Raw genomic sequence first — 280,303 nt, forward strand, 5'->3', positions numbered from 1 at the left:
TCTTCTTATGTAGGCTATGAGCTCAATCAGGAGCCCAGGTCTACCCAAGCAGGTAGACCTGGCCTCCAAGTGCAGGTGGGAGCCGGTGGGGCCAGCCCCGCCCCGCAGACCTACAGGCGCGGGCCTGGCAGCACGTGGCTGCCTGCACAGCATCCAGCGCCCGAAAGCAGCGCAGCCGCCCTGCCCGGCGAGGCGAGGCGCCTTCTGCCTGCTGCGCTGCCTGTCGGGGCGCCCCTCCTGGGCCTGGCTGCGAGGTTCGGGGCCAGCTCCGCCCGCGGGCCCCCGACGGCTGCGGGCGCCCCTCCGAGCGGCCCCGGCCCTGGCAGCGCGAGGACGGCGGCGGTTCGCGCAGCCCGCGCCGCAAAGGAGCTCGGAGCCGCGCCTCACGTGAGCGGCCCGCAGTGGAGGCGCCGCCCCCGCCCGCCCGCCCGCCAGCAGCGGCTCCCTCGCCGGCGAAGCCTCCGCTCGGGCTCGCTGCTCCGGCGGCCGCAGCGAGGAGGAGCCTGCGCAGGGAGGGGCCGCCGTCCCGCTCCGTCGGTCCCGGCGCGGCGAGGAGGAGGGCGCCTGCGGGCCCGCCCGGAGGCTGCAGGCGCTGCGGCAGGAGAGGAGAGGAGCGAGCGGGGCGGGCCGGGCCGGCGGCATGAGCCTGCTGCGGGTGTCGGAACTGCGGCCGCAGGAGGAGGAGGCGGCGACGGCGGCGGCGATGCTGCCGTCGGGGGCCCGCTGGCTGCCCAGCCACGTCCAGGTGACGGTGCAGCGGGCGCGGGCGCTGCGGCCCAAGGGCGGCCCGGACGACGCGTTCGTGGTGCTGCAGCTGGGCCGCCAGAAGCTGCGCACGTCGGTGGCCACGCAGAGGGGCGGCGGGCCGCGCTGGGGCGAGGAGTGCGCGCTGGAGCTCCCGCCGTCCTCGGCGCCCGACGAGCTGGAGGGCGAGGCGCTCCTGCTGCGGCTCACCGTCTGGCAGCGGGCGCTCGTCGGCCCGGACCGCTTCCTGGGGCGCGCCGCCGTCCCGCTGGCCGCGCTGCTCGAGGGCGGCCGCTCCCACCAGGACCAGTGAGTAGCCGCGCCGGGGGTGCTCCTGAGCGCGCGCAGAGGGCCCGGCTGACTGTCCCCAAGGGCTTCGGCGGGAGCTGTTCCTCGGGTCGGGTTTCGGAGCATGTGCAGAGTGCCCCTGGTGATGGAGGGGGTGACTCGTCCGGCCCCTCGCCCTGCACCCCGAGGGGCCTGGGGCGGTTCCGCCCCGCTTTTGTTGGTGGAGGGGGCGGGAGGGCGAGGGAGTCCGATCCGGCGGAATTGGGGCGGCGCCGGGTGAGGGACCTGAGCTGAACGCTGTGCCTCCGCGCCCTCCCCGCCAGGTGGGAGAATCCGTCGGAGAAGTCAAGATCCCCTCTGGCTCTCTGAGCTACTCCAGAGGCTGCGAATGGGGGAGCGGGAGGAAGTGCCTGGTCATTCCCTGCACGTGGTCTGGCTGTAAGGGGGGGGGGAGGTTCTGCTCCTCCTCCTCCTCCTCCAAGAATTCCTGGCCTGGCTACCTGGGGAGACCTCTTCAAGAGGTCCCTTGGCTCTGCCAGCGCCGGGTGGGGGTTGGGCACTGCCAGCGCCAGAGTGTCACGCCTCCCATGACTCCCCAGGATGGTGCATGGGGTGGTGCTGCTGTTGCTGGGACTGGGGGATTTAGGGATCAGCCCCACAGGTGCTGGCAGCTGGTGGACCTGGCAGCTCTTAAAGGCCTCCCCTGCAGCTGAGTGGGCACTGTGGCCTGGAGGAGTGCTCCTGCAGCTGTGGAGCCCAGCAGGGCCTGGCTGACCTTGGACACCCACAGACAGCTGGCCTGCGACTCTGGGAGGAAGCCTTGCAGGCAGCTGCTCCCCTTCCCAGCACGGCCGTGAGCAAGCTGGGAGGAAGAGCACATCACCCCCTCCCAGAGACTGCTTTGGCTGGCAGGGCACTGCGAGCTGCATTTGGGTGCCCCATGGCTGCTCCTCGGATGAGCTCTGGGGCAGAACTGTCCTTGACGGGGCTGGGATGGAGGATTCTCTGGCTGAGACCTGGGGAGCTGCTGCCCCCCAGTCAGTGTCTAGCTAGACCAGCCTGATAGGCCAAGGGCCTCTCTTGGCAGGAGGCAGCTTCCTGTGGCCGGTGATCAGACTAGAGGCAGGCAAGGAGCTGCTCTGGGGTGCAAAGGAGATCCTTCCCTTAGTTGCATGTCCTCCGCTTCTGGTAATTGCCGTGTTCTGCCCTGGGAAGAGAGGCTTTGCTTCCGGACCGTGTGGCTCCTGGCTGAGGTTGGTCTTCTCCCTGGCCAGCCGGGCACCACTTTTGAGCAGAGCCTGTGGTGTGAGTCGAGCAGATCAGGAGCTCAAGACTGGGCAGAGGGCTGTCCGACCCTTTCCACCCCAGTGGGAAGAGGAGCAGAGGCTCCAGACAGCCCCCTCTTACTCCTCTCTCCCTTATCTTTCTCTGGCTTGCTTTCAGGACCAAGCAGCTGAGAAGACTAGATGTGGCTTTGTGTGGAATGGCTGCTACTGTTCAGTCAGGGGGGGGGGGAGGAGTTGAAGAGCCCTTTGCCCAGAAGCAGCTGAAGTGGCCTGATGAGGAAGGCTGGGGGGAGAGGATCTGCTGCTCCTGCCTTTGTTGCTGCAGCTGCCTGCTTGGGTGATTCCCAAATTGGACCTTGCTTCAGCTTATGCTGTGCTGCTGTCCCTGGTGACCATTGAGCGTGTCAGGCTGGTGTGTGTGTGATCCTTGGAGCCTGCCTTTGGCCCCTGGACATATAGCTGGATCTGTGAGACAGGGAGCCTTGCAAATAAACCTGCAAAATTACTAGTGTCCTCTGCCCTCCCCTCCTGCACTGATTGCAGTCATTTACCAGGGTTACCAGACTTGCTGGCAGTGAGTGGCAACCCTGGGAGAGTGGACTTGGTTCAGCCATGAACTGCTTGGCCCTGGTCAGTGCACGATGACTGTTTTCAGCCTTGTAGGCTGAATGTTGCTCAGAATGTTCACGTGTGAGCCCAGTAATTTTGTGTAAATTAATTGAGATGTATAAAATTATGCATGCAATGGGAAGGCAAGAGTGGCTAGAAGGAAGGTATTTTCCCTCTTGCGCATCACCAGCTCTTGCAGGCATCTGCTAAAACTGACTGGTGGGAGAGTCAAAACAGACAAAAGGGAATATTTCTTTATCCAGTACATACAGGTTGTGCCTCGTTATCCACTAGGATTCTGTTCCAGAACCCTCAGTGGATTAAAAAATCAGTGGTTACCAAATCAATGGAAAAATAGCTTTAAAGACCCACTTCCAGGTTTCTTGCTTCTCCATTGTTGCCCCAGGATGCTTTGGTATAGATTTTATACTGCATTCAGCCACTAGATGGGGTGAATAATGGAATCAAATGGAATGAAATAATTATTTAACAGTGTGAAGATAGGAAGTTGACTTTTGATGCTTTTTCTGTTGTTACAAGGCAGTTAAAGGTGGTGAGTCAGTATCAGTGGATAATGAGACACGACCTGTAATTAATTTATGGAACTCCTTACCACAGGATGTTGTGATGGCACCTGGTATGGATACTTTTTAAAAGGGGGTGGGCCAGATGTATGGAGGAAAAGTCCATCACAAGTGACAAGCCAGGGTGAATATGTGCAATGTCCAGATTTTAGAGGCAACCTCTCTCCCTGAATACCAGATGCAAGGGAATGGCAACAGGATGCATTTCTCTTGTTGCCTTGAGTGCTCCCTGAGGCGGCGTCTGGTGAACCACTGAGAGATCCAGGAAGCTAGACCACACGGAGCCATGGTCTGACCTGGCAGGGTTCTACTCGTGTGCTTCTCTATATCATCTGGAGATGCTGCATTGTAGCCCTTCTTCCACAAGCTATTGTGGGTGGCCCTGGGGGGCTGTTGGGAGACTTGCATGTGGAGTGGCTTGAGAGCTGTGCTTAGGAGCTGCATCTTGCTCTAGGGTTTGTGTCTCACCCTGCAAGATCCAGTGACGTGGGTGGAATAGGAATCTGGATCTCCTGCAGGCAGCTGTGTCCTTGCATCCCCCCCAAAGGTAAGCCAAACCCAGTCAGTGGTGCTGGTGCTCAGCGCCCATCGATTGCAGTGAGGCTGATGTGGCTCTCTTGCTGTGTTTCTGTCCCAGTTTCTGAAGCAGAGCTGCTTCCCTCCAGGTCACCCAGAGTGACTCTTCCAAAGCTAGAGCTGCAGCACATGATGGATGCCTTGGTGTAAAGTCTGTGCTGTGGGCTGCTCAGTGGCCTCGTGGCTGACTCTGTGCTGGGCCTGTCATGCCACGTAGAGTAGGTGCCTTGCTGCTGGTCAGGCAGAACTGCCGCTATGTCTCCATGAACTTCAGAAAGCACATGGCCCCTCTCAGCATTCACCCCCTCCATGCAAGTGCCTTGGGGCAGAGCCTTAAAGCATGGTCTGTGTTTCAGGGTTCTCCCAGCCTGCCAGTCAGTCAGTTTGGGGAAGTCTGAGAAGTGGCCAAAGTCCAGGCTGTGCTTGAAGAGGGGTTTGATGACAACCGCCCACATTCCAAGCCTCAAGAAGGTCATCTGAGAAGGGCTTCTGAACTGTCGCTCGGGTGGAGCAAGCAGGCCCAGCGTTCCTTGGGATGTTGGAGAGGGGACTGGGATGAGGCTGGCTTCAGAGGCCATTCCCAGGGACCAGAGTACTTGGCTCCCTTGCTTTGTGCAGGGCCCCCAGCAGGCCCTCAGCCGCCCTTCGTTGACAGCTAGCTGAGAGGATGGATAGGGAGGGACTAGAGGATAGATTCCCACCTTGCTGACGTTGTAACCCCTGCTTCTCCTTCTTGTCTGGGGAGGGGTGGGGCAGCTGGGATGAGAGGGCGGCTGGTCTTGACCCAGGCAGTGCCAGGCATCGATTCTTAACATGGCACCTTTTCCTAGCACTGGAGCCCTTCCAGGCTGGGCCAGGAAAACCACTCTGAGTCCTTGGAGGCCGAGCACCTGGATCCCTGGGGTGTCTTTTGTTGTGTCGTGCCTTATCTTGGAGCAGGCTGTTCCTGCCCCCAGTGGCATGTGTGTCCGTCCTTTTTCTGGGTTCAAAGAGAGGCGGCCTCAGGCCTGCTCACTTCCTTCCTCTCTGCAGGGCGTGGGTCCATTCAAAACAAGATGTTGCAAGATCTCCCTCTGGTTTTGTCTGCTTGCTTGTTCTGCTGGGCTGTAATCTGTTTGTGCAGATGGGAGGGGGAGCTGCAAGGCCCTGTTTCTGTAGTGACTTGACAGAGGAAGGAATTTCCTGGCTGTGTTGAAACCCATGATTAGTGAGTGAGCTCTTGGGTCAGGGGAGGACTGGCACTGAAGCAGCGATGCAGTGAGTGTCTTGCAGCTCCCTGGTCTCTGGGAGCCTTGCTGGCAGGAGAAGCTCTTTCTTGAGATATTCTTTCTTGAGATGCAATTTGAACCAGAGAGAAGCTATTCTGACATCGGGAGGGGGGACGAACCCCTTTTCACCCTTTACGTGAAAGCTCACTGGAAAGTGAAAGTGCCTCTGACCATGTGCAGATGGCTTTCTTGAGCAGTCCAATATTGTCCACAACTCCGACTCTTTTGGTATTAGTGGGCAAAGTTTTCCAGCTGGAATTTCTAGTGGGTAAGCAGGCTCGAATTCAAACCAAGCTCTGAGCTTTGTAACCAGAGCCAACATTGCCTTGGTACAGATGCTTGTACCATCCACCCCTGTGGAAACAATTAAATTGTAGCTTATTCTTCCAGTTCAGTGGTTCTCACCCTTTTTAGCCCGGGACCCACTTCTGTGAATGACAATTTGTCTGGGACCCACCGGAAGTGATATCATCAACCTGGAAGTTATGCCATAGCCGGAAACGACACCATGAAACAGGAAGTGACATCGCTATGATGTCAGAGCTGGAAGTGATGTCGTCAAGCAGGAAGTTCTTGCTTGGTGACTGTGAGCAGGTTGCGGCTGAGGAACATGTGGCAGCCCAGCTCACTGGCAGGCCAGTCCTGAAGAGGGTGGAGCACAAGTATAGCAAATCGACCAGCCTGAGCGCACAGGGTTGCACTGCAGGTGCCTGAGTGCCACAGCAGTCTCAGCATGTATACATCACGTACATGACCGACAGCACCAAAAAGCCCATGAGGTTGATGTCACTGGCCCCCCTGAGCCCACACCCCTGCTGTGGCCAACTCATTGTCCAGCACAGGGATCACATTGCTCTAGTGTGGGTGTAGGCAGTAAAGCTTCTCTCCCAATTTGCCGGGCACCAGACAGCCAAAGGCAGAGCTGCCTATCCAGCCTCACGGTCTCTGTGCTGCTGCTGCTTCCCAGGGAAAAGTGCCCCCCCATCATTCTACTGTGGGCTGGAGACTACAGGGCGGATCTGGCCCTGGACTTTGGGTCACTTACCCCTGTCCTAGAGGCTCATGCAGCTGCCTTATTGACTGAGCTTAAGCCTGGGCATGGGAGCTTGTGGTAGACAGACAATGGGGCAGCTGTTTGGGGCTTAAGCTCCCTTTGCGCAGTGCCACAGGAAGCCTGCTCAGAGCTTGCTTGGCCAGGGAGGTCTGAGTGAAAGGTTTGTGTTGGAATCCTGCATGGGTGGCTTTGAGCCTCCATGGGGATTGCTAGACAGCAGTGCCCCCAGGCTTGAACTTTGGACTGGAGCTGTGCCAGGTGGCACTTCTATCCCCTGGCACTGCAGAACTGCAGGGGCTCAAAGATGGAGCCTTCAGGGGCGAGGGTGTCACTTTTGGGGGTGTTTGTGCTTGGTCCCCAGCACTCGGTATCTCAGAAGGCATGAAAGTGGCCTGGGTGGAGTCTGGATTGCGGAGGCCCCTTTAAGAGTAGTGGCAGTTGAGCTTGCTGGCCAGAGCAAGAGAGCACAAGAACTGGCCAGGGCAGCATGGAGAAAAGGTGGAGAGGAGGGTATAAGCCCCTTAGGTGAGAGGAGCGGGAAAGGCAAGAAGCCCCTTTCCTTCCCCCCACCCTCCAAGTATTCTCTTAGGGTCTTTATGGGTGATAAGAACAGAAGACAGGTCCAGCTGTGGATCAGGATCAAACCAAAGGGGGGTCCACCTGGCGCAGTACCTTATTTCTCTCAGCACCCCCCCCCCATGCCTCTGGGAAGCAACAAGCAGGAGAGAAAAGCAGGGCCCCTTCTCCATGTCCCTCCTCCAGCTCTGGTGTCCAGAGGCATTTGCTGCTGAGTGCAGAGTTAGCACACTGTCGTCATGACTAGTTGCCAGCAAGGGACTTTGCCCAACCCCCTTTTGAAGCTATTGAAACCAGTGGCCATTGCCACATCTTGTAGCAGTGAATTCCGCAGGCTAACAATATACTGTTTGAAGAAGTCCCATCTCTCCTTCCGTTCACTTTCACTGGGTGACCCAACCAGGCTGTAGTATTGTAGGAGGGAGCAAAGCCCCTCACTCTCCACACCATCTTTTTATAGGTCTTGATCATTTCTCCACACCATTGTCTTTCCAAGTTGAAAAGTCCCAAAGCTTGCACCCTTTTCTTGTCAGGAAGGTGTTCCAGCCCCCTGCTCATTTTGGTGCCCCTCTTCGGCACCTTTTGAGGCACCACAGTATCTTTCCCGGGGTCTGGTGGCTGGAACTGCACAGGGCATTCCGAATGCAGTTGCACCAGAGTCTTGTGTAGGGGCAGAATAGCAATAATAAGAATATTTTACATATCACTTTTCAGCAGAAACTTTCCCTAAGCAGTTAAGGGTGCAAATCTGACCCCCTTTCCAGCACCAACATAAGGGCAGTGCAACTGTGAGGTAAGGAAACAAAACATTCCCTTACTCTGAGGAGGCCTCCGTGAGTGCCCCCCAACTGCAGGATGCAGCACACGTCCCATTGGCACAGCTATGCCAGTGCTGGAAAGTGGGTTAGTGTTTGGGCCTGAGTTGCAGAATAAATGGGGGGGGGGTTGCTTGGAGAGGTCTGGGAGCATCCCCCCTCCTGCTTTGGCCTCCTGGCTCTCCCCCTCTGGACTCTTGTGGGAATCGGTGATCTGGGTCAGGAAGAACCTGGCTGGCAAGCAGGTGGGAAAGAAGCCCCTTGCGTGACTTCAGAGCAGTGCCAGGGGCCTCTGCGCTCCTTTCTTATCTTCCCCCATGGATTATTTTTGTTTTGGGAATAAGTTCTGCTGACTGGCAGAAACTCGTGCAACGTGATCAGTGTTTGTGCTTTTGCTGGAAAGGGGCCATATCAGCAAGTGAAGAGGGCTGGCGGGCGGGCTGGCATCTCTCCTGCTTGCTCTCTTCTCCACCCTGGCCTCAGGCCCCTTCCTTGCCACCCCCTCCCAATGCTCAGAGCTCCCTCCTGCAACCATGAGGGCTGAGTTTGTTTGCATTTAAGGGAAGCTGAGACCTTCAGGACTCGGAAGCCTTTTCCTTGACGTGTGCAAAGGAGGTGTGGCTGCCCTTCAGATGCACACTGGTTCTCAGGATGCAGCGCAAGGGTTGGATTTCTGCAGCTTCTCCTGCTTTCCTGCTGTCTTTTGGCCTGGCGGCTGCTGCTTCTTTCACTGTACTCCCTCCCAGAACAGGCACAGGGTTATATGACGCAGTTGTGCCAGGGGTGCAGTGGTCCCCTGGAGCGAGGCTGGTGTCTGGTCAGTGGCTGCGGTGCCCTTTGAGGTCCTCTGGGCCACGCTGATGGCATGTGGGCCCAGGAGGGTCGTGGGCTGCCTTGCTTTGGAGTTTCCCCTCTGGAAGATGCAACCCAGGCAGTGGAGTTTGGGGGAGGGGTGGCAGGACTGGTGCAGGGGTAGGGGGCCTTCTGCTGCAAGGAGTACCAGAATGGGTACTGGCCTGGACTTGGACGCTTGCTCTGCTGGGGTCTCTGGGCCAAGTGGTACTAGCTCCACCTCTCCGCCTGTCCCCCAGTGGGGCAGGAGTCTTTAGCACTGGAACAACCTGCCTCGTGCTGGAGTGGGCCCTCCTTGGTTGGAGGTTTTCACACGGAGACTGGACAGTCACCTGTCAGGGATGCTGCAGTTACCTGGGCTTAGCGGGGGGCTGGACTAGATGGTCTCCAAGCTCCCTTCCAACTCCAACATTCTACAGTTCTAGATATTTCCAGGCACAGGGTGTTTGCTCCTTGCCCACAAGAGGATGTGTGTGTGGGAGAGAGTAGCAGGGTGCCCATTTGTGTGTCTTGCTCCCTGGCAGTCCCTGGCACACACCCCCATGCCCACCTGCATGTTCCCAAGGATTCCTTTAGAGCCATCTCCCTCTCTTGGTTTGCAGAATGTCCAGGGAGAAGCATTTGCTGATGCTCTGTAGGGAGGAGTGGAGGGAGCGACGGGTGAATGATGTGTGTGTGTGTGTGGGGGGGTAGCCCTGGCTGGGGCCAAGTCAGTGAGTCAGCAACGGGAGTGTTTCCATCACTCAGCTGCTGACTGGGGTTGGATCTGCTCCTGAGAGCCAAGTGGGGAAAGGCCACAGCAGCCAGAAGGTGCTTTGGAGCAGGAGTGATGGGAAGCCGTGTGCAGTGCAGAAGACGGGCTCCCCTGCAGCCCCTGCACCTCCTGGGGACACCCTGCAGGTCCTGGCTGTTCCTCCCCCCTCCCCACCAGGCTTTCCTGGCACAGGGAGGGATTTGTTTGCAGTGCCTGATCTGTTGGGGAGACTCTGGTCCGTGCCGTGGTCGTGTTGGGGCTTATGGGAGGGGGCGAGAAGGGCTTTTGTGGCAGTCCTGCCTGGAGACAGGATTGGGTCAGGCATGCATCCTGTGGGCAGGCTGAGGAGAAGCTTCTTGCCTGGGAGAGGCTGTCACTGTTGGCCGAGATACAGGCATCTCTTGCTTGGCTGCTGGCCTCCCTCACCTGCTGCTTCTGGGGTGGGGGAATCTTCTCTCTGACTGCAGGACCTGCTAGACTCTGCCCTGCTGCTTTGGGGATACCTCTGCAAGCGCACTGTGTGCGCATGGAACACGGCTGGGCTGGCCGGTGCGAGAAGGCAGGGAAGAGGCCTGGATTTGTGTCCCTTGCTGGAGAGCTTGCTGGGGAGCTCTGTGGCCAGTGGGTGCGGTGGGGGGGGGGAAGTGTCAGGGAGTGCCCGGAGCTCCTGCCAGTGTCAGCCTGTCTGCTCCTTGGCTTCAGTTGGTGGTTCAAGTCTGTGGCCAGTGGTCACCTTGGGGACTGCAGGAGGTGTTCCTGCAAGCAGTTCCCTCAGCTCCAAAAGTGCCCCCCTGTCCCTGCCAGGAGCTTGGGGGCCTGTGTCTGGGGTCCCTCTTGGTAGGGGTGGCTTATCACCCTTCTGGGAGACACTGCACGGGACTCTTTTCCCTGAGCACTGCTGGGCCAGCAACTCTCTCCCTCCTTCCCACCTTGAGCTGCTTTGGGGGCCTTTCATTCTACGGAGATGCCTCCTTGCCACACTGTTGTGGGCCTGAAACATCCCAGAAGACAAGAGGACGCCTTCGGGTGACTCTCTGTGGGTGGCAGGCACAGAGGTGGCCAGGTGGGGGCATTTGGAAGCTGTCCACTGCTGGTGCTGTGCCAGAGGGTGTTGGCCTCAAGTAGGCCCTCGGCTGGAGCAGCCTACCAGAGGTGCAACTTTCTGTATTTTGCAGTGGTCCCCCAGCTGCCTCAGGGAGCACACAATAATAATAATAATAATAATAAATAATAATACAGGTATTTCTATACCGCCTTTCTTGGTCCTCAGATTTCTCCTTAGACTTTATTCAAGGCAGTTTACACCTTGAATAAGGCACCTTGAATAAGGCAGGCAATTTAAATCCCCATAGGGATTTTTACAATTTGAAAGAAGGTTTCTATCTTTCAAGGAACCACAACATTCAAGATGTTTCTTTCTTGATCTGGTCGCACATTCTGGCCTCCATCCTCCCACGCTCAGAGCAGATGGAATAGCTTGGCTCAGCTTGTCAGCTGCTTCAAGGTCGCACGGTGCCGGTGGCCTCGAACTGGCGACCTTCGGATGTTATCTTCAGGCAAATGGAGGCTCAACCCTCTAGGCTAGACCTCCTGCCCAAAAGTCACACAAGACAACAAGACACCTGCATCCTGTTGTCATTCCCTTGAACCTGGCATTGAGGTGACCTACTTCTAGAACCAGGAGGTTGCATGTGCCCATCGTGGCTTGTAACCTGTGATGGGCTTTTTCTTCATAAGTCTGTCCAGTCCCCATTTAAAGGAATCTAGGTAAGGCACCATTGCTACTTCCTGTGGCAGGGCGTTCCACAGATTAATTACAAGTTGGGTAAAGAAATATTTTCTTTGGTCTAACTCTCCTGACACTCGATTTTAGTGGATGCCTCCTGCACCCAAGCTGGGTTAGCCAAAGTGGGCCCTTCCAGTCCAGTGTTCTCTTTCTTATGGTGACCCACCAGTTGCCTTTGGGAAGTCTGTGAGCAGGAGATGAAAACAAGTGGCTTCTCTGCATGTGGGCCCTGCAGGCCTGGTTCTGGGCCTGAAGCCCCTGCACAGCCGTCGATGGAGCCTCATCATCCAGTTCCTTTCAGAGTCACTGGAAGTGACTTGGTAGCAGCATGTCCTGCAGGCTGACAGTGTCCTGTGAGGTCCTCCCCTGAACCTGCTGTTGCTCAGGTCTTTGGAATAACTCCTTGCTCCTGGCCTCTTACTGATGGTGCTGGGGACCAGGAAGGAGTTTTGAGGGGCACGGAAGGGCACGTCTGCTTCAAGGGTGGGAGGGAAACCTCATATCATCAGGGCAGCCTAGTGTGTCTGCAGATGGCACAGAGCTGTGAGGTGGCCGGGACTGGGCTGTGTGTGCCCTTGGGCGAGTGGAAAGGTCGTCCAGGCTTTGTGTAATGCCGGCAGGATGGACGAAAGTGTGAAACTGGTGCAGTCTCTGTAGAGAGAGCCTGAGAGAGGGTCTGTGCGGTTGGGGGGTTGGGGGCTGGGCTGGGGAACCAGTAGTTCAAGTTGCATGAGCTTCCTTCAGTGCTGGTGCCTTGTTCCCAAATTAGATAAAAGTCTGTGCAGGGTGTTAAGGCAAGTGGCCAAAGCCGGTCCCCCTCTCAAAGCTAGGCTGATGCATGTCTTAGGCGGCTCCTGTTTCTACTCAGGGATGGGTGGGGCCAGGGCTGTTGTGAACCACAGTCGTCTGGACTGGGGAGCAAGGAGCTTTCTGCTGTATTGCGTTGCCTTTAAGATGCAGACACTGCTCACCAGTGGGGTCTCTGTGGCTGCCGATCAACCAAATATTAAACATAACTCCTCAGAAGTCTTCACAGGTCAATTGCCAGCCTGGCCAAGAGCGTGTCCTGTCTTTGAACGAAGCGTGACGGGATCCTCTCCCAAACGTGTGTGTGCCGCCTGCCTCTGTTCTGCCAGGTGTTTCCTGGTGCTGCAGATGCTGCTTTGTCGTGGCGATCCAAGGCATGGAGAAGGCCTTTTGGGGGAGGTGCTGGGCCGGGTGGGGTCTGTATATGAGCACCCTGCTAAAGAACTTGGGTGGGGTGAGGAGGATGTGGAAGTGCAGCAGGGTGCTTGCGCAGGGCTGTGCGGGTGGCTTCTTGGAGAGTGTGACCGAGGGCTTTCTTCTCCCAGGTGGTACAAGCTCCATTCCAAGCCCGGAAAAAAGGAGAAGGAGCGCGGCGAGATCCAGCTCAGCATCCAGTTCACCCGCCACAGCCTGACAGCCAGCATGTTTGACCTGTCCATCAAGGACAAGCCCCGGTCGCCCTTCAGTAGGCTGAAGGACAAAGTGAAAGGCAGGCGGAAGTATGACCTGGAGTCGGCCTCCGCCATTGTGCCCAGCAGCAGTGGGGGCCTCGACGACGGTGACTTCGACCCGGCTGGCAAGAAGGCCAAGGCCCTCGGTGGTGGTTTCTTCAAGAGCAGGCTGCGCAAGTCTTCCTTGACCCAGTCCAGCACCTCACTGGGCTCCGACAGCACCGTCTCTTCGGCTGGCAGCCTGGTGGGCCTCGGGGCTGCGGAGGTGATGGCGCCCTCGCCCAGCAGGCACAGCAGCCTCTCCACCGATCGCTCTGGTAAGGGGTTCTGAGGGTGCTGCTGGGGTGGGGCCGACGCTTCTCCTTGAAGCTCCTGGTGATGGTGACTATTTACTGGGCTGCCTTCTGCGCATGTGGCACTCCACGCAGAATGAGAGGACAGGTCTCTGCCCCAAGGGGCTGGCAGTCTAGGTAGGGACAACAGGGGCAGTTGGGGAAGAACAGCTGACTGATACATGTTGCATGTTTGTTGCATGTTGTGACTGATGCGTGGTGCCAGAGAAGGTGAGTTTTAAGACAGTTTGGAGGATGTAGGTGAGGCATGCCTGCAGGCAATCTGGGAGGCAATTCTCTCTCACACCCACATACACACACATGTTCCCACACATGTCATTCACATACATGCAGTAACACAAACTGAACCAATTTGGGAGAATTGGGAATAGTTGGAGGGCGAGAGGTCAGTTCTTGCACAACAGACAGGTTTGGATTCTTGACTTGGGTGAGCGGTGCAGACAGCCTCCAAGTGCTTCAGCGTTCAGCTCCTGGGGACCCTGAGACTGAGCTCTGCAGAGGAAGAGCGTTTGCTGAAGAAATGGAGATGGGAGTTGTGTTGTGTTACTTTCAGGTTAAGAAATCCGTTACAGAGCTTTAAATGTTTGCAAGTGGAAGAAATGCTTGTGAACAGCTGCGTTTAGTTGGAGAAGGTGACTGGATGAGGCTGGCAAATCTGGGTTTCCTCTCCAGTCAGCGGCATGTGTGAGACTGCAGGTATGTTGGGGAAGAGAGGGTGTTCGTAACAAAGGGTAGCAAGAAGGGCAGGCCTGGTGAAGGAGCAGGAGAGGTGAGGGTGATGGAGCCAGAGCAGCCCAGGCCCTGGGCAGGAGTGTGGTGGCGGGTGAAGGCTCAGGTGCCCTTGAAGGCCAGGAACCGGCGCTGTTCACGTCATCTGTATTGGATTGCCAGGCATGGCAATAGGAAACCTGCAGGTGTGTTACAGGTTGTTCAGCCCATGTGCTAAGTCCGTGTGTCTGTCTGTGAGGACAGACTTGCTGCGGTGCTCTGGGGAATGGCATTCCGTTGCGTTATGGGTGAGCTCAAGCAGTTCTTGGGTGCTGCCTTGTGGGCGAAAGACATTCCAGGGGTGGGAGAGACCTGGGCAGCCAGGGGTGGGGGTGGGGGACTGCACGGTGAGTGGTGCCCTGGGAGTGGTGGCCAGCGGTTTTCACAAGCTCTCTCCCTTCCTCCTCCTCCTTTCCAGTGGGAGACTTCTTGTCCTCGCCAAAGCTCACCCACAAGCGGGCGTTCAGTGACGAGGCCTCCCAGATCAGAGCGCTGCCAGAGTCAAAATCGATCCAGAGTCTGAGGCCGCAGAATGAGCCCACCTCCAAGTCGTCCATCTGCATCAACGGGAGTCACGTCTACTGTGAAGAACCCTCCTTGAAACCTGCCTCCCCCTCCTTGGTGGCGCCTCCCGCACCTGCGCAGAGCATCCCCAGCAAGCCAGCAGAGAGCCTTGTCAGCGCTGGGCCGCATGCCCCAGAGCCAGACTTGCCCCCGTGGTCCGGCAGCAGTCTCCAGAAAGGCCCCCCCAAAGACCCCCCCAGGTTCATCCCCTCTCCGCCGATCCTGGCAGCCCAGGAGGAAGACAAGCTCTCAGTCAAGACCATTGCCCTCAACAAGCACAGGGGCAGGGTCAGGCAGCAGGAGGGGCTGCACGCGGACAGCAGGCCTGTGCGGATGGCAGCGCCCTTGGTGTTCTCCTCCGAGGTCGTGCGGGTGAGGCCCCGCGTAGAGGAGGAGGAGCGAGCAAAGGCTGGGGTGCTTCATCCAGGGAGTGATGGAAGGCGGCTGGTGGGGGAAAGTCTCGGAGGATCCCCGAAGGATGTGGTGATGGCTGGAGGGGATGAGCAAGGCCAGAGCGGCCGGCGGGGCTCGCAGGATGCCAAGGAATCCCTTCCAAAGCCCAGGTGAGTGGGGGGGTGACAGAGGTGAATGGGGAGGAAGTGTTTGGCAGCAGGTGTGGGTGGGTCTGGGTCTCACTGCTGCTTTGGGGACCTGGGCAGGGTCCGTCTGCTGCTCCTGCCTAACTCTTCCTTTCGTGGAGAGCAGTGTGACGTTGCTGGCTGGTCTAGAAGCGGGAGGGCCTGCGGCCTGTGAGCAGGGGGTGCCAGTGGGTTGGCCTCTGGAGGCCGGGGAGAAACGTTGCTGGAGCAGGCAGGCCTTCAGGTGGCGGGGAGTGGTTCCAGGCACAAGGAGCGTGCAGGGCAGAGGCAGCTGGGCTGGGCTGAACCAGGCTGTACATCCTGCAGCCCTCCCCAGATGGTTGATGGTTGGAGGACATGTCCCAAATGGTTGAGTAACCCCCAGAGAACCCTCGTGCCTCTTTCTCTGCTCATACAAAATGGGTCTCTGAGAGAGCTGTACGTGTGGGGGACGCTCAGGGACATGATCCCCCCCCGCCAGCCCCAGAGGTGGTGAGGAACTTGCTGTTGCTTCTGTAACTGAGTGGTATGTGTGTGGCTATTTATCCTGTGCATCTGGGGTCTTGGATAACGCATCCTGGCCACGAGCATCCAAAGGGAACTGTAGGCAAAGAACTGCATCCAGGCTGGAGAACTCTGAGTGCTTGCAGGCTTCAGGCTGTGCACACCTCACACCTGCCAAAGGCATGACTATAGAATACGAGGGCATAAAATGTAGGCTTGTGTGTAGGAGAGTCTCTGTGTGAAGGGTGTGGAGTGGCCACAAAGCGAGGGCGGGAGCCACAGCATCAGAAAGAGGTCATGTGGAAAGAGCAGGGCCCTGGACTGGGGGGGGGGGCTGCCTCCCGCCCTGCTTAAGGGCATCTTTTATTAAGACATTAATATCCCGCCCTTCCTTCTCCTGCAATGGAAGCTCAGAGGAAGCTCAGAGGCAGTTCAATTAAAATTCAGTAACACCAGCAAAATTTAATTTAGTACAACAGATACTAAAATAAATGACACTTATTAGATTAGCAAAAAAAGAAAAGCGATAAACTGCATCAAACCAGCTTTTGATCCAGCTGCATTTGATCCAGCTGCATCAAACCAGCCCATCAAAAGAATCAGTGAAAGGCTCTGCCAAATAAAAATGTCTTGACCACGCCTGCTCCCCCCCTCTGCCTCCAGAAAAAGGCCAGCAAGGAAGGGGCAGGTGCAGATTCCCTCTGCTGCAAGGGAATTGGAAAGACCAGGGGCCACAGTGGAGGAGGACCTGTCACGGTTTACCTCCAGCTGGATTGTCAGTGGAATTGACACTCACAACTGAGCCTCTCAAGATGTTCTTCCAAGGGGTTGGGTCCTTTGAGTGTTTAGATTCTAAACTGTGAACAGCTTTAATGGACACAGTGAATACTTGGAATTTTGGTAGAAACAGAGAGAGCCACAGTTGATGCCACAGCAGGAGTATGACGTGGCTGTGATCCCAGATGACCATCTCCCAGTTGTGCTTTCTGGTCAGTCTTCGTAGGCAGCACCTCCTGGGTGGACTGGGCAAGGCCTTGGTCAGTCCCTGCAGACGGGGATGAGCTGGAGGGACCCCTGTGGTTTGACTGGCTTCCGACCTTGAGTGTTGCTAAAGAGACGGACCTGGGAGTGCCTGGGTCCTGATATGTGCTTGGAAGCCACTCCCTAGTCGCCCTTGGGCTAACTCCCTATTGCCTCTTGGGTGAGGCCCTATCTGGAAGCGGAATGGTGGTGGTGGTGGGGGGGCTGTGCTCTTGGGCAGTTGTCAGCTCAGTTTTTTTCTTTGCCTCTTTGATTTCTGCAGCTGCATCGGCTGAAATGTCAGATGCTGCCTCCTTGCTTTCCGTTTTGCCTTTCCCACATTGAGACCACGGCTTCCACCTTCTGTTCTGGCTTGTGCAGCCTGGAGATGCTGCCAGGAACAGACACTCCCTGCATGCCACTAATCCATGGCCCCTTGCACTGCCGCTGCTGGTGGTTCTCCATTCTCTTCCCCTGGAGAGTCACTCCGGGTCAGTCTGGACAATTTGTGCAGCTGGAGTTGCAGTTGAGAGTGTTGAGATCATTTGGGTGGTGACAGGATGCAATTTAGAGATGAGCGGACGGTGGGACTCGGGAGCTGGCCAGAAGCCAAAGGGCGCAGTCCAGTGACATATGATCAGAGTTGGTGTGCCAAAGCCAGAAGCCTCTGGAGATACAGTGGAGAGAAGAGAGCCATGGGGTGTGTGTGGTTGTCTGAGACAGTCTCTTTCCATCAGGGACCTGGCAGCTGGAACCTGGCCCTGGTTTCGTCTCTGGGCAGACCTTTGTTGCACATGTGCTGCAGGTCACTTATGCGCATGCACAAGAGGCTCTTCCTGTCACTCTTTGCAGCCACTGGAGTTCCAGGAAAAGTTTCCAGTGTGAATTCTCCCAGCTCTTCTCTAGGAATAAGAACAGCCCCACTGGATCAGGCCATAGGCCCATCTAGTCCAGCTTCCTGTATCTCACAGTGGCCCACCAAATGCCCCAGGGAGCACACCAGATAACAAGAGACCTCATCCTGGTGCCCTCCCTTGCATCTGGCATTCTGACATAGCCCATTTCTGAAATCGGGAGGTTGCACATGCACATCATGGCTTGTAACCTGCAATGGATTTTTCCTCCAGAAACTTGTCCAATCCCCTTTTAAAGGCATCCAGGCCAGATGCTGTCACCACATCCTGTGGCAATGAGTTCCACAGACCAACCACATGCTGAGTAAAGAAATATTTTCTTTTGTCTGTCCTAACCCTCCCAACACTCAATTTTAGTGGATGTCCCCTGGTTCTGGTGTCATGTGAGAGTGTAAAGAGCATCTCCCTATCCACTCTGTCCATCCCCTGCATAATTTTGTATGTCTCAATCATGTCCCCCCTCAGGTGTCTCTTTTCTAGGCTGAAGAGGCCCAAACGCTGTAGCCTTTCCTCGTAAGGAAGGTGCCCCAGCCCAGTAATCATCTTAGTCGCTCTCTTTTGCACCTTTTCCATTTCCACTATGTCTTTTTTGAGATGCGGCAACCAGAACTGGACACAATACTCCAGGTGTGGCCTTACCATCGATTTGTACAACGGCATTATAATATTAGCCGTTTTGTTCTCAATACCTTTTCTAATGATCCCAAGCATAGAATTGGCCTTCTTCACTGCCGCCGCACGTTGGGTCGACACTTTCATCGACCTGTCGAATGAATCTGCACGATCAGCTTCCCTGTGGTTTGCAGTGTCATCAGAGAGCCTCTCCTTGTCCTTACAAAAGGCGCTTCCTTCTTGGGCTGGTTCTTCTGTGTCTCTGGGGCAGATGAGCAGAGCAGAGATGGTTCTTGAGAGCAGCACCACTTGCTCCTTGGAGTGAAGAGCAGGACAGCAGAGGCTTGGGAGGGTTTGCGATTGGCATGAGTGTGTGTGTATGTGAGAGAATGCCTGGGTGGGGAGCACCACCCACAAGCTGAAGGGGATTTTGGGCTTGGGCTTCTCAAGGCAGATGGCCTGGACTTGGAAGGGGGTCTCCAGTTTCTTGTATCTCATACTGTTGGGTGGACGACAAAAGGGGAAGGGCTTGGCCAGTAGAACCCTCCAGTTCCTTTGCATCTCTGGGGCTGCTTAAAAATTGGGTCCTTGAACTGAGCAGAGGAGAAGTTACTGCTGTTTGGCTATCCTGCCCCCCATTCCAGCCTCTAATAAGTTGTCCTTTAAGTGTCAGGTGGGCGGGCAGATAAATGGTCCTGTTTTCCCAGACAGAGGCTGTGAGCAGCCCAGGAGAGGGGGCCTGAGGACCCCTGCTGGTTTTCAGAAGACTGTAGCATTTATTTAGGTATTTAAAATTTGTGTCCCACCTTTCCATAAAAGTTCAAGGTGACGAACAAAATAAGTAATATAATACAAAAGCATCAAATATGCAAATTTAAAAATACAGTGAAATGAAATTAATAACAAAGCAATAAATTGAAAAAGCTCCCAGTTTCTAACAGAACCCCATTCAAATCCCATATCATGATTACAGCAGTCACAGTGAAAGCAGAAGCATAAAACTCTTAAATTAAAGAGACCCCATTAAACAACCACTTTAAGCAGAAACAAGCACTTGAAAAACCAATTGAAATAAACGCATCTTCAGCCCTTGCTGGGATCTCTCTGAGGAGGCAGTTCTGAAAACCTAAAGGAGGGAGTTCCGCAGCTGTGGGGTCATTGCAGACAAAGACCTGCTTCTCCTCTCGCTCTCCTGGCCTGTTACAGATGCACTCGGAGCAGGGCCATCATCACAAGAAGGTGTAGGAGTGTGGGTGACCACTGTTGCCCTGGGGAGGAGGATGCTGTGGAGGAAGGACTGGGTGGAAAGAGCCTGAGGCTGGTAGCAGGCCGTGGTCTGTAGAGGGAGGGTTGCAAAGGGCTGTGGCTGGTGGTGTTTTCCTGGGGGGAAAGGACCAAGGATACTCTCCAGTCTACCGGTGGGCACAGTGCAGCTTCATGGGACTGGGAGCTGAATGTGCTCTCTTGCTTCTTGAGGGGGTGGAGGAGCTTTTGAGGTGGTGTGGGAGAGGTCTGTGGGTGCCAGCAAGGTTGGGAACTATGGGGGAGGGATTCATGGCAGGGGATGGCAGTCTGTCATTGGCTCTGTGTGGCCTCTGGGCCCCAGTTGTAAGGGGGGGGAATGGTCAGACTCCTCCTACTTGTGGGCCATCCCACTGGGGTAGTTGGAGGTTCACTGGGGGAGACAGGCTATTGGTCAAGGTGGGCCGGCTTGGGCCGGATGCATCTGAGCTTGTCTTCCATTCTTCTCGGAGAGGGCGTGTCTGTAGAGGGGAGCAGAGGCTGCAGGCAAAGTGCTGGGCAGGTCTCAGAGCAGCAGCACACTTGTTCCAGGCTGGGCATGAGGATTCCATTTGAGGGTGCCCTTTCTTGCCAGTCCCACACATGTCCCTTGTCTCACAGTTTTGTTTGCTTGTTCTTTTAATTCAAACACCTCCATTGTCCACATTGCTCTGCTTCAACAAATACTTGATTCTTTCCCAGAATGCACAGGGAGGCCATTTTCTCTCTGAAGACGAGGGTGTGAGTGGATCCAGAACTCTGCTCAAGTGCCCTTAAAGGGGGGGCACGGGAAAGACCTGTCTGCCCCCCTCTATGGCCCAGAAGTGCCTTCTGCGTTAGATCCCAGCTCAGATGTATCTTCTGCCTCTCCTGCTAGCTGGGTGGGCTTCCCTTGACCCCCTCCTCTCTGCACACGAAGCCCCTCCTGCAGCTCCCTAAGACTGCCTCCTGCTGCCCTCTTTCTCTCCTCCCACAACACAGCCCTTTCTTTGAGGACCTGCTTGCTGACCAGTCACTGAACTCTCCTCCCCGCTCGCTTTCCCTCCAGTTCCCCACCTGAGTGGCTTGCTGCACCAGAGGTTGACAAGGACGCCTGTTTCACTGCGGATCGTGGCCCTGCTGCCTTCGTAAGAGTCGGAGAGCTGCAGGTTGAGGCTGCAGCCTACAGCGCAAGCCACTGTGAGGTGGCTGCTGCTGCTGCTGCATTTAAGCCCCCCCTGGACTGGGATGACAACTTTGATGCCTTTGCCACCAGCAGACTCCGGCCAGAAGCTTGGAGGGGACCCCCTCAGCCCCCTGCCGCCACCCTGGACGTTGTTGCCCCTGCTGGCGGTTGGGATGGAGCAGGCCCCTGTGAGAGCAAGGGGGAGCCACAAGACAACACCAGCCACCAGGAGAGAGAAGAGCCCTGTCCAGCCCGTGGAGGGCTACCCAACTCTGCCCCTGAGAGGGGGCTGACGGGGTGCTTGGGGGAGCAGCTGGAGAGGTGGCCTGAGGACACTGCTCTGCCATGGGGGGCAGTGCTTTCACCTGGAGCCTGGGAGGAGGCCTCAAGGACAGGAGGCTCTGCAGGGGCTGAGGGGCCTGGAAGGGGCCAGCCCCACAGGGAGCAGCTGGCCAGGGAGGGTGACATGGCTGCTGCTGGAACCTGGCAAGGCCAGTGGCCAGTCTTGTCTGCTGGGGCCACTGGTGACACTCTCTCTGACCCCAAGCTGGCGCTTGGCCAGGCTGTGGCAGATACTACAAGCAGGCCTGCTTTCTTGGAGGGGGGGGAGGAGGAGAGCACCCCCAGAGCGAGTGCCTGGGAAGAACCTACTTTGGTGCTGCCTTTGGGGGGCGCGGCTGCTGAGGCTGAAGCAGGGAGCAGCTCCTGGGCTGAGCTGCACAGCCGGGACTTGGGCAGGCCAGAGCAAACTGCCGGCCTGATGTCAGCAGGCTCTAGGCACCAGGCCCCCTCCGAGGAAGTGGTGGATGAAACCCCCCTGGAACCGGGCTGCAGCACTGAAGGTGGGGAAGAGCACGCAGGGAAGGGGGAGGGCAGGACAGCTGAGCCCCCCCCTCCAAAGCCTCCAAGGAGGTTCACCCCCCTCAGCCTGCAAGAGGAAGCAAGCAGGGCGGTGTGGGGCACGCAGGGCGCCAGGTGGCAGGAAGGTGCAGCAGAGCGTGAGCCACAGGAGGACCCAGCAGGGGAAACGTGTCAGCAGGGCCCCCCCTTGGGTCAAGTGAGCGCCTCCTCTGTGCCAGCAGTGATAATTGGAGCAGGTGGAGAGGGCACCGGTCACGTCACCGAGAGCTTTGGAGAGTCTGCCGAAGCTGATGCTCCCGTGCCGGCTCAGGAGCTGACGAGCCAAGCGGTTTCTTCTGAGGGTGCCCTGCTGGTGGCAAATAGGGGGCCCGGGGAGGCTGGGCAGTCTGCGACTTGCCCTCCGAAGCCCCCCGTGGGTGGATTAGGCCAGGTGGGTGCCCAGGAGCAGGCCAGCAGTCGTGAGAGGGGGGGGCCCAACAGCCCTCCTTGGGGTGCCCTTAGGCCAGCAGAACTCCCTGGGCAGGCCCTGGTGCAGACAGCGCAGGAGCTTCCCAGACCTGGGCAGACGGGGGCCAGGCCCTCCCAAGCCCTCCAGGAGTCTGCAGCCAGTGCTCCGGTGATGTTCTGGACGGCCTTGGAGGAGGAACAGCTGTGGCTGCCTCAGGACTGCCCAGGCTGGGAGCGGCCTGAAGGGCCTGGCCTTGGCAAGTGCAGTCCGGTGTCCATACAGGAGCAGGGAGATGGACTCGGCCTGGACTCCTCGCAGGTAGAGCCAGCGGGAAGTAGCGCTGGCCAGGCGCCCCCTCCTGGGCTGCCACACGCTCAGCTTTCAGCAAGGGGGACCTTGAGGGAAAGAACGGGGGGTGGCTGGACTGGGGAGTCTGAGCTCTCATCCAGCTGGTCTGAGGACGGGGTGATGGACTTCAAGCCGGCAGGCTTCTGGCAGTCTGCGAGACGGGGGCAGAGCAGCACGCGTGACACAGTCATGATGCCAGGCAACCCCTTTGCCTCCTGGCCCGGCCCTCCTGCTAAGAACAATCCTTTTGTGGAGGAGCGCCCAGGTGTGCTTCCGGCCTCAGCCTGCCGGGCCCTCCTCAACTCCAGAGTCCTTGACCTAGAAGCTCTCCTGCCAGGCCCCTTTCCTGCCAGCCACTCGGAGTCCCAGCCAGCTGCCCCCTTCCTGCATGGCCCCCAGCCCTTGGCCGCCTCCACGCCTTCCCTTGGAGCAGCCCCCCGCCCTGGGGGATTTGAGTACCCTTCTCCCATTGTCCAAGTTGCCTGCAGCGGGGGGTCTGCCTGGCCCTCGCTCAGCGGAATGGCCTCGGCTCCTCCGGTCCTGCCCGTGGAGACACAGCCAGCGGAAGAAGGGCTTCTCCGGCAGACAGCCAGCAGGTGAGCACCGGAGGGGAGGCTCATGTGTGGTGTGTGTGTGGTTGTCCTTCCCTTTTCTCCATGTGCATTTCGAGATGTCCTGAGGAAGCTGTCCAGGGGCCCTCTGCTGTCCCCAGAAGGTGCCTTGGCTGGCAGCCCGCAGTGGAATTGCCACTGTTCCTGGCCCTCAGTCCTTTGCTCCAGCCTTCACGCATGGCGGGTTGGCATCTTTACCAGTGCTCCTTCAGCTTCATCTTGGGCTCATCTTCCTTGATTGTGCTTTCGCTCTGCATAGAGAAATGCCTCCACAAACGCCTTCCATGTTCCATTGCTACACGTGCCTAAATGTGAGTCCAGCAGTGTAAACCCAGATGCAGCATCAGTCTTCAGTGGTTCTCCTCTGGGCAGTCGGCATCCAGGGGAGGGTATCTGTGTGAGAACAGGCAGCCAGGGAGGGGGTGCCTGAAATTTCTCTTCAATAGATTGAGGAACGTGGACATTATCAGTAGTGCAAAAGGTGTGGGGGGGGAGGGGAGTCAGTGGCAGGCTTGCAGAATGATGGGTGGCTTGCTTGAATGTGGCTCCCCTGGCTGGGGGCTGGAGGAACCACTGCCTGTATATCCCCAGAGACCTGTAAACACCCCCCCCCCCGAGCAGTGTGACAGTCAGACTCCTTGCATTATCCCATGATACCTAAAAGGTGAAATGTTGCTCCCCAGCCCCTGAATGTGGACCTCCCAACACAGGGAGTGAGACGATGCCTGAACTATCAATGCAGTTTGGTGGGAACCACCAGAGTTCATGGGCATTGGAGGGCAGGTTCAGGTAAATGTCCATGTCAAACCAGAGGTTTTCCATCTGTTTCTGCACAGATTCAGAAGGCAGCTGCCAGCCTGCCACCTCCGTCCCACCTTTTGGGACTCGAAGCTTGCAGAAATGACTGTCTGCCTTAGTCTTTGCAGAAGGGGACAACTTGGGCCTGGCTTGCGTAGGGTCTGCAGGGTCTTGCTGATTTGAACCGTCAATCACCCATCTGGGTCTTTGTTCCGAGAGGTGAAAAGGCTGTTGTTGAAAGTGGTCCACGTGGTGGTCTGGTGACTTCACGCTCTCACACACACCCTGATGGGGATGACCCAGCTGAAGTTGCAGCTCCATGATGGAGACAAGGCCTGGCAGGTGGGGGGGGGGCACCAGTGTGAAGAGGTGCTGCCAGTCCGTGTGGCCTTCTCTGCCTTGGGAGGCGGCTGCTTCAGGGGCTGTGGGCTGGAGATGCAAAATCTCCAGAAGACCTGAAACTTTGGAATAATCCGGCATGTGCTTCCCATTCCAGCCTCCTTGTGAGGGAGGAGGAATGTGGGGAGTTCCTGGGGCTGTGCCATCACTTGGCTCGGGTGTGGGCCTCCAGCAGTTGCCTGCTGTGTGCCCTTGAGCTGGCTCCTGTGGCTTGGAGGGTGCAGGTGGGTTTGGCAGGAGAGCGGCTTCTTTTGGTTGGCTGCTGCGACATTGCCGTCCTCTGAACAAAAAGAGTCTGCCATCAGCTATGTGGGGCTCTCTGGCTTGGAACCAGGAAACCCCCCCCCCCGTATTCTCCTTCGGTTTTCTGTCTGAGGCAGAGGGGCTGCTGGGCTGTGGAGGGGCAGAGGACAGGAGGCTGTGGAGGGGAAAGGGACTGACTGGGAACCTGCCTTTCCTGGATCTGTCCAAGGTGGCTCAGTCATTCAGACAAAGACTATCTGTGATACAAATGCTTAAAAAAACGCTGCCACAAGAACAGAGAGGAAAGGAGCAGCATAAAAACAGATGGAGGAAGACAACAATCTGGAAACGCCCCTCCAGAAGCAGGCAGGGAAAAGACTCAGCTCTTGGGTGGCTGGTGTGTCCATGCCCTGAGGGGGGCCTCTGTTGGAATGCAGAGCTCTCAGGCAGGTGAGGGAATAAAGGAAAGCCCAGCTAGTGTGTGCAGTGGGGAGTCCCCCTCAGTCCATTGCTCAGCTTGGGCTGCTGGTGGGTCATGTCCCTTTGCTGAATCAGATGCTGACCGAGGTGGGGATTGGTGCAGCACCAGCACTGTACATGCACTACATGGAGGTCCCTGCCCTGAGGGGCTTACAGTCCAGTTGCAGGCACCAGGGAGCCTGTAGGGGAGAGAAGGGAGTAAAGGAGGGGAGCTCGTGTGGCTGTTAAGGTTCCACCTGCTCTGGCTTAGTGACAGGAGGGAACAGGGACTCTGGTATGGAGTCCCTTTGGAAGAAGGTGGGATTCAAGGAGGGGTTTGAGGGAAGCGAGAGGGGAAGCTTCCTGAGGTGTTCGAGGAGGCAGCTGCAAGCTTAGGAGGACAGGGGAGGAACAGGAGAGTGGAGAGTGCTGGAGCTGGAGGACCCAGGCCCTGGGCAGGAATGTGGTGGGAGATGAGGGCTGAGAGGTTGAGGGGGCTTCAAGGTCAAGGGGGTGGTGCTGCATCTGGAGGCAGGCAGTCTGGGAGGTGAGTGACCTTGGCAGTAGAGGGCTGGTGGGAGGGAGGGCTGGCTGGGAGGAGCTGGTGGAGGACCAGCAAGGAGGAGGAGATGGCAGGAGAGGACCAGGGCCAGAACTTGAGTTGACTTGTTGGAAGGGCAGAAAGGAAGGGACGGGATCTAGCAGTGTTGCCGAGGGAGAAGAAACATGACATGGGAATGCAGGAGGGAGAGGAGTGAAGGGGAAGGGCAGGGTTACACACATGTTTTGCAGGCTGCATGGCAGCTGTGGTTGTGGAGCGAGTGCGAGGAGAGGAAGTCAAGTTTGGTCTTCTGCATATTTATTTATTTATTTGATTTTTTGAGTGTCCACACTGGAATGTTAGCCAGAGTTGAAGTTGTGGGTTTGGGTAGCAGGAGAAAGTTCTGGGGCGGAGAGGTAGAGCTGGGTGTTGGTCAATGTGTGGGTGGTATTGAGAGCCATGGGCCTGAGTGAGGTCACCCAGGGGTAAGGAGGGAGAATAGCAACTCTGGAGCGCGCAGAGGGGGTGGTCCAGATTTCCAGCTGAAGATGTTGTGCATCTTTGACCTGTTGCTTGGAATCTGGAAAATGTTTTGGCGTTTGCCCCAGGAGTGTTTCAGGTGCAGAAATATCTTTGTTGCAGGCTGACCCTGAACTCTGCAGAATAGGAGGCAAAATCTAGACTGGGACCCATCAAGTCCAATTGCATGGAGACAGTCCAAGGGCTGGGGAAGAGAATGGAGAATTTCTCAGCCTCTTTTTGTTGTCATTTCCCTAAATTCTTCTGTGACATTCCTGTTCTATGGTGTGTTCTTTGTCCTCACGTGAGTGAACGTTAACTGTTGGATCTTAAGGGTTAACGCAGAAACCGTGGGATGGGTCCTGGTGGCTGGTGGCGTTCTCTGTTCCTTGCTGCCCTGGCAGGAGTGGCATTGCCTGTGAAGGGCAAGGGAGGAGTGCTGGAGAGTGGAAAGCAGCGGGTTTTCTCTAGAGGAGTACGGAGGCTGCAGAGACACGGCCTGCCTGGCAGTGTTTGAGGCTGCTGTGTTCATTCTGCTCCTGGCCAGTCCCCGAATGCCTGTGGGTGCCACTCTTTTCCCCCAACAGACACCCTTGCCTTCTTTCCACGGAAGATGACTAGTTGCGGCCTTGATGAGAAGGTGTTGGGCCTGGAGCCCAGCTGCAGCTGGCAGAGGGAGCAGGGCGGTTGCTGGTGGGCACAGACAATGTCACACGCTCATGCGTGACTTGGCCACTTGTAGGTCTTGGCTGGAGGAGCTTTAGATGCAGGGAGAGGAGTGTTCTGCTCATGGGGCTGCTGCAGCTGGCATAGAGTTTAGCCGAGGGAGGGAGGGAGGGAGAGGAGGCCCAGAAACTGCGAGTGGGGTCTCTGCTAGTGCTTTCTTGACTCCCCCCATGCCACATCCCTTGCTATTGTGGAGTGACCTTTCCGCTCTCTGGAGCAGCTGGGAGGAAGGGGACTGCAGCAAGGAGGGGCAGGGGTCACTCTGGACACTGTTGACAGTGCTGAGGAGCCCTCCACCACTCTCTGGCACCACAGATGCTCGGAGAGGCCTTGTGCTTCCGCAGAGGGCTGGTGGGAGGGGGAGCAGCTCTTTCCCTGCTGTGCAGAAAGCAGGCCGCTGCAGTCTCTCTGTCTTATCCTGGAATTTAAAAACAGGCGCAGAGCTCTGGGCCGCGAATGCTCAGGACTTAAAGTGCTCAGACATTTTTAGACTGTTTTTGGTCAGCAGGTGGTGCTGTTTCTATATGGATCTCCTCTATAAGGTGCCCGAGGAGTAGTGAATGAGTGGGGGAGGGAATTTTTCTTCACTGCCTCCGCGAAGAGTCTGGTCACCCAGTGAGTGCTGTTCTGCCTGTCTATGCTGGTGGGAGGGGCTGGGGGCGTGCAGCCCCCTCCTGGCAGTTGTCTGTCCTCCTCTGCCTCCCTGGAGCAAGGAAGCCACCTTATACTACTCAGAGGCTGCTTGCAAGAGCAGCGGGGCTCCCAAGGGAGCTGGGTGGGGGCAGGCACTTTTCCGTAAATGAACTGGAGAGGATGTGAGCAGTGAGCAGAGGGACCCCCATTGCCCATGGTGCCAAATTATTCCAGCAGGTGAAAAGCAGATGGGGCAGCCAGCAGCTCCAAGATTGTGTCTTGTCTTCAAACCGAGGGACTGGACAAACTGGGAATGTGCCGTGGCCAGTGGAACTCAATGCAAGTGGCAAGTGATGCAGGCGGGTGCAGAAAATCTGAGCCTCACCCAGAAGTTGATGGGACCAGAGCCTACCACGTGGGCAGGAAAGAAAGCTGGGAGTCCCAGTGTCAGTTTGATGCCACGGATCTCTCCATGTATGGCAGCTGTGGCCATGGCACATTCCAGACTAGCTGTTAGTAGGAGACGGCTTGGAGAACACACCCTTGTGGTGGGGTGTGGGAAGGAGATGCAGTGACTGTTCAAACTCATGGCTGACTTTTCCCCAACCGAGATGTTCCTCAGAGAGAGCCACAGCCCCCCTGCTGGGAAGCCCTCTGTGCACCCAGAGGTGAAATGGGCCCCTGCTGGTGGAAAGAATGCCCCCCCAGCCAGCCCCCTCCATTTAGAAGTCTTCTCCCATTCATGCCTTGACTAGGGCGGCACCTGCAGCTCCTCTAGATCAGCCACATCGGACTCGGCTTGCTGTAGTTCAGATTCAGGAACCTTTTATTGGCATAAAATGCAGTATTTACCCCACCTGTCCTCATCCAAAGGAAGGCGCCTGAGGCAGCTTCCAAAAGAAAACCTTTAACGGGAACAACACAGTGACCAGAAAACAGAGGAAACCTAAATCCAACCACCCCAGAGAGCAGGTGGGCTTCCAGCTACTGGCAGGGAGGGGCCCAGGAGGCTCTAGTCCCTGGAGGCAGGGAGTTCCACTTGCAAAGCACCACCACAGAGATGCCCTCTCCCGAATCTCTGCTGGGAGTGCAGTGTGTGAGAGCTGACTTCAGGGGGTATGTTCACAACCTGCATAAAGCCTGACTCAATACGCGGTTTCATTCAGTTTGATCAAAGTGCTCTCTGTGAAAATGCAGTCGCAGCAGCAGGGTGGGATTGGACTTCTCTGCTGTTAGAGCCCTGGAGTGTGTGTGCTTGTGTTTGTTGGGGCTGTTGTGAGTGTGGGGAAGTTGGGGTGTGTGTGAGGTGTGTGCATGTGCTGGAAGATGGATTGATGTTTGGGTGTAAGCCAATATTTGTGGACTCCTGGAGATGATGATGTTCCCACAATTTTTCCATGACTCGGGCCACAATCCTATGCATATCTACTCAGAAGTAAGTCCTATTGTGTTCAGTGGGGCTTACTCTCAGGAAAGTGATAGAATTGCAAGAAAATCAGGCTTTCATCAAATGGTCATAAATTCAATATTTAGAGGTTACGTATTAGTAGTGGATTCCATCTTAATTTTTGAAAGGAATTTATTCTGGCCGATGCTTTTCAAAAAAAATCTGATCTTAATCAGTGCTTGTGTGTTTTATGAAAATATAGCCTCTCTTTGTCCCCATTGCTTGTATGCTTGCTCTGGGGTGGAGCACCACTGGCTCCTGGACAGTAGTGCCTAGGAGGTGGTGCTGCAGAACACAGCAGCTGCGCCATGTGCAGACCCCACAGCTAGAGCACCTGTACGAGGGGGTGCAGAAGGCTGTCCCATTTGGGGCGTCTTGGCTTGGCTAGAAGGCAGGGGGGCATGCGTGCGCATGCATGCTGCTGGAATTCTGCCTGGGGGCAGCCCGGACTGGGTGACAAGAGGCCCTCCATCATCCAGTGCATTGTTGGTCTGCCAGATTTATTCATGTATCTCTCTTAGAGAGCAGCACTCAGAATGGGCACAGTTTTGCAGGCGGGGTGTGGCTGAAGAGTGTAGCCGGTGCCACTCCTCCCCGCCACCTGGATACTCTCCTCCTGCCAATGCAGCCTAGTTTGACGTCTGACTGGCAGCAGCTGTCCAGGGTTGGTGTAGATGGCACTGGACTTCCCGTGTTCAACTCGCTGTGGAGCTGGCTGTGTCCAGGGGCTGCTTGCTGCTGCGGAAAGAGGCGTGGCAGCACCACCTCTCCTTACTCGCCCTTCTGCTGCTCTCCAGTCCCCCCCCCCCCAGCTGCACCATTCTTTCCCATCTTGCTTGTTTGGTCTGAAGCCTCTCGGCCTGGAGTGCAGGGACCATGTGTGTTTGTGTTTGCTCCACAGCAGCCCCAGTAAGGGTTTTCTCCCAGCCTTCCCATGCAAGCCTCTGCTGTGGGGCCTCTCTGTCCCCAAGTGGGAAGCAGGGGGAGCAATGCCACGCTGCACAGGCTCTGCCAGCACAGCTCCAGAGTGACTGGGGAGGCACTTCATCTGGAACTGTTCTTGGCAGCAAAGTCTTTTTTGGCCCTGTGGGCAAGTGAACGTCTGCTGGCATCCAGTTCTGGGTTTGGGGAGGACCATGTGCAGGGGCAGCAGGGGATGGAAGCTCCAGGGTGCAGATGCGGGCCGGCTCTTTGGATGCTTTAGTGCAAGGAGTGTGCAGGTTTCTTTCTCCCACAGGGCTGACACTGTTTGTGGGGCCTGCATGCTGCAGTTTTGGTCCACTAGGCAAAACTCCTGTCACAACAGCCAGTGTCATGCCTTTTATTAGGGCCACCAGAACATTTGCAAATGAGTGAGTGTGGTTGTGCATTCCCCCGAACCGTCTTGGGGGTGGGGGCAGTGACCCCACAGCTCTGAGATGGAGCTCATGTGTTGCATGCAGGTGGTCCCCAGTTCAGTTCTAGGCAAAGTGGGGAAAGTCCCCTGCTTGAGTGGTGGGCCACTGCTGCCGGTCAGCGCAGGCAGTGCTGGCCTCGCTGAAGAGGGCTCGGACTTGGGGGAAAGGTTAGAAGGCAGCTTCCAACATGCCTCGGAGGACACAGGGTAGCCCTGACAAAAGAGCCCCAGGCTGGCTCCCTGCCTCTTGTTTTTTCTCCCCATTACTCTAATCAGAATATCAGAAAGGCCCTTGTGGGTCAGAGCCAGGACCCATTTGGTCCAGCTTTCTGTATCCTGCAGTGGCTCACTGGTTGCCTCTGGGAGCACTCAAGACCACAGGATCCCTGCATCCTGGGTTGCTCCCTTGCACCAGGCATCCCAAGAAGGGTGACCTCTGGATTTCAGAGGGAGTCTACAGTCCTCATGACTTGAAACCATGATGGAGCTTTCCTCCAGGAGTCTGACCAACTCCCTTCTATGAGAGGTCTTGCAATACAAGGTTCGTGTTCCACTTACAGTTTTTGGATTTTTTTTCTGCCCACCACCAAGGGTTCCACAGATGGCCTTTCTGTTGTTAGGCCTTTTGCAGATATCACGTGTACACAGAACAGTGGAATGGGGAGAGGGAAGATGCCCCTTTCTCCTGTTTTCTGCACCCCCTCTTTCCTGAACAAGGAGATCACCTAATGCTGTTGCTTGTTTCTTGCAGTCCACACCTGGTGAGGCCCATCAACACTCCAATGCCAGAGACCACTGGGGAAGAGGAAGCAGCAAAGCAGCAGCAACGCAGCCCGACCTCTGGCCGGAGTCCTGCCCTGTCTGGTCAGCAGAGACCCAAGCCAAGCAGCATTGATTCCACAGTGCCAGTTTTGCAGCTGGCAAACACAGAGCCCAAAAGGGTAAGGGGGGGTGGAACTCTGGGGCTTTCTAGTGAGGTGAGCTGTGGGCAGCACATGTTGCCTTGCTAGAAAGGCCTTGGAGCTCCCGAGAGAGACCCAAGGAAGGACTTGTCCTGTGCCCTTGCACTCAAGGCCCGCTTCCCCTGAGCTGGATGCTCCATCTCGAGCTCTCCTCCGTCTTCCTTCCTAGCGCTGCAGGCAAATGCTGACTTTCACTTTTTTCAAGATCCCATATCGGTAAACACGGAAAGGAAAAAGGGGTCTTTGGATATGTCCTGTCCTCTCTCCACATTTCCTGTGTTTTATAGTCGAAAAGTATCTGAGAGCAGCATGTGCACCTAAGGGAACAATGGCAGCCCTGCACCTCTGGGCGGAGGAGCCAATCTGGCCACCATTATTTCATCTCCCCCCCCCCCCCAGAGTTCCAGGGTTGCGTTAGAGACTGTGAGTCTGATGTCCTGAGGAAGAACTGGACTCTGGTCTTGTGGCGTTCAGAAGAAAGTCACGTGGGCAGCACATCCAGTCTGAGGAGGGAGGCGGAAGGAGCCAAGTCCTAGGGCTTCCTTTGTTCTGGGTGGCTTGTTGGGGTCCTGGCATTAGAGTTGGTCTTCCAAGTCACCTTGCCAAGCCCCTGCTTGGCTCAGTGGGGAAGATCCCCCTAGACCAGGGCTGTTCAAACCCCAGCCCTGGGGCCACTTGCTGCCCTCAGGCACTCCCAATCCAGCCTACAGGGAGCCCCCAGCCTCCAATGAGCATCTGGCCCTCCAGAGACTTGCTGTAGCCCGTGCTGGCCCAATCATGAGGGTGATTGTTGGACGTCTCACGTGAGCTGTGGGATGAGGAGTCCCCCCACTGCTTGCTGTTTCACATCTGTGATGCAGCAGTGGCAGCGAAGGAAAGGCCGGCCTTGCTTTGTGCAAGGCCTTTCACAGGCCTTGAGCTATTGCAAGACCTTCATTCATTCACGTAAGTTCCATCTCTAATATATTCATTTGTGTAAATTTATTCAAATTTGAAATTCTTTTTTTCCCGGCCCCCGACGGTGTCAGAGAGATGATGTGGCCCTCCTGCCAAAAAGTTTGTACACCCCTGCCCTAGACCACCTCCAGGAGGTGCCAGCGAGACCCGCCTCTTCCCTTAGCAGTCAGCACCATGGTCAGCTCGCTGTCATTGCCAAGAATGTTTTCCTGCTATCTGACCAGAATCTCCCCCCCCCCCAGCTTCAGCTCGTTAGGTCTGGATCAGGGCTGGGATCAAGCGCTGCTTCTCCTGTAAGGCAGAGTCTCAGAAGCCTCTGCTCCTCACCACTGTATCCTCTCTCTGCTTTCAGGACCCTGCTGGTCTGGACCCTTCAGCCAAGTATTATCACCTGACCCACGAGGAGCTGATCCAGCTGGTGCTGAAGCGAGAAGCTGAGCTGGGCAAGAAGCAGGAGCATGTGCAGGAGCTGGAGAACTACATTGACCGGCTCCTGGTGCGCATCATGGAGCAGTCCCCCACCTTGCTGCAGATCCCCCTCGGAGGGGAGCCAAAGATTGCCAAGTAGCCTCCATTCACCTGTCATGGCCTCCCTCCATTTGTTCCCCCCCATGGCTCCTCCTTGCTTCGGTTTACAGGGAGAGACAGTTCGCAGAGTGCTCTGTGCTCCCTGTCCCTTGGGTCACTGGCTGGTGTGGCATGTGGCCCCAATCCGCACAGGGCCCACTTCTGCGCTGAACAAACTCTGGAGGGTGCAGCCGGACTTGCATGACTACATACGGATCGGTGCTGCAGCCAGAACGATAGCTGGCATGGGTGTGCAGCCTTTCCTCTTCCCAGCCTGGTTCTGGTTCTGTTAATGAAGGATTGCTCAAGAGCTTTTACCCCCCCACCCCCACCTGCAAACTCTCCAGTCTGTCACTTGGCCAGCTGACTTGGTGGGGTCTGGCTCTCTTGGCTGGCAGTGCACACCTGGGGCCAGTGTGCTTCCTTTGTCCAGGCTGCCTGACTGTCACTCGTTGTTTGATCCCCATAGTCCTTCCTACTTGTTTTTGGTGATGGATGTTGCTTGTGGGTGGGTGGGGGAAGAAATACAGACTGATGGGGAGCCCATCTATCGGAAAAGTTGTGTGGCCGAGGAGAGGCACTTTGCAATTGATTCACTCTAGGAGAACCCCATTGCACTTGGAGGGGTCTCAGTGTTACTTGGGGACTAGCTCTGCCTGCTGGGCCCTTCAGGTCTGTGCCAACCACCCCACACCCCCCAGGATTGACCTGGTCTCTTTGTAGTGCTGTTCTCTGGAGTCCTCGTGGCTCCGCTGCTCTCTGTCTTGATACAGTGGGGCAATAAAGGCTTAGAGCCCTGTGTCTGCACAGCCCCTGGTGTTGAGTTCCCCACTGCATGCTGGTGCAGGGATGCTGCAGCCCACCTTGTCTGTCTTTTTCCTTGTCCTCTTTTCCTCACTGTAAGGTGGCCTGTGGAGGCAGGCAAGGAATGTGCATCAGTGGGACTTCTGAAGCGTGGCTTTCTCTTTCTGTCTCAAACACACACATCGCAGTAATAATCAGGAAAAAATGTGCCTTTTTGTTCCAGCTTCTGGAGCAGTTGGTCCTTCAGTCTCGTTTTTCTTTCTGCACTCTGTTGATGACACAGAGAGAGATTGGCCAGGTGGTGGCAGTGGGAGATTGGGACAACTTTAGATGCAGGCGATGCACTGACACCCCTTAGTGTGAGAGGCTCCTGGGCGCTCCCCATTGTCCAGTGCATGGTGGGGGCCAGGAAGGGGCTGTGTGGAATGTGAGGGTGATGCTGCCCTGTAAGGATGCCTGGCCTGACAGCTCTCTCGCTTTCCTTCTGGGCCTCTGGCAGGCTGTAGCTCGCGTTTCTCAGGGTGCTTCCAGCTCACAGAACCAAAGGGGGCAGCAGGACCCTGGAGAACGCAGCTGGCTGTTTCTCAAGCCTCTCTTGGGCTGCCGGCTGGGCAGCTGCCCTTCTCGGAGCCTCACTGTTCTCTCCTTGGACTTTGGGGCCCTGGAGGTTCCACATCCCACTGCTGCATTTTGTTGCGCTCAGAGGCAGCATCAGTTTCCAGGAACTCTGTTGGTCTTCTTCCTTGCAAAAAGGGCCTGGTGAGCACTGCTCCAGGGCAAGGGCTCTTTTTCCTGCAGCAGGTAGGCAGGTGGCCACGAGACCTGGCTGGTCCTGAGATCTAGCCCTGGGGATGTGTCCTGTCTGTTCCTGTGTCACTGGCCCCAGCTGTGCTTCCCAGGAGCCCTGCCTGAGGGCAGAGTTGCTTTAAATCGACTGAGATGGTCTCTCCTGCTGCTTCGGATGTTCTGGTTCCCAGCTTAGGTGGGCCTCCATTCCTTGGCCTCCGTGACCATTCTCCTTGCAGTCCATCTCCCATTTCCCCCCAAGTGTGGTTCCTGCTGCCAGGTTCTTTTGGCTCCAGCCTGCTTCTGCCTGTCCAGAGACCAAGATTGGTGGGGGCAGATAAAAGGAACCATTTTTAACTTGGTGTTTGCATCATTGTCTCATGTCAGATCGTGCAACCTCTGTGGGAAGGTTGCCCGGCAAGGACAGTTGATAACTTCGGAGTGTTTGTGGCTTCCTTGGGAGTCTTGGGGTAGGAAGGTGCAAGAAAGGCTGAATATACAGAGGAGGCAGTTGACATTTTCAGCTTGTTTGTGCAGGAAAGGCACCAGCCAAACTCTTCCTTGGCTTTTCCTGATGTACTGGCTGTCCTGTGAAGCACTACAGCTCTCTGTTGGGACAGGGGGTCCTTCTTCCTCCAGAGATCCTGAGCCAGGCCTTTTGGCCTTCTGCATCACCTCTGGCTCCTGCATCTTTGTGGGATGTGGCTTATACCAACACGTTCAGTCCCCAAACAGCAGAAATCTGAATACCACAAGGAGTGCTGCAAATAAGTCTGAAGATAACCTGCAGGTGTTGATGAGGTGGTGGATGAGCTGTGGAAGTGGGAGGAGAGACCACATTCCTCAGTCCCGGTCTGTGGATGGACCGGGTGACTTGTAGGTGGAATCTGTGGGCTTAGTGGACTGTGTGGAGATGCCATGTTTGCTCTTCCGCTGCCATCAGCGATGTGTCTCCACCTCACATACTTTCCTGTTCCCTGTGAGCCAGTCACCTTCCAGCCATAGCACCTCATCACCCAGAGGTGATGCTGTCTCCGGTTGCACTGAGGCATGTTTCCTACGTTGTCCTGGGTGAGCCCATTTGACTTGTGTTGCTTTTGTTTATTCTTCTGACCTAGACAGAAAAGGGGCCAGATCTGGGCCTCCTTGTGATCAAGACAACCGATAAATCTTGCCTGACACAGAGCACCATGCTAGTCTTTCTCCAGTATGAGTGCATTGATGAGTGCTGAGGGGGGTGGGTGGGTGAGGAATGAGTGTGCCTGTCCACTCGGGTCCATGCTGAGGCCTCTGCCACATCTCCTTGCACCTGGTGCCTGGGGGGGGGGATTGGTTCTCGCTTGTATTAAGGGGCTCATTGGGTGATGTTTGAAAAAGAAACTTGTTATGTTTTAAGCACTTTAAAGAAAAAAAATAAAGATGGTTGAATTTGTTGCTTAGAAATTTCTGGGTTTTTTTTTTGCAGTTGTTCCTGTTCAGTTCCCCAGGGCAGCAAATCACATGCTGAACATGCACAAAGCACTAGCTTTGTGGCACTAAATCCACAGTTATGCAAGTTCATTGTTTCGGGAGTCCAGAGAGGGATGTGTCAAGCCTCTGGCTTTCTGGCCGGGAATGCTCTCTTTGAAGAGGCAGCGGCCTGGCCCTGAAGGGAAGAAGGAGCATTGTGCCCAAGGGCAGGGCCTGCTGGGACACTGATACTGGGGGTCTTGATTGGCACAAATTCTGCAGGGAGAGATGGGGTGAGGGGTGGTTGTCAACAGGGATCTCTGCACACCTGTGAAAACAGGGGCAGAGGGACCCTCCTGGCAGCTCCAGGCAGGGGGAGGGGAGGAATCTGCTGTCACCAGACAAAGAGGGCATGTGGTGCTCTGAAGGCAGGCCGGGGTGGGCAGGGACTGATACACAGATGTTCTGGCATCTGGCTGGTCTGGTGGGGAGCAGAGTCCCCCGCACAGTGATACTGCTCTGGCAGCCAGCTCAGTGTCACCCTCATCTTGACCACCTGTCTTAATTGTTGGCTTTTCTTTTTTGGTATGTCCGTTTTAAAGTTGCGGGGGCAGCTCAGCTGCCTGTCCAGAGATCCAGCTAGCCTCGTCTCCACTTTCTACTCTTCATCCCCTGGATTATCTGCAGCTCTGACACCTGCTTCGACATATCATGGTAACCCCACTGGCACAAATTCATCAGGAGCAAAATGGGCAGCTTGTCAATCAAGCTGTGGCTGCTTGAGCTCTGCTAAGCCCAGGCGGAACTTGCTCCAGACAGAAATGTCTGGTCTCTGCACAGCAAAAGTCTTCCTATGCACCACTAAGCCACCTCTGAGCAGCCACAGTGCCTGGCACTTGCATAGTGCTCTCTGAGTATGCCAAATGCTTTGTGGGCATTAAATTGAAGTGCTGCTTCGAACCAGCACTTGATAAGGTGAGGAGAATGGTAGCTGGGACCGAAAGCAGAGAAGGGGGAACAGAGGTGACTTTTGAAAGGAGAAGTCCTACTCTGCAGCTCAGTCTTGTCACTGGTGTAAGAACGTCAACATTTACACCTCGAATGGCTCTCTTTGGAACTGTCAGTACTTCTAACTCCAACTTTGAAAAGCTATGAATAGTTCTAATGGTGGTGGCTTTCCATAGAACAAGCCCCAGTACTATTCACTTCTCTCCAGGGTAAAGCATAACATCTTACTGTGTTATCCCTTGCCTCACCATGTGCTGCCACCACAATAAAGCAGCTCTTAAACCAAAGCAGTGCTGGCCTTTTTGCTAAACTTTTAAAGAACTGGGTGGTTCAAAAATGGTGGTGTAGCCATAGACTGTACTGGTTCTAAGAATGTAAGAGGAGCCTTGCTAGATCAGGCCAAGGCCCCTCTCATCTAGCCTCCAAAGTGGAGCACTTTGCACACCTGTATCTTGTTGCCACTCCCTTGTAGCGGGCATTCAGAGAGGCTGCCTCTAGAACTGGAGGTGGCCTACCGTCATGTGATTTGTAACCTGCAATCAGGGACACGTGGTGGGTGAGGAGGCAGGTGAGGCAGAGCCTCTGCACCAAAGCCCCTGCAAAGCGCCACCGCCACTGTGTGAGGTACTGCCACTGTGTGAGGTACTCCGGCACACAACCCATGCAGTCCCTACATCTTTAGAGACATCCAAGTCCAGGGCCACCACCACCTCCTGTGGCAGGGAGTGCCACAGATTAACTGCAGTGGCCCAGGAAATCCTTTGTCCGTTCGAGCCACGTGACGGGCCTGGCTGAGGGTTCGCGTGCTGGGATTTGCCCTGAACAGATCAGAGTGCCTGGTGGAGGTGCTGTGCAACTGCAACTCCCACGATGCTCTTCCCGAAGGGGCGCAGACTACACTTCCCATGATGCAGCTCGCCACTCGCCGCAGACTACATCCCCCAGCATGCCCTGCGGGAGCTGCGGACCGCCCCGGCCAATCGGAGCGCGAGGGCGAGAAGAGCGGACGGAGCCTGGCGGCTGAGACTCGGCTGTTCCCAGCGGGCGCTGAGGGGAATGGCGGGGAGCGCGGCGGAGCCGCCTTTCCAGCTGGGGAGGCCTCGCTTCGAGCAGGTGGGGGCCGCTCGTGGGCCGGGGGTCTCCGCGCTGAAGGCTGTCTGCGAAGAGCGTCGCTGCTGCTGAAGGAGCCTGGCTTCAGCGAGTCCCGCCCCTCGCTGCCAGAGTCGCGCGGCGATTGGCCCTGCGCCGCGTCACTCGCCGCGCGTATTCCCGCCCTTTTCTGACTCCGAAAGCGAGCTGGTGATTGGCGCGTGCGGCCGGGAGTGGGCGGGGCAGGGCGGGGCTTATGTTGCAGGTCTCCGGTTCGATTCCACGCAGTGCGGACTGCTGGAGGTGGGAGGGGCCCAAAGGGGCGTGGCCTGGTCATGGAGAGGGCGGAGCGATGGGTGGCTTGCTGGTGGAGCCTCCTCCTGCAGAACAAGTCTACCTGTCAGCAGCAACGGGGGGAGGGACAGCGCCAGCTTCTTTTCGAGCGCTCCAGAGGCGTCTGCCTAGCTGGTCCTTTCCTCTGTCCAGCCCAGCACTTGGTGTCCCTGCCTGCAGGTGCTTCGCTCTGCCATGCTGGTGGCTTCTTTCCAGGTTCTGGCTGAGGAGCAGCTGAGACACCTGGACCCCTCCCCCCTCCACCTTCCTTGGTCCTGGTGGGACACATCCAGACACCCGACTGTACCAGCCAGTCCGGTATCAGGCAATGGTGGCAGCAGCTTCAGAGGCTCTGGTGAGGCAGCCATAGGCAGCTGTTCAGAAGCCATATTGCAAGGCTTCAGAGCAGGGGTGCCCAAACCCCGGCCCGGGGGCCACTTGCGGCCCTCGGGGGCTCCCAATCAGGCCCGCGGGGAGCCCCCAGTCTCCAATGAGCCTCTGGCCCTCCAGAGACTTGCTGGAGCCCATGCTGGCCCAACGCAACTGCTTTCAGCATGAGGACGACTGTTCGACCTTCCACATAAGCTGTGGGTTGAGGGCTCCCTCCGCTACTTGCTGTTTCACATCTGTGATGCAGCAGTGGCAACAAAGGAAAGGCTGGCCTTGCTTTGTGCAAGGTCTTTTATAGGCCTTGAACTATTGCAAGACCGTCATTCATTCATATAGGTTCCATCTCTAATATATTCATTTAGGTAAATTTATTCAAATTTGAAATGTAAATTAATTCTTTTTTTCCCCGGCCCCCGACACAGTGTCAGAGAGATGATGTGGCCCTCCTGCCAAAATGTTTGGACACCCCTGCTTCAGAGGACTGTGGGACTCGGCTGTCAGATTCAGGGACGTGCGGTCGGTGGGGAGGCAGGTGAGGCAGAGTCTCCCCACTGGAGTCCTTCAAAAAGCACCGCTGCCATGGATTGTAGCGCATGGGTCGGAGGTGCCTGGGCCCTCACACGGAGCAGTGCTTTTCAAAGGACTCCGGTGGGGAGGCTCTGCCTCCCCACCCACCACAGTCTCTGGTGTGTAGCTGTGCTGCAGTAATCTCTGCAGTACTGCAGTGGCTCTTGGCCTGCCCATTGCAGTTCAGTCTCTTCCAGGGCATCTGCTGTTTCAGAGCACTTAATGTGTGCGCAAAGCTTGCTGGAGAGAAATTGTCTTTGGTCCTCAAAAAAAAGACAGAGGTGGAAGCCAAACCTTCCTTGTGAGGGCATGCCCATGAGTGCTGTGGAGAAGTTCTTAATTAGTTCATGCCACGGATAGGTTGAAAGAGTCCCATTTCCTGAAGTGCTTGCTGCACGTTGCAGGAATATATCCTGCAGAACAAACCTCTGTAGCAAGGCGGGTTATTGAGAGGTTATTGGTGGCCAAAGTTCAGTTGAGATCCTGTATACCGAGTGCTTAGAACCCTTGTAAATGCCAAAGTGCACTTTGGTGCAGAAGTCACTGTGCTGTGAGCCACACCTGAAGTCCCCTGTAGTGCTTTGGTCATTTGTGGTCCTGGAGGGAGCATTAGACCTGTCCTCCATGAGTTTATTCCTCTGGGAATGAGGGAGCACTAGTAGTGGATAAGGCAATTTATAGGAACATGGAGAGATTGGTCTGTGATGAGCTTGGAGGCTGCAGGGTGGCCTGCCTGGTGCGAAGGCTGTGGTGTCGCATGTTGTCTAGATAGGTTGGTGGTCAACTCTGGGATGAGGCAGCATCTGTTGAGCATGTTGGCACTGACAACGCTGGGAAATGGGGATAGAGTGCATAGACGTCCATGTGAGAGTGCTGGGCTGGGTGCCAAAGAGCAGCACCTCCAGGATGCCATTTTCAGAAATGCTGCTCTGTCCATGTGCAGGGCAGGAAGATGGGGTAGCCAGGATGCCAGAATGGGACGGAGGCATCATGAGGGTGATGGATGGAGGAGGGTGTGGATGTCTTAAGGCCCTGGGACACGTTTTGGGGCAAGGCGAGCCTCTACCAAGGGGACGGATTCCACTTGAACCGAAACAGCACTCAGCAGCTGGTGGCGGGGTAGCCTTTGAACTGACCCCTGCGGAAGAGCTGACAGGAGCTGGGCAGCATCCTCTTCAAGGGACTGAGAGAAAGTAGGTGTTCTAGTGTGTTCGGGATCAACCTCAAGTGTGCATGAGGTTGGACATGGTAGCTGGTCAGAGTGACCCAGGGGCACAAGGAGCTAGGTGTCATTCATGTATTTGTGACACCCCACTCCAAATCCCCGGAGCGGGACCTCCCACAACGATTCCACGTAGATGGTAAACAGAATGTTAATTCTTTACTAGCTGTTAAACAAAACATCTTTATGTTGCATCTCTCCCAAATGGCACATCCTTTCTGACCCAGCGCAATTAATCTGTGGAACTTCTTGCCACAGGATGTGGTGATGGCACCAGGCCTGAATCCCTTTAAAAAGTCCGGAGGAAAAGTCCGTTGCAAGCAGGGACACATGGTGGGGTGTGGCGGCTCTTTTCCAAGGACTCTGGTGCGGAGGCCGTGCTTCTCCTGCTTCCTCACCCATCACATGTCCCTGATCGCATGTTACAAATCATGATGACAGCATGGTGGTTGTTCATAAAATAACAAATTATTATTATTATTATTATTATTATTATTATTATTATTATTATTATTATTATTATACCACTTTTCAACAAAAAGCGCACACAGCAGTTGACAGAGAAAATGAAGTAACGAAATGGCTCCCTGTCCCAAAAGGGCTCACAATCTGAAATTGTAATTATAATATCCAGTAGTTGGTGGGGATGATATTAAAGGACATGGGGTGAAAATTTTCACTTCCAGGTTTGTGGATTCTGGCCAAGAGTGAAACCAGAAGCCAGAGAAAATCCTGCTGGTGTTTGCCAGAATGTGCATTTTGAGAGCAGAGACTTGATGACGTTTCCTTTGTTGACTGTGCTTGTGGAGAAACGTCATCTTTGGGAGTAGCACAGCGGAGGTAGAGAGTCGTCTGGTTTATATAACTTCTTTTTCAGCGTTTTTTAAGCTCTGGGAAGTAGGTCACAATTTACACTGTTCGTAAACTGTGAAAAGGACTTTGAGAGTCTTCCAGAGCTGTGATTCAATGATTCTCCCACGATCAGGTTCGGTGTTCTGACCATCACGTTCCTGTCCCAGTTTCTCAGAGCCGATCCGTGACGCCTGTCAATGGCGCATTCAGAACCTTGTATCTTTTGTGCTTTTTCCTGATCACATCGCACCACTCAACCCAGTCCTCTGACCACTGTCCCAGGTGTTTGCATGCGTGCCCCTATCCAGAGTCCCCCAGCAACCATTGCAATGTTTATGAGCATTCCATGACACCACAGATGCTTGCTGGTGGCCAAGACAATGGGAATGAATGGGTGGACTCGCAGGCATGTGGCAACCAGAGTTTCGCTGATCATAGGTATAGGATTGCTTTACAAGAATTTGTTGAGTGCTAAAACATGCAGAATTCATATTCTACAGTTTGTGAACATGAATCAAACTCTTGAAATTCCATTAAGAGTCCTTCTGACATTTTGTGGCTTAACGTGTCAATGGAATGGCCTTTTTTCATTCTTTTTCCCAGCACAGTCTGGAGCAGTTTCACCAGCTAGAGATTGGGAAACACTTCAGCTGTGAGGAATGAGGAGGCCTCTGGCACCGAGTGCCATGCACCCCCCAGGACTAGCTGGAAGTGAGTGCAGTTCCAAAGTGCACCTTGGACTAGCTCAGCATGGTAGGTGTGGTTTTCCCAGCCCTTCCTGGAGATACTGCAGCTTTGTGCAAGCAACACGTGTGCTCTTCCACCCTTCCTCTCACTATGGCTGCCATCAGAGGTGGCCTTGAACTGACTGATAGTACAAATGGCTTTGCATGCGCCCTGTCTTTTTTTCATGGGAAGGCAGCCATGATTGCAACCTAACCGAGGCAGTTCTGCTAGCAGTCTCCATGAATTCTAGTGTGCATGTGCTGCCTAATGCACTGACTGCTGGAGAAGGAAGGAGTGACGTGGAAAGGCAAGGTCTTGAATGTGCCTTATAGTGTTCTCAAGCTCATCCCTGGGCCTGGAGAGCAGGACCTGTAACCTGGCCTTCAGTGGAGCAACATTCGAGGAAACGGCCTGGTGAGCCGTTTGGAGCAGAGCTGGGACCCGACGGCATGTGGCAGAAGTGGCTGAAGGCATGCTTGTTGTGCCCCAGCTGTCCAGGACTTCCTTTGCAGCCAATTTTGCAGTTTGTCCTCATTAATGCAGTTGACTCTGGAACAGGTGTGCTCTATGATGGCACTTGGAGGGGTCAGGCTGCTGGCTTGCCTTGGGTGGCTGGGGCCTCTGTGAAGCCAGGCTCCTACCTACTCTCCAGGCACAGCCCCTCTCCCTTTCTGTGCTCCCAGATGGGTGCGGTGCTGTCAGGAAAAAAAGGGTCCCTTTCCTCCTCCAGGGAATATTTCCAGGCTTGGGCTCCCCCGTGCTAGTGCTGTTTTGGTTGACATCAGCAGAGACCAGGGCTGGCTGCAGAGCCTCCGTTTGGACAGAGGCTTGGAGGTGCTTGCTGAATTTCTGATCTTCACGGTTGGGGTTAATTGTAGGTGCTGCCAGGATTACAGCGCTGAGTGGTGTGAGCTGCCAGTGATCTTCTCTGACAAGGACAGCATCGCTTCTCAAACTCTGAGTGGACCAGCCTCAGTTTGGAGCGTCTGCTGTCACTTAGCACTCTTGCCTGGTGGGTGTGAAAAAACAAATTTAAAAACCTTGTGCGAGCTCTGCAGCCAGGCGCAGATGATAATGCAGTCCAAGGAGGCATCACGCCCAGATGTCCTCCAACCGCCTTCTCCAAATGTCTGGTAGTTCTATTCCTCTTCACCTTCTTAGTCTTGCTTCTGAGCCCCAGGGCAGTGTGGGGTGCTTCATCACACGCTTTGCAGGACTTGGGTGTGTGTGGAAGAGGCTTGCTGCCCCGAGGCCTGCTTTGTAGGAAGGGTCTCTGTCGCTGACAAATGCTACGTGTCTGTAAAAATGAAACTTCCCTTTTGGGTGGACGTGCAGCAGCCGTGGGCTTGAGTCAGCAGACCTGCTGGCAATGCTGGTGCAAATACAGTGGCTCGTGGAGGAGGAGATTGTGCCTATCTGGGTCAGGAGCTGGAGCAAGAGCTGGCAGACAAAAATCTTGTTTTGCAGCCCCCCCCCCCCAATGAATTGTCAAAGGACACTGTGCGTGCCTGCAGTGTGGCCTGGCTGTTTGTTCTTCTATCATTTATGGAGAATTGTGCTGTGGAACAGGTCAAAGTCCATGCCAACACCTACTGCCAGTTTTGACTTTTCACAACCCACCAGCCTGGGAAGCCCTTTCTCTGGCCCTTAAGGAATGGGGAAGGGGGGAAGGCAACAACACAATCCCTGGGATCGCACCAATGCCAGGGATGGGGGGATTAAACCTACCTGAGGTCAGCGCTGGCCTCCAGGGGATGCAGGAAGCCCCATGGAGCCCTCCACAGGGCTCCTGAGCCTTCAGAATGTTAATAATTGTGATCAGGACCCTCTTCCGGTTTCACATCGTTAAATCGAAAGTGGGTTCAGATAATAATTTTTACTGTTCTGAAGACTCAGAGAGCTGCTGGCTCCACAGTTGCTGGCTCCCCCCCCCCCGCCCCAGGAAGTCCGTGCTGACTTCAGGTAGGTTTAAACACCGCCCAGTCCCTGGCAGCAGCACGATCCTTGGGATCATGTCACTGTCTTCCCTCATTCCCCCACAAAAACTTACCTCCGTTCTCAGACCAACCCTTATAGCCTTGCAGAGGAGAGGGGCAGGGCATCATGGCAGGGTAGTGGAGTTGCTGGGTATCCCAGCAATGTTGCTTCCTCCCCTTCCAGTCTGTGTCTGCTGCTGTATCTGCAGACATGATGAGCAAGGCTGCAGGAGAGTAGCCCAACTAGGGCTTGGTGGCATGTGCCAGGTTGGCTTGTTCCTCTTGGACAGTGTCCTGAATGGCAAGGGTCTTTTAGCTTACTGTCCTGGCATTAAGCAAGAGCAGTTTAAGACCTGAAGGGTAGTTTCCAGGACAGCTGGAACTGTTGAGGCTGGGACTGGAAAGGTTTCATGCTGTGCACAGTGCAAAAATGTGCTATGGGAAAAGAAGATGGCTCTATTGCTTGGGGCTCTAGGAAGATGCGCTTGGCAACTGCTGGCTCCTTTATCTGGACTCCAGTCAGCATTTCCCAAGGCAAATGTCACCATAGACCTGGGCTTGTCTAGGGTTCTAGTTGCCAAGCTGAGGCTCCTGCGAGTTACTCTACATGGTAACCTCACTGTGTGACCAGAGAACCATTTGGTTTGGCAGCATAGAGAAACTTGCCCAGCTGGTATCAAGACCTGCATTGTATGTGCAACTCTCTGAGTGGGCACAGGCTTGATGTGGAGTGTTTTGAAGCAGCTCTCCTGTTGTTAAATGTCTGGTAGCCGCGCAGTCTGGTGAGAGAGACCACAAAGAACACCCTCCTCAGTGGCTGCCAAGTCTGATCATTGTACTTCTTTGTCTTTGCAGACATCGTTTTATGGACGATTCAGACACTTCTTGGACATCATTGACCCTCGCACGCTCTTTGTCACTGAGGTAATGTGAGTGAGAGAGAATGGAGTTTGCAAGGCACCTTCCTTGCTTTGTCTCACAAATGTCGTTACTGTGTTCCTAGAAAATGCTCCTATAATTCCCCAGTCAGTTCTCTGCTAATTAGGTGCATCTGGCCTGTTTTTCATGGCTGCTTCAGCTCTACTGACCACCTCCAGCCAGGTTTCCGTCCACTGTATGCCACTGCCGTGGTCCTCGCCAGGATCACTCATTGCCTCCTCACCATCACAGCGGAAAGCCTCTGTTCTGTCCTAGTTTGTCTTGACCCTTCTGTCGCCTTTGCTGTGGCTGCCTCTCTCTGTCTCCTGACTCTCTTCTTGACCTGGGTCTCAGTGATTCTCCCCTCAGGTGCTTCCCCTCCTACCCACCTGGCATTTTCTCCAGTGTTTCCAGGAAGAGAAGTGGCTCCTCTTCTTCCCGCTCCCTCTCTCCTGTTCTTGGCCCTTTGCTGTCCTTTCTCCTTACCCCGTCCCTGGGTGACCTAACTCAGTCTCATGGTTCTCAGTGCCACTTCTGCACTGACACAACCAGCTCCAGCTCCCTTCCCCAGAATTTTCTGCCTCCATCCAAAGTCACATCTCCAAATATTTGACATTTTGGCCTGGATGCCTCATAATTGCTCAGTGAATAAAGGACAGCAAACGAGACTGCCTTTATTTCCATAAACCTTACTTCACCTTGGCAAAGTTAAATACCCTTGATTTAAGATTTTGTTATGTTTTTCTTTTTAAAAAAAGTAAAAAAAAAAGAAAACAAAAACAAGGGGACACAACTGGACTCCAAATAAATATTTTTCCTCAGATTAATTATTTAAAGAGCTGCCTAAAATCTTGTCCCATATCTTTATATATCAATTTTCTTTCCCATTCTCCAAACTTACCAAACTTCGGTACAAGAGAGACCACTTTTTTCTGATTACTTTTTCATTGCCAGCATCTCAGATGGGCCTTTGGCCTGATCCAGCGAGGCTATTACGTTCATATTTATGTGTAGATTAGTGTAGATTAGCAGAAAAAGAACCATTCCCTTTTAAAGGGTAGACTGGGAAAGAAAGAGCTTCCAGCCAAAAGATGTGGATTTATTAAGAAAATGGAATACCTATCAAACAACAATCCTTCTTAGCAGATGTATCTTATGTGTTTGATTGTGTACAATGTGAATTTTCAGGATGCTTTGACCTTCTCTCTAGGGGTTTAATTAGGTTCCAGGGGTCCTCTGTTTGGGGTGTATGATCATGCAACTTGGTTTCAGCTTAGCTGCAGGAGGATGAAGGAGTCAGAGAGTCGTGCCAAAGACTTAGTGGAAAAGAGAGGTGTTGAGGAGGGATTTGAAGGGAGAGAGAAAGGAGGCATTGCATCAGTGACTGGGGAGGGGGCTGCAGACATGAGGGGCAGCGAAGGAGAAAGGGCAGAGCCATGTAAGTGAGCAGGATACCTTTGGGTTTGAGGAATTGGCGGTGCAAAGTGTGGTGGGTTGGGTTCGGTTCGGCACACAATGGGTTAGGCTTGGAGTGAAGCAAATGTGTGTGAGTGCATCTAATATATATAGCAGGAACATGTTGCCTGGGCATCTTCCCATGTTTTTCTGTATTGCAGTCAGACAAATTCTCTTGACCTTCCTGCATAAATGCTGGCGAGTTAGCACTTCAACATTTGATGTTTCTAAGAATAATTAATTGCTTGAGTTTGCTGTTTATTACTGCTGATATCTCCCAGTAAAGTTATCCTACTGTTTGACTTTAATAATTGATTATTTTACTATTTTGTATGCAAATGCAAGAATAGCCCAGGCCTAGCTGGGGGAGCTGGAGGACTAGGTTGCAAAGGAGAATGTCGATATACTGAGCAGAACAGAAACCCATGGAGTGGAGAGAACCAGGGAGTTGCAGTTATTCCCTCATGCAGACTCTGTGAGAAGGACATAGAGGGATGTGCATAGGGGAACTGCAGTTCTGTGTCTCAAAGAGAGTACAGAATTCAACAACTTGAAAACTTTGGGGGACCAGACACCTCTAGAGAATCAGTGTGGGTGGAAGTGCCAGGTCCCAATATTAAATTAGTACTGAGGACCGGCTCTTGCCCCCCTGTCCAAAATGCTGAGTATAATCTTGACTTGGAGGAAGAAATCAGAGAGGCATCTGAAGCAGAAGGTGTTGTAATGACGAGTGCCTTCAGTGACCCCCCTGCGTAAGAGTGAATTAATGTTCAAGTCATGGCAGGAATCTACATTTCTATATATACTAACAGTCCAACCCCCTTCCCCCCTTCTATAGCATGCAGCACCACTGACAGTGCACACCACCTGCTATTGGGGGGGGGGGGTTTGACCAGACTGCCTGGGAGGGTGTAAAAATATTTTGTACTTGCCTCTTGGGAGGGTGCCTGGTGGCCAATGGGTTTCCTCACATCCATGCCAGCTATTTTGCTGGGGTAAGTGTGAGGAGAGGCAGAGGGCCTGTCAGGCTGGATGGAGATGGCAGCAGCTGTGCGCTGCTGCCACTGGGGTCCACCCTTCCTGTCCTTGACATGTCCCCACCACCCCCTTACCTGTACTGGCATGGCTTCTGGCAGCCACTGCCACAGGCACTGAACCCCCAGCCATTTGTGCCCATGAAGTGCAGGGTACTTCATGGCACCTTTTATGATGCCACAGTGGCGGACCAGGAGTTCTGCTGCTATAATTGACCCATAGGGTTGAGCTGTAAATGACTGTGTGCTAGAACAGCTGGTTTTGGAAGGTGAGGTGACACTAGATTTCATCCTATTTCACATACCCTATGTGGTGTGTTGCCTATCTTGTGGATTTTTGTGCTCCTTGAGGCATCTGGTTGGCCACTATGAGTACAGGAAGCTGGACTTGATGGGCCTCCCTGGGCCTGATCCAGCAGCCAAGCTTTTTTGTTATGACCCAGGAACTAGTGCCAAGATTTAAGTGTGGCTGAAATGATAGAGAGCATTGACTGTAGCGGTATCCAATTCAACATATTTATACTGTAATTGGAAAAATTCCAAAGACGTCTAACGCATGCACATCTGTCACAGGTGAAGTGTGGAAAGCATATAACCATAGAGTTGGGAGGGACCTAAAAGGGTAATCTAATCTAACCCCTGCCTATAGCAGGAAATCCTCTTAGTGTATCTCTAGCAGGTGCCTGTGGAGCCTCTCCAGTGAGTGTGCACCCCCCCCCCGGCAATCTGCTCCCCTGCTGAACCGCTCTTACAGTCCATATATATATTTTTTTCTGATATCCAACCAGAATCTCCTCTCTAGCAGTTTGTACTCTTTTGATCTAGTCCTGCTCTTGGAGGCAGAGATCAAATTTGTCACTTCTTCTATCTGACAGCCCTCAGGTATTTGAAGAGCACAGTTGTATCCCCTTTTAGCCTTCTCTTCTCCAGGCTAAACACACCAAGTTCTCTCAACCTTATAAGGTTGTTCTTCAGTCCTTGTCACTCTTCTTTGAACCTGATCCAGTTTGGCTGCATCTTTCTTAATATGTGGTGCCGAGAATTGGACATGGTACTCCACATATATTTCTGAATGGTCTTCAAGGGCAGCCCCATACAGAGCGCATGGGGATTGAAATCTCCCATGATGCAGGCCTGGTTGGGTGGTAGGCATTGTGTGCCCTTCCATGGGGTCAGCCATCTGACTTGGTCTGGCTGCCTTTCAACCTCTATCAGGTGGGAGTCAAGTTTCTGCCTCCAAAGAGTGGATCCCTCAAATCTGTTGTGTGTAGTGCCTTCCTTTCTCCCCTTGCAGCTCTGGAAGTACAGAACCAAACTTTCTGAATCCATCAAGTTCCCCAGCGCGGGTGAAGGCTATGCCTACAACCTGGCAGGTGTGAGACGGCAGTGCTTAAAATTAGGTTTTTAATTGCTTATAATGAAACTGTGTTGGGGTAGCGGAGGAGAGCAGCAGATATTTTTGTGAAACTAATTTAGTCCATGTGACATTTCCTTGGACAGATTGCTGCGAATGCACAGCAGGGATTATGGCAGTCAGGCAAGTCGAGAGGCGCTGAGAGCAGAAGGGAGCTGGAGTCTGGTGGCATCCAGAAGGACTGGCTTCCTTTGGCCTTTCTTCTCATATCTCCCGCGTGCCAGTTCTGACCTGACCAATTAATACACTGTGGGCCCAAACCTATCCAACATTCTAGCACTGATGCAGCCACAAATGATCTCTTACCTTGAGGAGGCTTCTGTGACTGCCCCCCCCCCCACACTGCAGGATGCAGCACACGCCCTGTTGGCTTGGGGTTGGGACATGCATGCATTCTTTAGGCAGAGTGGCAGCTCGACCTCCAGATCACACCTCTTGCCTTTCGATTGGATTAGATAGATGACTATCTAATCAATATCTAAGAGAGATGGAGCTGGGTGTCACCTGCATATTGGGAACACCCAACTCCAGAACCCTGAATGTTCTTTCCCCCCAGCATTTTCATATAGCTGTCAAATAACATGGGGGCAGGATGAATCTCTGTGCCCACAAGCCAGAGGCCAGAGTGCTGAGCAGGAATCCCCCAGAACTGCCTTCTGGAGTCCATCAGCTAGGAAGGACTGGAACCGCCCACCAGACGGTGCCCTCACATACCAACTGACCCAGAAGGCTACCATGGGCTATGGTGTTCAAAGCTGCTGAGAGATCCAGCAGGACCCACAAGGCCATGCTTCCCCATCTGGTTCCCAGTGCAGATCACCTAGCAGAGCAACCAAGGCTGTTTCTGCCCCGGAGCCAGGCATGAAACCAGATTGGAAGAGGTCCAACAGGTAATCCGTTTCCTCCATGAGGTCCTGGACTGAACTGTCCCCCCTACTTGATCACCTTGCCCAGAAACAGGAGCCTAGAGACTGGCCAGGCATTATCCAGTGCAGAGGGGTCTCAGGAGGGCTTCGCCTCCTGCCTGCTTGTGCCACTTGCTCTCTGTGGGAATTATACCTTGCGTTTATCGTTGCACTATGTGTCAGAGCTTTTGTCATGAGGTGGTCTGGAATTTGAACAATTCCAGATGTAGTGAAACAGCCGCTTGTGTTTGTTGAGGGCTCAGCCATGTCCCCTCTGGTTGACTGTGGAGCTGGGGTTCCGAATAGCCCCTGTCATCAACCTTGGGGACAGCAGCAGAGCAAGGAGGGAGGAAAGGGGAAAGTAGTGGCGGGGGTCTGAGGCTGCATGCGAGCACTGCTGGAGAAAAGGGAGCTCAAGGCAGGTGGAACACGTCTTGTGTCCCTATGAGGGAGGTCCTGGGCAATGCACCCCAGTGCCTGAGGGGAGCCAGAATCTGGACCGTGTCCTGAGTTTGACATTGGGCCTCTTTCTCCTTCTTCCTGGGTCCATGTACTTGCCAACCCTTCCCCAGGACATTCTCCTCTTCCATTCACTCTTGCAGGGTTCAGGGGAGCAGCCACTCCTCTTTGCTCCTGAGGAGGGTTCTGTGGGGGAAGGGGCGCACCAGTGCCTGAAGCAAAGATTAACCATTTCTGTGTGCTTGTGGCATTTGCCCTAATAAACAACATGGGCCTTGGCCAGGGTTGCCATAGTGACTGCAGAGATTGCTTCAATAAGAGGAGCGGGGAAATAGAACACAGATCCATTCATTGGCTGAGTCTCCTGGTTCCTTCGGAGGAGCCCCGTGTACTGTGTTGCAAAGGAGAACTCCATGTGCCAGGGAATTCCAGTGGCAAAGCACATGCTAACAAGGAGCACAGGCACTTCCTGGCATACCAAGCAGGCGATTCTTGCTCCATTTGGTTTGCTTTCCCTGCGAAACTGGGTCATTTTTCCTGGTCTCCTTAGTTGCCATTCGTTCCTTGGGCTCTCCTGGACATGAACGTCCCCAGGAGGACTTTGGGGTCCTTAGGACTGGGAGGTCACTCTGTCATGTTCCCCCAATTTATTTTATTGCACATTATTTCACGTCTTTTATTCCTCAGAATTGGGTGCTACATTTTGGTTTAGGAAGAATGAAAGAGCTTCAGTAATTCTAGCTCAGTTCCATTTGTCTCTCTTTGCAAAAGCAAACCCCAGTTTTTCTGCAGAGGCTTTTTCTGGTGACCTGCATCGTAATTGCAGACAACACAAGTTAAACATGAGGAGTCAAAGATGGGCTCAATGCTGATAGGAAAGCCAAGGCTGCCCCTTCACGTCCTCCTGTGGTGGACACAGAATGCTTTGCACATGTCATTCCCACCCCAGCCTGTGAGTGGGCTCTGCCATGCAGGCATCCGAACAACTGGAACAAGTCCATGCTTTCTCCAGGGTAGGTGCCTGATCTATCAGGCTGCTTTGCAGTGGGATGTCCCCCTGTGGTTGCTGGGAGAGGCAAAGAGGATCCCTTATACTTCTGAATGAGGGCTGTTGGTTGCTTTAGGACTGGAGGGCACTGCAAGGCGAAGCGATAAGGGGGGAGGTCATGTAAAACAGGAGACTGACCAGAGGAGGCTGTAGCAGGGTTATAACCTAGCTGTGGTGCGCTGTCATGAGTGGTTGTGGGCTATGCATTCAGGCACGATGCACATGTATGTTGGAGGGCGTTTGGGCGTTTAGGTATGTGGGCACAGGTGTGTTGTGAATTCTCTTGCCATGCCAAGTCACCTGATCTTTTGTGATTGTTCTGGGATGTGCTTTTTGATGCCACCCTATGGGTAGGAGTGCAGACTGGGACTTGGTTTCTTCTCCATCCATGTCAGGATCACGGTCACCTTGCGCATCATGGAGCGGGAGTATCACTGCAGATCTAGACACAGCATGCTGAACATGGAACTTTGGGTTGATTGGTCTTTAATGTGACTTGCCTTTAAGCCTGACTGGACAGCATGTGAGGTTAATCTCTGGAGGGCTGTGCAGGGCTCTCAAGACAGGGTGTGAGGAAGGGGACTAGAGCAGGTCTGCCTTGCCCTCCAAGAGTATTACTTGAATTTCTTATGTTTATGTGTCCTTCCCCCTCCCCCACGGTCTGGAACAAGTCATAAGCCTCCACAACACTCAAGTCAAGCAGGTTACTGGTGGCTCACTGCAAAAACATGCAGGCTGGGAGCCAGGCAAGAAAGGTATGAGCCCAGCCCAGGGACTTTCTCGCACCAGCAAGGCACTCACCTTGTCCATGACTGGCCAGAAACACCCAGGGCAGGGACAAAAGAAGGGGAGGCAAATCTAGAACCCACACCAGACACTCCACAAAGCTACCTGCCAACCATTCAGCCACAGCCATAAACAGGCGAAGAGCTCCCCAGCTGGCATTGACACCTTGCATAATTGCAGACAGGCTCACCTGACTGGGAGGCTGCAGCATATGGACCTGTCAGAAGGAGCACAGCAGAGACCAGTCAGTGAGCTGGTGCATGACACACTGCAGTGGCACACCCATCTTGCCACACTTACACACGCCCCATGCTGTTTGCTGCCTGGCTGGTACCTGCCACCGTGGCTGTCAGAACGGTGTTCTTCCGGTCCCCCTGCCACTGCCTTCCATATACCATGGAAGCAGAGAACAGGGGCCAGTGAGCGTTGAGGTGCATTCACCTCCTTGCAGCCCAAGAAGTCCCCAGAGTGAGGATGCTGCAGCCTCTGAGAGCAGCAGTGCCCTACCCTGCGGGGCAGTGTGTATTCTGTGCTCCCTCATAAGAAAATGGGTGGGGTGAGGAGAGTGGGAGGTGCCATTTTCTGCTGCTTTCTCCTTCCCCATTGTTCCTTATGGGCTTATTCTAACCTATGCCAGCTTTGTTATTGGTGTGGTGTTTTTCCAGCTCTGGAGGTGGGTCATCCATCTGAAAGGGTTTAGGATATGGCCTGCCTTGACCTCACTTCACACCCCAACCTCCTGCCTGTTCTGGTCTTTCTGCCAGCAGTGGCACCTGAGTTGCATCCATTCTGCATCACTGCAGCGCTTTTCTGCCATTGTGCTGGCACCCTTGGCATTTTTGTTGGCAGGCAGCCTGCTGCACTGGTGGGGCTGTCGGAGTGCTGGCACGTGTTGACAGATGCTGGCGTATCTCAAGGACAGGAGTTGGCTGCTAGAGTACTTATGGGACTGCTATTGGCTTTCCTGTCAAGAATCTCCATGTCAAGAATCCTAAAATGTTGCGGTCCTTTCACCTTAACTCCCTGCCATTTTTGCTTCTTGTACCTGTTGGTAAGAGCGGGAAGCCCATTCCTACTCAGCTCCTCTTGTGGTGATGCACCTCTTGTGGCACGTGCTGATTCCTGGGGGGGGGGGGTTTCGACCTCTGGAGGCCTCCTGGGGTAAGCCTATGCTGACTCACTGGGTCTGCTTGGACTTGCGCAGGCTCTGTAGCTGGTGCAAGTCCTCATGGACCCGGATTAGGAAACGAGGCGGGGGGGGGATAGAATGTTAGTGTGCACCGTTGTTGCAATGATACTGCTCCCTTCCTGGTCTGATCTGCCCTCCTCCCTGCCCCATCTTCTCTCTGTTCCTCCACCTTCCTCTCCCTCCTGACTCAGGTTTCTTATTGGATTACTTAGCATTACCATGAGGTCATTACCACTAATTGTGAATTGTTCCTATGTTTATCTTGCACAATTTTAAGCTTGTTGTAGATCAGCCTTGTTTTGGTTTCCTCTTGCTAATTTACTCTGCTGCTGTTGTCATTGTAAAAAATCATATTTAGCCAGGTGTATCTATACCTGACTGCTGAGGATTTCATGCCATGCATCTGTTGAAGTGAGCCGTATTCCAGGAAAGCTTATGCAGAAGTGCATTGGTGAATCTGGGGTTAAGGTGCTATCGGGTTCTTTGTTGTGTGTGTTGTTACAGGCCAATAGCCCAATCTTACCCAGGGCTTACGGTGGCGGATTCTCACAATCCACAACCGTAAATCCAGGCCCAATAGTTCAGAAGCCACACTGCTGTCATGTGCTCCAGGGCCACAAGCAGAAATGCCAGAGGCCTTGTGCACGTGACGACCGCTCACAGAATGCTCTGCCAGAGCAGGTAAGTCAAGGGTGGGGGTGGTTTGGGGGAGGATTGAGAGTGGTTTGGGGTGGGGAACAGGGGGTAGGATGGGGAGGCTCTCATGCTTGCTGCAATCCTGTCCCCCTTTCTCTACCCCAACTGCCTCCTGGGTCTTTTTGTGCTTATGCCAGATAAACAGTGGCATAGGTCCCAGGAGACCCATTGGAGGCCAGGTGGCCTATGAGTTGCCCCTGGGCTGCCTACAGTCACCTCTCCTGTAGCATGCAGCACATACTCCATCTGCAGCACTGCCTACTATGACCTGGCAGAGGACAGGATTGGACCCTAAGGCAGCTGGCCTTTTGAAACTTGGAGAATATGCGTGTGCTTGCTTTGAAGTTGTTATTTCAGGTACTGCATGGCTGCCATGCTCCAGTAGTTGTCAAAGAATGTAATCTCCTTGTTTAATCATTTGGCTTTTAACTGATAGATCAACTTTTATTGGTTGGTGGTTCTCACATTGAGCTCACACAAGCTGATGTGATGCAAAGCAGCTGTGAACCTGTGTTCACATTTAAAGGAGCGAGTGAACAAGTGGCTGTGCAAGGCAGAGGCCTTGGTTGTGCCTCAAAAGCCCCTCGCTCCTCATGCGCTCCAGTTTCCAGGTTGGCTGCTGTTTTCTGAGGAAACCACAAAGTTGTCTTTGATGTTGTAATGAAAAGAGAAGAAAACCATCTCCTCCATGCAATTAATTGGTGCCGCTGAGGGGCAAACTGGGTGGCAGGGAACGGCCCTTACTTCAGAGAGGCTGTGAATGGCCTTTGTGGGGCTCTGATAGGGACTGAGGCCAAACCTTTGAGTTGGCTGGAACCGTTTTCTGGAAGGACTTTCCTCTCAAAACGTGAGCAGACACTCTTCAAAAACATCCTTTCTTGCACGACATTTGAATATGTAGCTGAAAACAGGCATTAAAAATGCTGACTTCCTTGTTATGAATTGCTCATACCTGCCTCTGCTCGACTGCCCACAGCCTGTTGCTCAGAGTTGCTTTGAACTCAGGGTGCCGCATTCTGAGACATTCCAAACTGCTTCTTTTGTCTGGTTTGAAAGGGAGCACTTTGAACTTCTGCCTAGTTGAGGGGGGGAGGGGTCTTTGCTGAGAGTGATCGTATTACCTGCCCTCTGACTTGAGGCAGGGCAGGCTATGTGGCTCAAAGCCTGTATGGGTGCATTTGGGGAGCTTTGCGTGCTTTGGACAACATCTTTCAGCTGTAGGAACTTGGATTTTGCTGGTTGCAAAACAAATGCCAGACTTGTAGGAACCTGGTGGATTTCCTGGTCGCACGTGGCTGACGTCTCCCGCAGTGTTCGGTCCACAGGTGATTTCTCCAGGTTGGGCCACCCCTTCCACCCATGTGCTCCTTCATGTGGCCTTCCCTCATACTGCTTGGAAAAGCCTGTTTTAGAATCCCGCCAGGGGACTCTTGGGTCTTTCAGGAGCCTGCTGTCTCTCAGGACCCCTTGGCTCAAACATGGATGTTCATATCTTTTCTCCTGGAACTGGTTTGGTTAACAGCATCTTCTTTTTTGCAGAGTCACCTTAAAGAAGCAGTGCAGTTGCTGGAGGATTACAAGAATGGGGCGTTGCCCCCTGGAGTTACCAACAAAGAGGTAATGAGTGAAGGAGTCCCTGTCCACCCTTCATGTGGGCACAAGGTTAGCAGGCCCAGATGTGGGCAGTCTCATGGCCAATCGCCAGTCAGTGTTCCCCAGGAAGGACTGCCCATTCGAGAGCCAGATGCATGTTGGACCTGTTTACATTTGCACCTGCACCCCACATTCTGCCCTGTGCTCCTCAAAGTTCCTGCGCCTGCAAGCATGCAGGTGGCAGGGTTGGGGGTGGAGCATTCTGGGTACAGTGCAGCAGACAGAGAATGCTGGCCACAGGAACAAAGGTCAGGGGGTTCACTTTTCTCCACATGGTTGCATAGAGAGGGAAGGCTTCTTCTGCTTCTGCTGTGGCTGCTCAGCAGAAACAAAGCATGACCCTTCCATCTCAAGCTACATAAAAGATGCCTCTAGTTTAGAGGTGAATGAAATGGTTTGCCCCAGTTTCTCCTCTATATATGCTGACTCTGAATGCTCACTGACCCTCAGAAGAGCCTGGCTGCCAGATCAGGTCAGGCCTCCTCCTCCAGGACAGTGCCTGGCTTCCCACAGTAGCCCACTAGGTGCAAGGCCAGGCCTGCTCAGCCCAGGACGAAGTGGTGCCCAAACTCTTCTGGCCACTTCTCGTGGCATGTGCTGCCACCTTCCCCAGCCACTGTGTCCTCAGAAGTGCCTGGGCAGGGAAGGTCTTGGCAGTTCTGCTCCCAAGATCCTCCTCACTGGGCCAGTGAAGATATGGGGGGAACGAGGACCATAACTTGATGCAGTATTCCAGATGTATAGGGGCACTTAGCAGTCTTAGTCTCAGTCCCTTTCCTGACACCCCAGCAGAGCATTTGCCGTCTTTGTTGCTGTTGCACTATGGGTCTCCCTTTTCATGGCGCTCCCCACCATGACCCCCATCATGACCTCTTTGCTGGTTTGTCATGGGCAGCTCAGATCCCTTCCACGTATTTGTGAAATGGGAGGTTTTTGCCTCAATGGGTATCACTTTGTGTTTATTGACGTTGAACTGCATTTGCTGTTTGGTTGCCTGTTCACTGAGCCTGGAAAGTTTACCAGATACTCACTTTGATGTTTCTTTGCTATCCAGCAATCGTGGCGTCCAGTGTTTGATATCTTAGAATTTATATTTGACAGCATTTGGCTGTTGACACACAATGGTATTTAATGTTTTGGTAGCATTTGGCAGCTTATGAGATTTCATATTTGGCAGTGACCAAAATTAGAGCAACCGAGAGATACCGAGGAGTCTGAAGACACTTTTCAAATTCTGAGATGAAAATTTTAGATTCAAATGACAAGTTGGAAATTCTGTTGATTACCAATTTCAAATGTAGTACAAGAAAAAATGAAGTCCAGATCCATGTGCACGTGCATGCGAGAGAGAGGCACCTTCTCTGCAATATTACTCTGTCTAGAAGTTGCAGGACACTGGCGAAGCGGAGCCCCCCTCCTGGCGGTCGTGGCAAAAGGCCGTGGCTGCTGTATGGTTCTCTGAGGCCTGAACCAAGGGCAGCAGGCAGGGGATGAGCCCTTTGGCTGACATTGAGATCATGTCACTGCTTTGCTCTCCTTGGCAGCTGAGTTTGTGTAACTGGAGTGTTGGTTCGGGGAGACTGTCTGATTGTAGACCTGGAGCTGATTTCACTCACTCACTCACAGAGAGCCGAAGCTGTTTTCCTCAGAGGAGGAGTACGTTGCAAGGTAGCCAGCCAAGGATGGCTCTTCAACCCAGGCAGGCACAGCGTCTTTTGGCTACGCTCACAGGGAAAGTGGGGAGGAGAGATGGAAAGGAACAGCGAGTGGATGGTTACCTAGGTGTTGGCTTGACATGCTGGCTCTTGGGAAGCAGCTAGAGTGGGGGTGCGTCACCCAGCAGCAGTGGGTCAAAGGAAAGAATGTGGCGGTCGCCTGGCAGATACATGCGTGGGGTACCAGAGCCCCGAGGGCCTGAGAATCCTGCTTTTGAGATCTTTCTCCCATAGAAACAAAAAGACTTTCCCTTTTCTGCCTCTTTGGTGAAAACTGTGCCCGTCCGCTTCTGTGTTGACTGCCATAAACCTCTCTCTGGCTTTTCAACCTTCTCACACCTGTCTGGAGCTCTGCACCCCCACCCCAATTATTCTCCTCTCTCTTTGCTCAGACCACAGGATGCTCACCTGCGAATCTTTACAGTGGTGTCCTTTCTGGTCCTGTATCCAGCGCAAACACCCTTCTTTGCATTCAGGGCCCTCCAATGACTTTGCTCCCGGCTGCTCTCATATCCCAGCACACCCCTGTCCATAAACTCTGCTGGTCAAACTCCACTACCCGCAGCTAGCAAAGGAGAGGACTCTTGCTGTGACACCTCCGCCTTTTCTCCTTTGCTGCCGCTTGCAGCTGGAACTGCCTTCCAGAACACCTGCATGGGGCTGCCTCCCCTCTCCCCCCTGCAAATTCTTCCTCAGAGCCCCCTTTTCTCAGGAACCATTGACATAAGCCCTTACACCTAAACCCTGCGGAAACCAGGTCTTAGCACCTGCCCTTGGATTTGCGTGACATTCTCCTCTCTCCCTTTTCCTTTCCTGCCTCTGTTGCCGCCTCCTGTGTTGAGTTTTAGCTCTGTCATTGTCCTGTTACTCTGTAGAGCTCCATGTACGTTTGTGGTGCCGTCATCATCGTTGTGTGTGAGCAATCAAGAGAACAGATTAACACTGGAGAAGGTGGGCTCAGCAGCCAGGACACGTAGGCAACTGTGACAAATCCACAGCTAATCATTGCTGCTAGAACAGATGATCAGAAGTGCAGAAAGATGGTTCTCTGCTGTAACAGGCTGCACCCAGAGAGCCGCAGTGAAGCACATTCGGTTCATGGGATCATTAGCTACAGGCGCTTAGTTCAGCTTGTTCCCGTTTCTGCCATTCAGACAGTTGCCTCATATTTGCTCGAATGCCAGATGATCAGCTCGCCTTGCTCTGTGTGCTTCCTGTTCAGTAGATGGTTCTCTGATACAGATGTTTGTGTGAGACTGGTGGTCTTTCTTCGAGTACTCTGAAAGGCTGGGGGGGCGGCTGTGTTTGAGACTCTGGGCTGGGTTCTCTTGGCAGGCTTCATTTTGGTCATCATGAGGTCATCTGGCACCTCTGCCAGAACCGTATGGATAGTTCTGCACACGGGCTTTTGGTGACCAGAGTCTGGGAGGACTTTCCCCTTTGCTATGAGCTGGAGTCTGCTCAACATCTGCCAAGCAGATCAGTATTGGGGGATGCTGGTGGTCTCAAAGATGAAGATCCCCATTTCATAGTCTCTCCTGAGTCCCCCAGGAGTTCTCCTTCTTTGTGATATTCCTCTGGCTGAGATCAGCGGAAGTGTCCAGTCGGGAGCAGCCGTGATGCACAATAATGCAGCACCTGGCTGAATAGAGCCTCCTGTGGGATGTCTTTGAAGGTGATGCCTCTGTCGCCTGTGTTCTGCCAGAGCCTCCACAAAGGTCGCTGAGGTCAGCTGCTGCTGCTGTGGAGAACTGGCTGACTTTGTGCCCTGCTTGGGGTCTTCCTGATTAATCCACTGGAGGTTCAGAGCTTGTCTGGAAGGACCTCCAGCCTGGTCTGGCAGTGACGCCTTCTGCTCCTTTTTGCGTTCTTGATGTTTCACCCATTGAGGGGGTGGGCGCAGAGCTCAGGGATGGAGCAGCTGCTGCTTTGCACAGAACAAGGCTCAGGCCTTGGCAGCATCTCCAGCTGAGCAACTTTCTGGCGGCAGGTGATGGGGAAGACCTGGAAAGTTGCTGCCACCCAGAGCAGAGCCTGCTGGCCTGGCGTAAGGCCGCTTCCTATTTCCTGATAAGGAGGACCTGCACCTGCCCTGAGGCTGTGGGGTGACTCTACAGCAGGCACTGAAATTGCATCATTAGCTTCAGAACAAGAGATAAAAACTCAACATGCTTCTCAGGCTGAAAGCAATGAGTGTCCAGCGAACAGCTTGCCTGGAAAGAGGTGTTACCCAAGTCCTCCGCTGCAGGCTGCTAATCAGTGCTCATCCTTGTGTTCTGCTAATGATGGTAACAGACTGTCTGCGGCCATCGCCAAGGTTTCCCGGCACTGTGTGGGTTGGCTCTGGAAGGATGATGTCAGCAGTGCCTGATTTGCCTTCATGGACATGGGGCCAGGTTCTGGGCTCTTCCTGCCCACTCTGAGCTTTCTGATCCTCCATTGAATCAATCCTGTCAAAAAGGACTTTTAAAACTGGGTCAAGGCAGGAGAAGAGCATTCCACCAGTAGGGCTTAAAAACAAATGAACAAGCACCACACTCCAGCAATCCTGTGCCTTGCACACACCACCCATCACAGTTCAGCTCGCACTGCACGGTTTCTGCATCCCCCTGGAGCACATGGACAGTCACTGGTAACAACCTGCGCACTATCATATACTTGCATCACCTATTGGCACCACAAAGAGTTGATGACCTCTGACTTTCCCTCCTCTGGGTGTCGGGGCCCAGAGTCCACCCAGCAAGGTCTGCACATCCCCAGCAGTGTCTGCCCCAAACTCAGAGCCCTTCCGGATGTGTCAGAAGAATTAGAAAAGGGCCACCAACCCCACCGCTCTGCACACTGCCCAGCTCTTCTTGGTTCATCTCGCTCAGCAAACCTAAAAAAAGAGTGAATGAGATTAAGGGCGCAATCCTAATGTGTCCTTGGGCCAGCGCAAATCCCTAAAGCACATTTGCGCCTCCTCTAAAATTGACTGGGCCAGTGCAGGTACACCCGCGGCCCGCAGAGGCTGAGTCCAGCCTCCACGCCAACTTAGGCAGACAGCCTTATGTCGGCCAAGCTCGGCCGATGCAAGGTTCTGGGGTGGGCAGGGAGGAGGTGGGCGTTCCGGGGCAGGGGAGGGTGGTTGGCGGGCAGTCCTGGGGGCAGGAAGCAGGAAGTGGGCCTGGGACTCAGCAGATACTACAGATCCTAGCCTGTTTCTGAACAGCGAGGAGCGGCTTGCAGCCGCTCCACTCTCCTCTGACATGCCACCTCCGGAGGTGGCGCAAGTCTGAGGGGACCCATTGGGGCTGCAGTGGCTTACGCAGCTGAGCCACTTTGGGCCCCTATCTTGTGCTGGATACAGCACAGGCCTCCTGGCGTGCCTGTTCCAGCGCAAGATAGGATTGCACTGCAAGTTGATCAGGGTGGGAGAAGGTGTGCGAAGCCATCAAAACACGCCCAGGATATTGGCAGCCTTGAAGGGGCAGCATCTTTGGGTTCCCTCTCTCCTGCAAAGCTGTTCTGGCATCATTCTCTGCCATGTAGTGATCCAAGCTTGAAAGAGCAAGACGGCCCCAAACGTTTGGTTCAATTCCAGCCCAGCACAGGCCTCCTGTTCTCCAGCACAGGAGATATTTCCCACCTCTCAGTACACTTGGTGGAAGTAGTTATATCGATGTCATCCAGGTTCCCCTGGGTTTTGCTGTTACACATACACAAATACACATGCTGTTTCTCAGCAGAATGGAACCAAGTGGCTTGTTAGTCTGCTAGCTGAACACGCCTGGACACCCCATAAAGGGGTCCCCATAAAGAAGATCTCTTTGCTTGGCCTCAGTCCTGATTGGCACCGGGGAAGTAGTTGCTCCTTGAGGTTAGCAGACCTGGGAAGGCTGCATCATCACACCCTTCCCTGGACTCCCACCCAGCTCCGAACTCCACCAGAACCCTGGGGGCAGTGATGGGCCTGTGCTGAAACCCAAAACCGAGGCTGCCACATTAATTTGGGAGCCCCTCTTGCAATTCTGCTTGGGAGGAGGAGGCCAGCAACCACAGGGGTCCCTAGGCAGTAGCAGGGTTCAGGATCCGCTTTAGAACTCCTGGATGGTTGCTGGTGTAACAAATCCAGCCAGGCAGCTCTTGATCCAGCGATGCTACTGTTGTCCTGTTGGACTGCACTTATCCTGCTGGTCAGGCTTTCTTGCCCAGCACCATCTCCTTCTAGACTGCTCTCTGAGTCTCCCAGGCAAGTGGGATGTGCCTGGGGTGCTCAAATTATATCTAAAGCCAGATTCCCGATGACGGTTTTGCCAAACGAAAGTGTGTGTCTGTGGTAGTGGTGGGTTTCCGGAGCCTTACGAGAAAGCTGCTCTGCGGTACTGGACAAGACAGGGATGTGCAGGAGGTACTCACCTTCCCCTTTTCCATCTGGTCTCTTTCTGCCAGCATTGGTGAGGAGGGGCTTCTGGGCTACAATTCTGCACCCCTTGCTCTTTCCAAATGCAGCCTCAGCAACTCCCAGCCTTGAATTGGTTTCATTACTTTTTGTGGTTGAAGTGCAAACAGACTTGCCGTCCTAACAGGCGCGTGTTTATTGCTGGGCTGTCCCATCCATCAGGCTAGCAGCAGGAAGAGTCACTCCTGCTGGCTCAGGCACAGCAGAGAACCGTGAATCTCCTGGAGGCCAAACAGCAGCTCTTGGGGAAAATAATGGCTTTTTTTACACTGCTGATGAAGAGCGAAGAGGTCTGTTTGCAGTGAACGGTGCTTTTCATTGGCTCCTGTCTGTCACTTGAGTATTCCTTAGCCCTGCACCGCAGAGGGATTGTGTGGCTGTGAGGCCCTTTTCATGGTCCTTGCAGAGATGCCATACCCTCCGTTAAGGAGAACCCGAAAGATGCCTGAGGGTGGTGGTGGATGCAGCGCTGCTCTCGTGGGATGCTGCTGCAGGGGCTGGCGAGCGCCACACTCCGGCTTCTACTGCCAGCTTCAGCGGCTCTGCCTAGTGGATGATTAGTGCTCAGTTTCGGGGTGCAGAAAGGGTTTCTGGGAGAGAGGTGCCTGCATGAGTGGGGTCCACATTTTGTGGCAATATGTTCTGAGTGGTCTTTGCAGACAGGTGGGGTTGTGCATCCCTAGCCAAGACAAAACACAGCTATGGAAGCCAAGCCGAGGAGCCGTGTGGATTCTGTAGAACAACCAATGCAGACCACGTGCGGTCATTCTTTCATTGACTGGGCTAGTGCTCAGGTGTCTGCAGCCCATCTGCTGACAAGGCACAGAGACCAGCTCATGGAGCAGGTTCTGTTGCTCTAGCCTGCTCCACCACACTTCCTACTGTTCCACGCCCCAGAGGGATAAGTGTCTAGGGCCAAAGTCAGGGGAAAGCACTCCCTCTCTGGGAGGGAGTTAAGCAGTGGTGCAGAATGATCCTCCCAAAATAAGATTTGCCTTTGAACCAGTGGGGCCAGCCTTTAGGACACAGCTGCCAGCAGCTGCCCAGCCAACACAATTCTCCTGCCTACGTGACTGGATGACCTTGTTGGTGTTTCAGAGTGTGGGAGGAGCAGCAGGACCAGCCCCTCCTCCTTCCTTGCTCTGAACACAGCATGTGGCCGTGGTAGCCCCCCCTTCTGCCCCCACTGGCCGGTTCCAGGCAAGCACCCCAAATGGACCTCCCCAGTGCTGCTACTTGAAATCTAGGGGTGCTTCTGCCCCTCTGTGTGCTGTCAAAATGCACAACTCCTGGAGAAACCCTCTTCCGAAAGGCAGCTGGCTGGAGACCTGTGGGCAGGACTGGAGGGCTTCCTTCCTGCACTTGCTTTTGCCTTTCACCACTCCTTGGTCTCCCTCTTCTCTGTCAATTTAATTAGCGTTAGAAAGAGCCCTTTCTCACCTGCAGCCGCCCCCCTGTGGCCCACACAATTATGTGCAAACCCCCCTTGGACACGGCTGGGATCTGTTAGTGACCCTTCTAGTCTGGATAACTCTTTGCTGCCTAAAGCCCCCCATTTTGCCTTCCTTTGGGGATGTTGTGAGGACTAATTAATTAACATGGGTAAAGTGTTATTTAAGTGCTCTGCATTTTTATGATCTTGTCACAGAACTGCTGCTTCTGCGGCTTCACGCTCGGTACATCATCCCCTGGTGTCAGCAGAGCCCCCTACATATTATCTGAGTGCGATTCTGAGGGGAGGCAAGCCCGTGGCTTCCACCACAGTGGACAGTGGTGCTCTGCGCCTTTCCTACACCAGCTCTTCCTGCCTGGAGGCCTCTCTTCCAGCCACACATGCTGAATTGTTTGCTTAGCTCAGAGGCCAGTTCAGATGTTGGGGAGTGACTGGCACCTGAGAAGACAGCCAATGGAGAGCAACAGTGTGGAAGGAAGGAGAGGGCACTCTCTGAGGTGTTGATGGGTGTGAACCGTTATGGCTGGATTGATCAAGGGCATTGATCTTGGAATAGGTCCAGGAGGCAAGAGGGTTGACAGACAGACACTGGTGTGATGTGCTCTCAACAACTGCCCTCACGATGGGGGGGACATACTCTGTCCAAACTGCCACCTTACTATTCTTGGTCAAAAGTCCTTACCCCAACTGTTAAATCCTTGACTTGCAGCCCAATCCTAACCCCCCCCCCCACTGATGCAACCACGTCAGTGGAGTGTATGCTGCATCCTGTGGTGAGTAGGGGAGAGAAACCAGGGATAGGATCCTGGCACATGCCCATGTCTCCAGGACTCAACTCCTCCCTCTTGTCCTCTCCCTGCGCAGATACTCCCCCATCCTTCCCCCTCCTGTGTCTTATCTGTACTTACCTGACCTGTACTCCTTCAGTTTGCTGGTAGCGGCAGCAGACTGCTGCCATTGCTGTTGTCTGTGGCAGCTCTGAAAGGGCAACTGGCAGCAGGCCGCACCCACAGCCACAGAACCATTTGCAAGAACCGAACCTGGCCTGACACGAAACTGAAAATCTGATGCAGCTTCCAGACCCATCAGGGCTGGAGAGCGAGGATCAAGCAAGCAAAACTCTGCCTCTCTCTGAAGGAGTCAAGCAAAGCTTCGCTCTCTCCCTTCCATCTGCACACTCACAATGCTTTTTCTTTTGTTATACACAAAAGAGTGATAAGAGGCAACTCTACTTGCTGCCTCCCCAGAGCTTGCCAGTGCAGGCACCCTGCCTGTTTTCCATTGGAAGCCAGCTGTGATTTGCAACCTAAGTCTATGCATAGTTCCTCAGAAGTAGGTGTTCTTCAGTTCAGTGGGACTTTCTCCCAAGCATGTTTAGGTGCCTAATCCCTGAACAATGGACCAGGTGCTGACCCCTAAAGCATCTGGGGATGCTAGAAGCCAGGAGCTTGAGAACCATGCAGTTAGGACCACGTCGATCTCCTCTGGGAGGCATACACTGGCCTCCCCCTGCCAGCATGAAGCAGTGTGTGCCACACGTCTGTGTCTTTTTTGAACCACAAAATTCCTTGGCTTTTTTCCTGGTAAATTGCAAGGAAATTTCTGACTGTATTAACAGGTCTGTGCATTTATATGGCCAAGCCAAAAAGCATGCGAAAGTGTTATCCAATGAACTTGGCGTGTAGGAGACCTGGGTTCAGAATTGTACTTGACCTCAAAGCCAGTGGGCAGCTTTCTGCCCAGCTGGCCTCAGTATTCCCCAGATTTAACATGGGAGCAATTGTGGCAACTTGCCCTCACAGCTGAGTCACCCCTCACTCTGCTTCTGCAGGACTTTTCAATGTTTATTATTTTGGGGGCCTGCCTTGGTCTTAAGCGGTTTTTTGGCAGTGACATGTACATCAGCTAGATTCCATGCTGAATTGAGCAAGTTGATGGGCATTATTTTTGTTACCTGTGCTTATTTACCATTTTGTTACCTGTGCTACCTGTACTGTAGCATTTTTTTAATTTATTACTTTTGCATCTTTTTTCAGGCCTAGTGCTGCTGCACATTTAATAAATGTTAGCGCATGTATGTTTTGAGGCTTTTATATGCACTGGCAAGTGGAAAAAAGAAAGGCTGTGACTTGCTTTGTGGCGATATTCACATTATGGCAGTGATCTGGAACCTCACCTGCCATATGAGCCACGTCTGCCTGCGATGACAAGAAGAGACCCTTGTTAGTATGGTTGAAGTCCTGCATAAATTGCTCCTGTTACAGTTAATAAAAGTCTAACTACTTGTCACCGCAGTTGGCAGAACTGACGCCCTCTTCTCCCTGAGGTGCAGAGAGTGATGGGGGGTTGTTTAGGTGGCTTTGCGTGCAGGTGTGCTTGAAGACTTGGCAGTGGCAAATGGCAGTATGGACCAACAATGTTGCAGTGGGTGAGCAAATCTGTCTCTGGGAGCCTCTGTGCTGCAGGAGTACATTTTGCCTTCACCTGGACGCGGAGAGCTTCTGGGCCCCCCAGCTGATGTTTCTTTTTGTCCTTTAACAAGCCACATTAATGGTGTATCTTTGCTTTTCTAGCTTTGGAGAGCACAGAAAATAAAACAGGTAAGTTGCTCCGCCTTTGCTTCTAGCATACGTGCTTTTGCCTGCCCACAAAATGGCATGTGCTGATCCACCCCCTTCCTTTCTGGTATCGGCCTGTGCTGTTTGCCTCCTGGAGTGCATCTCTTCGGGCCTGCATGATGTCACGCTTGGTTGTGCTTGGCTTCGCTTTGGCTCTCACAAGCCCATGGGTGCCTTGCATGGAACCTTTTGCAGGGGAGAGGCAGCCCCTCAGTTCTGACCACACCTGCATGCCGAAGGCAGTGGGAATTGGTCACAGCTCCTACAGCCACTCCCCAACTTGGTTTTGAGTGGAGAAGCAGCCCTGAGTCTCCTTTCCTCTTCATCCTGTTCACACAAAGGGCACTGGCCTTCCCACAGAATTTGGCATATGTGAAGGCTGCCAGAAGCAGCTTCTGCTTTTTGGGGGTCCTTCCTAGCTTGCCTCTGTGAGGCTGCAGAACCTGCTTGCCTCTAGTGCTCAGCTTTGCCTCACAGGAAAGTAAGACAAGTGCACAAGTGAGGAGGATTGATGGTGATCTCTCAAGGCCTCTGCTTCTGCTGTGGCCCTCTTCTGCTGTGGGCACTGGGGGGAGAGCTGAGCGCCCTACCAGCTACCATCTTTCCAGTCCCCCTCACTCTGTCTCCTGCTTCTCTTGCAGGCCATCATCCATCCAGACACAAATGAGACAATCTTCATGCCTTTCAGGATGTCAGGTACGGGCCAGTTTCTCGAGTGCCGTGTGGGATATTGTGTTCATTCACAGCTCTAGCTGTCTGCAGGCTGTTCAGAGCCTACCCTCTTCTCAGTCTCTCTCTGCAGATCACTGCTCCAGTTGTTCCCAAATGTCTGCACTAGTTGTATTCCACAATCAGTTCTGCAAAACCTACAAAAAATTGAAACTGCCATCTTGGCCTGTTAGAAATAAATTAAAAAACCACAGCAGATCAGACAAAATGACCCCATGTATCGAGCAGTGAGTCCTTCAGAATTCATCATAGTGCTTCTGGCAGTAGCATAGCTATGGGGGGCACAGCACTAGATTTTGCAGGGCACCCCAGTGTGCTATGTTAGTTGCCCCTCCCCTCAGCAAAGGAATGGCTCTGACTGTGAGGGGAAGGGGCCTGCAAAACTTAGTGCTGTGCCCCTCCTGTAGCTACGCTACTGGCCTCTGGTTAGAAGAGGCTCTGAGTGGACAAGAAGGTGGGTAGGTGAGATTAGGCTAAGGAGTTTGTTCTCCAGACAGTGAAGGTGCAGCACCCACACAGTGCTTGCACACCTGGATTTCTCCAGCCTGCCTTTCTAACTGCAGGCCATTCGCCACATGGAAGAGCCTCCTTCCAGAACAGGAAGGTGGGGGTAACTAACTCTCCTCAAGGAGGAAGGAGTTCTATTCTTGGCCCTCCTACTTCCTGTGAGAGGGAACTGGCGTTTCCCCAGAGCTCCTGGAGGAACCTGGGATAAAAGGGAATGGAAGAAAGTACCAATCACGCAGGCTTGAAGTCTGCACAGAGAGAAATCCAGCAAGGAGGTCTTCCAAGGAGAGCTGGCTTTGAGTGCCTTCACTAAATGAGGCTAGGCTGATGTGCACATGGGGCAAGGTCTTCTCCACCCTGAACTCCCCCCCCCATGCAGAATTCCTTGCTGCAGGTGGTGTGGGAAGCCCCTCCCTCCACCTTCAACATCGCATTGAAAACTCACCTTTTCCGCCAAAGGCCTGTGAACTCTCGGAGAAGAGCTGCTTCTGAGTTGTGATTTATTTCTCAGTCTCGGTGGTTGTTTGCGCTTGTGGATGATTTCACTGAATTGCTTTGGTTGTTCTAAGTGCATTTTGTTATCCACCTGGGGAGCCTCTGAGATGGAAGGTGAGCTATAAATGCAAACAGTAGGTAAGGCATCCCCAGGCAGGGGACCACTGCAGCAAGGCTCAGGACAGAGAAGAGTGTTTCCGTTTGTTTAGAAGATTTCTATCCCACTTTATCCAGAGCTCAAAGCAGTTCACAAAGTATAATATAAAGCACTATATATATTTTATATAAATATAAAATATAAATTATTTTATAATTTTAAAAAAATATATACAAAAAACAAAGCAAACAATGCAGGCCATAGTAAAAACCAACTAGGACCAATACTGTATGAGCGAATTAAAAGTATAACATAGAACACCTAAAATCAGCAGAAGAAAACCATTGGATTAAGATGATAGCAGCAGCACTAAGCGAAACAGAACTTGTAAGCCATGGTGTCCAGAAGATATGACCAGAAAGGCAGGTGCTGGTGGTTCAGAAACTGCATCATAGATCCGGTCCCGCCAGGGCTTCCTGCCTCGGGTCTTGGCTTCTGGAGGAACTCAGGACTAACCTCTCTACATCTCTGGCAGGGTACAGTGTTGCTGATGATGCGACTGTGTACTGGGGCGGATCCAAACCTCCCAAGTGAACTTCTCTGGAAGAACATATCTGAGGAAACCTGCTATGTCTTTGTCACTGGGGAGGGTGGTATGTGTACAGAGAGATAGCTAAGGCAGTGGAGGAATGAGATCTCTCCCCTGTGGGTTGAGCAGAGATCTCATCCCTCCACTCTCCACAAGGGCAGGTGAGCAAAGCAGTGGGGCAGCTTGTCTGTTTTCTCCACTCTGTGGTTGAAGGGTGACTTCGCTGTGGTCACTGTATAGACCGTGCAGCTGTTTCTGGAAGGAGCAGGAGGTTTTTGTACATCTGTCTTTGCATATTAAATTGTGTGTGTTTGTGTGTCTTGTTTCTCCCTGTAGGTTACATTCCTTTTGGAACACCAATCGTAAGTACTTCCCCCGTCTCTTCCCAACATTGCTTCCTCAAAGCAGGCAGAGCATCTTTATTACTTGCCCACAGCACTCCAAATTCTGGGCTGCTGCTGCTGCTTCACTGTGCAAAATCAACGTCTTATTAAGAATCTCATGGTGTACAAAGTGTTCTGGTGGGTTTTGAGGGCCCCCCTTTTCATTTTCTACATAATATGCTTTTTACCTGTTCTGGGTAGCAGAAAGATCTAGAAATCTGTCTTGTCTTCAGACCAGATTTGCCCCACAAGAAGCCCTGCATTCTCCCTTGGACATATTTTGGTCTCTCTCATCTCCTCCTCCAGCACGTATTACTCCATCCACCCATATTTAACCCTGAAACACTAAAGGAAAAGACTGTTGAAAGGTCCCAGTCATAGAATGTGAGAGTTACAAGGGACCTTGGAGGCCATCCAGTCCAACCCTCTGCCCAGAGAAGGCAACTGCTGCAGCATCCCCGACACATGGCCATCTGACTCTCTCTGCTTGGAACCCTCCACTGAGGGAGAGCCCACAGCTGTTCCAATGCCAGACAGCTCATGCAGGGAGGAGAGTCTTCCTTCTTACTTTCTCCATTCTACACCCCTTTAACTTCAACTCTTTGGTTCTCGTCCTGCCCTCTAGAGCAGCCATTTTCAGCCACTGTGCAGTGGCACACTGGTGTGCCGCCAAAGGTCCCTGGGTGTGCCACGGGAGTTTGGTGGAGGATAATTTATTAATAGGACCATTGGGGATATGAGCCCCCCACCAACAGCAAGGTGTGCCTTTTCAATTGTCCAAAAACTGATGGTGTGCCTTGACACTTTTAGTACCTTGTCAGTGTGCCATGAGACGAAAAAGGTTGAAAATCACTGCTCAAGAGCCACATGACATCCCCTTCTTCCACATGACAGGCCTTCAGGTGAAGGTGGCCATCTTATCTCCCTTCGGTCCTCTAGGCCAAACATACCAGGCTCCTTTAACTCTATTTTATTTACAAGATTTCCATCCCTACTGGGCACCCAAAGCGCCCTGTTCCTTATTGGGCTTGGTTTCCAGACCCCTCACGTGCTCCATCCTGTGAGTGTCCATCTTCACTTGTTGATGCCCAGAACTGGATGCTGTGCTGCGAACAATGTGTTCTGACTGGTGCAGAAGAAAGTGGAACTGTTGCTTCTTGTGATCTCAGCGCCAGGCCTCTTTTCCTGCAGCCCAGCCTTGCGTTAGCTGCTGCATCTCCCTGCTGGCTCTTGTTCCTCAGCTGGATCCCTTTGGCAGATGCTGCTGCCAAGCCAGGCCTCCCCATCCTGTCCTTGTGCCTCCGTCTTGTATCCGTGTGCAGGGCTTTACTGTTCTCCGTTGAACTTCGTTTTGTCTGTATGGCTGACCGGTCAGGGTCATGTTGGGTGTGCTGGTTTGACTGCTGATCATCACAGGGCGATGAAGAAACAGGCCCACACCTGGTGCTCCATGCTTCCCCTGCCCTTCTGGGTTCATTGGGGGACACAAAGGCCTGCTGTGGCAACCTGCTGCATCCCAGCCTGACCCCAAAGGCAGATTCATGGCCAGCAGTTCTGAGCATTAAGACTTTTGCTGAGTCATGGTGTGGCCCATTGACTGCCCTGCCAGTCAGCATTGAAGCCTGTTGCTGGAGGAGACAAAGGTGTGCCAATGGACCCAGCCACCCTCTCGGCTTGCATACCTGCTCACACTCAGCACCCTTGCACTGTTTGTCTCAGACAGTTTTTTCACAGAATGAGGCAACAACCAGCCCTTAGCTCTTGTCTCTTACTAGATAGGCAGTTTGCTTTTAATTGCAAAGGGTTTATTAAAAAGAAATTTTGCAGAAGAAGATGCATTTGCGGGGAAGGGGGGGAGTTCTTTTAAGGCAATCACGCAGTCCTGTCCCCCAGGACAACCATACAGCCTCCTTCATCATTGGTGGATTCTCTCTAACAGATGATCTTGCTCCCCTGAAAATGAGCATGCAGTCTCCCAACCCACGTTCCCTTTGTATAGGATGTGACTGTATAGGATGTGTCTACTTTTCTCGTTGGTGGTTCCAGAGGCAGAAATCCAAACCCAATCCTGGGCCTTCCCTTTTCCCTGGTCAAGTTGAGGCAACCAGGACCCAGTGGGGGCGGTCATCCTTTTCCTTGTTCGAAAGGGCAGAGGTACCAGACATGTGTTTCATTTAGCCTCCTCTTTCATAGTTATGCACTCTACAGGTGCTGTCGGGGCTTCCTGGCTGGATCTGGGACTGTGAGAGTTGCAGAGTTCATAACGCCAGGGCTGTGTGCCTGCAGCCCATGCTCAGCCAGCACCATGCTAAACCCAGTCAAAGCCTTTCCCATGAGGATGTGTTTCCAGTCACCGCTTTCCCAAATAGTATTTGACTGGGCTGAGGACAGTGGGAGCTGAGAGGACGTCATTGGAGGGATAAAAAGGGGGCAGGATACTAGGGCGTGGGGTTCGAAAGAGATGCAGTGCAAGCACCCTGGAAGACCTGTAAATTCTGGATCTTTAGTATGATGATGATGGACATCTATATACTGCTTTTCAACAAAAAGTTCACAAAGTGATTTACAAGCAGAATCAAATAACCAAATGGTTCCCTGTCCCCAAAGGGCTCACAAACTAAAAAGATGCAGAAGAGGCACCGTCAACACCTGCTAGAGAAGAGAAGTGTCTTTTGTCTTTGGAACAGAACAAAAGATCAGTCCAGAAACAATCGCAGGAAGTGTACTTCTGTTCAGAAGCGGAGCTAGAGGGGGAGATAGCATGATAAGTACGGCACGTTCCGGAACGTAGTAAAGTGCCCCTCCCCCTCAGTGTTGGAACCATTCAGAGGAGAGATGGTACGTTGCCTTCGGTGGCCCGAATGGCTCCGATGTCATGGGAGGGGTGCTTACATGGCGTGTTACCCAGCACGCCATACTTACTGTGCTGCCCCCTAGTCTGTTTCTGCTTCTGGTCCCCAGTGACTTGTGGATTCGAGTTCCAATCCATACATTTGCAAATCATCATTATGACTGAGAAACAGTGAAAAGACCCTAAGAACAAAGGACAGAACATGCTGGGAAGCTGGTCTTGCAAGCTCCTGTTGTTTCTTTGTAGAACACCTAATGGGAGTTGCTGGTGGATTGTGTCCCTTCCCCTCCTGATCAAATCCATCCGTCTCCCACTCTGCTGTCCGAAGTCAACTGCCTACCTTCCCTCACAGTAGCAAGAATCTCAAGTATTTTCAGCCCAATCCTATTTCAGCCCAATCCTTAGCAACATCCCAGCACTGGTGCAGCTGCAATGCAGCCCCAAGGCAAGGGAACAAGTCTTCCCCTACCTTGAGGGGGCTGCAGTGACCCCCTCCTATAAACGGCAGACTGCACCCTGCTGACACAGCTGCGTTGGCACAGGAAAGTTGGTGAGGACTGGGCTTTTAGCCTCTCTTCTCCATTCCACTCCTCAACTCCCCCAAAGTTATTCTGAGACTCCTGATCTGCCCATGGATCCTTCCTGGGCCACATTGCTTGAGACATATGGCCTTCCTTTAATGATATCTTGAGGGAGGTAATGGCAGAGTTCCCAGCAGAAAGAGGGGAAAGGTGTCCTTATTTATGTTTAACATTTGGGTGGTAATCTGTAATTAACTTGCAAAAAGTTAAACACAAATTGGAGTGAGCGATCAGGTTGACACCAAAATCGGCCCGCATCCAGACCTGTCAGAGGAGCTGAGAGCTGTCAGCAGACCTCACTTTTTGCGAGCTGCAAATGATAAACTGGAACCTCTTGTCATGAAGCAGAAAAAAAATGAATTTCAAATGTTACATTTTAATGTTAACATTTATGCCAATTGATCTGTGAAATGTAGTGACATAATTGGCAGGCTGCTCTCACAGTCTGAGCCTGGAGCTGAGCATTCTGGGAAGGGGGGGCTGGGAACTCCCTTCTCCTCACCAAGACTTTTCTTAAGCTTTTATTGAAGGAAGAGAGGCCTTTTCTGTGCTATTTTGATCCCCCTGGAATTACAGTGGTGTGTGTGTGTGAGACAGTGTGGCACGGGACTGCTGGCACCCCTGCAGCCAGCTCAAATAGCAGACGGAAGGGCACTGCTGGCATTGTCCACTGAATGTCCAGCTTGAGGCACTCGGACAAAACTAGCAGGTGAAGGAAACTCGTATTCTAACTCGGAGAAACCCATTGCGGTGCTGGACATCCTGTGCCCCACCTGGGCAGCAAGCGAAGAAGCGAACCAAGGACCATGCGCCAGTGGGACAAGAGAGATCAGCGTTCCCGGGCATTTCAAGGTTTAATCCTTTACAGAAGAGCAGTCACCATGTTAACAATGGCAATATCGGTCACTCTCCTGTTGATGCACCGCCAGTTGCACATAAGGCCTGCAGTCAGCAAACAGGTCACTCACTGGACAGTTGGGTTTCAGAGTGAGAAAGCAGTGGCAGGCAGCAGACAGGACACCACACTTTCCCTGTGAGAAGCCGTGAGCATCCAGCTGAGCTAGTTCAGTCGTGGGGCACCGACTCATCTAGCCGCGTGGCAGGCCAGGCAGCTCTCCACCATGCCAGCTTTCCATCTCTGCCCCATCTCTTTGCCTGGCTGCCTCTCCTGCCTTTCTTCTTTCATGTACCTCTATAGAATTGTGACTACTTTGTGTGAGAAATGTGCGTCTCTTGTGGGCTGACTGTTTGAGCATAGGGCAGGGTGTGTTCTTGCTGCTGCTTCTATCCTACAGTCACACTCATAGAGCCCTTTGTGGGTGTGTGAAGCGTTTAGTGTGCATTATTTTGCTGTTGCCCTCACAACAACCCTGCAAGGTGGGGCTTCTTGTCCTCCTCCTGGCATTGTATCTGGGGAAGGCTGAGAGGGAACGAGACTTGCACAAGGCCCTTGAGGGAGAGAGCAAGGTGGAGGTGAGATTCTAGCCAGGGTGCTCCTGATCTGCAGCTCATCCGCTGTTATCAGCAAGCTTGTTTCAAACAGCAAAAGAATTTAAAAGATGCAGATATGAGAGAGAGAGAGGTGCATGTGGCTCTTGGCACAAGCCCCACTTCTGTCTCCTGTGGGCCCCTGCTCAGTGGTGGCATGTGGGACCCCTCCCCCACCGATGCTCCCAGGCCCTGCCACATGCCTCTCTGCCACCTTGGCTGGTTGCAGAGAAGCTTCTTGTTCTCAGAGCTGTGCTGGCAGACAGGCAGAGTGATCTCCTCACTGACCTATCTGCATGTTTCTCTCTGGGACTGTTGTAGATCCTGGCCTGCTGTCTGGCCAACCACTGATCCTGGGCAAACAGAGGGGAGTCAAGAGCCCCTCGTCCTGGGAAGACTGACCTTTGAGGCTGCTCCTGCTCACCTCCACCTTGAATCTGCCTCTTGAACGTGCTAAGAAATTGGGGGGGTCAAAGCAGGTCTGGTGGTTGTTATTCCAGGAGAAAGAGCATCATTTAAGCAGGCACCATGTGCAAGAGGACCACTTTCCCTGTGGGAAGCTGATTCTCTGTCGGATGCTGCGGGGTGACTTTGCCAGCAGAAGCAGCTGGGTGTCAGCAGAGTGAGACGCCCCAAGAATCCTCTGTCTTACAGTCCTGCCCTGAAATGTCTCTCTTTCTCTCGCAGGTGGTCGGTCTCCTCTTGCCAAACCAGACCCTGGCCTCCACTGTCTTCTGGCAGGTAATGCTTGCAGCGTCTCAGCATTTAAAGCGCTTTGCTTGAGTGGCCTCTCTATGGCTCCCTTTCTGGCTTGAGGGCTGGAGTAGTGTTGCAGCTGAGAGACGGAGTCCTGTTCAGGAATGCCCTGGTTCCAAGCTTGCCTCTGCCATCACTCCTACACAGCGGCCTTAAGCACACCGCTCCCCCTTGGCCTCAGCCTTCCCCAGCTCTAACGTTGGGATAATAAGGCTTGGGCTGCAGAGTTGTTGCCAGGATCATGTCAAGATGAAATGTGTGAAGAGCCTGGCAGCCTCTGGAAGTGCTGCTCAGAGGCTAAGGGTTAACTTGCCAATGAGAGGCCCTTGAGGAAGGTGTTACTTTTGAGGGCAAATAGTCACACCTGTCTGAAGGATCAGGCCCATTTATTTATTTTAGCCAGTGATTTCCCATCCAGACGACTGCTGTTTGGGGGTCTCATCCTCACTCCGTGAAGATTTGCAGATCATGCTCACTCTCGGCCCCTGCTGGAAAAGGCCCACGAGCAGAGGCATCACTAGGAAGGGTGCGTAGTGGTGCTGACTGCATCGGATGACACACTCGAGGTGGTGGTGACACCACTGCTGGCCAAAATTGTGAAATCTTGGTATTTTTGAATAATACCATCACGTTCTATATCATCCAATGGGTAATGTAATGCAAATGCAATGAAACGAACCGCATTAAATGTCTCTATTATATCAAAGTTATAGCCAAATAACCAGGAAAGGAAAACACAACTGCCTTGTGTAACAAATGTGGATTTCCTTAGCTCAAAACTGGCCAATGGGTCCGACTGTTCCAAGAGCCAGGGCGGGGTTATGACGACAGAGCAGGGAACAGTAGTTAGTCTTGAGTCAACTCTTATCTCCATGTCTCAGAGCAAGTACTAGAACTCTTATTCAGTTGTGTGAGTGCCATCAAGTTTTTTGTTGGTTACTGATTTGTTGGGTGACCTGCACTGTACAAGATTTAAATAAATAAAGTTAATGGGATTGACATCAACCCTAATGATGCCACTCTGTTTACGCTCTGTGTACGATATTTCAATTTATTCTGTTTGGTCTGGTACGGGAGGAGGTCCATTATGGGGTGACCCGGTTCTCGCACCAGGTGCTGCAAACCCTAGTGACGTCTCTGCCCTCGAGAACACAGATGTGGATGTTGTCATTTGCTTCCCAGGCAAGGCTGTGATCTGAGAAAGGCAGCTCTTTCAGGTCACTCCTGCCCTGTCCACAACAGTGGTGTCTTGCCTCTTTCTCCTTGGGATGGTTTCCCTGGCCCTTGGGAAGCAACCGCACTTGCCCCCTGAGGGCTTCCTCTCTCCCCCAGTGCAACCAGTGGGTCCTTCAGTGCATCGTAAAGACAGGAAGCACAGCAGGGAGGAAAAGGGTTCTGCTGCCATCCATCCTCGCTGGCACGAGCCAGGTGGGAAGAGCCAAGCTGCTGCCAGTCAGTGAGCAGCAGTGGTGGACCTGGTTCTGCATTGCAGTCTCCCTTGAGATGATAAAGATGTCAGGTGCTGGGGGGAGGGGAGGATCTTGCTGCCCCCTCCCCAGTTTCAGCCTTCCTCTCTGGCCATTGGTTCCTTAGATCCACCTATCATGGCTTCTCCTTTTAAGTAGCTGCTTCCAGGCAGCCTTGGCACAGTGGGGCTCAGATTGAAATGGGTGGATTGAAAACCATGAACCCCACTGCAGCCTGTGCTTGCAATGACGGAGATGTTTCTTTAAGGGGCAACTGGGGGAGGGGTGGCACGATGGTGAAGTCCAATCTGCCCACCCCCATCTCCTCATGGCTCCTACAAAAACCGGACATGTTCTGAGCACGACCTGCAGCTTGGCTTCGAGAGACAATGATGGGCCAGGGCATGAGGGTCCTGCTTAAGGCCATTGTGGGTTCTCCAGGCAGTGGGTGGAGCCACTGGAGACCATCTGGCAATTTTGGCTTTCACTGTCCCAAGAAACGCTGAAGAACGTCTCAAGTTCAGATCTGTGTCAGCAGAACTGGTTGTGTGAATGGAGAATGGAAAGCCCCAGAGTTTTTGCTCTTGTTATTATTATGATGAAGATGATGGTGATGATGTCCCCCCCCCCCAGGCTACTTTGCTGAGCTTAAATGCTGAATCCAAGAATGAGAGAATTAACTTGTCATAGAGTTATAAATTCACAGAGTTGGAGGGAACCTCATAGGTCATCTGGTTCAACCCCCTGCCTGTCACAAGAAATCCTCCTAGAGCATTTCCAACAGGTGCTTTTCGAGCCTCTGCTTGAAGATCTCCAGTGATGGAGAGTCCACCACTTCTCTTGGCAATCTGTTCCACTGCCAAACTACCCTTCCCATCAGAAATTTTTTCCTGATATCCGGTTGAAACTGGAATCGAAGTCAAAGAAAATTGGGAGGCTGCTGGATGGTTCTCAAGCTGTTCCTTGCTTCTTTGGGAGCTTGACAAACTCCCGCCCGCGTGCCTCCTTACAACTGCTGCCTTGCCTGGTGCAGGTTGTCAGCAGTCCAGTGGCCCTGCGGCACGCCCCTTATTAGAAGTTGCAAGACCCGTTCCTGCAGTCTAAGAAGGCACAGGTTAGCATCGGCTGAGCAGCCCTTTTTGTCCTTGGCCATCGCCTGCTGCACCTCAGCTGCCCAGGGCGCCTGGCTCTTGCTGCAGCTGCCAGTGCTCTTTCAGGCCCCAGCCAGGGAGCAGTTCAGAGGCTTCAGCACTTGGCTCAGCAAACTCTTGCCCTGGCGATCCCGCTTGGCAGCCGTGTCCTGCATGAGCTCCTGTTTGGCCTGTGCTCCTCCACGCTTGCAGCCCAAAGCAGGTGCTTGGCTGTGGGGCAGGCCCAGAGGGTGGTGCGGCAGGCATCTCGAGGGCACAGCGGAAGCACCAGTTCTGGTATTTTCTCAGCATCCTGAAAGTCTTTTCATTTGGGGGCTTTGTTTGGTTCAAGGGCCGTCCTGGCAGTGTGGCTGTGCTTGGCAGAGAGAGTGGTCGTGGGCCTCTGGGTCAGGGGGGAGGGTGGGAGCAGTGACTGTGTTGCTCTGCAGAGCTCCTCCCCCTTCCTGAGGCAGTAAAAGCGCAAGGTGATGACGATGGCGTGAATGAAACGGGGGCTGCAGGACAGCTGGGTTCCCCTTGTTCTGGTGGTGGGCGGGAGGCCTCAATGGTGCTGAGCATTGCCATGTTTCGTACTGATGGCTTGATTCTGAAACTTAGGCGCTGCTTCAGGGGCCCTATTGCTTCCACAGCATTTCTGTGGAAACCTTGGCCTCTCCTCTTCCCAGCTCTCTTGTGTCCTTTGCTGCTCCCTCTCATGGGCTTCCTTTTCGTCCCGCCTCCACCCTGCCTGACCCACAACCCCTCCTTGCTGACTCTGCTCTGTTTCTTTCCCTCTTCTCTCCCCCAGCCTTGCTGCCCAGGTTCTTCCCAGCAGCTGCAGAGGAGCAGATCAGCCCAGGCAGTGCCAGTTGTTAGTGAGCAGGTGGCAGCCCAGGTCATGCCAGGGCCCAGCCAGAGGTAAGCGCCCCCAGAGCAGTGCCAGCGAGAGCCTGCTGAGCCACGGCTGGTCCGTCAGCCACCCTCACCCCTGCCTCTCTCCTGGATGCCGGGGGTGTCGGCCTCTCTCTGCTGCCACCCCAAGTCTGCGGCTGGAGGGAGGAATTTCCCCCCTCCCCTTGAAGAGTTCCTGAGGTTGAGGCAAAGAAGGCGGAGCCAGCGGAGCCTGGCCCTCTGCTCCAGATGGGGCTTGAGGCAGGGAGGGCCAGGGACCCACACAGACCGGCTCAGTGGCAGGAGCTCAGCCGCGATTTTGGCTGGATGTGCCCTGGCTTTCCAAAAAGGAATCAGGCAGATGTGGGGTGTTTGCTCGAGGGCAGGAGATAGGAAGGTCTAGAGGATTTGGTTCTGCAAGCTCCCCATTCGGGAGCAGACTGCAGGACTCTCCCTTCCGCCTGCAGGCCAAGACCCAGAGAGACTAGAGCTTGCCCCAGCTCAGTTGGGGCCTGGGACTCCATTCAGGGCTGGCATCCCCTCCCCAGCGTTCTTCCCTGGCCGACGTTCTGGTTCTGCTGGAATACGGGGGTTGCTGTGACGAGGGGATGCTCTGGGAAGCTTGCGGCAGCCAGAACAGGCACACCTCTCTGGTGCAGGAGCCTGTGTGACTTTCAGGTGCAGGCTCTGTTCTGCGCAGTCGGTGGTGGCGATCCTTCCGGGACAGGCACCGCCATGCTGAGGCTTCTGCTCATTTCGGCCGTGACTGAGCTGGCTGGGAGCATCAGCCCCACCCGCTGGATCCGATTGCTCTGCCCTGTGAAGATACCAGGAGGGATTCCTTGGGAGCTTGCAGGATGCTGAGCACACAGAACCTTTCATGGGACACTGGGCGGTGGTAGAAGGCTTGCATTCTGGTCAGCCTGTGCAGGGAACAGAGAAGAGTGCGGTGGGAGTGCGTCTCCATTCAGACACGTGGGTGTGCAGAAGATGACCTGGTGTGGCACATGGGTGTGGAGGAAATGGCTGCTCCACAAGTGTCAATGGGCGTGGCTCAGGTAGACTCTTCAGGCTCGTCTGCAGGGCAGCCGGTTGGCATCTGTGCACAGGGCCCTTTCCAGGTGCAGTCGTAATGTGGGAAGATTGCAAGGAGAGGCAGTGGATAGAAGGAGAGGACCCCAGTCTGTGTGCTTGGCGGAGGTGCAGTCACCTAGACTTGGGCTTGCTCTCAGCTGAGGGCTGAGATCCTTCTGTAAGAGATGACCAGAGGACCAGGGATGTTAGCCAGTAGCTTCAGACCCAAGGGCTGGGATGGTCAGACTCAGTTCCTGGTCAGGGTGGAGGTAAGGGAGGAAGGTGAAGATGGGGTGAAGTTGAAGGCAGAAGGGACGGGTAAGGAGGCGGAGGCAGCAGCAGCCGTGGGAGCCTTTTGTGGAAATTTCCCACATGGTCCTTTTGTTATGAAGAAGTGTCTTTGTGGTCTGGCTGGTTCCTCCAGTGGTCTTGGTGGCCCGAGCACCCAGGCTGAGCCCCTTCCTGGGGCTGTGTTCCAGGGCCTATCATGGGCTCTTGGGCTCTTGTTTGGGGGGGAGGAGTGGGAGAACCATCCTTGCCTGGCCTGCAGACGATTCCAGGTGCAGTCCCCGGCAGCACCTCCAGGTAGGGCTGGGAAAGTCCCTGACTGGAAGAGCTGGTGCCAGGCTGAGGAGACAGTGTGGACTGAGGCAGACCAGTGTTTTGCTTCCCACTGCAGGACACATCTGGCCTGCTGGTGCAGCTGACTGGCCCCTTTGAGGGAACTTGTCATTTGGAGAGGTAGCTTTGTCCCTGATGGCACCCACCCTGACACAGAACTGGGTCAAGAAAGCCTCTGTGCACGCTGATGGGGAGATGCTGGGAATGCCTCACAGCACAACAGTCACAGGGAGTGCTTATGAGCAGAAGAAGCAGTGGGAGGGGGTGTGTAATGGGCAGCCAGGTGTGTGTGTCATTGGAGCCCCCCTTTGCAGGTCTGGACCTCTCCTGGCTACAGAACAGCATGGCTTGGATTTGTTCACACTTTCCCAGCAGGAGGCAGAGCTGGGGAAACTGCTTCCCTGCACGTTTGCCATCATTCTTCTTTTGCAGCTGCTGTGCCTCTCTCTCTCTCTCTCTCTCTCTCTCTCTCTCTCTCTCTCTCTCTCTCAACCAACAGTTTGTCCTGCTTTCTTTCTGTTTTGTTCATAGTGGTTGAACCAGAGTCACAATGCCTGTGTCAACTATGCAAATCGAAACGCGACAAAGGTGAGAAGACGTCACGTATCTGCTGCTCCTAATGACATTGATATAAGTTTGGCACTGAAGCGACTTGCTCTGTGCCTCTGCACAGGTGCTGCAGCCAACCTCCAGTTCATTCTTCCTCCTCCTCAGGAGACTGTGCTTTAGAGCAGCAACTGTCAGAATCGAGAGGCAGACAAGTGGCCGTGGGTGGTTGTGTCTGGGCTCCAGAGGGCCCTGGATCAAGTGGATTATCTAGATTCCTTTCAGCCCGGCTTCAGGCCCAATTTTCAGGTGGAGATGGCCTTGGTTGCCTTGGTAGATGAGCTGCATGAGGGGCTAGATGGGGGAGTGCTTCCTTCCTGCTCTGGCTGGACCTCTCAGTGGGTTTTATCACCACCAGTCATGGTGCCCTCCAGGGCCAATAGGCTGAGTCGCAGGTTGGAGGCACCGTTTTGTGGTGACTCTCCAGCAGCTTCACATGGATATTTCCACCCAGGCCTTATAAGCACACCTGTGTGGTGTTTTCCCTGCTTGTCATTTTGGGACTGAAGTGATGTGTTGTGGTTGGCCCTGCCTCTCCCCGCCCATCTTCCTTCTCTCCTTGCAGCCTTCTCCGACGTCCAAGTTCATCCAGGGCTACTTGGGAGCCGTCATCAGTGCCGTCTCCATAGCAGTAGGTAACACTTTATGTGCCTCTCTCTGTGTTCTGAATGCTGAATTCGTGGGGGGAGCAAATACTGTCCCTGCGCAGACCCCCAGACCGGCTCGCTGTGCTCTTCCTTGCATGGGAGGTGTCACCTGCAGCTTGGCTCACGTGCAGCCAGATGAGCCCACAGACAAGCTCACCAAGACCTTCCCTTCCCAGGGATACCTCTGCAGTGCTGGACCATCAACACCCCTTAGCCAGGAGACATCACCAGGCTAGTTGAAAGCCGATTGATGTGAATCTTGTGCAGAGAGAGGGGACTTGTTTGTGCACCATGCGTGGCCCCCCCCTAGCCTCAGACCACCTCCTGGATGCGACCGGGGCTGTGTTAAATTTGATTTTATTGTATGGAGGGTGTTAACAATGTGTGTGCCCCGTGTGCCAGAGGCCTTAGCTGCACTACTGCCTTGCAGTGGTCTGCAAATATCCTGGATGAACTGAACAATTTTTTTCTCCTCACCTGAGAGCCAGTGAGTGCATGAGGGGCGCTGCCTGTAAGATGGCAGACTTGCTGATCCCAGTTCCCCAAATTGACTGAAGTGGTTCCCCAAATTGTGTTGCAGGATCCACAGCTCCAAATGTGACTTGTTGGGGCACCAGTTGTGAAATTCGCATGCTCTCCCCATCATCATCTTTGCACTGTGGTTGACGGTCCTACTGAAACCCCGACATCTTGTCTGTTGTCTCGATTATGTTATCTCTGTTTCTGAGAAGAACACCCAGCCCCTCTGGCCTCTAGATCTCTTGTGGGGCTCTCCTTTTACCCTTTGGACTGCCTTTTCCTCAGTGTCCTGGCTGCTTCCTTCCTTCCCTCTCACTCGCCCCCCTGCACATGCAGCTTCCATTCCTCCTTCTGTCTGCCAGTAGCCTGCATCTTGTCCTATCTCTGGGACCCCTGTGAGGTTATTTCCCTGAGCCAGGGTGGTGTTTGATTCCTGTCAGAGCAGCTCTGCTCCTTCAGCAGTCTACGCCTTCCCTCTTCAGTTGGTAGGCCCAGAGGAGCTGTCCAGCAAAGGGACAGGAAGGCTAGAAGTGCTTCCCTCTCCTTTGCAGAGCCGCCTGTTGGACCCCCAACATACTTCTTCCATCACAAACTTGGAGGCATTTGTCTGGGAGTGCAGCTCTGGTAGTGAAGGTGACCCAAATCTGGGTCAGTGTGCCCCAAGGAAGTAGTGGCCCAGTGCATCCCCAGGGAGAGGATTCTGTGCTCCACATCCCCAGTTCAGGGGCCTCTGAACAACCTGCTGCTGCTCCCAGGCCGAGGGGAGCCCACTGAGAAGATGCCCAAGGGCCACAAGGGTATCTCTGGCCATGCGAAGAGACATGGCCAGGCAGGCAAGGAAGACGGGACCCTTGCCTGGCCGCATCACCAGATCTGTCAGACCAAGAAAGCCTTTTCCCCACTAATGGCCGCTTTCCTCAAAGACAAAGAAGAGAGAAGAAACAGTGTGTGGCTTTTGCAGGGAAAACCACCTTTCTCCAACACAGCTTTTGAAACCAAGCAATCTGTTGAATGTGTGGGCTGGATCCTTCTTCAGTTGCTGCTTTTCCAAGGGAGGTACAAAGCACTCAGGCTCTTCCGTGTGTGTGTGTCCCCTTTCCTGCTTCAGAGAGCATCTCTGGCTCTGCAGAAACAAATTCACACAAGTGCAGATGGAGTGACATCCATTGCAGAGAAAGAGGAAATACGGACCCTGGAGTGGCCTTTGTGTGCCTGGTTCCTGTCGGCTCACACTGCTCCTCTTTCACCATTCTCTGTTTTTTGGATTTGAATAGTTTTAATCTATGTTATCCAGGTTGAAATTCTATATATGTATTTACTTGGGAGTAATTTCCATTGAACTCAGTGGGTCTTATTTCTGGGTAGACGTGCATGGTCCTGCACTGTGGGTTGTTGCATTTTGATGCTTTCAGCTGCCTTAAGCTTTCCCATTGGACTGGGACAGGCAGGGTGTGAATGTTCTCAAAGAAGTGACTGAGATTAGAATTCCTCCTGCAAGAGAGGCCCGTGTCTGCTGCCTTCAGGGCACCAGGGTGGCATTTTGAGACCTTTGTCCATTTTCTCTGTCCCGGTTGTTTCCCGGTCTTCTTCTGGGCTCCTTCCTCATGCCCCCCCTCCCCCTCCCCGCTGCACACCCACAAGAACACCATTTTTCACCCTCCCATCTAGGTGAAGGCACCCCTGTGGCTTCCCCTGCCGCCTGCTCCCTCACCTTGATAATTGTTTGCCAGCAGTGAGCAGCTGCATTGACAACCTGCAAATTTGCTGCGACAGCCCCTCTATTGTCTGCTTGGGCGAGGGAGGAGGAGGCCACCCTCTGCCCTCCATTCCATCGGCCGCTCAGCACTGGCAGGGGACCCCAGATGTGTCAAGTGCTGCTGTTATCTCTGGCGCATCATGTTCTAGATGTTTGTCTGCCTGCATCTGAAGCCCCAAAGGGTCTTTGCTTGAGTGTTCTCAGTGGCTTTACCAGGTTTACGATCCCAGGAATTTTGGTGTGAAGGTAAAATTGTACTGTTACCAAAGTCATTTCTTACCTTGGGGGTAATTCTGGCCTCCTGCAGGGTCCTGGAGGCTTGCGGCCCCCTCCGATGTCCTCCAGGCTTCTGTAAACTGTCCTTATATCAAATCAGCAGCTATTTCCGGTTTTCACACAAAAACAGAAGTAGCTGTTGATTGGAGATAAGGATTGTTTACAGAAGCCCTGGAGGGCCTCCAGGACCCTGCAACAGGCAAGTGCTTACCCCAAGGTAAGAAATAAGCCCCTTGATACAGGCCTGCTTCAATTGCTGTGGTGCTGTTGCCGCCTCCCTCCCCACCCACACAGATGCTTACTTGGTTTCCAGCTCCCCTGTAGGGTTTTGGGAACCACTGCCATAGACAATTCCTGGCTGTGTTGATTTCTGTTCCTTACTGCCAGTGGAACTGCTGAACCCAGGACTGTCTCCTTCCTCTGCCTCCTGCACCTCTGCCAGACATCCTGCTTGCTTTTTTCTCCCACAGGTGGGCCTTAATGTTCTGATTCAGAGAGCAAACCACTTTACCCCGGCCACCCGGCTCTTGATCCAGAGATTTGTGCCGTTCCCTGCTGTAGGTAAGAAGCCCGGCTTCTCTGGTGCTTTCTGGGTGTGCTTGGGAGGGGTCTGTCAGCTGGGGGCCTCTTGTCCTCAGAATTAACCATGGGGCTGGATTTAGTGATTAAGTAGGTGGGAGCCTTTCTGTGGTGCTCTCAAATACACCAGTCAGAGGATACTCCTTGTCCCCTGATCTGATCCCAGTTCTAGGTTCAGGGAAGCTTCAAAAACCTTTTGTGATAATGGCATTTGTTGGAGGAGGTTGTACGTAAAAATGCACATTGCTGGCATGCGCAGCATCTGAAAGTGCCTCTCTGGATTCCACTCTTCAGCATGTCTTCGTGTTTAGTTGAAAGCCATCTGCACCTGCTTCTTATTTAGAGTACCTCAGCAGTGCTGGTTTGACACACTGATGTCAAATCAGGAGTGGGCAGACTTTTTGGGCCCAGGCCCACTTTGGGGTACATTAAGGCCCAATCCAGTTGGGGCCTTGCATTGCCAGAACTTGCTTTCCTGCAGCACAAGGTCTTTTACAACGGTTTCATCGGCAACATGCCATTTTCACAGCTGAGCTGATGCCACAGACAGTCAGTAATCACATGCCAGTGCTCTCTGCACTGGCAGATCTGCCTTGGGAGGGGGCAGGCAGAGCAGAACAGGGAGGAAGTTTGATCGAGGCTGGGAAGGTGGAGGCGTGGGTGGCAGCGGTGCCGATGGCATCCTGTCCCCCTTCCCGACCTCGGTCCCAGGTCCACTTGAACTGGTGCAGGTCCAAATGGAGAGCCAAGGAACAAATGCCCCTCCACCCAGAGGAGACCTTCAAGACTGCCCCCTTCTGCAGGATGAAGCGTGTGCTCTGGTGGTGTGACTGCACTGATGGAAGGGGGAGTGTGATGGGCTTGGGCTCCCCTTGTATGGAGGACCATAATATATACTTGTTATTATTACTATTGTGACTTTGATTCCAGCTCCGTGAAAAAAATGTTTGGCCTTCCGTTCTTTCCAGAACAAGAAATATTCACTCTCCACCTTTCCCCGCTTTTTTGTGACTGGGAGAGTTGCTCCCTTGCTCACAGCCAAGTCTGTTTGGCCTGCAGTGCTCCTAGGCCAGGCACACACCTATTTGTGCTCAGTCCCAGCGTGCACCTGTGCCCCTCTTCCATGCGCACACACATCAGCAGTGCATTTGGGGGTGAGGCTGCCAGATCTGGGCAGGAGGTCCTGGAGCCAGATCCTTTGCCATAGACAGGCAAAGCCTGATGGGAGGCCCCCAGGCCTTCCTTTGCCCGTCTCTGAGCTAAACCCTTTTCCATTTCATTTTATTTTAAAATTTGCATAGTGGAACTAGATATTTCTGTGTTCCATCCAGTCCTTATAAACAAAGGGCAGTGTTGACTGTAGGCACAGCAAGAACCGGGTAGATTAAGAGCTGGAAATAATTCTCACCCAAACCCTCCATACATCAGTCCTGAAACTCGGCTCCCTCCAGTGTCCTTGACTCTTGACGAGCTCTGAGAGAACAGGCATGGAGACAGAGAATGGGGAGGCAGATCTGCCTACAGCACCCATGTGGAGTCCAGCACCCCGGTTTCCCTGGGAATCCTTCTACGGAGGAAAGTGCTGCTCCTGAAGTTGGTCTTCCCAGGCCAGGCCAGGCCAGGCCAGGCCAGGCCAGTCTGGTATTCCTCCAAGTGTTCTGAGGGCTTCAGTGGGCAGTGACAAATGCCTGCAAGGGATGCTTCTCCAGGATGTGAGCTAGGGTGTGTGGCAAAGCGCTCGGTAGACAAGGGGGCACTCTGGTCTTTGGCAGAACCATGGTGGGCATCTGGACAAGCCCCTTTTCCTAGGGGCTGCAGCTTAGGGCCTGGGACCCATAGATAGTCCTGTTTCAGACTTGACCAGGGTGAGCCATTGTAACCCCCCATTCAGTGTTGTCTGTCTGAAGCCAGAATTGTGGGTGTTCCACACCAAAATCCCCTGAGTTCTGTCACCAAGCAGTGGGTCCCCTGTGCTCAGAAGTCACTCTGCAAGTATCAGTCTCTGTGCCTTGGCCTAGTGTTCCTCCTTGCTTCAGCTTCTGATGTTTAGGATTTCAGGCATGGCTCCTGCTTCTCCCTCTCTGACTGCCCCTTGTGCCCATCTCCTTCCCCCACAGCCAGTGCCAATATCTGCAATGTGGTCCTGATGAGACACACAGAGCTGGAAGAGGGGATCAGTGTCCTGGATGGAGACGGGAACATCATAGGATCTTCCAGAATTGCTGCCAGACACGTAGGTGCTGTGGGTTTCTTCTGGCCCTGATTTCATTGGCCTGTGAATGTTGAATGGGTGAGGGAAACAGGGTGTGAGGCCAGCCAGTGGACAATCGGGGAGGGAAGCTGGAAATTCTCAGCCCTTCGTTATTGGCTTGTTAGGATGGGGCTTTCAAAAATTTATCCCTCTGCCTTTGAGCAGGCAGGATCTTATCACAGATATATCAGCTGTGGTCTTCTGCAATCCAGGGAGAGAACTTTGCATCTGGATTTGATATTACGTCCCCCCATGGAAGGATTTTTATCAAGCAAGTGTGGTCAGTCACAAGCCTCTGTGCGCGTGTACATGTGGAAGTCAGTCACTCAGATCAGGGGAGACGATGCCATGTTTGTGAGCCTAATGGCTGGTCAAGGGTTGTTCAGAAACCGCCCCCACCTGCCTCCTATAGACCGTGTGGTGTAATTCTGCCAAGTGCAATAAAGAGACATTTCCGCTGCACTTCTGATGAGATAGTGTATGTTCCTCTTCCACACTGATGTGACCCTTGTGTAGGAAAGCACTGCAAGGAGAAATGTTGTTGCCCGCCACCACAGGCTTGGTGGAAAGAAGAGTGACCTTTCTGTATTGCGCGCCTTCACTTCTGGGGCTCCCTCTGGCAGCCATGCGCAGCCACAGCTGGCAGCACTCAAGACCATTCCTGGCTGTCAAGCAAGGGGCCCCAACCCGCGCTGAAGCTCCTTGTGCTCTTCACAGAGACAGAGAGTGAAAGGAACCCTGGGGAGCGGCTTCTGCAGAGCTGTCATGCCACAGTAGCAGGCTGGCTGTGTTCCCCTGAATCCACAAGTGCACAGATCACTCAGCTCTGCAGTTGTGCTTGGAGGACAGGAGAGCCTGGAGCAAGGGGGTAGGAGTCAGAAGAGCACGTGCCCCGGACAGGCGAGATTCATAAGGGGCAAGACTGTGGAGGCCTTTGAAATGAGGACCAGGAGCTCCTGCTGAATCCAAGAAGGGGTTTCAGGAGGGGGCAGCAGAGTCGGCTCAGCAAATGAGATAGATGATTTTAGCGGTTTTGTGTTGGATCAAAGTGAGAAAGATTAGCCACAAAGAACCAGCGTAGAGGTAGTTGGAGACAGCCATGGTCCTGGAGTTCGGTTTTTGCTGAGGGAGCAGAGAGGAAGAACCGTGTTCTTGCAGTATTGCAAAGTGAGAAAGAGTCCAGTGTGCCATAACCTGAACTTGTGGAAGAAAGGAACATAAGAACATAAGAACAGCCCCACTGGATCAGGCCATAGGCCCATCTAGTCCAGCTTCCTGTATCTCACAGCGGCCCACCAAATGCCCCAGGGAGCACACCAGATAGGAGAGGGAGGCCCACCTGCCCAGGCCAAACCCTGACCTCTAGATGTCCATGGCAGTGCTGGAGCCCAGGGTTCCGCCAGGAGGTCTAGTGTAGGACTTTGCTCAACAGCTACAAGCAAGCTGGTGCAAGACTTTAAGAACCTAAGAACAGCCCTGCTGGATCAGGCCATAGGCCCATCTAGTCCAGCTTCCTGTATCTCACAGCAGCCCACCATATGCCCCAGGGAACACACAAGACAGCAAGAGACCTGCATCCTGGTGCCCTCCCTTGCATCTGGCATTCTGACATACCCCATTTCTAAAATCAGGAGTTTGCACATGCACATCATGGCTTGTAACCTGTGATGGATTTTTCCTCCAGAAATTGGCCCAATCCCCTTTTAAAGGCATCTAGGCCAGATGCCATCACCACATACTGTGGCAAGGAGTTCCACAGACCAACTATGTGCTGAGTAAAGAAATATTTTCTTTGTCCTAACCCTCCCAACACTCAATTTTAGTGGATGTCCCCTGATTCTGGTGTTGTGTGAGAGGGTAAAGAGCATCTCTCTATCCACTCTATTAATACCCTGAATAACTTTGTATGTCTCAATTATGTCCCCCCTCAGGCACCTCTTTTCTAGACTGAAGAGGCCCAAATGCCATAGCCTTTCCTCATAAAGAAGGTGCCCCAACCGAGTAATCATTTTAGTCACTGTCTTCTGCACCTTCCGCATTTCCACTATGTCCTTTTTGAGATGTGGCAACCAAAACTGGACACAATACTCCAGGTGTGGCCTTACCATAGATTTGTACAACAGCGTTATAGTATTAGCTGGCTTATTCTCCATGCCCTTTCTAATGATCCCAAGCATGGAATTAGCCTTCTTCACTGCCACCGCACATTGGTCGACACTTTCATCGACCTGTCCGCCAGCACCCCAAGATCTCTCTCCTGATCTGTCACAGACAGCTCAGAACCCATCAGCGTATATGTGAAATTTTGATTTTTTTACCCCAATGTGCATGACTTTACACTTACTTACATAACTAAGAAGCCACCAGGTAGATGGGACTCGTTAGCCTGGGAAGGCAGCTCATCTGAGAGAAGGAAAACTCTGATCCCAAACCTTCACTGCCTTGTGGCTACATTCAGTTATGGAAAAGGCTTCAGGAGTCAACCTCGAGGCAAAATCCGGAGCTGGAGTCCCTGAGACAGTTCATGGCTGAACACAGTCACATTCTGGCAACTCCTGCGATGCCGCTGGAACCAACCATATTGGCTTCTGCCTTTCCATTGGACCATTTCAGTGATGTGGAGAGGGGGGATTTGCTGCAAGGGTAACAGTCTATCCTCCATATCTACTTCACCCAGGCTTCGTGCACTGGAGAGGACACTCTGTTCCAGAACCGCTATTCAGAGCACGATTCCATAGTCTTCCGAGACTGAAGGATGCCAACAACATAAGTGTAATGCAAGTTGCTCCACAGGCCTTCAGGTGCCAGAGACAATGGCTGCAAGTGTTAGTGAGATGGATTCCCAGAATCCCTGAGCTCTTGAGAGTGACACTGTTTTCCTGCCTGGAGTGCTTGAAGTGAACAAGTCCTCTGAATGGCTTGCTCTGAGTGCCAGCTCTGCATGTCACCCCAACACTTCCACATGCCACCTGAGTAGTCTTGCACAATCCCGTGGCTTGCAGAAGCAGTGAACAAGGTATACTATTAAGAGCTTTGCCCCTGACAAGGACTTTCCTTTGCATCCACCAATAGCAGAAACAGGAAAGCAGCTGGTGTCACCGCTGTGCTCAGTGCGGGTCAGGAATGAGTGGCTCTTTTCCCATGGCATTTACGCACCTTTGCCAATGAAAAGTCAAGGGAACTGTGCATCTGTGGGGCAGTTCAGAAGAGAAAATGACAGAGGAGACCCTTTTTGAGCAAGGGCTCAGCCAGGTGTGTGCAGTGACGGTGGTCTTTTGTTCCTGTTCTTCTCAGGCACTGCTAGAGACGGCCCTCACCAGAGTGGTTCTGCCGATGCCTATCCTGGTTCTACCTCCCATAATCATGTCTCTGCTGGAAAAGTAAGTATGGAGCAATTGCTCTAGGATGGCTTGTGCTGGGCATCTTTCTTGGAGGAAGGGGGAATCAGGAGCAGGGAGAAGGAACTCCTCCACCCGGAGGCATGCCCTCAGCCACAAAGGACCTTACTTATAGCCAGCCTGGACCTCACCCTAGGGAGGGGCATGATTGCAGGGCCTGCAGCCACATCCCTAACTGTCGTGATGAGAGGTGGCCCCAACACCCTGATGGCTTTTCCGAGGTCTTGCCTGAAAGATGCTCCTCACCCCTCGTGTCCAGAGTCAGGCCGCTGTGGCTGCTCATGGAGAGTTTCCATCTTGCTTTCTTTCTCAAGGCACCGTGGGGGGGCTGCGTATGTTCCGCTTCACCTTCTCTTGTGTCATGGAAGTCCACAGATTGCCTCTTGGGTTTTGACAACCCTGTCCAGCCATGAAAATAAATCTGCAACATTGATCAGTTTGCCTTATCCTTGGATAGGCAACCAGAGAGGTCACTTCGTCCGAGGAGAAACGTCTGAATAAATGATGGCTGCAAACCATCCTTTTAATTAGACGCTTTCAGGACTGAGAATTCCCTAATTAGCAGACAGAAAATTGGAAGAGGCAAAGAACTGGTAGCCAACTTTTGGAGGAAGGAGGAAAATGCTCTTGGAGGCCCCCGCCTGGTCACAAAGGAGGGAGAGAGATGCACTCGAGCAATGCTCAGAGGCACTCTTACCTGTAGTATTACTTCCCATGCGAAAGAGCTGAGCCTGGGTTCTCAAAGCATCTTTGGCTCTGAGGAAGCCCTGCAGGGACCTGAACTGAGTGCCGCCACTTGCGCTTCATTCTCTGCAGAGCATCTTGCAGCACTCGCGTGGCGCCTTGGATGTGAAAGCAGGCGGTGGCAGCACCCTGCCAGCTCTGATTTCTGCGTGTCTTCCTCAGAGGCTTTGCGAGCATCACCAGACCCGGCTCCAGGCTGATGGCTTCTTCCAGCCCCTTCCAGTCTCTCCCTCTGCAGGCTTTCACTCTCCCAACTGCTGCCTTCATCTCTCTTGCATCTTCCCATTTTCTTGGTGCTCCTCCTCTTTCCTTGCGCTGTGCATTTCAGCTCCTGGGAGGTCTTTGCACTCCAGGCAGTCCATCATGGGCTCCCAAGTGGTCCTTGCCTTCTCTACGCTCAAAGCTCTCCTGCTGGTTGGACTCTCTGGGGAAGCTCAGTAAAGTGGCATCTATTTTGAGCTGCCTGCTCAGTGCATAGAAGCTGTCACAGATGTCTGATGGTGCTTCTATCATGTGAATAATGCTTATTTTCAAGCATACTCCATCATACACAAAGGAAAACAGAAGAAGAGCCCTGCTGGATCAGGCCAAAAAGGGCCCAGCTAGTCTTGCATCCTATTCCCCACAATAGCCCACCAGCTGCCTCTGGGAAGCCGAATTCACAAGCAGAAAGTGAAGGCAGCCCTACCCATTGCTGCTCCCTGCTGCTGGGATTCGGAAGCAGGTGGCTGCAGACCCTGGGGATGGTACATGGCCAGCATGACCAGTAGCCATCAGTAGACTCTGCTCCTCCATGAATTGGTTCAGCCCTCTTTGAAAGCTATTCAGGCTAGTGGCCATCACTGCATCTTGTGGCAATGAATTCCACAGACTAATAATGTGCTATGTGCAGACTATCTCCTGCCCACCCTAAATCTCGCACCAGTAGTCTCAATGAATGGTTTAGCATCTGGTTTAGTATTTTGATGTCCCAGTCCTATCTCCTGCCGTCAGCACCAATGCAGCTGTACCTAAAAGATGCACTCTGCAGCCTGTGGTGGGGGAGGCCACTCAAAAATAAATGGGAAATAAACTTCTTTTTCCTCTGTGTAAGCTCTGGGCCTGCCTATGGGTCTCCTCATACATACACCACCTATTTTGTTAGTATGTGTACAAGGAGGGAAGCAGAAGTTTTAAAAGAGGGGATAAGATCTAGTATGCGCCATTGCTGTCAGATTCACCTTATCCGTCCTCTTCCCCACCCTTGGTTCATCCCATGGAGTGCCCTGATTTCCCCCCCCCCCTGGCCTGCCCACGATCCACCACCATCACCCTGCTGACTTATCAGTGCCGGGGGATCCAAGAAGGATCCCTTCTGTGCGCCTGGCTCCACTTGCTGTTTCCAGCAATGGCCTGGCAGCGCACTAGAGAGTGTTACGTTTTGCGATACTGTAAGTGCAGGCTGGCAGATTAGCCCAATGATAGGACTGGGCTATGGGAGAGGCAGAAAAGCTTTTCACATCATGCCATACGTAATTTCATAGATGTTTCCCCTTCCCTTAATAGCCCTTGTTTCGAAGCTAAAACGCCTCCAATGTTGTAGCCTTTCCTTGCAAGGAAGGTGCTCCAGCCCTCATATTGTTTGGGCTGCCCTCTTGCCAGCTCTGCTGTCTCCTCCTCCACTGTGGGGACCAGAATGGAGGAACCAGCATTCAGTAATGCTGGCACTGAAATCAAAAGGCAGTCACAGTCTGAGGCCCCAAGAAGTCTGCTTTGGGAACCCCTGAGCTCGTGGGAGAAGCTCAGTGGGGTTTTCAGAGCTCTGTTGCCAGCCCTAAAGAACCACTTGGCAGCCTGGTGCTGTTACCACTGAAATGGCATTTTCCTCTCTGCAAGTGGGATGGAGCCTCTGGCAAGCCCAGAGCACTCCTTGGCTCACACTCCCAGCTGCAGAGCTGCCCACTGTTGCCCAGGCCCCCTGTTGATTGGTTCCCAGCAAGGCCCTGTAGCAGCTGAAGAGGAACGGTGGAGTAGATGGTTGCCACTGGATCACCACCACAAGGAAGAGTTTTTGTTGGGACTCTCTGCACGGCTCCCTCAGTCCTGTGCCAGTTCAGAGGATACGTCTGCAAGTCCCATGGGCTGTTCTGGTCTATAGTCTAGGTTTGAATCACAGGTCTGTCCTCTTGCTTAGGGTGGGTATAGCAAAGTGTGGTCCCTCAGGTCACCTCTGCAATGCTTAGGCTTGTGTTCACATTGCAGGTGTCTGATTCCAGTTTTCATGTAAGGAAAAGTAATAGAGCTTCTGGCCCTGTTAGTTGTGGGTACAGTCTGGGAAAAGAAGATGGTCTTCTGCAGCCCTGCAGCTGGAGGTGCCCCTGACAATTGACCCTGGGTCCTTCTTCATGCCAAGCAGCTGCTTCAGTGCTAAGACCCCTAAACTTGGGTAAAGGGAACCTCCCAAGGTCTAGGACTGGAATGCCTCTAGTGGGTGGGGACAGGCAGCCAGGGATGGCATCCCTGCTTGGCCATTGGAGGGCTCACTTGGCGAGACCGTCCACTGAACCCTGAACTCTACTGGTGGAAGTACTGCTCAGTGCACCATCAGTGGAAGGACAGGGCACCGGGTGGGGGGCACAGTGCAGCCCAGCCCTGGCACCCTGGCTACATTCTCAGAGACATTGTGTCCGTGTGCACAAAGTCTGCCTGGTGCTCTGTGTCCTCCCCTCTCCCCCCACCAGTTTTAATAATTCCCACTGCCTTGGAATCAAGGCACCAGTGGCAGTTCTGTTTAATATAAACATGACACTTCTCCCACCCCGCCCTGAATCTGTCAGTTTGGGAGCCTTTGGTTAACTCCTGTCATATTTAGTTTAGCATCTCACACCTTCTTGGAGGCAAATGCTGTTCTGGAGCACAAAACCCGATAGCTCCTTGGGAGTTCCGAGAGCAACTTCCATATGGAAGATATTGCAGAACCTCCTGAAAATGCCGGCAGCAGCTGCCACATTATGCAGCATTTGGACCACTCGTCAACAATGTGCTGAAAGTTGAATGAAGGTGTACTTGCAAGATCTTGACACACGGTGTCTGCAGAGCAGATGTACTGTCTGCATCACTTTCTATGTATGTGTCATTTTATAGAGAACAGAATCTATCAGGCCTTCCTATTTTAGATGCCATCACCTCATAGAAGTGGTTCCGTACTGTGCCAGTCCTCAGCTAAAATGCCCTGCCCCGCCCTGCACTGCCAGGGTGGCTGGGACAGAACATCTTGGTACAGCACCTGCCAGGAGCGAGCTCAAGTGGTTGGAGCCTTTAAGATGGCCTCTGCAACCCTGGAGCTCTTTGCAAAGAGGCAAAGGCAGAACTGCCTCCCTTGGCAGTCTGGCACAGGCAGGCATCACTGAAGGACTCCTGGAGGGCAATACCTTGGAAATGACAATGTTGGCAAGAGGACTCTTCCTGTTGAGGGACAGGAGAGAGAAGTAGCTGAACCATTGTGGGCCTGCTTTTGTTGAGGGACTCCTGCTGCCAGTTAGGCTGGTGTTCTTGAGTAATGGTTTCATATTAAAAATTATAGGTTGCCTTTCAATCAGCACACAAAATGCAGTGCAGTGTGTAAGTAAAAAATATGCAACATTCAGTACACAATCAGTAGAGGTCAAATAGCACAAGCATCATGTCAGAGCACAGGCAACAGCACATTTTTGTGTGTCACATGAACAGCATCCTGGGGTGCGCCAAGAACGAGATGTTATCTTGAAGCCTCTGCCTATATTCTTTGAGAACTGGGAGGTGCTGGGAGACTGGGGGAGAGCAAATGTGCCCCTGTCTTCAAGAAGGGGATTAAAGAAGATCTGGGCAACTATCGACTAGTCCGATTGATGTCAATACCTGGGAAAGTACTGGAGCAAATCATTGTCAGTCTGTGAGCCTTTTGAAAGGAGAGAAGGGCTTGCCCAGAGACAGCCTGGCTTTCTTAAGAACCAGCCTTACCAGGCAAAGCGTATCTCCTTCCAGAACAGAACGACCAGCTTGGTAGATCGGGGTATGTTGTGGACATGATATAGCTGGATTCTAGTAAGGCTGCACGTGCTATGTGAAGAGCTTCCTTTTGTTTGAAATATCCAGCCAATCGGTTTCCTGGGATTTCTGTGTCCACATTTTCGACACCCTGCATAAGCCTTGATGGTAAGCCTGCCATCTCCAGAAGAGCACACCAGGCAAAGTGATGCAAAGACGTCCCTGGTGGTGATCGTCAGTTCACCAAGGAAGGGGCTAAGAATGCCATCAAACCTAATTGATGTTCCAGTGGAAGTGCTCCGTTGCCAAAGTAGGTTGGAAAACCAATCCTGGACTGGAATTTCTGTTGACCCATAGCCCTGCATCTTATCTCCACTTGCTAGCCCACATCTAGATAATCACATCTCCCAAACACTGGTATCTGATGGAAAGGAGAATAAAGCTGGTTGCCATCTGAATGCAGGTGATGCCATGCTCTGGATGACCTCTCCTAGGTGTTTTGCACAGGTATGAAATAGCACAATAAACAAGATGGAACGCCAGGGGATGCCAGAGGATGAATAGTGGTCCCCTGGCTCCAGCTTCTGGAATCTGCTCCTTGGTAGGACCTCAACCAGTACAACACTGAACTGCTCAGTCCCAGTCCTGCTAGCCACTCTAGAAAGGTCCCATGGCAGCAGCAACAGGGACCCGCTTTCCCTTTCCAGCTCCTGGGTCACCCACAGGGTAGTCTTGATCCCAGAACTAACCTGAAGCCTGCCTGAAAAGAGTCAACATAATCAGTCCCAATCATGAAAAGAATTGGCCTGCTGCCTCCCATGTAAGCATCTGCCTCCAAGAGGAAGATCAGGACCGTCTCCAGGGGCGCAGGTGTTTTCCAGTCCTGGTCTCACCATGTTTTGCTTTAGAACATCCAGAATTGCATCCTCCAGTTGGGGCGTCTTTGCCATTGGTTATGGCTTTTTTTTTGTTAGGTTGGGAAAGGCAGCAATATTGATAAAATGTAAAAGTGTTCTTCAGTCTTTTGGCCAAGCTGAAGCTTATAAGAAATGTGCCCGCATCCTCAGGCAGAACAAGCAGAAAAGTCTTCCTATGAGCAAGAGAAGCTTCTAGCATGTCCCAGACCCAGCAGACTAACCTGGAGTTTACGCTGGGAGGGATGTGATCTGTTTTCTCTGCAAAGTGCAAATTGGTCACAGGGGGCCTGGGAGTTTCTTCGTCACTCCCACTGAAACCAGAAAGCCACTTACTGACCTCTCCCTAGTCAAAGCAGCTTGTCTGGACAATGCTGCAGGTGCCTGCGTGGGGGTGGGTGCTGCATTGCCTCCTGTTCCGGTTTTGCCTCCCACTGCCCTGGTGCTAATTGACCCAGGCATCCTTTTTCAGTCCTATGAATCTGTCACATCTGTCATGAATCTGAGTAATTCATGGCAGCCACCCCAGACACGTGTGGTGCCAGTCAATCTTCCCCATAAAAAGACATGCCTCCCCCTCTTTATGGAAGGGGGCAGTGTTTATGCTTTGGGGTTTCTTCCCCCCCTTTGTTAGTTCGGTGGCAGCCTTGCAGCTGTACACGCGCCTCAGTATCTTCATGTAGTGGAAGAGCAGCTTTCAGGGTGGAATGCAAAGAGGCTAAGTGTCAGGACTGTGACCTCGCCAGGCGCAATTTCTTCTGAGAGAAGGAAGGTGTGCCAGAAAGTGAAAAGAGTGCCTGGGTGCCTTGGGACTTGGGGCCCAGTCTTATCCAACTTTCCAGTGCCAGTGTAGCCACAATGCAAATATTCCCCATACCTCAGTGATGCTCAAACTAGTGACCGCTGTGCACCTGGAATGCGGTCCCCATTTGGACCACATCCGAGCACTCTGCCCAGGTGCCGTGCCTAGTTCTCCTTGTTCCGAGGACAGGGGTGCCCTGGGCAGTCCCAGAAGGCCGCGCGACAGGACGCCCAGGCAGACATGACTCCCCAGAACATCCCTGTCCTCTGAACAAGGAGGACTTCAGGCGACGCCTGGGCAGAATGCTTGGATGTGGTCCAGACAGGGACTGCCTTCCAGGCGCACGGCCGTCGCTAGTTGGATAGGATCTGGACCTGAATCACTTGGAGAAGGAAAAGGTTCCTGCAGTGATGGAGGCAGGAAGGGGAAGTGCCAGACCTCTGCCCAGGCAAGGCTTCGGTAGGTGGCATTTCCCAGGAACTGAAGGAGAAGCAGCAACTGATCACAAATGCCATGTGGGCAGCCCCGCCTCTGTTCCCAAAAGAGTGGCCAGATGGTTAGTTGTTTTGTTACTCCAGGCCTCTTCTATCTGCAGTGGTCGCCTGTTCCTGTCCAGGCCCAGTTTAGGGTGTTCAGATTGACCTGTAAGGCCCTAAATGGACAGGGATGACCCTGAGGTCCACGTGTGAGGTCTGTGTAATGAAAGATCAGAAGATCATCAGGTGGGTGATGTGGTGTTGACAGCGATTCCATGTTTTGACAGCTGTTTGACAGCTCTGGGAAAGGTAGGGCAGGGCTTGCTCCACAGCTGTGATCAGTCAAGGCCAATGGAGACCTGGATGGACACCTGAGCTTCATTTGACCTTGATGGGACTTTGAATGAGCTAACGAGGTAGCTCACAGCTGAGCTGCATTTGGATTTAACAAGGGGCTGCAAGATAAAAGGCAGCTTCAGAAGGAGCAAAGCCACTTGACCAAGAGGGACCCTGGCCAGACAGAGCTACCTGACCCAGACCTATGGGAGAAGGGGACTGCCAGGACTCTGCTGGAGGATACAGAAGAGAGGACTGCCAGGACCCTGCTGGAGGAGACACTCTTCTGGAGAGGAGGGACTGCTGCAGAAGACTGGACTGTGCTTTGGAGACTGGATTAGACTTGGACTGGAGGCTTCAGACCTTTACCCACTGAGTTAAGTGGAGTTTTGGGGAAGGAAAGCCTCTGGATAAGAGGACTTGCAGGGAGTGTATGTCATTGTAGCAATAAATTCTTGTTAATTGCTCTACTGATAAGGAGTTCTGTTCATTTCTCTGCACACCACAGCTGTTGTTCTTGGAAAAGGAAGGTGTTAATTAGCCAAAAAGTGGGCATTACGAGGGAGTTGGAATATTTGGACAGGACAGTCTGCTGAGTGTTTGCCTGCCAGCAGAAGCCTGGGAGCTGCACACTGGAGGCAGGGCCCCTGGTCCTGATACCCAGACTGTAGAAGGCCTGCTCAACTCCCACACTCTTTGCCCTCCATTAAGTGGAAGGAAAGATGCATTTCTGTGAACAGGTATCTGGCTCCTTAGGCAGTGGAGTTAGTTGTTAGGGTGCCTGACGAGAATCTTTGTTATGCATTTCAGACCCCCAAGGTAGTTCAATACAATTGAAAGCAGTAACAGAATGATAGTTTTCTCCTCTGCCTTTGGGCTGCAGATATCAGAGCAAGCCCTTGCTGTTGCCTCCAGCAGTTCTAAGTAGGACAAGACGAGAACGGTTCTCAGCCCAGCCCACTTGTCCTGGATACTACTGGCATCTGAGGCCAGCGCAAGGTGTTCCGACCAAAAGGTTGGAGGAAAATGGTATCTGCAGTCATTAGATGTTGGCATCTGTCCTGGCACCTGAGGCCCTGGGCCTGCCTTTTGAACCCTCCCTGCTTGGGGAAGCATGGACTTTGGTGCTGAAGGCACAGTAGCACCGCAAAGGGCTCTCTTTCACTTCAGACTGGCTCCAGGACAGCTGCCGTTCCAGTCATGGTCTCTCCAGCCAGGCTAAACCAGCCAGCAGATGTTCAATTCATGCCCCAAACGGGTTTGTGTCGGGTTCACAAAAAGCTTTAAAAGCAAACTCCATTCTTGGTCTGTGGCTTTGGAATGTGCCCTTGACTGTTGATGCCAGCATGCCCTTCCCAACCGCCATGGGAGGTGTCAAGGAAACCAGTTCATCTCCACCTTCCCAGACAGGCTGCCCAGTAAAGCAGGATTTCCTCTTTGGGCCAATCCGGAGGCAACCTGACTTAAAATGTTTTTCATCGTTCCTGATTTAAAGCAGTGACACCAGCAGCATCAGTCTCGAGCAAGGAGGAGCAGCCCATATCCAACTTTCAAGTCTGCAATGCCCTGTGGAGAAGGGGGGCAGACACTTCTTAGGGTTAGGGTTAGGGTTAGGGTTAGCGTGGGCGGGAGGAGACTGCTCTGGCTCATTGTCATTACAACTCCCTGCACCCTGCCCACCCTCCTGCCTGGGCAACTAGCTGGCTTGTTTGTTGCTTAAGGCCATTCAAGGTTGTCATCAAGGGGATCTGTTTTAAACTCCCCACACCAGTGGGGGGGGGGCAACCAGTGGCAGGAATGAAGCGTCAGTCCCTTTCCTTTGCCTCTCAAGGGGCTGCTTTTGGCTTGCTGTATTTCAGAGAGCACCATTCTGAAGACAGGGAGTGAGTGGCCCTCGGCTAATTGTGAGTCATTTAGGCTGAACTTTGCAAATGATGGGATCTGAGTCCCAATTAAGACATTACACTTCATGTGTTAATTAAGCCTTTTTCTTTAAATCAGGCCGTAACTCCTCTTAATTAGGAGGCTATAAGCATTGTAATTTGAACTGGTCTGAGTTTAAAACACCCCTGGCGGAAGTCGCACCTGGGAGCTGCACCAGCAAAGAACACTCTAAATTGGTTCTGTGCTCTGGGGTGATGATGAGGAGCCAGGCAGGGCTGCCATTTGCAGGGTGCTGCCCCAGAGGGAAGCGGAAGGGAGCTGTGCCAGGAATGCTGAGCTCAGAGAGGCCAGGCATTTGGCACCAGCACGGGAACTGACCTGCTTGAAGCACAGGCCTGGGCACAGGGCCGGCGGCCGGTCCTCCGAGGCGGCTGCCTCTGAGGCTCAGAATGGCGCCGCCGTTATGGTTGCTTGGTGGACTGGCAGTAGGTCTGCTCCCTAGGGGAAGGGGGGCGGGGCAGTGCTGGTGCTGGCACCTGGGCAGGCAGAGTCAACATCATTCCCCTCTGCTGGACTGAAAAACATCCCAGTCCTGCCCCAAGGAGAGCCGTGGCTAGCGGGGCTTGGCGGTCTTCCATCTCTGATGCTGCAAGTCTTGGCAGTGAGGCATAAATACAGCAAGAGGAGGAGGACCTGTGGGGGGGGGCAGCTGGGAGGAAGGTTCAGAGGACTACACATGAGCAGATGCACTCGCACAGGCAGGGACTGAGCTTTTGAGCCTGCCTCTCCATGAAAGGGAGAGGCAGGACTGTGGTCTGGGAGGAAGGGAAGGGCTGTGCTAAGGTGTTGAGAGAACCAGAGACCATCAGGCAGCGAAGGGTGGGCAGGGGGAGACCCCAGGCAGGGAGGCTGGAGACCAGTGGCTGACCTGAAGTGACAGCTCTTTCTGGAGGCCTTGGATTTCCCCTTCCCTCCCCCTGCCCTGCCCTGCCCCGCCAGCCTGCTCTGCTCATTGTCTTCAGCACAAGCTTCCTTGAGCCACCTGGGCCTCTGCTGTCCTGTGCCTCTTCCGCCACTGGGGAGGGAGAACTCTTCTCACCTGCTGCTCCCACGGCGGTGAGGCGGGCTCTGGGTCCCCTGGGCACAAATGCCCTCCCTTCTGCACACTCCATGCCTGCTGTCGGTTGCTTGCTGTCTGCCTTGGGAGGGCTGCAGCACAACCTTCGAACAGTGACCCTGGCTCCATGCCTGGCCTTCCTGTGGCAAACCTGCACTTTTGGGTGGCTAAACCGGTCACCTCCACCCGAGACCAGACTCTTGCAGCTGCTGCAGCCCCTTACCCCCTTGTAGGCAGCGCCCAGTGGTGGAGGTGGTGGTGGAGGTGGTTGTGCCTGGTCTGCTCTGCTCTGCTGCTTCCCTCCCGATTCAAGCGTCTCCCTCTCCTTGCAGGACGGCTTTCCTGCGGTCCCGGCCCCGGATGCTGCTCCCTGTGCAGAGCCTCGTGTGCCTTGCTGCCTTTGGCCTGGCCCTCCCCTTGGCCATCAGCCTCTTCCCACAGATGTCTGAGGTCAGTAGCGCTCCCCACAAAACAGCTTTGATCTGTTGCATGACCTGATGCAGGCATGGCGGGTTGCCCATGAGAGGAGCTGAAGCCCTGAGCGGAGGAGGAGTGAGAACCGCTCTGGGTGACTTGTTGGAAACAGGACTGCAGGCAGTCATGGTGTGGGTGCCTTACAGTGTGCTGTGATGCTGTTGAGACAGCTCCAAGGGTGGAGTGGGATTGCTCACTCTTGAGTCTTAGGAGCCCAGAGTGGGCCTGGGGAAGAGGTGGGGGAGGAGTGGCACAGTGTTGATGTGAAGGGGAGTGGCTGGAGGGTAGAACATCTTTCCTACAAGGAGAGGCTAAAAGTTTGGAACTTTTTAGTGTAGAAAAAAGACTGGTGGGGGGAGCACTTGACTGGGGCTTAAGGCGATGATTGTGTGAGGCAGGATGAATGAAGAGATAGTTGAACCAGTCAGAGGTCAGGAAACAGGCTGGCAGGAAACTCAGGATGGATAAGAAGAGCAGAGCATCTTCACTCAGCATATAACTAACCTGTGAAATGGGGTGCCCCAGAGTGTGAGCTCCCAGGCGACATGACTGTGAAAGGTGAGCAGGGAGGTTCTCGGAGGAGGACAGAGAACCTTCTCTTTTCTTGACTGTGAGCAGAGACTGGGGCTTCTGACCTCATGGATGATGTAGTCACTCCCCACAGGAGCCTGCCCACCCCCTTTGCTTGTCCCCTAAGGTTGTGCTTTGCATTCCTTTGTGGGTTTTATTTTGTTTTGCTTTTTTTTTGGTCGAAGGCAGGGAATAGGACAGGGCCTTTTCGCTTGTAGCTCCTAGGAACACCCAGTCCCTTGAAGTCCCCTCTTTGTCATGTTTCCAGTACTTGGCTAAAACTTTTTTTTTTTTTATGTCACCAAGCAATTCAGTTTATTACTTTTCACCACTTAAGAACATGAGAACAGCCCCACTGGATCAGGCCATAGGCCCATCTAGTCCAGCTTCCTGTATCCTACAGCGGCCCACCAAATGCCTCAGGAAGTGCATCAGATAACAAGAGACCTGCATCCTGGTGCCCTCCCTTGCATCTGGCATTCTGATATAGCCCATTTCTAAAATCAGGAGGTCGCACATACACATCATGGCTTGTAACCCATAATGGATTTTTCCTCCAGAAATGGGTCCAATCCCCTTTTAAAGGCGTCCAGGCCAGATGCCATCACCACATCCTGTAGCAAGGAGTTCCACAGACCAACCACATGCTGAGGAAAGAAATATTTTCTTTTTTCTGTCCTAACTCTCCCAACACTCAACACTTACTGACATTGAAGCGCATCTGCCATTTTGCTGTCCATTCTGCCAGTTTGGAGAGATTCTTCTGGAGCTCCTCACAATCACTTCTGGTCTTCACCACTCGGTAAAGTTTGGTGTCATCTGCAAACTTTGCCACCTCACTGCTCACCCCTGTCTCCAGGTCATTTATGAAGAGGTTGAAAAGCACTGGTCCCAGAACAGATCCTTGGGGCACACCGCTTTTTACCTCTCTCCATTGTGAAAATTGCCCATTGACACCCACTCTCTGCTTCCTGGCCTCCAACCAGTTCTCAGTCCATGAGAGGACCTGTCCTCTAATTCCCTGACTGTGGAGTTTTTTCAGTAGCCTTTGGTGAGGGACCGTGTCGAACACCTTCTGAAAGTCGAGATATATAATGTCCACGGGTTCTCCCACATCCACATGCCTATTGTCCTTTTCAAAGAATTCTATAAGGTTCGTGAGGCAAGACTTACCCTTACAGAAGCCATGCTGATTCCCCCTCAGCAAGGCCTGTTCATCCATGTGGTTTGAGATTATTGAAAATATAAACCTTTCAAAGATTTGAGGTACTGCACAAGTTGGCTTCCTCCCTGCTGATGTATCCTTTTCTCCCTTCTGTCCTTGTGTTTTGTTCTAAATTTTGAGGCTCTTGAATTGTATTTATTGATAGCATTTATTGATACACCTCATTCTGTAGCATGGAGTTCCGCAGACCAACCGCTACGGCGTTTGGGCCTATTTAGCCTAGAAAAGAGACGCCTGAGGGGGGACATGATTGAGACATACAAAATTATGCAGGGGATGGACAGAGTGGATAGGGAGATGCTCTTTACACTCTCACATAATACCAGAACCAGGGGACATCCACTAAAATTGAGTGTTGGGAGGGTTAGGACAAAGAAAATATTTCTTTACTCAGCGTGTGGTTGGTCTGTGGAACTCTTTACCACAGGATGTGGTGATGACGTCTAGCCTGGACGCCTTTAAAAGAGGATTGGACAAGTTTCTGGAGGAAAAATCCATTACGGGGTACAAGCCATGATGTGTATGCGCAACCTCCTGATTTTAGAAATGGGCTATGTCAGAAGGCCAGATGCAAGGGAGGGCACCAGGATGAGGTCTCTTGTTATCTGGGGTGCTCCCTGGGGCATTTGGTGGGCCGCTGTGAGATACAGGAAGCTGGACTAGCTGGGCCTATGGCCTGATCCAGTGGGGCTGTTCTTCTGTTCTTATGTTCTTAACCACAGGCTGAGTAAAGAAATATTATCTTTTGTCTGTCCTAACTCTCCCAACACTCAACTTCGGTGGATGTCCTCTGGCTCTGGTGTTATGTGAGAGTCTAAAGAGCATCTCTCTATCCACTCTATTGATACCCTGCATAATTTTGTATGTCTCAGTCACCCCCCTCAGGCGCCTCTTTTTTAGGCTGAAGAGGCTCAAACAGCCTTTTTTAGGCTGAAGAGGCCTTTCCTCATAAGGAAGGTGCCCCAGCCCAGTAATCATCTTAGTCGCTCTCTTTTGCACCTTTTGCATTTCCACTATGTCCTTTTTGAGATACAGCGACCAGAACTGGACACAGTACTCCAGGTGTGGCCTTACCATTGAAGGCCGTGACTTCTGACATGTTGGTACCTCCAGAGCCAGGATGACTCTGCCTAGCTCGGCCACTCACCCGGGTTGCCACAAGTGGCAATGATCTCCAAGCAGCACCTTTTAAATTCTGGGCCGTTCAGCCAGACTTCCAAGGACTGGCGACGAAGCATCCTCTTCGTGCAGGGCTGGAGAGCCAGGCACAAGACCAGTGGCAATGGGGGAGCCATGAGTGGGTTTGTCTGCTTAGAAATTAGGCAGCCAGCTTCACTGGCTCTTTGAGTGCAGCATACCTGACACATGCCAGGCTGAGGCTTGTTCAGATGCAGGTTTCTGGCAGAGTGGGATCTGGAGGGTGGGGAGGGGACGCGCTCTCCAGGGACTGAGACCATCTGTGAGATGAGCCATCTCTGTGGCTGGGTTGGCTCCCAGCTGAAATTGTGCTCCTTGTGCAGGCTTCCTCCTGGATCTCCAGGCCAGAGGGAAGAAATTGCTCCCTCTTGCCAATCTGTTTGAGCCTCCATCTTGCTGGCAGGCGCTGTTAGAAAAGCAAAAGGTTAATGAGCCAACGTGCGGTGGTATTGCGGCAGCAGAGAGGATGACAGTGAACCAGCAGTGACTAATTAGATGCAGTTTAGCAGGAGGAGCGAGTGACATCTCCTCTTCACCAACTGTCAATAATTAGCAGATCTGGTGAGGCTGCAACGTGTCCACAGTTAAAAGGCTGCCTTTGAATGGAAAGTGGAAAAGGCAGTCCGCAAAAAGAGCTGCATGGGGGTCACTGCCACAGTCCTCCAGGAGCTCCACAGACCAGGCTTCTCTGAGAGGGGCTGCCCCTTTGGGGGAGGGGCTTGTGAAGGGTAGTGAGGCTGGCTGGGGGGCTGGGCGGGGGCCTCACGCACTGAAGTTCCACAGGAGGGTGACATGTCCCAGCACCGCCGTTCTGCATCGCTTGGTGGACCCCTTCTGGGCTGCTGCTCCCCGTCCCTTCCAGAAGCCTCCCCCACTCCCCCAGGCCAAGCACAAGGCAGAGCAGCGGCAGCTCCAGGCTCAGCAGTGCTCCTGCATAGCACCAGCCCGAAAAGCTCCCCTCCATCACACCAAACTAAAATAGAAAACCACCTCAAAAAAGTTTTCAGACTTCAGCGGAAAATTGCCAGAAAGGTCACAGATCTCCGTTCAGAAGAGAGGGAGCTCTGTAATCGCAGAGCTCCCCCAAAGGAGGCCCTGCCTCTTGTTGCCACCCACCTAGCTTCAGTCAAGGGCGGCACAGTAGGGTGTCCCCTGCCAATGATTTCAGGGGGTGAGACGAAACTGGTCCTTGAGACACCTCAGCCTTGAGCCCTAAAGGGGCTGGTGCTTTGAGTTGTGCTTGGCAATGAACCAAGAGCCAGTGCAGCCATTGGAGCACAGCCTGAGAGAATCACAGTGTTGAACCCTATTGACGGTATGCTGCATTCTGCACGAATGCAGCTTCTGGACAGTCTTCAAGAGCAGCCCCATGTAGAACATTTTGTGATAGTCAAGTCTTGATATCACCGGAGCATGGACCACTGTGGCCAGGTCCAAACAGCTCAGGTACAGCCACAGCTATTGCACCTGACAAAGCTGGGCAAGAGACCCCCTGACCACTGCTGCCACCTGGCAATCTAGGCACAACTGTCAATCCAGGAAGACTCCAGTGACGACTAAAGTACCAAGATTTGATTGATGGTATCCAGCCAGTGTTCAGATGCAACCTCTTCCATCTGGAGTATTGCATTCAGTTCTGGTCACCACATCTCAAAGAAGATATAGTGGAAATGGAGAGACAGAGCGACCAAAAGGATTACAGGTGTGCCCCTGTGAAATTGCAGATACAGGCAAATGGCTCCCTTCACCTCCAGAGGGTCCTCTGAGCTCAGCAGAGGCTGTGGACATCCAGGCTTCCCCAGGTCTTCTAAAACATCGTTTCTGTTTTCACGGAGAGACTGGAAATAGTGTTTTTATACTTTTGGGCTCAGTCTCAACCCATCAGAGGCACAGATGGATGTCCACAGCCTCTGCTGGCCTCCGGAGGGGGCATGTGGGGGGGGCACACGCAAGCAGGGTCTTACAGAACCAATCCGCGGGTACAGGGGGGATACGGCCCCCCCTGTACTGGTTGAGGCACCTCCATTATGAGGAAAGGCTACAGCGTTTGGGGCTCTTCATTCTAGAAAAAAGGTGCCTGAGGAGACATGATTGAGACGTGCAAAATTATGCAGGGGATGGATAGAGTTGATAGAGGGATGCTCTTTTGCCTTTCACACAACACCAGAACCAGGGAAGCTGAGTGTTGGGAGAGTAAAACAGACAAAAGAAAACATTTACCCAGTGTGTAATCAGTCTGTGGAACAGCTTGCCACAGGATGTTGTGATGTCACTTGGCCTAGATTCCTTTCAAAGGGAATTGGACCAATTTCTGGATGATAAGTCCATCAGGGGTTACAGACCATGATGGGCATGTGCAACCTCCTGATTTTAGAAGCAGGCTACCTCTGAATGCCAGATGCAAGGGAGGGCACCAGAATCAAAGTTTCTTGTTGTCTTCCCTGAGGCATCTGGTGGGCCACTGTGAGATACAGGAAGCTGGACTAGAAGGGCCTTTGGCCTGGTCCAGCTGGGACTCTTCTCATCCCGCTTCCCAATCTTGATTTGCCTTCCTGGGTCCACTTGAGCCAGCTGAATCACTGGTGTGGGTCTGAGTAGACCTATTTTTGCAGGGGAGACTTACCCTGACCCAAAGAAGATCTCTGGGACTGCGCCTCTCCTGCAGGACGCAGCTTGCGCTTCAGTGGCCTGGCTGCATCTGCAGGGCGGGAGAGCTTTAGTTAGTCTTGGGCTGCCCATGTGACCAGCAGCCATGTGAGACATCTGGCCAGAGAGAACCTTACAGATGGGTCTCCCTGTACCCATCTGGTTGGAATCCAGAAATGTGCAGGAAGGGAAGGTTCCGCTCACGAGACCAGGAGGGTATATCAGAGTAGAGCACAGGCTGGAAGGAGCCTCTGATTGATTGCTGGATGGATGGATTGATTGCAGTTTTATACAGCCCTTCCTCCAAGGAGCTCAGGGTGGTGTACATGGCTCCTCCCCTCCTTTTGTCCTCATAACAACCCTGTGAGGTAGGTGAGGCTGAGAGATAGTGAGTCCAGGGTCACCCAGGAAGCTTCTCTCCTGGATCTTCCAGGTCTCAGTCCAACTCCCAAACCACAACACCCTCCTGGCAAAGTTTTGCAAACTTCAGGGCCATGGAATTCAGGCCGCTCGGATCACCGTGTCTCCAGCATTCTTGCTGCTAAGTTGCACTTTGGACCTTTCCAGTCACTTATTCCAACATTGGCAAATGTGGAAAAACTTAACTTCCTGTTTGTATGAGGCCTTTGTATGAGACATTTGCAAGGTAGAGAACCCAAATGACCTCTCAGAAGGGTCCACAGAATGTGACTGCTCTTGCGCCCATGCCAGAACTTGTGGTTGCAGCCCCCAGCCCCTGGTCTCTGCTCTTGGGCTGCACCTCCACATGAGGACGGGGATCACGCCTTGCTTCGCCTCCAGCCTGGGCCCTGAAGAGGGACAGGGGCTCTTTCCACAGTTGTGCTGGTCTGGTGAGGCACACAGAGAATCCTGGAAACCTGGAATGACTGGAGGGATCATTCCTGCCCACCCTCTCTGGCTTGAAGCTTCCTAATGGGTAGGTGAGCCGGGTGGTGTTTTGGCACCAGGCACCTGAAGCTGTCTGAGCTCCTTGACGCAGGTGACTTGCTTTCCGCCCTGGAGCTGGAGAGCGAGTCTGAAGCCTCTTTTGATGCAGAGTTGCCAAGATTCTCCAAGTGCCTTGACAGTCCAGCACCAAAATGCCGAGCCAAGTCTTTTTCTGTAGACTGTGGCAGGGAGGGGCTGTATGTGCGTGGATCTTTGCTATAGTCCTCCGGTGTCCTCCCAAGTCTTCCACTAAATATCACTGGGAACTCTTCTCAGCTCCACGCCAGCCAGGAAGGCTGGGGCACCCCTCAACACCATTGTCAGAGGGTGACGGGGCTTTTGCCTAGGTAAGGGTGTCAAGAGCTGTTAACGGATCCTGACCTTGGTTGCTTCTTTTGCATCTCTCTCTCTCTCTCTCTCCATTTTGCCATCCTGTTCTCATTCTGATCTCTCTGACCACGAGGCCTAGAAGCATTTTAGAAAGTGAAAGCCAAGTTGCTCTCAGAAGTGTTGCAAGAACAATCAGGCTTTGCTGGAATGCCTCGTGAGGCGCTACCTGCCTGCACTCCAGCTGGGCAGGTGGGCTCAGCAGCCTCTGAAGCTGCCCTGCATGTTCTCTCCATAGGCCGGGCATGTGGCTCCAGGAAGGTTACCTGGCCCAGCAGTGGAGAACATGTATGAGCCTCGTCCTCTCTTGACAGGTGATTTTCCCACACCTGTTCCTTTGTCCTTGTACCGCCCCTACACACACACACACACACACACACACACACATGTGTCAGTCATCTCAGATTTCTTTTAGTTTTCAGGAGAAGAGGAAACTGATGAAAGCACGTCCGCCCCCCAGCAGCCTCCCCGGCCAACATGCCAGCTGTGCCTCCCTTGCAGGTGAGCTCCCAGAGCCAGCCTGTAACACCGGATTTCCTCGGTCCTTGCCCCATGGCCTTCCCTTGACACCCCTCCCACACAACCTGGCAGCTGCAAAACACCTTTGCTGCAGAAACAGCCAGAGGGAGGAGGGGGTGCAGCAGGAGCAGCAGTGCCTTTGCAGGGAGCAGGTTTCGCCCCCCACTGTGCCCCCTGCCTCCCGCTTGGCTGGCTTCAGTCTTGCTTTGCCAGGAAAAGAGGCTGCTGGGGTGGGAGCCCTGGGGTGTGGATAGGCCTGCTGCCACCTCTGCCACAGACCCCCTGTGAGGTGCCTCAGGGGGCTGTGTGTCCCCTGCCACTCCCACATGGCAGACTAGCAGCCGCACTGGGGCACCATGGCATGGGACGGGAGGGCGAGTAGCCCCTGGGCCTGACCCTGGCAGCTCTGCAGTGCTGCCACTTGTCAGCCCAGCTCCAAGGCTGGGCTCCCCTTCTGAAAGGGGAGAAGCGGCAGCCACAGTGGGACAGGAGTCAGAGAGACCCCCTTGTGCAATCCAGGAGGCTTTGCCAGCAGGGCTTGGACAGCGTCTGGTGTCAGGTTGCTCCCCCCATGGCTGTCCACCACCTGCCTGGGAGGCTCCTCTCCCCCACGTGTGCAGGAAAAGACCCCTGAGCCTGCCTGGCTGTTGCCCCCCCCTTTCCCGGAGGCCTCCTGATGCTGATAAGCCATTAAGCACCTCTCCGACAAAGGATCAGCAGCCCTGCAGAGGCTGGAAAGCTGCTCTTCAAAGACTGGGGGGGGGCAGGGCAGGACAGGGAGAATGGGAGGGGCTCCTCTGGCAGACCATGAGCCTGCTAGTGGCCTCCCCCCTCTCGCAGTTGCGCGCTCTCTCTCTCTCTCTCAGACCACAGAGGTAGTTGCCAAACACCCGCCTGCAGTGCCTTGACCCATGCGGCAAATGCCACCCCGGGGGACACGGAAAGGCACCAACAGCCAATGGGGCAAGTCATCCCTTCCACAGCCTGCTGCTCCGTTGTATGCCAGGCAGAACTCCTCATGGCTGCTTCCTGGCCCACTGCAGAGTGGCAGGCTGCCTAGGCTGATGGGCAGTCGGAGTGGGTGTCATCTGTGGGGCTGAACCTGGCAGGGCCAGCTGGCACTCCCCTCCTCTCTGCACCTCCTGCAGACCCATGTCTTCCTCAGAGTCACTGGGGAGTGGCAAGACTGCTGCTTCTTCACTATGTGGCCACCGCTCCTGGAGATCATTCTCTGCCCCCACCAGACGCACCTTCTATGTACATGCTGTTGGGTTATTTGTGATGCAGAGAAGTGAATGCAGAGCACCAGGCAGCTCATGCGGTTGCATCTAAGAGAGCGAAGTCCCCGCTGCCTGCAAGAAAAGTGCTGTCAAGGCTTCTCTGTGTGGTGCCCTCCATCGCAGGGCTGGCTGAGCCTTGCTGGAGTGAGCCCGTCTCTAGTGCCAGAGAGTGGCCCACCGCACTCCAGGCCTCCAACTGGGCTCCCAGCCGGGCCTTGGTGGTAGCCGCTCAAGCCCAGGAGAAGCCCAGGAGAAGCCCCACGTGCCTCAGGGGCTTCTTCCCTAAGCCTGCTGCTTCCTTCCCTCTCACCCCTCGCACCTGTGGACCTGCTTTGTGTTCAGCTGTGCAAACTGAAGCGAGAGCGCTCCCTCACTGGGGGGGGCGGACGTTGTCTGGGGGCATCACTCCTCCTGTTGGAATCCTGTTCTTTAATATGTCAAATACAAAGAGAGGATCAAAGGAGAGGCAGGAAGAAAGGCGGCCTTCCCCTCCCCCCACTGGAGCCAGGATGGTGTTCTCCAAATCTCAGGGTCTGCACCTGGGGGGGGGGGTGACCTCATTTCCCCAGGTAACCCAAGGTCCAACGGTTGGTGGAGAAGCCAGTCCAGTCGGTGAGGCAGAAGGAGCCCTTTCTGACCCTCTGAGGGCTGCAGGGCAGGCGCTGCTCTCAGAACCCCTTTGGCTTCACTCTGCATTGGCTGCATGTTGGTGCCATGTCATCTGCTGTGCATTTTCCTGGTCGTTTTTGCACTCTTAGGATCATTTAGATCTTAGTGTGTGAGCCGCCCTGGAGAGTGGTATTTGAAGGGCAGGGTTCACATCTGGAGAGGAAGAGGCTGATGAGCAGAGCTCTTGCCAAAGAGCTCCTGCCAAAGCCCTTCCAGGGGTCCTTGATAGTGAAATGAGGGCACTTCCTTGTTCCAAGCACAAAATGCTGGCGGAGGTGGACACCATCTTGTACATGCAACCCGAGTCGTGTTTACTCAGAAGGAGGGCCTGTTTTGCTCAGTGGGCCTTACTCCCTAACAAACGCGTTTAGGATTGCAAGCTTTATTTTGCTTCAAGCACTCCTCTCCGTTCACAGCATAGTCCCTGGAGCAACAGACTAAGGGCAGCAGTGACCTGTCCCGCTGTTGGCCAGCTGCTGTGGGGAGCAGAATGCTGGGTCAGAGGGACCCACCTGGCCCTCCTCTGGCAGCCAGGCTCTGCTTCTGTTCCTGTGGCAGCAGCATGACCCTTCCTGCTCTTGCCAGCTGTGGCAGCCCACTGCAGTGCTCTCCACCCTCAAGGCTGTGGCAGGGAGAAGGCCGGGGGATCTGTTCCCAACTGCTGGAATAGAGTTCTCCTTGGGTGAAACAGGGCTTTGCTCCCGAGTTGCAGGTGTGCATGAGCAGCACAGGAGCCCCCTCTTGCCCCTGTGGCAGTTGACCCTGGCTGCGTGTGAGCCCCAGGAAAGCTCGGGCCTGTAATCCACACAGCACTTTCCGAGTGCACAAAGATGTCACGTGCAGTGATGATACTGTTTTGTCCTGTGATTGAGCTGGAGAGGCTGAGGCTTGCCTGAGACAGAGACTTCACACAGAGGAGAGGCTCAAACCCAGGAACTCTTGACTGGCAGCCTGGTCCCATTTGGATGCTACGCTGATGTCTGTCCTGTCCTAGAATGCTCTCTGATCAGCATCTTATATCCTCTGACTCTGCAAACACTTCGCCCTGCGTCATTTTCCTTTCGTTACTGCTCCTCGGCGAACCTGGACTGTAGATGCTCTTGGCCATAAAAAGATCACCCTGCAAACTGGGTACCTTCTGAAGTGAAGCCCTCATGGTCAGCAGGGGGAGAGCAGCTGTCAGTCATCTCCAGCATGGCACCTTCTTTCCTCTTCTTCTCTGCAACATAAGAACAGCCCTGGTGGATCAGGTCGTAGGCCCATTTAGTGCAGCAGAGAATAGAGCTCCAGGTGCTCAGGGCTGTCCTCATACAAGCAGGTGAATGCTCCTTCAGGAGGCTCAGCAGGCACCAAGTCAACAGGAAATGAATGTCTGCTAGGGGGAAGGCCCAGCTTTCTAGAGGATGGAAGCCCTGGGGGAGCCCTTTTCCCAGAAGGTTCTTCAACCCAGGCGTCTCTCCCCTCCTCCTCTGGAGGAGGGCTACTTCACCAGGCAGCTGCCCTGGTGAATGGGGAAGAAGTGCTGGCTGAGAGAGGCTTATGGGAGCACGGCCTGGTCCAGGATGGTTTGGAGCTCACTGGGGCAGGAGGTCAGGGCTGAGCCTTAGTCTGTGCCCAGGAGACGGCCAGGAGCTAGATGGAGGAGAGGCCAAGCTAGGAGGTCTGCCCAGGCCAGGTCCCAGAGAGGAGACTGGGATGGGCATCCGTGCAGGGGGGCCCAGAGCCCAAGCCCTCTTGCTCCAGAGATGCACCGGACTCTGCTGAGCGACTCTCCACAGCTGTACTCGGAGCCGTGAGTCTTGGGTGAAGTGTTCATTGGATGCCTTCCAGCTGTGGCCCTTCTCACCCTTCAAGAGCTGAAAGTTCCCTGCATCTTAGTTAGTCTCCCTGCAGGAACAAGAGAACGGACTCTGAGCTCTTTGAGTGCTTCCATTTGTGACTGAGTACCTTGACTGAAAGTGCACAGTGTTCGTTTGTTTGTCCTTTTTGGTTCTCTGCAGAACTTCTCTTAACCATTCAAAGGTTACTGGCAAATGCAGTTTTTCAAGGTGCTGTGTGAAGGCCCATTGGTACTTCTGGTCTGCATAGAGTTGGTGTAACCACAGAAAACTGAATGGACACTAAGCCAGCAAGTGGAAACATTTGTTTGTGATGGTCTGCTCTTAAGGCCAGATAATAGCTTCAGGCTGAGTAAGCACTTGGCCCACAGTAGGGTGGATCCTGGAACTGGTGCACAGCTGCTTGCCACCCATTCCTTGCTCACCACTGGCTCAGTGGCACCCAAATGTGCATTACACTGAACCAATTTGGTAACTTAACACCTGAGGCAACATGAAGGAAAGCTCCAGAGGAACTACCCTGCCCTGCCCTGCCCGGTCCCTCTTGAGCCCTGCCCGGAGCCTGTGGCCTTGACTTGCTCTGCTGGATTGCCAAGAGGAAGAATAGCTGTGGAATAGCAGGCTGGCCTCCTGCCTTCTGACTTGGCCCTGCCTCTTCAGCTGTGCTTGGCAGATGTCTCTCTCGCTTTCTCTCCCAGAGTCAGCTATGGTGAAGGTGAAGCCTCAGGCTTACCTGCACAGAGAGAAACCAAGGCAGGAACTGCTTGTGGGCTGCCATCCACATGAGGGTCTTGGGATAAGGAAGGATCCAGGGTTGTGGGCTTGTGCAGCCTGAGCTTGAGTGCTGTGATGTGCTTGAGCGCGTTGTAAAGCTCCTGCAGTAGGCCCTGCACTGCTTCAGTCCTCGATGTTCCCCACCTGAGTCCCTTAGGACCCAGGGATGGGAGAAACTCCTCTCCGCCTGAGAAGTCCTGTTGGGAAGGTGCCTTTGCCACCCATCGGAGGAGAAGTCCTGGGTCGAATGGACCAGAGAATGACTCCCTGGAAGGCAGGTTCGTGAATTCCTGTGCTGTACTTAGGACTCTGTCTGTGCTGCTGGCTGCGTAGGCCCAGGTCTCTCCTGTGAGTGGGTATCCAGAGCAGGGATCCAGCTGTGACACTGCTCTGTCTTCTGCTCCAAGGCCCCCAGAAACATCCCAGAGACATCCTTCCCTCCAAGGCGGAGACCCTGCCCGGCTAGAGCCACCTGCGTGCCCCAGCAAACCAGCAGAAGAGGGGGCTTGCCTTCCAGCTGCCGGCAGCACAGATCCCAGTGCCAGAGCAGCAAGACACCCCCCCCCCCCGCTACCTCTGAGAGCTTCGCTTCCCCATTTCAATGTTCTGCTTTGTGCTTCAGTAAGAAAAGAAATGGTGAAGTTGCTAATAATGGCACTAAAAGAAATATGCTGCATCTGTTATGGATAGCAGTACAAAATTAGCTGCTCACACCTCTGACACCCAAGATGGCGCCACTTAAAATACCCGTTGGCTTCCTTTACATAACTTGCTGATTATATTTAAAAGAAAGACAATTTTGCCATTTCTCCTCTTTCTGGTGTGCATCATTTTCTTTTTATGTTTATATATTTCTCCTTCATTAGTGCAGACTGAAGGGTGATTAGATCCCTTCAAACATTTTACAGAGGTTAAACGTTGATTAAGATTTAATTATTACTGTAAATAGCTTGGAATGGCATATGGTGCAAAAACCTGACATATGTGCATTTGAATAAATGAAGTGCTATTTCCCAGGATGCACCGGGAACTGTTTAACAGCTTTGCTGAAGGGTTATGTTGCACCTCATGGCAAGACTGCTTTGATGTTATATTTTGTTGGGTTTCTGCAGCTGAAAGCTAAGAACAGTTTTTCCCGTTTTTAAAAACATTGAATATTTTAAATACCTAAATTGTTTTGCACAAATTTTTGCTAATTTGTCTAACTAGGTTAAACATTTTCAAAAGCATTTAGTTTTACTTGCTGGATCCCAGCATTGTTGTCTCCGCACTGGAGTAAATAGATAAAATGTCTGATTTATAATGATAAAATAAGTACAAAGCACAGGTGGGATGAAAGTGCAGCTGGTTGACTGCGACTGAGGTGCGGCTGAACAGGGCAGTGAGCTTCCTTCAGGTAACAGAGGAGTGTGGCAGGTTTAGATCCCCCAGAGCACTTCACAAAAGCAAGTGAAGAAAGAATTCAGGCGAAAGAGAGAGAGAGAGAGAGAGAGAGAGAGAGAGAGAGTGCCCTGCAGTGTCTTAACTCTGGCTGTGGAGGCAGCATCATCTCCCTTTCCAGGACCATCATCCAGGAGACCGCAACCTGAGGCATTGTTTTCCAGAGTGTTTCTTTCATGCTCAGGGAGAGCCTGGCTGATGGATGCAGCACGTGGATGTCAGAGAAGGAAGCGAGGATTTCTGTGTGCATTATTTGCGGGCAGTGCTGGAATTGCCAAATGAGCCAATGCCATTTTTGGATCACATTAGCAGCAGCAGCAGCCTGTCCCAGCCTGTCCATCTGTCCCTAGCCTCGGATATGATGTCTCGGAGGTGCTTCGTAGGACCCTGCTTGGAGGGCTCTGTGTCGGGGTTGGGACCTGCTTCTTCAAGAAGGATTTTGAGTCAGGGTGCCTGATGTGAGGATGGGCTGAGGGGACTGGGTGCGCTTTGCTGAGGAGAAAGGAGAGTATAGGCAGGGGCGGGGGAAGTGGGAAAGGCACACACGATGGCCCAAAGATGCAGTCCGCGCACGCTTTTCTGAGGAGCAGGTGAAATATCACACAAGTCGCCAGCGACCATCTGAGTTCTTCAGGCTGAATGCTGAGCAAAGCCAAAGGGGGGAGACTAATCTGGGTCCAGTGGAAGAGCCCCCAGATCAGCTGTTGGTAAGAGTCTGGAACTGGAGGGCAGGAGGTCATCAGGCTGCAGACGCATGTGCACTGAGGGCTGCTGGGGCAAAGGAGCAAAAGTAGCTTTCGCCCTCCCCCTGTCATTTGGTTCTATAATATAATATCATAGAATCATAGAGTTGGAAGGGGTCTCATAGGTCATCTAGTCCAACCCTCTGCCTTGGGCATGAAATCCTCTTAGAGCATCTCCAACAGGTGCTTGTTGAGCCTGTGCTTAAATATCTCCTGTGAGGGAGAGGCCACCACCTCTCTAGGCAATCTGTTCCACTGCCAAACCGCCCTGACTGTCAGGAATTTTTTCCTGATGTCTAATCAGAATCTCTTCTCTTGCAATTTGTACCCTTTGGTTCTAGTTCTGCTTTTGGAGACCATTGAGAATAAATAACTCCCTTCCTCCATATGACAGCCCTTTAAGTATTTCAAGAGAGCTATCATATCCCCTTTGAGCCTTCTCTTCTCCAGGCTGAACATGCCAAGTTCTCTCAACCTTTCCTCGTAGGGCTTGTCTTCCAGCCCCCTGATCATCCTTGTCACTCTCCTCTGATCCTCCTTCAGTTTGGCTGCATCTTAAAATGGGGTACCCAGAATTGGACACAATACTCCAGGTGAGGTCTAACCAGTGCAGAGTAAAGCGGAACCACAACTTCTCATGACTTGGAAGCTACAGTTCTGTTCATGCAGGCTAAAATTGCATTCGCCTTTTTTGCAGCTGCATTGCACTGCCGATTCATGTATATAATATAATATGGATTTTTTTTCTTTTTAAAAATACTGTACAAATGTTAGTAGTTCGTGGAAACCCAGAAAGGCTGTTGAACAGGCAGGGTGGTGTGCAGGGAAAAACCGGGAATGGATTTGGGGAGTCCTGCTGGGAACGCCAGAGGAAGGAATGGATTTGATGGCCAAGAAGGTCCCCAAGAGGCATCTGGTGGAAGGCTGGGTAGGCCCTGGCCCAGCAGGTCTCTGTTTCTGTTCATGTGCTTACTCAGTGTTTGTGAGGGACTGTGGTGCCACCAGAGTCTGCATGCAGTGGAGTTCTGCAAAAGACCACTGTTCAGCCGTGTGGCAGTGGTGCAGTCTGGAAAAACAAAAGGGATTCAGATGAGTGTCTGGCCAGCAGTGGCTGTGGTTGGGGTCCCTGGCATGCCCTGAGAGAGAGCGACTCTCCCTTTGCACCGCCACACATGATGCTGGTTCAGCAAGGCCTGCTCTTCGATATGCTTCCTCATTGCCTCTTCAGTTATGCTTCCCGCCAGTATAACTGGAACAGATGTTGAACTGACCAGGCTGTTCACAGCTGAGAGTTGCAGGGGCTGCCTTTGGGTTCTCTGGCACAGTCACCAGTTTAAGGACGTTAGTTTTGCTCGGTTCCCTTCGGAGTGCTTGTGCAGAGCTTCAGGCATCTTGTCTGCAAGGGGAGAGAAAGGCCTGCATTTCTGTGAGAAGGTCGTGTCCGAGTTCCTTGAGGCCTCCCTGGTGAGTGTTGTCTGGTCCTGGGGAGTCTGAGGGTTTAATTCTTCCACCCACCCGGGACACTGTCTCTTGTCACCTCTGTTTGGTTCAGCTGTTCAGGCGCTGCCTCTGAGAAGTCCGGACTCTGGTGTCTGTCCTGCGTTTTCGGTGGTGAAGGCAGATTCAGAGAATTCGGTGGGCTGACATTCCCTGGCAGGTTCTTTTTCACGCTCCTCCTTGTTTCTGATAAGTTTCCTCTTTTGAAGTCAGTTGTGTTTGTATTGAACTTGTCCACTATTTTGCACTCATGTATATGTTGAATGGGGTAGCAGCTTGGTTGTGCTTCCCTGTAGGTTCCTGCCACTGCCTCAGGTCCAGCACCTCCACACAACTAAGAATATGGCAGCCACTTACGATGTTCCTCGTGACATTGCGTGGATTCTTCAGTTGTTGAAGTGTGGGACTTCCACGCTCCGTTTAAAAGGACAGGGCAAATGAAGGAGCACCTTTGCTTGTGCAGTCCCTGTAACTCAAACCGGAAGTCCTGCATTTCTCTGTTTGCAGACACCCGTATGAAGGGTCTGGTGAGGAGGGGGTGAGCTGCTTTCTGCTCGCTATTACATAAGAACATAAGAACAGCCCCACTGGATCAGGCCATAGGCCCATCTAGTCCAGCTTCCTGTATCTCACAGCGGCCCACCAAATGCCCCAGGGAGCACACCAGATAACAAGAGACCTCATCCTGGTGCCCTCCCCTACATCTGGCATTCTGACTTAACCCATTCCTAAAATCAGGAGGTTGCGCATACACATCATGGCTTGTACCCCATAATGGATTTTTCCTCCAGAAACTCGTCCAATCCCCTTTTAAAGGCGTCTAGGCTAGACGCCAGCACCACATCCTGTGGCAAGGAGTTCTATTATCAGGCAGGAAGTGGATCAGTGCAAGTTGCATCCCCAGCGGGCCAGAGGGAGGTGGCAGAAGCTGCAGACTTGGGATGTAGGGCACCCTGAATCTGCCTTGCCCTCATAGTCTGCTGCCTGCGATCAGATGAACGACCCCTAATCTTGACCACATGGGTTTCAGTCTAGGGTCTCCTGCTTCCTGATTGGTCCCAAAATCATCTAGGATAGCTGGAAAAGTGGTCTCTTTGTCATGACCGGAGCATGAATGTGTGCAGCCTGGGTGATAATTGAACTCCCCCATTATTCCCCCCTTTTCCCTTGCATGCCTCCCTGATTACTTCCTCCAGGTCAAGATCTGTCTCAGCCTCCATAATAAGAGCATGTCCCCAGAGCTAAAGCTTTGGGGGGGGCGGCTGCGGAAGAGTCCAGTGTTTTCTAGCTTGTGGGATGTTATCCCATTTTGGACATGCAGAGTTACACCGCTGTCAGTATGCCCCTCCCCCGTTTTCCTCCAGGGCTTGTATCGTGGGATAACTGCACCCCACTGATTCTCCCCACTCCACCAGGTTTCTGTTATGACTCTTTCTGTCTGTCCTGGTTGAGAAGTTAGAATGAGCTGCCATCTTCTGTCTGGACAGGGAGTTTATCTGGAGCCCACCAGACCCCTCTGGGAATCCCACAAACCACTGGCACTCAGGCATGCTCCCCCCCTCCGAGCTTCGGTTGCTGCTAGCCTGTCTCCTCCTCCTCCCTGTGTTTGTTCGATCCCCATTAAAGTCATCTGCACCAGTAGCTGCTGGTTGAGAAAAGGGGAGGAAAGTCGCCATTGGTCATTCTTTCTGGAAACTCTGCATCTCCCACCCCAAATTCCTCTGTCCGCACCTGTCAGTTATGGTCAGGTCCTGATATAATGCAAAGCTAATGGGGTTTGGCCTACTCAGCCCTCTGGCAATGCTGCCACTTTCTTTGCTGCCACAAGAGGGGCACATAATGGCTCACGTGGCACTGATTTGGGGGAGCTCTCCCCTCTGACGGTGGTGCCAGCCCAGCTGACTTTGCCTCCTGTCTTTCTTCTCTTTCCCAGATTGAGACGTCACGCCTGGAGCCTGAAATTGTCCGGGCCACCTCCTGCCAGACGGTCATCTATAACAAAGGCTTGTGAACAGGAGTGGAGCTGCTTGGCTCCAAAGAAGGCAAGAAGGGAGCCGGCGCCGCACTGAGGCAGGGGAAGTGTGCCTGGAGCACATCTCACCTTCCCACTGTCAAGGGCCGGGAGTAGATTAACACTTTCCAAAACCCGGCAACTCACACGGGTAGAAAAGATTAATACTTAAATTAACGAGGGTAACAGTAGAAGCGAGGAGTGGGCGGCAGGGAAGGGGAGAGAGGCCAGAGCCCAGCGCGGGTGGCCAGGTCTCAGGCCCCCTGGAGCAGCCTGTCCTGGCGCCTCCCCTGCTCCTCCTGCCTCTGTCTCTGGTGCAGACTGGCTTGCTGCAGGACACTCTCCTCCGGAGCCGGCCCTGGAACTCCTCCCCAGCCCTGTCTGGGGCTGCACTGCAGTCAGCTCTTGGGCCACAAACTAGAACAGGGGTGTCAAACATCAGGCCTGGGGCTGGATGCGGCCCCAGGAAGCTTTTTATGTGGCCCTCAGGCTTTCAGCTGCTGAGCAGTGCTGAGGTGTTCCTGCTGAAGGGGAAGCCCACGCGAAAATTGGGCTCTCCCATACCTTGAAATACGATCAAGGTTCGTATATTTTCTCTTCCGTCATTTGCAGCTAATGAGTTCCTAAGTGAGAAAAAGTGTTTATTTCTGTCATGACCTGTTTAATGACATCACTTCCGGCCCTCAGCAGGCATCATGAATGCTATGTGGCCCTCTGTATGAAATGAGTTTAACACCCCTGAACTAGAAGCAGTAGGTGGAGAGGCGTTTTCTGAGCCGGGTGGTGTGGGTGTTACGTCAACCTGGCACCAGTTGCCACGTGCAGGTTTCTGCCGGGTCTGTGACACTTACTCTGATTCTCAGGAAATGGCATGGAGGTGGTTTTGGCCCCCCTTGTGACCCAGTCCCATGCACGGCCTGAGAGCTGCCCTGACATTCCTGACCCTCCCCAGCGGCTGTGTCCACAAGCTTGCTGCACTATAATTGTCCTTGTCACTTCATTGCCTGCTCCTGTGCCACTGCTGGAATTGGATTGCCTCGCCTCTCTTACCACTCTGAGCCAGGTGGAGACACTGAGCCTTCCAGACCTTCTGGAGAGCTCTGCACCTGCACTGAACTCACCAAAATGTGTTCCTTGAGTCTCCTGCAGGGCCATTGCACAGGGCCTTATGCATACCAGAGTGCAGTACGACCCTGCTTCTCAGTGGGTGGCCCGTGGGCTAGCTCTGGCACCCAGAACCACTGTTCTCCTCCTGCCCCACTTTGCCCTCATCCCTTTCTTTGCTGCTTCAGTATCAGATGCCCTGTTTTCTCACCATAGGCAGAATAGCACGCAGGATTGCGATGGCCTAGAGAGGAGTGTTTGTGGCCACCTCCGTCATGAGCAGTGGCAAACCATGACCACAAGCATGGACTCTCAGTGGATGGGCGAGCCCCCTCCGTATTTGAGGTGCGGGCATAGAGAAGGGAGACAGGCGTCTAACCCAAGGCCAAGTTTGTGTAGACATGGGGAATGCAACTCTTGCCTGGAATAATCCCACTGGCTTCACTAATCTTAGTATGGTGTGACTGCAAACTGGTTTCTACTAATGATTGCTAACTGGTTTCTGCTGGTGCACCCCAAGGCAGGACTTTAGCAAGGACATCCACAGGGTGGTAAATCTGAGGCATTTGTCATAATCAGGAGCACCTCCTGGTGCAAGCCAAGGGCCCTGGTCGTAGAATCTGCTCTCCCAGGGCACACTCCGTGCTGCAGGAAGAGAAAGAGGGAGGCATCCAGAAAAGACAGCAGGAGCAACAGGAAACTGTGCTCCAGCAAAGGCCTCAGGGTCCTCTCTGGGTCTGCTCATGCCAAGATGTCAGATGCTGCCAGATGCATTTGGCCCTCATCGAGGGAATGAGCAGCTAGATTTCTCCAAAGTGACCAGCAAGTGGTTGTTTTTTTTTGGGGGGGGGGGGTCAACTTCAGGTTGTTCAAATGGGGAGCGGTTTTTGTCCAAAAGGAGGCCCTGGAAACAAAGCCACTTCTGCAAGAGCCGCCTCACTTCCCCCCATATGACTGTTGTCAATCACAAAGCATTTCTGAAATGGAGAGGGAGGAAACCGTCCCCCAGGCCATGTCTTGGGAAGCGCTCCTGCCTGCGGCTCCCAGGCTGCATCCTCTGCCATTATCTATTAAAGCGCTGCAGGCTCGGGGCAGAGGGTGGTCTGTGGCTCAGATTTGGGGCTGACAATGGGTGGGGCTGGGAGAGGAATGCTTCCGCTCAGCTCCTCACTCGCTCCAGGAGGTCTCCTCCCTGCCCACTCCCTGGCGCTGGGCCACTGTCAAGACAGGGAGAGCTGGAGTGGGCTGGATTATTTTCCCCCCACCAAGCCCACCCCACTGCCCTTCTGACAGTCCTTCAGGAGGAAGGTGTTTCACACACCTGCGCACACAAGACCTGCACAGATGTCTGTTTGGCTGAGCGTTCAGAGACTGGGAGCAGCCTCCACTCCCCTCTCCATGCATTCAGTGAACACCTGACTGAAGATAGGAAAGGCGCTGAGGAACTCTGTGAGCAGACATTGTCTTAGGGCAGCTGAACATTGTGGAGCTTTGTGGGAGAAGAGGATTAGAGGATTTTCCTGCTAAAGGCAGGGAATGGCCCTGGATTCTGGATGGCCTTGAAGGAGCCTCCAAATTATAGGATAGTATGAAATGCTTGCCCACAACTCAAAGGGCAGCCTTGCCCCGTGTGTTCAAAGGAGCTTCTCTTGAAGGTGAAGGAGTGACTGAGCTGCCTCAGTGACGAGTGACTTCTCCGCGAGTCTTGCTCCTGCCCTGAATCCATGGCTTGGCTGTGGGAAAGGCATCCCATCTTGGAGCCAGTCTTCCACCTGCAGCCAAGGGGTGATCATGCCAACTGATCTACCGGGTCACAAATGCTCCATCACTGTTCCCACAGCCCAGCCAGAGGAAAGGTCCTTGTGCCAGCTGACTTCTCTTAAGTGGACCCGTCTGCTTTGGGGTCACCTTCCCCCGTTCCCCAGCCAAATCCCTGAAGGTCTCTCGGAGCGCAGCCGATGGCCGGACTGCCAACAGAGCCTTTGCAAATGCCTGCAACATGCTTGCCTGATGGCTAATTAATTTTGCCATCTCCATTGTGCACAAAAGGAGCCTTGAGTCTGCAGGAGCCGTGGTGGTGGCGCACTCGTCTGCCGTTTCCCATAATTGGGAGAGCGGGGGAGGGGGAGATGCCCACAGCACGCTGGGTGCTCACCTCAGCAGCTAATAATAATGAGATGATCATCTCTTGTAGCTTTTAATTAGGAACTGAGCAGTTAATTGATTTCTTGGGTGTGTTAATTAAGAAGTAATGAGGATTGTGTTGCAGCAAAAGAGGCAGCAAAGGACTGGGTTTCCCCGGCTTCACCATGGAGGTGGGGGGATCTGTGAGGGTCGCAGTGTCAGGAGAACCTCCAGGATCTGTGCCATTGCTTTCCGTTCTGCTCTGGTGGGAAGAGGGACTGTCCTCCCCCCTGAAGCCTCTTTGCCCACCCTGGAGCAGGAGGGGCTGCTTGCAATGGGTGCTTGGCCATCCCAGCTCCGCCAAGGGCTTAAGAACTTGGTCCTTCTGCCACCCCCTAGAAGAGAATGAGACGCAGGCCTAAAAGCCGGCACGCGTGGCCTCCAGCACCTGTGTGCCAGACTGCCCAGTCCTGTGATCTGACTGTGCTGCTGGATCGACTGTTTCGCATGCGACTGGGCCTCTGCTGGAAGCAGTAAGCATGGCCTGCCTGGAGCCCCAGTGCCAGGACATCAGTGGTGGGGAGGGGAGCAGGCAGGAGGGGTGGATCCTGCAGCAATGGCACCTGCAGGATCTTGTCCACTGCTTTAAACCTCCCTGCCCCTTTTGTCTCCCAAATAGTTGACTTACATCTGAGGAGACCCCCTGGCAATTGAGCCTCCCACTAGCAGATAAGTGCAGAATGTTTCTGCTTGCCTCCCGCAGGTGGTCCAGTTCCCAACCCCACCATAGGATGCAGTGTGTGCCTTTGGGGCATGGCTGCTGGGCCAGGTGTTGTCCTCCCTGGAGTCCTGTCCTGCCCCATCACTGGCTGCCCTTTACAGACACATGGCAAGCTGGGGGAGCCTGCAAATTGGGGGAAATCTCCGGCCTTAGTAGATGGGGTTCTTGTTCAAAGACTGACAGGAAGCATCCCTCCTGGGGGGGGGGAAGAGTCCTGCTCCTGAACATCTTAGGTCAAGCCTCAGGGCTGGCCAATCCCCAGAGCCCAGCCGGTGACCCAAGAGGAAGATCTATAAAGTGCTCAGCGTGGCTGGACTTGCAACACGTTGTGTCACCTTCCAGCCCCCCCCCCAGTGCAGTGTACACACACACACACACACACAAACAAGGAACCTGGCTTGCCCCTGCTGCACTGTGAAGGGCTTTAGTGATGGTGGCAGAGGCCTCGGGGTCTTTCTGAGCTGAGTGTTTGGGGCACAAATGGGGGAGGTGCCCGGCTTATGTTCTGTCACTTGGGCTGAGGGTTGTTGGAGGAGCTGCACAGAGAGGCCAGGTACCTGCAGCAGCTCTCCTCTCCAGCCCCTTGTGATGGGACCGCAGTGCACCTGTTCTGTTTCGTTTTCTAGTTCAAGGGAAATGCATGAAATGGGGAGCCAAAAGGCCACCTGGGAGTACCTGAAATCCCTCTGCACCCAAGAGCACCACTGCTGATCTCAGGGCTGTGCGGGGGCGGGGGGGCATGTATGCAAAATAAGTGCAGGCAGAGGGAAGCCTGTCGATTCCTTTGCTTCCTGCCCGTCCAGTCCTTTCTCGGAGAGCTTGCAATACAGGTGTTGATCTCTGTGGCAGCTGCATGAGCAGGGAGCATTGAGTTGGGAAGACACTGGGAAGGTTGGGCAGACACTTTGCCTCCCTCTGTGTGAGCTCTGCCTCATTCTGCACCGACCTCGACTCCAGGGCCTTGCCTGAGGGGCACAGCATCTTCCAGCACCCCCATCCTGGCCGCGGTGTCCCCTGGCGTGTTTGGGGACAGGGCTGGCGGGTCCTTCTAGTGACTTAGGGTTGGGGAGGCAGCTGTTGTGGCAGGACAGGCTGACCTGCCTCACGCTTTGACTGGCTCTGGCTAGGAGACTCCAGGGGGTTTGGGCCAGCCAGGCTTGGTGTTCCTGGCAAGGGGCCAAGAGCATCAGCAGCACCTTCCAGGGCTTGAGCCTCCCTGGATCTCGGCCCCAGCTTCCTGCTGCAACGACCGCTGCCCGTCCGCGCCCAGACCCTCAAACCTGACTGCACCTTATTGCTGCACTGATGGGCACACTGACTCCCCGGAGTCCAGGGCAGTGGCAGGAAGCAGGCCCCACCTCCAGAGGGTCACTCGTCTTCCAGTGTTTCCGGTGCCCTCACCTGATGGCTGCATTTACCTCTGTCAGTGTCAGTTGCCTAGAAGATGCGCACAGGATCGTTTTACCTTCCTCGGTATGTTTCTTGATCACAACACTGGATGTAACATGTCTAATTGTCTGGAATTAAACACTGACACTCCTAAACCAGGCTCCGTTTGTGTGCGTGGCAACCATTTCCCTGTGTCTTTACTGGACCTGCAGAGGCTGGCACACCGAAGACTGGGTTTGGCCTTTGTGTTCAGGAGGGCCTGGTTGCTGGCCAGACCATGTGGGGTCCACCTCACAACAGTGGCCAGCCAGTGCCCTGGGAGGGCTGCAACCTGACCACAAAGCTCTGCTCTCCCCTGTGGCTTCTGCTGGGATTGTGCTCTCAGAGGATGTTGCTTCTGAAGCAGGAGATTCCCTGGGCCCTCTTGATGCCTGTCCGCAGTTCCACCTCTCCTCTGCCAGCCCTCCAGGCAGCCCAACTCTCACTGCTGGAACTTCTCTGATGTGAGAGTGTTGGGGGGGGGGGGGTTTCACTATGTGAGATGCTATGTGTAGCCTTTTCCGGCTACAGCCTGGCAGGAAGGAGCAGAGAACGGTGGCTCACCAAGACTGGTTGCTTGAGTTGTCGTAGTTCACAAGCATGCCCCCTGCTGCCCATGCCCTTGTCCCGGCTACCAGTGCCCCCCCCCCCATCCACAGAGCAGCAGGCTGCCTACCGAGCCTGACATTGCACAGCGAAGGGCCACTGGAGAAAAAGGCAGGAGCTGAGTGTGCTTGCTGATGTTCCTGCCTTTGGAGAAGCTTCACAGCTCTTCTGGTCACCCTCCCAACTACTTCCCTGCAGCAAGTTTATGCAGGAGCCTTGCAGGGGTTGGAAGGCCCAGGTCTGCAGTGCCATCTGGCTGCCTCTGTCTGAAGGCGTCCTTACGATGCGCTTAGGGGCCTCCTCTGGCACAGAGACAGATTCAGGCACCAAACTACCTCTTGGCACTTCTGAATTACTTTTGGCTCCATGGCTTATGCCCAGAGCCACCTACAGCCTGGATGCTGTCACGGGTCGCTCACCCTCTCACACAGAGCTCGCCCCACCATGCAGGCAGTGGCAGGAAAGGGGTGATACAGGGGGTCAGGCAGATGTGTGTGAACTGGGGGGGGCACGTCATGGCAACAGGCCTGTGACTGCCTTTTTCTGAGCGGAATGCTCAGCCAGACCAGGCCGTCCACCTAGCCCAGCCTGTGCAGGTCCCCCCTGCTTGCAGCCACAGGCACAGGCCTTCCTCTGCCTGAGATTTCCAGTCTGCCTGACCCCCCACCCCGCACTCAAGTAGCCACCGCTTGAGCCACTCAGAGAGGATGAACTGCAGGGAAGGGGAGGCCCTTCAGGAGTTGCCACCCCCTCGCCCTTGCTGCCCCTGCCAGGAGCACCGCTGGCAGGCTGCAGCAGGGGCAGCTTCAAGCCAAGCTCCCCACCGGGCCCTGCACCCAAGGCTTCTTGCCTCCTTCTCCCCGGTGATTGTTGAGGCTTCCACATTAATCCTCAAGCGCCTCTTAGCTGGCCCAGCTGCTGACCCTGCGAAACAGTAACTCTGCCCCCAAAAGGCTGCCTCTGAAAGGGATTTTTCCCACCCACAGCAATTTAATAAAGGTAATTATTACCCAGACTTGCGGGGGAGGGGGAGTGTACTCTTCCTTGGCAGAACTGTGGGGGTGAGTTACACAAGAGAGGGACTCCACAGCCCCACCAGCAAGGATGGACCCATCGCCAGCGGAGCGTACGAAGCCCGTGCTGCTGCTAGAGAGACGGTGTGCAGGGGGCTCCTCCATCGCGAGCAGCCTTGGAGTCGGGGATATTGGATGAGGGGGACGAAGGGAGACGGCTCTTCACAGCAGCACAAAATCACTCCGTGGACTTGGCTGCCACAGCGGCGGTGGAAGCCCCCGGACAGGACAAGGGGATTGAACAGCTTAGCAGAAGGCAGGCCTGTCTGGCCACTAGTCGGGCTGCCAGCTCTGGGCCTGCTTCCTAAGGCAAGATGCAGCGGGGCAGCATGGGAAACTCAGTGCTGGGCTAGCCAGGCCCCTCCCTGGCCTGATGGCTCAGGGTCTTCCTCAGTCATTCAGTCATTCACAAGGTGTATATCCCACCTTTCCCATGCAGAAGCAAAGGTGGTGTCTTAGGGTCACAGGCCTGTTGCAGTGGCCCCAAGGCCCTCACGCCCAGCAGCACATGCTCGTTCCAGCAGAACCTGTGCAAAGCTCAAACACAGAGCATGCGAGCGGCTGGGGCTTTTTCTGTCGTTCATCCCACCCAGGGCCTGGCTTGCAGATAGTAGTCAGGCCCGAAGCCGGCGGGGGGACGACGACTGTTTTTTCAAGGGGCGCAATGATGTCAGGTACCTATACTGGTGGGCAAAATGAAAGGATAAGTCTGGAGAAACATCAAACACCCGAAACTCCCCCAAATTTCAGGAAGAGAAAATAATGTGGGGTTTTTTTGGTGAAAGATGCATTCATTAGCTGTACAGTAATGTAACAATAATTGGCATAGAATAAATGCATCTCTGCATGCCATGGAAAATGTATTGCCTGCATAGAAATAACATGCAACAGATCCTTTCATTTACACACCAGTGCAAGTCACAGACCTGCAGCCCTGCAAAAGTAAAACATATCATTGGGATGCAGGTAGCATTCGCTTGTATTGAAAGTGCTTATTTAACACCTATATAGCACCTTTCTAGCGCCTATCTAGCGCCTATCTAACACCTACATAACACCTATTTAATGCCTATATAACACCTATTTAGTGCCTAGCACCTGACACCTATAAGCGCCTATATAACGCCTAACACCTATTTAACACCTATCTAGTGCCTATCTAGCACCTACTTAATGCCTATATAGCACCTATATGATGCCTATCTAGCACCTGCCTATGTAGTGCCTATCTAGCGCCTGTCTAGCACCTATCACCTATATAATGCCCATATAGTGCCTATCTAGCACCTATATAACACTTGTCGATGACACATTGCTGATGAATTGATACACATTAAAATAAAATTTATTTACTTTACATAAAAGCAAGAGGAAAGACATGCTAGTCAAATAATGTCATTGGAACACTAGTTCTTTTTTGCAATATTCATTACTTTTAAAAAGCAAGGTAGCTGGGTAGACCTGGGCTCCCACTTGAGCTTATCGCCTCTGTGGCCATTTGCTGGGTGGGTAGACCTGGGCTCCTGATTAAGCTTATAGCCTCTATGGCTGTTTGATGGGTGGGTAGACCTGGGCTCCCTTTCCAGCCAATCTCCTTGACACCCACCCAGTGGGTGTTCCCCTGACACCTGATTTTGCTCTCCATCCTGGCGGGCGCCCTTCCCTGCTGGCAGGATAGTTGGGGGGGGTATGCACCCATGGCTTCCCCCGGATCCGCCCCTGCTTAGAACCTTTCCCACACTCAAGTTCTTGGTTCTCTTTCGCTCAAATGCTTTCCATGTTTTCTGCTACCAGAAAAGGGGTCTCCCCAGCCCCCAAGCAGCAGCCATTAATTTTAAAAGTATATCTGAAAGGAAAGAACCTGCCCCATGATTTATCCAAACAGTTCTCCCTGCCCCCCCCCCACAGCAGTACCATTGTAGTAATTAGCATGTTCCACAGTAGAAGAAATAGCCCCCTCCCTTCCCCCGGCCAGTACAAGGAGAAATCTCTCCAGCCTTCTTGTAGCTGCTCTTGACCAGCCCTGCTCTCCAGGTGCTCTGGATGGGGGCAGGGTGACCAGAGGTCCCAACTTCCAAGGAGCCCCCCCCCCCGGACCCTGTTCTACTCCCTCTACACACATGCACTCTCTCTCTCCTCCCCAATCCCTGCCAGAAGCACTGAGCTGCCTTCCTTCCTGTGCACAAAAAATGTTGCAAAAAGGGCTTCAAATCACTCCCAACTGATGCCAGATTAGCTAAAGAGGACAGGTTTGGAAAACATGCTGGGGGGGCAAACTGCTGGTTCGGGGGGGCCAAAGCCCCCCCTGGCCACCCCCCAGCTACAGCCCTGTTAGTAGTCCATCTCTAAACAGAAGACTTTGATGGTGGCCAGCCACCAATCAGCCTGACCGCTCTCGGACTGATGGTCAGAATTCTGATCTCAAGCCATGAAGTCAGTTATAGCAAGACCCATTGCCTAAGGGTGCTCTTGGGGGTGGGGGTGGGGACAGTGATTGTCTTCTGACCCTGGCTTCCCCCACACAGCCTGTGCTTTAGGGACCAGCACTGCCCTTCCAGCCTGGTGAGATCTTGGCCTGCCTCCATGGCCCCTCATCCTTCATGGAGCTGGTGTGTGTGTGTGTGTGAGTGTGTGTGTGCAGGGTGCAAAGTGTCGCCAGGCGTGCTGAACAGGGAAGAACAGCTGGGTGCGGCGGGGGGGGGGTGAGGCCAGTGGGGGTCACACAAGGAGGAATGGCCAGTGGGAGTTGAACACATCCTAGACCAGAGACATTCCCAGAGCTCAACTGCAGTGCCTGGCTAGAAGCATGGGGGAAGAGTTTGCAATGGGGAGGGGTAGCCCTGTGGGTCAGGCACCCTGGCTCTGGCCAGCCAGGTGGGGGGACCAGCAGGGCGTAAAGGCTGGGAAGAGCCTATGCAACCCTTGAGCTTATGGACCTTGGCTCCCCCTCTTCACACCACCACCAACAAGGGGGTCCTTTGCTCTTGGGGACGTCTGTCTTAGGAGTGGCCCTACTAAGTCATCTGCTGTTGGCATTTGGGAAAACCTCCTGTACCCACCCATAAACTCCTCTCCCCCCCCCCCCCACAATTCACTGGTGGGACCCTTCCCAGACACCTGGTCCCTCAGGAAGCTTCACTTGCTCAGAGTGATGTGGCACTTTTGGCATCCAGCCCTGAACTCCCGGGCCCTTTGGTGACCTGAGGAAGGTCAGTTTCTGCTGCTAAAAGCCTCTGTTAACATGGTTGAGATTCCCAGGCACAGAGAGACACCCTTTTATCCGTCATTCTGGGGCACTTACCAGTGAAACGGGAGTTACGTGTGTTTTGAGATGGCCGCGTCCTGGACATTCAATCCCCGGTGCAGGTGTGAAGCCCACCCCAACTGTCCCCCCCTTGCATACCTGCCATACCTGAGGAGTGCCAGATGTTCCTCCAGCCAGTGGGCCTCTCTCTCAGTGGGTGTCTGGTGCATGGAAGTGCTGTCCCCTATGGGCAGAGGGGAAGGAGCCTCTGCCCCTTTGTAGGGATGGGGGCCGGCTGTGCCAAAAGGTAGTGCACTGCCCTATGATGTCCCAGATGGCACTGCCATACCTGGCAATGGTGCCCCAAGCCCTGCCGGCCCCCAGGCCACACAGCAGGAGAGCCCCTCTCAGGCAAGGTGTGTCTGCCTCCAGCTGCCGGCTCCTGCCCCTCTCCACTGCTTGCTTTGGAAAGGGGGCAGAGCAACTGAAGGAGGGCGAGTGGAGGGCTGGATTGCCTGGCCCACCACTTCCTCTGCTGCTCTGTGCCCCTCTCCCTTTTCCAGCCCAGGGAGTGGGAGAGCAGAGGGGGGCAAGGTGGGGGCAACACTAGCGCACCCCTCAGGGGCCAGGCAGTCTTTGTGACCTGCTTGTGAGCTTCCTCTGCCCACTTGCAAGAGTCACCCTGAGGTGCAGCTATGACAGAGCTCTTCCTTCTTTCCCCAACACAGCATTGCCAGACAAATCAAATAAAGCAACAGCACCACCTGCTGACCGTGAGCAGGATTAGCACACAGTGCATTTCAGTGCATCTCTGGGCTGTTCAATTAAGGCTCCTGCACTCTGAGTAAGGCCAAGGCCCTGCTGAGTGACGTGTTGTGTGTTCTAGAGGAGCATCATCAGAATGAGCCTTGATGAGGGCTGCCCAAGTACTGCACTGACTGAAAACAACACAAGCTCAAGCAATGGGGAAGGCCGGATTCCACTTCCCACTCCTGCAGAGTGAGTAAGGCAAAGTCCCCAGCCTAAAGACAAGGCCCACCTCACAATCCCACAGGCCAGATCTGGACATGTCAAAGACGTAAATCCAGAACACACGAGGCCCCTTTTACCTCCCACAGGACGCATTCAGAGCCATCGCATGCAAATATCCGACACGGTGGTTTCAGGGCTGTCCAGGACTGCTGGCGAGCTCAAGACCCCCCCAATTCTGATCACCTTGATGCAGGTGGGTTGAGCCTGGTCCTCAGCAGGCCAGCTGGCAACAGAAGCTGTGCTAGGACTGTGCTACCTAGGTCCACCCAGCCCTTGTTGCCAGGCAATGGGGAGGGTGCATCCTGGTCACCTCACCCAGGAAGGAGCACATGCTGCATGCAATGCTTGTTCCGAGGGTTTGAAAAGCCCTGGCCAGGATTAGGCAGGGGGTTCCGGCTGAGGGCCCTCCTGCTTGCCAGGTGAGCCAGTAGGTCTCAGAGGACTCAGGTTAGCTTCAACGCCCCCTCTGCTGAGGCCCAAAGGCCCATTACAAAGGCCAGGTAGCTGAGCCTTCCTTTCTATCTGCTCCCAACTGCCACACCATGGGCCAGAAGGGACACCCAGAGCACCAGCAGCCCACAAGTATAGTATTGTATAGTATTGGCAACCTTCAGTCTCGAAAGACTCTGGTATCGCGCTCTGAAAGGTGGTTCTGGCACAACGTCTAGTGTGGCTGAAAAGGCCAATCCGGGAGTGACAATTCCTTCCACACGGGGAGCAAGTGCAGTCTGTCCCTGGTCTGTCTCCCTGGCTATGGGCCTTCCTTCTTTGCCTCAGACTGTTGGCCAAGTGTCTCTTCAAACTGGGAAAGGCCATGCTGCACAGCCTGCCTCCAAGCGGGCCGCTCAGAGGCCAGGGTTTCCCACTTGTTGAGGTCCATCCCTAAGGCCTTCAGATCCCTCTTGCAGATGTCCTTGTATCGCAGCTGTGGTCTACCTGTAGGGTGATTTCCTTGCATGAGTTCTCCATAGAGGAGATCCTTTGGGATCTGGCCATCATCCATTCTCACGACATGACCGAGCAGCTCATGGATCGTTTTAGCAAGGCCTGCCAAGATTTTGGACTGACGATCAGCCTAAAGAAAACACAGGTCATGGTTCAGGATGTGGACTCACCTCCCTGCATTACAATCTCTGTGCATGAACTGGAGGTTGTCCATGACTTTGTGTACCTTGGCTCAACGATCTCCGACACTCTTTCTCTCGATACCGAGCTAAACAAGCGCATCGGTAAAGCAGCTACCACGTTTTTCAGACTCGCAAAGAGAGTCTGGTCCAACAAGAAGCTGATGGAACATCCCAAGATCCAGGTCTACAGAGCTTGCGTCCTGAGTACACTTCTGTACTGCAGCCCACAAGTACTCCAATGGCAAAGTGCCTGGAAGCCACCTTCTCCTGGCAAGGCTGTCAGCACAGTCAACGGGCAGGCTTCTTGGCCTCTCCACATCAAATTGCGCATTGTAGCAGCACCAAGAACACCTCAGAACAGCACACAGAATCAGCACTGATTCAAAACAGGCAGGAGGTCTGGCTCAGTTGGTAGAGCTGCCGCCTTGTATGCCTGAAGATTTGAGGCTGCCAGTTCGAAACAACCGGAAGTACCCGAGAACTGACGACACGCTGATAGAGGAGTTGCCGTCAAGTGGAGAGTGGGAGGCGAAGGGCCAGAGAGAGGCCAGACTGGGAAGGAATCCAGCTGGAAGGAGGGGCTCTGTGGAAGACGAGAACTATTCAACCTACGGGGGGTTTAGAACTGCCTGCCTGTGTAAACCGCCTTGGATTGAAGTCTGAAGAGAAATCTGACGACCAACAAAGGTGGTATATAAATACCTGTACAAATATAAATAAATAAATAAATAAATAAATAAATAAATAAATAAATAAATAAAAGCAGGGAACTGATGTTGCAAACCTTTTAGTGGTTGCCTAGTCAGGGTCCCTAAGAGTGTCCAGATATCTTTTTTGTGGATGCAGCCCCATTGCGGAGGCAACAGGGCCAAAGTGCAGGTTTGCTGAGTTTGCGAGCAAAACTGAGTGGTGGCACACGTCACAGGGCTCCAGTGGGCCCTTGCAAACTGCGCCTGGGAAAGAGACAGAGAACGGGGGTCTCTCTGGGCCCTGCTGAGGCTGATGCCTTTTGTTGCTGACGCTTGGAGAGCCTGTTTTGTGATGCTTTATGATTGCTGTATTTTAAATTGTTTTAATGTAACCTGCTTTGTTTCTTTAGGAAAAGCAGTCTAAAAATATACCAAATAAATAAATAAATAAATCCAGTTGCCTTAGCAACAGGAGCACAGTCCCACATCTCTGCAGAGTGATGGCGTGACAGAATGAAACTGGTTTCCTTTGGACCTCACTGATGTTGTCATGGAGCTGAAACGGATTGGCTCTGTGGCCCTGTGATGTCATCGCAGTCGTGACAGGATCCCTGGGTGGCTGGACTCACAAAGAAGAAGCCTCCAAAATGCTGCAGCCGCTGGAGAGGGAGAACTAACAGGCCTGAAAAGAATCTGAGCAATGGAAGGAGACCATTCAAGGAGACCATTTTCCAGGGATCTTTCTGACCCCTGGCAGTGTTCATGGGTGAACAATTAACACAGCCTATTCACAGGACCATGAGCTCTTTTGTAGCGACTTCACATGATCACCACTGTGAACTGGCTGAAGTCACTGCTTGCTCTCCCACTCCCCTCCTCCTGAACCAGGCTCTTTCTGCCCCAGTGAGGCAAAGGCCTTCGCTCCCTTGTAGAGCACAGGTTTGGCATGCACAGGGCTCCAGGTTCAGCCCTCAAAATCTACGTTAGACAATACAAGGCTAGCAGACCGGGCAATTTCTGATGTCAAGGGTCTTAGAGCCACACCAGTGCCCCCAAGCCTCTTCTCGTGGAGGTGCCAAGGCGGACTCCTCTGCCTGGTGAAAAGCCCACGGTGGCCCCATTGTCCTTAGGTGAACAGACAGTGTGACAGTACAGTCTGCAGACACAGAGCCTTCACGTCCAGCTCCTCCAACTGTCCTGTGACATCCCTGCCCCGCCCCACACCTGTCCTGGCCGTCATCTTTTCCCAAGCACGCTGCGTGTGCACAGCCAGACTCCAAAGTAAGCCAGGCTCAGGACCTGACTTTCTGGAGCTCTCGCCAAGACTAGAGGTGGATCCCAGAACCAGAAGCAGTTCCTTCCAGCTCTTTGCAGCTCCTCCGAGCCACCCTCTTCTAGAGGCACAAAGGCACTGAACGTGGTCCTTGATTCAAGCAGGTGTTTCTGGGACAGCTTCTCCTGTGTCAGAGATTTGCTATGATTAGGTGATACATTTCACACCCACTGTGTGTTTATTAGTGCACAGAAACACAGGCGCGCACACAGAAAACAGCTGATTGCACAGTCTGTGACACAAAGATGTGCACACACAGCCACAAGCACACGCGTGCACTCAGCGACACAGAAGAATAACTCAAAGGAAAAGGCCTTTGTTGGAAAAGAAGGCAACGGAAAGAGCCAGCGCAAGAGAGTGCGCACATGGGGGGTCTGGGTTGATACGTTTATTTGCTCATGTGGCTGATGGTTGTGGCTTCCCACCAGGGCAAGAGGCAGTCCCCTTCCTTGCCCAGAGTCTGCTGCCTCCACTGCTCTTGGCCAAGTGGCTCCTGTTCCCACAGGTTTGACCCATGGGCTGGAGCACTGGGAAGGAGTCATTGCCTAGACCTTGCATTCCTCCATGGGTGCCCCATAGGCGTGGTGGGTGGCTGCTCTGTCCTTGTTCAGTCTCAGAGTTTACCCCCCTTCCCACACAGTCCTCTCCTGAGTCTGGTTGCCAGCAGCCTCCTCCACCACTTCCTAGTCGTTGGATGTCACGTCAATGTCGTCCCCACTGGACTGTTTGGTGGCGATGCGCCATCGGTTGATGTGGTGGGAGCCTTTCTTCTTCTGGTCTGACTCTGGGCCTTCCTCCTCCAGCTTCTGTCTCTTGTATTTGGTCCTCCTGTTCTGGAACCAGACCTTCACCTGGGTGAGACGAAAGGAAGAGGCAGGTTAAAGACAGCCACAGCCACAGGTGAACCTGGCCCTGGAAAAGGAGCCTGGCCTGAGGTACCGGGGCTTTTGTGCAGGCCCAAACAGTTGGAACGCATTGCCGATTCTCACAGCTCCTGAACTGGAGCACAGGCACTGGGTGGTTTTCCATTTATTTATTTATTTATTTATTTACTTAGTCACTTACTTATGTATTTATTTTTAACAATTAGCTGCCCAGCTCAGCTCAGCAGATCCAAGAATTTGAAAGCCAAAAAAAAGTTGCAAGATATCAGGTAAATGGCTGAACGAGATCTGCGACTCCAGCAGCTCCAGATGGGGTGTTTTGCAGGCAGTGATCACACCTGGGTCACGCACGACTGAGAGGGCTTTGACACAATGCTGCCCTCCATCTGTCCTCCATCTGGGTCCACTTTTCCAGTTGTTACGCTCATTAATGAGGGAAAATGCACTGATAAGAGCAGCAGCTCAACAACAGCCAGTGTGGCCGATGAGGGGAGCTGTTGTGGCACCTGCATTGATGGACGGGGGCTTGATGGGTTCAGGGGCGAAGCCCCCCTCTCTGCGTTTCTGGGCCAGCGCACACTTTTCCATGTCATTCCTTCCAGCTCTCTTTTTGGGGAGGGACCAGCATCCACCTCTAAAGTTTAATTGTGTTTTTTCGTGAACAAACAATATATTGCACTTGCACTCAAACTGCATGCACAAAATGTGGATGTGTTTAGCACGGAACTGGCAGAAGAGTCAGGGCTAACGTGGGAGGAGGGGCCACACCCCCTGCACCTAATGCTGCATGTGCTTTGGGTAGGGGTGAGACTGAACACCCCCCTGCAGCAGCTCACCCCCAGCCACCCGCCTGGCCCTTTGGCTGAGAGGCTTCCTGTCCTCACGAGCCTGATCTGTCCAAGACTGGCCTCCTGAGCTTTCCCCTCCTGCCCTGGCCTCCTGGCACGCTGGCCACATCCACGGGACACGATGCCACCCACCCTGTGGAAGAGGCACCTGGTCCCGGCTTGAGCCTGACTCCCCTCTCCCATGTTCTTCAGAGGTGGTCTGTCACTCTGGACTGCCTGCTGACTCCATGACAAGGCAGGGAGTTGCAAGGTAATGCCTCTTGTCACCACTGGAGGAGGACTATGAAACTGGGATGAAATTCAGGCCAGGCGGAGGTGGGGAGCGGCCTTGGCCTAGGGCGTGAAAGGCTTAGAAAATTGTATAAAGAGCCCCCTCCATAATAAATCCAGTAGCCAACTGTCAGATCTGATCCATATTTAATGGAAAGGAAAGCAAACCAGACCCTGCGTTAGTTTTACTCCAGCTTTTTAAGAATATGTCAGATATTGAAAGGCATTATTTAGAAATGTACCTTGTACAATCACAGGATTAAGAAGACAGAAACCTGAAACACAAGGAAACTTTATGGGATGGGAAGCCAGGCTTTGCCTGAACAAGGCACCCCGTGCATTCCCGGGATCGGGAACATCTGGAAGAAATCCTGGCTGACTCCCTGTTCCTGTGAAGGTGAAATGCCACTACTTAATTTTAGTTATTTATTTAAGAAATTCACATCCCTCCTTTCCAGTAAAAGCTGGCTCAAGGTGGCTCATAAAGATTTATCACTGCAAATACAATATAAAATCAATAACACTATGACAACAGTAAAGTCTATCATCAATAAAATTCCATAGTAATTCATACATAGAAATCATTAACACCCAATACGCAGCCCGTCATAAATACATAACCCACCCATGAACCTAAATTAGGCTTAAAATTTCAAACTGGAAGCTGCAGTGTAAAGCAAGAAATAAAATCCTGTTGTGCACATAAAAGGAGGCAAACAGCAGCAGCAGGAAACAGAAAAATCCAGTAAGCCCTGAGTGCAAGAACCTGCTGACACCCCACCCACACTTACAACGCCCATCTAGATGTTTTTTAAATGAGGCTTCAACCCCCCCCCCAAGTTTCTAAGGAGGGGTCAGTTCTTGACACATAAGAAAGAGAGTTCCACAGCTGTGGTGTCATCACAGAAAAGGTCCCGCACGTCACCATCTCCCCTGAACTCCATTAGTCTACCACCTGCTTCACGGATTTCCAGACCAGGAGAACCCCTACTTTACTGGATTTAGTCACTTTCTTAAAACACATCCAGTTCCTCCAGGACCTTCACAGCCCCCCTCACCATTTGGTCGAAAGGAGAGATTGAACTGAGTGCAAGCAGCACAGGAGTTCCACCCCACTCCAAATCCCCTGCTGATCTTTCCCAGCGATTTTATGTAGATGTTAAACAACATGGGGACAACATAGAGCCCACATGCCGCTCAAGACAACTGCCCAGTCATTTCACTGCTGTCCGTTCCTCAGTGTGCCAAGGAATTGCTGTGGCTCGATGGCAGGACGGAGGCCATGCAGGAATGATCCGATCTACAGCTCTGGCCACTTCCTCATTCCAGGGATTGACCAGGGCTGCAACTGAGTTGCCAGCCCTGGCAGTGGGAAAGGCCCCCAGAGCTCTCAGGAAACCACCAGTCTCCAGGCACAGACCCTGCAACACAGTCCCCCACCTCTGTGGAGGACACAACTAGCCCAAGCCCGGCCAGGAAGTGACAGAGGAGTGATCTTGGCCTCTTCCCCAACCAGCATCAGCATCCGCCCAGCAGCACACATTTGGTCTCACGCATGGCCAGCAACTCGTGGGCCCAGTCCAAACTAGGCTGCTCAGCAGCAGAACAGAGATTGCACTGCCGTGCGCCACTGGCAGCTGTTTCGGAACTGGCACAAAAAACAGTGGCCAGGTCAGCAGCGCACTGGCACAGCCAACTACCAGCAAGGTCACAGGTCAACTGGTGTGGGGGCAGGAATAGGACAGGGAGACAGGGAAATGGGGGAGGGTCTGAATGAGGAGGGGGTGGGTGAGAGTTGGAACAGGGATGCCCAAGGACAGATCATTCTGTTTCCACTTGGTCCTTCACCGCGAGATGCAAGTGTCTCCCAGAGTTGAGCCTCCACTGTCCAAGGGAGTTGTTTCCAGGCATGGCGCAGCCCCCGTGGGGCTCCTTCCAGCTGGAGGACTACTTTTTGTGAAAACCACATTAAACTTTGATTCACAATCATGTGAGGACCACGTTCTGGGTTGCAGGGTTTACGGAAGAAAGTTGCGTCATCTTACAATGTCACATAAGACAGAGCAGCACCCCAGGAGGCCCAAGTCTAATGCTGTGCCAGTGAGGAAACCAGGGCACAGCCACAAGAGAAACTGGGCAAAAGTGTGCCCTTGCACATCCCTACCATTGTGCCCAACTTTTCACCATCATGGTAAAAACAGCTTCAACACTTTTCCAGCCTTCAAGGTCGGTTCTACAGTTTGGGGCCTTGCCTCCTGATTCCCAGGGTGCTCACTCCGCGTCAAAGTGTTTGTCGTCTGAACACCAAGTGGACGCGGCAACCTGGTCTGCAACCTTTTGGGCAGATCTGAGCACCTGATGCGCACTGTGACATGTCAGCTGCTGCGCATGGGGATGCCTCTGCCCTCTTCAGACTATGAGCACAGAGGATGGGCGGGTTGGGTTCCTATGGAGAAGGGGTTCCCCTCAAGGACTCTGGGATCAAAGACGAAGGATTTCAAAGGTCTTTCCATGCCAGCCAGAACTGGGCTGGAGCACAGACTGCCAGGGGTAACACGAAGTCCTCAAGATAAAGATCACATCATGAACTCCAGATTCTCAACAGTGCCAAAGCCAGGGGGGAGGGACACCTGCAGACACCCCTTGCAACAGAGATCCCGTGGCATAAGCCAGAGTTCCTCCTGTATTCCTTGTGAAGGGATAAAGCCCACCCACCCCGCTCGACCAAGCCCCTAATTGCTTGTCGACTGCTGCCTCCTAGATACCTTTCCTCTCAGAAAGCCAGAGGTCTATTTGGGGCGAGTTTCCTACAGCAAGAGCAGCATTTCATTTCCACCACCACAAACAGCCCTGAAAAGCAGGGACTTGCTCAGCTCTGCCTGCGGAGCTCTCTCCTCATGGACACCTGGGAGCACCTACCACGAAGCTCTTCCCTGGGGCTTGTTCCTCCTCCAGGACTACCAGACAAGGTACCAGAAGTGCATCAGCTGAGGAAGGAGGCCCAAGCATTGGCTGCACTCAATCCATTCATGGCCTGCATGTTCCGAAGGAAGTGGATGGCGGGCAAGGCAAGGCGAGGTCTGTGCAAACCAGGAGCAGAGGCACAGTAGGGTCTCCCCCCCCCCATCCTCAGCAGATGGAAGACACTGTGCAGTGCCTCCAGAGGAGGAACCCCCTTTTTGCCTGAGGGGGACTGGTGAAAGCAGTCAGGACCCTGCCGTTGGTCTGCTCATTTCGTGCCAGGGTTTCTGCTGCAGTAGCTTTGATACTTTATGCTTATTTCCTTAGTTATTGTCAAGATACATTTGGGTTTTATACTGCATGTAAGATGCTTTGCTAATGCATGTGGAAAGTGGGGTATATGTGGGGCAAGGCTATTTTTAATGGTGTTTCACTAAAGCATTGATTTCCAGCCATGGGGCCACTCTCCCCTCCAAATTCCCAAACACTGGGAAAGCTCTCCGAAGGGACTCCCTGTCAGATGCTTGGGGGAGGAGAGCCTCGCCCTCTTTTCCTAGGGAAGTGGCTGCCACTCACCTGGGTCTCTGAGAGGCTGAGGCTGCTGGCCAGCTGCTTGCGTTCGGCACCCACCACATAGTGGTTCTTCTCGAAGGCGCGCTCAAGCCTCAGGAGCTGCGAGGGTGAGAAGGCCGTGCGGATCCGCTTGGGCTTCCTGGCAAAGGGGCCGTGTAGCAGCAGGCTCTCCTGGGACACATCACTGCCTAGAGGGAAAGCAGCGCAGGTCAGAGTCCACTCAGCAGTGGTCTTCCACTCACCCCCTGCTCCGTGGAACACAAAGAAGAAAACACAGCTGTCACAGGGGACTGACAAACCCAGGCAGAGGCAAGACCACTGAAGGGAGCCAGAAAATCCCACCTGGGACCAACAATAAGCTTGGACTTTTAATGCATTTCTTTCCAATCCTGGAAAAGGAAGCTCAAGGCTGCTTGCAAATTAAAAACACCTTCTTTGAAGCAATCAGTCAAAAGACAGGATTCAACCACAAAGACAACCACGCATGAATCATGCGTGAATACAGAAAGAAGGGGGCAAATTAACCAAAGGCCAGCCCACCTTGCTCTGAAAAACCAGCAAGGAAGGAGCTGTTCTCAGCTCCAGTGGGAACGCAATGCGCCTCCTCCCTGAGCCTCAAGGTGCCCCTTGACACCCCCTAGGAATGGCAGCCGGACAATTGACCCTCTTGCCCTCCTTAGCTACAACTCTGGTACAACCCTATCCAGAACAGATGCAAAATTCAATTCCCAGGCCATAGTTCTCTGCACGAACAATAACTCCATCTTGTCAAACCTGTTAGTCTTCATGCAGTCCAACAGTGACTCCAGACACCAGTTCAGGGCGTCTATATCCTCTGACGCAAAGAGGAGAGAAAAGCAAGAGCTAAAGCTGGGTGTCATCTGCATATTGGTGGCACCCGACCCGAACTCTCAAGATCACCTCCTCCGTCGGCTTCATGCACGGAGGACAGGATAGAGCCCACAGGGCTGCCAAAGGCCAAGGAGCCAAACAGAACCCCACGGCATCACCCCCAGAGCCATCATAGAACAGTTCCCCTCAGCCTGGCAGCCAGGTGGGATACTAGTGGATGGTGTGCCAAGACAGTGGCACTGCCCAGGTGGAGCCTTTCATGTGAGATTGTTGCACTCTGGGCACTGACTTTCATGATGGGGCGTTTCCCCTGCCTACAAATGGGGGAAATCCAACATTTTGGAGAGTGCTGCACAGCAGTGCAATGAGTCTGCTCCACTTTGAGTGCCCAGATACAGCAGACCACAACAGGAAAGGGAGGACGGTCTGTTCACTGTGTCTGTGGCAACACGGCAGGAACACTGCAATTCCGCAGGCAGAGAAGCCAGGACTGGGCAGTGCTGGGGGGCTGTCTGAAAGTGCTGTGAAAGCCCCTCCTGACACCAAGCGCCATTTGCTTCTCACAGCCTTCTGCGGTGGGTTCCTGGCATCTTCTCCTCCAAGACAGGGCCAGCTCAGAGATCTGGAATGCTGCCTGGCCTGGGCGGCTCCACTGCCGCCCTGCAGTGGAAACAGGAGAAGAGAAAAAGCCACCCCGGCTGAGCTCCTTGCAGGGAGGAGCAGGTAGGGCGACACAAATGGAGTTCCTTCACTGGGGCAAAGCAAACCGGAAGTCCTGCACTTCCCTGTCAGAAGAAACTGCGCCCGAGCTGTGCGGGGAAGAAGGAGAGGTGCCTGTTCTGCTCTCTTTCAGCCAGTGGAAAGCAGATCCAGGGGGGCTCCATCTGTGGCAGACCCAAGGCACCCTAAAGCCCCACAATCTGCTGTGGACGCAAGTCACCCCATATCAGCTTGCCTGATGGTTGGGCCTCCCCCGTATTCTGGTACAGGCACCACCACATAGCCAGCAATCCAAACCGCCTGCAAGTCCCCAGCACTGCCAGAGTCCTCCTGTCTGCAGCAGCACCTGTCAGTCACAGGAGGCACGTCTTGCACGGTGATTACAGAAATGAGTTCATTGGGTCTCCTGCCCTTCTCGAGTGGCGTTAAATTAAACCGAGTGCTGAAGATGGATCTTGGCCGAGGGCTTCTCCACTCTGTAACCTCACCCGCTTCCACCCTGCTTGGCTGCCAGTGGAGGAGGCCAGGCTGACGAAACCAGCAACCCAACCGCGCAGGTGCTGCCGCAATGGGGGGAATGGGGCTGGCACTCCAACAAAGCAGAGGATTCCAGGGATGCACACAGCATCTCCCACGATGTGGCACAGTCTTTGGGGGGAGCCAAATACCTTGGCAGCTCCGGAGAGGGCGACACATCTCCAGCCCGGGCCTGCTTAATTAAGGAAGCAATTAGCTCAGCAGGCTTTGGGAAGGAGCCCCATATTCAAGTCAAACTTCAGAGGGTAAGTTCTATTGTGGGTGACACAAAAGGAGCACCACACTACATCAGAATGCCTGGCTCGGATCCATGCTCAGCGCAAACACTGGCCTGCCCAGACGCACAGCTGGGAAGGGGGCCTGGGCTCCTCTTCAGCAGGCAGGCAGGCAGACAACATGCATATCCCCCCTCAACCCTCCCCCCCACAGACAGCATGGATGTTGAAGAGCAGCAGGAGAAAAACAGGACTTAAAAGGAGACACAAGAGTGCAGGTGCTAAAACAGTTAGAAAGAAAGAAAGAAAGAAAGAAAGAAAGAAAGAAAGAAAGAAAGAAAGAAAGAAAGAAAGAAAGAAAGAAAGAAAGAAAGAACATGCTCCATAAAAAAGGCAAGGAAAATATCTAGCCCTATATGATCAGGCAATGGAATGCTGCATGGCAAAAAAACTTTCTGACTGACTATTCCTTGTCCATCCATCCATCTATCCATCTATCCATCTATCTGTGTCGTAGAGCACAATTCCACCATGAACAACCCCATCCTTCTGCTACAGATTTGGCAGGTTTCATGCCCCCCCAAGTGTGATTAAATTTTCAAACACATCCCCTCACTGGGACTCACTGTATGTTTGGCGCATTTCTGTGCACAGCCATTCATTGCTCAGATGATGGGGGAAGGGCAGAGGGGCTCTTTTGACACAAGCAGCCCCCACCTGCTGGCTCACCCGTAGTTTCCTAAAAGCGACAGCTAAGAGGGATGTCACCCAAAGCCAGGGGGCTGAACTCCTCTAAACCTCCAGCATCACATACCCTTGATGGCCACCTCAAGAAAAGCTCTTCAGGTGAATCTTTCCCTTGCCAGCTCCGGGCTCCAATTGGGCAGTGTGACCAGATAGCCTCTTTTTCCAGGACATGTCCTCTTTTAGAGCCTCGTGTCCTGGAAAAGAATTTAAATGTTCCCTGTGAGCAGCCCCTGCAGGCAGCTCATAGCCTTCTTGTAATTAGTAAATTATATGTAATATAGTTTTAATTTAATAATAAGAAATCTAGGGTTTAAATTAACCACATGAAATCAATGCACGAGTGTTTTTAGCTTTTATTTTGCCACGCCCTACATTTTTCTTGGATGTCCTACATTTTGGGGTGTCTGGTCCTCTTCTGTGGTTATGACATCTGGTCACCCTGCAATTAGGAGACTCCAGGACTTGTTCCTGTCCTGTTCAGCAGACAGACTGCACCTGCAGTGGTGGCATGGGGGGGTGGAGGTGAAGGAGCAATTTTGTTGTTGTTGTTTTGTGTTGTGCTGCACTTTCCCAAACACTTGAAACAAAAGCCCACCAATGCTGTGCGTGTGAGAATCTCATTGATTGAACTGAAGGATAATGTGCAAACAGGCAGACATTTCTTTTCTTGTTAGTTTCAGGCTAATTATTATAGTTGTCAAATGTTGAAGAAATCAAGAAATGCAGTCGCAGGACAAGACTTTGTCCTCTTGAAATCAGAGCAAAGATGCATTTAATGGAGCCTGTGCGGAGCCGGCCCTCTGGAAGCTGCTCTCTCAAGCAGACCACGACAGGCAGAAGAGTCGTGTGCAGAATCAACTTCCGTACAAAGCTCAGAAAATGAAAGCTGTGGCCATTAATCGAGAGCAGCAACTTCCAGCCTTTTTAATCTCATGGCACAATTTACCTGAAATTTATTTGAAAATGAAAATGACACGGTGCTAAATTGTCAAGGCACACCGTCCCTTGTTTTTTTACACTATTGGCACGTGGCACTGCTGGCAGGAGACTCACACCCCCAGGGCCCTGGGAATAAATGACCCTCCCCCAAACTCCCACGGCACACCTGTGGACCATTTGCGGCACACCACGTGCCGCAGTACAGTGGTTGAAAATTGCTGCTCTGGCCATGAGAACTGACTGGGCTCTGCTTCCTCCACGTTCCCTGAGATGAAGCTCTATGACTCTCCCTTCAGGCAGGTAGTATGCTCAGAGTAGTGCTGCCAGCATAGCTAAGGGGAGTTGCAGGTAAAGGGGCCTGAGTCCCAGACCTCTGGGTCATATGGAGGGCACCACTTCTTTGGCAGGGAGCCCAGCCCAGCCCAGCCCTCCAGATCTCTTCTAGCCACGTCTGGGAGGTACAGCGAGGCCCTTCTGACACGGGACCTACATTGGGTCACATCAATGGGTCCTGGACCCACAGATAAGAAGGCCATACTTCACACATATACCTGAAATGTTTAACTAATTTCAGTGTGTATTTTATTTTTATTATATTAGACTTGATGCATCTTTGTTTTAAATAATTTTTTAATCTTATTGTAATCTTACAATTTACACAGGTCACGATCCTAACCAACTTTCCAGCACCAAGATAAGGGCAATGCAACTCCAAGGTAAGAGAACAAATATTGCCTTACCTTGAGGAGGCCTCCTTGACTGCCCCCCAAATGCAAGATGCAGCACATGCCCCACAGCTATGCCGGTGCTGGAAAGTTTGTTAGGATTGTGCCCGTAATTAATTAAATTTGATTTGGTCATATGGGGGTGTTTTTATTTTGCCATATGGCAGTGTTAAAAATTTTTTGTGCCCCCAGGTCCCAGATATCTTAACTACACCACTGGGTAGCACCTTCTCAGTGGTGACAGCACAGTGATGAAACAGGGAGACTTCTCAGGCAACAGATATCCTCTGGCAGTTTCCACCAAGGCTCAAGCTTCCTCCTTCCCTCCAGGCTCTCGACTGTACCCAGTTATTTTAAAGAACTGGCTGAATTGTGTTTGAAAAACCTGACTGAGCAGAGTGCCGGCTTGGGTGTTTGCAGCATGTGCAGGTCGGAGTTTTTTCTCGGGGACAGCAAGTGTATCTCTTTTTGGTTGGTCCTAATGAAACATTACCAGACTGTGGCTTTTGAATTCTGCTTACAGACCAAGCCGACCACCTGGAATATTTAGGGAAAGGGTTAGACAACTTTGTAAACCAAGACAGAGTTAGATGCCCTTGGAAATAATCCGACTCTGTTGTAGTACCAAAACCTAAAACAGAGTTTCCACCTGCCGCCCCATTTCTGCAGCACATTCAGTGACATGAAGCTGGGAGGAAGCTCTGGGTTTTCCAAAAACCGAAGGGGTTGAGGATCTGCATTCAGTTATGGCTTTTGGATTTGGGTGGTTGCCTTCCTGCCTCATACAAGTGGATGCTGATTTTTAAAAAGGTGAATTGGTCAATTGCTGATTTGAATCTTATTTGATTTTACAGGGTTTATTTTTTCCTTCTTGTGAGTCACTTTTAGCACCTCCCTTGCAGGAGGGAAAGCAGGATCCAGATTTATTCAGTCCCTAAAGTCCAGCCACAGAAATGTCAGGCAGCCTGTTCAAAAATGTCCTGCGGAATGTCTCTCCGAAGGATTCTGTGTGGAGAATGAAGAGTATCCTGTGGGAAAGGCGTTTATGAGGGAGGGCGCCGGGCTGGTTCTGCAGAGCCTTCTCAGAACAGGTGATGAGAGAAAATGCATCGGCTGAGCTGCGACCTGTTCTGAAGGACACTCTTCTCCGCCGCAGTGATGGGGAAGAGCCCTGCGCGGGATGGTCGTGCCCAGGAAAGTTTGCTGGGAAGCGGGGCAGTGATTGGCACAGGCAGTCCCTGACTTAAGGACCCCCAGCTTACAGGTGTCCCAGTTTAAGGACAGCCAGCTCGCGTTTTCACGCAGGTGCTGTAGCGCTGGCTTTGGAGTCCGACAGAGAGGCGTGGATTGGGGGGGGGGGTGCTGTGCTTTGCAGACGCAGAAGTGGTGGGAAAGGAGACTGACCTGCACTCCAACTAATACAAATGCAAATGGTAACTCCTTGTAAAATGCAACGAATGCAAATGCAGGCTTCCCTGTCCAAGCGGCTCTCAGGCCTGTTTTGCGCACTACACAACCAAAAAGCAGGTTACCGCAGCGCGCACGTTCACGAGGAAGTGAATTCGTACCTCTTTTACAGATGATGATTCATTTATAGAAGTAACTATTTCCAGTCTGTTTTCCAACCACTACAGAAAGTAGTTCACAATTTTGTTTACATCACACAAATGAAGAAACAAGGAAAAGTTTCCGCGTAAGTCCATTTCAGCCTCCAGAGACAACAAGAGGGCGATGCTGGCTCCTTTGGAAGACCGACAGCTGCAAAATGCTGGTCTAAAACCAAAGATTTCTCCAGAAACTGGGCAATGGATATTTGACTTCCAATAGATCAGGCAGCCAACAGGAGGCGGGAGCTCGTCGCAAGCATAGAAAACAACAGCAGTTCCAAGAAATATGGGGGTGGGAGGGAATACCTTGAGTCGCTTAGTCTAGAATTTACATGTTCTCTGAAGCAGCTCTCTCTCTCTCTCTCTCTCTCTCTCTCTCTCTCTCTCTCTCTCTCTCTCTCTCTCTCTCGCTCTTTTCAGGGCAGGGCAGGTGGGGGGATAAGAAAGATACTTCAGTTTTATTTTTGCATTTTCTGTCACAATGTTTATTGTTTAAAAAAGAATAGATTCTGAATGAGAGAGAGAGAGAGAGAGAGAGAGAGAGAGAGAGAGAGAGAGAGAGAGAGAGACTGTCAGTATCCAGCGCTTTCATGCTGCTGGTTATGATTCGGATCGTTTCTTGCACCTTCGTACCCGACTGCTCCTTAAAACTATTTCGTTTTCACAGTTCCTCGAGCAAACCTTTCCATTTCCCGGACCCTCTCTTTTGTGTTCCAAGCAAATGACTCCCCCCCCCCCCTTCTTGGCCAGGGTGCTTGTCCTCTCAGGCTCCTCCTGTTTGCAATGGCAAAGCGGTTCGCAAGCAGCCGGGGCTCAGCCCTCTTCCCAGTAAAACACGTCTAATGTTCCATTTGTGTCTGTTGACTCACTAATCTATCCATCCGTCCACCCATCATCAAATGTCGAATGGTTTACAGTAAACAAAATATTATTTCCTGATAAAAATATATATAAACCCAACATTTAAAAATGAATCTGCTGAGAATGTAAACCTGCAACTTCCTGCATTGAACGACTTTCCAGTAGCAACATTTTGGTCCAAACCCTTCAGAAATGCGCCCCTCCTCCCTGGGCTCCCTCAAGGAATCCGTATCCAGGGGCCGTGCAGATACTGGGCTCCGGGGCAAGATGCCTGCATTTCCCAAACAAGATGTTGCTACCTTTTGAAACAAGTTTCTAATGACCGGCTCAGCTTGTGCATACTGATATTCAGCACGCCACCTAACAACTGAAACGCCGCCTTCGACGCCGGGATGGGAGAGCCACTTCAGGTGTTTGAGAGCCACAGTATTTAAGAAGCGTTTCAATTCTTAGCTGTATTTACCCACCAACATTCAACTTGGGTTTTAATCCACTGGACTCTCAGCTTATACCCTGCAAAGAATTATAAAGCTTATAAAGCAGGGGTGCTCACACTTTTTTGGCTCGAGAGCTACTTTGCAACCCAGCAAGGCCCGGAGATCTACCAGAGTTTTTTTTACAATGTTCGCGCCATCATAACATATAACATTTATGTGTACAATGTATGTTGGTGTACCTTGAGCCCCACTGAGTATAACAGGACTTACTCCTGAGTAGACATGCCTAGGATTAGGCTGTGAGGCTGCAATTTTAGCCACACTTACCTGGGAGTAAGCCCCATTGAGTACAATGGGCCTTACTCCCGGCGTTTCCTTCCAGAGGCACCTGAAAGGGGGGGGGGTCGGCACTCCGCGATCTACTCATTTTGCCTCGCGATCTACCGGTAGATCGCGATCCACCTGTTGAGCACCCCTGTTATGAAGCTTATTTCCCTTTTACATTTTAACCCATTTCTGCCTGGCCCAAGGCGTGCACATTTGGTCCCTGTTGCGCATATGCAACGTTGGGCGGAAATGACTTTTAACTGTGAAGCTAAAAGGAGCTCAGCCCGCACGTCATGCCTCAAAGCTGCCTGCGGCTCTCGAGCCACAGTTTGGGCAGGTCTTCTCTCCTCCCACCACCCCCTGACCATTTTATTCTGAGCAGGTCTCCTGCGTTTCTCTCCTCCTCCTCCTCCTGGGCTTTTTCCTCTCGCAGTGCAGGGGCATTCCGGGACTGGCTTTCACTCAGTGACACCCAGGCGTGTCCGCGTCCACGTGGCCAGGAGTGGCCATTGCTCTCCTGCCCAAAGGGCACCGGGCGCCTTCAGGGCCTCGGGATCGCGCCCAGTCGTGCGCCGGTGGCATCGGGCCTTGCTGTTTGCGGAGCTTCCCGGCGGAGTCCCACCGCTCGGGAACGGCCCGATCCTCAGGCGTCGCTGCGGGGCTCCCAAGGCCGGCCCTGCTCCGCTTCTGCTTCCTCAGCATTGGCTGGGGAGCTTCTGCTGAACCCCTTCGGTGGGAAGGCGCACCGGACCCCGAGGCGGGCGGGCGGGCGGGCGGGCGGGCGGGCGCCTTTTGCCTTCAGCCGGGGCCGGACGAGGACCGGCGCCCGCAATGCAGGATTGCAGGGGGTGCTGAATTTACGCACGAGGTGACTTCTTACTGCGTTCAAGGCGGCATCCAGTCCATTCACTGCCAGCAGGCTCTGCGCTGCCCTCCTGGGGAAAGGGGGGCATTGAGGGCCCGGTCCTGCCCAGCTTCCCAGTGCCGAGGCAGCCACGCCAATGGGGTCTGCACTGCATTCTGCACGGGGGCGGTCACAGAGGCCTCCACAACGTTTGTTCCCTCACCTCAGGGCTGCACTGTGGCTGCGCCAGTACTGGAGTGGGGTGGGATTGGGCCCTCAAGGGCTTTCTCAGGACACGACTGAACCAATGGCGCGTCCTGGAAAAAGAGGACACCGTCTGGCCCGGCCAGTCCTTCCCGGCGCGGCTGCGGTGCCGCTTCTCAGCCCCGAGCTCAGGAGAGGCTCCTCCAGCTTCTGCCCGGCCTTCGCTCGCCCCTCTCCGAGCCGAGGCAGGAGAGGCTCGACCCCTGCGCGCTTTTCCCACCCGCTGCTCCGGACGGCTGAGGCCCGGTAACTCCAGGCGGCGCCCCCGCCCCGTCTGCACACACACGGCCAGGGAGCCCGCCGGGACAACTCTGAGCGGCAGGCAGAAGCCCGCCCGGTGAAGCCCCGTCTTTGCCCTCTCCGCTGCTCACGTTCCGCCCCAGGAGCCCACCCGGGACAGCCCGGCGCTTGGCGGCTCCCCTTCGCCTGGGACACGGCAGGAACGCGCAGCCTGCGAGGAGGGGGCTTGCTGCGCCCCCTTCCCCCGGGCGCCGAGGGGGAGGCGGGGAGGGGCGTCCTAATCCCTCGCGGAGTCCGAACAAAGCCCCTTTGATGGGCCGCGCTCCTCTCACCCGCGGGCGGGCGGGCGGGCGGGGGGGGGGGCGCGGATTTGCATTCTGGGCTCGGTAATGAAAAGTGAAGGGGGGCGAGTGACCCCCGGCAGCCCCGAGCGGAGCTCTCGCCGTCCAGCGCAAGACTCTCTTTCCCCAGGAACAAAAACGGGGGGGGGGAGGCGCTGCCGTTTCACTACCGACGAGGCGCCCAGCGCAAGCCCAGCACCCTCCAGCCGCGGCACTGGGCCGAGGGGGGTCGCCGCGCCCTTTGGACAGTCCGCAGGGTCGGTGCAGGGGTAGCAGCAGCCCCCCCCCGCACGTTCTTGATGCCAGGAAAGGTCTTCTGCTCCACATGAGACCTTCGGGCCGGATACCCCCCCCCAAGTCTCCGGATCGGGGCCTGGTCGGGATGCCGCAAAGGGGCCCTCTCCATTCAAGGGCGCTGAGCCGGAGTGCTCCGCTGTCGAGACAGCAGCGCGGCCCTTCTCCCCCGTCCCCGTCCCCATATGAAGGATGCGGGGCGGGTCGCCCCCTGGAGCGGGCGGCGGATCTCCCGGGCGAGGTGCAGCGCCTGCTGCGGTTCCTGCCTCTGACACCTCCCCGGGGGATCGTGCCCCGCCCGACCTCCGTCTCGGCCACGCAGCACCCCGCTATTCGACTTCCATTCGGGGCGCCTGAACGACTCCGAGACCGGGAGGGTCGCGCCCAGGTCTCCCTCCCGAGAAGAGCGGCGGGAAAGCGGCGGGCAGGGATTGGGCGGCAGGACAGCCTCTCTCCTCCGAGGCTCCCCAGCTGCGCTCAGCCTCCCCGCGGACGCCCACCAGAAGCAGCCGAGGCTGCGCGGGGGACCCTCCCGTCGGGTCGGGCTGCTGCGAGGGAACGTCGGGCGTGGAGGGCTCCCTGTTCTGCATGTCCCTTAATCAATACATGCAGGAGGTGCGGGGGCGCCCTGTTCTGCCGGCGGAGAGTCCCTTCGAGGCCCCCACAAGCCAGGTCCCGCCCGCGCGCCCCCAATGCAGCAGGGCGCTAAACCGGACCTGCCTGCCTACTTCTCCGCCCGTGTTAGTGCACAGGCCGCGTGAGCCCCCCTGAATGACCCGCGCAAAGCCCCCGCTCCTTTCACCCACCCAAGTGGGAGACAGTTCTGTCATAAGAACATCAGAAGAGCCCGCTGGATCAGGCCACAGGCCCATCCAGTCCAGCTTCCTGGATCTCACAGCGGCCCACCAGATGCCCCGGGGGCACACCAGACAACAGGCACAACCTGCATCCTGGTGCCTCCCTTGCAGCTGGCATTCGGACAGTCCATTTCTGAAATCAGGAGGCTGCACATGCACTTCATGGCTTGTAACCCGTGACGGAGTTTTCCTCCAGAAATGTGTCCAATCCCCTTTCAAAGGGGAGGCTGACCCAGGCAGGCTGACCAGATGTCATGACCGCAAGAGAGGACCAGCTCCCCAAAATGGAGGACATCCCCCCCAAAATGTAGGACAGGCGAAAGAGCTCAAAACCCTCGCGCGATGGTTTCAGGTGGTCGATTTAAACCCTCCATTGCCTACTGTTAGATTTTAAACTGCGGTACCTGACCTGCAATTGATTACATCTAATGATTGATAGAAGCAGGCTCTGCGCTGCTCTCCCAGGGCATTTAGGCTGTAATCCGATCCACACTTACCTAGGAGTAAGCCCCATTGACTATAATGGGACTGACTTCTGAGTAGACATGCATAGGATTGGCTCTAAATTCTCCTATGAAATGGTGGAAGCTCCAGGATTGGGCTCTTAAGTTCTTTTCCAGGACAGGAGGCTGAAAAAGAGGACACGTCCTGGAAAAGGAGGACGCCTGGTCACCCTGGTCGCAGGGCCCTGAACATCATCTCGTTTCAGGCGGAAGTGCCTGTGCGGGTGGCCTCAGACGTTCCTTCCCGCGTCTCTTTATCTCCGCGCTGTCCACATTCCCTGCGCCTTCGCGGACACCAGTGGGCCGGATCCCCAGCTCCGTCGGGTGGGGCCCTCGCCGCCCGCTGGAAGCGCGACGGGACATTTCGGCTGGAGCTCCTTTCTGGGAAAGCGCCCCACCCGCTGCCTGCGCGGAGGTCGACCTCAGTGACCAGACGGGAGCCCACGAGGGGAACAGGCGCGCCCTGCCCACCGGGCCTCTGCCCGCCCCGATTCGGGCGCGCCGGGCTCTCTCGAGGTTCCTCTCTCGCTGCACAGACACCCGCTCCGCAGCCCATCATTCCTCGGAGCGCCCCCCGCTCCGAAAGAGGCCGTGGCTCAGCCTGACCGGGTCCCGCCTCTCCACCCGCGGAGCGCCTGGCGGGCGCCCGTCGCGTCTCCGCGGCCAATTTCCACGCGGGCGCAAAGGAGCCCCGAGGCGCGGACGGCTTTCCAGGTCCCCCCACAGGCGCTGAGCACGACTGGCTGCCCCGCTGGCCGGGGGGGGGGCGGAGGGTGGAGGGCGCACTGCTCCACCTGCTGCGACCGAAGGCGCCCAGCCCCACCCCGGACGCGCGAGGAGCTCCTTCACCAGAAGTGGCCAGCAGCCCAGGCGAGGCGCGGAGGGCCGCCCGCGCCTCCCTCCTGCCCAGACCTCCCCGTCGGAGGCTTACCTTGGAAGCGGTGCCCCAGGAAGCGGCTGCGGAGCACCCAGGGGTAGAAGTTGAGCGGGTCGCGGGGCTGCGCGCCGAAGAAGGGGTGCGGCGAGTGCGGGAGGTGCGAGGCGCCCAGCTGGGGCGGGTGGACGGCCAGCTGCGGGTGGCTCACGGCCTCCGGGAAGAGCAGCTCCGGGCTGCCGTAGAGGGAGCGCCCGGCGGCGGCGCCCTGGAAGCCGTGCGCGAAGGCCTCGACGGCGGCGCTGGCCGGGTAGCCGAGGGCGGCGGCGGGGCGGAGGGGCTCCTCGGCCAGCGGGTGGCTGTCCTTCCCCACCAGGGACTCGATGGTGAAGCAGCGCTTGGCAGCCGCCGAGGCCGCCGCCGGCTGGAACATGACGGGGCGAGAGCGAGAGGGGCCCCCCGGGCGCGGGCGCAGGAGGGCGCCAGGACGGGCGCCGCGGGCAGACGGCCGGAGCCCGCGGCAGCCGGAGGAGCCTGCGGACCCCAGCCAGGCGGGCCGGGCCGGGCCTGGCCGGGCCTGGCCGGGCCGGGCAGCGAGCGCCCGCAGGCAGGCAGACAGGCAGGCAGGCAGGCAGGAGGCTCTGGGGAGGTGGCCCGGCACTGGCGCGCACTCCCCCCGCTGCCTCCTCCCGCCCCATCCACCCGGTGCGCAGTGGGCGCGCTCCTAGGAGAGCCGTCCAGATAAGCCGAGTACCTGCTGGGGCCGCCCCCTCTGATTGGCCAGGCTCACCTGCCCCGGGGTTGGGGAGGGCGCGTGGGAGGGGGAGGGGAGGGGAGAGCGGGGTCGCCGCCAAAAGGCGGACTGGAGCGGCCAGGAGGCTGCGCGGAGGCTCCGGATCCGCCTCTGGCTCCCCCCCTCTTCCGGAGCCCCCTTCGCGGGGAGGGGAGGGAGAAGGAAGAAGGCAGGCGAGAAGGAAGGGACGGAGAGAAGCCTCCCGGGGCACTGGTGGTGCTGGAAAGCCCTTCCCAGGGACTGCGGGACGAGGAGGTGTCAACAGGTAGGTTGGGGGCGCCCCTCCCCCACCCTCTGCCGGAGGAGCTGAAGGGGGAGCCCTTAGCCTGGCGCGCCGCCGCCTCCATCCGCCACCCCCTTCGGAAGCTGCGGACCCAGGCGGGAGAAGGTCCCAGGCAGCCTTGAAGCCCCCTCCCCGGCAGCCCTCCTTCCCCCCTCCTGCCGAGGTCACCCCGACTTCTGAGAACTTCACTCCTGCCCGCGGGGGCGCCCCTGCAGCACTGGCGGGGGGGGCGATGGCTAGACCTGTAACCGGTCGTACCTCTGAGCGTGGACGGGGAGGGGTGTCGCGGGGGGTGGTGGTGAAGGGTCCAGTCTGCCTGGACGCAGGAGGGTCGGGAGCCCGCGTGGCCCCGCGGGTTGCCTCGGTCCAAAAGGCCCCTTCCCTGTGGAGGGGTTGGGAAAGGGGTGCCCCTTCCAAAGAACGAGCGGAGGGAGCGAAGGGCGGCCTGTCAAAAGCTGCGTGAAGCGCCTGGGCGGAGAGGACGGAGCCACACCGACGGGGAGCTCCGCCGCCTCCGACAGAGCGGAGCCCATGGACCGAGAGGGCCTCGCCACGTGCCCGCTGGAGCTGCGCGCTCCGACGGGGCAGTCGCGCTGCAGGGGCCGGCGGAGGAGCTCGGGCGGTTCCGGAAGGAAAGGGACCGAACCTTCCTTTCGCCGGGAATCGGTGCGTGGAGGTGGTGCCCGGCGCGGCCGAGGAACGGCCCACCGACGGGAGGAGCAGCGCTGATCAGGCCGCTGCCGCGGGAGGGACGGAGGGCCAGGCGTCCCTGTGCCGCAGCGCCCCCGCGCCCCTTCCGTGCGCCTCGGGGGACTCCGCAGAACATCCTCGCCCTCCGCCGTCCGGCACGTGGGTCCTGAACGTCGCGCAGACCGGGAAGCCGCCTGGGGCTGTCCGGACCCGAGACCCTTCCCGGTTCCAGCACGGATGTCTCCGCACGCCCCGCCGCGCCTGCTCCGGAGCCAGTGCGACGCCCAGCGGGGAAGCCGGTCCAGGGAGGGGGTTCCGGGCCGCGCCCCTCGCTGGGAACCCGCCGCCCGCCCGCCTGGGAAGGAAGGAAGGAAGGAAGGAAGGGGCTCCCCCTTCGTATCTGCGGGCCGCGCGGGGCAGAAACACTCGCAGAGGGGGTTGGTTCGAAGGCTTCGGCTCCTCCTCCGGGCGAGTCAGCGGTGCACCTCCGAGCGCTTCGCTGCGACGTCCGGAAGCCCCCAGGAGAGAACTCGGCCCTCCGCGGAACAGGCTCCTTCGCCGAGGTCGGCTTTCGTTTCGGGTGCCGCGAACATCGCCGATCCGCCCGGGAGCCCAGCCGCCGAGTTGCCGCGACGGGCAGCCGGGCCGCTCTCCGCAGGCCGCGGCTCTGCCCCTCCTCGGAGCCTCAGCCTGCCTGCGGGAACCGCTGCACGCGCGGGCTGTTCGCGCTGCAAGCAGGAGCGGCGCGGGCGCGTCACCGAATGTTTCCGGTGCTCGGCTCAAGCCACGGACTGGTGAGAAGTCGCCGTCGGTTCCATGTTCCGCGTGCCCTGATCTCGGCAGCTGCTCCTCACGGCCGGGCTGCGCGGGTGGCGGTGAAGGTCCCGCGCCTGTTTCCAGGGGGTGCCTTTCCCAGCTGGATCGGACCGTCACCTGGAATGGCCACCAGAAAGCAGCACTTGATGATGATGATGATGATGATGAAGCCGGCCCTCAAACAGAGACGGGCGCCTGCGGGCAGAGGCAGGGCTGGGGCGCGGCTCTGTCCGAGGCCGCCCTGCTTGCAACCTGAAGGCCGCCGGCTGAGCGTCAGCCCGCAGGAGAAGCGCTTTGGAATCCTGCGAGCGATTCCCCCGCCCGTCCTGTTGCTCGCCTCGGGCAGGCAGGGAGGGCTGAGCCCGGTCTCTTCCGCAGGAGCCCGATCCCAGCGGGGAACCGACAGCAGAGCAGGAGTTCGCCCAGGAGAGGAGCGGAGGGCATGCCTCTTCTTCGCCGTCCTGCTGCTTCCTGGGAGCGGCGCAGAGCCTGCTTGGAACCGGAGCCTCCCGTCCAACGTGGCTCTCGGCCTGGCGTCGAGCTCCTTCCACCTTTAGGGCCTGCGCCTCAGGCAGCCACACGCCTCGTCGAGGGCTTGCTTTTCGCCCTGCATTTCTCGGGGGTCCCACACTTTGCACTCGCCACATCTGCTCGCCCGAGCCGGGGCTTCCGCTTCTCTTCCCCTTCGCAATCAGGCTGGATCTTCGGGGCGTCGAGGGAGCCCACAAGCGGGGCGGAAAGGCCGCGGTCCTCTCCCTGACGCTGGCGAAGGGCCCGGAGCTCCACCAGAGCCGTCGCGGAAGGGCTCAAAGGGGGTCCCCGCAAAGGGCCTGGGCGTTCCAGGGTCCCCGGGCGAGCCCGGCGAAGACCTTCCCTTCCTGCCCCGCCCGCGTTGCAAGCGGAGGGGTCGACAAAGGCCGCGCAGCAGCCCTCCCGATCCCCCCCCATGCTTGAGCCGCGGCTTCCCGCCGGGTCAGGGCCGGGGCTTCTGGCGCGCCCAGACCTGTCCGGCGGCGGCGGCGTCTGGGGGGGGGCAGGCTGCGATCCCGCGCGCTCCCTGCGAGGGAGACAGAAGGCCGGACGGGACGCGCCTCTCCCGCCCCGGCCCGCCCGGCCCAGCGCGGCCAGTCCCGAGAGGGCGCGGAGGAGCCACGTGCGAGGTGGCGAGCGCAGACGGGTCCGCGGCGGTGGAGGCCGGGCCGGCGGGGGTGCTCGGCCTTCCCCGTCCACGCGCGGTCAACATTTCCGAGAAGGAGCGCCCGGGAGGCCGGCTGCGGGGGCTCCTCGGCCTGCTTCCTGAGGGGAGCGGCGGGGTCGGAGAGCGGCTGGCGGGTCCGGCCTCGACGGCTACTCGGGAATAAGTGCCGCTGCCCTCCCTGGGCCAGGAGGGCTGGCGGGGGGTCCGCGGTTTCGCCTCCGTCCTCGCATCGCGAACCGCAAAGGAGCGGGCCGTCGGGAGCCGCCCCCCCCCCCGCATCTGGCTCTGCTGGAACCGAGGGGCCCGCTGAAGCCTCTCCGAGCCTGGGCGGAGCGGTCCCGCAGCTGGGCTCCCTCCTCCGCAGGCGGGGCGAAGTCCCCCCCCCCCCAGGCTCTGGGCAGTTCCCTTGCCCAGCGAGGGCCGCACCCGCAGCAGAACCCCAGGACCGCGACCCCCCCCCCGGCCGACAGACGACCCAGAGCCCCCTGCAGGCTGCGAAACTCCCGCTCGCCCAGTCGCCTCCTTCGGCCCCCTCAACCCCCTTCTTCTGCTGCACGTGTTCAGAAGCGGGGCTGCCGCAGACGGGGGGGGCAGCAGCTGGTCCTCGAAACGGACTCACCCGCCTCCCCTGCAGATCAGTGCCAGGCAAGGAGCTGCGGGGCTCGCTCACTTTCTCTCTCTAGTCCCGCCCGCCCGCCCGCCTTGGCTCCCTCCGTCCCATCAGAGTCTGAGCTTTCTGTTTCCAGGGAACCTCTCAGTGCTGCAGCCTTCCAAAGGCCCACAGTCCACCCAAGTGTCCAAAGGGGCTTGGAGGTCATCGTTCCCACCCCCTGCCAGTGCAGCCCCGTCATCCAGGCTCTGTTCAAAGACCTTCAGCCACGGGGAGTCCCCCACCTTCCGAGGCAGGCGGTTCTGCTGCCAAACAGCTCCTGGCCTCCAGAAGTTCTTCCCGACATTCATTAAGAATCTGGGTTTGACTCCGAGTCCTGCAGTCGGGAGCCTTTGAAAACGTGCCTCTTCCACAGCCCCTCCGATAGATATTTGCATAAGCACATAGGAAAAGCCCTGCTGGATCAGGCCCAGGGCCCACTCCGTCCAGCTCCTCACCGGATGCCTCAGTTAGCACTCAAGACAACAACACCAGATGCCTGTGCCCTGTGGCTTCTGGCACTCAGAAAGAGGTTGCCCTGAGAGGCTGCAGGTGATCATCACGATTTGTAACCTCCTCCCCTTTCTAAACTTTCCCACCCCGTTCTAAAGGCGCCTGGGCCGGGTGGCATCCCCAGTCCTGTTGCAAGGATTTCCACAGGAGAAGCATGTTCTGGATTGAAAAACATTTCCTTTTATTTGTTTTGACTCTCCTGCCGAAACTGCTCAGTTTTAGCAGCTGTCCCCTGGTCCTGATGTTGTGTGAGAGGGAAAAGGACGTCCCTCTGTCCACTCCAGAGTCAGCTTTAGCCACAGCTGGCACTTTGCGTGGAGAAAAGTCTCAACTTAGAGGCCTGCATGACAAGCGGAGCTCTTGTCGGGCCCTGCCACAAGCCCTGCTTTCCATTGGTCCAAGTTAGGCCACTCTGGAAGCAGTTGGCGGTGAAGTGATGATGCAGGTCACCACTGATCAGCAGCATAGCTAGAGGGGGGGCTCTGCAGCATCAGGTAGGTGGTCCCCACACACCGGCAGAGCCATTCCGGGCAGTGAAGGCAACACACAGGCACTCGCTGAACCAAATCTGCCTGTTGCTGTTGCTGCCTGGAATGGCGAGTGGGAGGCGCTGCTCGCTCAGCGTGTTGCACGGCCTGCAGTACCAGTCACGCAATTGCTACCCGTTTACTTCTGCGAGCCACACAGATTTACTTCTGGTCAACACCTCTTCGTGAGGTCACTTCCGGCCCTCAGCAAGTGCCAGGAATGCTGTCTGGCCCACTGCATGAAGTGAGTTTGACCCTTCCCAGTCTAGGGTGATAAGCTGGAGTTGTGCTGGCAGGTGGCACAGCAGCAAAGAAGGCAAATGCACTGCTGTCAAGCAGTTGCCCGGATCTTCTTTAGTCCCCTTCTTGAGGATACAGACCCGGTTTGCTGGTCCCAGACCTCCCGGTGCTCTAGGAGTTCTCAGAAATTACAGGTGGGGGCTCTGAGCCAGCACGTTCTTTGAGCATCCTCAGATGTGGTTCCTCCAGCCTCACAGACTTACATTCATGGAGCATGGCTCAATGATCCCAAACCACAAGAGCCCAAACCGCACTGCTCTCAGGCCATAGTTTTGTCGCTTCCTCTTAGTTCCCAGTGGACAGCCCTGCAAGCCCAGCACAGTCTTGTTTGCAGGAGAAGACGGGCAAGCAGTAGCATAGCTAGAGGGGGTGCAAAGCACCACGTTTTTTGGATGCCTCACTGTGCAGTGCAAGCAGTTCCTCCCCCCCCCCCCTTTGGAGCCATTCTGGGCTGCGTCGGTGGGTGTATGCCTGACTCTGAAGGGGAGGGGTGCCACAATGAGGCACCTGCAAAACTTAGTGCTTTGCACCCCTTCTAGTTATGCTATTATAGGCAAGCAAAGTAGGCACTGCGCAGGTCCCCCTCTCACCATCACCTGTTCGGTGCCACCAACTCCCCCACTCAGTGGACTCCACTTCTTTGTTCTTCCTCCTTATCGGAAGGAATGGAGCCACGGAACCCCCTTTTGGCTTTTGTCATGCGAAGCCAAGTCATTCTGAGCTTCAGCCCTCCTCTCCAAACCATGTGTTTGCCTTGCCTTTGTCATGCCACCCCCTCCTTTCACTTCCTATACATTTCCTGTCTCTCTTATGTGCCAGCTCCTTATAGGGAAGAAGCAGCAGCTGCAGCCACCTTCGGAGGCTTCCCCAGCCCCCCACCCTGCCCCTGGAAAAGTGTGGGTCTGGTAATTGCTCTCAGTATAAGACGCTTGCCAGGAGCCCAAACCACCAGCCAGTTTGCTTCCTCCATAGAAGCTCTCCAAGGGGCTGGGCTGGAAATGGACCGTCTTTCGACTGGAGGCAGCCTCTTCCTGGGGGCCAGAGAGACACACTGCCCAGATTTGGGGCACCTGAGTCAATGTTGGCTTTAAACATTTTGTTCCCCCAGTTTTTACAGACATTCCAGGGTTTCCAGAAGGCTGATCTGGAGAGCAAGATGTGCAGTTAGGGACTTCCAGGTCAGACAAAAGGCCAGTGGCATTACTAGAGGGGGTCCAAAGCACTAAGTTTTGCAGGGTGCCACACCACAGTGCACAAGTGGCCCCTTCAGAGCCAGGCAAGGGTGGCAAAACAGAGGCATTTGCCTGTCTGCCCGCCTGCATCTGCCTCTGTTTTGCTCTCACCACCTGGAATGGCTGCGAGGGAGGGAAAGGGCTCATTGCAAGCTGCAGTGAGGCGTCCTGCAAAACTTAGTGCTTTGCACTCCCTCTAGCTACGCCACCACAAAAGACTGAAACTGGGTTCCCACATGTTCTGCAGTATGTCAATTGCTAGAGAAAAGCAGAAAATGAGACATTTTAATTTGGGGGTATGAACATAAGAACATAAGAACAGCCCCACTGGATCAGGCCATAGGCCCATCTAGTCCAGCTTCCTGTATCTCACAGTGGCCCACCCAATGCCCCAAGGAGCACACCAGATAACAAGAGACCTGCATCCTGGTGCATCCCTTGCATCTGACGTAGCCCATTTCTAAAATCAGGAGGTTGCACATACACATCATGGCTTGTACCCCATAATGGATTTTTCCTCCAGAAACTTGTCCAATCCCCTTTTAAAGGCGTCCAGGCCAGACGCCATCACCACATCCTGCGGCAAGGAGTTCCACAGACCAACCACACGCTGAGTAAAGAAATATTTTCTTTTGTCTGTTCTAACTCTCCCAACACTCAATTTTAGTGGATGTCCCCTGGTTCTGGTGTTATGTGAGAGTGTAAAAAGCATCTCTCTATCCACTTTATCCTTCCAGTGCATAATTTTGTATGTCTCAATCATGTCCCCCCTCAGGCGCCTCTTTTCTAGGCTGAAGAGCCCCAAACGCCATAACCTTTCCTCACAAGGAAGGTGCCCCAGCCCCGTAATCATCTTAGTCACTCTCTTTTGCACCTTTTCCATTTCCACTATGTCTTTTTTGAGATGCGGCGACCAGAACTGGACACAATACTCCAGGTGTGGCCTTACCATCGATTTGTACAACGGGATTATAATATTAGCCGTTTTGTTCTCAATACCTTTCCTAATGATCCCAATCATAGAATTGGCCTTCTTCACTGCCGTCGCACATTGGGTTGACACTTTCATCGACCTGTCCACCACCACCCCAAGATCTCTCTCCTGATCTGTCACAGATAGCTCAGAACCCATCAGCCTATATGTGAAGTTTTGATTTTTTGCCCCAATGTGCATGACTTTACACTTACTGACATTGAAACGCATCTGCCATTTTGCTACCCATTCTGCCAATTTGGAGAGATCCTTCTGAAGCTCTTCAGCGCTCTGAAAAGTTTGGTGTCGTCTGCAAACTTAGCCATCTCACTGCTCACACCTTGTCTCCAGGTCATTTATGAACACGTTGAAAAGCACCGGTCCCAGGACAGATCCTTGGGGCACACCGCTTTTCACTTCTCTCCATTGTGAAAATTGCCCATTGACACCCACTCTCTGCTTCCTGGCCTCCAACCAGTTCTCAATCCACGAGAGGACCTGTCCTCTAATTCCCTGACTGTGGAGTTTTTTCAGTAGCCTTTGGTGAGGGACCGTGTCAAACGCCTTCTGAAAGTCCAGATATATAATGTCCATGGGTTCTCCCGCATCCACATGCCTGTTGACCTTTTCAAAGAATTCTATAAGGTTCGTGAGGCAAGACTTACCCTTGCAGAAGCCATGCTGACTCTCCCTCAGCAAGGCCTGTTCGTCTACGTGTTTTGAGATCCTATCTTTGATGAGGCATTCCACCATCTTACCCGGTATGGATGTTAGGCTGGTCCCCCCTCCTCCCCTTTTTAAAGATCGGTGTAACATTTGCTGTCCTCCAATCCTCTGGCATCATGTCTGGCCTTCACCACTCGGAAAAGTTTGGTGTCGTCTGCAAACTTAGCCACCTCGCTGCTCAACCGTGTCTCCAGGTCATTTATGAAGAGGTCATTATGAAGATGACCCCATGCCACAGGTTACCATCCCAGTTAACAGTTTTCTACTGCAGACTGGGCAAGGCTGCTTGCAAAGTTGTTTGTTGTTTTTAATGCTCAAAAACTTTTCGTGACACATCAAAAATCAGCTCCTGACTCACAGTTTGGGACTCGCTGCATTACAGCCCAGTCCTATGGGCTGCTTACGACAGCAGGCAGAGGCTTTACACACACCACACTGCTGGCTGCCATTTCGGAGCCTCTGCTGCAGAGCAACCACAGAGGCTGGCTGGGGCAGCCTGCAGCTGGCTCTGGAACAGGTGGGAAGCCAGTGTGAGAGCAGTTTGTGGGCGGGAAGGGGGAGTAAGGGGGCATTTGGGGGGAAGAACCCAGAGGTGTGTGAGGGGAGGGAGGGGTGGATCCTGTGGCAGTTCCACATGCTGGGTCTTATTCCCCATTTTTCTGCCCTTCCCACCCTCCTGGCCCTTCTCAGTCTTGCCCCAGCAATGCAGTGAATGGGCAGCCAAGGGGGAGATTAGCCTAATACTGCTCATCTGATTTGTCAAAACAGCCTAAGCAAGCGTCTGAACTGGTTCAGTTTTGCAGTTCAGGATTTAGCCAGGATCCTGGAAGTCTCAGGGATTTCTTCGGATGCCTGCCGTTCCACGCAATGTTGTTTCTCCTGAGCTGGGATAATTTGCTCAAGGCCAAGAAACTTGAGATCTTTCCTCAGACTTCCAGGCACTGCTCCAAGGGCTCTGGTGACAACTAGCACGGTGTTGACCTTCTTCTTCCGGGGACACCCATGTTCTGCTCACAGGTCTTGACATGTTGTGCTCATCTTCTTAGGTTCTTTTTTTGTCTTTTCATCCACAATCGTTACATCTGTCGTACTGGGTTCTATCTGTTGTATTAACCATATGCTGCCGCTGTTGTTGCTGCTGCTGTTGTTGTTGCTGCTGCTGCTACTATTTATACCCCTGCCTTTCTGATTCAAAACTGAAGCACTCGCGGTAGCCAGAAAAGTCCATTCAGAAAACAGGTCAAGGGTAGAAAATGCCAGCGAGCAAACTTTGTCCAGCCAAAAGTCCACAGAATCAAACCAGCCAAGCTGAAGTCTTGTCCAAACATAAAAGGCAGCCGAAAGTCAGCTGGGAAGAGGTCTCTGGACTCCGGTCTCCCAGGGCAGGGAGGTCCCAAGGCTGGGGGTTCCTTCTTCTTTGTCCCTGCAAAGCTTGCCTCAGATGTGAGGGGGCCTCACTGGCTGACGTCAGTGAACAGACAGGATCCTCTGGGGCGGACACGTGTCCTTTAGGGCTCCTCATTCCAAGTCATGAAGGGCTTTGGAAGACCAGCAGGTTGTGTCCTGAACAAGCAGTTTCTAGCCTGGCTGACTGTGGGCCTCTGCACTGTGCAGGTGTCATTGGTGCAGAAAAGGAGAACCTGCGACTCAGCAGGTGGAGAACTAGCCTGCACATGTGGATGCAGGGTAAGGGGCTACTGATCCTGAGGATATAGGCTCAAATCCTCACCCACTTTCCAACACTGGCATAGCTGTGCCAATGGGACGTGTGCTGCACCCTCATGGAGGCCTCCTCAAAGTAAGGGAGGGTTCGTTTCCTCACCTAGGAGCTGCACTGCCCTTATGTCAGTGCTGGAATTGCGCCCAAGGCCTCATAACCTCTTCTGGGTGCCCTGGGGCATGCAAAGTCCAAATAAGGAAAGAGCGCATGTAGAGCGCACCAGTGCGTGTCTAGAGGCTGGAGGCTGTCTGGTGTCAGGCTCCAGCTGCATGTTTTGCAGGCCTCCCTGTTTCAGGAGTGGGGTGACGGATGACACCGTGTTCCGCTAGCGCAGGGCAAGACCTGTTCCTCAGGTGAGGATCTCCACTTGCCCTTGGAGGCCTTCTGTGGGTGTCCTCCGGGGACTGTGGGCCTGGCCTCGGCAGGACTCATCTATTTGTTTTCCCCCATTGCCATACAAACAGTAACCGTGCTTGTTTCCCTCGGAGGCTGCTAGGTGCTTACAACACTGACATCCGCCATGAGAAAAATAGGCAGGGAAGCATCTTAGCAGCAGTTTTACTGTGTTAATAAGTTTGGCGTCTATAAGCAACATATGCAAATGGCTGATATACTGTCTTGCTGCCATTTCACATTATGCTGCTGAGGTGTTCAGGAGCCAAGTTTGCAGCATTTTGACGAACATGGAAGGAGCTGCCAAATTTCAAAAACTTTTCCCCCTTCATTGCAGCAAATTAACAGTCTGCATTGCCAGAAAGGTGACTCGGGTCCTGCTATTTCTGGGTGACTGGCAGTGTGTGTGGGGGAGAGGGGGCTGCAGAGGAGACACATCCAAGGTTTTCCTAAAGGATGCAATTTACAGTCTCACTGGTGTTGCTAGGAGGGTGCAGGCTGCACTGGGTGATGTGCACAGGGGGGGTGACGTGCACTGGGGAAGACATGCTAAAATCATGGTGGTTAGGAGTAACCCCATCATATTATATACCGTTGGATGTGGAATTTCGAGCAGAATGCAATGCAAAAAACCAGAGTGAAATATCTCCTTTCTCTCAAAAGTTATGGTCAAAAAACTGGAGAACAAAAAATGAATGGATCCCTATGGAAAGTGAAAGTGAGCCATATCACACGTTTATTTGTGAGTAGGCAAACTTGCCTTAGACCTCAAAAAGGGCAGGCTGAGAGGAATCCAATGACACCAGAATGGTCCTGATGCAATGAATGCAGCCCCCCAAAACACCTGAGAAGGAAGTCCTTCCCTCCAAGCAGATGAATGTATTGAGCCCTTTGGAAAGCGTAACTAAGCCTCATGGTTGTGTTTACTCGTGAGTAAGCAAACGTGCCTTGGCTGGTGTGGAAGATCAGGTGAAGGAGAGTGCAAGGCTACCAGAATGGTCCTGATCCTATGCACCTGGAGCTAGTGCTCCAGAAGGTAGTCTTCCCCCCCCCCCCCACTAAAAAGGGTCAAAACAGAGACTTCAGCTGATAAGGTGAACTTTTTTGAGATTTGCAAAGCCAGTTGGATCCTGACAGTGATCTGGTTTAAACAGAAGTTCTTCAGTTGAACTGGGCCCTGGGTAGGGCTGAAAGCCTTACTGGTTTTGGAGCGGGGGTGTTATTGCAGGCAGGCTGCAGAGGAAATTCACTTGGTGGACCAGGGCTGGCTTTTGCTTATTTAATATTTGTCTTACTTTAATTATTTATACTTATTTATTTTAATTTGCCTGATGATGTCACTTCCACCAGGACATCACTTCTGGTGGGTCTTGGACAGACTGTCATTCTAAAAAGTGGGTCCTAGTGCTAAAAGTTTGAGAACTGCTGCAATAAGGTGTTAGTAAGTTGACACCCGGTGGTGGGGTGTAACACCACTAGTGACCAAAATAACTAAAATCATAATTTAGAGGAATAATACCATCATGTTATGTATCAATCAATGCGTAATTTCATGCAGAATGTGTTCTATCTTTGTTCTATCAAATGGTACAGCCAAAAAACCAGTGGGGGCGGAGTGATGGTACATCACCACGCCCACCACCTGGGGTGTTGCCCCACCCACTGCATGGGGGTGACACGCTGGCATCCCACACCGGGTGACGTGATCCTGAGTCAGTGCTGAGCTGCTGATGCTGAGTGGTTGTGATGGGGTCTGTCAGACAAGCAGCCGTGCAGAACAGGACAAAGGGCCAGAAGTGGAGGGTCTCTCTGTAGCGGGGCTTCTTCTTTTTCTCTCCACAAGGGGGAATTGCACCTGCTCTGAGTTACAGGGAATCTTCAGCCCAAATGGACAGAGAAGCAGAACAGCCTCTTGGATGGCATCAGTTTATAGGAGAAAATGACCGCAAGAGTCAGAGCTGCCCAGCTGCCAAAGAACTCCAGACATTATTTGGGGTGGCAACATTAGGGGTGTCCAGGAGGCAGCTGCCATCTGAGGGGCAGCAGGGGAGGCAGTTGGTGTACGTGACCTTGAAGCTGCATTCCTCCATTCTTTGGAATCCTGTAATCCCAGGGACTGGGTGGTGCTTGTTGTGTGGATGGTGGCAGGAGGAGTTGGGTCAGGCCTGGCGAGGGTGTGACCCACAGGAGAGTCAACTTCGGGAATGGTGGAAGAAGAAGACGTCATCACGTCTGGAATCTGGCAGCACTTCAAAGAGCTGGTTGGTCCCAAAAAGATAACTGTGGTGCCCCTGACCCGCCCCCCCCAGCAGACTCCAGAGCAATAGTTTTTACTTTCCCTGGTGATCCATTTTTCTGCCTGTTTAGAGACTTGGGAGGAAGGGCCACCCACACAGGCAGGCTCTTCAGTGATGCTGCCAATGAGGAAGCGACACAGATCAGTGCTTTGCACACTGCTTCGCTCAAGCATGTCTCTTTCTAACACTCCACACACCTGGAAACAAACTTACTTTTCCCTGCTCCTGTATGCAACTCTGACTGTCAAAGTGTCAGAAAGACCCTGACTTTCAGGACGCTCTGATTGTAGAGGGTTCCAGAGAAAATGGACTGGACATCACCCATTCACGTCCTCACCGCATTCAGGTTGGACAACTGCAAAGCTCTTGGAGCAGGACGGCCTTCAAAGATGGATCAGAAACCACCATCCATCCAAAATGCCAAACTGGAGTCCTGACTGGAGCCAGGGAACCGTACCATCTCTTTCTGACCTCGTGCCAACAATGCTGGTTGTGCATTTGTTTCTGGGTGCCATTTCCCATGCTGCTATTAGTCTTGAAAGTCCTTTGGCTGCAATCCTACACACACTTACAAGCAAGTGAACACAGTGGAGCTTACTTCTGAGTAGACTTGCTGAGGATTGGGCAGGCAATATCCTAGAATGGAGCTGCTCCGTCCCACGTGAGCACTGACTGTTCGCTTTGACTTCAGAGACCTCCGTCAGCTCTGAGGCGTGGCCGGCCCCCAACAGCTTCCTGGGTTCAGATGGGCCTTGAAAATCAATTTGTTGAAACAACCGTTTAATATCAAATGCTGTGCTGCTTTTTAAAGTCTACATCATTTAAATGCTGCTATTATACAGTTTACATATATAAGTGGGGATTATGGTGTGCCTCCACCACTTGCAAGAGAGCATTTAGAGGGAGACGGATATTTTCTTCCCCTCCTGTTTGTGGCTTTCCAGAGGCAGCCACTGAGTCGCTGTTAGAACCAGGATGCTGGACTAGATGGGCCTCATCCCTTGGGCCTGATCCCACAGTTGGTCTCATCTTCTGTTCTAGGCAGTGCAGCCTTTGCACAGAGGCACATTCTCAGGCAGTCCCCTGTCAGAGCATGTTGGGTAGCAGCAGACGGGTTTGGCATCTGTCGGTCCAGGGAATCCTGAACATACCGGCCATTGATATGGCTCACAAGAAGGCAGCTCTTGTCTTCTCTAATGCCTGACAGTCTTAAGACAATGAGTTGAGCCAATAAAATAATTCTTCCCCCCTCCCCCTGCATCCCTCATTCTGTAGGTCAATGTGGCTATAATGGGATGGAGAGAGAGATCAGGAGCAAAGGATGTGGTGCCTAAAGAGACTGAGGGCATGTTCCAGTTCAAGTTTCCAGCACTGATGCAGCCCCAACATAAGGGAATAAATGTTCCCCTTCCCTTGAGGAGGCCTCTGTGATTGCCCTCCCACTGCAGGATGCAGCACACACCCCAATGGCATGGCTGCATCAGCACTGGAAAGTTGGGTAGAACTGGGCCCTGAGACTCCAGCAAGTGACCAGTGTGAGAGATCTGCTCAGCTTCACCATTCCAGGCAAAACTTTCTCACATGAGGGGAGGGAACTGCCAGAAGAACATTGTGCACCTCCAAGCCAGTCCTACGGCTCCCCCTTCTCAGAGCAGAGATGGGAAAATACAAGGAAAGATGCTGCAGAGCTCTCTCTCTCTCTCTCTCTCTCTCTCTCTCTCTCTCTCTCTCTCTCTCTCTCTCTCTCTCTCTCTCTCTCTCTCTCTCTCTCGTTGGTTCTTGTTAATTTATGTTGAATTTACAATCTCTTTGCAGTCATATGGATGGCAGCCTCCCAGCCCTTGATTAGGGTAAACAGATTTTTGCTCTGTATATTTAGACACTCCATATTGCTTTCAGGAAATGTGCGCATTTGAAAGGCAGGGACTCACTGAGGGCCATATCCTGCCATTGTGTTTTCCAGGTGGGAAGAGCTCTGACTTTCAGCAAGGAGACACAGACAAGGGACCAGCCCAGAGCCCAAAAAGCCATCGGGACAAAATGCTCTCCTGGTTTCTAATGTCCACATCCAGGAAGAGAATCTGCTGAAAGGAACACAGTCTTGTTCCAGGTTCTTTTTGAAGATTGCATCAGTTCGGTAGAAGCAAAGAATGTCTACATGTCATCATTCTGCAGACAGACCATCGACATTCTTCAACTGGAAAAAACTAATATCATTCTACAGCAGTGCTTCTCACACATTTAGCATCAGGACCCACTTTTTAGAATAAGAATCTGTCAGGACCTGCCGGAAGTGATGTCATGACCGGAAGTGACATCATCAAGCAGGAAAGGTTTTAACAATCCTAGGCTGCAATCCTATCCGCACTTACACAGGAGTAAGTTCCATTTACTGTCAATGTTAAAAGAATATACATAGTAGCTTGTTAAAAGTACAGATCTGTTACATTTCCCCAAATGTTGTCATATCCCATGGGAGCATCAAGTCTAATATATTAAAAATAAAATATTGAAATGAATGGGGAACCACCTGAAATTGACTCACAACCCAACTAGTGGGTCCTGACCCACAGTTTGAGAAACACTGTTCTATAGAATAAGGGGGGAGGCAGATCCTCCCCCCAGACAAATGATAACAAATTTTGGCAATAAGAGAGATAAATACAGGAACAATAGATATGGCAGGAAAAGCAAAATTTGTATCCACCATGACACGGATTTTGGGCTTGTTTTCTGTTGGGAATGAGGAATGTGGGGCCGAGATGTACCTCAGTGTGAAATCAAGCCAGAAAGTTTCAGGCTCTTGGTGAAAAGTTGTAGGACAAGGAGTTGTCACTGAGTGTGGGTGCTGGAAAGCCAGTGTGGGGACATGGAGAGAAGCCCCACACAGCCTGAGCAGCAGGAGAGGTGGGTGGCTGGAAGCAGGAAGGGGGGTGAGAAGGAAAGACAGCAGTCGTCCAGGCGCTTGGTGCTCAGAGTCTGGGAGGTGGAGAGAAGAGGCGCCTGCTTGCAGTGGTGTGTTGGAAGAAGCAACATCGTGTCTTGGCCAAAGACTGAACATGGGAGTCCCGGAAAAAGAAGCCATTCAAGAAGGCAGCATCAAGGCTGGGGTCTGGTCAACACACAGGTTGGTGACACCTTTGAGGGGCAAGGAAAGGAGTGCCCGAGAGGAACAGTGTGCAGTGCAGTCTTGTTGCTTTTGCTGTGGGACACCACACAGTGTCTGGACACAAGTGCAGGATGAGGGCTGTTTTGCAGTGAGCTGCCTGGGGGTGTTTCTGGGTCCTGCACCGCCTTCTTGCCTCCCCCGCTCCCTTCCCTGAGAATGCCTTGCACGGCTCCTTCACCCGTTTTCCCTTCTGGGATGCAATAGCATCCAGGCACACCACCATCTCTCTGCCAGACCCTTTTGCCAGCATTACACATGCCTGGCAGTGGCGTGTGCAGTGCCTTCTTGTCACGGGGGCAAAGTAGATGTGCCATTTTCACGCATGAGGAGTGTGCGCATCTTTTTGTTTCCTGCCACAGCTCCATGTGTGAAGTAGCTCCTCTTCTTGTTTCTCGGCATTGCCACGTCTTTCACTCCGAGCTGGTGCCATGCTTGGCACTTGGGGGCTCTGCTCAATGGCGGGGAGGGGCCAAGACCGAGGAAGGAAGGGCAGCCACCCTGGAACAGAGACTCAGTGGACTTTCCATTCCAGTCAGAGGGACCGTTTGGGATCTCTCTCTCTCTCTCTCCCCTCTAGATTCAGGCCTGGCTGATCCTTTGCTCTTCCAGCTCTGGACTCCGGAGACAATTAGCATTTAAATAGGATTATTTTGTAAAACAGGAGGAGCAACCATCTAGCGGAGCCCAGCACTGGCATCTTCCAATCAGAGCAGGAAATCAGAGTGGTTGGCCTTGCTGAAAATGCATTCCCCCCTCCTCCAAGAAGAGTCCTTGGGCTGGGAGGGGGAAGAGTCCTTCTCCGTCCCACAGGGACCCCAGTGGAAACCAATCCCCAATCTCAGATTTAAATCCCTGAACAAAAATCACCTGCCCATCTCTCCTCCCCATCTTCTTCTCCTTTTCTATCCAAACTCATAATTAATTGCTCAAGGCAAAAGTAATGAATGTTAATTGGCCATCTGTACAAAGACTAATTAAAATCTACCATGCTGGGGATTAAAACATACCTATAGCAAGTGACTGAATTGAGAATGAGAGAGGTGGAGGAGGACTGAGAAAAACAGCTGAAAGGCTTGTGCAAAACACAGTCTCGCTTAGGTGTGAGATGAGTTGCAACTCGGGGATCTGAGTGAGACGCCTCATTTTTTAAAAAGGGGGAAAAGAAAGAAAGAAAGAAAGAAAGAAAGAAAGAAAGAAAGAAAGAAAGTTAGTTAGTTCTCTCTGGAAGAACATTCAGGGTAAATTGCAGACATCTGAAGGCAGTTCCATTTACCCAGCTTGGGACAGGGGGGGCAGCAGAGGTGGGGTTCATGTTTTTTTCTGCTTTTTTACAGCACCCAGCAGAGAGCAGAGGCGGATCGAGACCTCAGCCACTTGTGATCAAGCTAGTTCTCCAGGTCCTCTTCTCTACATGCTTCCCAAGCAATTAATAACTTTTGACAAAGATGGCACTGGCTTTGGGGGTCCTCATCAAGGGAACAAGCAGGTAACAACACCCCCCCCCCCCCAAATCACTTCACATTGTCCTTTTTGTTGCAACACTCTAATCTCATAACTGGAAATAAAAGGTTGCGATAATTACCAATGTACCAGTTGAAGGGGAAGGAGCAGGACCTTTTTACTGTGGATGAAAATGGTCTCTTGATCAGCTGGAAATGTGAGTGGGTCAGTATCACAACTAAGAAGACCTTTGCAAACACCATGCCCTTTGATGGCGGATGCTTAGGACAAGGTCTGCAGGTGTTGCGCCCTTGAAGGCAGAGTCACGGAGAGTCCCCTGAATGAGCAAAAGTGATTCATTAATAGAAAGAGTTTTCTGTGCGTGGATCTGCTCTGCCATCTGCAGAAGGAGGAGGAGGAGGAGGGGTGTCCGCACACCAAAATGTCTAGTTCTCCAGTGCCAGGCAGGCCCTGCCCACCAGGTGACCAAGGCTGTCATCATCTGTGGCAGCAACAACCATCTGAGAATGGGAGCAGGGCCCAGGCCCTTTCCAGACCCAGCCCCTGCCCTCCTCTGCATCCCCCTAACAAGGCAGAGCTGGTGGCAGAGGGCAGGGCCTCTGTGGAGGCAAGGCCCTCCTCCACTCACACTCAGTCCCTGCAAATGCTTCTGCTCATTTGCCTCCATCCAGCAACATTTTTTTTTTTGCACAGATATCACTGCAGATAATTAAAGTTTAGAAAATCACCTTCATTAACTCATAATTTGCAACACGTTGTGCAGTTTGGTGTCAAGAAAACATTTAAAAATTCCTAGCAAGACACCAGGAAGTGGGCAGGCAAGCGTGGAAGTCGCAATTTGTCCTTCTCACAAGCTCAGTGGCAGCAGGTGTTTCAATTATTCTTGCTCCAAAGAGGGGGAAGGAAGGAGAGCTGCTGGTGCACTCCTCTCCGCCCCCTTCCGTTTGGTGCTCAGGACGTTCTCACTTGTGCCTCCTCCTTGCACGTGCAAGATCGTTCTTAACCATTGGTGGGCTTATTTACAAGTTGGCTGACAAACTGGACATCTCTGGAATGGAAAGGTGTCCAAACAGCTTCGCTTCCATTGCCTGCGGCCTCCAGTGAATGGCAGCACTCGTCCGTCCGGATGGCCCCTTCCCTATGCAAGGTGAACAGTCAGGAAACAAATCAGTGCAGGCCGGAGGGAGGCAGCTGAGTGCTCAGGGTGAAGGGCACCCCAAATCTGCCACCCCCTTGCTACCCTACTACCCACACCTCTTCATTGTCTTGTTTCAGTCCCCAAAGAACAAGGGAGCCCACAGCGGGGGAGCTGAGGGCAGAGAAAGTGGGTCTGGGCTCCAGGAGAGCAGTGCGTATTCTTCATCCACAAGAATGAAGGAGGAAGGGTCCAGAGGGCTCATGGCTACTTTGTTGGTGGCACTGCATGCTATCGGACCCTGAGATCCTCTCTTACTCCTCCCCTGCTGATGCATCCACCCCAAAAAGATGAGCACTGCATTCGGGGGGTGGGGGTCGGGAGGCTTCGAAGGGGAAAGAGGAATTATTTCCCCTTACAGCTCTGTAACCCTCTTGCTTTTCAGTGGGTCTCCTTGGACCTGCACCAGCTCTGTAGCTGGTGCAAATCTGTAGCTGATGCAAGGACCAGGAGGCTTAAAAGAGGGGATAAGATCTGGTGCACATCATTGCTGCTGGATCCACCCCCTCCTGCTTTCTCCCTGCCCGTTTCTCTGCCCTCCCTGGCCTGTTTTGCCCCCTCCTCGTCCATCCCCACTCACCCTGCCCCTTACCAGTTTGTCTGCTGTCATAAAGCCCGGCCCCCAGTGGCCCAACCCTGGATAGGACTGGGCTGCTAGTCAGTTAATGGCAGAGATGAGATTCGAACCAGGAATGTCTGGAATTGCAGCTTACGGTGCAACCTGACAGTGCAATATCATCATCATCATCATCATCATCATCAGTATTTATATGTATACTGCTTTTCAATGACAGTTCACAAAGCGGTTTACAGAGAAAATCAAATGTCAAATGGCTCCCTATCCCAAAAGAGCTCACAATCTAAAAAGATGCAAAAGAACACCAGCAGGCAGCCACTAGAAAAGACACTGCTGGGGTGTTCAGAAGGAAGCCGCATGATGTTCAGTAGGGCTTGCTTCCAGTTAAGTGTGCACAGGATCGCACTGTTAGCCATGATACCACACCAGCCCTTGTTTCTTGGCCAATATATGAGCCAAGTGTAAGTGAGAACAAAGACCTGCTCCTTCCGCAGCCAATACAGCCTCTGTTCTTGCCACAGATTTTCAAAGAGCAGCCCCTGCATCACAGCTGGGGTCAACTCCAGTAGAACTGTGCACTGCCTGGCCCTCAGATGCCCATTCAGGAAAAAAACCTCCTGCCTTCCTTCACTCCAGCAATTTATGGCAGGGGTGGGTCCGCCTGCCCCTTTCCACATTGGCACCTGGGTCCAGGTGAGCTCTGTCACTTCCTCCAGTGGCAGGAACAGGATGCCACTTGTCACTTTTCCGACCCCAGCAACCTTGACACCCAGGAAACATGTGTAGAGCAGTAACAGGGAATATAGATAATGGGAAAGGACACATCAAACCACAATAAATACCGGAAGAGGAGCAGCAAGAGAGTAGTTCTAGGGCAGGCACCCTGACATGAGGTGGAAGGTTCCAAAGGAAGCCAGGGGCCTCTTCCTTTGCACCCATTCAGGCCAGCCAGCTGGGGACCTTATAGAGCACATGTGTGCACTCACAGCTTACCCCTGAACATTTTACAGAGTGGTAAGAGATGAGAGCAGGCCTGGCACACCTTGCAGGCTGAGTGTGGCAGAAGCTGTAGGTCAGCTGAACAGCTGAGCTTTCCAAGGCAGTCTTTCCAAAATGCGTCCTGCTCCTTACACACTCAGGGAGGACCACCTGGTCACTTGACCATAGACAGAGTCAAGGAGGGAGGAGAGGAGGCCTCCACAGTTCACTCCAGGATTTTGTCATGCAGGTTCTCATTGACAAGTGCCAGAGAGAGTAGAAAGTTCAGCGAGGGCTGCTCACAAGCTTGTGTCTATCCAGCTCAGCCATGGCACTGACCCTTCCGTGTTCTTCTGTGAAAGGCTCCAGATCAGTCATTACTCATCCCCTTTATTGTCTTGTTGGTTACACAGTGACCAGCCCAGTGTCAGGCGGTTGGAGGCAGGGGAGCAGAGCAGTGTGGCCACAGACAGCAGGTAGACAACCTGGTCCCTTCTTCTATTTGAAGCCTGGAGTCTGCTTGGCCCAATCCTATCCAACTTTCCAGTACCGGTGCAGCCACAATGCAGCCCCAAGGTAAGGAAACAAATGCATCCTGGTGTTCTCCCTTGCACTGGCATTCTGACATAGCCTGTTTCTAAAACCAGGAGGCTGCACATGCACATCATGGCTTGTAACCCGTGATGGATTTTTCCACCAGAAATTTGTTCAATCCCCTTTTAAAGGTGTCTAGCCCCGATGCCATCACTATATCCTGTGGCAAGAAGTTCCACAGTTCAGCTATGCACTGTTCCAACTTCCCAGGGCTTCCATGGACTAATTCTGCCTCACTTCCACAAGGCTGTGGAGGCTCAACTGTGAGACCCAGTTGGGAATTTTGAGAAGTTGGAGGACATCGCTCAAAGGGGCAGATCCTGGTGTCATTCCACTGAGCTGAGTTGCTCGTTCGGAGGAAAAGGCCCTTGCCAAGGCGTCCAGGAGACAGGCCACTGCACCACCAAGCGATGGGGACGTCTGGAGGGAGGGCAGGAGTCTGTAAGGAGTGCAGCTGGGGCTGTAAAGCCGAGGCGTGGGGCTGGGCACGTGCTGAAGGTCGGCTGGGAGTGGGGGCAGGGAGTCAGGCCCTTCTGGGCCAGCCCAGGGGAGCTGCTTTGCACATGTGTATGTGCAACCTCCTGATTTTAGAAATGGGCTATGGCAGAATGCCAGATGCAAGGGAGGGCACCAGGATGCAGGTCTCTTGTTGTCTGGTGTGCTCCCTGGGCATTTGGTGGGCTGCTGTGAGATACAGGAAGCTGGACTAGATGGGCCCAAGGCCTGATCCAGCGGGGCTGTTCTGATGTTCTTATGCCTGAAGTGGAGGAGGAGAGTGCAGCAGAACCGCCCCCTTTGGGCCTCAAGCCAGGGTTCTTTTGGCATCTCTGGGGCAGTCACCTCTTGTTTATTCCCTTCCCCCTGGGGACCAGAGACCTCTATGAGCCTCATTGTCTTTGGGGCCTCCAGCATTCCTGTGTAAAAACTGCACAAAGCCAGTAGGCCACCCGCTCAGTGATGTGACAAAATTTGATCCTGCCCATCCTTCACTAAGCAAATGCTCAAGGCAGTCAAGTGACCAGGTGGCCCTCCCGGAGTGTGTAAGGAGCAGCCTGAAAAGCCACGACACAGATGTTATAGTGCAGTACAGCCCATCAGTGCACAAAAGCCCCACAAACCAGCAATAAAGCAAGACAAGAGAGGGAAGATGAATGCCAGAGAGGCCACAGCCCACTCCCTGGGAAGCTTCCACTGGTGGAATAAGTGCTCCAGTGATGGAAGGCCCATCCCATCGGCGCTGTGGCTGGGTCAACGTTGTGTGCAGTGAGACCACTAGTGCAAGAGGCTGCTGATCCCGCACACGTGCCACTGAAGCACAACAGCCACCACTGGAGGGGTGAGTTGGTGCAGGCAGTGGGCTATGGGCAGGGAGGGGCAGGATGGGGTGGGGATTGAGGCCACCAGGAGGAATGTCAGGTGAGGGCAGGGAGCAGTGATTGGCAGCAATGGTTCCACCAAATATCCTCTGCTCCCTGCCCTGTCTCACCATGCCCCTTGGGTGCACTTGGACTTGTGCCAGCCAAAGGCCTGCATGAGTTGCAACCAGTGTACATTGCTGCAAAAGACCGGGGGGGAGGGGGGGTCATGGTCAGACTGCCTTCTGGGTGCTGCTTGTGCCCTCCTCCAAGGTCTGGTGCCTTCTCTCCTTTCCTGCTGCTGCTCTTGGGGAACTTCCGTCAAACCCAAGCAGGAACAGAATTTGGCCTCCCCTGCTGGCCTTCGCAGTCTCTCCTTCCCACCTGTCCTTCTGAGTGGGGCTTTCTTGTGCACCACCTGGTTCCATGAATGGAGTGGCATAGATGGGAAAGAGGAGCAGCCCTGGATCATCCAATTCTGTACCGCTTCTGTCCCGCCCCGCCGCATGGGGGAATTGTGCGAACGCCCTGTTCCTCTCGCCCACGGGACTATGGCTTGGAGCACGGCCTTACAGCAGGGGCTTAATTAATAACAGGACATTCTTGATCGGCCCTCTATTAACCCCAATTGAGCCTCCTAAATCATCACTCATTAAAGGCACTTGGAGCCCTGCGGAACAGGACAGTTTACCAACCATCAGATTGCTGGTTGGTATTAAAGCTGGTTAATCAGTGACCTCTCCCCGCTCGACTAGCCAGCCCCGTGGTAAATGTTTGACACGGCCCCAAACTCCCAGGCCCAGGTAGGTGGCCACACTCTCCCTCCTCTGTGCAGGGCTGGGGTCTGGCTTCCACACTGCAAGTTCCATCCAGGGACAAGGCTTGGGGGTGTTCCATGTGCTCAGCCACACTGTGCAGAAGGGCCCTGTACATGAAACAAAAGGGAGGGTCAAAAACAAGTGTGGAGTGGAGGCTCTTCCGGTGAGGAGAAAAAAAAATTCAGGGAGGGACTTAAAAATTAAGAAAGGGGGCGTAAAAGGGGCTTGCAAAGTGATGAATGGGGTGGAGTTGAGAGCACATATTCTCAGCACCAGAAACTGGGATCATTTGTGGCAAACCAAGAGAAGGTTCTTCACATGATGACACAAAATTAATGGAAGGAGTTCACTGCCATGTGATGAGGTGATGGATGACTTTTTCAAAAGGGTTGGAGAGATTCATGCTACAGGAACACAACCAGATGTGATGGCACCAGGGCAGCAATTCTGCAGGCTTAATCTCTCTCTCTCTCTCTCTCTCTCTCTGTGAAATTTTAAGGGGCAGAAGAACATTCCTTCCTACAACTTCCTCTCTTCGCTGCCCTTTTTTGCTCCAGCCAGGACTCAAATACAGGGAATGAGTGTGACTGAGAGAAAAATGCCTGGGTAGAAAGGGCACAAGTGGATCAGCCCCAGGAGACAGAAGGTCCAGCTGCCTTCGCTGCCCTTTGCACTGTTGGCATTGTCCCCCCCCCCTTCTAAGTGATCACAGAAAGCGTCTTTATCCTGGGGCAGATTGTCCACCGAGCACAGAACTTGTCCACATTGAGCAGCTGCAGCTCTCCAGGGCTTCGAGCAGAAGAGGCTTTTTCCAGCCCCATCCCACCTGGAGATGCTGCTACTGGCAGCCTGAGCCTGGGCACCAGCCCTTGCTGGAGGTGGGCTACCGGCTGGAAGCTGCCTTCTCTCTCTGATCCAGCGGGGCTTTGGGATGTTGATTCCAGTGATGAAAAATCAACCCACCAAACTCGGATTATGATTAAAGCCAGCAAGTGTTTGTGGCTTCTTAGGGACTTCAGAAGCCTGAGCCCCACATCCCACTTCCTGCATGTGCTGTTCACAAAACGGTTCCACCTGCATGATGATGGAAGGGAGGCATTGCCTTCACTTTCTGAGGCTTATCATGAGATCTAAAAAGTCTCTTTCAAAATGTGGGGGTTACACTGGCTGCTGTACCAAACTCTCAGTTTTGCACTTCACAGGTTGTTCTCATCAGTGCAGTGAACAAGGAATTCCCTGTGCTGGGTGGTTCTACAGCTGAGGTAGGTACTTCTAAGTTTCACTGTCCCCAAGTCAGGTCTTCCTCTCAGGAGACCAGGTCCACATTGTGACTTGGAGGCATCTAAGGTGTTCTTCATTCAAGGGTTTCTAACATAGTAGCCTCCCCAACACACTCCTGGGAGTCCTGAGAGGTGTTGAAACATGGCCCGGGCCTTGGAAGAGTCCTGGGAAAAGGCAGAGAGTGGATCTCCCTGAAACCATTCGATTTTAGGAAGGAACCCGCGCACAGCCCTTCCTGGATATCGCCTCCCATGGTCCTGGAGTGCCAGGGCTCAGAAAACATCAGCTAGAGCTCCCAACTGGGGATGCCAGGCTTATTGACATAGTCCGCTGTTCAGAAGCAGCAGGGTGCAAGCAACAGGGGCAGCCTGTGTCCTCCACACTGATTGTCTGCTTCCAGTGGCTAACAGCTGTGAAATCCGAATGCTGGACTGGTTGGGCCTCCCTTGGTCTGACCCAGTTTGGCTGGGCTGCTCCTGTAACATTCCCATTTCTGGTTCTGAAACCTCAAGTGCTCCCTTTCTGAGACAGGAGCTGAGAGACTGCCCCCCTCCTTCGCGAAGGGCAGAGGGTGCCCTCTAAGATGTGGGGTGACTTGCCTACAAGTCTCCTTTCTTCTGGCCTTTCTCCCTAAGACCCTTTTAATTTGCTGGATGAGGCAGCTCCGTGACCCAGGGGCAGGCTGGGGTCAACTCCTGGATTTGCAAAGTCACGGCTGAGTCCTCTTTTTAATTTTGAAGGCTTTGCCTGGCTGTGGCTGGGATTTTGAGCCTTGTCAGCAAATTGGGCAATGGTCCCCAGGCTCCAGAGAACAGAAGGGAGACCAGGCTGGACCCAGAGTCAGTCCTAATGGACTGGCATGCTGGAAAATGGAGCTACTGCCAGGCAGAGGCTCATGTATGCTGCACCCAAATAGGGAATGGGCACGATGCTGCCATTGTCTGCTGATCGGTCTGTGGAACTCCTTGCCGCAGGATGTGGTGCTGGCGTCTGGCCTGGACGCCTTTAAAAGGGGATTGGACAAGTTTCTGGAGGAAAAATCCATTACGGGGTACAAGCCATGATGTGTAAGCGCAACCTCCTGATTTTAGAAATGGGTTATGTCAGAATGCCAGATGCAAGGGAGGGCACCAGTATGAGGTCTCTTGTTACCTGGTGTGCTCCCTGGGGCATTTGGTGGGCTGCTGTGAGATACAGGAAGCTGGACTAGATGGGCCTATGGCCTGATCCAGTGGGGCTGTTCTTATGTTCTTAACTACAATTCCCAGGAAGCCTTGCAGGTCTCTTGTTATCTGGTGTGCTCCCTGGGGCATTTGGTGGGCCGCTGTGAGATACAGGAAGCTGGACTAGGTGGGCCTATGGCCTGATCCAGTGGGGCTGTTCTTATGTTCTTAACTACAATTCCCAGGAGGCCTTGCAGGTCTCTTGTTATCTGGTGTGCTCCCTGGGGCATTTGGTGGGCCGCTGTGAGATACAGGAAGCTGGACTAGATGGGCCTATGGCCTGATGCAGTGGGGCTGTTCTTATGTTCTTAACTACAATTCCCAGGAAGCCTTGCAGGTCTCTTGTTATCTGGTGTGCTCCCTGGGGCATTTGGTGGGCCGCTGTGAGATACAGGAAGCTGGACTAGATGGGCCTATGGCCTGATGCAGTGGGGCTGTTCTTATGTTCTTAACTACAATTCCCAGGAAGCCTTGCAGGTCTCTTGTTATCTGGTGTGCTCCCTGGGGCATTTGGTGGGCCGCTGTGAGATACAGGAAGCTGGACTAGATGGGCCTATGGCCTGATCCAGTGGGGCTGTTCTTATGTCCCCAAGTCCAGATTTAAAATCCCACTGCAGGACAGGGGCACAAGCTTCATGGCAGAGCCAACAACCATGAAGGGGGAACTTCTGGCTCAGTTCCCTGACAGCATCATTATGTCCTGAGAACCCAGGAGCACCAGAGGAGCCCAGCTTGATCAGGCCCAGGGCCCAACTAGTCCAGCTTCCTGTGTCTTACAGTGGCCCACCAGATGCATCAGGGAGCAGACAAGACAACAAGATCCCTGCATCTCTCCAAATTCCTTTTAAAGGCATCCAGGCCAGGTTCCACCACCACATCCTGTGGCAAAGAGTTCCACAGATTGCTTACTCATTGGGTGAAGAAAGATTTTCTTTTGTCTGTTCTAACTCTCCCACCACTTACTTTTGGTGGATATCCCTTGGTTCTGGTGTTGTGTGAGAGGAAAAATAACTTTATCCATCCCATGCATCATTTTATATGTTCAATCATGTCCCTTTGCCCCCCCCCATGCTTTCTTTATAGTGTCCCAAATGTTACAGCATTTCCTTGAAAGGGAGATGTCTCAGCCCACTAATCAATTTGGTCACTCTTTGCTGCACCAGTTCCAGTTCTACTAAATCCATGATGACCAGAACTGGATGCAATACTCCAGGTCTGGCCTTTCCATCCGTTTGTATCATGGCATAATAGTCCCATTTTAATTATCCCGAGCATGGAATTGTCCTTCTTCACCACTGCCGCACATGGGGTTGACACTTTCATCAAGCTGTCCACCAGCACCCCGAGATCTCTCTCCTGAGCGGTCACAGGCAGTCCAGCACCCATCAGCACCTAGAGGCCAAAGGAACTCAGGGGACAGGGTGGGGAAGCCTCTCTTTGTGTCCTCAGAGAGGGGCTGCCAGCCAGATAACCTCACATTGTGCAATCTGGACAGACCCATATTCTGACTTAGTGTGCAGCAGTCAAGACATGCTGCCACCTCCAGTTGCTGCACCAGGGACTTGGAGAGACTTGGCTATACACTGCCTGAAAAGCCTACAGGAGACCTTGGGGTGTGGCTCTTGGGTCGCCCATGTACCTGCCCTGGCAAAGGCTGCCTCCTCCGATGGCTGGGCTTGCAGTGCGTTCTGTCTAGCAGGCGGGTGGGAGTTGCACCTCCAAGGGTGACCAGCCTGGGTCCTCCTGCCTTGGCAGGGCTCTGGTTCAGCACCCATTTCTTCTCACTGTCCAGCATAGGCCTTTACTGTCCTCGAAGCCGGCTAGCTGGGGGAGCCCATGGCTGCTCCCTCTGGGCACATGGCAGAATATCAACGAAGGCAGCCCAACGGAAGGCACTGCGGTTACTCCCTAAGCAAGAAATCCAGGAGTCCAGCCTGCCTGTTTGCTCACCACTTTCTGCTCAACAAGGACAGCAACTTGACAGTGGCATCAGTAGGGCTTGTGTCACCCACTGTGAGAGCCCACTGCGCCACCCCCATGATGGACCTCCCCCCATACCAGACCATACAGAATAAATATCATATGCCAGGCTAAATGCAGTGGCATCACTGGAGTTGGAGGAACCCCCGTTAACTTCATTCATAGAACGGTGCAGGTCACCCAACAAATCAGTAACTAACGAAAAAAGTGGTCAACCTGATCACACACTGATTAAGACTTCCAGCATTAGCTCTGATGCATGGAAATGAGAGCTGACACATACTGACACCTGATTGGTTCCCTGCTGTATCATAAGAACACCTCACTGGCTCTCAGAACAATTAATTTCATTGGTCAGTTTTGAGTTAAAGAAATCTGCTTTCTGCTCCATTAGGCAGTTGTTTTCCTTTTCTGGTTATTTGGCCATCATTGTTTGTCATGGGCACCTGAGTTCCAATCAGTGCAAACACCACTGTGTTTTTTTGCCCCAACAGGCACCACTTCGGATTTCTTGACATTAAATCACATTTGCCATTCAGTTGTCCCTTCAGCTAGTCTGAAGAAGTCCTTTTGGAGCTCTTCATGATCTGCTTTGATTTTAACCCCACCCCCCCACCCCCCAGTTTGCTGTGCTGGTCCCACTTTTACCCCAACTCCAGATCACTGTTTTTTTGCAACTTTCTATGCTCCCTTTCCCCAGGCAACAACGTGTGCCCAGCCCATGGCAACTGACAACAGAATGCATAATAAAATCACAGCAATACAAAAAGGTCTAGAAACAACAGCTTAAAAAACAGGACAACAGATATTAAAAGATTCAGCAGACCTCTCCCACTATCCACCTATCAGCCACCCCCCCCCCATTTATCTAGAGATAAATCAACCCATCAGGGATTCATTAAAAGGAAAAATAGCCATGCAAAATAAGACAAGTCTTCAGGCAGCGTCCAGGGAGGGGGCTGATCACTATCTCCTCAGGAGGGGATTCTGTATCTGGGGGGCACCACCAAGAAGGCGATTCTTCTCACTGCTGCCCCTCTTTGCTTCAGTCAAGGGGGGCACACAAAGAAGGGCCCTGGCCTGTCTGAGAATCTAAGCTGATACACCAGTCTCTCTGGGAAAACAGTGGGATACAGGAGGATAATGATGGAACATGGAACAATAACCAAAGTAAGAAACATCAACTATCCCAAACAGCAGAACTAAATAATTGCTATTTTGCCAAAACCTCCTAAACTCCTCCTGTTCCATGCAGAAAGCCTGACAGGTGAGTTTCAGGCAGCAGTTCCAAACATGCCCCCCCCCCCAAAACAAGCCCCACTGAGTGCCATGAGACTGTCCTGAGTAACCCTGTACAAGACTGCATAAACCACCCCTGTCCCATTAATGCAGAATCAGAAGATTCACATCTACTTGTCTGACTAATTGGTGGAAATAAGGAAAGAACCATAGACAAAGAAATAGCCCCGAGACAAATCAATCCACAGAAGTGAGGGGAAAAAAACAGGTTCATAAGGAATCGAGAACCCAGTTAAGGCAAAAAGTGAGAAAAGGGGGAAAACACAAAACAAAAACTAAGATCTTGGGATAAATAAACCCATCAGGGATTCATTAAAAGGAAAACTAAAAGGTCTGTCCTTGCCCTCAGAGAGCACAAAGAAGCAGCAGGTGTGAAATGCAAGCAGAGGCAAGAAAAGATCAGCACAAAACCTACCCAAAGTGTGCAGCACAAACAAGCCAAAGGAAGGCAATCCTTGTCTGGCTATACAAGTCTTAGGCCCAAATCCCCACCCACTTTCCAGCACTGGCATAGTGGTGCCAATGGGACATGTGCTGCACCCTGCAGTTGGGGGGCGCTCCCGGAGGCCTCCTCAAAGTAAGAAATGTTTGTTTCCTTACCTCAGAGCTGCATTGCCCTCAGGTCAGTGCTGGAAAGTGGGTTAGGATTGCGCCCTTAGATGCTTTTTGCTCAAGTTCCACACCCCATTCCACTGAATATATTGCTTCGTCCCCCAATTTACAATCTACACGTTCTGAATTCCTGGTGTCGACCAGTTCCAGCCTGTGACTGATTTGGGACAAAATCTGCCCTTCAGAGTCGGGGAGCCTAATTTATGAAGTTGGATAACTGTGTTGTCTGCTGCCGGGTCTCACAGCCAGGACTTACACTGTGCAGCCAAGTGGAGTTTGGCGACCTGGAAGTTCCCATGCTTTCGTAACTTCAAGACTGGACTACTGCAACGTGGGGACACCCTCTAAATCAGTTCGGAAACTGCAATTTGTGCAGAACATGGTAGCTTGAGTGGTTATGGGGGCCTGACAATATGACGCTGCTGGGCCATTGCTTCAGCAGCTACATTGGCTGCCCACTCGCTTCAAGCTGCTAGTTCTAACCTTTAATGTCCTCCATGATTTGGGTCCAAGCTACCTGAAAGACTGCCTCCTTCCATACATTCCAGTCCACCTTCTTAGGTAATCTGAGGGGGCTCTTCTACAAGTGCCACTGCTGTCCCAAGTGAAAGGGGGCAGGCAGGCCTTCTCTGTAGTGGCGCCACAGCTATGGAATTCCTTTTCAGGGGAACTGAGAACTACTCTCTCTCATGGTTTTTTGGCGAAGGCTCAAAACATACCTGATTTATCTGGCATTTGGGTGCTGAGCAGATATTGGCCCTCTGCATCTCTGAAGTACTACTGGGATTTGACTGCCTCCCTGGACTTAGTTGTTTCCCCAAAGGCTCAACAATGTGTTAGGTCTTGCTTTGTTTTGTTTTTAAGTTTCACTGTTTATTGCTAATGCTTTTAATGCTTGTGATACTTATTATGGAGATTTGTAAGCTGCCTTGGACATCTGCAGAGGAAAAGCAGGATATCAATTTCTCAAATTAAAAAATCAAAAGAAGTTTGGTGATGACATGTGATGTCACTGCCAAGTGCCTGGAAACAGCTCTGTGACAAGTTATATTGTGAGGCAGGAAGAGACAGAATCCATGTACTGGCAAAGACCCCTTGCAAGGAATAGTGCTCACAATAGCCAATATTTCTTAGTGCCATTATTCAAAGATAAATCATCACGTACCCCCTGGGATTTCCTCTTAGGCTGCCTCTTTGGTGCAAACTTTCTCAGCTAAGAACAGCATAGCCATTCACCCTGAGAAAACCTTTGGGTCCCACTTCTGCTCAGACAAGCTCACCTTTGGAGGCATGAAGGGGCACAGCCAGGATCCCCACAAGGCCACAATAAGAGGGCGCATAAGAGACAACACGCCTGCCCCACCCCTTTCCCGTACTTGAACTCCTCCCTTCCATACTGTAGGGAAATTATTTACAGAACACAAAGGCTGGAGATAGAAAATTGTTCTGGGTTTATTAAGACAGCGCTGTGGTGAGAGCTTCAAGCACATGAGCAAGATTATGGGATTCAACCCACTTCTTACAGCACAAAGAAACAAAGAGACAGCAACAGGAAAGCATACATGCCAATCGATCCTACTGAAAGCAAGGGGAACAGGACTCCACAACTGTCTGTTTCTGGCTTGCAGTAAAAATCAGCACTTCATCCAGGGCTAGGAGAAACCTTTGGCAGCAGGCCGATCAGCTCAACCTTTGCTTCCAAAGGTTGGGGAAGAGAAGGGTCTCTGGTTCCCAAAGCACTTTCTGGGCTCACTGTTCCCTGCCGGCCTCCCATACTGAGCGGCGGTTTTTCTCAGACTAGATGAAGTTTCCGATTGGGGCTTTTGAATGCAGGGAAAGGGGCCTGAATATGGGGCAAGCACAACTTAATTAAAGCAAACATCCAATTTTCTCCATCACTACCCCCAGCTTCACAACTGGGCCTCTGCTTGCAAGACACACCCAGCCAGCCTGGCACTGGAGAGCTGGGAAGTGGACCGCACTGAAGGGCCTCAGGCATCGAAGAAGTCCACGTGGGCCCCCGACTCAAAGGTGTCTGCCAGGAGCAGGTCCAGCAGCTTCTCGGCCGACACGTCGCAGTCCAGCAGGGTCCCGCCTTCCTTCATGAGGAGGAAGCGCTGCCGCAGCTCAGGGTCCCCCGACAGGGTGCGGGCCTCCTCCTGCATCTGGGTGTCCAGAGGCCCTGGGGGAGGAGAGTGGGTTAGAAGAGAGGGGGTGGGTGGTGGTGGGCCGCCAGCAGGCCCCCGGGCTCACCTGGCGCGTAGCTGAGCACCCGCACGTCGGGCTCCTCGGCGGCCAGCACGCGGAACATCATGTCGCGGGCGGCCTTGCCGGTGCAGTAGAGCGTCCAGCTGCGGAAGGGCTGCAGGGCGCAGAGCGAGGACACGTTGACCACCGTGCGGCGCAGGCCCCGCCGGGCGGGGAAGGCGCGCAGCAGGGCGGCCGTCAGGCAGAGGGCCGAGGAGACGTTGAAGGCCAGGTAGCTGCTGACCTCGGCGGGGCTGGTGAGGTCCACGAAGGCCTTGGAGACGTCGCCCAGGGAGGCTGCGGGGGGGGAGAGGGGGGTCAGCGAGGGGCCGGCGCGCGGCCCGCGGGCCACCGAAGGCCGTCCAGGGGGCGGGGCGTGGCGGCTCACCGGCGTTGTTGACGAGCAGCAGGTGCTGCAGGGGCGCGGCGGGCGCGGCGTCGCGGCAGGCGGCCAGCAGACAGCGCAGCCCCTCTTCGCAGGCCAGGTCGGCGGGCACGAGGCGCAGGCGCAGGGCCGGGCAGGCGGCGCGCAGCTCGCCCTCCAGCTCGCCCAGCGCCGCCGCCGAGCGCGCCGCCAGCACCAGCGCCGAGCCCGGCGCCAGCCGCGGGGCCAGCAGCGCCGCCAGGCTGCGCCCGAAGCCCCGCGACGCGCCGCTCACCACGGCCAGCGCGCGCCCCAGCCCCGGCCCGGGCCCCGGCCCCGCCGCGCTCTCCCCCATGGCGCGGCCCCTCGCCAGCCTGCCAGCCCCGCCTCCTGCCCGCCGGGGGCGGGGCGGCCCGGGAGCCGTCCCTCGCGCGGGGCGGGGCGGAGCAGTGGCGCCCGAGCAGCGCCTCGTGGGCTGCTGCAGAAGCCGCGGCCCCGCTGTCTGGGAGCGGGTGCTCGCCCGGCAGGGCTGCGGGGGGCTGGAAACAGCCACGGAACCCCGCACAGCCGCGCGCCAGCAGCACTCAGAAGGTCTGAGGACCCCGTCCAGGGACTGGAGCAGGGCTCCGCAGGGGCGCCACCCCGAGCAGGCCCTGCTCCTGCCTCCCGCACAGGGACCTCTCTGGTGACCTGAGAGGACGGAGAGGGGCCCTCAGATGCCCTGCACCGGAGCCATAAAGGCTGGGAAAGTCCAAGCCAGCACTTGCAACTCAGTCCAGAAGCAGCCGACACCCGGTCCAAGCAAAGACCCAGGGCCCGGTTTGATCCCATTTTCAAGCACCGCTGCAGGGGAACAAATGTCCCCAAACCTCCACAGGATGCAGCGCATGCCCCATTGGCACCAGAAGACTGGATAGGATTGGGCCCTAACTCAAATCACCAAGCCCCAGCAACCACACTGACAGTTTCAAGCCTGCCACACAGAGCCCGTAGTTGTCTGAAAGAGTGGGCTCCAGAGGGGGCTTTCTAAAGAGAGGGTGAATTGCTGTCACCTTTAAGGCACTAGGCAGCACCCCTTTCTCAGCAATGTCTTCTCTGCCCACTCAGCCAAACCTCCCAGGGCCAAGGAGCACATGCTCTTGGAGAGCAGGTTCTTGATTTCCCAAGGACAACCACATGTTTAATCTCTTGCTTTTTGCAGTGCAGAGGAGGCCAGGTGCCCCCAGACCCTGCTTCCCATGATGAGACGGGGTCAGAACAGGGATCATCTGGAGTTAGAGCCTGCACAGCAGAGTGGGGTGCGGGCTGTGATCTCTGGGGGAAAGAGAACAAGAGAAAAGGAGGCTGTTTTGAGGCTGCTTGGGGGTGAAGATGTGTCACTTTTTGCTATCCAATTTGCTACGTCCTGGTGGGACTGGATGATATTGGGACTAGTTTATTGTGGTAGACTGCAATGTCCTGAATCAGCATTGGCACTGGGTGTTGCAAACCTGCTGTAAGGCACGCCCATGGCTCCTGGGGTGGAGAGGCCTCAGCACTGAGTGGAGATGCCATGGGAGTGCCAGGAGGTAAGTTGCACTGCTGGGTGGCAATGCTGGTTTTCAGGGCGGGGGAGGGTGGGGTAGAGTGACCAGCCTGGAATGGCAGTGGGACTGGCAGAGCCCTACTCTGTTGGGTCCTGTCCTCCGGGTTGGGCTGCAAAGCCCAATCTCCAATCTGCACCAGCAAAACTGTTGACTTAGACTTGAGTAGCCCAATTGTGGGGCCTGCGCCCTTACTCAGGGGAAAGGGATGAAATGTCCCCTTCCCCAGGGAGCTCCAGTGGCTTCCACAGGGCTGCTGGATACAGCAGTCACCATTTTGGAGCTGCTGCATTCTGCAGTCCCCCAGGGATAGGATTGGGCTTCCCGGTAGGTCACCTGTCCAGAGAAATATAATCTATACACATAATATTGTATGCCAGTATTTAATGGAAGCATAGTATGGATTAGAGTTGTGACATATAGAATCGTGAGAATTTCACAATTACCTATATAAATAAAATTATTCTTTAAAGCTAAAATTAATTTTCCTGTTATTAGAAATTTTATTGGCAAATTGTAGTGCCCCACTGCGCTATAGAGGGCAATTTCAGCCAACGCAAGAATGAAATGTGCAGGTGGCTTCAAAAGGTTAGTCCTACCATTTAGAGCATCTTCCATGACTGCTAAAGCTTCTTGTCAGGGAATTTTATTATAGAAAGATGTAATATCTGATTTGAAAAAAGTTTTTGTCTCAGAGCAAGTTTGAATGAATGGTTAACCAGAGATGAGGTAGCATCAAAGGCTGGCAGGTGGTGGGAATGTGTGGGGAGTGAAACAGGGGGATGGCGTGGGAAAGCCCCAAATCCCTCCCTCCCTCCACTCCTCCAGGGAGAGAGAGAAATCTTTTTCTCTTGGAAGCCACCTTGTCCAGACAGCTGCAGACATCTGTTCTTCTCCAGAGCTCTTGCTGCTGCTTCCCAAAGGGTGAGGGGCGGGCCTCGCCAAAGGAGGTGTGAGAGCCTGGAGGAAAGGGGTTGTGGCTCTGATGAGACGGACCGTGGTGGCTGGCTGCGCACCTTTGTGGAAGGCGAATCTGTGCATTTGGGCGAGACTGGCAGGAGAGCCACGAGGCAAGGCTGCCCTCTCGTGCTGGAAGGGAGGACAACAACCCTGGGCAATGAAACTTCCACTCCTGGCCAGTGCCCAGAAGCTCCTTAGGACCTTGAGCCAGGGAGAGCCCCCACCCCTCATTCCCTGCTTGAGCTGCTCTTAGCATTCAGCTGTTGGCCTTTCGCGTCCAGCCAAAATCTCCCCTCCTGTCACTTCATTGCCCTGAATCCTCAGAACAAGCCTGTGCGAGCCTTTCAGGTAGTGGAAGCAAGGCAGCAGTGCAGAAGCCCCGTCCTGGGTATGCATCCGGCATCGCACGAAAACACTCAAGCCAGCAGACTGCCGGACAGGTACCTGATCAGGAGAAGGGTCTCCTAGTTGCTCATCACAACCCCGTCTCTCCCCCGCCAGCCGTGGCTGCTGCAGCACCCAGAAACCTGATGGGGAAGATCAGCCCCTCCCGCCTCATCCATCCCGATCTCCAGAACGCATGCCAGGCTCCCCCCCAGCTACGCTACTGCATGCAGACCTTAAAGTCCTTCCAGCCAATGCAGTGGAGTAGGCTGCACTCCCAGCCACACTTTCTTGGGAGCAAACCCCACTGACTCTCATGGGACTTACTTCTGAGTAGACCTGCACAGGGCTGGCTCTAGACTCTCCTGTGAAATGGTGGAAACCAGATCAGGGGCTGGTTCCCAGACTTGAGCCTGGATGCCCCTCTAGGAGCCCAGTCCTGTGCCTGCCTACTCAGAAGTAAGTCCAACTGTAGTCAATGGGCTTACTCCCAGGTAAGTGCGGAGGATTGCAGCCCTAGCGCAGCCAGCTGCAAGTCGAAGGGCTACCAGCCGCCTCCGGCAGGGGGCGCACGAGCGCCTGCATCCAACAGAGCTGCCCGTGCAGCAGCGGCACCTCCCATCCAGCACGTGGTGCCCGGGAGCGCATGCGCACAGCCCCACCCGGAAGGCGCCGGGCACGCCAGGACTCCATTTCCCGACAGGCGGGGCCCGGGCGGCGTTGCCGTTGCTACGGCTGGGAGGGGGCGCGGCCTAGTCCTGCCGTCGGCCGAGCGGGCGGGATGGCGGAGCCGGAGAGTCTGGAGACGGCGGCCGAGCACGAGCGGATCCTGCGCGAGGTGGACAGCACCGACCCCGCCTGCATCGGGCCCACCCTCAGGTGCGCCTCCTCGGCCCCCGGGCGGTTGCCCCGGAAACGGCCCCGCCCGGACTGCCGGCTGACCAGCGCCTCTGCCGCAGCGGGGAGGGCCTGGCGGGGCTGCTGTGCCCTCGTCTCCCCCTCGCCGCCTGGCCAGGCTCCCCCGCTCCTCACAGCCCCCAGGAGGGGCCGCAGCCTGTCCTCCCCACCTGTCCAGGGGGGCGGCCAACCCCCTGAGCCCCCCAGCATGGACCAGCCAGCCCTGAGCCCCGGCCTGTCCTCCCCCCACCTGTCCTGGGAACCCCTCCCCTGGGCAGTGGGGGGCAGCCACCCCCATAGCCCCTCCCAGCCTGCCCCTCCCCTTAGCGTAGACCAGCCATTTTCAGCCACTGTGCCTGGCACACTGGTGTGCCACAAATGGTCCCCAGCTGTGCCACGGGAGTTTGGTGGAGGGTCTTAGCACCATTGGGGATATGAGCCCACCAACAACAGCAAGGTGTTGGTCAATTGTCCAAAAACCGATGGTGGCCTTGACAATTTTAGTACCTTGTTGGTGTGCCATGAGATGAAAAAGGTTGAAGATCACTGGCATAGGCCACCTGCTGCCCCTCCCAGCCTGCCCCCCAGCATGGACCAACCAGCCCTGAGCCCCTCCCAGCCCGCCCCCCTTAGCTCACGCCACTCGTGGGGGGCTGTGTGGTGCCCATGCTTTGCCCTGGCCACCTGCTGAGCTGGGTGCCAGTGGTGGGGCTGGCAGTTTCCCTGGATGCTCTTGTGCCCTCCCCCCAGAAATCTGTGTGCGGGTGGGCAGCCTCCACAGTATGCTGCTGTCTTAGCCACGCTTCCCTGGGAGTAAGCCCCATTGACTACAGTGGGACTTTTGTGGAGTTGGGCTGTGGGTCAGCGTCGAGGCCTGAAGCTGCCCATCTGCCTGCCGCATCTTCCTCCCATGTGGTGGGTTTTTGGCTCATTCTGGCCTGATGGTGGTGGTGGCTGAGCGGAGTCCTGGTTCTAGTCCTAGACCGCACCTATTGATACCTTTCATAGCCTGTGCTGGTCCCGAAGCTCTCTTCTTGGATGGGTCAAGGCTAACCAGCCAGTTCCCGGCTGTGCAACGACCTCTGCTCATTTTCTCTGTGATCCTGTCAGTCCCCCACCCTGGTTCTCCTACAATACTTCCAGGGGGGCGCTCCCTCTCCCTCTCCCCAAGGTGCCTGAGGTCCTCTTTCCCCTGCAGTGATTCCTTTTACAGGCACAGCCATGTGGGGATCAAGGTCAGGACTCCTGCGGGTTTCCTAATCACAGTGAATTGATTCGAAGGAGAGGCTCTGATCCAGAACCAGGGGGTTCCGGGGTGTCCCGGTGGCCACTGTGAGCCTAGGACAAGAACTTGGTTACACTAGAAAATTAACTGCTTCAGTCTTGCTTGGTTGTGGCACCAGATATGGACTTCTGGCTGTTCTCTTTTCCAGTTGTCTGGAGTGTAACAGTGTACGCATTTTCTGACCCTGTTGTTGAGAAGGAGGAGTGCCTTTGTCTGCATGATGAGAGGGTGCTGGTGTCAAGTAGGAAAGAGCAGAAGCTGGCAAGACCTTGTACAGATCACTGCATAGCAACAAACTGGCTGTTTGGTGTTGAGTAAGCTGTAGTGTCTTCAGTCTGGTCTGCAATATGGGAATAAATAATAGTTGTCTACCTTTCAGGACTGTTATAAGGATCACTGCACTAAGGTCTGTTAAGCACATTAACTAGCTAAGAGTGCTGTATATTAAACCATATAAATGCATATTCAACCCGGATTTTCTTATCTTGTCCATTTTAATCTACTTTTGTTTGTTAACCTGGTTTGTCTTGCTGTTTCTCTGCTTCATGCAACAAGCACCAACAGCTAGTGATGAGTAGAATAAAGGTGCATGAGGGGAAGGTGATTAAGATGCATGGGATGGCTAGAGTGGATGGAAGTAAGTTCTTTTCTCTCTCACACACAACGTTTAGTTCATCCACTAAAATTGACTGGCAGGAGAGTGAGAGCAGAAAAAAGAGAGTATTTCTTGACCCAGTGTGTAATTAATCTGTGCAACACTTTGATGATGGCACCTGGCCTTGGATGCCTTTAAAAGGGGATTGGACAGGTTGATGGAGGAAAAGTCCATCTCAGGTTACAATCCATGATGACCATATGCAATCTTTGGTTTTAGAGGGAGGTTGTCTGAATGCCTGCTGCAAGGGAGTGGCACGGTATGTGCAACCTCCTGATTTTAGAAGGCAGCTACCTCAGAATGCCAGATGCAAGGGAGAGCACCAGGATGTAGGTGTCTTGTTGTCTTGTGTGCTCCCTGAGGCATCTGGTAGGTTCCTGTGAGATACAGGAAGCAGTGCTGTCCTTGTGTTTCTAGTACTCTGTAGCTGAATTAATAATAATTTCTGAATTTATGCCTCACCTACCAGCTAAAAACAGCACAAGGCAGCTTACAATAAGACAAAACAAATGTTTGATTGTTTTTCCCTTTTTCTCACACCAATTCTGATATTTCTGTCTTGAGCATTTTTCTGTCCAAGAATGGAAATGGCACAAGTTCCTGACTGTGAGGGATTTCTAAATGGGAAAGAGATGCTCTAAGTCAGAAGGTTTGTATGGCTGTTCCTTGAAACAGCCATCTTGCCAATCTAGTGCTATCACATGTGTGCGAAAGCACCACAAAGGGGGTGTTGCGTCAGTGCAAAAGCGGGTTGGAGGCCGGGGTTAGTGGTCTTTGCCTGGCTAGTTCTTCCTTGAGAGTTTTCAGGAAAAGAATCGGGCCTTTCTGTGCCAGCTTGTGCAGAGCTGGAGCAGCACTTGAAATTCTTTGGTGCTGCTGTCAGAGCTTTCAGGACTTGGTGATGAAACCTCTTTGGACTTTTCCTCTTTTTCTAGCCTGGAGTGTCATAGTCTTCATTGCCTTCCTCCTCCTGGCTGCAGTGCAGTGTGTGTCCTTTGGCAGTAATGGTGCCAAGGCTCTCTTCAGGTCACTATTCAGCAGCCTTTTTCCTCTGTGTCATCAAGGCGTCCTTGATGGCACTCTGACTCTGGCAGCCATCACAGCTGTAGTGATTTTGTTTTGGCTGAGAGACAATCTAGAATTCTGGCAAAAATATTACACTTTCCTCTGCTTCTCTGCTAGTGGCATTTTGGACTTGGGTCACCTGGCTGTTGTCTCTTGGGACCTGGCATTTACGTTCCTGCTTCATTGCAGTGGGGTGCCTTGTGGACATTATCTAGTGGCACAGATTTGTTTTTAAGCGTCCTTGTCTGTCTCAAATTCTCCCAGAGTATTTATAAAAGGTGTTTGTGCCTGTTCTTTGATAACTGGAGAGAGCTGTCAAACTTGGTGCTTTGTGATGGTGCCAGACATTACATGCAAATATGAACGATGCAACTATCTCTATGGTGTACTGGGAGGTTGCCTTTGGCGTTGTTCCGTGATGCTGAATTGTTGCGCACTTCCAAATCTCACAGTTAATTTCAAAGCCACAGTTCTAGGTCAAGTTAGCATCCCTGTGGCAGACTGAGTTAATCCATTTTTGCCCAGCCCACAGGTGTACACATTTGGTCCCTGTTGCGTATATGCAGTGTTGGGCAGAAATGGCTTAATGTTTCTGTCAGGGAAAGTACTTGAAGAAGACAGGATGGCCAAGGGGAGTAGGGGCCAGTGGTTAGAGCTCACACACCTCTTTCTGCTTTTCCTTTTTGCTGGATCAGCAGCTGGATGGGGGTGGAGACTGATATACCCTGATGCTTGTTTGGGTGGTAGTGTTATGATTTTTGAGTAAAATAAGATGGTATTTCTTGCCAGTTATTCCAACAGTGTTCAGTTGGAAACTAGTTTCTATGGAGAAGAGAAACTATGGAGGGTTGGAATTCCAGCTCCAGATTTCCCTCCAAAACCAGTTAAGTTTAGAAAACACGGAACGGTAGTTCGGCTTGCAGTTCCTTCCCAAATGGCCCGCTGAAGGGGGGGGGAGTTAAGGAGGCCCGATGTGTGCCAGAGAGCCAACTCCTAGGCATTTGCTGTAGGGACATGGAGTTGAGCCACTGAGCAGATCACTGCTGAGGCACTTTGCAGCGAACTTTGAGGGAGTGCTCTGAGACGAAACCCAGTGTGGTAGAAAATGCAGTGGCCAGTCTGCTTCAGTCCTGGCTGAGGTTATGACCGAGCGCCAGGTTACCAGAGGGTGAGGCAGACTTGGACTGACAGCCCAAAAGGGCAGCATCCCTGTGCCCTCCAGGCTTTGTGGAGTATAAGGCCCTGGCAAGCTCGGGACTGGTGGTACTGGAAGACTGATGCTCAAGTCATTTGGCAGGTTCTGTGGTGATGGTCTGAGAAGGGAGGGGCAAAAGGGAGGCACATGAGGGAAGACTCTCGTTTCAGCAGCGTCCTCCGGTAATCAGCAGGTATACTCTGCTGCTCAGCTGTGCCTCATGCATTAATCCATTTCTGCCCAACGTTACTTATATGCAGTAGGGACAAAATATGTACACCTGTGCAAAGACGGGTTAAGTTGTGGGTTCTCCTCTAACTTCCTAAAAGGAAAAAGCAAATATGGGAGAAAGGATAATAGTGTTAGGAACATGGCTCTTACTCAGTAATTTTTTGGGGAGAAGTGACCTCTCAGCACTGCAAATAAATGCAACCTTTAACTTTTGAGCACACTCAGACTTGTCCCCTTCAGCAGAAGGGTAATTTAATGTACTTTGAGGCTACAGGAAATACGACACTCTAATCCAGCGTTTCTTAAAGTGTGTTCCTGGGAGCCCTGGAGCTCCCTGAGACCACCTCAAGGGGTTTCCTGAGCATACCATAGATGGCCGCCATCTGCCCCCTGCCTGTTTTACTTGTCCATCTCTCTAGCGGCTGCCCCCGCCCCCAGTTCGTGGCTCTCCTTCCTCGTTCCCTCCTGCCGGTATTCTCTGTCAGTATTCCTCTTTGCCAGGATTCCTTGTTGGGCTTGATGCTGTACCACTCTGCACGTGTGCTGGCACTCTGGGGCTCCCCAAGATTCTGTTTAGGAGTGTAAAGGGCCCCAGAGGTTGAAATGTTTGAGAGAAACTGCTCTAATCCGATGTTCCCCAAATGGAGTGCGATGGGGCCTATAGAAGCCAAGTCTGTGTGATGAGGCGAAAGTGGAATGGTTAAGAGCCTCCTGCCAAACTGCCTGCTGTAGAGGATCTTGAATGAGTTCTGTTCTGGCAGCCTTGCCGAGAGCCTCCTAAGTGGTGTCTGTCACGTAGTGTCCCCCAAACTCTGCATGTTTGTGCTGCTTGGTTTGGATGAGAGTGTGTCCTGGGGGTACCAGGGCTTTCTCCTGTGGAAGCCAGTACTTTTTTTCTGAGGATCACGACTAAAGCTGCAGGAAGGAGGCTGCATTGGAAAGCACAGGCAAAGGGATGATATCATCGGAAAACTCATCCACTCACTGGTGGTGACTCACATTGTGTGGGAAGAGTGAATCCTCCTGAACCCAAACAGGCTTTCCTTTGAGGAGTAACTGTCTTGGTCAAGTGTCTGGATTTGCAAGCCCTGAGCTGGAGGCCTGCAGATGAAAAGCTGGTGCTTGAAGGGGCTAGAATTCCCTCGAGGACAGGCAGTGTCATTCTGCACATGCCCCTGAGAGCTCTTGTGCCAATGGTCCTTCAGCCAGAGGAGTTGCTGGCACAGGCCTAGTTGAACAAGAGGGGAGCTCTTGCTTCCTGCAGGTGGAGAGGAAGTGCAGGTGCTTCAGTCAGCTGGCCTCCTCCAGCCAGCTCTGGTTCTTTCCCCTGTGTTGCTCTTGAAGTTTCTGTAGCAGCTGTCAGCGTCTGGCTTCTGTTTAAGTCTTGGGCAAGAAAGAGCCTCCCCTTTGACGGGGGGATGTGTGTGCGCTCTTTGGAAAGCGGTGCGTGGAGACTGGGGTTCATGCAGCATTGTTGCAGCAGGGTGGCTGCACAGCTGGGTTTTGTGCTGGGAAGTCCTTGGTTTGAGTCTGCCATGGTGGGCCGTGGCAAGTCACTCCTCAGCCTCCCCCCTCTGCAGTGTGGGGGTAATACCTGCATTGTAGGCTGGCTGAGAAGGAGTGATCAAAAGACACAACTTGCCTTGTATGTGAGGCCTGTGGAACTGCTGGCCCAAAGAGTCACCACAGTTTCTGCTCTCCAGCAAGTGTCCTCCCTTCCCTCCAGGCCCCCTTGTCTTAGACTGGCTTGAGAAGCTGTTCATGCTGCAGGAGACGCATCTCTTGTGGTACACCAATGTGTTCTCTCTCTCTCTCTCTCTCTCTCTCTCTCTCTCTGGCTTTCCATTGTTCAAGCTGTGAGTCTTGAAGCTTCCCTGCGTCTAGCATATGTAGTGTTGATTTTTTTCCCCTTGTCCCTAACGTGTTGAACGCTTGTCAGCCAGCTCTGCCTGGAGCCTGCTCTTAAAAGGCAAGACGCCTCCGCACAACTGGAGCAGGGATATTGTTCATGGCAGGCCTGTCTTTGCTCTTCCACCAAGCTTGTTCAGGAAGCTGCTTCAGGAAGTCTGAAGCCAAAGCCCCCCTGGCTCTTGCCGCCTTTTTATGCTGTCCCAAGCAAAGACAACATTGCCTGGTGAAAACAGAGTGCCTCTCGCCCAGAGTGTGCACGTCTTTTCAGAAGTCCAGTTCAAATAATACAGTGTTTAACTCAGAACCTTTTTGCCAGAGGTGCTTGTAATGGCGTCATCTCTGGAGCGCCTGCTGTTCTTCTGTTTCTGAGAACAAACGTCAAACACGGGGAATTCCTTCACATGGAGAGGTTGGTATTTGTGGCTTGTAGTTTTTTCGCAGATTAAATAAAGTGTTTCACAATCCTTTGTGCAACTGCCCTGTGAAGCAGATTCTTGCTAGTCCCAATTCACAGGCAAGAGTCGGATGCCATGAGAGCCATGGCTCAAACTGTTCAGTGCACTTGTTGGAGGGGAGTTGGAGCTGCAGGCGTGCCTTGGTCTTGTGGCATATGGTGGAGTGTCGACAAGGTGTTGCTCCTTAAGGCCAACTTGACACCCTACTCAGGCTTGTGGGGCTGTATGTGGACAGCATGTCTTGGCACCACACTCTGGAAGGGCATTTGCTCATCTCTCTCCTGCTGGAACAAAGGTGCTTTCCACCCGCTCTGCTGGGCAGTATTTGTGGGGCTGCTGAGCCAGGCCGTTGGTCCACCTCTGGTTGTAGTGTCTGTCCTGACTGATAGCGGCTCTCCCAGGCCTTTTCGAGCCCTGTTCTCTGTGGTCCTTGCAGTCAAAACCCTTGGTGTTTATTTTGAAAAGACTTATATCCTGCTTCTCTGGTTTTTTGAACTGCACAAGGCAGTTGTTGATCTGAACTGATGATACAAAGCTTAAGGGAAATGAGCATGGAGCCCCAGCAAGAGCTTCTGCTCCATGCACAACCGGTGCTCTGCATGCAAGTGTGGGGGCCCAGCATGGCTCTTGGGCAACCAGTAGATCTTCATTGTTGCAGCACGTGCCTGAGATTGGTCTGATTCAGCAGGGCGAAGGTTCCTTAGGCCAGCAGTCACCTCCAGTGGTGGACAGCCTGTGTCTCTGGGCAGCTCAGGAGCACGCTGGCAACGGCCACTCCCTGGGCACAGATCTTGCTTTGTAGCCCACCTGGCTGGCAGCCAGTGAGGAAGCAGCGCCTATGCACTTGCTCGGTGCTTTTCAAGGCAGGTTCACTGGGTGGCTGCCTCCACACCCTGAGGCCAGGAATTCGTGAACTGTTTGTGCCTGAAGTGGCTTCCTGTTGCTTCCTTTGCCAGTGCCTTCAGCCAGCTTTGTTGGATGTCCCTGAGCTCTAGTGACTGGAGAGGATCATACGTCTCCCCTCACTGCTCCTTCCTAGAAACTGGCATGTCCTCTTTTCTCTTTTTTCAATGGAAGAAAAACGTACTTGGCCTTCCTTCCTAAGGGAGATGTTGAACTTTCCTGATGATTTCTTTGCCCTCTTCTGTCCCTTTTGCAGCTGTGTAACACCATATTTCACTGGTGTGCAGTGGTTTTGAATCAGTCCGAAAGTATTTTGTTAAACCAGGAGGAAGGCCCATCCAGCACAGATGGACGATGTGCTGCGAGAGAAGCCTGCCTTGCAGCCAAAGAGAGCAATGGTGGTTTCTCTACAATACCCAGAGAAAGGACAAGCCCATCAAGGTTTGGCGCTTAACATGCTTGCTAATAGGATGCTGTAATTAGGATACACAGAATTTAAAATTGGGGCTGTAGTTTGGAGGTGGTGCATCTCTTACCTGTGTTTCATTGCCTAAACCACATTTCATTGTCCACATTGCTGGTGTAGAACTGTAGCTGATCTAACACTCCTTGTGTGTTCAGATGTCTTTGTTTTCGGTGTGCTTCATTTTGTTCACTTCTTGGTTCCTTAAGGCCCAGTTTAACCACTAATGGGGTTAATTGACTGAATGTGTCATCACCATGTCTTGCCTCCTTAGACAAATTGGGAACTGTGATGTTGAATCCTGTCTTCCTTTAGACTTTGAGAACCTGGGATCTCCTTGCCTTCCTCAGACTCTCTGAATCTGTGGCATTTCACTGCCTTATTTCTAAGCTTTAAATAAATAAAGACATGAGTCATTGAACTGCAGGGGAACAAACCAGTTTGGGAAAGAGTTGATTCCATGGCCTCTCAGTGCTGCTTTTTTAAATTTAAACTGGGGGCAGCTCAGCAGGCTTTTCTTAGGGATTAAGGACCCAGTCCTATCCAAACTGTCCAGCACTGATGCAGCAGTGCCAGTGGGGTGTGCGCTGCATCCTGTGGTGGTGGGGCAGTCACGGATAACTCCTCAAAGTAAAGGAACAGTTGTTTACTTTGGGACTGCATTGTGGCTGCAGTGGCAACTAGAAAATTGGATAGGATTGGGCCCTAAGTCTCTCTGACTTGGAAGATGGCCCAGTGAGCACCTGGACAGAGGTGTGAGAGGGTTTGGTGGCAAATAGTAATTGTTTGGCTACCTTGTTTGCGTGCTTTGAGGTGGCAACCTTTGGGTCTCTGTGAGAGGTGACATGCCAGACTGGCAAGGAGAAACTGGGGAAGGCCAGTTGGGGAGCGGGGGCACTTGGTCCCCAAGCCTGCCAGCTATGGCTGTAGTTCGATGCTGCTTGCAGGAGCACCTGCCCCCTGTCTCCAGCTATATGCTGCAACCTGTGTGTTTTTAAATAAAGCAAATATTACAAAGACACCAGAAGTCTTCTGTGACTTTTCCAAAAGAAAGCCTGAAGTGGGCATTTATGCAGCTTATGGAAAGTGTTGCTTGGACTACAGAACACTACAGAACACAGAGAGGAGGGAGAACTGCAGGGACACTTGGCTCTGTAAAACTTCTCCATAAAGGTGAATCTGCAGGGGTTGGGTATTGACAGAGAACCCACATGCATTAACAGACCCCCACCCCCAGCCAGATGGATGCCTGAACTCTCTGTGCTGAGAGCACTAATGTGTCACCATGGGGCAGGCAGGACTTTGCCCCAGGCCCCTAGCAACCTGGCACTGAACCTGTGGATGAATCTGCCCCCTGACAGAGAGGAACTCTAAAGATAGGTGGATCACAAGGCTCCAAAATTTCAGTTTTCAACTACTTAACAACTGTTGGCCCCAGCAACCTCTCCTAAAAGAGGTCCAGCTGGGATTCAGAAAGTTGTTCCAGTAAATTAGTAGAAAGTATAATTAAAAATTTGAGGCATGTAAAAGAATGAGAATTGGCATAGCTGGAGGGGAAAGGCAGGGCTAAAATGAATCAAGAAATAATTGCAGAGCATTGATATGCTGGCACTTGAGCCTTCACCGCCTGCCCCTGGCCAGCTTCTGAGTGTGATTCAGAGCAACGCCTCAATGTGCAGCAGCCTGGATGAAGTGGGCCCTCCCTCTCTTAGAGGCTGCCACTTGCGACCTCAGCAGGGGACAGTGGATCCTGGTGCACTCAGGGCATGAGGCCTTTGCCCTGGAGGGTCATCTGAGTGGAGGCACCATAGTATTAGCCACCCTGGGTCCCTCTAGGGAGAAGGGCGGGATATAAATAAAGTTTATTATTTTTATTATTATTATCAGTTTAGTGTCTCGCTGGCCATAGCTCTCCTCCCTCTGTCTCTTGGCAGGACACATGTTGGGGTGAGCCAACTGTGCTGTGGTGTGTAATGCAGCAACTGGAAAGATTGGTTGCTGCTGTGCTACCTTTGGTGCTCTGAGAATAGCCATGCATGAGAACCGCCCAGAGGCTTGGTGCTTAATTGCCAGCACATTTTGCAGCTGGGTAAATCTAGGCTGCTAACTAGGCTGTGTGTGTTTTAGACCTCCCTTAAGCACTCTGAAAACGAAAGCAGTGGTGCCTCCCAGCTTGTGTCTGCTCTGAGGAGATGGCAGGAGACTTGCTGCCATCTAGAGGGTCGCAGGTGTATTTTGTGCAGACTCCTTGCACGCTGGCTCCATGGAATGAACAAGCTGGTGTGGAATATTAAGAGCACCCCGGCCAGCCCCAGCTGTTTGCCGAGCTGTCACCCACCAGCTGTGGCTCAGGCTGTCTTGTCCTCAGTCCTGATTGCCAGTGACCGCCTTGCTCCTCCTAGCTTGGGGCTTCAGTGCTGCTTCTGCTTTCTCTCTGCTTTCCCACATGCTTGACTCCTGCTGCGTAAAACTTCCCTCTCCCATTGCCTTTCCCAGGCTCTCCTGGCTGGGTCTGGGCATGAACTGTGTGTGAAGGTGCACTGTGGCTGCTGCCACCATTTCCCACCAGCCGTGTTCTAGAGTGCAGTGTTGCATGCTGTTTCTTAAAAGGTGCCTCCTTTCAAGGAACTCTGTCCTGGACTGTCTCAGGTCTCTCAGTGGCCTTCATTAGCTGTGAGCCAGGGTATCCTTCTGGATTGCCTGCCTTGGGTGGGGCTCTTGTTCTGCAGCAGTCAGGCCCTCTAGGAAGGCCCCATCTTGGCAGCTCGTTCTAGGATGGTGCCGCTCTCTGCCACATGGTTCCATTTTGTCTCTTGAGCAGGCTAGTCACACTTCCTCAGACCGCCTAGTTCTTTTTACTGTTTGTTTTGGCGTTTGTGTAATGGAATACCTGAATTTTGCGGAGCCCCTTTACAGATCAGGAAGGGATGTTTCCAAGGTGGCTACCTCTGTCGGGCATCCCCACCTTGATGATGGCAATGAAGACCCACCACCCCCATGTCAACCAACCAGTGGAAGAGGCAAGGAGCAGGCAGCTGTTGCTAATTGCTAGGACCTGTGCTCGCTCTGCCCTCCACCTCACGCATGCCCCTTCCACCATACCTTGGCATGAGTGAAATGCTTTTGCTACAGGTATTACAATTTTCAGCTGCTATCCTGTGTCCTATATGTGGGTCATTTTAGCAGCATGTCCGGAGGGGATATGTTAGCATGTGTCCTAGTGTAAGCTGAGGAGTCCTCCTCTCTGTCATTCAAGCTGTCATTTTTGTGGGCCCATAACCTGTGTGCACAAGTACAGCCTGAACCTGCCATTGGCTGAAGAGCTTGGCTTTTCTCTTGAGCCTTAGGTCAGCACAAGGCCTTCCATGTCCCACTGGAGAACAGCTAGCACTGTGTTGGACTCAGCATTCACTTGGAGTGGGTGAAGGTAACCGAAGATGCTTGCAGTGCAGGATTGCAGCACTAGGTGGCAACAAAGGTTTCAGAATGTGTGTCTGTAATGATGATGATGTGCAGTGGCTGCAAATCAGCTGCTCTGACCTCTTGTGCCTTGCTGCTTTTCCATTCAAGCCCAGTACAGCAGGGCAGCCTTTACCCTAGTGAGTGGGAGCCCCTTTCTCTTGCTTTTACATAGGTTTGCCACCTGCAGTGCAGCACCCACCACTTTGGATGATCTTACTGGGGTATCACCTGTTGGTCGGTTTGTGTTCTCTCCCCTGTGAGGAACCACACCTACCTGCACCTGGAAAGCAGGCATTCTGGGCAGCTGTACTGTATGCTCAGCTCTTGGTTGTGGGGCACTGCAGCAGTCCCATCTACAGGGGTGGGGAGGTGAACTTATATTAGACAGCTGCGAGTCTACCATCTTGCCCAGGTGCTTGGTTCAGCAGTCATCTGGGTTTAGAGGTGTATTCTTGATTGTGGATGCTCAAGGCAGGCTTGAGACTCTGTCCTACTGTTTGCCCTACAGCCTGCCCCATAGTCTCCCTTCCCAAGTGATGTGAAGCGATTTATGGTGTGGCATTGGAATCATCTGTGTGTTTGGTGCTGGGGGATTTCAGCAGTTTTTGATCAGGAATTTCAAAATTCCTATTGGGATGGTCTGCCCTGGAGTCTAGTGTTTCCCGGAGGGCTCTGGGGGAATTGCTGTGGCTGATGGGCTTGTTGACTCCTTGACCGACCTTTGAATGGGGAGATGACCAGGACTGCTGCTAGAATTGCTCCTAAGTATCGCTGTTTCCAGTCAGACAGCCATGATGGTGACCTCAGAGATGGTGTTGTCAGTGGAGTGCTTTGGGAGACCACTGCTATGCCCTTTGGGCTGTGTGACCTTGCAGCTGAAGCGCCATCGTAGCAGGGCTCTGCATAGCTTAGAGCTTGGCATAACTGGAAGTTTGGCCTTGGTGTCTTCACTGTGCATCTGGAAACACTGCAGAGCTGCTGTGCAGCTAGTGAAGGGGTCTACACTGTTGCATGGACCCCTTAGGGGAAGATTGGAAGCAGCTTGAGTGACGGTGGAGGAAGACTCCTGTGGAGCCAGGCCGAAGGCAGGTCAGAGTCTATTCTTGGTGACTTCTCCATGGCAATGATTGTGGTGAAGAAGTCATACTTTTGGCCACTATTGAATCCTTGGAGAGCTGGTTGGAAAAACTGCTCTGGATGGTGCAGGGCCTGTTGCATCTTGGCTTGCAAGGTGGAGTTGTGTGTCTTCCAGTGATTAGTTTGCTGCGCTTTGTGATAAAATGCTCATATCCTTCACAACTTGGGCTCTACACTGGCCGCCTCAATTGCGAAACAGGCACCTGCTTCTCCTGTGAATTCCTTTTGGTTGTTCTGTCTGAGAATTTGGACAAGACCTTAGCTGTACAAGATTGTCAACCTGCACCCTTCATGGTTGTCCAACCTGGCTGCTGGGTGGTTGGCTCACATGTTGTTTTCGGAGGGCACAGTTCCAGCCTGCCTTAAAGTGGCAGTTGCGCACTCACTGTTGGAAAAACTTTTCCTAGACGTTCCTCTAGTGCAGGGGTGTCCAAAGTTTTTGGCAGGAGGGCCACATCAGTTCTCTGACACTGTGTCTGGGGCCGGGAAAAAAAATTATTTTACATTTAAAATTTGAATAAATTTACATAAGTTTACATAAATGAATATATTAAAGATGAACTTATATGAATGAATGACTGTCTTGCAATAGCTCAAGGCCTTGCACAAAGCAAGGCTGGCCTTTCCTTTGCTGTCACTGCTGCATCACAGATGTGAAAGAGCAAGCAGTGGAGGGAGCTCTCATCACACAGCTCACATGAGAGGTCAAACAGTCACCCTCATGCTGAGAGAAGTTGCGCTGGGCTAGTGCGGACTTCAACAAATCTCCTGAGGGCCAGAGGCTCATTGAAGTCTGGGGGTTCCCTGAGGGCCGCATTGAGAGGCCTTGAGGGCCGCAAGTGGCGCCCGGGCCGGGGTTTGAGCACCCCTGCTCTAGTGTAGTGGATGATGACTGGCTGGTCCAATCTGCCATTCTGGGGCAAGGAGCTTGAGCAAGTGAGACATGACCCAACGTCAGGGATGCCTGGATGAGACTGATTAAGATAAATCTCAGACTTAAGCCCCTCAGAAGTGCCCTACTGGATCCTGCTCAGGGCCCACCTAGTCCAGCTTCCTGTGTCTCACAGGGGCTCACAAGATGCCTCAGAGAGCCCACAAGACAAAAAGATCTCGTGCCCTGTTGCTGCTCCCTTGCATCTGGCATTCAGAGAGAGGCTGTCCTTAAAACCAGGAGGTTGCATACAGTCATCATGGCTTGTCACCTGTGATGACTTTTCTTCCATAAACCTGTCCATTCCCCTTTGAAAGACATCGGACCAGGTGCCTAGCCAGGCCTTATTCTCCTCTCCTCTCCTTTTCTTCTTACCCAGACTCTTCCTGCTTTGCTTCTCAGATTCCTGGATTTCTGCTTAGGTGTCTCAATTCTGGACCTATAATGCAACTCCCCCCTTTTCTTGCCAGGATTGTTCCTTCTGAACAAGTTCTGCTCTTCCAGTCATGGGTCTCACCCCAGCCAGTTTCCATGATTATATTTGCCTTCCTGTATTAGGATTTCAAATGTGTCCTGTTTCTTATGTGCATTGGTTTACAGACTCCCCGAGACTCAGGTATCTCTTTAGTTTCCTTGGTGCAGTTTCTTGGGAGTCTCTGATCACCCTCTGCAAGTCTGTTCCTTGTTCTCTCTCCATCTTTTTTCCAGTGCCTGTTTTTCTGTTCGGTTCTGTGTTCTTTTCTCCGTCCCTTTCGTTTAAATTCCTCTTCTCTGTACGAGGGGCATTCATGACTGATGGTAGTTCCTCCCACTGCAAGAGGCAGGGCCGAAATGGATTTGGTCTCCTCCCAGGGGGAGGCTTCCCAGTCCCCAGTTTTGGCCCTTCCTTGCACAGAGCAGGTCTTGTGGAACTGAGCTCTTCCAGCTCAGCAGTCTCCTCCGGAATTCTTCAGCATTTTCCCCTTCCCTCTTGCCTCGACCGCTCCTCTCCCCTTAGCGAGGAACAGGCTTGGCACGGAGGGTTTGGGGCCTACAGGCCTCAGTTCAGGCCTACAGGCCTCAATAGCTTCCCAACTGAAGCAGGAGGCTGGTGGGACCCTGCGGACACTCCAGCAAACGCTGAGGCTTCTTCCTCCTCTGATGAAGCAGATTCATCCCCTCCCCCAAGCTCCCCAAGGGGTGGATGGGGAAAGCCAAGCCGAAGCCTCAGGCTTCGTGAACAAAGTCCAAACAGAAGGAATGGCCTCTGGACCTCAGCTCCGCTCCTTCACCCTCCAACTGGAGGAGGGGAGTTGCCTGGGGAAGGGGCAGCTGAAGCGGAATCTGAGTCTTATCGTTGGCCAGACGGTTCCTCACAGAGATCTTTCCAAGGCTGTGGTCAGAGCCTCCAGGGTCTTGATCTTAAGCCTTCCAAGCAGCCTCAGCTCAGTAACCTGCTTGTGGAGCTGCACACTGGGCATAACTGCTATTTTTGTTTTTTCCTCAGGGGCAGCCAAGCCAGAGATGGGCCCTTTCTTGAGGCCTTCCAGCGTGTCTTGGCTAATCAGTGGGTCCATCCCATATACCCCAAGCACACCTCCAGTATCTCTGGCAGGTTATACACTTTGCCTGATCAGACTGTGCAGCGTCTCAGGGTCCCCTCAGTCGATGTGCCCACCCTAACCATCTCTTCTGCGGTGGTCCTGGCATCTGAGGGGGAGGGGACCCTAAGGACTCAGTTTCAGTACCTTAAGAAATCATTAAGAAATCATTAAACACTTTCATACAACTAAAAGTTCATTTACTTATAACATACCAACTTGCAATTAACTCCCAGAATTTAGAGACTTCAAAGAAATGGGGGCACGCTTCACGTTAGATGCCACAATTTGCGAGATAAATGTGGCTATCTGAAAAATGGTGTTGGGGTCAGTGGAAGCTAATAAGGCTTGTAATATAACAGAATCCTCCAAGAAAAAATTGAGATAGGGTTGGAGAGCTGGGCATTTCCTCCTGGCCTCATAATGAAGCAGACAATGGAAAAGAAGATGGGGCCCTAAGGACTCCTGCGATTGGAGGGTGCTCACCTCCCTTAAAAGAAACTTTGAGGCGTCTGCATAGGCCTCAGGGCAGCAGCAGCTAGTTCCATCATGGCATGTGCTACCTTTGTAGGGGTGGAAGAACCAGCTGCTTCCGAGCACAAGCTTCCCAAGAAGGCAAAGAACTGCCTGAATTGCCAGGCACGATATCTGGCTCAGACAGTGGGAGGGGGACTCAGTTTCCATTACCAGGTTGGTAGGAGTCCCTTTCTAAGGGCCCCAAGCTTTTTGGGGAAGCGCTTGATCCATTCTTAATTGAAACTAAGGACAAGCACAAAGTTTACCCCCTGGGAAGAAGGAACCCACCAAAATCAAGGCTTGTTCCTTCAGCCCTTCTCCTCAGGTCCCTGTGCTGGAGAGTCCTCGCAGAAAGGAAGGAACAGGTGGAACAGGACCAGGGATGTTTCTAGAGGCAGAGGCACTGGCTCCTCCAGCTCACTTACCGCCGGATCTGGTAAAGACCAGAGAAATGTATGACGTCAGGCCTGGAGATGAGTCCATCCCCATCGGTGGCTGTGTTCTGGCATTCGCAGACCGCCTGCTAGGGTCCACCTCTGATGCATGGGTCCATCAGATGGTGCCACACGGCTTTGCCCTGGAGTTTATCAGGATTGCCTGAGAGTGTTTTTGGCCAGTTCTGGTATCAAGGGATCTGATGAAACACCATCAGAAGTTGATGGCCGTCACCTTGACATTAGAACTATTGACATAGTGCCACCCAAGCAGAGGGTCAAGGGGGTATATTCAGTTCTGTTTTTAGTTCCCATCAGAACAAGGACTTGAAGGCCATCCTGGACCTAAAATGGCTGAACAAGTTTTTGAAGAAAAGGAAGTTCAAGATGGAGTCCTGGAGGTCTGTAGTGGCGGCCCTCGAGGAACAGCATGTTCTGGCATCCAGCCTGACAGAAATGTACCTCCATGTCCCAATCCTGCACCGCCACCACAAGTTCCTGTGCTTTGGCTAAGGCAAGTGGCACTACCAATACAGATTGTTGCCACTTGGTTTAACTGCAGCACCTAAGGTCTTCTCCAAGATTCTGGTGGCTCATCTGCGCCTTCATGGAGTTTCACTGTTCCCTTACCTGGGTGTCCTCTGGATCAGGTCCTCCACAGAATCTCAGGCCATGGAGCACGTCCGGATCACCGTAGGCTGTCTCTGGGACCATGGCCTTGTGGTTGACGAGAAGCAGAGCTTGTTTGTCCCCACCCAAATGGTAGAGCACCTAGGTCTCCTGATCAACATGAGGACATTTCTCAGCTTCTCTGTCTGTAGAGTGCCAACAGTTCATGTCCCAGTTGGTCAGCAGGACAAGGGAGGCAAACAACATGGACCTCATGTCTCTGGCCAGGCTACAGGGACTCATGGTGTCCTGATAGACCATCAATTCAGTGGTCCCGATTCAGATTACAATATCTTTAGGATCATCTCCATCCTAACCTCTATCAGTTAGAGCGCAGGGCCCAGATCCAGGTTAAAATCCCAGAGTACCTGAGGCTGAACTTAGCCCGGTGGCTGGCCTTGGGGATCCCACCTTGTATTGTTGTCACTACAGACGCAAGTCTCATGGGTTGGGTTGCACGTATGGTTCAGAATGTGGCACAGGGAACCTGGATTGGCAATGAGAACAGAAACTGTTCTACTGACTGGAACTGAGGGACATCTGCATGGCCCACAGAGGTTCCAAGCAGTGATCAGGGCGGCATGGGCTAATAGGCCTTTTTCAGCTGCCAGGGTGGTACTTGCTTCAGAAAGATCTTGGAGGTAACTAGCCGGCTCCTGCTATGAGCAGAGGAACACTTGGCATCTATAAGGGCCAAGTATCTCAGGGGTGACAGTCATAGCCACCAAATGACTGAGCAGGCAGCATGTGAGTGAAGCACAGTGGCCATTCAGGGAAATAGTTCTCCAGGTCTTCAGGGAAATAGTTCACAAACTAGGTCTGAAAAATATCAGGGTAGAGCAGGCAGAGGTGATTCTCATCGCCCTGCCCTGGCCCAGATGCCCATGGGTTTTGGACCTTCTCCAGAAGAAGGTAGTGCGCTGGAGGCTGCTGGAGGCTGCCCTGTTTATGCAGGGCCCTCTGTAGCACCTTCAGCCTGGGCTGTTCCAACTGTCAGCCTGGAGGTTGAATGGGAGGCTCTAACCAGTTGCAGTTACCCTGAGGTGGTTTCTTCCACCCTCTTGGCCTTGAGGAAGGCATTGACCAGGAGGAGCTACGGATCAGCCTAGAAGAAGTTTAGGAGTTGGTGTATGCAGAGGGAGGTTTCTGCCACCAAAGTTAGAACTAAGTGTTTCCTGAAATGGGTGGCACTTCTGAATCCTTCCAGGGTAAATCAGTTCCCTAGCTGGGATTTCCATAGGGTCCTCACGGCCATGATGGTTTTGCCTTTTGATCCCATGGCCAGGATTTCTCTCAAGACGTTTTTGCTTAGACGAACAGGCCTTGCTGAGGGAGAGTCAGCATGGCTTCTGTAAGGGTAAGTCTTGCCTCACGAACCTTATAGAATTCTTTGAAAAGGTCAACAGGCATGTGGATGTGGGAGAACCCGTGGACATTATATATCTGGACTTTCAGAAGGCATTTGACACGGTCCCTCACCAAAGGCTACTGAAAAAACTCCACAGTCAGGGAATTAGAGGACAGGTCCTCTCGTGGATTGAGAACTGGTTGGAGGCCAGGAAGCAGAGAGTGGGTGTCAATGGGCAATTTTCACAATGGAGAGAGGTGAAAAGCGGTGTGCCCCAAGGATCTGTCCTGGGACCGGTGCTTTTCAACCTCTTCATAAATGACCTGGAGACAGGGTTGAGCAGTGAAGTGGCTAAGTTTGCAGACGACACCAAACTTTTCCGAGTGGTAAAGACCAGAAGTGATTGTGAGGAGCTCCAGAAGGATCTCTCCAGACTGGCAGAATGGGCAGCAAAATGGCAGATGCGCTTCAATGTCAGTAAGTGTAAAGTCATGCACATTGGGGCAAAAAATCAAAACTTTAGATATAGGCTGATGGGTTCTGAGCTGTCTGTGACAGATCAGGAGAGAGATCTTGGGGTGGTGGTGGACAGGTCGATGAAAGTGTCGACCCAATGTGCGGCGGCAGTGAAGAAGGCCAATTCTATGCTTGGGATCATTAGGAAGGGTATTGAGAACAAAACGGCTAATATTATAATGCCGTTGTACAAATCGATGGTAAGGCCACACCTGGAGTATTGTGTCCAGTTCTGGTCGCCGCATCTCAAAAAAGACATAGTGGAAATGGAGAAGGTGCAAAAGAGAGCGACTAAGCTGATTACGGGGCTGGGGCACCTTCCTTATGAGGAAAGGCTACGGCGTTTGGGCCTCTTCAGCCTAGAAAAGAGACGCTTGAGGGGGGACATGATTGAGACATACAAAATTATGCAGGGGATGGACAGAGTGGATAGGGAGATGCTCTTTACACTCTCACATAATACCAGAACCAGGGGACATCCACTAAAATTGAGTGTTGGGCGGGTTAGGACAGACAAAAGAAAATATTTCTTTACTCAGCGTGTGGTCGGTCTGTGGAACTCCTTGCCACAGGATGTGGTGCTGGCGTCTAGCCTAGACAACTTTAAAAGTGGATTGGACGAGTTTCTGGAGGAAAAATCCATTATGGGGTACAAGCCATGATGTGTATGCGCAACCTCCTGATTTTAGGAATGGGTTAAGTCAGAATGCCAGATGTAGGGGAGAGCACCAGGACGAGGTCTCTTGTTATCTGGTGTGCTCCCTGGGGCATTTGGTGGGCCGCTGTGAGATACAGGAAGCTGGACTAGATGGGCCTATGGCCTGATCCAGTGGGGCTGTTCTTATGTTCTTATGTTCTTATGCTGGTCTCAGTTACCTTGGCATGAAGGGTCTCCGTGAGCGTCAGCCTGTGCACCTTCCGCAAGGGCTGGGTTGTGCTCTGGCCAGACCTGGCCTTTATTCCAAAGGTAAATACTTGGTTCCACAGGATTCGGGAAGCAGTACTTCCTTTTTTCTGCCCCAACCTGACACATGCCAAAGAGAAGGTATGGCACATGATGGACGTCCATAGAGTGCTCAGTTTCTACATGGAGCACATTAAGACGTTATGTGCAATGGATGCCCCTGTTTTTATCGGTTTCAGGGGAAAGCAGTGGGGTAGCATGCCACCAGGTGGCTGAAGACAGCCATTGAGGTTTCCCACTGGATTTCAGGAAAGGAACCCTTGCATTATGGCTCACTCTGTTTGAGGGGCAGCTACCACGATGGCATTTGAGGGAGTGGGCTCCCCGGGGGCATTTGCAGGGCTATCACCTGGTCCTCCAAGTTCTTTTACAAGGCGCTACAGAGTCAAAGGTCCTGTAGAAGGTGGTGCCGTTTTGAGGTGCAGTCCGACTCTGCCCTCCCTTAAGTTACTGCTCTTTCACATCCCCTCAGTGATGAATGCCCCCCTCCTCTCTTACAGAGAAAAAGGAGTTTCTTACCTGTGAATCTCCTGTTCTGGAAAGAGGGAAGGGGGGCATTCAGCCCACCACTCTATCGTCGGCCAGTCTCAGCACAGGTGGGGTGGTAGACCGGACGGCCAGTAATGGGGTAGGCAACCAGGCCTTTCCCCCGCTGCCCGTCATTGTTGATCGCCTCTCTAAACAATTTGCTCTTTGAGCATTTGACTGCAGGTTTACTGCGTTACTATAGGAAGCAAAGGAGGACACCTGGTTTTCCGGTTCAGCTACGCAGACTGGGGACTGGGAAGCCTCCCCCTGGGAGGAGACCAAATCCATTTCGGCCCTGCCTCTTGCAGTGGGAGGGACTACCCATCAGTGATGAATGCCCCCTTCCCTCTTTCCAGAACAGGAGATTCGTAGGTAAGGAATTCCTTTCTCACAAGATGTACAAGGTTCTTGCTGAATACATTCCTATCTGCCTAACAGTGTTGATTTATTGTTGTAGGATACATTCTTTGTACACAGTCTGGTGTGTTGTACAATTGATGGAACGCTGTAGCTGTTTTGTAGCTACGGCCTCTAAAATGAGTCAATGAGAACCGTTGACTTAGGTCATTTATCTCAGACCCGTACCTGCTTTGATTAAGCCTGCCCCTCTTCCCCTTTTCTTTTCTAACATTTTCCAGTAATGACCACTGATTCAGGGGCATATTTTGTTGCTTAGTCACCCAGGAGTCAGTTGGCTGTGCCTGCCAGTAATTCATTATTTTTGAGTGGTGTCTTACTTTGGACTCTTGGTTTAGTGGATCACCATACCGATGGCTGGTGACTCTGGGCGGCTTTGCCATCCCCTGTAGGATGTTGTGGTATGCATGACTGAAATGTGAAACAACTGGGTCTGCAGGTGCCCTGATGTGAGATGGTACCTAGTTTGCTCCTGCTCTCTGTTTGTGATGCATCCGAGCCTAGGTTACAAACATCTGAAACTGTTTTCTACAGATGACCATTGGTCCAGCTAGTCCCATGTTGTCTACTTGAACTGCAGCTATCCAGGTCTTGGAGCTGAGACCATTTTCCATTATTCTTGTGATCCTTGAACATGGAGATGACTGAAATGGAGACCTGTGTCTTCTACCATTGGCCTTTTGCACAGTTATGCCTGATGGCTGGTGAGGGAGATGGGGTTAGGTGTGGATTTTCCTGTGCTGAGGGATGATGGGGAAGGGCTGGACGTGATGGTTTTCTGGTCACTTCCGGCTCACACAGGGCAGCTGCTCCTTGCTGACCTGTGCCTTGAAAGCGGGGCCCGAGTGTTGTGGGCAGTTGTTCTCCCTCCTCCGCCCCTGCTGTGCTTTGGAATGCCTGGGTGTCCTGGAACATCATGCTGGGGGAAAGCGGAAAGGAGCGATGGACGCCTAGCCACTTCCACCCGAGTCTGCCTCTCATTAGAACGCAAAACTTTTCCCAGCAATGGCTCGCACGGAATGGACGCTTTTCAGAGACTTGCGGCGCTCTGTGATCCACTGCTGGCTCTTTCCCTTTGCGACGGCCAGTGTGTTTGTTTCCAGCATGTCGTAAAGATGATTCACTTGCTTGCTTAATGTTAACCAGCTTGGAGGGGCTCAGATGTGTCTTGCCTGGTTGCAGGGCTTGTTCCCATCAGTCCTACACATGGTGTGAATCAGCTCGCCTTCCAACTTGAAAGGGCCCTGGCCTGCTGACGCACTGCCTTTTGTTCCTGGGAATTGTTTCCATGGTGTCCTCGCAAGGAGCTGTGCTACTCATGGCCAGTCCTCCCCACATTTGCCCCAGCTGGGGGGATCTGTGCTGGCCTGCCTGATTCCTAGGTTGCTGCGTGTGTTGCCTGGTGCTCTCTCTGAGGCCAGATGCTGCTCCCCCCCCAACCTTTTCCTCTTTTCTTCAGGTTCATGAAAGGCATTCTCCCTTGTAAGAAAACTGCAACTCAAAGGCCTGTCCTGCCCTTCCAAATTGGAGCCAGGACTCTTCCCTTTCTGAAGAAACTGTCTTGGAAGTGACTGGCACTCAGTCCCTCCTGCGCTCCCCTCCAAGGGGGCGAAGTGAAGATGGCCTGGCATTGGTGGAGGCTTCACTGCTTGCCTTTACCTCACCTTTGGGCAGGTTTGGACCTGAAGTCTCTGGCACTGCCAGTTGGAAAACCTCAGTGAGACTGACAGTCACCTTGGAGGGTACTTAGTTAAGGCCAGTATCTTTTGGGTTTTCCTGAACTGTTTGTGGATTGAAAACCACCTGAGCGTTTAAAACCACCATAGCATATTTTGCCTTTTAATTGAAGTTCTGACTTCAGTTCCACTTATTAATTGCAACTGACAAGCCAAAGACTTCTCTGTCTCCAGAAAGTGACCCTGTTGTTCCCGTGCATGGCTTCTGTAGGGCTGCTGCATTCTCTTCCTTCTCCTGCATGGACTTGATAGAACCCACTCGATTAGGCAGTTTTCTTTGCTGCTCCATTTTGATCCAAATCATCATTTGTAGCCAGAAAAGAATTTCATTCATCTCTACCACTGTCCGGTGAGGGTAGATTAGGTTGAGAGAGGAACTGAAGGGCATCCAACAAACTTCATGTTGAGCAGAGTTGTGAACCTGGCTCCCTTGTTTGACCAAATGCTTGAGCCCTGCAGGCTGTTGGGCTTGTTTCCTCCACAGGACACCTGCTAGTTGGCGGACTGTGGTTTTCAGTGGCTGAGCAGCTTTGTGTGGTTTGTCAACTCCTGGACAGGAAGTGAGCTCTAGGCAGTAAGTGAGAGTGAGCTTCACCTGTAGAGTGGTAGGCCTGAAAGCTTCAGCAGTCCTGCTCCCCCATGAATTAATTAATTGCCTATTGATTTACTGCCTCAGAGACTCAAGGGGCAGACTCACCACAAACTCCTCCCCCCCATCTAGATTGACATCTAGATTAAGACAGCCACATCTCACAGGGTCAGACCAGGCAGAGCAGTGCCAGACTTGTACCACAGGTTGAAAAGCACTGGCGCTTGCCTGTGGGTCTTGTTTTGCATACAAGCCAATAGGCAGTCAGTCATCTGAGTCTGCTGTTGGCACATAGGTGCAGTTCTTACCCATCTTTAAAACAGTAAAACAAGGGTAGATTTGGCAGGAAATTCGCAGTGTATATTTTGGTTTTTCCCAGCACTCCCTTTTTTTTTTCCTGGAGAAAGCTGGTTTTCATGGGATTTGCAAGGAAGACCACAGACCAGGGTGTTTAAAATGAGCTTCAGTGATCGCTAGGTGGCAGGCTTTGTCCTCTTTCAGAGACACACTGATTTCAGTGGAGACTGTTTTGTGAGACTTTGTGCAAATTCTCTTTCCTGGCTTCTTGCTCTTTGTGCCAGGCCCTAGATTTTGGCTGATGGTACCAGGTGCGACCATGTTTTTTGGAAAGTGTATAATCTGACAGCAATGTGTTTGCTGGATGTTGATACCTGTTGAAGTTCTTGTGTGTGCAGGTATATAATTGATTTTTTTGGCCTCAGTTTCAGGAGAAACCCACTCCTTGTTCTGGTGCCTGTGCTTCGGATGTCCCTCAACCAACTGCCTGAATAGTTCAGACTTTTTATTACTCCCATAAGCCATAATAGCTGAAAAGATTCAGAGAGGTGGGATCTAAGGAACCTGTTCCATAGGCGTTTTTGACAATGTGCACAACAGTATAAGGTTTCCACTGATTTCAGGGAGACACCAGCACCGTTTGTGTTGCTGGTAATTTTTATGTTTCCTGCCCTATGGGCATGATGCTCTGAGGTGCTCTAGCACTCCCTTGGAGGCACAACATCTGCAGCATGTTACCAACAAAAATTTTACCAGCAAAAGTTTCCCATCTAATCGGCAACCAAAGAAGCCACAGTAACTAGAAGAAACTTGCTGCTGGAAAAGGCCCAGGTGCGCTTTGGCTGCTTCTTGTGCTGCAGTGTGACATTTCTCAGCCATCTGTGAACCCTCTGAAGGGTCAGGCCCTGCAAGTAGCGCACCAGTAGTGTGGTTGACGAAGGATTCCTGAGCTGTAATGTTTGAATCCAAGTGATGCAAAATAATAGCACAAGCGCATTGTGTAATGCAGGGGTGCTCAATAGGTAGATCGCGATCTACCGGTAGATCACGAGGCAAAATGTCTCTCCAAACTGTTAATATGTCAGTTTCGTCTAGTGACTAGATGAAACTGACATATTTAGCTGATGCTAAACTGACACTGAAACTGACACTTTAGCTGCTCTTCAGGCATGCAGCAACAAAACTAACAAAACTGACTAGACTCCAGCAGGGGCTCCATACTTTAAAGGGGGTGTCTGTCAGACGCTTCCTTCCCCCCTGGTAGATCTCCGGGCCTTGCTGGGTTTCAAAGTAGCTCTCGAGCCAAAAAAGTGTGAGCACCCCTGGTGTAATGGGACCTTAGGCTAATCGCAGCTTAGGTTTGAAGCCTAAATTGATAGTGTCACTTCTGGCCGTGATATGACTTCTGATGGGTCCTGACTAGACTGTCATTCTAAAACGTGGGTTCCGTTGCTGAAAGAGTTGAGAACCCCTGTCCTAGACCCAAGAGTCCCAGGAAGCGGCAGTGGCGATAGTGATAGTTCTGCTTCTCTGTGCATCTGCATTACCAAACAGAATCCTCTTTGGAGGAGTCTGCCAGGTTCCTTGGTACTGCAAGGCCCCTCTTGCCTGCCTGCAGTGGCTGAAGTGAACTGTTAAATTTCTGAAAATGCCATCAAGGAACAAACCAATGTGAAAGAGTCAAAAAGCGTCTTTTCAGTAATGCAAGCCTTCCATTTCATAATGTCAGTGATGCTGAAAAGGAGTCTTAAGTCAGAAATGTGGACCCTTCAGTTAGTAATTTGGGTTAGAGAAACTCATGCTAAAATTTTCCAGGAAATGTTGTCCTGATGAACTTGTATTTAATTGAATTTCAAGGAACAGCAGGCTGAATGAGTTTTGGGGAGAATATTATCAGATAGTGTTGCCAACTATTCTGAGAGATTTTTCAGCATGTTATGCTGAAAATCCCTGGCAGCATACTCAGAATCTCTGGGATTGTTTTATTTAGTCTCCTGGAGATTGTTGCTGATTTCTGGAAACTTGAGGCCAGGTCTGGAGGGTTGGTAACCCTTGTAGGCTCTTGGTAAAAGGAGACTGTTTCTAAGAACAAATGTGCATCCTTTTCTTCCCCTTGTTACCCAGAAGTCTCTTCATGACTGTTTAATAATGTGTCATTAATGTGTAATGATAGTTGGCAAGCTGTCTGTGGAGAATGGACCTTCAAGGTATGTCTGCCCGATTCCCTTCTGTTTCTCTCCAGGTCTGTCTATGACGGAGAGGAGCATGGCCGCTTCATGGAGAAGCTCGATGCGCGCATCCGGAATCATGACCGGGAGATTGAAAAGATGTGCAATTTCCACTACCAGGGCTTTGTAGATGCGATCACGGAATTCTTGAAAGTCAGGGCAGAAGCCCAAAAGCTGAAGGTAAAGACTGGAATTGGGTGGGTTGAGTGCACCACTCTTTTAAAGAGCCAGTGATAGCAGGAAGCTCTTGGCTGCAGTGCTGAACTGCCGTGTCGCAGGTTTCACAAGCTTCAGCTCAGATCAGAAATTTTGATAAGGGGTCTCCTTTGTCCAGCTCCAGCATACTGTTCATGGAGCCACATAAGCTGCTGTTGGAATAACTGCCTGAAGCATTGGACTGCTTAAAATACTGAGAATTCCATGTCCATCATTGTTTAGGTTTCTGCAGAGCCAGTTTCACTTTGGAAATGGCAGGTTTCTCAGTGGGTCTGTGCTGATGGGTGTCCCAGCTGGAACTGGCACCTATGTAACTGCTCAAAGCTGATTTTCCCATGGATCCTAGGAAATCACCTGGGGGCTGGGGATAAGAATAGGCCCTCAGTTTGGCTGTACTTGTCGTAAGAGGCGACTAAACAGCCACCGGGTAGATGGGACTCGTCAGCCTGGGAAGGCAGTTCATCTGAGAGAAGGAAAACTCTGATCCCAAACCTCCACTGCCTTGTGGCTACATCCAGTTATGGAAAAGGCTTCAGGAGTCAACCTCGAGGCAAAATCCGGAGCCGGAGTCCCTGAGGCAGTTCGTGGCTGAACACAGTCATGTTCTGGCAACTCCTGCGATGCCGCTGGAACCAACCGTATTGGCCTCTGCCTTTCCATTGGACCATTTCAGTGACGTGGAGAGGGGGGATTTGCTGCATGGGTAACAGCCTATCCTCCATACCTACTTTACCCAGGCTTCGCGCACTGGAGAGGACACTCTGTTCCAGAACCACCATTCAGAGCGTGACACCATAGTCTTCCGAGACTGAAGGATGCCTAGGAAATAATGCTTCAGGGCTGGTGCTCACCTCCTGATTGCACTGTGTGGGCTGCTCCTTCCCGGTGCTTAGCAGCTGTCCGCCATGATTGCTGTGCAGAAACTGGCACCGGGCATCCTAGTGCTCTTTCCTGCACCTTCCCCAAACTGCACTGATTAAGGAGGAGTCTAGTAGCATCTCAGTTGCTCATCACCACCATTTGCCAAGAGTGGCTACCCAGGCACAGGAAGCCAGGTGCTTGTTCTTTGCAGGGTGGCTGTTTGCCATCAGTGGTGCAATGCACACATGTTTTGCACAGGTGTGGACAGAACAAGGATCACCGGAGAAAGTGACTCTGCTGAGTTTCAGTCATCTTCCCTCCCAGAGCTGGTAACTGTACGACTGTTTCTGTCTGCTTTTCATGTACCTGTCTTAGATACTGGTACCTAGGAAAACAAAGCTTGAGAACTGTAATATGGAGCATGAGCTCAGCACTACTTGGTTGTCCTTGTAAGTGCTGCATTAGGGAGGGAGCTGTCCAGAAACCCATCTGTGCCAAGGGGCTGTTGCCAAATAACTTAGGCAGTGCAAGAGAAGGAGATACGGGGCTTCCTGAAAAATCTTGTTGAAAATGCAGGCATTCTGGAGTTGACTGGCAGAGCCTGGGGGTGTAGGTGCCCAGTCTGTCTAGCTTTTTGTGCCGCATGTGCCTTGGGAGCGCCAGGCTGCTTTCCATGAGGGGCAGCAGAGCTTCTTGTGGAGTTTTCCAAGGAATGTCACCTGCGCGTCCAGAGGAGAGCCCTTGGTCCAGTCCAGTGGCTCTCAATGTGCTTTATCTTGCCATCCTGGCCAACATCTGGGTAACATTTGCTCCCTTTTGCTAGCTGTTGTTTCCCCCTCTGTTCTTGGGTTAGTGTTCTTGAAGAGGACAAAGATTCAGAGCTACTTATATGGACTTTTTATGGAATCAACAACTTAGTAGGATAGGAAGCTGTTTTAAGTTGTTCAGGTATGAGAAGAGTTTGGTGTGATTAAAGCTTGCTGCCTTCTGCTGAGTTCCTGGGTTGACAAGGCTCCTCTGAGGTGTTTGGCCCTTCTCTGCTGCTTAGACTAAAAGGCATCCATGGTGTCAGTGGAATAATGGCTTGCTTGTGCAGTCTGTTTTGGAGGCTTCCAAGGATAAAGTGTGGGAGCCCCTTCTGTGTTACATCAGAGTTATTACATGGCTTTCCTAAATAGGAATAAAATTTGTGCGCTTCCTGAAGGTTGATGGAAATGAAGCTCATGACTGAGAATCTGTCAGTTGCTGGCATTTTCCACTTTTGGGGCTGACAAACCTGTGGATGAAGGGGTGGGGCTAAGGCCACACAGGTAAACAGATTAGGCTTGAAAATATGGGCAGGAAAGATGCCTTTGGCACTAGCTGATAGAACAACACCAGCGGCAGTGCAACTTAGAGCACTGCCTCGCAACCTTAAATCCATCACCTCCGCCAGTTAGAAACAAGAAAGCAAACTGGCCTCCTCCAGCATTCCTTGCGTGGCTTCTTCAGTTGCAGAAGTGGTCCAGGGCTCAATCTTCAAACAGCACAGTGTACAGGGTGATGGAAGGGTCTTTTCTAGCTTTCCAGGCTGGTCTGGGGGTTGGAGGCTCCTTAGAAGAGGAGACGTCAAGCCTTTGATCCTGCCTCCTAGTAGTGAGAGGCACGTTCCCAAAGGGATCAGTGCATAAGACTCAGGAAGGCCTCCTTTCTTCTCCAGGAACAGTAAGAAATCCCTGTTGGTTTGGCGCATCTGCTTAGTCCCTGTTTTATGTGCTGGGTTAAATTGACGGATGCAATCCTGATAGAATTTTCAGCATATGAGAAAATGCAGGTTAAATGATTTTTTTTGGCCACAGATTGCCTTGTGTGTGTTTGATGCATTGTGAGACCTGGCGAGCACTGAAGGGGGTGCTGATTTGTGAAGAGAGAAGTCAAAATCCATGCATTAGTGCCTTTTGGCTGGTACCCCTGCTGAACATTTTTCTGTACGTTACAGGAACATAAGTGTGTGATTTTTCTCTTCACAGAATCAAGTGACAGACACGAACCGAAAACTGCAGGTGGAAAGCAAGAAGGTGAGTCGTGGGTGCCTGTGTGTTTGCTTTTTCACATCATGCCCTGTGTGCTTTGGACGTGGTCTTGGCATTGTCCGTGGGTGTGTTGGGGCTCTGCAGGGGGCAGCCTCCGGTCCACAACTGCTGCCTCTGCAGAAAAAAAGTGTGGTTGGTTTAAAGGGACTGCATGAACGAAGGAGCTCCTGGCTTTTAGTGACTGGAAAGTGGATCAGTGTCCCTTACAGGCTGGAGAGAGGCGGCAGCAGACTCGGAATGAAGGGCACCCTGAACCTTTTGCCCTCTCACCCCTGCCCCTGCAGTCTGTCACTTTTGCAGCCTGTGTCACCTCTTCTCATGGATGAGCTGCCCCAGTAGAAACCCCTTCAAGAACCGTGTTGTAAGAAGCATTACTGGTCCGTCACCTGCTTTCCTCTTCTGGCTGCAGTTGTTGGACTCTGCTCTCAAAGGGTTGCATGCTTTGCACTCATAGCTGCAAGCCTGGTGAAGGCAAGTGTGCTTCTGCTGCTGGTCAAACTGAGGTTTCTCTTTCAGCTGGTGGGTGCAATGGAAGAGCTGAAGCAGTGTCGGCTACAGCAGCGGAATATTTCTGTGACCGTTGATAAGCTCACACAGTGCCTTCCTGGTGAGAGACTTGCCTTGGAACAAATGTGGTTCTTAATATGGCGTCAAGATAGGAAGACTCTTCTCTTATTGATCTCTGTCTCCATCTCTCTTCTTCTCTAGTTCTGGAGATGGACAGCAAATTGAGAGAGCAGATGAGATCTAAAAGGTAAGGCCATGAGCATAGGTGTGTGCAGTGAATGGTAAAGCACCCATTTTGAAGGGAAGCTGCCAATGTCTCATTACAGGATGGCTCATTAGCAACTAATGAGCAACTAATTGGCCATGTTTCCAAAATGAACCCGCACAAATGCACTTCTGGAATTCATTTGTAAATTGTGCCATTTCAAAAATACGCCAATGAAGTCTGCATTAATTGAGACCTGCCTGCATAAAGCCACTTTATTTCCATGCTTGTTCCTGATCTCTGTGCTGGAAGGATTCAGCGAGTTTCAGGTTAAATTGTTCCTTTCTCCACTGCTAACTTCTAGACCTTATTTTCCCATTAAATGGAGGATATAGGCATGTTTTGTTTCCCTTGTCTGAGCAGCCCAGTGACTGTGTTCAAACTCTGTTGTGCTTTTCAGAGCCAGGTGGCAAGTGCTCCTGTTTCATCTTTAGATTCTCCTTTTGTCTGGCCCACAGGTGTACTCATTTGGTCCCTGTTGTGTATATGCAACGTTGGGCAGAAATGGTTTAACTGTAGACTGTTGGGGCTCCAACAACATCCCCCCTCCCTCTCTGTGATTTTGCTTATCATCTACCTGATGAAGGGCTCTTTAGGACTTGTACGTTTGCTACTCCATCCTTTGTTACTTTTGTTTGTCCTAAATAAAGCATGACTCTATTTTAGTTTGTAGATTTTCACTCTCTATTTTAACTCACAGGTGTGAATGTGTCCTTGGCCTGCTGTCCTGTATTCTGACTTTCTTCTTGTCACCCTGCCTTGTGCTGCCTGTGGCAAGCAGCTGAGCTATTGGCAATTGTAGATTTCCAGCCTTTTCAATGCATTGAAATCAAAATCCTGACTGGTTCACTTGCTTGCCATGTTGTATTGCTTCTTCTCTTGCTCTAGGTACCTTTAGCTGAAGTGGGCAGCATAACCTGTGCTTTTAAACATTTTTAACCTTATTGTAATCTCTGTACGGAAACCCCACAACCATTCTGTTCATCTTAAATAATCAAGGATGAATTTTTCCCACATGTTTTTGGGTGGATGCTGTTTCAGTAATAGAGAAATGGATTCCGTTCCCTGGGGGTGGGGAGACATTTTAAAACTGAATGGCTGTGTGCAGCCCCCTTGTTAAGCATCTAACTGGGCACTAAAATGAGTGATTTTTTTTTGCTTTTATAAATTGGACATAGAGAACAGTGCTAATGTACGCCCAGTCTATCCGCATATGTTTTTCTGTTCATTTTGTCATCCCTTTTTTCAATGCTTCAGTCTGGCCCCTGCTCTTTCTCTTTTGTCTTTCAGTTCCTTCTTTTTTTAAATCTTTCTGTCTCAGTTTTTTTCTGTTGTTAATTCTTTACCTGTTTGTCATCTCTCCATTCCTTCCCAACCCACCTTCCCTGTGCCTCTCTGTGCTTCTTCCTGGCTGTTTGTGCCTCTCCAATCTTTCTTTTATTGTTTGTTTCTATCTTTTCAGAATAAACTTGCCCTGGCTCAGGTTAATAGACTGCTGTAGCTTGATGGAAGTCTTTTCTCCCCCCCACCTCAGTTTTTTTCAGCTTCTCTCCACAGTGTTCTAGGATTAAGTCTCACTGGACTTCATGGCACGGAGTTAAGAGTAAATATGTCCTGGATTAAGCTGTTAAGCTGCAGTACCTTGGTGTGAGCCTGTGTTTGTCAAACATTTCCAGTTTCTTCCTGAGCGCATTGGACTCTCTGGGGCTTCCTTCAGAATAATCCTATCTTTGTCACACTGTAAGGCGTGTTACACTGTAAGGCGTGTAAGCACTTACTCAGTGTGATTTCAGTCTTCTTGGTTCATCTCTCTCTCTTCTCCCTCCATCTTCAAATGCAACTCACTAAGAAAATAAATGTCCTCTTCTGGACTGGCCCTGCCCAATTCTTGGCAGGAAACAAATGTTCTAAGCTGTGGTTATCCTCTCTAGGAATTGTCTGTCTAATTCACCCTTACATTCTGAAGCCGAAGAGTGTTTTGGGTTCTTTTGTTTGCCACTTCAGAGCTATGTTTTTTAGAAAGCTTTGAAACTCATTCCTCTAAGGAATGATCTACAGTCGGGTACCCCCATGTCTACTGTGGATAGTTCTGTTTTGGCTACAGACCTGTCAGCACCAAATCTAGAGTGCACCATTATAATAATAGGTGTATTCCCCATCTTTGAATGTCAGTGAGGCCCCATTCTGGTGAATTGAGTTTCATTCACAGCAACCCAACTTCAGAGGCTGAGGGGGAGAGGAGGTGTGGGCAGCACTCAGTGGAGATGTCCATATCCTCCAAGCAATGTATTTGCACAATGTAGAGAATGGGTCCTCTTTTCCAGTTCCTTGTGCCCACTCCTGTAATGTGTGCAGGTGAGACACTTGATGCCACTGCTGCCAACTGCAGGCCCTAGCAGCTGATCCTCGTGCTGGCATTGGTAGAGGTGGTCCAGGGACTCTCCTGGCCCCAGTCACCCCACACGTGTGGCACAAGTTCCATGGCAAAACTCTTTTTTTTCCTGTTGGTCCTAAAGGCCTGTCTGGTTGGACAACATTGTCAGCCTAATATCTGTTCCGAGTAAGATGGTGGAATGCCTCATCAAAGATAAAATCTTAAAACCCTTAGTCAAATAGGCCTTGCTGAGGGAGAACCAGCCTGGCTTCTGTAATTGTTAGTCTTGCCTTGCGAATCTTTTAGAATTCTTTGAAAAGGTCAACAGGCACATGAATGTGGGAGAACCTGTGGATATTATATATCTGGATTTTCAAGAGGCATTTGACACAGTCCCTCGCCAAAGGCTGTTGAGAACTCCACAGTCGGGGAATTAGAGGGCAGGTGCTCTCATGGATTAGGAACTGGCTGAGGACCAGGAAACAGAGTGGGTGTAAATGGGCAGTTTTCACAGTGGAGAGAGTTGAAAACCGGTGTGCCCCAAGGATCTGTCCTGGAACCAGTGTTTTTCAGCATGTTCATAAACTACCTGGAGACTGGGTTAAGCAGCAAGGTGGCCAAGTTTGCAGATGACACTAAACTTCAGATTGTGAAGACCAGAAGGAATTGTGAAGGGCTCTAGAAGGATCTCTCCAAACTGGGAGAATGGGCAGCCAAATGGCAGATTACAAAAAATGTAATGTAATTAAATGTAAAGTAATGTATAGTGGGGCAAAAAACCCAAACTTCACATATAGGTTAATGCAGGGCTTTTCAGACTGGGGTGTCACAGCGCCCCAGCCTGTGGGCCCTGACCCACTTCCCCTTAAGGAGCGGGAGCAGACAGGAGGCAAATAAGGATCCCTAGGATCGTGCAGCTCAAGGGGGCTGCAGGGGCTTGGGTACACTTACCAGAGCCTCCGGAGGGTACAGGGAGCCCTGCGCGGCTGTCTGGAGGGCTCCCTGAAGCTTCACAAGTGAGAGTGGAGTGATTGTGTTCCACTTCCGCTAAACCGGAAGTGGAGCACGATCGCTCCACTTTCACTTTTGAAGCTAAATCGAAAGTGGAGCGCGATTGCTCCACTTTCACTTTTGAAGCTTCGGGGAGCCCTGTGGACAGCCGTGCAGGGCTCCCCGTACCCCCGGGAGGCTGCAGGAGGCTCTGGTAAGTGTACCCAAACCCCTGCAGCCCTCCTGAACGACGTGATCCTAGGCATTGTGCTGCTGCCTTCCCCCACAAGAACTTACTGCAGCTATCAAACTCCTTTGGATACTGCAGGGCTAATGGGTTCTGAGCTGTCTGTGACAGATCAGGAGAGAGCTAATGGGGTGTTGGTGTAGAGTTTGATGAAAGTGTTGACCCAACGTGCAGCTGTGAAGAAGGCTAATTCCATGCTGGAGATCATTAGAAAAGGTATTGAGAATAAGATGGCTAATATTATAATGCAATTGTATGAATCGATGGTAAGGCCACACCTGGAGTGTTGCATCCAGTTCTGGTCGCCACATCTCAAAAAGGTTATAGTGGAAATGGAAAAGGTGCAGAAGACAGTGACTGGGCTGGGGCACCTCCCTTATGAGGAAAGGGTACAGAGTTTGGGGCTTTTCAGACTAGAAAAAAGGTGCCTGAGGCTGGGCATGATTGAAACATACACCATGATGCAGGGGATGGATAAAGTGGGTAGGGGGGTGTTCATTTCTCTCTAACACAATACTAGAATCTGCTAAAATGGAGTGTTGGGAGAGGACAGACAAAAGAAAGTATTTCTTTATCTAATGTGCAGACTGTGGAACTCTTTGCCACAGGTTATGGTGGTGGCATCTGGCCTAGATGCCTTTTAAAAGGGGATTGGACAAATTTCTGGAGGAAAAGTTCATCACAGGTTACAAGCCATGGTAGGTATGTGCAAGGTAGAGGTAGGCTGCCTCTGATTGCCAGATGCAGGGGAGGGCACCAGGATGCAGGTTGTATCTGTTGTCTTGTGTGCCCCCTGAAGCATTTGGTGGGCCACAGTGAGATACAGGAAGTTGGACTAGTTGGGCCTTTGGCCTGATCCAGCAAGGTGCTCTCATGTTCTTATGCCACGTAATGCTGACTGATCCAAGCCCTCCCAGTTCTAGTATTTGCAGCAGGGGACAGATGCGGGTGGGGAAAGAGGGTTCCTGGCTGTTTTTGGCTACCCCATGCTGAGCTTCTCTTCCAAAGGAAGCCTGTTCTCTTTTCCCACACTGGATCTTGTGAAGACATTCAGGTGACACAAAAAATCTGGATGGCTTTCTTTCAAAGTGACCAAGCACTGGATAATAAGAGATTAGTGTGTTGTGTGGACAACGTGGACTTCTGTGTGCTTTTAAGCGGTACAACTCCTGGGTTGGAAGCAAAAGTCTGTTCACCCGGAGGCACACTTCGAATGTTTCCTCGTGGAAACGGTGAATCCCATCCGTGTCATTCTAATGGCAGCTGAATCTCTGTATGGTCCAAGAGTACTTGTCCGACTGACAAGAATTACGCAGAGCACTGAGTTCCGCCACTGACACCCTGCTGGAACATGAGAGGAGGGTGAATCTCTGCTCCCCTGTCTTTGTGAGGCTGCTGAAGGCCTTGGCACTGCACGGAGGCAGTTGCTGCAGGACACTTTTGAGCACCTCTCGTAATCCTCACAAGAACAACGTGTTAGAATGAAAGGGGTCCTGCATGTGCTTGTTTCCTGCTCGTACAATCTTCACCTTCTCCCCAGTGAGGAACTGCATTTGGGGGGGGGGGAGAGTAAATTGTTGCTGACTTTTCGTCTTCATGACTTCTATAATTTTAATTGAAGCCACTTCCCCTTTCCTTGATTGAATGTTATACAAACTTTGTTTGGAGAGAAGGACATTTGAGTAGTGCCGTGGGATGTGTGTTTAAAACTGGCACACTCACTTTGACTAGACACACATTTTAGTGAGGGGGGGGGGTGAATGCCAGGGTGTCCTGACCGCATGCTGCGTTTCTGTCTGATCCTTCTCTCAGGACCCTAGGCCAAGAGCTTTGTTTAGGCTGGAAAGATTTACTGGTTAAGGGCCACATCTCAGTTCCACAACTGATTCACCATCTGCCTCCACCCGTGTGTGTGTGTGTGTCTCAAGATGCCAGGCAGTCTGGCAAGAGAGTGATTCAATGCACTGGGTGAAGCTGCTGTCCAGCAAGCAGTTCCCTGAGGAAGGAAACCAGGAGACGCTCACAAGTACAACAGTCGTCTTGCGGGGTGCAAGGCTTGTGCAGGGAGGGAGTCGTCCTGGGTTGTGTCCTTTGCTTGCGCTTGATGTCGCAACCCGCATCAGTCTCTGTACCGCCCTGATAACCTTGAGTTTGGCTTCCAGAGTGCTGCTCAGTCCAGTTTACCTTTCTGGGCACTCGGCTTCTTCATTCTTGCTCTCAGTTTGCTGCCTCAACAGATGTTGAGGCTGCCAGTGGCATTATTCCTTCTCTGCCTTTCAACTTTTGTTTCTCTCTGCGCTCCTGTTCCAGCCACTTATCCTTGTGACCTGGTAGCAACAGGGCCACAGTTGTGCTCCCTAATTCTCTGTAGCTTTGTGTCACTTTGTCCCCCGGTAGGTGACTGAGAAGATGCACAGGTAGACCCTCCCTCACTGGAATGGGAGGCTGGATAAGGGCAGGTGCTTGAGATCCCAGGAGGAGCCTCTGCCTCCTTCCCTGTCTGTTTTGCTGCCTGAGAGAGCAGGGGTGGGGCTGGTAGGCTTGCACTTTTCCTCCCAATCTTAGCTGTACAAAGGAAACCTGGAGCAATGGTCTCAGCGGACTGTCCTCTGGTAGACTGTGGCTGATAGTGGTCGGTCCTTTCTTCCAGACACTACCCGGCCTTGAAGACCCTGGAGCACCTGGAGCACATGTACTTGCCTCAAGTGAGCCACTATCGTTTCTGCAAGGTCATGACAGACAGCATCCCGACCCTGCGTGAGGAGATCAAGGAACTCTCCATGTCTGATCTTAAAGACTTCCTCGAGAGCATCCGCAAGCACTCTGATAAGATTGGTGAGACGGCAATGAAGCAGGTGAGGAACTGAAGCAGCTGAAGGTGAGGCAGGCGCTGTGTCCAGCAGAGGTTCCTGTGGCTTGGAGGCTGCCGAGGGCTCCTTCTGAGCCCTGAACGTACCTCTGGCCAGAGACGCCTTGACATTGCTTCTGATGACCAGTGTGCATTTTGGTTTGAGTTCCCATGACTCCCTCCCACTCCTTGTTGAGAGGGAGGAGTGGGCCGCATCATCCAGAGCGACTCTAATATTTGAAAAGGCAGTTGAGATTTTCTGGTGTGTTCCACTGCTGGTGAGAGCTGATGACAAGCTTCCTGCGTGCTGCTGAAGCTGCCTGCCAGAGGCTTGCTTTTCATGTCTGGATCTGTCAGAATAGTCCTACGTGAACCTGCTCTTTGTGTTGGCTGCGGAGGGAGCCGCTTTCTGCTTTGTCGGCCCATTCTGGGTCGGTTGAGTGTAGTCTTGTTGACCCAGCCTGGTGGCTGCTCTCCACGGCTTCAAGCAGGACCTTTTCTTACCCTGTCTGGAGATTCTGCCAGTGTTTGGACCTGATAGCGTGTTAAGCAGGGCTCTGTCTGTGATTTCTCCTCTGGCCCCGGCTTCATGTATATGGAATGGCAAGGTGTTCAGATAGGCTTGACACTAGGTCAGTGTTTCCAGTTAGGTCGGACACGCTAACAAGGAAGGTGTCTGTGTGAATGCCTCTCTTGTGCTGCTAGGCCTTGACCAGGGTGGAGATCATCTGCAGTGCGGAAGGGCACCATTTTTTCCACTGGCTGCTTTGGCTTGTGCTAGAGCACAATTGCGGGTGGTTGGGGGAGGACAGAGTAACCGGTTTGCAGCAGGTGCTTTAGGAAGGGGTGGGGAGGTGACTCACAAGCTAGAGGCTGCGCCAGACTCAGAATGGCAGGAGTGTTTAGAAAATTGTAGGTGGTTGTGTTACAAACTGCAAACTGTTGGGGCTTCTGCAACATGCCACCCCTGTCCTTGTGGTCACCATCAGCCAGAAGCTGTGGAACCTGGAAGCTTGCTGTATGACACTTGGTTGTTATGGGTTGGTCCTAAATACAGTATTTTGCTTTTTTGGACTGTCTAGATTAGGGGTGGGCAAACTTGCTGAACGCAAGAGCCACATATGATGAACTTCAGATGTTTGAGAGCTGCAATGTTTACAAAGCATATAAATTCTAAAATACAGGTGGCCCCTCTTTATCCGTTGTGAATTTGACACAGCACGGGTTCTAAACTTGCACTGGAGGGCCTCATCTGACCTCCCGGACGTAACTGGGTGTTCCAGTTGCATCCAGGAGGCTTTCTGAGACCTGGGGCTGCCTAGCACTGCCTTCTGGAGGCTTTAGAAAGGCACTTCTGGTTCTAGCTGAAGCAGATGTGCCTTAGGAAACAGAAGGTTTCTGTTCCCCAAGCATCTTACAAGCTTTGGTGAATCTATTAACCTGTAGCCAGAGCCCTTCCTCCCTGCTTCTCCATCTTCAGCCAGAGACATAAAGAACATCATTTTATGCCTTGTGCAGGGGTCTTCCAAAAATGACTACCCAGGATTTCATGTCTGTTTTGCTGTGGAAATACCGGTTTCTGACTGGTCTTCAGTGTTTTCCCATTCCTGCCATGGATCATACTAGCTGTGGGTTTCCATGGACCTGCACAGGAAGTTGCTTTGGCTTCTAACCCCTAGAGGGGTTTTTGTCCTCTTAGGGAGCACTGGTGATTTTTGGCCCTGGAAATGCCTTCTTTGCCCCTTCTGCTTGTTTTTCCCACCATTGAATGCCAGCGGTCCAAGCACTTGGCCTTCATGACGCAGGGTGTGGAGACTCCTGACTGTGCAAGGAAATTCTTCTCTCTTACTGGGATTTTTGGGCAGTTGTTGAAGCAGGAGCTGGTCTTGCTGTGCTGAGTGCTCTGTGGAGCATCTCCTCCTCTTCCTCTCCCCCAGCTGATCCACCTTCTCTAGTGCAGTGTGTCAAGGTGAAAAATGAGAGGCAAGAAAGTGCCAGAGTGCTTTCCTTCCCCTTGTGGCCCTGGGAGCCCAGCTGACTCTATCATAAGACACACTAGAGTTGGTGGGCATAAGACAGTGTATCTGGGCCTGTCCTTTTGGAGCTGTTGGCAGCCTTGATACTGGCTGAGGTAATGCCTGTTGTTGCTTTGGCAGAGGCTTCCGTGTGCTCAGAATCTCACGAAGTCAGTCAGTAGTGCTCAAAAGCCTGTGGTGGCTGCCTCAACGACAAGTGGAGTGTTGTTTCTTACAGAGAACCGTTTGGGCCCCACTTTCAACCCAAACATGCTCCTCACCCCAGCCTCCATGTGTCCCTGCCCTGCCCCCTTTTTCTGGAAAACGTGGTGTATGAATGGCATACGTTCTCTGCCTGCTGTGCAGATTCCAACTGTTGACAGCTGGCCTCTCCATGGCCCGGAACAGTGTTTAAAAGGGCCGTTTGAACCATGTTTTTAATTATCCCCAAGCTGAAGATCTTCCAACCTTGTGTAATCTCCTGTAATGCAGAAGGAAGTTGTGGGAGGTTTTTCCACACTCTGTTTACTTTATAGAAAATTTGGATTTACTTTTTGTGCAGACATGATCCTTGTTGTCTTATTTGTCAGCTTTTTGGCAGGTGCAGGTGTGCAGTTGGGGCTTCTTCACCCCCTTTGCTTTTCTTTTTGTAGTCATGGGTTTGCACATGAGTCGCACAGCCCCCCACTACCTGAATGATACGTTCGAGATGGATACTTCACACTTCTGTATTGTTGAGTGCTCTGAGGCTCAGGTGCCAGAATCTACATTTGGATGTCTCTGGTTCAGACACCTTGGAAATGAATGGGAGCCCCTTCAGAGCAGACAAGATGGTGGGGAAAGACATTGTTGCCACCAGGATGTCTTGGGACTCATCCGAATTCAGGTGCTGTTTGGTCTTCTGTGAGAGGAGAGTTCTCTGCTCAGGGTGTGGCAGCTGTGAAAAAGGTAAAAGTGCTGGCATGATCAGGAAAGGGGTCAGGACTAAATAAAGTGATGCTGGGGCTGTACCGGAAATACTGTGTACTGGGTTTCTCCCCTGCCCCCAATAACACAAGAATCCAGCTTTGTCCCATGAAACCGACTGACAGGACATTCAAGGGTGGACAAGAAAAACAGTTTGTAGAAGAATCCATAAAAATAGCGAGCCAAATCACAGCAGTGCTGCAGCAACACCATGCACAGAATCTGCCCAGCCCAGCCTGGAACAACCCCCAGAATGAGGGGCTCCAGAAGGGCTTCCCAGTGAGTTGTGCCTTGCCATGATGCTTGCAGGCATGGGATGCAGGAGCCTGTCTGGCAGCTCTGGTGCTCCGTAGAGCTGATGCCACCCACCACCTCAAATATTTTGCCTGACTCGCAATGCTGTGTGTTGCACACACAGTGGCAGAGCCTCTCCCTTCTCCTGTCCCCAGTTCAGTTTAACATGAACCTCCATCCTGCCTTGACTGTGACATGCTTAGATGTGAAGCCACCTCGAAGTTCCTGTGGGAAGCAGCCGAGGTGCTTTTTTCAATCTTTCAGAGGCCAAGGAGGATACCGAGTACACCCAGGAAGAGCCTGCAGTTCACCTGGGGACAAGTTGCAAAGTCACTTAGAAGTGAGAAAGGAGGTTTTCACCCAATAGGCTTCAAATCTTCCTGTCTCAAATCGTCCTTCTTGGCCTTGCATCTTAATCTTTTGGAACATAACCTTCTTATGATGTGCCAGCGTTCTGGGGTTTTTAGCCCCCAGCTGGAGGCTGTATGGATGCTGGCGCTATTCTGCCTGTCTCACCTTTTTGGCATTTCTTGCTACTGTTTTAGGTGACAGGATCCTGGAATATGTGCCCTGGGAGTTCTCCCATATAGGCAGGCATCAATCGAAGCCCCCCGCCGGTCTCCACCTTGTCCTTTGTTCGCTGCAGCCTCTCAGAGTCTATTTTTCGGCAGGGACTCTGCCGCCTCTCCTCTGGCTGGCAGTGGACTGCTGACGTTGACAGTCCAGTTGGGTCAGCCAAAGTCGAGAGCCGTATTGCTGGGGGAGCTGCAACTGCTGGGACGTGTTATTCAGCAGGACCCCCTTGAGGCTCCACTTTGAATCTGGTACACATTTCAAAGCATGTGTTAAACTTTATGCAATACTGATTAAAACGGAGGGCTGGGGGTGGCTTGGAATGGCCCCACACCCACGTCTGCCAGAGGACATGCAAAGAAATGCCTTGCTGCAGCCCAGAGATTTGTTGGAGCAACTCCAGGCATCTGTGGGTGTGCTGTGCCCCCCGCACAGGCATCTTGCATTGGCTGCTCAAGCCCAGTGCTCAGTCGGTACTTTAATTTAGCGGCATTAATTTTGCAAACCCATGTGGTAGCAATAGTGTCTTTCTCCACGTCCTGCTGCAGCAGATGTGAAAAAGCGAGACCTTAAATGAACACACGTCCTTTTTAAGACCTGGATAGGGCAGAAGTGCAGGCAGCCATTCCTGGAATGGGGGCGGGCCCCTGGCTTGCAGGCACCATGGCCTACCCAGTTGGCCTAGAAGTTTGGTCTAGAGCTGCTCTGCCCCACCTGATGGGAGCTGCATGAGGCAGGTGGAGGTGTGTCTGTCTCTTCAGTCGTAGGTGCATGTGAGTTGGAGAGTACGCAGTGGTCTTGCTGGTGGCTGTGCTTGTTGTTGCCTTCTCCTCTTGGGAGGAATGCTTTGATGAGGAAAAGACAGGGGTTGCTGCTAGCCCTCTGGCGTGGGGCAGGAGAAGCTTCTTGGCCACTTTTTGGCTGTGGCATCCACCTCTGGCTTGAGAACCCTTTGTTCAGCAGCTGCTGCAGGCTTGACAGAGAAGGCAGCTTTTGGTGGTAGTGCTACCTGTCTTGGGATGTTTTTTGCGCCATCCTATCCCCTCCCTGGGAAAGAGCAAGCAGCAGTGGAGCCCTGAGGTTCTGTGGTTCAAAGATGAAAGACCCTGGCTTAGGCAGTTGGCCTTCCATCCCTAGTTGCTTTTAGGGATATTTCAACAGCCACAACAAAAAGCCAGTGATGAAAGGGTTAAGCGCAGCCTCCTCCTTTGCCATTCAGATAACATCCTCCTAAATTGGTTTTTTGTAGAGAGAATGACTGTTGAAGCTTCTTCCATGTGTTTGCATCTAACATGCCACTTGTTCCCCAGACAGGTCTTTTGAGTCAAGCTCGTGTTTTGAGTTCTTCCAAGAAGGCAACAAGAAGCCTGTGCAAAAGACTTCTGTGTCATGCTCCCAGCACCAGGGGGAACAGTAAAATATTTAAATTGGAAGGATCCTTGAGATCACTTAGTCCAACTTTCTTCTAGAACCCTCACCATCTTAGCTGTCCTCCTTTGACCCACTCCAGCTTATTAATGTCGTCCTTAGAATGTCTTGTCCAGAACTGAATGCAGGATTCCAACTGCTGCCTGATTTGCTGCGGAGTAGATTGGAACTTTTCCTTGATCTGAAGTCTCTGCTGAGGCAGCCCAGCACTGCAGTAACTTTCTGCAGCTACATCACACTGCTGGCTTATGTTCAGTTTGTGTTTTTCTAAGACCCTGGGATCACTTTAACTCGAAGCTGCTGCCAAGCCAGATCTCCCCTCATGTACTTGTGCTTCTCAGTTTTTTTGTACCTCCGTGCAGGACTTTGTCTTCGTTGTGTTGGTGTGGGTCCAATTATCAAGCCTGTCAAGATAATTTTGAGTTCCAGGTTGGTAGCTATCCCTCCACTCCTAGCTTCATGGCACTTGCAGATTTTATCATCATCCCCTCTTCCCCATCATCCAGGCCGCTTGGTAATCACGTTGACCAGCGCTGGGCCCAAAGCAAAGCCCTGTTGCACTGCCCCTTAAGCGGTCCATCTTATTTGTGGTTTCTCTGCCTCCCTATTGCCGGAGCTGCATTTGCCCAGAGCCCTGATTGAAACCATCTAGAGCAGGAGTGTCAGATACGTGGCCCGTGGAGACTCCTTATCTGGCCCGCATGCTGATTGGCTCTCCCAGCACCACCATCAGTTGCTGGGCTGTAAAGTGATGCATTGTCAGAAGCAGCCCGGGTGAAAGGAAGGTGCTGGCAGAGCCCAGTTATAACACAGACCACCCTTTTAGTTGTGTAAGTGCAGAAAGAGCAACCAGCGTAATAACTGGGCTCTTCCAGTGCTGAGAGGGAGAGAAGGCAGGGAGTGGTGAGGGGGGGAGAGGCAGGCCGAAAGGGACAAGAAAGGGAGAAGCTATAGATGCACTGGGGGAGCACAGTTATCATGTGGGCCTTTCAGCAGTGCTCCTTAGGCAAAGCATTAATTTGCAGAGCACCTTGGCAGAAGCAGCACCTTTGAAAGAGCAGCCCCTGTAATAACACTGTAACAAAATGTGGATAATTTTGTGTTTGTGGGAATATTCTGATGTTTCTTAATTTTGGTGCAAGGATTTCAAAAATGCTGCTATTTTTGACATAGCATCTGTAGTTTAGCCACGATTTATGCTATGCAGTTGCGTAATTTGCCGTGCTTTATAGTGCGTTAGGCAATAGGATAACCACAAAAAAATTTGAGATCACTAAATAAGTTTTGATGATACAAAAACAAAAAACAAAAAACCCTAAACTAAGATTACTGGTGGATCAGCACCTCTGGATTGTATACCTTAAGAATTCAACATGCTTATTTTTGAGTTTTGAGCTAAACGGTGCTCTCCCAGAGCTTAAAAACATGATCAGGATTTGCACATTTTCTCTTCTGGAATTTGCTGCTAATGAGTTCCTGAGAGAGGAAGAAGTGCTTATTTCTGACCATCGCTTGGTTGGTTACCTCGCTTCCTGCTTACTGATGTCAGTTCCAGCCCTCAGCAGGTATCATGAATGCTGTTCGGCCCACTGTGTGAAATGAGTTTGACACTCCTGATCCAGAGTGTGGGCTGTTTCTGCTAATCTGGGCACATGTCCCTCTTTCCCTCTGAACTTTTTCCTGTTGGAAAAACAAGGTATTGGTGTGTTTCAAAAACAGTGGCACTGTGGAGAGCTTTCTCCTAGATCAACTCGAAGACTTGTTTTTTCATAGCATTTGCCTTCCGCATCCTTTTTGTTTGATCTTTCCTGTCCTACTTGCACTCATCAGGGCACATCTGAGCCTTTCCTGCTGGCCGTGTCCAGCCTGGGTTCAGCAGACCTCCCTAAGAAGGTGATGCTGAGAATAGCTCCACAGATGGCTGCTGTCCCTGTCCCTGTCCCTGTTCTTGCCCCCATCACCAGTGCTTCCTAAAGGGAAAGAGCTCTTTGGGTGCCTGCTTTGTGGCGAGGCTCCTCTCTGTGCCTCCTGTGGAGCCTGCTTGTCTCTCACCATCTCCACCTTTAGCCGTCCTGACTGTTTGCTCACATTGGCTCTGGTTGAGGACCTCGCCCTTCGCACAAGAGGTGCTGGCTGACCTCATGTCAAGGCTAGTTTTCAGCCTTCGTTTACTACTGGATACGTGACTTGTGAGGGTGAGTGGCTTAACTGTTCTATGACGCTGACCCTTCCCTTTGGATGGGGAATACCACCCACTGCCTGGGAATGTGGGGGAGCCATTATTTATTGGTGTGTTGAAGCTGCCTGACATCTCTGGGTAGCGAGTGATCTCTCTGGGTGGTAAGCCCTACTGCCACTGCCTGGGTTGCACTCGGAAGTATCCAGAAATAGGGTAGAAAACAAAGGAGCAGGGATGTGCTTGCTTGTCCTTCTAGCATTTGGTGGCTGTTAGGGTGTAACCACTGGGTGCTGAAAGCCTTAATAAGTGGATTTGTAGGAAAGGGGAATTTGGCTCCTCTGGATCAAAGAAATTTGTTGTACTCATATATTATAAATTTTATGTATTAATGAGCAAAATAAAGGTTTTTATGTCTTTCTCTTGTCCTGTTCCTATTAGCAGCAAATAGGAGTATGTTTCTAATAACCTCCTTTAATTCTAGCCAAGTTGGCAAACACAGTTGTTTTCTGTTTCATCTTATTTCAGGGTTGGTGGCATTGCCTTGGAGCAAATCACTTTCTTGGTTGACTTTTTCAGAGGCTGTGTTAATCCCTTAGGGATGAAAGACCTTGCACAAGTGCCAGAGATCCATTTGGGAAGCTCTTGGCGGAGACTGTGGGAGAACTGGAGAGCAGAGTGTTCGGCATGCAGTTGAAATGGAGCAGTGGGTCGAGGTAGCCCCTGGACATTTCTGTTGCAGCCCAGCTGCTCCAGGTCTGGGTTTGGTTAGCCACTTGTGTGTCTCTGATTTGAAGCAGGAAGTTTTGGCCCCAGAAACTTCCAGGTTGCTGAACTCCATGCTCCTGATCCACTGCTGGAGTGGATTCCTGAAAAAGGGTCTCCTGTTGCATTGTAAGGTGTGAATGTAGGAAGAGGCTTGCTGGGTTAGTTCAAAGTGGATCCAGCTAGTCTAGCATCGACTGCAGATGTCTCAAGGACAAGAGTATAGCAGTCCTTCTCTCCTTTGCTGTCCCCCCTCACCTGCCACACCACTTTCATGCAGGGATGTTCTGGGACTAGTGATTCCATTTTGCCATTGTGACTTATGGTCACTGATAGACCTCTCACTCCTGTGATTTTAGTCTCTCATCCTTTTTGGCAGCTCTGTAAACAGAGCCTCCTGTAGCAGACCAAAGGGCCATCTTGTCTGGACCTCTGTTTCCAACAATGGCCAAACAGAAGTTCTCAAGCAGGGCAGTAGAGGTGATGAGGCTTTCTTGCTGCTCTTCCCCAGTGTCTAGTATTCAGTGACCTCTTGCCTCTGAACACAGGTATGTCCACAGTATACTCTCATACACATCTGTATTCCATCCATCCATCCATCCTTCCCCCTCCCCCATAATGGGGTGCCCAAGACAGCTTGCAGTTGGCATAAATAACATAAAGACATAGGGTACAATAAGCACACATAAATGATAGCAGCATAATAAACAGATTAAAGGAGCAAAGCAGGATCTAAAAACACAGTCCACTAGTGGATGAAACCAGTCATTAAAGTCATCAGAAGGCTGCTGCATAAAAACACAAATTCTTCTAGTAGCAAGAAACCAACACCTGCCCTGATTACAGTAGGAAAAGTGAACCTTCAGGGAGGGTGCAGATCTTAAGTCACAAAGGAGAGAGTTCCACTGTTGCAGTGGTCCCACAGAACCTTTGTGGCCACCCTTAAAACCTCCATCAAGGGTGGTGCGCGTAGGAAGCCCTCTTGGAACTTCTTGGGGAACAAGCTGGTATGTATGGAAGAAAGTGATCTTTCATATACTCTGATTCCAAGCCGCAGAAGCCAATCTGAAAGGGATCCAGATAATCTGTTTCATCCATGGTCCCCTCCTGAGATGAGTTGCCACCACCACCTGCTCGATCACCTTTGGCTGGAAATTCCAGTATGGTGATAATTCAGGGATGGATTCTTCAGGGGTGGGCGAACCACCACCAGCTTCAGTGCTGCGGGCAGCACTCCCAGCACCGAAGAAGAATTTACTGCTTTCCCTACGCACTTGACCAGCTTCCCCCCCCCCCCCCACAGCTCTGGACAAGGGTTGAGTGGGCAGTCAGACAGTCTCATTCTCCAAAAGTTCCTGTCCACATCCTCAGGTTGTTCAAGCTGAAAAGAATCTAAAACAGGACCAGCAGCAGCTGTGGGAACATCATCAAACACTCTGAATGTGAGGCGTCCAAGTCATGGTGGCTGTAAGCGATGTTCTTTGCCAAGTGCCTAGCAGATTCGTCACAGCGAGCGGCTGCGTACTCCTCCGCGCTCCCCAAAGGGCAAGAGGGAGCAGGCCTCCAACCTTGTGCAAGAGCTCAGCTGGGTGGCTCTCTCTAGGTGCCTCCAGGTTTTGTCCTCCTAGGTGGTTGCTGGCAATCGGGAGATGTTTGGCCAAGCCATACCTTTGTCTCCTCCGGGGATTGCAACTGCCCACTGCACAGGTGTTTCCACCACGCAACTGGCTGCTGCCTTGCCTCAGCCTGACAAGTGAGGCTAAAATTGGCGTCTGTGGGGGAGCTGGAAAGGTGACTCTCTGTCTGCAGACTCTGGTCAGGAAAACCACAGGCTTCTGTGATTTGATTTAACGAAGGACCACTGGGTTCTGTGGGCTCCTGTGAGGGGTGGCTTTACTAGATAATAATAATAATAACAATAACAATAAAACTTTATTGATATCCCGCCCTTCTCCCTAAAGGGACCCAGGGCGGCTGACAACATGTAAAAAAAAACAACATTTAAAAACATAGATTAAGACAAATTGCAGATAAAAACATTAAAAACACATTAACAGCGACCTTAAAAAACAGTAGTCAGATTAAAAGACAGAATAAAAAGAGTACAAAAGAGCATGTCACAGAGGAGTCAGGCCTGTAAAAACTACAAAATGTGTAAAAAATGTTAAAAAGGCCAAAGAATCAGGAGGCTTGAGTAAACAGCAGTGTCTTCAGGCCTCGCCGGAAACTCTCAAGAGAGGGAGCCATTCTAAAGTCAAGGGGAAGGGAGTTCCATAATGTTGGTGCCACTACCGAGAAGGCCCTATTTCTTGCAGCCGCCCCCCGGACCTCCTTGGGTGGTGGCACTTGTAAAAAGGCCTTCTCTGATGACCTGAGAGGGTGAGCCGGATTGTACGGGAGTAGGCGGTCTCTAAGATATCCTGGCCCAGAGCAGTATAGGGCTTTAAAGGTCAAAACCAGCACCTTGAATTGGGCCTGGAAATGAATGGGCAGCGAATGTAGCCCCCAGAGAAGCGGACTGACGGAGTCAAACCGCCTAGCTCCAGTGACCACACGGGCTGCCGCATTCTGCACTAGTTGCAGTTTCCGAACCGTCTTCAGGGGCAGCCCCGCATAGAGCGCGTTACAATAATCTAACCTCGATGTCACCGTGGCATGGATCACCGTGGCCAGGTCTGCACAATCCAAGTACGGCCGCAGCTGGCGCACCAGCCGAAGCTGAGCGAAGGCCCCCCTAGCCACAGCCGCCACCTGGGAATCCAGGTGGCCCCCTCTGTCTGGTCTCTTTGTGATATTACTTTGTGATAACGGGGATGGATAGAGCTGTTCATTTCTCTCCTGTTCAGCTGCTGTGACCCAGTAAAATGGGAAGCAGAGTACAGGAATGGATGCGCTGAGTGCTAATCACTAGGTGCTGTTGCCTCCTTGGTTGCCCTGTGGCTGCCTACTCCTTCCCGGCAAGAACGTTGTGACTGAGGCCCTTGGAAAACTCTGAGACTGGACCCGTTTCCCTTAAAGCTCTGGCAAGTGCCCTTGTCTACGAAGATCCCCTGTGGGCCTTTGCTTACCCAACAAATGATTTGTGGTGGACTTTGCAGCCTCACTGGCCTTGCCGCTTCTCCAGTCAGTGCTGGCATTTGCTCTTGGAGCTGGTCTGGAATGCATGCGTCGCTGGGGTCTCTTGCATGTATATAGATGTGCAAGGAATGTTGGAGCCTGCTCTTCCCTGTAGTAGTATGGAAATGTGTAGCTGGAGGATCAGCGCAAGATGCCCATCTTCTCCAGTAGAAAGTGATGCCTGGAAGCTCTTATGCAGTGCGTGATGAGGCCTGCTATCCGTTCCTTGCATCCATAGGTCCCCCACCTCGGAACAGAGTGATTCCCAGCTGCCTGGGCAAAGAGGCACATGCCAAAGTGCCGTCCTATGTTTTTTTTTTCCCCAGAAAGAAGAGCTAACAGCTAACTCCAGACTGTAAGCCTACCCCTAGAGGGAATTGTAGAGCTAGAAGGAACAGACAAGATCATAAGTCCAACCCCTTCCAGTACAAACTTCTCACAGCTTCCACACCCCTGATAAGTGGGTATCCATGTGACTCCAGTCCCCCCCAGGACAAGTTGAATCCCACTCCCTAAACTGACAGATCATTCAACACCACCACCTGGATTGAGTCCCTGGATTGTGTTATTGATTTAGAGATGAGATGCAACTGGGTCTCCTTGGCACAGCAGTGACACTCAATGGTTTCAGACAGATGTAATAGCGTGGGGGCCAGTAGGGAAGCCTGGATGGAGGCCTCTCTTTTGGAGCTGCTGAAATGATGGCATGGGGGAGAATTTCCAGCTGCTGCTGCTGCTTGACTCCTGGGCAGGAGTCCTCCTTTGCACCATCACTGTAGTGATGGCCTCTACCTCCTACTTGCTCACTGGGCAGATTGGGCTGGTGGCGGCGGCTGACATGTGCACTTTAAAAGGGCAGAGCCAGTATGTGTTGGGGTCCCACCAAAGTTGGCGTCACCTCCAGTACGTAGGCCGTCCTTCAGCAGCTGCTTCAAGATGCAGTAGCCAGGCACTTGACCAGCACAGCCAACACACACTGGGAGAGCTGCCCCTGGCTACCAGTTTGTTACCTGGCCCAACCGAAGGGCTTGGTTCCATCCTTGAAAGCCCACGAGGTTTTGGGCCATTGTCTCTGAAGGACTGCTGGCACCCATGGGAACCTGTTCAGCTGCTGGGCCCTTTTCTGGTGGCCCCACTTTTAGAGATATGGGGAGAAGGGGGCTTCTTCGGTGGTGGCGCCCAAACAGTGGCACTCCCTCCCAAGGCACGCCTGCCTTCCCAACTGTCTCCTGTGCCAGGCAAAGTGCATTGTGCTCTCTGTAATTCTGCTGCCCTCTGCTGACCACTTGGTTCTGACCACTCTGCGTTTGTTTCCCTGTCCTCGCAGTCCATGTCAGCTGTGGGTTTTAGTGCTGAGCCTGCTTCTAGCAGCCACAGTTTGCTTGCAATGAGGGTTGTGTTTTATCACCACCACTTTGTAAGCCAATACGGTTGGTTGTAAATCCCTCCAGTAAATAAAAGGATATGCCTCAAGACCATAAGACCGTGATCTGACTGATTAATCCCCCTGCCTCTCCCAGAGGTGAATTTAGTGATTCCAGGAAGTTCACAAATGGGGTGCAGAGGCAATCACTCTCCTTTTCTGTGTGCTCAGGAGCACCTCTGCCAGTACATGTTATGACGCCACTTAACAACCATAGTTCATCACTGGTGAAAGAAATGACCTCCATGAATTTGTCTTAATCCCCTTTTCGTCAGGGCATAAGACTGACCCTTTGAAGTCAGAACACAACGACTGAACTAGATTTGGCTTTCTTGTGTCCTGTCCTCCTTGTCTGCTACCACTGCTGGGACCCCCTTGGGGTGGACTGCTGTGGCTCTGCCTGATGCCAATGTGCAAGCCTGAACACTGCCTGTTAAGCCCTCCTCCCATCCTAGTAGTATCCGATGGGGCTGTTGACAGCTGCTCACGGCCTCCTGAATGGAGCAGCATAGGGTTCCTTGAGTCTTTGCAGGGCAAACGTATACAGCTCAGTTTTATTGCAAACAAATAAGGCTTTTCACAAGCATGGAGCGATTTACGTTTGAAAAAGCGAAGCAAAATCCAGCCAGGATTTTTACTACCCCAGCCAAGTTCTTGTCACTCACAGCTTCCTGGGCCCAACCGTTTCTGATTGACTTGAACAGCAAAACATTCCCTGTGTGGATTGAGCTGCCGAAATGGCCTGGGGGCCTTGTTTATAGGTCTACTTTTTTCTTGAAAGAGCGAAAGTGAGTCTTTTAATGGTTTCCATATTCTGTAAATCTCCTGAAGTTGGACAATGCAGTTGGGCAATGTGAGATGCTTCTTATTACCCTTAACAGGAAAAATCTGACTAAAACGTTGGCAGATGTGTGTGCTTCCACCCCTGGAGGTGAATCTGGTCTGACTTGAGGATGCTAAAGGACTGCAGGCGAGTGGGCCACTGAAGGTTATATTTTGCTTTGGGGGGGATCCTTCAGAGGGGGAGCTTGGCTTCTGACAACACTCCCTTCCCTGCCCTACCCTGTTTTGGATTTTGTCCTTAGCTGCTTATGGCTTCTCCTGCTTTTGGAGGCTGGTAGAGTGAGCGGGGAGTCTACTGGCTTGGCTGCAGCCTTTGCTCCTCTTATGAAGAAGCCAGTTGTGAGCCGGGGCTTCCCACCCTGGAGGTTGCCAGGCTGCTCCCAAAGGAGATGGCAGTGGTGGGAGGCGGGGTGCTGCAGCAGCAAACAAGAGCCTGGTACTCAGGGCTTCATTCATTCATTCATTCATTCATTCATTCATTCATTCATTCTCTCGCTCCCTCCCCCCGTTTCTTATTCCTGATGGGTAGTCCAAAACAGCTCACACAATAAAGTTAAAACACTAATTTGCGTATAAAATTTCATAAAACATATTACAGTATAATTAAAAATGATAAAATACTTCTTTTTCATAAGAGCTCTTTAAATGACTAATCTTTGAGTAAGGGTAAAAACCACCAGTAGTCAATCCACAACCTGCAGGCAGGCGGCAGCCAGTCTTAGCTTAAAACAAATTGGGGAAGGCCCTAAAATCTCCTTGAATAAAACCCAGGATCTTGACCCAGAGCTAATTGGAATATATGTGTCTTGAGACCTTGCTGGAATGCTGCCAAGGAAGTGGCAGTTCTTGCATACCCAGGAAGGGAATTCCACTTGAGACAGCCCTTCCTCAAGCCATCAGTTCTGCAAGAGCGTTCTCTCTGATGACCTAGTAGTGGTTCTCAAACTGTGGGTCCGTGGCCCACCGATGGATCATAACGCAATTTTTGGTGGTTCGTGAAACTGACAAGGTAGATTAGACTATCAAGAGTTAAACAACCTGAGCACTGCTGCCCAGTCACCACTATAGCCACAGAGACTTGAACAGCTGGTAAAGTGAAAATTTTTTTAAGGATAGTCCCGATGCTAAAATGTTTGAGAACCACTGACCTAAGGGGGTGAGTCAGATTGTCTGAAGGAAGGCGGGCCTTCAGATAACCTAGTCCTAAGCCATAAAGGGCTTTAAAGCTAAATACCAGTACATTGACTATGCCCAGAAATGAACCGGTGGCCAGTGCAGCCTCAAGAGTTTCAACTCCCATCACCTGGCCTTGAGCTTGCTGGCTATTTTTGTTCCGTTTGAATAGTGAATCTTTCCCGTTTGAAGAGAGAGTTTTGTTTTTTCCATGGGCCAGGACTTCAGGAACACACAAAATCAGTGCTCTAATCTAAACAACCAATCTGATTGGCTCTGTTCTTGGCACAGAACCGGCCTCCTCATTTTTGCCTTTTGGCTTTCAACTTCAGTTTGACCACCTGTCCCTCTCTGGGCTAATTCTGATGTTCTGGTCACTTGTAGCGGTGCGCCCAGTTCAGGAATTACACCTGCTTCCCTGGGAATGGCCTCGTGCATGAGTCTTCCCGTGTGTGTTCCAAGAGTCTGCTGGGGTATATAGATGGTAGGGGAGATCTGGGTCTGAACTGAGTGCCATGATAGCAGTTGCGGTTCTCCTCCTAATGGCTTTTTGAGACTCATTCAAGGACCAGCTCTGAGGGCCCTTTTGGGCCGCTTGGCAGCAGCCCTTCCCCAAACTTGCCTTGAGATACTGTTGAGAATAAGGTGGAAGAGTGGCCCCTGAGATCTTCTGCTGCAACCTGCAAAAAGTAAGTGCTGCTTACAGGTTTTCCCAACCCAGAAGCTTGTGACTAAATAATCGCTCTCTTGTTTGTTTGTTCTAAAATCAGTCCCAAGTGAACGTGGGGGGGGGGGGGGAAGGTGAGACTTTTCTGGTTTAAGAGTCATTCATTCTGCAGTCAGTACAGATTTTGGATGCTAAGTTTTTTGTTTTGTTTTGCTTTTTTGCTTCTGCACTTCCGTACAACTTGCGTTGATACCGTTGAGCGTTGGGGCATCAGTTGAGAACGGACACACCTCAGAACATTCTTGGCCAGGAGCTGGAATAAGCATTTGCTGGCACTGTGGGTATCCAGGCCCATTTCCTGCTTTGCCCTATTGCAGGGTCACTACGCCTGGATTTACCACCAAGTCCTTCAGCAGATGGCCTTTCTCTTTGTTCTCATAGTGGGTAGTTGGTCATGCTGACGTGCAGCATGACCCATGTGGTTGTCTTGCTGTTCACATGGGTGTTGCGGACAACCAAGGCTAAGCAGTGCATCGGTTCGGTCTTACTGCGCTTGTTCAGTGCATGGGATCAGAAATGTGCTGACCTTGATTCCAAGGCGATTCTTGAGCGGGCACGTACATGGAAAAGGGTCCTCCGATGTCAGGCGCTTTTTTCTGGTTATACGTTGCATTTTTCGTTCCTCAGGCATGTCAATGAAACATGCCTTCCTGTGTTTATGTGCTCAAGGATGTGCAAGCACCGAAGCCTCTCTTTCAACTAAGAGATTGGCTCTTCCCCAAGGAGGGGGGTTATTTGCCATGGCAATAACCACAATCCTGGCAGACTCTCTCTAGTCCTGGAAAGGGAGCAAACCTGCAAACTGTTTAGAAATAACCAGTGAGGATTTTCAGCTTTCATCCCCATGAACAACGGAAACTTTGCACAGGACCACAAGCTGTCAGCTTCCCAGCAACCCCAAAATCCCATTTAGCTCTCTAGTGTGAAGTCCAAGCTCTGCCGCACACATCTCGCACCATTCCCTCCTGCTTTCTAGCTGATGTTCTGCCCCAAGACTGCCTGTCTAAAGTGTTCTTGCAAAGAATTATGTTCAGGCGCAGCAAAGAAGAATTGGATGGGTAGCCTCATGTGAATTTGCTAAGTGTCATACTGCAGAGAATCAGAGTCCACAAGGATGACTTCCTGAACATCTCTGCATCTTCTCTGTTTTCCCTGTGCATATGTGTCCATGCACATGTGTGAACCCCTTCTTTCAAGCGGCGCCATTTGCCCAAAGAGGTGCTCCTTGGGGAGGTATCAATTTCTTCTCCTTTTCTGATGTTTGTGGCCCTCTTGAAAGTGGAGGGCTTAGAACCTGAACCACGGAGATACCTTGAGTTCAGTGGCATGTGCAGAGCAAATGTGAGTGGAACACCAGAATAATTTCTTTAAGAACTGGCTGCCTTGATGTGGTCGCCTGCTACTACACTGTTTACACTAGAGAGCTAAATGGGATTTTGGAGTTGCTGGGAAGCTGACAACTTGTGGTCCTGTGCAAAGTTTCCGTTGTTCATGGGGATGAAAGCTGAAAATCCTCACTGGTTATTTCTAAACAGTTTGCAGGTTTGCTCCCTTTCCAGGACTAGAGAGAGTCTGCCAGGATGGTGGTTATTGCCATGGCAAACCTTTGGTTGGGGAAGCAAGGTCAGAAGTCTGTTTGCATTTGAATAGCAAGATAAAGAACCTTTTTGGGAGCTGGGGGTGGGCGAGTCACAAACATGATGCAGCTGAGAATGAATTTAGCTCACTGGGTTTCTTATGAACCTCTGGGTAAGGTCCATAAGTTGGCAAGAACCTATCATGGATCTAAGAGTCTGAGGGGGGAATGGGATGGGTGTCGGTGGGTAGAAAATCAGTTTGGATATGTAGTGGATTTGTGTGGGAGTAACTCAGGGGAATCACCTTTGCCCTCCTTGGCACAGATCAGTTATATCCCATTTGATGCATGTAGCCTTCTTGATGACTGGAACCATAATGCAGTAAGATGCACCACAAAGCACACTTGATCTTGATAATGTTCCTTCACCAAGGGAAAGGGCCGTAGCTCAGTACTAGAGGACATGCTTCATATTGGAAAACTCTTTGGTCTCTCCAATTAAGAGCTTGAGTGGCAGGCTGTGGATCTGCAGGGCTAGGGAAAGCAGTAGTCTGACTGGTAGTGGACGGGCTCCTGTTGGGCCTGGGGCTCAGTGTGTGATTGCTGATTGCAGGTTTTTCTTCTAGGTAAAACATGGTGTCGGGAGCCTTGTACGTGCTTGTACATGCACATGTCCTGGGCTGTAGTGGCTTGCTGGGATGGCTTCCTTTCGAAAATGCAGCCTGTCTTTATTCTGCTTGAATTAAAAACAAGTCAAGATATTTTGCTAAAGAAACTTTGCTAAAGAAAATGAGTAACAAAAGGAGTGCTGCCTCCATGATGAGTGCCTTGTTTGCTGTTTGGCTCCTGTGCCCTTGGGACCTTCATCTGCTTCAGTGGTGCTGGATTATCCCTGGGATTACAGGTTGTGGAGCTGTGGCTCCTGTAGGCTCCTGGGCTCACTGCTGTTCGGACAACATGGCTGTTGGTGGCCTTGGCTCCCTTCTGTTTTGGCATTTGCCCAAGCAGGATCAGCACTGCAAGTATGTGATCAGAGCTAAGTGATAACCACAAAACATCACTGTGTGAATGTTCTATACCAGTGTTTCTCAAACTGTGGGTCAGGACCTACTAGGTGGGTTGCGAACCAATTTCAGGTGGGTCCCCATTCATTTCATTTTTAATATATTAGACTTGATGCTACCATGGTATGTGACTGCATTTGGGAAAATGTGACAGACCTGTATTTTTAACGAACTACTATGTATATATCATTTACTATGATAGTAAATGGGACTTACTCCTGGATAAGTGTGGGTAGAATTTCAGCCTAGATTGTTACAAATGTCCCTGCTAGATGATGTCACTTCCGGTCATGACATCACTTCCGGTGGGTCCTGACAGATTTGCATTCTAAAAGGTGGGTCCCAGTGCCAAATGTGTGAGAACCATTGTTATATACATTATGCCTCAAACTGAAACAGAGGAGGAAAAGCACTTGAGCTGACAAGGTGAGACAGCAGTTCATTCTTCTGAGGAGGAAGCAAACAACATCTTGGGGCATCTCTGAGCTAGAACTCTGATCTAAAATGTCCCAGAGTCTGACTTCAGAGCCATCGTGATACGTGAAGCTGTCAATGAACTTGTCCTCCTGTGGGTTTGACCCTTGCGAGTCGTGCAGTTTGGAAGTGAAAAGTTAAACAGACATTCTGTAATGATTTGTTTTTGCGTCTGTGAGTGGAAACAGCATCTCCATTTCAAGAGCAGAGCTCACATTTCCATTCCTCAAGTTGCATAAAACAGTTGCAGGTGAAAGGCAGAGTCATCGACATGGGAAGAATCACAACAAGCGTTTTGTTCTGAAGAGGAGTTTGGAACATCACACACGGTGTTGGCACAGCGTGAGACCGATTAGTTTTCCGAACAGTTTAGCGTTCAGTCACAGCTGCAGCGTCTCTCTACCTGTCCTCTCAGTAGTGGGTTGGTTTGGTGCTGGTAGTTGCCAGGTGGTGTCATCAGTTCACTGAAGCTGCTCGTGATCCTTGAAGAGCAGTTATTGGTTACCGCCAGTTACACTGGCCCAGCCAGCTCCACATCACAAAGAAGCGGACAACTGAGTTAACTGTGCCAAATGGTCTCTGTCTTGAGCGGAGTATCTTCTCCTTTCATATTTCAAGCTGGAGATCACAACTGGTCCTGAAATTGGTCAAGCTGATTTTGAGTTGGTGAGAAGGCTGAACTAGCCGAGGCATCTTAAGGGCGGAAGAAGTTCACATGGCTCCATTAACCTGCTCAAAGAGGGGGAATTGGTCCTGAAATTGTGCCCCCTTTGAAGTAGGTGCAATGGTTTTTGATCTTCTAAAGGGTTCCCAACTCCCCCACCAACCTCTGCATCCTGCAGATGTGCCAACACTGTTTTCTTTTGGTGCAAGAGCGGTTGATGGAAAACACGTTTTCTTTCAGAATACTAGTGATCATCAAGCAAAACTTTCCTAGCTCCATAGTGCCTCCATATTCTTCCAGAAGCCCTTTCTTTCCACCTTCAACTTTCAAAAATATCACTTTGTTTAATTGTCCACAGAAGATCTGAAGAGTCTGATGTTCAGTTCTCCCTCATTTAGAGGGTATGAAATGAAGTACTTTTCAGCCATCCATTGTAAGCACATGGATAGGAGCCTGTGAAATGTTGTTGTCCTGGAATACTTCGTGGTGGTAGACACGTCTCCTGGAGTGGCGGGTCTTAGCATAAGATCCCATGAGATAAACCCCAGTCCTCATGCCCCTGTGTTGCCTGAGCTAATGAACAGGTTTCAGGCAGGCCCATTTTCCAGCCTGGTTATAACCTGGGAAGCTGCATGCTAAGTGTGTTGTCACTGAGCTACAGCCCCCTTCGCCTCGCCTCCCATTTCCACAGTGGCTTTGCGTTTGGCAGGTGATGAGGATCACGTGCAGGTGGCATCCAGGTCTGGCCAGGCTTCCTTTGCTTGCAGAGGGCCAGGCTGTTTAATGTTGATGCGTACTGAACCATCAGTGTGGTTTTGTATAAGATGCATTCTGGGTTTGAATGTGTCCCCTTGATCAAAAGAGCACTCAGGTGGTAACACACACTTAGGAGTAGAGCAGAATATTTTTAAGGAACCACAGATGGGAGTCATGGCCCTGGGTCAGTTGACCTGAGGGACTCAGGCCCTTTCCACGGGAGCCCTTTCTGCAGCTGCTGGGAGGCTCGTTTAAATAATACTGGAACAATTAACTTGACAAGCAAATCAAGCTCAAATTGAACAATAACATTTTCCCAGACGTTGTGTGGTGGCCAGATGCAAATGCAAGCTATTTGGTAAGAGCTTGGCTCTCCCTCCTCCCACTGCTGAGGTTACTTGCGGGTAACTGGGGTCTCCTGGATCTCTGCCATGGAGCAGGCCAGGGAGTGGAGCCCTGAGGAGAGTAGTTAGAGCAGTGATTTTAAACCTTTTTGGCTCATGGCACACTGACAAGGTGCTAAAATTCTCAGGGCACACCAGCAGTTTTTGGACAATTGACAAGGCGCACCATGCTGTTGATGGGGGCTTATATCCCCCAATGGTCCTATTAATAAACCAAACTCCCACAGCACAGTTGGGGACCATTCACGACACACCAGTGTGCCACAGCACAGTGGCTGAATTAGAGTCAGTAAACTAACACTAGACATCACTACAGACCCAGACAAAGTGCACAAGAACATCCCTGTGCTTGGACTTAAGTAACTTACAGCCCAGTACTAACTAACTTTTCAGCACCAGTGCAGCCATTCCAGCAGAGCGTGTGCTGCATCCTGCAGTGGGGGGGCGGCACTTGTGGAGGCTGCCTTGGTGTTGGGGAACACTTGATCAGCAGCATTTGTTCCTTTACCCCAGGGCTGCATTGGCTCTGGGATGTGGGTTAGGATTGAGCTGTAAGGTTTGGTGGTGTTATCATTGGAGGAATGTAGCCCACCTGACTCCTCAATCCCACACCTTTAACCTAGACAGGCAGGTTTGGCCTGTGATCAGTAGGCTCCTGGCACTCCTGCATGGAGAAAGACCCAAATCCTCATCAGCACATGGCTGTCTGGGGATGGCATTTTCAAGCAAAAGGATAGACTATTGCAGGAGCAGGCTATTGAGGCAGTAGGGTGGCCCCTGGCGAATTAGTTTTGGAAAACTCTGAGGAAAAAGGAGGGCATACACTACATTTGTGATGAGTGTGCCTGTCCTTTGGGAACCATGGGTGCAGGAGGCAGGTGAGGGCCCATCCCACCCCTGGAGTGACATGACTTTGTGCCACCCTTTTGCGGAATGATTTATGGACAGACATGTTGCGGTCCTTGTTCCAGGAAGTACTTTTGTATTGCCGTGGATGAAGCAAGCAGGGCAGAATTGGAATCCAGTGCACCAAGGATGCCTGGACTCTTCCCCAGTGTCCCGCAGACTCTCCACTGGCGCCACTTGAGCCCTACTCTTCACAGCATTCTCATGTGGAAGTTGCCCCACCCCTCACAGGAAGTGTGTCTGGTTCAAATAAAGAGTGGAAAGTACAGAACATTCCATTTGGATGGTGAAATGAGGGCAAAGGTCTGTTTTTCCCTTTTCTCTGAGTTTAATAAGGGACTTTAACAAGGCTTAGAACTGAGGTATTGAAGGGGACAGTGTTAAATGCTTGCTAATATTTTTCAGTTCCTTAGAAGTAATTTGAAAGCTTTCAGAACTTCAAGGGAACAGCTGTACTTTTTCCACAGCCCCACTGTGTATGACTCTTTTGCATACTGAAGGACCCAGAGCCTGAAGGAAGAAAATCCAAAGTAGACATTTGGGAACAATCCAGGCAAGGCGGAAGTTCTCTGGATAGGAGAATGCTGGACGGCCACCGTCTGTCAGCCTGTCGACGTCTGTCTGTCAGGCATCGTTTCATGTCGCTTGACAGATCTGCACCTTGGAGAGTTGTTCTGGATCCAGCTGTGTTCCTGACTGTCCAGGCAGTGGCATTTCTGGAGAGGGGTTGGGGGGGAAATGCCCCAGGGTGCCATGCCTGTGGGGGCGGCACCACTGCCCATGCTAACCCAGCTTCCTGCTACCCACAGTGGCCACCAGCCACCCTGATGGGGAAGCCTACAAGCAGGTGAGAAGGCAGGCCTCCCCCCCCCCACACTGCTCCCCTGCAGCTGGGACTCAGAGGCAGGCTGCCACAGATCTGGTGGTTGTTGCCTGCTGCTGTCTTTTTCTTGTTTCTAACTACCTCTTTGTTTGCTTTTTATGTATTTTAATCTTGCAAGCCACTCTGTTCTTTTCCGGAAAAGTGGGTTACTAGTCTGTGCTTAGGTACCCCCAAGTGCCTCTGAATGCTGTGGTGAGTTGTTAGCTTATTCACACAGCATTTCTAGATGGAGGCTGTGGCAGCAAACTAAACAAAGAGTCTTGTAACTCTTAACCCATTAATTGTTGCAGAAAGTTTCAGACAGTGCAGTCCACTTCATCAGATGTATGATGTAGTGAAGTTCTCTTTAGGCAGGGAGGAGTACGCACATAGGTATAGAGAAAAAAACACACTGCAACCAGGACATGTGAAGTTTGAGGTCCAGGAGATTTTCCCAGAGGTCGACTGCATCCTTCTGATCTCACGTAAACCTTCCACCCGTCATTACTACACCACAGAAGTGGTTAAGTTCTTGTGATTTTTGAGGCCACCTGGCCAAGGCTCCAACCACAGTTGTCCTGGACTCTGTGCTCTGATTAAGGACTGTGGCCGTTCCTCGATTGGAATACACACAGCAGCCCGCTGGGCCCTTCATGCACTAGTTAGGCATTGTTTTCACCTGATTCCAGCCCCATTGTTGGGTAGGTGAGCTCACTGGTCAGTGACCCCGCAGAGGACAAGATTCAGAAGAACATCTGACCCTGCAGCTGGTGTTCACATCTGCTCCTTTGTGCACTTGTGTGTTTTCCCCTCCATTGAATTATTTCCCTGAAAGCAGAGAGGTTAGAAGGTACTGAGTGGGGCAGCATTTGTAAGTGCCTGTTCTTCGGCTGGAAAGCTCTAGTAGTTTCCAAGGTTGCTCTGTGCAGGTCCCTTGAGTGGGAGTGGCCAGATGAACCACTTGCAGGTGAGCAGCCGCTCACAATCTGAAAAGCTGTTTGCGGGGATGACGAGGGGCAGTGGTTTTCTAGCAGATCTCAGAGTCACCACTTGAAAGTTGCCTCTGTGTCCTTCAGCAGGGCTTGATGTGCTGCTGGCAGAAGGGCGCGTGGGGGTGTGCCCACTGCCCATAGCTCCAACAGCAGTGAGGATTGCTCCGGAACTCCACTCGTCTGCTGACAATTTGATTGCTCTCTCCGTTGGAGTTGGCTGGACTGCTGTATATTGGCTTGCCCACTCGCTGACCTGGAGTGGAAATGATCATCTCTGGAAACGCCAAGATGAGTCTTTTTCTCCATCTGTAGATGGTTAATTATAAGTTCACACAATATATTGTCAGCGGCCATCTGGATTTGGTTTCATTATAAACAGGAGTAAATGTTGAGAACATATTTTTCTACATCCAATTCCACTTGTTGTGGATATTCCGCATACTTTGCAGCCCACATCTTTGGGCTTTCGATTGGGGTTCCTGGCCCAAGAGCCCTGTGACCACTTTGAGATTTTTTTTAAGTGCCCTGAAGGTTGCATAGTGGAGAGTTTCTTGTGCAAAACATAAAAGTCCTCACTGTGTGTTGTTTCAAATTGTAACCATATTTTTCATTAAAGTCAGTTGGAGCCCCAATAAACAAATGACAACAAAAATTTTCCCAAATGTTTTGCCCCAGTGCTGTTTCTATATAATTTTTTTTAATTGTTTGAAAGAGAAAAATTTCAAAATACACATCTTGGCTTGAATTTAAAAAAAAACTGATCTAGTAAATCAGAAAAATGTACATGCATTTAGCTCTTTATTACAATATAATTAAAACCTACTGTGTGTATAAGTGTTAGAGTATCTCTGCAGGGTGTCTGAATTCTTCTGGATTATAATTGATCATGAGAACTTCTGTGTTTGATTTGTGTGCGTTTCTGTTGGGAAATCAGCTCGGGGATGCAGCTAGCAGGCTGGTGAACTTCTGCTTGTGTGTTGTGTTTGCTGTTTATATTTGTGCTTGTCTGCTGATACAGACAAGCAAGCTACCTGTGGGTAGCAGGTGACACATCTCTTATCGTGCAGGGATCGGCCTTCACTGATTTCATAACCAGTCAAAGGAACTAAAATTGGTTGTGAGAGCATTTCGGCTAGAATGGACCTCATCAGTATCTGGAACTGGGGGCTTGCAGTCTGTGACTTGAGGATCTTAAACGATGTGCCTACAGCAATCTCATGCCCTAGTAGCACATAATATGTGCTGCTGAAACTTTCCATTTCTCCTTAGCTGCTGTTAAGGGTCTATCTGGCTTTCTGTGATTTTTTTATTTTATGAGATTTGTAGGTTGCCTTTCCTCTTAAAAACTAAGGATACAATCCTAACGCCAGGTTGGGCTGGCAGAAGTCCCTTGTGCTGGCCAGAGGTGTTGCAAAAATGCAATCAGTGGTGGCACATGAAGGAACCCCCACCCCATGACCTCAGTGGATGAATCATCACATATCACACATAATCATCGCTGAGAATCAAAACAAAAACAGTTTGTTTTGCTTGCCCTCTCAGAATTGACATGGATAATGTTTTTCTGCCGCCCACAGTCACAGCTGGTTGGGTGCGTCCTCATCCTTCTGCAGTACCTGAGCCCTTGCGTCCTCCCCCCTTTCTGTGCAGATCCCGCATGCAGGCCAGATTACGGGAGGAGGGTGCATGTCTTGGAGTGCCGTGAAGTGCAGGGGAGTTCAGGAGGAACCTTAATAGTGGGATCTGGTTTTGGTTTTTAAAAGGTGGGTTAACAGAAAGTTCTGAGATGAACAGGAGGCTTTGTTCTCCCCCCCCCCCCGAGCTTGACGTGAACACTGTTTTGACCTACTGCATGAGTGAGTGAAACTTGAGAGCCATCTTAATGGTGCTGAAGGAATTCCTTTTCTGGATAAAAGCAGTCCTTTGGTGTGAGCCCCACTGCCTTCTGTGTCCCAGTAACTATTATCAGGATTAGATTGATATCCCACCCTTTTTCTCTCTCTTTATGGAGGCATTTTAAAGTGGCCCCCAACCCAAAAAATAAAAATGCAATACCAGCAACTCGAACAAAAGGGAGTGCTCCAAGAAGAAAATGGCCACCTGGCATTTCAAGCTGCAGCATCTCCAGTCAAAGGCTGAATGAAACCAAGCCTGCTGGAAGAGCAACAAAGGGGGTGCCAGCCTTCCCTCTTGGAGGGGAAGAGTTTCCTTATTTAGGGGCCACCGCAAGGAAGGCCGTTTGTGCCACATCCACTCAGGCTGCGCTGTTACAGAACCCAGTAACTGTCAGGGCCGCACAGACTTGCTTCTCCATCGGCCTGATCCATGCTGTTCTGTCTACTGTCAGTGCCCTTTGCTGTCTGTGTGACAAACAGATCTATCTCTGAGCAAAGAAATAGACACAAATTTGACATCAGAAATAGCAATATTTAGAACCCAGCGAGAGAACGCCTTGCGGAAGATGCCACTGGAGACCTTAAAGTGACCGTTCAATGGAAAAGTTTTACAGAACTGTCTCTGTGCTGCTGCAGATGTGGCGACCCCCATCTGGAAGTCCTTTTTGCTTACCACTCTTAAGGCCATGATTTTGTTGTGTCTTTGACTAGCACATCTTTAAGATGCAGCTAAGCAGAGGAAGGAGACTTTTGGGAAATGAAGAGACGTTAAAAACACACCTATAATTTAAGTGTAAGTTCCTGAGGAGTTGGAGAAAGATGGCCTTAGGAATATGTTCTCAGGGAAGAAAACTGAAGATGGAATTTGAGGAGGTGATTCTTGTGTCGTTTGAAAGGAAGGGTGAGCTCTGACTTGGTCTTCAGTGAATCCAGTGTACTTTGCAGGCTTTCCCTGGGCCAAGACTAAGCTGGTCTTACCACCAGGGCGTCCCATGGGGATTTGTATCTGAATTGTGTGTGAGTGAGCAGCAAACGCCTAATGCCAGGTACAGCTTTAATGTAAGAGACTGCACACATGGTCATTTGGTAGTTGGGTAACTGACAAGTTAGGCCATGGCCTGCAATTATCTGTGCAAAATCCTGACCTTCAGGCACCGACCTACACTCTGAACCAGGGCTGGAACTCCTTTTATCCCCTGGACTCCATCCCAAGAGCCTGCATTTTCTCTGAATCAGTCAGTACCAAGTGGACTTGTTTGCAGTGGATGGGAGTTAACCCCCCCTTCTCTACTGCTGGGCTGCCCACCATGGTAGACTGCAGCACCTGCTCTGGAGATGCACACCTGGGCACCATGTGCACTGTCTTCTGGGAGGGGATCCAGAGGGTCACGAACCACCAAAACGTAGGTTTATGGCTCATAAATTGAAATTAGAAAGATGGAGGGGTTTTAACTTGTGGTGCTTTGAGAGTTATGCTGTTGCCGTTATTACATCTATAATATGTAGGTCTCTTTATTTGTTTCCATAAAATTAGCCAGGGAACGTAAAATGAAAAGAATAATAATAATAGGAACCAGGCATTGTCTGTTGCAAACCGCTTGATGGAATGTAGTCTGCGCCGTGTGTTTTGAAGCTGAGGTGGTTATAAAAGTGCTACAAGATAGAGCAGCAGGAGCAATTTTCTTCCTGAACATTCTGCTTATTTTGGAAGTTATGTGTAATTCCTAGTTCTGCAGCCTTTAAATACAAGGTAGCACCTGGATGCCTACAGTAAACTAGTAAGAACGTCCAATGTATTTTTGCTAAGAACCACAAAAGCCTGGAATGAATTGGCCAGTCAGAATGGAAAGTAGTAACAGGTGCTGGTAGATGGGTGTATGTCATGGAACTGACACAGATCGAAACACAGGATTTGTTGGGAACATGTGGCATAGGTTGTCAAAGCGTGGACAGAAAATGGAACTGCGTAAGTAGTTCCCAAAGACCTGGTCTGTAGCAAGGGAGTCTGGAATGGGGCTTAAGAATTGTAAGAGTTTGGTTTTGCTCCTGGAGAATTGCAACCTGGTTGTTGAGTCCGAGGGCCTGGTCTGTGAACAGATGACCGAGTCACAATCCTGCAGCAAAAGTGCGTCTCTGCCAGGGTAGTACCTGGCTGGGTGATCAGCTGGGAACCTCGTGGCTGCCACCTTGAGTTCTGTGGATCTTCAAAGGACCTGGCAGCAATTGTCCCCTGCCCACTTCCTCCTCCTAATTGTTCTGTCCTGTGTGCTATCCAGACCTCTGAGGGCCAAAGAGAGTTCAGCAGCAATGCAGTTTTCTGCCCTAATGTGTCTGCAAAACAGTTCAGGAGGATTTTTTTCCCCCCAGATCAGATTTTCAAAAAAAGGTTCAAATGAACCTTTTTGTTGCACTGTTAGCTTTGTGGTCCGAGTTGCTCATATCCTTTGCAACTGGGTCTTCCGTTTAATTACATATGATGATTATTACCCTGCCTTGTCATGAAGTTCTGCAAGTCAGGAAGGGCAACCATAATTATCAGGGGCTTAAAGTTGGGGGTGGGGTGGAGGGCCTTATGCTGCAATAGTGTACACACTTTCCAGGGAGTTAGGCTGGAATCTTATCCCCACTTTCCTGGGAGTAAGCTCCATTGACTATAATGGAACTTACTTCTGAGTAGACAGGCATAGAATTGGGCTCTGAGTTTCAATGAACAAAGTGGAACTTACTTCTGGGTAGGGTTGCATAGAATTTCATTGTAAATCTGTGTTAACAGAGGGTCTGTTGCGTTTGAGCAGAATGCCCGGCAGTCACTAGATGGAGGACGTCTTAGTTGGTATCACTTCCTCCCTCCCTCCCTCACATAGGCGTAGACTGGAAAGAGTAAGCAGCCGAGCCAAACGGTCATGAAATGTTGTATGTTATGGGTTACAGTTCTGTGTAAAGGGTAAATGTATAGTTGCTGGTGTCACAATCCTTCTAGAGTTGCTAAGTTGTATTAACCTGTAATGCGACTGAGTTGGGGTGAAACATGAAAAGGATTTTCTTGTGCAAATAGATTCCGTGGCGAGCTTGAAGCATGAGGTTTCTCTCTCCAAACGTGAGTTTGTTGGGTCTGGGCTGTGCTCCTGTCCTAGGTCTCTGAAGCACTTGCACCTCGCAAGCATTGCTAGAAGCAACTGTTTCTAGTGAACACATCTTTCGTTTATGGTAACGCATGCTAATATTAGACGTGTTTGTCATCTCTCCAGTCATAAAAATATTTATATCTATAAAATGGGAATGATGGTGCCTTTGGGCCACTGTTTAGCTGGATTCAGTGAATGAAAAGAAGGAAAATTTAGCTGTTGTCTTTCTGGTGAACCAAGTTCAAACATCCGCCTCAACTCAACAGCCGAATTCGCGGTCCAGCCTTCACTTTGCTGTGGATATGGGATCCGCGGATGCAAAGTGCCTCCCCTTATATTTGTGTTATTGTTAGATGCCTTGGACACTTACAGCAGGAGGAAAAGGTGGGTTATAAATGTATTAAGTAAGCAAAGGACTGGGAGGTATCTACAGAGGAACTCTCTGCTGGCTGTTTCCAATGCCCTTTTTTAAGGGGCGTCCTGTGGAAAAGGGGGGGGGAGTCCATTTCTGTCTTTCCTCCCTTGTTACCTTTCCTGTGGGGATAGCCCATGAAAAAGAACTGCTTTATGCACCTAAAACAATTCAAATTAGAAAAAGAATTATTACTAATTTTAAGTGAAATAGCTTTGTTCTTTTGAGGCTTTTCACCTCCATCAGCGGAGACGAAGAAGCTTCCCCTGGTCTCAGTCAGAGCCTTCAGGCACAGAGGAAGCAGAGCCACAGAGTGCCCTCAGCTGCATTCAAGGCAGCAGAGAGTCTGAGGCAAGGCCTGCCCACTCAAGTTGCAGGCTGAACTGGTCGCTTCAAGTGGCAGATTGGCGTGGGTGCCCGCCCCATGTCTGTGTCCTGGCCTCCACATCTCTGCCAGCTGCCTGCCTTCCTCTGAGAACAGGGAGGCAATGCAGATGCCAGGCAGGCATGCTTTGGGAGGTTCTCCAGGGCATGGCTGCCACCACAGACAAGGCCCCCTCTCTCAAGCAGCCACCTGCTTGAAGGGGGAGTGACCTGGCAAAGGGCTCTGGAGACCCTCTCACTCTGCAGGCAACCAGGTTATTTCCTACAGCAAAGAAAGCCACATCAGACTCTGGGGGGCTGTTTCTCTGTCTTGGTTTGTTGCAGGTGGGGTGCCAGTATTGGAGGGTGCAAATATCAGGTTTTGCAACTGAGGTGTTTAGTTTTGTTTCATGCCAAATTAATCAGATGTTGAGTTTGTTCAATTGCATTTTTATTCTTTTGTGTTTTATTTTGAGCTGATTTATGTTGCCCTGATAGGCTAGAAAGGTGGGATGGACGTACGTAAGACACAAGTTGCGCAAGTCAAATGTGAAAAGTGACATTAGTTGGAATTTTTTAATGCTGTTGAATGTTCAAGTTGCACTGTGAAGTCAGGGTCTTGCTGCCCCCTTCTCTTTCTGGTGAACTTTGTTAGTCCCCCTGCGCTCGCTTGTGGGCACGGATGCAATCTATAGCCCCCCCCCATAACCAGCTAACAGTCCCTTGTAGTCCCTGCAACAGCTGGATTTTAGTTAAAACTTAAACCAGAAGCCATGTCAGCGTGTTGCGTTCACACCTTGCAGAAGTAATACCCTCTCTTATCTGATCTGGGAGGGATTTTATAAGTCTCAAATGTGTCTCTGGCAGAAGCCCAACCAAGCTGCCATTCTTTATTAGCCTCCTCCTCCGGAGATAGCCTGCTTCTGTGATTGTACTTTAAGGAATGTGCTCCATTCCAAGGGATGCTGTGAAACAGCATTTGAAAGTTCTGCGTCTCAGTCCATTAGAGGGGCCATAAAGCAATTGTGGCAGCAGGCTCTCAGCTGCTCACGCAGCCAGCCTTGAGCCCCAATAAATCCTCAAATTTATATTTATATATTTATCCTTATATCCCCGCCCCCCCCCCAAAAAAAAAGATGTGTATTTCCCAATAAATCCTCAGCTGCAGGCCTGATCTCTTGGCTCATCAGGAAAGAGGCAATTAGCTGGCCACCTGGTTGTCGGGAGCGCATGTGGAAGCCGGGAGAGCCTAGAAGTTTGCTTGCGCTCAGCACCGCCAGGCCAGGAGGCCTGCCTGCCTGCAGCTTCTGGAAGGCACTGATCAGAAAAAGAGAAGCCAAGCAGCTGAAGCATTTATCAGAGAGCCCTGTGTGGGGCCATGTGTGGCGGCTTCTGCAGGAGTGACCTGATTGCCGTGCCTGTATGGCCAGGGGCAGAGAGAACTCTGGAAACATTCAAGAGTTCTGAGGCAGAAGAATGTGCCCACCCCTTTCTCTTGGTAGCAAGGCCCCCAAGAAAAAATGGCACACGGATCTAGAGCCCTCACTTTCTGCAAACCATCCATCACCCCTTGTACCAGGTATTCTGTGGCTCCAGTGCTTTGGTTCCAGCCCTGCTTATTTCCTGATCTTGGGGACAAACCCTGGTGGCACAGTCCTGCCCATTGGCTGTGTCTGGCTGGCTGGACTTATACTGGGCAGGTACTCATATCAGCCTCCGAATTCCTTGTCAGCGGTGGCCTGAGTCTGTGCCTGGTGCCTAAACTCTTCCTTTGGTTGGGGATCCTGACCTTCGTGTCCCTTTCCTAGCATGGCTCTGCCTGATCTTGGTCTGGGTCCTGTCTTGCCTTATGGCCCTCTGAATGCCATGGCAGGGCTTGTTCACATTCTTTGAACGTGGCCATGGATTTTGTGGATGGAGTATGTGGTGCTTGTTCTGTATCTCCTTTAACCAAGTCTCAGTCTGTTGTCTTTGCCTTTTCCTTGTCCTTGGTTCTGAGCAGGAAACAGAGAGGCTTCTCTGATTCCCAGCTTTTGCCTCGTCTGCATGTTGCCTTCTGCCAAATAAGTTGGGTGAGAAACACCATTTTTAAAGATGTTAATTGCTACAAATCTTGTGCTGGGGCTGAGTCAAAACATGCAGTGTGCATTTCTCACTCCTCCACACCTGAAAAGTGCCCCAGTTTTGGCAGTTGAGGAATAGGACTTACAGTCCTGGAGCTAGGCAGAGCCTCTCCTACACCCTCTGCTCAAACAGGACAAGAAAAGTGTTGGGGGAGTTGGGGTGATGCATCTCTTTGTGAGAGGGGTACTTAAGCCAAGAGGCCTGCTTTCCTGTAAACCGTACCAAATTTGCAGGTCTCCTGGGTCCCTCCTCCCCAGGCTACTTCTATTTCCGAGGGTGGGATGGAGCACTGCCTGCACTTTGATGTGGTTTCCAAGTGTAGCTCTCTGTTGGAGTCCTTGCAGATGCCTTCTGTGAAAATAGTAACTGGAAGGACCCCAAGCTGTCTGGCTGCCATGTTGCAACCAGACCATTATAGGAAAAAACCATCTACCTAGGGGACTGTCCACCCCTTCCCCCTGGCCAGTGACAGAGTGACCTGGGCTTTCTCGCCCCCCTACTCTTTTTAAGATGCCTGGCCTCAGGCAGAGCCACCTGGGAACCACTGAGAAGGTGGATTCCCAGATCAAGTCAAATTTCCCTGGTTGATTGGAAGAGGCAGGCAAGTATGGGAAGGAAGAGGAATGCCTGGTGCTCCCGGGATCTTGGGGTCGGAGGAGGTGGTGGCCCTCTGGAATGGGTGCTTGGGGGCCTTGGGCACAGAGCAAAGCTGACCAAGCCATGCTCAGTGTTCCTGGGATGATGGAAGGTGGGATGGGGGGCAAATGGTGTAGCTCTGAGTGTGTGAAAGGGAAGAGACCACGGCTCCCAGGGGAGAAGGGGCTCAACAGAAAAGAGCAGAAGCATGAGAAAGATTGGGCTTGTCCCCTGTTTTAACTCCAGGTAGCAACCAACGGGGAGAGTTCTGTTTTCCATTCTTCTTGCAGTGCACAGTTGTAAAAGCTATAACTGAACTCCGATTTCAGCCCACAGTTCTTAGCATGGGATTGAGGAGAAAAATAAAACGAAACCACGGTGCCTGTCTGGTACTATTGCAAGCAGGTCACTTTGCTAGATTTGTCTTGCTGTGCCCGACTAGCTGATGGCAGGAAGGGTTACTTTCTGAGACTTCTTCCCCTCCTCAGAAGCACGAAACTGGGTAGGTTGTTTGAGAGCTGGAGCCCTGTGAGGATGTAGGAAAGACTGTGAACAGAAGGGCCAGGCAGTGGGAAGCTTTGCAGGTGAAGGCAACTAAATCCCCCCCCCCCCACTCTGATGTTGGACAGGGAACTACACCAGTGGGTAGAGAACTCTGTGCTCCTGCAGTTTCTCATTTCAGGGAGCATTTAAATAGGGACAGTTCCTCTTGTAGTTTCTGCTCTTTTACCACTAGAGGTCAGGGCTGTATCTCAGTGCAGATCCTAAATGGGCAGCCTCGCTCCTGAATGTGCGCTGTGCTGTTCCCCACTACGCCCATAAGCGAGCAGGTGGGTTTTCCTCTCAGTTCCAGGCCACGTTAGATGTGCTCAAGTTCCTTTGATTTCAGTGGGGCTTTGGTGTGTGCAAGGTATGAGCATCCTGACTACTGTGCCAGTCCCAGGCCTATCCAACATCCTTTCCCACTGTGGTCACAAGCAGGACAGGAAGCAAGCTGGGCACTGAGGCATGCTGCCTCTCTGATCCTGGCACTGCCCGGTGAGCTTCACACCCAACAACCTCTTTGTGAAATTGCCCAATCCCCTCTTAAAGTCATCTTAACCTGGTGGCAGCAGATTCCACAGTTCTCTTATGCGCTGGGTGCAGAAGTCTGTTTGGAATTTTAAATAAGTTGCTTTCTTTGAATTACCACTGGTTCTAATGCTGTGGGAGAGGGAGAAGATGTCTCCCCCTCCACACCCTACATACGCCTCTAAGTCTTTATCATGTCCCCCCAGGACATCTTTCGTCTGAACTAAAAAGTCCCCTGTGCTGCAGCCCATCCTCAAAAGAAGGTTCTCTGATCCACCTCCTGATTAGTTAATTTTACAGTGTCCTCCTTCAGGTACGGTGATCAGAAATATACACACAATTTCAGACGTGGCCTCAATATAAATTTGCACAGGAGCATTATAAATATTAGCAGTCTTATTTTTGATCTCTTTCCTAATGACTCCAGCATGGATTTGTCGTCTTCACAGCTGCTGCACCCTGAGTTGCTGTTTTTGTTGAGCTCTCCATGAGACTTCTTTCTCAAGTTGTCGCTGACTCAGACCCCATCAGTGCATTATATAGGTGGTTAGGACTTCTTGCCCCATGTGCATCACTTTACGCTTACTGACACTAAGTGCATTTGTCATTTGCTTCCTCGTTCACCTGGTCTGGAGAGATCTTTTGGAGGCTGTTTTGGCTTTAACTGTTTTGAATAGGTTGGTGTTGTCTGCAAGCTTGACTACGTCACTACTTACCATGACTCAAATCATTTTTGAACAAGTTTAAAAGCACGAGTCCCACTACTAATATTGTGGGAACTTCACTTCTTGTGTTCCTCCACTGCGAAAATGGTCTATTATTTCTCTTGTGCTTCCAGTTCTTTAACCTCTTATGATTTAAAATATTTATATATGCTTTTTAACCAAAATGTTCTCCAGGCAGTTTACATTGCATTAGAAATAAGAAGGTTCCCTAAACCAGAGAGGCTCATAATCTACAGAAGCACTAGGGGAGCGGTTCCAAACTGTGAGCTGTGATTTCCTGGGGAACTGCAGAAACCAGCCAGGGCAGCTGCTGAATCCTCGCAGAAAACCTGCCACCCTACATATTGTATAGGATTGTAGACCTAATGGGAAGCCATGGCCAGTGGCCCAGTAGAACAAGGAAGTCGCCAGTTGAGAATGTTTGAGAACCCCTGCACTAGGGAAACACTAGCAGACAGTTGCTGGCAAGGACACTCTTTGGGGATGATTGGGAACAGGTTGGTCTCCTGCTGCTGCTTTGCTCAGAGAGCAGGGCTACCAGTCCGTGGAAGAATCTGGTCTCTTATCTCATAACTGCTAAGCTTACTCGAGAAACTTGGGCTCGGGTTTTTGTCTAAAGCCTTTTGAAAGTCCTAGTATGCAATGTCAACTGGATCACCACTATCCACATGCCTACTGGTGCTATCGCTCTAGAACAGTGTTTCTCAAACTATGGGTTGGAACCCATTAGGTGGGTTGTGAACCAATTTCAGGTGGGTCTCCTTTCATTTCAATATTTTATTTTCAGTGTAATAGATGATGCTACTAAGGTATGTGACTACATTTGGGGGAATGTTGCAGATCTGTATTTTTAACAGGCTTCTATGTATATGCTTTTAACAGATAGGAAATGGGACTTACACCTGGGTAAGTGATTGCAGCTTAGGATTGTTAAAAATATTCCTGCTTGATGATGTCACTTCCAGTCATGAGATCACTTCTGGTGGGTCCTGACAGCTTCTCATTCTAAAAAGTGGGTCCCAGTGCTAGAAGTGTGAAAACCACTGCTGTAGAGGATTAGAGAGGCAAGACTTCCCTTTGCAGTGCCCGTGCAGTGCCATGCTTCTTCAGCAAGGCTTGTTCTTCTAAGTATCCTTTTCAGCAGTTTACTCTGAGCAGACATTAAGCTGACCAGTCTGTAATTTTCCTGATCCACCTTGCGACCCTTTGGGTGTCACTTTACCACAAAGCCTGATTTACAGAACAAGTTGATTATCAGTGTTAGCATATCAGCAATTGTCATTTGAATTATTTAGGAACTCTTGGGCAGATGCTGGCTGGACCCAGTGATTTATTCATCACTAATCTGTCAGTAAGCCCTAAAACCTCTTCTTTTGTCATGTCTGTTTCTCGGATGTTCAGATGGAGAGGGTCAGTTTGAGCACAGGCATCTGCCCAATATCCTCTGCAAAGGAGAGGAATGAACTGTTTGCGTCTCCTTTTGCTGTAATCCCCAAATCTTTCTGCAGCATCCCTTTAAACCATTTTGCAACAGGGACCAAATGTGTGCACCTGTGGGTCAGGCCAAAATGGGTCAACTCCCTCATCGGAAGGTCCAGCCACCTCCTGGACTGATTTTCTGTTGATGTTTTTAAGCAGGCACTCCTCAGCTTTGTTTTTTGCATCCCCCTTGCTGGCTTGCATGTCTTCTGCCAATGTGTTTTCCTTTTCAAAAGGGCCTCACCTGCCTGCCTTTTGTAGCTCTCTTGATTCTGCATCTCCAGGCTTTGCTGCTCCCTCTTCGGCTTAGCCATCCAGATTCCAGCTGTGCTTCTGTTGTGGTGGTGTTGAATTGTCTCTGTACCTTCTGGAGAGGTCGGATAGGTGGAGGGTTGCAGTCCTGCTGGGTCGCTTGCATTGAAACTCAGTCAAAGTTTATTTATTTGAACAGTGTTTATCCTACTTTTTCCCCTGATACATGTAGAGGCTCAAGGCAGCTTACAAGAATGAGGAAAATACATGACAGGAGTAAAACAAGACATGAATTTGATTGCAAAGTCCATTTCTGTCACTTTCTTTCCCAGTAGTTTCTACATTCTCTGGTTGAGTCACTGCAGCATTTGCCCAGCGGGGGGGGGGGGATCTTTCCTCCCTTGCCCTCGGGAACTTTCAGCGTGCTCTCTTTGCTGCTTGACACCATATTGCAGAGGGGCGAGTGTGAACAAGTGTTCTGCAGCACATCATGTGCCAGGGTGCAGAAATTCGCCCCAAATCTGAAACCCGTTGTTGCAAATGTGCAGATTCTTGGCTAGTGAGTTTTCCTTTTGGCCGTGGGCTCTGTGATGTTGAACAAGAACATCCCCTTTCAGTCTCTGACTGCCAGTATAATCGTACAAGTCAGTCACGTATTTCTTCTGCACTGGACAAGTCATTCTCCTTTCCTACCCCGTCTCCTGGATCCTCTTGCTTCAGGCATCATACAGATTGAAGCATAATTTGCCAAGGAAGTGGCTCCTCTGCCAGACTCTCACTTTTGAGCAGAGCCCCGAGATCACCCTTTAGGGGCCGTGTTTGTTTTGCAGGGCATCTTAATTCGCAGTGCAGAATCCAGATATCCCGGGATGCGTTCGTGGACCTCTGGGGTCTGGATGTGGAAAGATTCATTGCCACAATATGGAAAGAGGAACGTATCCAAAAGTAAAGTGACCCTTGTTCTGGAACACATTTGGTGACCGCTTGCCACATGGCTGTTGGTCCAGCATTGGTGCAGCTCGGCTACTGATTGGTCTGGCAGTGTGTTGAGCTTTTCAAAATAACGCTGGACAATGCGCAGTTTGTCTCTGAAATGAAAATAGCTAATCTTCAATAATTTTGATTTTGAACCCGAAAATGACAAAGAAATATGTTGATTGGTTCTAGTTTAGGAGAAACTAAACACATTGCATACATAGGTGGTGGGAAAGAAGTGGGCATTTACCTGGACGTGTCTATGGAACTGTCCATTGTGGGTCTCTCACCTGCCATTGCCAATTTTGCACTTCCATTGTTGTGTTCATTTTCAGCACCTCAAAATCTATAAGAAATTACTAATTTAATTTTGGAGTCATGAACTTTGAAAAACATGTCCAGTACAATTTGTGAAGTTACTGAGAATGAGTTGGAAATGGAAGGAAAGTGAAACCCAAAGGCAGTGGTGGGTGTCTCTGTGCTGTGGCATTTGTGTAAAAATCAGATGTAGTGGCAGGAGTTGCTCATGGGCTGAGCCTTCCCTCTGATTCTGTTCCAGGCCCAGCAGCAAAGAAACCTCGACAGCATTGTGTCTCAGCCTTCCAAGTCTGGCAGCAGAAGACCCAAGAAAGATGTGTCTGCTAGCTCTGAACCGGAGGTCAAGAACTCCAGCCCAGTCTCGGAGCAGGATTCTGGCATCTTGGATGTTGAAGATGAAGAGGAGGAGGAGGAGGAGGCAAGTGTGTGCAAAATGAAGTGGCTCTTGGGGGGAGGTAGGGATGGCCCAAGGTACAGATATTAGTAGAGATGGATAACTTCAGAGGGGAGTGGAAGTGATGATCTCAGGGAGAGAAACCATTCCCCAGATCAGGATTTGGGTTCTCTGGCTGGCTGGGTTATGGCCTGCTGCCTGAGTTTTTATTTCTTTGTGCTCTCTCGGTTGTTGAATGTTCCTTTTCCAAGTGGGAAGATGCACCCCTCCAAATTCTGCTGGTCCCTATTCATATTGCAACTTGTCAGCTAGCACTTGCAGTTCCCAGAGTGAACCAGAAGATGGTAGGAGACTCTGCCTTCTGAAGGCGAGGCTTTCTGGTGTCTGATCCAGCAACTCTCTGGGAGTTTGAGTAAAGAATATGAGTAAATTTGACTTTAAGCAGTAGTTATGTTTGCTCGAAGTGTAACGGGAAATCTCCTTAAAGCACCCTGTTTTTGAAACACTTTTCAATGTGTAGTCTGCTTTGCTACAGGATTAACACCCACAGATCATGCCATAGATTTTATTCTATGCCGCCCTGGGTCCCTTTAGGGAGAAGGGCGGGATATAAATAAAGTTTATTATTCTTGGTGTTGTGCTAATACACTGATACTGCACTACTCAATGAGGACCAGCACGGTGTAGACCCCTGTTCAAACTTCCACTCAGCTCTCTCTCAGTCTGGCTGCTCTACCTTACAGTGTTTGGGACAATAAAAAGGGAGGGCTTCTTGGCAGAAGGGTGAAACGGCATACCTGAATTTGCAGTGCCCCAGTCTTGTGTCAGAAGAGTGATGTGCCACCTGCACTACCTTTGCATAGTGTGGTGAAGGCCAGGCTGTAATGAGATCTGAAAGGCAAGGGTCCTGCTAGGGAAGAACAGCACAGTAGGAGGGAGAGTGTTGCAATTGTGCAGCACGCATAACTGGAAACAGCCCTTGGGTGCACCAGTGGCACAGTGGGATGGGGGGGAGCACTGCCAGTTAAAGTCTCCAAACTCAAGCTGACTTTGGGTGTCATTTTGCTGGCCAAAACTCTCCCTGCTGTCCCGACACAGTGCTCTGTTGCTCTCCACCCGCAGCTCCTAAATGTTAGCAAAAAACCCAGTCTCTTTATTTTCAACCTGGGAAATAGTTCAGTGATCTGAACTAGCGGTCCCCATCCCCTTCCCACCATCTTGCCTGAAAAGTGACAGAGGCTGAGTTGGTTTGCACAGTTTACCCAGAATGCTTTGAGTCAGTATTTTGAGATGGGGGGTGGAGGAGGCAAGCAGGTCCTGTTCATATTTTCTTCTTCATTCTGCTTTTACATTTGTGATCCTTTTCTTCTTTTTTAAATTCGTGACATCCTGAGTGTTTGGGGGGGAGGTGAGGGGGGTGTCAACATGACAGAGTTATTCCCAAGGGTGAAGTGTTAGCTTACTGGTTGGTCTGTTTTTGTTTTGTCATTTGAAAAACAAATACTGAGCCAGTTCCAGATGAGACTGCTCTAGAAGTTAAGGCTTCCAAGTGTGGCTGGGATGATCTACCTGTGCTGACTTTAATAGCTTCCCGGAGCAGGCCTAGGGAGGACGACTCTGGAGCTTGCTTCAGCTCTGGTCCCCCCTCCTCCAAATTACAAACTGAAGTGGCAAGAAGACTACAAGGCCTGGCAGAGTGTGGGGCTCTTGACGTGCACATTTCCTCCTGAGAAAGGATCACTGAAGCAGCAGCAGGGCTGGTGTCTGGTGGGTGGACTTCAGGATCCCCTAGAAGGCAGAGTCGCCCATGAAGGGCGCACATTCTTGTCGTCTCTGCTTCTCTTCCTCAGTTTCAAATGCGGTTCCTTCTCTTCTTTTCCTCCACTCTCCCCAGTACCTTATGTCTTGTTTTCCAGCCAATGCCTCCATATTTTTAGCTGACCTATATCTCCTGGTTGAACTTGTCTTAGGTCCCCGGTGCCCAAGATCTAGTGGATTTCTCACCTGTATACCGCTGTTTGCACATCTACTCTGTATTGGTGAGTTACCCCTTCTTCACTGTGAATCTTTTACAAGCACATGGAAAATAGGCCTCGGATCTTCAAACAGCAGTCGGAGGACCAGTCTCTCTTGCATCATGTTGAGTTTTCTATTGTGTATGAAGCTTGATTCTCTATAGCTGTGTTTTTCAACCCGGGGGGTCACGACACCTCAAATGGGGGTGGTGGTTGCGACGGGAGTGGCCAGCCCTGTCCTTTCTGGTGCACCATCCCCATTTGGTCCGTGGTCCTGGGGGGATGTGCTGCCAGGCCTCACTTGCCTGCTAGTTCCTGCACTGCTGCAGGGGCAGCAAGGATGCTGCTCCTTTTCATTGCCTGGGTGCCTGTCTGCCACATCTCGGCATGCCCAGATGAAGTGGTCTTGTGTGAGACAGTTGCCGAGCAGCCCTCCTGCCACGGCGCCAATTCAACGGTGGCCGCGGTAGCAGGCCAGGACCCATGCCTGTCTGCAGTAGCCGAAGTTCTGCTGCTACCCCAGCAGCATCGTGGCAAGCCGGGTTGGGATTCTCGTCTTGCTGTGACTGCTGCAGGAGGCCTGTAGGAGGGCCTGTGTGGTGCAGCGTCCCAGTCAGGTAATTCAGGGCTCTGACAGGCCTGCTTGGCTCTGCACCGCCTTCTGCACAGTTCAACATTCGGCTTCTTGGTGCAGCTAGCTTGTGGAACAGACCAGGCAACTTGGGCGCCTTCATGAGAGGATGGGCTGGAAGTGATGCACCAGTGAGGTCATGGCAGAAAAAGGGTTGAAGACCACTGTTCTATAGCAAAGGATGGTTTGGAGAGTGGCCTGGGAGGCCAGTAGGCTTTTAATGAGATTTGACAGAAGCTGCCTGGCCATCCTGCCTTAGTTACTTTGGGGTTTTGTGGTTGTATTCTGTAGTCGTGTGGCTTTTTACAATTATTGCACTTGATTTTGTTTGGGCTTTGGCATTTTACTGGGTTCTCTCTCTCTCTCTCTCTCTCTCTCTCTGTTGTATGCCATCTGGAGTGCTCTGTTTATCTGGAGGGAAAGGCAGGAGATAAATCATGAGTCTGATGTTCTCTTCTTGGATCATAGTTATAGGCGAATGAGTATTTGCCCTTTGTGCTCTATCGCGAAGTGAGTGTCGAGGTCTAATGAATGTGCTGATCATCTGCTCACGTTACTGCTCGAGGGCCAGCATTGCAGCCTGATGTGCCCTCTTCAGAGGCAGTTCTGCCTGTCCAAGTTCATTTAGGGCAAACACCCTCTTCGCAAGCTCTTGTGAATTCCTCACCTCACCTGTTAGAAGACATTTAGAGCAGGCCCTTTAATTGTAATCCCTGAACTGGGCATAGTCAACCTGCAGCCATCCAGCAGCTTTTTCTTCTTCTCTTGACAGTCATTACCAATGTAAGCAGGAAATGGTGTAAGGGGTTCAAAGTACCAGGTTGAAATGAAGGTGCAGGTAGTGCAAATGTGCGTTAAGGAGCGACACATGTTTTGTGCTGTGTAGGAGATGCTTAGTGTTGTGTCATTCTCACAAGGCCTCTTCCTTTGTCAACATCCCCAATTCTACCAGATAAATAACATTTATATCCTGCCTTTCCTTGCAATAAGGAACCAGTCTATCGCCATTACAAGCATAAAACAATAAATAAAATCAATAGAAAATTAAAATAATAACTGCCAACCAACAGAAACAGCACAACAGAGCAAGTGCAATTTGGAACATAGAAGGCCTGACGTCCTCACTGGAAAGCTAATAGGGAGGTTGCAGTTCTTTGTTCAGTAGGGGGAGAGTTCTCCATAGTGGTGGTGCCTCTACAGAGAAGGTTGGAGGTGGCCATCTCATATGGAAGAAGGCAGTCCTTGAGATTCCTTGGCCCTAAGCCATAAAGGGCATTGGCTGTCGAGACCAGCACTTGAACTGTGCCTGGGAATGGATTGGCAGCCAGTGCAGATGGAGCAGAAGTGGTCCAGAAGAGGCTGACTATCTTGCTCATGTAGCTGCCATCTTCTGCACTCATGGCAGGTTCTAAACAGTCCTCAAAGACAACCCCACTCGGCACACATTGCAGTAATCCAACATCAACATCACCAATGTGAAAACCGCAGGGATCAGATCTGAATGATTCAGGTGAGGTGGCATCTGATGCACCAGAGACACACCTTGCCACAGCTACCACCTGGGCACCCAGGGATGAATCCAGAGGTACCCCCAAGCTGCAGACCTGCTCCTGTGGAGAGGAGTTGCTGTCCCATTCAGGATGGTTCGCTGATCGCATTCCTGTGTTACAGGTCTTCTAGCCAAGGGGACTTCTGTCCTGTCCAGATCTAATTACAGCTTGGTTGTCCTCATCCAAGACGCCACTGATTCCAGGTATCAGTCAAGGATTTCTACTTCTTCTTCAGCATCAGATGATATATATTTATTTTATTTTAAAAAATTTCTACACCTTTCCCTTACCAAAGCAGATGTCTTAGGTGGCGTACAAAGGTTTCATAAAGACAACCACAAATCATTGAAAATATGCAACATATAAAAACAATCAGGGTCAGCAAATTCAATTTAACAAAAATCACTAGGAGTGAAACAAACAGGATCTGCAGAAAAGCAAAAAAACAGCAGATAATATGCAGTATAATTATATACAGAGTAATATACAATACAGGAGGCCCAGCTCTTAAAAGCCATCAGCTCAAAACTTGATAAAAATGCTTTGAGCCCTTGCCAAGAAGCTGTCAGGGAAGGGATAGTTCTTAAGTCCCCTGCAAGGTAGTTCCGTAGCTGTGGTGCATCTATGGAGAGGCTTGTCTTTACTCCACGACCCCTCCGAATCTGGGTCAGAGGTGGCACGTGCAGGGAAGCCCCCTCAGGTGAGCCAAGGGGGCAGGCTGGGATATATGGGAGAGGGCGGTCCCTCGGATAACCCAGTCCCAACCAGTAGTGTGCTTTAAAGGTCAATACCAACACCTTGAATTGGTCCTAGAATCGAATGCGCAGCTCACTGAGTTGCCAGAGCAACCATCCGTAGAATCAAACTGTTGAGCTGTTGAGAGCCATTTCCTGTACGGTAGACAGATGAAAACAGACCTCTGGTCAGCCTGGCAGCTGAATATGAGGTGCAAGGTGCTCATATTTGTGCCCTTGAGTTCCTTGATGCTTGTTTCACTGCTTCCCACCCCTTCAATTTTGCATATAAGGAAGCAGTCAGAAAGTGCCTGGACTGAATGTCCTTGTGTGCTTGCAGCAGCTGCATATCTGAGGGCTGTTTGTCTGTGTCAGTGTTGGCCCAGGGTGCAACTCCTCTCTTGCCTGCAAATTTTGCAGGGCTAATGAGCTGCCTCTTGAGTGCTTGCTATGTCCACAGTCAAAGGTGTGACTTGAGCCCAACATCCAAGCCCACCTCTTTGTCCACAAGTCTGTGCAGTTCTCTATGGGGCCTTAAAATGCATGACTTGTTGACTTCATAAGTGATGAAGTTGTACTCCCTTCTGTGCCTCATCAGCCTGGATGTTGTGAAAAGTAGGGGGCTTGCAATTGGCAGCCAGAGGCCAAAGCACTGAATGAGCCACCAGGTATACTTCGTAGGGGAGGAGGAGTGTGTGTGCAGCACAGTACTTGAGGCTGACCTTGGAGAGACCCAGGAGAAAAGTCCTCTGCTTCCCCTGACGTGGTTAATGCCTGACTCTTCTTGGCGCACACAGAGGCAGCAATCAGTTGGCCGGCTGCTTTCCACTGAAAGGATCATAACATAATAGCTCCCCCCCATGCTGGCTAATGTTTTGTCATTTACGGTGTCCTAATCCAAGCACTTGGCACACAGATGAAAAGGCCACTTTGAATAAATAACCACAATATTTATTATTTTTGGTGAACCCGACCTTCCTGTCACCTCCCTTTTATGGCTGAGCCACTTACAAGTTCCCAAAGGATTATTTGAAAACTCAGGCTTCTATCTGCCAATCCTTATCAGCAAGACAGGAGTTCACATATTGTAACAGGAGGTCAGCCCTCGGTCATGGTCTTGGAGACGGGGCGGGCACCTGTAAATCTTTCCTTCAGCACCGGAGGTGAAGTGCAAAATCAAACCAGCATGGAGACTTTCCAGGAAGTGCTGAACTTTGGCAGGAAGGGCAGGCAAGGGTGGCGGATGGGGGAGCGAATCGTGCCAGGGTTGAGCGCTGGTGGATGGAGACTGACAAGAGTGCTCAGCCTCTTGCCTGACCTGGTTGGGGGGCAGGGGCAGGGAACAGGTGGACAGGTCGATGAAGGTGTCGACCCAACGCGCGGCGGCAGTGAAGAAGGCCAGTTCTATGCTTGGGATCATTAGGAAGGGTATTGAGAACAAAACGGCTAGTATTATAATGCCGTACAAATCGATGGTAAGGCCACACCTGGAGTATTGTGTCCAGTTCTGGTCGCCGCATCTCAAAAAAGACATAGTGGAAATGGAAAAGGTGCAAAAGAGAGCGACTAAGCTGATTACGGGGCTGGGGCACCTTCCTTATGAGGAAAGGCTACGGCGTTTGGGCCTCTTCAGCCTAGAAAAGAGACGCCTGAGGGGGGACATGATTGAGACATACAAAATTATGCAGGGGATGGACAGAGTGGATAGGGAGATGCTCTTTACACTCTCACATCACACCAGAACCAGGGGACATCCACTAAAATTGAGTGTTGGGCGGGTTAGGACAGACAAAAGAGAATATTTCTTTACTCAGCGCGTGGTCGGTCTGTGGAACTCCTTGCCTCAGGATGTGGTGATGGCGTGTAGCCTGGATCCCTTTAAAAGGGGGTTGGACAAGTTTCTGGAGGAAAAATCCATTATGGGGTACAAGCCATGATGTGTATGCGCAACCTCCTGATTTTAGGAATGGGTTACGTCAGAATGCCAGATGTAGGGGAGAGCACCAGGATGAGGTCTCTTGTTATCTGGTGTGCTCCCTGGGGCATTTGGTGGGCCGCTGTGAGATACAGGAAGCTGGACTAGATGGGCCTATGGCCTGATCCAGTGGGGCTGTTCTTATGTTCTTATGTTCTTAACAACAGCAGAAATTCTCTTTATCTGTGGGTTGGGAAACTTTCCTGTAGTAGCTTGTGGACTGTACAGAATCAGCAAAGTCAGCCTGAGGGCCCTGGCAGCGGAGAAGCAGACACGGTCTCTGGTGGGCATCCAAGTGGGGTCTCCATTTCAATCAGGCAGATAGGGAGGTGTTGATATTGTCCACACAGAAGCTGCAGGTCCAGGCTTCCTCTGCTACTCATAGCATATAAACCTGCTGGTTTGTGGTGGGCTTGCATGTGCTGCTATGACCCATGAACAGTGGCGTAAAACTCCCACATGCATCTGGTTTTGGGTGTTGCACATACAAAAGAAAGAGGTCCTTCATGGTAGGTGCAGGTGTAAACCCACCCTTCTGTTTGGAAGCCTTTCTGGAGCCTCTCAGCAGCTGCACCCAAAGCAGCCTACCCATCCTTTTTTCCTCCCCTTTTGTTCAGGGTCTTCCAGTCCTTGGCTGTTCTTTCCTTACTGTGTTCCCAGTGAAGAAGGTGGCCTTGGATTCAAATGAGCAGAGCTTATCCCGCCATGGCTGGGGCAGTCTAGAAACCCAGTCTTCAGTTGCCCCTTAGGTATTGTCCACTGTGGCGGGAGACAGCAGTAGACCTACAAGGCCTACCTTGTTTGCAGAAGGAATTGTGCTGTTACTGGAGAAGACAGGCCAAGGCAGGTGGATGGGGGGGGGCACTGCTCCTGTGTTGCTCTGGGCAGCCTCTCACGTTGCCCTTCAGAGAAGAGGCCAGACCGTGCCTCTTGCTCAGTGTTCCTCACTCATGCCTTGTGGGACTCGTGCTCAAACAGGAGTTTTGGGATCCCAGTGATGTTCAGAAGCGATAGACTTGCCTTGGATACATGTGTGTGAAAAGAGAGGGACATCCTCTGTGCCCCATTCTTAAAGGGCTCTGTTGAGCATAGCAGTGGCAGGAAACCCATTCCCGATACGGCAAGGTGGAGGCTTGTCAGAAATTACTCTGCTTGGTATGTTTGTATTTGTGTCCAGATGGACCTGGTTGTGGCTCATGGGAGGCTGTGAGTCTGAGCTCCTCTCAGAACTGGCAAGCAGCCACACTCATGATTCGGACCCATCTCTGTATGCATGTGCCTGGGGTTCAGCTGATCAAGCTGGTGTTCAGACCAAGCTGAACAGGAGCGAAGTGTGGTGCTGAGTGGCTGTTCTCCATCCTTGTGATTTTTGTAGGCTGGGTTAGAACTGAAGATGTCCTGGTTGCGAGTTTGGTTGTAAAGGCAAATGGGGAGTGCCTTGAGGTAGTTCTGGCGAGTGGCTTTTTTCAGTGTCCTGTCTGTATAAAGCCCGAGAACTCAATTCATCAAACATCAAGACAGTCAGTTTGTCCCTGTCCATTCATTGGTAATCTGACATGGAGAATTTCAGAAAATTTCCATGGAGTCTGGCCAAGTTAGAGCAGTTTTAAAGTTTATTTTGAGCCTTACGCCTCACACCATTTACAACGGATCTCTGCCCCTCCCACGGCATATTTTACATTTCTCCTTTTGACGGTTTAGATGGTGTCAGTAACTCAAAGATATTGAATTTGATGGTCTGCCTAATTTAGCTGCTTTGATGAAAATCTGTCAGGTACTCCTCAAGTTATGAGATGTCAGAATTCTCACTCTGAATCATTCATTTAGCAAAGGGCTCATGTCCTAACTCCTGTCTGTCTGAGGGATCGAAGCTGCCATGGGGGAACAAGCTTCCCCCCCCCCCCCCAAACAAAAACTGCTGTCTGTGGAGTGAGTTGGTGACCGCGGTGTGTGTTGTGGATAGGGTAGGGGAGCTGCGCATACTTTCAAGTGGAGTGCTGCATGGCATGCCAGGGGCAAACATGCAGCAAATGTTTGTGTATGGCACCGTACGTGTTGTCATACAATGTATGGAATGGTGTGTGCTTGCATGGTGAGTTTCTGTGTGATGTGGGAGGATGTTTTTCACCGAAGGAGGGCTTGGAAGGGAGGATTGGTTCCATCATTGAAAGGGTGGCTGGTGCTGGGAGATAGGCCGGGCCAGCTGTTCCAGGAGAAGGAAGGGCAGTCCTAGCTGAACAGTCCCTCTTTCTGACCCTTCCTTCAGTCCCCTGACCACTGATGTTCTTAGCAGTGGCTCCTCCAGCCTTAAGTTGATGCTGCTGCTTCTAAGTACCAGGTCAGTTAATGATAAGGTCAGCCCCATTCAGGATGTAATCTTTGCGGAAGGTGCTAACCTGGCACCTATTGTCCACCCCCAACTGGACAAGGCACCTTGTTTCTGAGTCGTGTTGTAGGAGCTGTGGCTGCAGGGCGGGGAGGTGGGGACACAGTGGTCTGCGGTAAGGCTCTTCCCCGTGCCAGGTGCCCTTGCCAGGTTCAAGTGTCTGTGCTGCTGAATGGATGAGGCAGGATTGGGCTTCTGCTGCTGTATCACTCACCTGGCTGCCCCTCAGTCTCCCTGCCTAAGCTTGTTGGGGTGATGTCTGGTGTGCCCCAGGTTGTTGATCTCAGGGAACACGGGTGTTCATGCCAGGGCCTCTGGTTCTGGACTGGCTCAGGATTTTATGGCAACCAGGCACCTGTCTGAAGTGATTTCTGCCCTGACACATAGGAGTGAGACACACATTGAACCTGATGTTTCCTGCTGGTTGGATGGAAGGTGAGCTGGATGTGAAGAAGAAGAAGAGCACTCCTTTGTTGTGGACAGATCCCTTTCTGGGAGGTTTAGGCTGGTGGTCGTCCACCCTTGGAGGCTGATGAATCCAGAAGGGTTCCTGAGGTCCCTGTTGGGGGGAGGTGTTTCCTGCTGCCAGTGCCAGCATCTCATCTGCTGATCTCTTCAACTTGGAGGAGGCCAGCACAGTGCATCTGCAGGCTCCTGAGCAACCACTGCCTCATGGCAGAGCTCATGTGGATCTTTGGTTTACCAAGGAGTTGTGGGTAGTGAAGTAGCAGAAACCGTGCATCAAATCCCACCAAGTGCAGGTGTTTGTGTTTGGCTTGTGTTGGGGCCTGCTCTGTGGTGTGGGAAGGTGCATCTCTGCAGTTGCATGTCTGAATGTTGCTTTGGAGATGCTTTTGGGACAAGGCCATGACCAGGTCTTCTCCTCTCTGAAGGGGGCCCAAGAAACCTTTGAACATTACTATCGGAAGCAGAGAAGGAAGCAGGCCCGGCTGGTGCTGCAGCCCTCCTCCAACATGGTAGGTGCTCTTGCAGTTCTCAGCATCGCAACTGGGGGTAGATGGATGGGGGGCTCTTTCTGGACAGTGGTGTAGTGTGCTGGGTGGCTCTTCTCCATTGGCAGCCTTGGTAATCTTGTTCTGTTTCTTTGCCTCTCTCCCTTTCCAGCATGAAACGTTGGGAGGCTATCGGAAGTACTTCAATCAGATAGTGGGGTAGGTGTTGCCTGTGTGCTTGTGTGTTTCCTGTCTGTTGTCTTATGGATTTTGCTTGGTGTAAGCAACACTCCCTCAAAAAGAGGGGGAGTAATGGAGGGAAAATGCTCCCTGAGAGGGTTTGTGTGTGCTGATCATGGCCTGGCACTGATGTCAGCGTGGAACACTGGCCCTTGTTCATTCTGCAGGCTGTGCCCTGAGAGGTATCAGTTGCCCCAGGGCAGTTGCAGAGCCTCTGCTGTTGGGGTTAGTAAGGAAGAGGGCACCTGGGCACCCTGGGCTGCAGGAGGTTTCCCAGCTCCATGCTTGCCCAGGCCAGCTTTGGCAGATGGGGTTGAAAGGATGCCCTTGGCCCAGCCCCAAGCAGAGATGCAAAGGTTGGACTTCACAAGTCTGGTCTTCTTGCTGCTGCTTCTCGATCCCTTTAAAGAAATCAGGAAGTGCAGGGCAGGCTGGCAGGAGGTGAGAAGAGGCTGGATTCTTCTGCCCAGAGTGGTGGGGGGTCCTCCAGTGGTGCTGGACTGTGGATCAAGTTGGGTCATCCCTGCATGCGGGTCACGTGGAATGAAAGAGGGTGTTTCATGGGCATCCACCTCAATGTTTAGATACCACCAGTCTTTTTCTCATCTAACCCCTGCCTCACCCTATTGGTGTCTCTTCTGCTAGCTTCTTTGTCATTGAGGACCACATCTTGCATACCACCCAGGGCTTGGTGGACAGAGCCTACATCGACGAACTCTGGGATTTGGCACTGTCCAAGACAATTGCTGCACTTCGGACACATTCCGTGAGTAGCCCTTGGGAGACCTTGGGGTGGGCCATACCTGGGGCTGCACATGCACACAGGGACATACTTGAGGCACCTTTGTCCCTGTCAGACTGGCAGCTCGAGGCTAAATGCATCTGCCAGGCTTTGGCTTCTGCAATGCAGTGCAATGCTGAGGGGTAACACTAGTTGCTTTTAAATGGCTGCAGCTGTGCAAGCTGCTTCTGTCCTTGTGAAGAATCATGAGTGCCTCAGAGCTGGAGCCTGAGCATCCTTTAGGGTGCCTTTAAGTTTTTTTGCTTGGCTGACTTCTGGTTGTCGTATTTTGTGTGTGTGTGTGTGTGTGTGTGTGTGTGTGTGTGAGAAACTGAATTAAATGGGATGCTAGCTAAGCTGGCTAAGTGTCATTTCAACACACCACAAGCCTTTGGGCCAGAGGTGGAGAGAAGGGGGTGAGCAAGACGTATCTGGCATGTCTTGCTCACCCCCAGTGTGCACCTCCTCTAAGTGCTTGGTGGATGGGGCAGAACTGTTACAAGCCAGCATGTGCCTCTTTTTTCTTTCAGTCCTACTGCTCTGACCCCACTCTGGTCTTGGACCTGAAAAACCTCATTGTGCTTTTTGCTGATACGCTCCAGGTGGGTTGTTGCTTCTCCCTCTGACAGCTGCCCCTTGCTGAGCCTTGGTGTCTTCCCCCCCACCCCTCCCCCTCCCCTCTTCTGTGGTTCACATGTCTGGTTTCCAATTCTGAACCTGCACTCAGGGTAGGGCCAACCCTGGATTGGCAAGAGATGGGGTCTGGCTGAGCTATACCCCCCACTTGAGTGATGTCACTTCCTGTCAAGATGGAGGTGTGTCTCCTCCCCTTATGTGCAAGACTTGCCCCACCTCCACGACTTTCTCTGCTAGACACAGTAGGCTGCACTGTGTGCTGTGACTCCCATCACTCTTCCCTCCCTGACCTGGAGCCCCAAGTGCCTCTCCTGGTCAGAAACAAAGTGACAAAGCACAAAGGCCTGTTTCACACACACCCCACTTGGAGAAGCAGAGTGTGGATTTGTGCCAGCGTGCATCATGCAGGTGTGCACCACAGAGACCTGCTTGTCTGCCACTCTCTGTGGAGTGTCCTCGCTGAGCAAGCTGCGTGTGCCTCTGAGCAGTGGCTGTTCCTCAGCCTGCTTGACTGTGTGTTTGTATCTACCCAGGGATATGGTTTTCCTGTCAACCAACTTTTTGACTTGCTGCTGGAAATCCGGGACCAGTATAGTGAGACGCTGTTGAAGACGTGGGCAGGAGCCTTCAGGTGAGGGTCTGTGAGGGCCTGCGCCGCTGGGGCCAAGCATTTGGAGACAGAGCGTCACGAACTGTCCCGCCTGACATTCTTCCTTGTCCTGTCGGGGTGTTTCCTTCTGCCTGGCACTGTTCTCAACAGCAGGGTGACCTCCATGTGGTGCTCATACAGTGCTCTTGTGCATTGTCTGGGGGTGGCCATGCTGCTCTCCTTGGGTGCACCAGTGGCTGAAACCCAGAATGCCACCTCTGTACTGCAGTTGCACATGGCCTGTCCTTGAGCTCCCAAGGCCCCCTTTGCATAGGGGTGGGGGTGGGGCTTCTGACAAGTGTGAAAAGCCTTTTTGGTTATAGCTGAATGGACTAAATGTATTTGGAGGCCTGATGTAGGTTTATGGATGTGAAAAAAGGACTGCAGCTCTGTTGCGAGTTGGACAACATTCTCTGCACAGGTGGCCTGTTGTTTAACCTGTGTGCTGCTGTTTGTATTTCACAGAAATATCCTTGATTCAGATAATTACAGCCCTATCCCTGTGGCCAGTGAAGAGCTGTATCAGAAGATGGTGGGACAGTTTCCTTTCCACGATGCCGAGTTGGAAAAGGTAAGGAGGCAAGAGGAGGTGGGCGGGGCTTGAATGCTTCTTGGGAAGAGTTGAGAGTGCTGAAGAAAACACTGGCCCAGCACCTGTTGGAGTGCCTTCCCAGCACAGAATGTTCTTCTTCGGGGGAGAAGCTAAACCGTGCAGCCCCTGGGATTCCGTCCACGAAGAACATGCTTCTGAGCCCAGTCGCAGGGGTTCCAGTTATGTCTTACAAACTGTCCAATGTTGGCAGACTTCAAGGAACAAACCAGGGTAGTGACTGGAGGACACAAGTGGGCTAGAGAAGGGGCCTGTGTGGTGGCAGGGAGAGGAGTGTCACGGAAGGGCAGGCAAGCTGCTTCTGGATCCCCCTTTGCTTTGAGGGCTGGAAGAAGACTGGTTGCTTTTTGCTTTTTAAATGGAAGGCATCCAATTACTGGACAGAGTGCCAGGTTCAGTTTCTGTTGGTGGAAGAGCAGTGCTGATGGGGAATCTGCCCGGGTCTCTTCTTACTGCAGTTCTTAGATGAGATCTGCCACTTGTGAGTGTTCTCTCCCACCCTGCCCTATGGTTGGACCAGCAGGCACGTTCTGCAGTTGTTTCCCATCCTTCTGAGTCATATAAAAGAGTCCAGAAGGGGTCATGAAGCCATTGCCAAAGCAGAGGTGCTTAAAGTGGTGGATGGATGAATGGGGAAGCAGGCAAGTTCTGCCATAGAGAGCAGATGAGGTGGCCACATGGAGGCCAGGGTGGCAGCAGACGGTACAGGCCATCCTCAGCAGTGGCTGAACTTGCCACTTTCTGAGGGAGTGGACGAGCTGCTGTGTGTATGTTTTCCTCACCAGCCTCTCCTTTCTCTCTTGCCTCTATTTTGCAGCAACCATTCCCAAAGAAGTTCCCCTTTTCTGAGTTTGTCCCTAGAGTTTACAACCAGATCAAGGAATTTATCTACGCTTGCCTGAAGTTCTCTGAAGACCTTCATCTGAGGTATGCTATCCAAGATGGATTATTCCTCCATGCCTGACACAGACATCTCCTTCCAGGTGATCTTCCAAAACCCTCGTTGGTAGACATGTTGGAGTGTTGCTTGCCTCACAGCTAGGCCAGGCACTGCTGAGCCTGGTCCTGCCAGTGGTCAGTGACAGCACTCATTGTCTGACTGTAGAACCTGCCCTGCACAGGCACTTGCCCTATAGCACCTCCTCTGTGCTTGAAGGGGGGGCGGGTTGGATTCCAACCCTGGCAGGGAGGCTGCTCCTTGTCTCGCTTTCCCTCTCATGCCTCAGTCAGGTGGAAAGAGGGGAGGGGATCTCTTGCACCTGTGTCTTCCTCTTCTCGTTGAACCAGCTTCCCAGGATCTCTGCTGCCTCCTCCAGGGGCTTCTGGAGTGCCCTCATCCCTACATCCACTGCCTTTGCCTTGCAGGTACAGGCTGCCTTTAATGCCCTCCTGCAGGGGTTCTGGTCTAGAGGGTAGAGCCTCTGGGCAGGAGGTCTGGTCTAGAGGGTAGAGCCTCCATTTGCCTGAAGATTAACATCCACAAGGTCGGCAGTTCGAGGCCACCGGCACCGTGCGACCTTGAAGCAGCTGGCAAGCTGCAGCTGAGCTGTTCCATCTGCTCGGAGCGTGGGAGGATGGAGGCCAGAATGTTAAACCAGATCGGAGCGTAACATCTTGAATGTGGTGGTTCTTGAAAGAGAGAACCTTCTTTCAATTTGTAAAAATCCCTGCGTGGATTTAATAAGCCTGCCTGTGTAAACCGCCTTGAATAAAGTCTTGAATAAAGACCAAGAAAGGCGGTATATAAATACTGTATATTATTATTATATTATTCTGGACCCCCTCCCTGCCCCTGCGTTGGGCATCTCTGTTGCCTTAGCAGGCAGGGGTGTCCTGGTAGTGCTCCTTTCTCCCAGGGGGTGAACTTTTGCCCAGGGCACCAGGTGAGCAGCAGAGCCCTGGGGGTGGGAAACGAACCGTAGCTCAGGTGCCAGTGAGGGCGGTAGTGATGGCCTCTGAAGTGCCAGGAGTCCCAAGGGCTGTCCCGGGGATGCTGGTGACAATTCTGGACAGCATCCCTGTGATAGGCCTTGGGACTGCTGGGACTCCTTGCTGCAGCTGCTGCCATGTAAGGAAGAAGCAGGGGCTGGAAGCAGAAGGGGGGTATTTCATGGTCTGAAGGGACAGTTCTGGAGGTGTGGCCATGGCGGCCTCTTGCAGTAGGAGCAGCAAAGCATTCCGCAGCCCCTTAAATTATAACAGATTTCTTGGCAGTGCCAGAGCACAGCTGTGGTATGCTGGTGGTGGGAGGGCACCTGATCTTTCCCCAAGCAGGTGCTCGGCCCATGAGGCCAGGTCAGTTGGGGTGGCGGAACACTGGAGAACTCCGGGCGTGTGAAAAAGGAACGAGGTCTGGAATGAGTCCAGACTACAGACGCCCCTCTCAAGCTGTCTACCTGCCTGGAGCAAGGAGATGTCCAGGAAGATGTCTGGGCAGCAACTGCTCTGCAGAAGTCTCCAAGGGCAAGGCAGGGCGGTGGGAGCGGCTGTGCTTTCCCAGAGACAAGTACCAGTCAGAAGCTTGTGCAGAGCACCTGACTGATGACTCCTTCAGTGGGGGGACGGGGGACGTGCCAGGTCTTAGCATTGCAGTTGACCACACAGCCTGAGCTGGGACACTCCCTGGTAGGCTGTCAGCACCGGGCTTGACTGAAAGGCAGGCAACTGAGCAGTGTCTGCGGAGCACAGGACTCCTGGGCAGCATCTGCACTGCTCTGGCTGTCTGACCCACAGAGGGGTGTGGTGGGGGGCTGAAGGGCAGGGGCCTCAGGGCAGTGGTCAGGGTGGTCTGGAGCTGCGCAGGGCCATGAGGCAGCTGGGTGCTGGGTCCACCTCGGCTCTGACTTCAGAATCTCCTTAGTAACCTCTTGCCGAGTGTTCTTTTGCAGCAGAACTCCCAGGCTGGCCACCCTGGGGGAACAGAGCAGGCGCCCGGCTCTCCCCTAGGCCTGCCTCTGTGTTTGCCTGCTGGGGAATTGGTCTCTTTGCCACCTGTCTGGTTTGGAGTTTTCTGTGCATGTGAAATAACGGGGCTCAGCTGGGAGGACAACCCTTCTATGTATTTTGCCCCCCAGGGAAGGCCTTGCTGGCAGGGACACGAGCGAAGGCGTTTATGGGGGCCTGGTGCACTCTGCCTTGGGGGAGCTGCTTGGCTGTCTGATGGCGCTTCACCACTTGGCAAAGGCTTCCTCCTTTGTTAGGCTGTGGGCTGGAGCACTACTTGACTTGTTTCTTGTTGCACTGTGGTCCATGCGGTGAGGTTAAAATGTTGCATATGAATGACCCAGGAAGTCAGGCACCTCCCATTGCACCTGAGCTGTAGTTTCCAGTGCAGAGTTCAGCACCCAGTTTTTAAAGCTTTCTCTTGCTTAAAAAACAAAACCCAGTTTGTTGTCCTTAGGATTGCAGTGATTATATTGAAAACATGCAGGTAGAGCCTGACGCAGCATGCGCTGTTCAGGCCGGCAGTGGTGGGCTCTGCTGTTTTCAGCCCAGGGGTCAGTGATGCTTGTCAGGGGCAAATCCTCATGGGGTTTGCAGGCTTATTTCCAGCTGTGCCTGACTTCGCCTTCTGCCTGCCAGTCAGAGATGTTCCATCCCAAATGCTGCACGTGGCTGTGGAGAGCCTTGCTGCCTCTTCCTCCAAGGAGCCCAGTGGCTGCAAGCTCCACCCACACCCCTCTTGAGGCTTCTGGGGCTTGGGCAGCACGTGGCAGTCCCTCTCCTGTCCTGGTGCCAGCTTGAAGTTTGCTCTGGAGAAGGAAGTGCTTTTCAGGCTCGGCGGAGGGGCCAGGCGCCTGAGCCACTGCTCCTCTTCACAAGCCAGTTTTGACAGCTTGAATGGCCTTTCATGAGGACCTGTGCCTGCTCAGCCGGCAGCAGCGTTTCCCTCTGCCCTCCTTGCCGCTCCTTCATAGTGCAGCTTGGGGTGATTGGGGTCAGGCTGTCAATCACAGCCCCTGCAGAGCTCGGGATCGTGTTCCAGGATCCAGGGCTGTCAGGCATCACGGCTTCAGACAGTGCGCTTGAGGCTCCAGAGCTGTTGCGGCCCCTGCGGCACAGGGCACAGAGCGTGTTCTTGGTTAATTGGAATTCCAAGCGAGTGCCTCCTCTGGGGGAAGCGGCAGCCTCGTGCCCCTGCTGAGCTGCTGGTGTGCATGGCAGTCCCTTTGTGGCAGTCTCGGGGACTGCAGGCTGCCTCTCTTGGGAGCGCTCTCCTTTGCAATGTGCCTGTGAATTGGAAGTGTGCATGTGCAGGGGGTGTTGGTGAGGCCTGCAGAGCCCAGCAGTGCTTGCCTTGGGGAGATGGAGTGTGCGCCTTGGAGCGTTTCCCGTTGGGCAAGCTGTGCCTGGAGCAGTCCGGCATCCATTGCCCACACCCCTTCCCTAAAAGCGCAGGCTTCCATTCACAGGAAAAGATGCAAGTGGCTGTGTTTTCTCCCCCCCCCCCGCTTTATCACTTAGAATAAGTAATTACTGTCTCCTTGGTGAAGCGTGAGCTTGTTGGATGCTTCGACCTGTGATTCAGATTAGCCAGTGTGGACTATGAAGGCAGTGCTGGTTCCTTCTCCTTCTTTGACCCACCCAAAGCTTGCTGAGAGAACATAAGAACAGCCCCACTGGATCAGGCCATAGGCCCACCTAGTCCAGCTTCCTGTATCTCACAGCGGCCCACCAAATGCCCCAGGGAGCACACCAGATAACAAGAGACCTCGTCCTGGTGCCCTCCCCTACATCTGGCATTCTGACATAACCCATTTCTAAAATCAGGAGGTTGCACATACACATCATGGCTTGTACCCCGTAATGGATTTTTCCTCCAGAAACTTATCCAATCCCCTTTTAAAGGCGTCTAGGGTAGACGCCAGCACCACATCCTGTGGCAAGGAGTTCCACAGACCGACCACACGCTGAGTAAAGAAATATTTTCTTTTGTCTGTCCTAACCCGCCCAACGCTCAATTTTAGTGGATGTCCCCTGGTTCTGGTATTATGTGAGAGTGTAAAGAGCATCTCCCTATCCACTCTGTCCATCCCCTGCATAATTTTGTATGTCTCAATCATGTCCCCCCTCAAGCGTCTCTTTTCTAGGCTGAAGAGGCCCAAATGCTGTAGCCTTTTCTCATAAGGAAAGTGCCCCAGCCCCGTAATCATCTTAGTCGCTCTCTTTTGCACCTTTTCCATTTCCACTATGTCTTTTTTGAGATGCGGCGACCAGAACTGGACACAATACTCCAGGTGTGGCCTTACCATAGATTTGTACAACGGCATTATAATACTAGCCGTTTTGTTCTCAATACCCTTCCTAATGATCCCAGGCATAGAATTGGCCTTCTTCACTGCCGCTGCGCATTGGGTCTTATGAGCAAGCTTCCGGTGTGCCCCAAGGATCTGTCCTGCCCTCTAATTCCCTGACTGTGGAGTTTTTTCAGTAGCCTTTGGTGAGGGACCGTGTCGAACGCCTTCTGGAAGTCCAGATAGATAATGTCCATGGGTTCTCCCACATCCACATGCCTATTGACCTTTTCAAAGAATTCTATAAGGTTCGTGAGGCAAGACTTACCCTTACAGAAGCCATGCTGACTCTCCCTCAGCAAGGCCTGTTCGTCTATGTGTTTTGAGATCCTATCTTTGATGAGGCATTCCACCATCTTACCCGGTATGGATGTTAGGCTGACCGGCCTATAGTTTCCCGGGTCCCCCCTCTTTCCCTTTTTAAAGATAGGCGTGACATTTGCTATCCTCCAATCTTCTGGCACCATGGCCGTTTTGAGGGACAAGTTGCATACCTTAGTCAAGAGATCTGCAACTTCATTCTTCAATTCCTTAATAACCCTTGGGTGGATGCCATCAGGGCCCGGTGACTTATTGATCTTTAATTTATCAATGAGGTCTGAAACATCTTCTCTTTTAACCTCTATCTGACTTAACTCCTCGGTCAGGAGGGGCCGTTCGGGAAGCGGTATCTGCCCGAGGTCTTCTGCCGTGAAGACAGATGCAAAGAACTCATTTAATTTCTCTGCCATCTCTAAGTCTCCTTTTATCTCCGCTTTCCCTCCCTCACCATCCAGAGGGCCAACCGCTTCTCTGGTGGGTTTCCTGCTTCTAACATATTTGAAGAAGCTTTTATTATTCCCCTTAATGTTGCTGGCCATGCGTTCCTCATAGTCTTGCTTGGCCTCCCGTATCACCTTCTTACATTTCTTTTGCCACAGTTTATGTTCCTTTTTATTCTCCTCATTAGGGCAAGACTTCCATTTACGGAAGGAAACTTCCTTGCCCTTCACAGCCTCTCTAACTTGTCTGGTTAGCCATGCGGGCACCCTCCTGGATTTAGTGGAACCCTTCTTTCTTTGCGGTATACACCTCTGCTGGGCCTCTATTACTGTTGTTTTAAGCAGCCTCCATGCACTCTGGAGAGATTGGACTCTTTTTATCCTCCCTTTCAACCTCCTTCTAACCAGCCTCCTCATTTGAGGGAAGTCCGCCCGTCGGAAGTCAAGGGTTTTTGTGAGAGATTTGCCTGGTATTCTTCCCCCAACGTGCACGTCAAAACGGATCGCAGCATGATCACTGTTCCCCAATGAAGTTGGCCACATGGGGCCTGGACATGAGGGGTGGGAGGGAATGCCCAGGAACAATCCTGCTGAGCCCATTGCCTTGGTCAGGGAGTGTGCTTGTGGAGCTTGTGCCTCTCCTGCACAGTGCAGGAGGTGGGGAGTGGGGTTGCAGCAGTGGGGAGATAACAGGAATGCTCTCTGCTGTTGGCTCACTCATCTCTACTTTGTAATTGCACTACCTGTCAGGGAAAACAGGTGAAAGGAGAGCAGGGGGTCGAGGGCCGATTTACCTGGAGCCCTCCAGTTATCACCTGTCCTCTCCTTTCGTCCTGCTGTCACAGGTGGGGTTGCCTGAATGAGAGATCAAAGGACAGTCTGCAGTGCAGCCCCTTTCCAAGAAGTGGCCTCACAATGGAGCAGTTGCACTTGGCTGGAGTGGAGTGCAGGCAAGGGGGGGGTCGGGTCGGGTCTCTGGACCAGGGAACTTCTGAGTGGCTGTGAAGATCAGAAAGAGTGGAGAGGTGCAAGATAGCAGGGCTTAGTGGTCTGGGGCACCGAAGGAAAGGCTGTAGCTTTTGGAATTCCTGAGACTGGAAGGAAAGCCCCCGAGGGAGGACATGATTGAGATGGACAAAATTACACAGGGGATGAGTAGAGTGAATAGAGACGTGTTCTTTTCCCTCTCACACAACTCCAGAACCAGGGGACACCCACTAAAATTGAGTGTCAGGAGGGTTAGGACAGACAAAATCTGGAGCCTGAAGGATCTTGATATAAAACAGTATTGTAAAGACCCTTATCTAGTCTAGGACAGCCTGCCTATGTAAACCACCTTGAATAATATCTCATGAGAAATAAATGACTGACTGACTAACATACATTTTATTTATTTGATACCAGGGAGTGGCATTGTCTTGTGTGCTCCCTGAGGCACCTGGTGGGCCCCTGTGAGAGACAGGAAGCTGGACTATACGGTCCTCTGGCCTGATTCAGTGGGGCTCTTATGTTCTTATGCTAAAAATACTGTGCATTGAAAAAGCATGTTGAATAACCATAATTAGGAGCAAAGTACTTGGTTGCTCCCAACCCTTTTTCCCAGGTGCTGCAGCTTCTCTGGTGATGGTGGCGCTGCTGCCGCCCTCTGTGCCCCCTTCCCCGACTTCAGGCACACCTGATGTGCTGCTGAGGCACTGCTGGCCATTGCTGCACTGGTTGTGTCTTGCTTGCGTTCAAACAGTGACTTGCTGAAGTGACTGTTTGGGGGGCTGCTGCTGGTCAGCTGGGGCCACAGTCTGCCTTGGTGCAAGATTGGGCAGGACCCCATTCCTGCTACTTGGAAGTCCTGGTCATCTCTAGTTCCTCTGTGTTTTATTTCCTGCTCTGATCATTTCCCCCCTTTTGCATCTCTCCCTCCTCTTTAGCTCCACAGAAGTGGATGACATGATTCGGAAATCCACCAATTTGCTGCTGACGCGAACGCTGAGCAACTCTTTGCAGGCTGCCATTAAGAGGAGGAACATTGGCCTGACGGAGGCAAGTGCTTGGCCAGTGGGGCTGCCCCACCTTCCTCTCTTGCTCTCTGGCGTCTTGTGTGAAGGGCTTTTTGTGGATGGCCTCTTTGCTGACCATCTTGCCCGCCTGCTCAGGTCGGCGGGAGAGGCTCTACTGGAGGGGCCTGGCTCAGTGGGTTCCCTTCTCTTGGGAGAGCTGCTTGACTCCCTTTCTGATAGTGCTTTGCCCACCTCTGAAAAATGATTATTTTTATTTGGGGGGGGTTGGGGGGTTGGATGCTTCTGGATATTTTCCTCTACTTTTTGCCAGACTAGAGGTCTTTTTCAACTCATATGTAAACAGCAAT

The 280,303-nt window shown here is 52.4% G+C and overlaps 5 protein-coding genes across 6 annotated transcripts in view; 3 read left to right on the plus strand and 2 right to left on the minus strand.

The window, feature by feature from the left end:
* The first annotated feature begins 453 nt into the window (after positions 1–453).
* On the plus strand, positions 454–35,362 carry RAB11FIP5 (RAB11 family interacting protein 5). Its single transcript, XM_066631718.1, has 6 exons — positions 454–1,053; positions 12,545–12,987; positions 14,210–14,918; positions 20,313–22,682; positions 30,610–30,799; positions 32,130–35,362. The coding sequence occupies exons 1-6, from the start codon at positions 641–643 to the stop codon at positions 32,343–32,345; spliced, it is 4,341 nt and encodes a 1,446-aa protein (XP_066487815.1). The 5' UTR covers positions 454–640; the 3' UTR covers positions 32,346–35,362.
* Positions 35,363–37,389: 2,027 nt separating this feature from the next.
* On the plus strand, positions 37,390–117,577 carry SFXN5 (sideroflexin 5). The gene is made up of 14 exons (XM_066632530.1): positions 37,390–37,504; positions 44,402–44,470; positions 54,990–55,067; positions 65,286–65,312; positions 65,972–66,026; positions 68,084–68,109; positions 73,738–73,791; positions 79,520–79,576; positions 80,160–80,225; positions 83,263–83,353; positions 85,489–85,604; positions 88,917–89,002; positions 99,631–99,748; positions 117,439–117,577. Exons 1-14 carry the CDS (start codon positions 37,448–37,450, stop codon positions 117,514–117,516), a joined length of 978 nt encoding a protein of 325 aa, XP_066488627.1. The 5' UTR covers positions 37,390–37,447; the 3' UTR covers positions 117,517–117,577.
* A 15,163-nt stretch (positions 117,578–132,740) lies between these two features.
* On the minus strand, positions 132,741–150,210 carry EMX1 (empty spiracles homeobox 1). The gene is made up of 3 exons (XM_066632685.1): positions 149,835–150,210; positions 137,597–137,781; positions 132,741–132,908 (listed from the first exon to the last, which is right to left on the minus strand). The coding sequence occupies exons 1-3, from the start codon at positions 150,208–150,210 to the stop codon at positions 132,741–132,743; spliced, it is 729 nt and encodes a 242-aa protein (XP_066488782.1).
* Positions 150,211–180,857: 30,647 nt separating this feature from the next.
* Positions 180,858–185,660, minus strand: SPR (sepiapterin reductase). The gene is made up of 4 exons (XM_066632213.1): positions 185,516–185,660; positions 182,065–182,730; positions 181,683–181,973; positions 180,858–181,611 (listed from the first exon to the last, which is right to left on the minus strand). Exons 1-4 carry the CDS (start codon positions 185,658–185,660, stop codon positions 181,421–181,423), a joined length of 1,293 nt encoding a protein of 430 aa, XP_066488310.1. The 3' UTR covers positions 180,858–181,420.
* Positions 185,642–280,303, plus strand: part of EXOC6B (exocyst complex component 6B) — a 172,146-nt gene continuing 77,484 nt past the window's right edge. The window contains exons 1-16 of one of the 2 annotated variants that reach the window (XM_066631755.1): positions 185,642–185,846; positions 211,394–211,559; positions 214,466–214,513; positions 215,045–215,135; positions 215,237–215,282; positions 221,562–221,766; positions 258,574–258,750; positions 260,697–260,765; positions 268,911–268,994; positions 269,143–269,189; positions 269,856–269,976; positions 270,522–270,593; positions 271,161–271,258; positions 271,742–271,847; positions 272,704–272,813; positions 279,867–279,978. In XM_066631755.1, the coding sequence (XP_066487852.1) occupies positions 185,749–185,846; positions 211,394–211,559; positions 214,466–214,513; positions 215,045–215,135; positions 215,237–215,282; positions 221,562–221,766; positions 258,574–258,750; positions 260,697–260,765; positions 268,911–268,994; positions 269,143–269,189; positions 269,856–269,976; positions 270,522–270,593; positions 271,161–271,258; positions 271,742–271,847; positions 272,704–272,813; positions 279,867–279,978 (1,650 nt within the window). In that variant the 5' untranslated portion in view covers positions 185,642–185,748. The remainder of the gene's footprint in view (positions 185,847–211,393; positions 211,560–214,465; positions 214,514–215,044; positions 215,136–215,236; positions 215,283–221,561; positions 221,767–258,573; positions 258,751–260,696; positions 260,766–268,910; positions 268,995–269,142; positions 269,190–269,855; positions 269,977–270,521; positions 270,594–271,160; positions 271,259–271,741; positions 271,848–272,703; positions 272,814–279,866; positions 279,979–280,303) is intronic. The other variant, XM_066631754.1, reaches the window with a different exon arrangement.

Source organism: Tiliqua scincoides, chromosome 6 (assembly GCF_035046505.1).
Source record: "Tiliqua scincoides isolate rTilSci1 chromosome 6, rTilSci1.hap2, whole genome shotgun sequence".
In the NCBI taxonomy this organism is placed as follows: Eukaryota; Metazoa; Chordata; class Lepidosauria; order Squamata; family Scincidae; genus Tiliqua; species Tiliqua scincoides.

Coding starts and splice junctions, on each gene's coding strand:
- SFXN5 (XM_066632530.1), top strand. CDS start 37,448: ATGGCGGGGAGCGCGGCGGAGCCGCCTTTCCAGCTGGGGAGGCCTCGC. Junction 80,226..83,262: donor TCAGTGCCGTCTCCATAGCA/GTAGGTAACACT, acceptor TTTCTCCCACAG/GTGGGCCTTAATGTTCTGAT. Junction 85,605..88,916: donor CCAGAATTGCTGCCAGACAC/GTAGGTGCTGTG, acceptor TGTTCTTCTCAG/GCACTGCTAGAGACGGCCCT.
- SPR (XM_066632213.1), bottom strand. CDS start 185,660: ATGGAGTCCTGGCGTGCCCGGCGCCTTCCGGGTGGGGCTGTGCGCATG. Junction 181,974..182,064: donor GCTGCTCGTCAACAACGCCG/GTGAGCCGCCAC, acceptor CCCCCCCCGCAG/CCTCCCTGGGCGACGTCTCC. Junction 181,612..181,682: donor GGTGCTCAGCTACGCGCCAG/GTGAGCCCGGGG, acceptor CTCCTCCCCCAG/GGCCTCTGGACACCCAGATG.
- EMX1 (XM_066632685.1), bottom strand. CDS start 150,210: ATGTTCCAGCCGGCGGCGGCCTCGGCGGCTGCCAAGCGCTGCTTCACC. Junction 137,782..149,834: donor CCTGGGGCACCGCTTCCAAG/GTAAGCCTCCGA, acceptor CTTTCCCTCTAG/GCAGTGATGTGTCCCAGGAG. Junction 132,909..137,596: donor TCAGCCTCTCAGAGACCCAG/GTGAGTGGCAGC, acceptor CGTCTCACCCAG/GTGAAGGTCTGGTTCCAGAA.
- RAB11FIP5 (XM_066631718.1), top strand. CDS start 641: ATGAGCCTGCTGCGGGTGTCGGAACTGCGGCCGCAGGAGGAGGAGGCG. Junction 1,054..12,544: donor GGCCGCTCCCACCAGGACCA/GTGAGTAGCCGC, acceptor TTCTTCTCCCAG/GTGGTACAAGCTCCATTCCA. Junction 14,919..20,312: donor GAATCCCTTCCAAAGCCCAG/GTGAGTGGGGGG, acceptor CTTTCCCTCCAG/TTCCCCACCTGAGTGGCTTG.